Below are 288,358 nucleotides of genomic sequence, written 5' to 3'. Positions count from 1 at the left end.
AAAGTTGTGTATGAAAGCACAAAACACTCGTGGAAAAATGTCCTATGAACGGACAAAACAAAAGCAGTCATAATGTACATCACCATCTTTGGAGAACACCTAAAATAGCAAATCCTCCACTTTCCACTGTTAAGCACAGTGGTGGAGGAGTGATGATTTGGGCTTTTTTTTTTGTAGCAGTCTGAACTGGGCACACGCTCACCCTTACAAATGCAGACATACATAGACTGTTAGGTAACTTGAAATGAATTGCTTTGCCCAAAGGCTCTTAAACATGTGGCAGTGGAGGAGGTAAAAACTAAACCCGCAACTCTACTGCTCAACTACTTATATTAGAGCCACAACCACCCCATCTGTGCACAAGCAAATGTTTGCAAACCTTAATGGACTGACACATTGTTGTACAAAAGAACGCATGGGGCAAACCTCTTCCAGAATATAGTCATACAAAGAAATTCTTCATGTTTCTGGAGCAAGAAGAGATTCTGAGAGACGTTAAGCTGATTTCTAAAGCTTGGTACATTGTAGATTTAGCTACCCTCTGCCTGTCTCTCATGAGTTAAGTTGTTTCACTCATGACCTGTAAGGAAATGCTTTGATTTTCTGAAATTGAGGTTTTGTGGAGAGGTTATGAGCTGGTACTATCTTGCTTTAAATGTGTAACACTCTGAAGGTTTTCATATTGTTTTTTTCTCAGTGAGACATTTGCAGTTACATGAGTGTTTATAAAAATACAAGACAACGATTTCCGGATCATTTAAAGAAGGCTGCTGGATCTTCTTCCTTATTATGTGAGACTTTGTGAAATGTTGACAAGTGGTCCGTGATATGCTATAATCTGAGAAACTGTTTAAAATGAAAGTTCTTAAAGTAGCAGTAACATGTCTAGGGTAGCGCTCTAAATCTAGAAATGGCATTCTTGTCAAATCTTCAAATGCATTAAAACTTTTACATTTCCAACAGAATAAACACATATCTGGGCGTTTGACGATTTATTTTATTAATAACCTAAAATTCAGAGCAGCTGTTATTTGCAAGAAACATGACATCAAAAGGTGCTTTTCTTGCTTTTACAGATCAATTCTTTCATCATGACTGGCTAATTATTTGTCTTTGGATTGTTTTTTTTCTCACAAGAACACAATCTCAGATTTTCTCACAAATAACAATCAGGGCTGTGTCTGTGACAGGCTCCTCTGGAACTGTGCTCACACCATTTCTGTTCACCCTCTCATGGTGGTCTTCTCCATCAGCTCGCCAGGCTGCCACCTTCAGAAGTTCCCTGATGACTCTGCCGTAGACGGACATAGACAGAGCTTCATAGACTGGACGCCGGTTAACATCCAGAGAAGTGATGCTGCATTTGCGGACTCTTATAAGTATCTGGATGTTCACCTGAACAATAAACTGGGCTGGAGTCGTAAGACTGATGGTCTTTACAGGAAGAGTCAGAGCAGACTCTACCTGCTGAGGTCCTATGGAGTGTAAGGGGCGCTTCTACAGACCTGTTCACTCTGTGGCTGGTTAAGCTTGGTTAATGCGTGAACCAAGTCATGGATTGAACCAAACTGTTGCTCTATCAATTTCTATCCAACATAATAGAAATATAGAATCAGCAGAAAAGGGTTTAATTCTTCTTGACATTTGTTTTACATCCATTTATGAATTATGGATGCTTTCAAGAGCATCCATAATTCCTTTTTATAGAGTATGGTACTTCAGATAGTGATACACCAGATAAAGGTCCCTCCTTATTAACCTATGCAGTGTGTCAGTTTGCCATTAATGATGCTCATATGACACACAAATGGGGTTTTCCGAATTTGCCCCCAAATTGTGTCAATATCTCTCCACGTTTTGGTTATTTAATTTTATTTGTATAAAGAGGGATGTTTTAATGTCACCACGGCTACCTTTTTGTGTGTTACACTAAAGGTGTTTTTAATAATGTATACAGAAATAAAAAAACAGCAACTTTGAATCTGCAGAAAAATCTATCTTTTGCAGTCCTGTATATGTTTAAATAGCCCAGTGCCATGCCGGTGCTAACTGTGCCCATATTTGGCTGTTCAACTGTGCTGTTGAACTGCAGTAAATGTTGCGGTAATCTATTTCATCCCTCAGCCATTAGCAGGTTGTGAACATTCTCTGATACCAGTCCAGGCCTCATTTTCCAGGTCTCTGAGCGCACCAAGCAGCGAGCACCTAATTCGCTCAATGAAATGAGGCTCGCGCTTACTGAGGCAGAGATTTAATACATCACGGAAAATTAGGTCGATTTTAATAAATTACCCCATCCCTCTGAATACTCCACATATGCTTTACAAGGGAGGAAGGGCTGCTTTTGCCGATGGGAGGTCCAGTTTTTGTTGAGAGACACTATCAAAACTCCAGCTTTATATTGAGTCTTCCCACTGGACTGCGTGGACTTCCACATCTTAAAAAAAAAAAAATCTATATTTATAGATTATTGGACCTCTCATAACGTCGCATTGGCAAACAGTGACTTGTAACACAATGGTCGGGTAAATAAAATATGCGTTAGTAAATTTTCACCATGTAGCACAGGGTGTCTTTTACTTTTATGGCAACATATTTTTGCTCATGATGGAGGGTGAGTGTGAGAGAAGTTGATATGCATCCATAAATCATTCCTTGTGTTCCACCTCAAAAACAGCCCTCATATGATAAATGCTAGTTTACTGGAAGCACTTTTACTCGGAACAATGCGCCTGTGCACGTCTGCAGTGTGTATCTGTGTATGTGTGACGAATCTGGAAGCATTTTATGGTCAGCCGCAGAGGCCTCTGTGATTGGACAAGCTGTGACACTCCTGGTCTTAAAAGACTTTGCACAACAGCGAGGGCATCCACGAGTCATCCCGACGTTTGTGGGATGAAAAATTCCACGGTGCTCACCGCAAAGTTCAGTTCTGTCCAAGCTGCATCTGCAGGCTCCCGCTGACTCACAGTTCAACTCAGTAAATTATAACTGTGGTTCATAATCAATACCTGAGGATCACTGGAGCTCCACACCTACCAATCTTGGATTTCTTATTGTTATGGGAAGATAGCTGAATCATCTCAAAGACTTTCTGGTCTGCCTGTGTTATAGTAAATCCCACTTTAAGGGACTATAGTTTCTCAGATCTGTAGTGTAGTGTCTTGGCAAGGGATTCATACCTCTTGAACCTTTTTCCCTATTTAGTCAAACTTCTACATAAGTCATTCAAATCTTACGTGATAGACCAATGCTAAATGGTCAATAACCGTTGGGTGGACGAGATTTTGATTTTACTTTTACCAAACAAAATTGGAAGGTGTGATGTCTATTTGTATTCATTTCACCTGAGTCAAAACTTTGTAGAATCACCATTGCAGCAAATACGGCCTCAGGTCTTTTTTTGGTACGTCTCCACCAGCTCGGCACATTTACAGGAAGAAATCCCATTCTTCTTTGCAAATAAGCTCACCCTCAGTCACTAAGGACAGTGTCTGTTTAGAGCAGTTGTCAAGTCTTACCACAGATTGTCACTTGGATTTAAGTCTGGACTTTGACTAGACCACTCCAATGCAAGAATATGTTTTGATCTAAAACCATTCCATAATAACTCTGGCTGTATGTTTGAGGTCAATTCTGCACTTATAATTTTGACGTGTGGGCCACAAGGTCTCATCTGACCAAAGCACATTATTATATTCCGGAATTAGAATGTCTTGCTCCAGAGGGAAGGCACATTCATGTTACCTGTATGAAACTTCCTCAAACTTGACAGCTTGATCGCAGTAACTCAAGAGCAGGAGGAAAATGGTTGGACAAAAAAAATCCTCTGCAGGGGGTAATGGTTATAAGGTTATGAGTATACTATTTGGTTATGTAAATTTGCTAATTATGTGGGATTCCATTATATAATTTAAACAATAAATAGTATTAAAATCATTTAAATGTTTAAACAATTATGAATTATCTTCCCCAGTGCAGAGGACAAGGTGTGAACCAGTTTTGAACATTCATTTGCTCTGGGCTTCAGTACAGCTTTTGATAACTTTAATTCCGAAACGTCTAATGGGTTTTGCTTTTTTTTGACTGAGTTAAAGAAACGCGTTGAGAAATGTACACCTGCTCTACCCACCCATCTGAAGGACCTCAGCTGCTACAGGCCAGGAGCACCGGCCTCGGATCTGACGAAGCTCAGAGGTCTCTGCTGGATCCGCTGCAGCATGCCTACCAGCCTGGCATCAGGGTGGATGATGCCATCATCTACCTCCTGCACTGAGGTCTGACCCATCTGGAGAAGCCTTGAAGCACTCTAATTATCAAGTTCTTTGATTTCTCCCCTGCTTTAAATAACACTTCAGAGGAACATCTTAGGGACAAGCCGGAGCTGTCGGGAGTGGACCACCACATGTCTCAGTGAATACTAGACTACTGCACCAGCCGTCCACAGTATGTGAGGACACAGGGGTATGTCTCTGACCGGGTGGCCTGCAGAACAGGGTCCCTGTGCTGGCGTCATTCTGGTTCACCTTCTGCACTGCAGTACGTTCCATCAACTCCTCAGGATGCAATCTTCAGAAGTTCTCAGATGAGGACGACTCAGAGTGCAGGCAGTGGACAGAGGAGACACACCTCACTGACCCTGGTCAACGTCCAGAACACTGACAGTGAAGTAGTGGACTCTTACAAATACCTGAGCGTTCGCCCGAACAGTAAACTGGACTGCAGCTGCAGTAATGCTCATGTAAAGTCAGATCTTACACGTTTTATATTCACAGGCCAAATTGACCAGATTCCATGAAACAAATCAATTTGGACCCTGAATGAAAATGTGATATTTTCGATCATGTAACTGTTACATATATGCGATATTAACCCATTCTTCAAAGGGTCTTCTTCAACTGTTGCATTGCATCACCTGATCACCTAGAAAGCATAATTTAAAGGAATCTTAACACCAAAAGCATTTTCTATGTGATTGTGAATTTCTTTTCACAATCGCTTTTCCCACAGAGCTCTCTTCAGATCTGATGAAACAATGAATGGCGCTAAATACAGGGGGAGAAAACCTGTTAGAGGCTCCCAAACAGCTGAGCTTGTGGAAGAGGCCCCCCCTCCAGCTGGGCGACAACCCTAAACATACAACCAGAGCTACAATGGAACGGCCTATATCACAGCTTCGCAGGCTTGGTCCTCAGGACCTATTTAAGTTGGTAATGGGGGTCTCTGCTGCCACACAAGTGACTTAAATAAATGGATGATTAACAAGCTTCTGCAGCACACAATGCCATACTGAAGAGGTGATGAAATCATTTGAATCAGGCGTTCTGGAGTAAAGACACCTAAAACATGAGGAGCAGCGGGCCCTCGGTACCAGGGTTGAAAACTCCTGGTTTAAATCAAAGCGGTTCGATGTGTCGGAATAGACCTGTCAAGGTCCACACGTTGATCCTATAGTCAGTTTGGGGGCAAAATGAATAAATTAACATTTCTGTTTAGAGACACCGTCCAGTCTGATTGAGCTTTTTGTGAAGAAAAAAGGGCTGAAATTTTAGTCTTGAGAAGTACAACCAGTCGCAGTGTTGTGCCAGTTTATCATTTATCTATCCATTAATCCATCGTCTATACCCGCCCCCACTTCCGTCCAGGTTCACCAGGAGGCTGGTGCCTATTTCCTGCAGTCATTGGGCGAGAGGCAGGGTGCGCTCTGCCCAGGTCGCCAGTGCAGTTCTGAAGTCAGTCCAGCCAAATTAAAATGAATGGATTCATAACATCGTTCACCACCTGAATATTGTTCGTTCCCTAGCATTCGTCTTAATCTTCCCCGCTGTCTGTGCTCACCTAGACTTTATTTTATAGTGTTTGAATTTCCTGTGATGGAAAACTGCCTTTGTAATTGTGATTTTTTTCCTCCTTTAAACTGTTAAAAAAAACTGTTGCTCAGTTGAAAAAGCACAGCGATGGTGAAGAATGGCCAAAAATGTAAAGTTGAAGTTGTCTTGTACAAAGATGCTCAATCACTTAACCTTTTTTGAATAATTCTACAGTCATAAAGTCTAATCAAATTCAGATTGTTTGCATATAATTTTGGTTGGGAGGGAGTTAACTAACCACAAGTTACTCTTCACTCTGTTTGGATTTAATTTCCCCTTGGGATCAATACGGTATTTTTGAACTGAATAGAATTGCAACCATGCAAAATTTTGTAAGGCAGGACACCCACAGCCAGCATACTTGTTGCCCTCCCACCAAAACTGCAAATTCAAGGAGGTCAAAAGTAGTTTATTTCCTCAGATTTAATACTGTGTTTACCAAATTCCCTCTGCCTGTTCTTCAGATGCGTGTTTTAAGCTCTGTGAAAGATGCAGAGCTTCCAGGACTCTTCCTATCATCCCGGTCCTCTTTCCATACTTCACAAACCCATTCCCAGCCACTTCACCCCCTTCCCTGCCCATTCGAGATAAATATGTAACCAAAAGGAGAAATTCACGCTCGAAGCGAGGAACTAATCTCTCTCCTGCCTGTTTCACTCTTCTGTGTTTAATTGATAGAAATTGCACGCATCAAAGACAACACACACTGAGATTTAATGGGCATAAAATGGACATTAGCATTTTAAAGAGGCGGATTAACACATTAATCCGGGCAATTTTCATCCAGCACTTCCAATGAGATCGTCACAGCACGCAGGCTTCTAATGGGGCTTAACTGGCTTTCAGCTTTAGTGCCGCTCTCAGGGATAACACCGAAACTTTTAGTTTTTGGAAAGGAGGGGAGGGGAGGGGGGGACTGAAGGAGCTTAATTTGTGCGAAGGCTTCTTCAGAAGTGAGCTTTTTTTTCTTCCAAGTCCGAATGACACATTACACAAGTTGCAACATTTCCATGGGCGCACTCCTGTGTTTTTTTTTTTTTTGTAGAAAAGAGGCACCCAAAAGAGAAGCGTTTTCGATTGGGAGACTTCCCGTGTCTATATATAAAGCGGCTTTCAAAGGGCCCGTTGTTGGAGGAACATCTTGGAGTCGACTCCGTATCCATGCCGAACATATGTGGCTTTGGTCAGAGGTTTCAGACTGGATTGCTAAACACAACAACCGTGCATACAATAGAACTAAGTATAACGCACCGCAATATGGTCCTGCTTTATGATCAAAGGACATCCAATATGCTCACTGTCCGGCCAGATGAAACTCATTTGGGCTCATTTTTCTGTGAATCGGCTCTACAGATGCGCCTCGGTCGGCGATTTCCACGCACACGGCCTCGAAGGTGGAAGATGCTCTGCACCGCTCCGGGGGGAAGCTTTGACATGCTGGCTCCTCAAAATCCCGAGGAAGGAAGCGGCTGCCATTTGGTCCCGGAGGAGCGTTACGGCAGCGTTTCATGTGCGACGGGCAAAATTCGTGACAACACGTGTCCGGCTTGCATGCCTAAAAACACGTTCCCACACATTATGCCAAATCAGTGGCACCAACCCTCAGCGGCGGTGTTTAGACTACACAGGGCCGTGTTGATCCAGCGCGTCCCCTACAACGGCGCACGCTTTTCATTTTCCTCCACAGCACGGCTGCTGCTCCCCCCCCCCCTTTTTTTTTTTTTCTTCCCCCGTTTCCCTTACGCTGTAGTTTATATGCACACAACATCTCAGGCCGCTGTACTTTCATGCAAAGAGAATGTAATGTAGGACATCAAACAGAGTCAACTGGGAGAAGATTGTTTTTTTTTTTTTTGTTTTTTTTTGAGCAGCGAGGATGCCTCCGGAGGAATAGACTGATGTGAAGGGAGGGGTGTTAAAAAAAACAAAAAAAACAACGGAACAAACAAAAGCTCCTCCGACAAACTGTTAAAACGTAGAGCGCGCCTGTTTTGGGTGTTGTCAGCGGTGGATAGAGGCTGAGAAATGCAAAAACACTGTTTCCTCTCATTCCCTTTCCACCTGTCTCATGCTCTCTGGTGAATACTTTATGCTACGGAGCTTCTATCTACCTCCCCTGTACTTTCCGTCCCATTATCGCTCCAACATGAGATTGCACTCAAGATGATGTTGGAATATTTGATAACACAGATTGTGAAAATGAAACACTGGTCTGAATTAATAAACAACACAGTCTGGAGCTCTCAGACGAGGGCCCACCTTCATTCCTACCTTCAGCTGTGTTATTAGGAATATTACTTTTTCATTCTCTGCCCAACGTCCGGCGCCGTCTGAGATATATCAGAGAATGCTCTCAGCGTCCGCCTCGGGAAGGCCGGGTGGGTTTTCTGAAAACACGACCTGCCAGATGCTGTGATTTAAAAAAAACCACCTTGAATCTGCAAAATAAATGTCATCTGAAAAGGAAGGCTACACTAAGCATGTCTGGGGTATTCTTTCCAGTACGACCGTCTGAAAGCCTTCGACATCTGCCCGCGCAGGTGCAGCGCTGTAAGTACTCCAGCCAAACTTTGGCCTAGATTGGGAACTTTGTGAATATGCATACTCCTATCCAATGCAGTGAGAATTGCTCACATACAGAATGTTGCCTTTTTGCAATTTTATGAAGGGCTTGTCTCTCAGCCTTATCAGCGAGCCTCAGTAAATATGGTGATCTTCATCAAACTTCCATTCTCAATCTATTAACCAAACAAAGGAAAAGACAAAAATCTCATTCCTGTTGCTGTTGCTATGTCAAAATCCACTTTTCTTTTCTAGACAGTACGGTTTGCTCGGCGCTGAGCCAAAATTCCCCGCTGTGTGAATCAAACCTTTTCCCAAAGATTCTCAACAACAACTTAATAGTTATTTGTCGTTCTTTACACCTGAAGCTGAACTGATTCGAATACAAGGTTTCTGCGTGGATGTGGCGGCTGAGAGAAGGAGAGAGTACCGCATGGTGCACGCTGCAACCCCTGGTAGAGATGAGAAACAGGATTTGAAATAAATGCATCTTCCACTGCAGTAACATAATCTTCACAATGTCACCAATAAACAGAAACAAAATTCAACCTCGATTTTTTCCTGATGGTCTATTCAGCGTAGACGATAATCTGAAAGGAAGGAATAAATTATCTGTTTATGTTATACAAAATGATCTGTATCACCACTCCTAACAATTCCTATTAAATAATTATTACTAAACTATTAAAAAATGTTCTTACTTTTGTTTTTCAGCATGTTTCAGAACTTTTAATTAGTAGTTCATAGCAGGACGGGATATAGAAGCCAATTTCTCTTCTGGACTCTTCAAAAATGATCAAGAAAAGATAATGCATCATTCAGGCAAGGCAGATGTGAGTTTGTCTTAACATTTTATAAAATGGCTACAAGAAACTAGTTATTTGCAGAAACTTGCCCATATCTACAGTTAGAGCACTACTTCAAAATTCACAATAACTGGAAAGTGACAAACAAGCCTGGGTGACGACCCAGGTTTATTTCACCACCATGACAGAGAGGAGAAGGGAGGTAAGTAAAAAAAATGCCCTCCAATGCTCGCTGTAACAGAACTGCAGAAAAAGGTGACATCTTGGCATCACCGGGTCTCCATAACAATATTAAGGCAACATCATCCACTATCACCGTTTCTCAGGAAGAGGGACTTCTCCAAACTCAGTGACTTGATGCAATCAGCTGGTCTTCCCTTGTGGCCAAATCCTAAAGAAAACTGTGAGGTGAGCTTAAGTGAAGAGACCTGAACTCTAGAATATCTACAGAGATTCAGAAAAGTGGAAAAGTCAAAGATCCCCTCTCTCCATCTCTAAGCTCCAACCTTGTTGGTTGTTATAGGAGAAGACCAAAGTGTTGTTCCATCGGCAAAAGGTTTTTTTACAGCAGAGGTGCCAACAAGTGCGGCAAAAAACATCTATTTTCTCAACATGGAATACTTGTGAGTAAATGTACTCAATTTAAAGGTCACAAATTAATATTTTTAATGTTATATTATGCTGCTGCTGCAAAATAGATTGATTTTTTTCAAGGCCATCTTCAACTGGGGTACATACACAACATGCATTTGAGCCAAAAATTATTCACACCCCTCGCAGATTTAAGTTTAACATTTTCAATTAACTAAGAAATTTGTCTCTGATAGTAAATACTGGTTTATGATTGATGCACATAAGCTCTGTGTGGAAATGAGACGTGCGGACACGTCAGCTGCATTTACGTTCCGTGCAGGTTTTTCCTCAGAAGTAGCACTATTCTCCCAGACTCTAGAGGGCGGTGTTTTGCTTGTACGCCAAGGGTACCACACCCAACTAAATCTATTTACACCCTTCTCAATAAACAATAAAATAATCATTAAGGGCATTCGAACAAACACACACTTCTTATTGTCGCTGCCCAGTTAATTGTATGTTTTGAGAATTTACCATTGGCAAGCTCCTGAAAATGGAGCTAGCTTTCTCCACAGATTCTGTATCAGGTTCAAGTCAGGACTCCTGGCTGGACAGCCCCAAACACGTCAATAGAATTTCCAACCAGAAGAAACATTCCGGTAAAATTAAAATATGTGTTTGAACCTAAATAGGAAAGGGGCATGAACAATTTTGGGTTTAACAGTGTGTGAAAAACATTTAAATCGAGAGTCTAAGTGTCTGAACCACCATCAGCGGCGTGCTCGTCTCTCAGTCCCAAAAGAATAATCGCTCACACTACTCTGTCTGATCCGTGTTAGCAGTTTGAGAGACAACCAAGGAAGACACTTGGACTAAAAAGGACAGAAATTTATAGCGCTACGCTTGTCTCTCCATTCCCCGCTGCCAGACTGTCGACAGCCTCAGAAAGCTGCTAGGCTCAGATACAGCATTTCTCAACCTCACGATAAGGATCAGCTCAGCTCAGACAGACGTCAGGCGGAGAAAAGTCCAATTTTTGTCAAAGGCCTTCAAAGACACACAGCATCTGTAATTGAATGTAGAGTACAGATAAAGTGATCAAAGCAAAGAGGTTAAAGAGTTAATGGAAAGTAAATAAAGCTCATAGAGCGTCTCTGTTACCTGCCAGAGTTTTTTTTTTTTATAAATGTTTGCTGTTTAATCCTATCCTTTCGTAATCAGGAACATAATTAGGGGTTTCCCTTTTCCAAAAAAAAACCCAAACAACAACAACAAATACAACCGGTAAAAGCCTGCTAACAGGACAGAATTTGATTAGGACAGCTAGCTCTGTTTAATGCGTATGCGTGCACATGTATGGATGTGTGTGGAATGGCTCCATCCTTCCCTGATGCGGCTCCCAGCAGTCGACAGCTCTGCCAACCGTTGTCATTTTCTGGCAGCCAGATTACTCTTGGGGTGGCATTTTCACAGTTGTCAAGTGAGGATTTAATGGCCAATTATCCTCAGATAAATATATCTCTGCCGAGGAGAGGGAGACATCGTAGGAGTGGGAGACTATCGCTTCTAATTGAGGGCTAAAGGAGGAGGAAAAACGTGTCTGGTCAGAGCCTCCGGAGACGGGCCCACTTCCTGTAACTCCGCGCTGCCACTTCATCACCGCCCGGAGAAGCCAGTCGGATCCCTTAAAATAAAATCCGCTGTACTGAGGAGTCATGTGTAACGCTTACAGCACAAAGTACGCTGTCATCGTTAAACAGGGTGTTGCGATGCTCACTTTGACCAAAGCCATGCTGTCGATTGCTTTTTTTTTCTCCCCCCGCCACACGTGTTCATGACAGCAAAGGAAATTGCTCGGAGACTGTTTAGGCCAACTGAGTGAGTGAAATATTGGAGTGATGGGACTGCGGAAAGAAAACAGGGACATCCAAACTTAGCACCTTGCTGCTGGACTACCAAATGTGACAGCAAGGAAAAAGAAGACAAAGGAAGATTTTCCTCCAAGATTTACACGGCAATGTTTCGTTTACTTAAATTTCTGGACTTACAATTTATGGAAAACTAGTGTTAATAGTTTAATATTACGTAATGAAGCTAAAAAAGGAGAAGTATCAAATATAATGATGCCTTAATCCCCCATTTTCTTGCATATTTGTGTGTTTTAGTAGTAGACCAACAAAAAGTGGTGCATAATTTTGGACTGAAAGGAATCCCTGGTTTTCTGAAATGTTTACACATGAAAATCAGAAAATGTCGTGTGCGCTTATGTTCAACCGTCTTCAGTCAATAATTTATAGAATCATCGTTTGCTGTTATTATATCTGCTATACTTTTGGTTTATCGCGCTAACCACCAGCTCTGGACATCTAAAAACGTAAACTGAAGCTCAGTCAAATTGGACAGCGAGCAATGTACCACAAATTCTAAATAAGATTTAGGTTTAGGCCTACAGCACATGCATATGCTGTGATTGTAGCTCTGGTTTAGGTTTTTGGGTCAGTGTCCTGGAGGTTGCCCTAGAGTGGAGGTCCACGATGGGAACTGCAGTCCTCTCCCAGAATTGTCCTTGATTCAGCTCCGTCCATCGTCCCATCAATTCTGGTCAGCTTCCTGGGTTTTCTGAAGGAAAACATCCCCACAACACGACGCTTCTGTTCCGTAGCGTCCTTCGTGCTGTTTCCTCACAAACGTTCTCCAAGAAACCTCTGAGGCCTTCACAGAACAGCTGTGTTTTTATCCAGATTCAGTTACAAACAGGCTGTTGACCAATTCGGGGATTTCTCGATGCAGCTGTCTGCACTCGATTTTGCTGGAGGGGTATCAGATCCACTTCAAAACTATTCACTCCTTGTCCAGTTCTGTGTTGTTCTTGCAAGATTTCCCCCAAAAATATGTTGCAGTTTGCGGTTGCATTGTGACAAAATGTGAAAAAGCATAACTACATTTTTTGCAAGGAAGTGTACCACTATGACGCTAGCACAGCAGTTAGTTTGGTCTAGATGTCCACGGATTTAGCAGAAAACAGGCAAACGTACAATCTCGGGTTTATAGTGGAGATGATTTATTGCTTCACTTTGGCACCAGGACATGCTTGTACTTATGCTAAAAATAAGAAGCCTCATACAACCTAAAACTGCATTAATTTTGGAAGCCAGATATTACAGATGTTAAAAACGTCTTTAGCTAAACGTTTCATACATAGACCACTTTATAGCGCGTGCACGCGGCACACAGTGACAAAGTTTAGTATATCCTTGGCAAAAAATAATATAAGCTATCAGGATTGATTTGAGGAATTGTCATTTTCAACTAACAAGTTTCCTTATTAACCAGCTAATAATACAAGCTCATGCAACGAGCTGTGCTGCACGTGTCACAGTCTGAGCTTGTCAAAGCCGGAGTCGGACGTATTTTTTTTTTGTGCGTTCAGCTCATTATTTTCAGATCGTAACAGGCATTCCAGTGGTGTATATTAAAAACCCCTTATTACAAGTAAAATTTAGACACAGTCACGGTGCGCATCAGTGTTACGTCGACATAACGAGCTACTTCCCCATATCGATAATTGGACAAAATCCAGTTTAGGTTACGACCAGTACCCATTAACGATGATGATTTGATCTCCTGATGGCGTTGCCCAAACGATGTACCTAACTCTTCTCTGCAGGCCGAATAAGTGAACAAAATTTGAGTTAAACTGTATTTTTTATCACCTGGGTATCAGTAGGCATCGTCTGTTGGTGCTTACTTTATAAAGCGTGAGGTTTTGGCTCTGATACATAGTAGTTGTGATGGGTGTTCTGCTTCCACCAACAGGTGTAAAGGAACCCGAGTGCAGCTGATCAAAATCAAACCGAACACCTCCTCTCCCCGTCATCGCATTGCCCTAAATCACAACACTGACAGGGCGAGTTGAACCATTGCCGGATACATTTCGTTTTCTCCCCTTTTCCTGCCTCCACTCTTTATATTTGCATTATCTTCATTGACACCGTAATGATCGGTGTGATTATGCATGCAGACGGGTGCTGTGAACGGGCGTGTTGACACGGTGTTGACAGGCTGGTGCGGTCACATCTCTCCCACTGTCTCAGGTGAGAGCTCTGGTTATGCACAGTCTTCATTTAGATTCGATTACAGTGACGCACGCCTTATGGGTGTCACTTCTCTTCCGCTTCACAATTTAGGGAGCTAGAAACGGCCAGTAATTGCGCTACCTGGGTGCAGAAGCCCTGGTGGCGAATCAAGCAAAGGGGGGTGCACCGTGGGCACGCTGTCTGGCTTGCCTCTCCCCGGCTCATTTGGTCGCCTCCAGTTGTCAACGCGGGAGTATCGCTGTGTGCAAATTAGCCGGGTGGGCCTTCAAGATCCGCGCTGCCTCTTTCCGTCCATTCTGCCCAAGTGACGCCTGTTATGTCCAATTACACACCCACTAGCTCTGATTAGCTTGTGTGACTCGCAGCTCCATCGTGGGCAGCCAAGTGCGCGCACACGTTGAGCCCAAATCTGCATAAGAAAACCAAAAAAAAAAAAAAAAGACGACAGATACACAACGTCACTTGCATCTACATCATTACCCTTGATACCGCTCCCTGCGAATGTGGAGCAGTGCCTCCTCTGGGGTTTTCGTTTTCTTTAAGCTTCCTGGGGGCCCTGATACAAGCGCAATAATAATAAGCTGGGAGAAACCATCAGCTAATAAGGGAAGAAACCGCGTTTTGCACATAAAATTTGCATCGCATTTAATGTGCATCACCTCCTGTCGAAGGCGACGCAGGTGAGCACAGACTCCGCTCTTGCTAACAGTGCCATTACGTGACACGTGCGACAGTGACACTTATTCCCAAAGTAAGGGGACCGCGCTGGTAAAAGTGAGATCACAGCCTCTTCTCTAGTCAACAGAACAAATTCTCATCTTACCAGCTCTAAAGCCTTTGGGTATTACATATTGCAAATAGCCTACAGCAGTGCAGTTATGTGGAACGGAATGGAAAAGCACACTGGTTTTGGTTGTTTTAAAAAAAAAGAAAATTCAGATCTGTAGCGTTTACTGTAGCACGGTCGTTGTTATTTCAGTGCGCGGATATTTGTGGCAGATCTCCTCTCATGGCCCGACCGAGGTAGTGGTGCATCGCTCAGCCCGCTGGCCACATGTAAAGCCGCGCGCGATGCCAAAATGCGCTTGTCTTTGACCACCCGGGCTCGCGAAACGGCGGGGGGAAAACAAAAGCAGGCAGGGAGTTCAAAGCGGCGGCTGTTTTTGTGCGTAGTCATGGTGGCCTGCCGTTGGCTTCTTTCATCATATCTGTTAGTGATGCCACAGTGCCCAGAGGGGTGATGTCACACAGAGGTCAATGTCAAATATAAAAGAGGGAGTAGCTGCTGCCAAGAACTTGTGGGGAAGAGACAAATATAAACCGAAGTGTCCTGAGATTACAGGCAAAGAAGGCAGCATGTGGCAAATTTGCCTCAGCGCCTCCACATCAGGCCCCGCGTACAGTCAGCCAACTGCAGGCCCCAAGGTCTGAGGACGCAGATATTCCCAGCCACATGCTTCCGTTTATGTCTCTGTCAGTCTTTGTCTCTTCTCTCAGACTTTCTGGAACGCAGTCAAATGGACAAAAAAAGCTCCGCGAACAAAGGAGGCACCGGTATCCTCAGTGCAACGCTTAGCGCTCGGAGCAGCTGTGGAAATGTCAAACAGGGCTGAGATGAGAGAAGTGTTGCGAGTGGGATGAAACTGCTGACACCTCATTTCCTTTCATTCCCAGTTCTGAAGCTACTTTTGTCGCGGGATGTTTTATACGTGTGTAGGCCCCACGATTCTCTCGTCACTTGTGCCTTTCACCCGACATCAACCGGGGGGAAACACAACGCGTGCCATCACGCAAACGGCTCCTTGTGAGCCATTTGTTCTGCCTCGGAAGCGTGCTCTTTGTTTGAACCCGCGCCGTTTGCGTCCCTCCAAATTTAGTTTTTAGAAGCGCTGCGGCGGGAGACTGTTATTCAGCCTTGGCTGAAGGTTTCTCTGCGCGAGTGTGTCGTGATTGCCGCCTCCGCTATCACTTTTCTTTTCTCTTCCTGAAACGTAAATCTCATGTTTTAAAGATTCCTTTAATGGGAATCAAAGTCTAAATATTTCACCGCTGCTATTTTATTATTCAGTAGACTCACAGGCATTTCCAGCCCATCTGACTCGGAGAAATCCATGTGCCTCACGTCTTAGCGATGCAGGTACACGGCTTCAGCTGGCAATATTACAAGGATTAGCATGGCATATGAAATATTTAGTGGATTTCTTCTCTCCACCCTCTAAAACCTAATAAATCAAATGACTGCCAAATGTCATTAAAGTGATGGTCTTTGACTGGGTAAGAGAGTCCCTTTTCATATTCAAATTTGGGCTGGAAGAAATGAAAGAGCAGAAAGGTTACTTGGTTTAACTGACAACCCCCAGAGCCCCCCCCCCACCCCCCGCGATGGTGGGTGAGTACTCGGAGAAGTACAGATGGAAAGAGGAAGAAGGAGTAGCGGGGCGCTGTGACAGCAAAGGTATTGTCTGATGTGCCAGCCGGGTGTCCATGTGGCACTGGTCTCCTGTTGGCACAGGAGGGGTGTCTGGCCTACTGTTTTGATTAGACTAAAATGTCTCTTCGTTTTTTTTTGTTTTTTGGCCACGGCGTCACCTCATCCCGGATCGCAGGCAGGGGTGGAGAGGGACAACCAGCTGTCTCCGTCGCCAACTGTCACCCGCATTGTCTCTCCTCGCTCACTGGCTGAACACATGATGGACGTTTGAATGGCGGCCACCATTCCACCCCCCCCCACCCCCTTCCCTGCCGCCTCGTGCCCTCGTCCCCCCAGACCGAGCGCCCGCGCACCCGCGCGGAGAGAACCGTCGATATTGCTCCCCATCACCCATCTCCAGCCTCCTTTGCTGCGCTTTGACTCATTCATATGTAAACCCAAGGATAAAACATATGGTGCTAATTTGCAACAAATCAACAACAACCCAAGCCGACTTCCTAGCCGGGGATATTCATAATGAGAGTTACTAGGCGCCCGGCACCTGTCTGTGTTTGAAGCTTGGCCTTATTTATTACCAAAGTGTGCTGGCAAAGAGCGTCAACAAAGGCACAGCGGGGCCTGTAATTTGCATTCCTCCTACAAGGTGACATAATGATGCAAATTATCAAAGAGAACTGATTTTGCGCGAGGTGCCGAGGTGGGTGTAATGCCACTGGTGTTGGTCTCCCGAGACGATATGAAAGGGGAGTTGTAATAGATACACACGGCCCCGTTTGTTACTTTAACTCCAAAGGGAGGCAGCGTCAGAATCCGGGTGAGCTCCGTGAACGGCAGCTGTCCTCGCGCCGACACCTCAGCGCCGACGACGCCGATCCGACGGGGGGGGGGGGGGGGGGGGGGCGCAACAAGTCCGACAAACTTTTGATTTCACTTCCCTTACATCATTAACAGCCCTCATAAGGTCACAGATCGAGGGGCGTCGTGAAAAGCACCGCTGGATTAGAAGAAAACGGAGTTGACAAAGTTAATATCCATTATACATCAAATTGATAACGTTCATTTTGAATAAGTCAGAGGTGTGAAATATTCATGTGGAGCTGTCCAAAGTTTTTTTTTTTTTTTTTTTTTTAAACTTCCCTTTCTCTCCTCCTTCTTCAATTTCTTCATGTTGACTTGACTTTCTTCTCCATTAATTATCATGCCCAGGAGGTTTTTTCAGGGAGAAGAGGAGCCATCAGGCTGAATCATCTTGACAAGGCGGCATGGCCCAATTACACCAGTGCTCCGCTGGGCTTTGATGTGGCGGAAAAGAAGAGAGATAGGGGCAAATTGCACAGCCATATTATGGTAATGATCTGATTTAATCCCGCCACTAAACTTTATGTAGCTTGTTTAAAGAAGATGCTAACGCTAATTACGGAGGTGCGCCGAGGTGCTGGGTGGGATCGGGCCGGCAGAACCCGACCGAGGGGCTCTCTGTCGCTGCCGCCGCCGCCGCCGCTGAGAGTTTCAGGTCTACAGAGTGCAAGTTCATGAATGTTGTAAGTGAAAATGAGACAAAGTAGACTTATTTCTGTTTAATTATGGATCCAGCACAGGTGAAAAGGTCAAGGGTTTGGGAGGGAGGGGGGGTTGGAGGGGGGGCACGTGTGCAAGCTCAAAACCTGTTGGCCAACCGTTGTTAATTAACACATCCGAAGACAGGGGATAGAGGGGGTTTAGGAGAATCGGAGGAAAGACTGAGACATGCAGAGAGGGAGACACAGGGAGGGGGTACAGAGGGGTGTTACAAGGAACGCACGATAATATCAGCCTGTAATTAACTTGTCACTTCAATTACAGCCCCTTAGATTGGAATTGTCTTGGGTTATGGCGCCAGGCCCTGTCTGTTTGGTTAATTAGTCTGACGAGTAGCCACCGTGCTCCTCTCCGCTCTCCACGCTGTCACGCCTGCAGCAACTTAGTTTATTGTTCCTGGAGATTGACTAGCGTGGAGTGCAGCACGCATCAAAAGTCAGCTGGGCGAGCACAAGTGATCAGCAGGCGAAGGTAAACCTATTCTTCACCGCACTCCGTTTTGTTTCAATTTCTTGTCATGCAGCGCCTCGGAAAAAGCCCACAATCTGACCCCTTGAACTTGTGCCTATTTTGTCTCGCTGCAACAATAAACCTCTATATGTTTCTATATATTTATTTCTGTGCGGACCACCGCAGAACAGTGCATGCTTGTAAAGTGGAAGGAAGTCACAACTAGCTTCCAATACACACACACACACATATATATATATATATATATATATATATATATATATATATATATATATATATATATATATTTTTATTTTTATTTTTTTTTACAAATATAAATCTGAAAAGAGTGGAGTAAAACATAGTCTGCCCTTGTTACCAGCTGCCCTCAGAAGTGACCTAATTAGTAAACAGAGTCCATTGGTGGGTAATTTAATATACATATACTATCATATATGTTCTTTGAAGGCCTCAGAGGTTTATTTGAGAACATTAATGAATAGAAAATCTTCAAGAAATCTTCAGGAAATCCTGTGTGCAGCTTGACATTCCCTAAAAAAAAATCTCTAAATCTCTAGATTCCAACACGGTGGTGACGGCATCAAGCTTGGGGATGCTTTTCAGCAGCAGTAGGAAAGCTGACCAAATCTGTTTTGAGGCTGAGAATAACTTGAGGATGGGGGGGGGGGAGTTCACCTGCACTGACGCTGCAACAGCGGCAATGAAATGACGCAGGTCAAAGCATAGTCATGACCTACAGTCAATTGGGGATCTTAAAAAAACTCAAAAATTACAATTCAAAGATGTTCTCTGTCCAGCCTGATTGAGCCTGTATTTTGTAAGAAGAGTGTGCCAAAATTTCAGCCTCTAAATGCACAAAGCTGATTGCTGGAGTTGAAGCTTGAGGTTAAAGCATGACACAATGTGAATTATGGATAATTATGTAAGCTCTCTAATTTTAAGCTGTGTGCCATTATGTCTTTATCAATTATGAAGGTTTTTGAATGCCTCTGAATATACTTGAAATAATCAAAGGAGATTGGTGCGTGGCAGCTCGTTGCTTAAATCTGAGAAAAAGCAAAAGCCAAGCAGGTTTATTGATATCGACGGGAACCCACCTGTGGACTACTTCTAGATTTCAAGCAGGAGTCAAAATTTCCACTTTTATTATTTCGACTTTTACAGATCACAAAAATATTGGTGCCAGCTGACATAAGAATACAAATCTAAACATCACACTGACAAATTGCAGGCTAAAGCGCAGCCACGAAGCGTTCTTGCAGAAAACAGGCCCTTTGATTTTGGTTCGTAAGGAAAACAGTGGTACACGTGAATAGACGGAGAAAAAGTAAGCATAATTATCTCTTTGCATTATGTTCAGGTGATCAAAGGTATTTGTCCATCCTCAGATAGGTCTTTAAACTTTTTTTTATTGCAACCGAACGACTATAAATATAGAATAGAGAGGAAGATATGGAGACTGAATTAGGTTTGTCCTCTGCGTTACCTCCCTCTCCTCGAACACGAGGACATCTCCTGGGATGTGAAGGGCCTCTTTGTAAAGATTCATCATTTACACAGGCAGTTGTGTCTACGATCACAGCTTGTGGTGTAACTATTTGAAATCTCGCTGTTATGTGGAAGTTGTACTTGCGAAGAACTTCTGAAGATGTGTCAGGCATTTTGACACGGGGATCATCCACACTGGGCCAAGGTGGGTTGGCGTGTCGTCTCAAAGTCTCAGAGGAAACTTTGACAGCTCTTGTTCTACCAGACGCTAAATGTATTCATTTATTCCAAAGAAACAAAGCTAGATGTTCAAAGTGGGAGCTGATAAAATATTTAAATTCACTTGCCGAGTTTTACTTAACATCAGGACAGCAATTCTAACGGAGGAATAATTTCAGTCACAGTGGCAGCAGCTGTTTTAGTCAGTCCTTGCTCTTAATCTCCAAGAACTGTTGGGTTAAGGTATCATACAGGTTACCTGTTATACAGCAGCACCTAAATAGAAGTCTATTTAGAGTATTTTTAATAAAGTAAACCAATTATAGCTTCTTTGAATGCACCTGAAATTGAAAGAAAACGATACATGGTTTTCAAGTTTTTTTTAGCAAATAAGATAACACAGTGTGCATTTCTCCTTAGCCCCCTTTACTCCGACGCCCCTCAATATAACCCACACCTCCCAATGGCGTTCAGAGGTAGAGGTAGAGTAAATAGACCCCACCCTCCATATTTTCTGTGTTAACCCAAACTATCCCTGTGGTGAGACATGGAGAGGAACATGCTGGCAGCATCATGCAGTGGGAATGCAGTTTGTTAAAGTTCACTGACAGCTGGATGGACCTAACCACAGATAAAAAAGTTATTTTGCAGGGGGCATAGGTTAAACTTTCTGTTGACAGGTTCATGAGCCAGAGCCACAGCATGAAAGTCCGGACTAAGAGCCATTTGGGGATTTGAGGCAAGACTTTAAACTAATGTTCACAGGTTAGCCTAAGCCTTTTTTTTTTTTTTTTTTTTTTTTTTTTTGCAAAAGAAATATAATGGCCAAAAGTTTCAGTCTGGATATGCAACCCTGGTAAGAACCTACTTGTACGAAAAAAAATACCTGTATGCAAGCTATATGTATTTATTTATAATTTAAGCTAAAGTATTGTGACCATATTTAAGGTCTCTGTCAACAAAAAAACAAAAATTTTAAAATAGATTACACCTGGAAAAAAACCCTGATGTGCACAGTGGTGGAAGATAAAACCACAATATAAACTACTAGCTGACATTTTTTTGAATTTCTAAGGTAAATGTGATTATAGCAGTTTTGAAAAACAAAAAACATGAGTTTAGAAGACTTGAAAGAGGAAACTGGTTTCATGTCTCTATTCAATAAAGCTAAAAGCATAAAACAGATATCCACAGATACACATGAGCCTTATTTTATCAAAAAATACTTTTTGTTGTGCCTTTTGCGATGCATGTGTATTAGTTCTACAGTATTAGTAGCATGACTAAAATGACCATTAAACAGAAAAGCATAACTCTTAAATCCAAAGCGCTCACACATGGTTTTGCATTTCACCATGCTTTACCAATTTAAAGTCACAGCAAAGGATTTGGAGATTGATGGACCGAGGGTCCCTGTAGAGTTGCTGGTCATAAAAAATAGAAGTTACACCCTTGTACGAAAATATTGTTTTTTCTTTGAGTGGCTGCCATCAGGCTATGTCATCCACTTGAGGTTATGTTACCCGGGTCAGTGCGGAAGTCTTGGCTATGAATGGCAGGGGGTGGTGGTTGCACGAAGTCAAGATGAGGCCTGGTCTCTGCCTCGTTCTTCTGCATGTATCTGTCAGCTTGTGGCCTTCAGAACACAAGCCCAGAAGGCCCTCTGGGACACATCCCATCTGACAGTGTCATTACTGGACAACATACAAATATCCTGATTTACAAGACCCCAAAAACCCCAATATAAGTCTTTTTTCCCCCCTTCATTTCTGGCTAATGAAAACAGTTTTGTGAACATATTTATTCAAAATGAAGTGATCCACAGCCACACGGCTGGCAAATCATTCAAATCTGACATTAAGTTGTGAAAACTGGTTTTGTCTCTTCTGTCAGCCTGGGCTCGTTCTCATTTTTATTTTTTTTGTTTCTTTTACAAAAAAAAAAAAAAAAAAAAAACGAAAACAAAGACAGCCCGGCTCATCAGAGAGAGGGGGATAATTATCCGACTGGTCTGGTTCTGATATAGTGACAGTTTTCCCTGTGAAATAAAGCACAGAGAATTACACCAGCAGCGAAGAATGCACACCTCATGAAAAAGCTGAACTGAAAATCAAATGAGCTCCATTATCAGCCTCCTCCATGGTGACTTGCCAACAGCTGGACTGCTTCATGGCCGTCCTCCAGTGCAACAAACACTTTGATCATTGTTAACCAAACCTGCAGCAGTGTTTTGGGCCTAACTGGGCTTATACTGATTTTTTTTTTTTTCTCTGCCTTGTGTAACTTGTTTACACGTTTTGAAGAAGCCTCCTCCCTATTTGTAGCTCTTGGTAAGTAAAATGTTATTTGACAAATGTCCCACAGCTCATGTGACATGTCTGTAACATCTGTTTACGGGAAGATTTTGGAAATTAAAGAGTACGGTTTCTTCCTTTTTAATGTATATGTGTCAAGTTTAGGTTCTGGAGTTGGACCCCAAATGCAGACAGACAGACAGGAGTAGCGCAGAAAATTGAACATTTTCATAAAAATGGGGAGAAACTCACGCTATGGTTATCTTGGAAAAAAAACCCCACTCATTCACAACGTTAACACAAAGAAAGCCTATAACATGTTACTCTTTTTTAACTCGAAAATCATGTAAAATCTTGGTTACAGTTATTATAATGTTATAGTAATTTTTTATGTCTATTTGAATACGTTTTCTAAAACAAAAAAGATATAGAATAAAAGCGCTCTGTGTTAGTGGCACAGAATATAATAACTTTTTGCTGTTGTGCTCTATATAGAGGAAGAGTGACCTATGTGACCTCTTTTAATTTACACAACCAAGCCGTCCATGTTTTTTCACGACCAAACAGCTGAATTTGTCTTTTTATAAGCAAGGAAACCTTTTTAGCTGCTTTATTTCCTCCAAATGACCGGTAATGTACAGAAACAGGTGGGAAAGGCTGATCTCTGAGATAATGCATAGCATCAAGCTAATAGCAACTCATAGGTCCGTCCATTTTAGAGTTAATATTTAAAACCTAAAGCAGCTCAAACAAAAGCCTCTTTGCACTTGAGGCTTGTCGATCCATTTGCTAGTTAGTGGTTGTTCTTGGTGAGGGCACCCAGATAGGTGAGATTGGTTGAGTTGGATGCAGGAGAAGGGCCCAATGAGGCGACTCAAGTGAATTGTTCAGGTAATTGTTGCTGTTGAGGTCTGATCCAGAAGTGTCTTCAGGATCCATGGGAACCATGATAGGGGACATCCAGATAGGTATTCCAAGCCACAAGAAAAGAGACAGAAAACTACCTGGAACCCCAGGTTCAGTATGTCTATGAATAGTTCACATAATCAGAACATTTCAAAATCTCAGGTATATTAAAAAAGGCCATTTCAATTCAATTCAATTTATTTATATAGCGCCAATTCATGAAACACGTCATCTCGAGGCACTTTACAAAGTCAAATTCAATCATATTATACAGAAAATGTATTGTACGATACCATCCTATTTCCATTTATTGTTATTCTGATCTGTTTAGGAAAAAAAAAAAACTAAATAATAATAATAATAATCATTATCTTTATTTATCATTGCGACCAATGGAGCATTCTGGAGCTAGGGGTCTTTCTCACGTATTTAGAGTGGCAGTCTGTGGGAGTTGAACCAACAACCTTGCAGCCTCTCTAGGACACATGTATCCTGTTCTCACGAGGCCATCACTCCCCCAATAGACCGGCTGAAACCAAAACCAAAATATCTCTGTGTTATCTCCTGCTGGTATATATTATTATTAAAAGAGGTATAACCTAGCTTCCTTACTGTTGAGATGATCAGAGGATAGAAAATTGCTTTAACTCATGAGACGTGAAAGCAGGTATTTGAAAAGCCCAGAAAAGAGGTATGGACCGACACAGAGACATGACACCTCCTTTTTGAATGTGAAAGGGTTGGACCCAAAATCTTCTTCATGGTTAAAGAAAAGTCTTTAGGAGAGTATACCTGCTCATCTGACAATGGGGCATTCCTCAAATGACGTCAAATTACTCAATTTAGAACAGGCAGTGCGTCTGCGCCGTGGTCGGACAAGCCGTGTGGAGTGGTGAAGCAGACAGCTCTGTCCTGAATATTGCATCAGTAAATATAATGGTAACAACCAAACACATCTGCTTCGGTGTTCGCCGGAGTGACCCTTGATATCGGCATTATTTTCTCATCCCCCTTCCTGAATCCCGAAAGAATGCAGAGAAATGCCGTCATCGGACAAGACGATGTACGCGGGAGGGCTTTACAGAGGGTTTTCAGCTGTAACTTTGTTTAGCGTTTATTTGATCACAGGGGATCTGTTTTGTATGATCCATTCATACAGGTCTATCCAGCAACAACAAAAAAATACATGAACAAGCAGACAGCTGTGACTGACTCAGGAAGGGGGATTTTTGGTTTCAGCAGACAGACGCTACAATCTAATAACTCAAAACGTCTTATTTTCGTGAGACATCTGCAAATAACCACAGAGCCGTTTTACTTTCTGAGAACGGGTTATTGAGGGATCAATCGAGCTTAAACAGGCATGATTATCCATTAGCCAAACGTCCTCGATCTGTTCAAACAACCCCATGCCGATGTGTTAAAGCTTCAGTTTGAACCTACTAACTGAACCATAAGGTAACCCTCTTCTTTTTCTCCGCTAACAAAAATAAAACATCTCTATTTTCACGTGTAGATGGTTGGAAATGAGACGGAGGAGCCGGGGTGAGCTTTTCCTGCTGCCTGCGCGCTCCCGACAAGGAGGACACACATTCTGGCCACGGTGAATGCACGGAGCTGATTTACGTTAGGCGGAATGTTTAGGTTTATATTTTTGTTCGGGAAAAAAAACACTGCAAATGGCTTGGCTAGGCCTAGCTCACATAAATGCTGGAACGTGTTAGCTACCACACAGCCCAAGCATACTTCTAGCAAAAGAAAACCTTACATTTCCACTAATACAGCTTTCTTTCCGCCAACTTTCAGGCGTCTACATTTCAGCCAACGTCTCAGTTGTTCGACGCTGTGCTTCTCGATTGAAGCTCCTGGGAAATCCCCATCTTCCAAAATGATTGGTGCTACAAACGTTGCCATTTCTCAGTTTGTAATTTGCTTGTCCGACCGTCTGGGGAACTGGAGTTGATTTCCGGGGGGGCGGAGCTAATCGCACTCATTTGAGAAATGCCTTATTGAGAGATTAGTCGTTGGATTGGACAGGTGATGGCGAGCTACTATAATAGACAGCAGGTAAAACAATCTTTTTCAGGAGCTGTATAACGGCACAGCGTAAAACAACAGGTTTTCTGAGTTGCGACTCATGAAAAGATAATTTAGTGAATTCCCAGAAAGAAAAAAAAAACATTTAGCAGAAACGAATATTGCACCCTTTTGAGTAAAACATTGTTAATACAGAAGCAGATTCCAGTCTCTTCATAGTTCAGTGGCTTCTCGGTACTTTCTCAAGACTTATTGTTGTTGTGTTGATAAAAAAAAAAAAAAGTTCTCATAAGCACGGTAAGAGGCAATCATAAAGTTGTCACAGTTCACAAACTGTGGAGAGCTGCTTTATGAGATGATGCCACAAATACCAAATCTTCCTGTTATTGCGAGTGACATTGTCATTATGGACTGACACAGCATCCCTGCTCTAGTGGGGCATAAAAATGTCCTACTAAACCGGCAACATAAACACACTGATAAATTACATTTATATGCCATCAAGCTGCGACATTTGCTGACACCAAAAAAATGTTTCTCCAGATCCACCGGAGCGATGGTTCTCATTATCGCGCCGAGGAGCGAGCCGCGGCGGTTTGTTAATGAAAAATACACAGACGGTGACCTTTGTAGAGTCTCCCTGCAAATGACAGCTTTAACAAACTCCAGTCACCGAGCAGGGGGGAAACTGGAAACAGAGGGAGAGCGCCTCGTTGCAGAGGACATCGGTAAAGAGCTCCATCTGAATTCTCGGTCTTGTTCTGTCCGGCGGACTCTGACGGGGTCAGGGAGGCTGCCGCGGTCACCGACTTGCATCTGCTGGAGGAATTACAGCCGCGGGAGGAGAAAACCTCAGGCCTCAGCTAAGCCCAGACACAGGAAGCGTCAGAGCAAGTCTCAGGACGAGCTCCGAAGCGCGTGAGGAGGAATTTCTTTAATGTCAAGCGTCTTAATTAGCCCATAAGAAATAATAGAGCCCAACACTGAAACCCAGCGCGTCGGATCATGGTAAAATAACAGTAACGACCGACTTGGATTCATTAAACACGAGGGCAAAAGGCTAATTTCCTATTTTGCAGACAAAGTTTATGGGGAGAAAAAAAAATCAAACGCAAAATTTTTTATTAAACTTAGGTGTGTCCAGCAGACAGCACATAAAAAAAAGAACATTTTTATTTCCTTTTTATGTATTCAGATATGCAAGCATAGGGTTCTTGTGGTACTACTGTAACAACTGTAAAGGCACATTGAAAAACAATTAGGGGATTTACTGCCAAGTGTCAAATTAAACTGACTATGACCCCTCGGTTGAGGTTCACTCAGTCATTTTCATAAATCCTTTCTTGGACTGATTTATTGAAAGACCTTTAGGATGGGTTACCAGGCGAACTGTGAATTTGCTGAGTTGATGATGGCCCCGTGTATTTTATCCCCCGGCCTATTAGGCTCGTTTGGAGTTAAGCTGCTCGCTGCCGAGGAAAAGGTCAATACAATGACAGTTTCTGTATGAGGAGCAACGACCCGTTAATGTTTAGGAATGAAAGATGCACACTGCACCGCTGGTAGAACGCGTGCAATTTTATTTTCCACGCACTCAATTATGACAGTAAATCGAAGTGGTTTTACGGCATCCAGATAATTTAGTGACTGATGAGGCGTCAGTCTCGTGCAACAACTTCAATTTATTTTAAAACTCAGTTGCTTTAATCTAGTTTGTCCATGTGGACGGCTAAGACATTCCAGCTACGCACTGAAAATGATGTTCGGGTCCTGCATGACCGGGCCCCGTGCGTTATTGCGGCCTCGGAACTTTTCTTTTTGACAAAGCTTTGGATACTTTGAGGACTTGTTCTTTCTTCGCCGCTCGGCAGGTGCCCTTTCTCACGCTCCTGCTGAGGCCATATGGGCCCGTCCGGCCTCAGCCTGGGCCTGCAACGGGCTCGCTTTCTGCCAAAGCCCTGTCACACCTGAGTACGGAAGATCAAAGGACCCCGCGGTGCCTACAACCACGCAGCTGCTGCGCGTGCCAAACTTCCCCTCTCGCTGCTTCGCTTTCCTTTGCTCTCAGCACATGTGTTTCCAAGGTTGACCACTAATCCCCCATTTATGTGCATTACCAGGTCTCTAAATTTTACAAGAGAGACGGGTCTGGGAATGCTCATTCATGTCACCGTGCCGTTAGCTTTGTTAACTCTTCTCACTGGTTCGGCTTTTTGGCTCGTTTTTCCTTTCGCTGCTTTTTGCTTCACCGTCTATTTCTTTCACCTTAAGCGAGGACGCTAAACGGTGAGACCGAGGCCAATCAGGGGACAGCTTCTGTGATCCACGTGCAGCTAAACCGTAACCAGAAAGGCCTAAATGTTGTTGGGCTTTCCACTTGTAAAACAATTTACTTGGCTCGTGATAGAAGCAGTTTTCCGTCCGTGCTGAACTAAAAGCAAGAGTGTTTGTGGTTCGGCAATGAATTAAAACTCCAAATTGGGGACCGTCATTAGAACATTCCAGGGAGTGCTGACAAAGCGGAGTTAAAGCAAGCAAAGAAGAATTTTTTTTTATCTCAGCAGCAAACTGAAATCATATCTGAACAGCAAACAGAATATCTATTATTAACATTACTGACACGTTCTGATTCTCTCATTCTAAGTCATTTTTGTGTCTGAGAAACGTTTGGGAAAATTAGTCAGTCATTTTCCACAGAGGAATCCATGAGTGAAATGTGGATTTAGTTATAAAGACGATTCAGATCTGCTGGCGATGTGGCTCACCAGTTCAAATCTCAGTCTGTATTCTGTATGGAATTGACATGTTTTGCCTGAGCTTAGTTTCCTCCCGCAGTCTGAAAACATGCCACCCCCCCTCCCCACCCCACTGCCCGTTTCCCTTATATATGAAATCAGTTGTTTTAGGACTAGCTGGTTGCTCTCACCCTACAAGGAGGAACATGAAACAGCGGACGCAAAGGTTGTAAGAGTTTGGTATCATATGTAGGTGTCCTGCTAGTGTACGGTGTACCTGGATTGCTTTTAAGGGCTATCTGGGCCTTGTATACCCAAAGCAAGAGCTGTGTTCATCCATCCATCCATTTTCTAACACGTCTATCCCTCTCACCCAGCTGCCAATGGGTGAGAGGCGGGGTATACCCTGGTCAGGTCACCAGTGTATTGCAGGAGCTGTGTTCATAGTTGCCAAAAATCAAGCCTGTTCCCAGGGCAGGCTGGGCTCTGTCAGAGCCGGCCCTTGGACAGAATCGCTGGGCGTAGTTACGGAGAGAAGGGTATAAAATTTGGGATCCTCAGGGCCTTATCTTTGCTTTTGGCATCTTTAGGTCACGACCTTCAGTGTGACCCGAAGTGGTTTGCAGCCAAGTGGGAAGCAGCAATGTGGTCAGATCCGCTTAGTGTGAGGCCATGATTCCCAACTGGATAAAGGTGGACGGCTACCTACAGTAGGTGTTGGGAATCAGCCTCTGCGTGTGTCAAAGGAGTTCAAGCACCTGAGCCAAAAAGCCAAAAAACAACAACAAAGCTCTCAGTCTATCAGTCCATCTACAGTACGTTCCAATCCTCAACTATTGTCATGGTATACGACAGGTGAAATCCTGGATACAAGCAGCTGAAATGAAAGGAATGGATGGCAAGATTCAGCCTTACAGACTGGCTTAAGAGGGTGGTCATCTGGGGGGAAGCTTGGGTGGTTCGAGCATCTGATCAGGATCCCTCCTGGTTACTTCCTTTTAAAGGTTTTGGCTTTCTTTTAAGAATTGAACAAGCTTGCCACTCTTCCATAGAGGCCAGATTTATGGCATGTGTGACTGGCAACCTAAGATAAGATAAGATAAGATAAGATAGTCTTATCTATTGATCTCACAATGGAGAAATTCACTCGTCACATCGGCTCATACAAGAAGGTGCAGAGTAGGGAAGGTGCATTCAGTTATATACAGTGAATCTTCATATGTACAATGGATCAAAAAGAATACCAAAAAAAAAAAAAAAAGGAAATAGGAATGGGCATATGATGTCTTAACCTAGGCCTGTCACCATAACAAATTTTGCTGGATGATAAATCTTCCTAAAAATGATAGCAATAATCCACAATACTGTCATTTGGAGACCTTTGTCAACTAATACGATAATGGCATAATAACATAAGTGCATCCTCTCAACATAACGGTCAGATATATTAAGTGGTCAGCCGTTATCATTTGGCCTAAATACAAAAAAACTCCCACACTGAAGCGGTCATTTTCTTTTCAAACTTGAATTTCTCTGGTTTTCCCTCATGAGGCTCTCATGCTAAACTATGAATATGTTCATACCTGACACAAGATTTAACTCCTCCTACGCTGAGGAAACTAGAAGGAAGTGGCGAGCAGACACAGAGGCACCATAATGAAACCTTTTGTTATCCAACCTCAGCGAGAGGAGAGGGAAACACAAGGGGGGAAAAAAAAGCAAGCATGCATACGCAAATTACCAAGCTTATTTTAATTAATCATGTGATTAAAATTTATCATGCGATTAATTCATTCATTGATTGTCGTGACAGCACTAATCCCACCTGAGCTGTGGATGTGTGCATCTCCTCCAGAGTCAGCGTTGGACTCTTGGCTGCTTCTTTGATTATGTCTGATTCAAGCCGTCACAGCTTCATCCCTGACTTTGTCTGCAGCATTTCTCGGTCTTTGTGATGTTTATTCACCTGTAAGCTCTAACAAACACCTGAAGCCTTTTGATTCCAGTTGGTTGCACTTAATTTGATTTTAGGGTTGAGCCGTAAAAGGTGGCTGAGTAGCGACGTACCCCACGCTTTTCAGGTTTTATTTGTTTAAAAATTCGGAAAGAAATTATCCTTTTTTTTCTCCACTTCACAATTTTGCGCTACTTTGTGTTGGTTGATTGTAAGAAAAAAATAAAATATTTAAGCAAGTCAATAGTTGTTACCTGACAAAACCTGACAATGTTGAATAATTTTGCAGGGCACTGCTTTTTTTCCATTCCTTGGTGCCATAACTAAAACAAGTGTTATATTTCAATCCAGAGTAAGTTAATCATGCCATGATGCTCTCATTTTCCTCCTTTGTAAGGCCGTCCATCTCCACATCCTGTTGTCAGACCTTTGTGCAAGCAGATCAAGTTCAGGCATAATTTCAGCTGCTTGATTTATCATGTCAGGGCGAAACTGCAACATCTTGAACGCGACTCCTAACGGAAAACTCTGGACCACATCTGACCTTACGGATATGCTAACGCTGTGGCTTCGTCGAGATTTAACAGTTGTCATGAAAACATTAAATCGAGGCGCGCTGCATCTGGCTTCTGAGAAGAATGCCGGTTACAGCGCAGATTTCTAGCTCCAAAGCGCTGTGACTCATTTCTGATAAACATCTGCGTCGTAAAATAAAAGCGCGGCCTTGCTCGCGTCTCCGTAATGGTACAGTGACTATCAGTTATGCGAGCAAAAACTGCCTTTTTTTTTCACCGAATTACAGTTTATTCAAGGAGTACATCTGCATCTGATACAGTATATTGGGCGCAGATTGCGATAACTATGTCATGATTTTCTCATTTCAAGAAAAGAAGACTGGAAAATTATCAAAATTATTACTCCATATTTTTCCTACTGAGTTCCATAAACCACATTGCCAATAGTTAGATGGTCAATCAATTTGTTTGGATTTTATGGCAATCCCAACTTATTTTTATTCTTTTTCACAAATATTCAAACACAAAAATTACTTTTGACAAAGAAAATTGTTGTTTAAAATAAAACTGACAAGCACCTCTTTATGACGAGTAAGGATAACAGCGATGCTCCAGCAGTGTTTAAACAGTTTTCCAATATTGTTACTGTTTGGAAGAATATTAACAAAACTGTAAGGTAAGATGATTCATTGATGACTGTAGTCGCTCCGCTGGTTTTCGGCTCCGTCTTTGGGTCCCAGAAAACAAAAGAATCCCTCCTCTGCAGTTTTCCACAAGCAATGTGGAAGACACAGTAAACATGAAAGAACGTGATCTGGTCAGATGAAAGGAAAAAAAAAATCCACTTTTTGGCTGCATGCAACAAGCTGTATCTGACAGCCTGAATTCTCCATGCCAACCATTAAAAATGGTGGTGGCAGCATCATGCTGTGGGGATATTCTTCCTAGAAGGAAAGTGGTCGTAGTTGACGGCAAGATGAATGAAGCTAAATACGGGGCAGTCCTGGAAGAAAACCTGCTGTAAAAGACCTGGGACTATGTCAGACATCCACCTTTCATTAGGATAATGATGAATGATGATAGTAGTAGAGCAAAGCAGAATTGTTTATATCAAAGGAGATTTGTATGTTAAAATGACCCAGTCAAACCTAAAACCTAAATCCAATCGACATATTTATGGCTTCACTGGAAAATTGCTAGTCAAAGTTATTCACCTTCCAATCTCGCTATTTCAGCCTCTAGATGTTCAACGTTGGTAGACTTTTGTACAGCTGTGAAAGGTCCTTCTAAAAAGCATTGACTCAGGGGATTTGGTACAAATTTGACCACTTCCTTTTTAGATTTTTATTTTTTTATTTGCAAAAAATCTATTTATCCACTACTGGGTCCATCACATAAAATCCTACAATAATAAGTTGCAGTTAGTTTGATAGGTATATATTTAAAAAAAAAAAACTTGGAGAAGGTTGAAGGAGCATTAATACTTTTGCAAGGCACTCTATTTCTTGCAGATTTAAAACCGTAAAAATAAACATAATGATCCAGATCTTGAACGTGTGCAAGGATTCCACAGGCCAGACAGGTTAAAAATTATAGCTTTCAAAAAGAAAGAAAAAAAATAATCTACTCAATGATGGAAAACTGTACCGCGCCTCTCACCCAGTGAACGTTGGAGATAGGCACCAGCAACCCCCGCGACCCCATGAGGGATTAAGCGGGTCAGAAAATGGACGGATGGATGGATGGATGGACGGATGGATGGATGGATGGATGGATGGAAAACTGTTGCTTGTAAAATGTGGTGCGGCAAATTTCTTTTCATTTGCATTTAATTAGAAATTCTTGAACCAGACGCGAAGAAAAACCAAATTATGAATGATTAAGAAGGAAAACGATTATAGGAGGATTTGGAATCAACTTTTATGGCATTGTGGGATTTTTTACATAAACAGCAATTACGTAATGTTTGCTTCGATTCCGCAAAAACACAAGCAATTAATCCGAGCTTTTGGTTAAGTTTCAGCGTGTGAAAAAAAATTGTCAACCTAAATTCTTACGTCTCCGTTTCACCCCCGCAACACACTCGAGCGTGCGTTGACAATAAACTTTCGCTCAGAGTGCAAGGAACTGCGGCAAAGCGAAAGCAGAGCTGCCGGTGGCTTTTGGCAAACATGAATGGTATCAGTTGTCGAATGACATTTTGTCTACGTTCCCTGATGATGTGGGCTTTGTCGGCGGAGCTGTGAAGAAGTGGGACAGAATCTAATGAGAACCAGGAAGTTCACAGGTCATTTGGGAAGCGGTGACAAACATTTCAAGCCAATGAACCAGCTGATGTCTCTCTAAAGTAAAAAAAAAATTGATCGCTCTCTTTTGGATCTGAAGGTGACCGAACTACGCTACTTTGCAGCGCTTCCTTCGTAATTCAATAAGGATCAGTTTCGTTACAGTGTGTTCTGGCGTCAGGGAAGGGAAATCTTCAGTTCTGCATGACGCAGGGTTCAAATGCTGAGGCTTGCAGAAGGTTTTGGATTCTTTTTTTTTTTTTTTTACTCATGTGCTCCGTGTTAGACTAGGGTTGAGAGGCATTTGGTCTGTCGCCTAATGTGTTCATGTTGGCACTCGCCGTCTCACAGGAATGGGGGCCAGATGTCTTAGTTTTTGTGCTGGAAACCTTAAGCAAAGCGGCTCACGGAGCGCTCGTGCAGCTTCGGCAACCACAGTCGGCCTACAACGCAAAACTGGCACCACTTAATGAGTCACACAATTGCTTCAAAGCAAAATTACATCCATTTAAACCTGTCTTATGCATCAACCGGAGAGGTGCAAAAAAAAAAAAAAAAAAAAAACCTGGGTCTACCTTCAATTTACAGCCGAATGAAAACCGCAGAGACAAAAAGCGGGACATGTGCAAGTTATTATGTGTACACTTCATTCGCAGTGATGAGAGCCGCATGCACAAGAGGAGGGCTTGGAATAGTCTCTGCATGGCATATTTGTATGATACCAGACTTTGAAAGGGGAAAAAAAAATAAAAAATCAAAGCAAAGCAGAACAAAATGTGAACTTTCTTGCTGTACCTTCATGACCAGGAATGGTAAATTATCATAATTTCAGCTGTTGGCTCAGCCCACTAAAGGCTGCGTTGCTCAATTACGCTTTCTCAGGTGATCACAGGGAAGTCAGGAGACACGCTCGGTGAATAAAGGCAGACGAGGAAAAAAAAACAAAAAAAAAAAACGTACAGCCCGAGCTGCTGACAGAGGAGAAAGAGGGCAGATTGTTTTGGCATGTAAAAACCGGCACTCGCATACAGTATAAGTGAATATAAGCCAATAAAACCTTAATATAACACTTGGGAACCATAGAAAACGGTGGTGCACGGCCTGCAGGAGCAGCCAGAGGGCCACCATGTCCTCCAACCTGTCCGCCGCAGCGTGGGTGGTTGAATTTGTGGCAGCTAGCGGTGCTCATAATACACAATAATCAGGGTGGAATTCATAGGAAACAAACAAAAAGATAATTTCTCTAAACTATTTTAATAATGAACAAAATAAAATCATGCATTCCACCAAATAAAAGTGATCTATAATTACCTCAAGTTAATTACAGATCATACATTTGCAGTCTTTCTGCAATTATAGTTGATATTAATCCATTTTTAAATTAATCTGTTTTTCGTACTTATTCATTTTGTTTAATTGCTGTGATTCATTTATAACGGTTGCTTGGATTAAAAGTAGATTACTTATTCATTTATTGTGCACAACAATGTGCTGCTGCCGAGGTTGGTTTAAGGCGATCCATATATGAGTAAATGAGAGGAAATGCATTTCTGCCCTTCTAATAATCAGTTGTAATCAAGGTTTAAACACTATGCTTTGGAGGATAGTGTCTCCTCATCATCAGTACCACAGCTGGACTTCATTGCTGTTAAACACACGTTTTTATATCTCTGAGGTTTCCACGATTATTATTATTATTTATTGTTCTTCATTGCCTCTTGTTTCTGAGTTATGTTCAGCCCTTTCTCTTGCTGTCCTGCATGAAAAGTGCCGTTTAAAGACCGACATATTAACATCAACGGCTAACAAGGGAGAAGAAAACATCAGCCGATCTATTTCGGTTTAACGCCCAGATATAATTACGTATATAAAAGGAATTTACTTAAATTTGAGGGGGGAAAAAAATGACTACGTGGCGCTTTCTAACAACGGAGACCGGCTAACATGTATGCTTTTGATAAATCCTTTGGTTTCCTGAAACCTGCCACGCTCTCATGTCTTGCAGCTGGGCAGAAGGCTTGCCTTTAAGGCTTGTAGCCGGACCCTAATGCGTTCCATGCCTGTGGCGAACGGCGCGGCCTGCCTTTTTCGGTGCAAAAGAAGCGAGCGAGCTGGAGGAAGTAACACCTGATTCCCTGGAGACTCATTGAGGCCCCCCTGCACATGGACAGCCTTCACAGTGCCACTCCGAGCGGACCGCGCCGCACTCGGCTGCGCCATGAAGGATGTCGATGTGCGTTATCGTAATGACCAGCTGGGCAGATGATCTGAGGCAAAAGGCGCTCAGCGGTGACATTTACACGTTTATGCGAGACGTGGGCCAGGACGGGCTAACGGCGCAAGTACGTGGGCACATGAGTGATAGAATGTGTTTTGATTGCGTGTCGACTCGCGGGGTCGAATCAGGTAACCTGCCGCTAATAAATCCCTTTTGTCCTTAAGCATGTGCTCTGCAGACAGGCCATCGTTCTCTGGCAGAGTTCTTGTAAAAGTATCAGCCACGAGACGAGAAATGCCGCCAACACATTCTCTGAAACGCACGTTTATGACATGCAAGTTGAAATATTTCTGCACGAAGGTGGTACAGTCAAACACACACACACACACACATGTGAGCACATGCTGGACGTGGCGCATCAACTTCGAAGGCCGCCTTCCTCTCCCACTGCGTTAAAAGCGAAACCACACATCTGGAGACCCCGGCTGCAACAAAGGCCGCTGTCCCCTCCTTCTCCTCCTTCTCCTGTGCAATCTCCATCATCCTTAGTCCCCATTATAAATCCACTTCACTCTGTTTTGCAATTATTCCACACATGCTTCTGCAACAAAGCAGTAGCCAAGCCAAATGACAAGCAGAGCAGAGCAATAAATTAAGACCTGATTCTTGTTTTAATGGTTTGCTCTCTCATAATTCTTGCCACTAATTTTGTGCTGGAAAAATGTGGCAACAGTGCGCTTTTCCATGTGCATCACTCTCATTAACACAGAGTTTCTAAGCAACACAGCAAATACAGTGCGGATTGGGTGTAAAAACAAAACATTAGTTTCCATTTTTTGTCAATGTTTCTTTTTTTTTTATTGCAAGGCGAATAAATGATCCCGCAGCTTTTTTTAAATCATGGCTACCATGCAGTCTTCCTACACAAAAACAATCAGCCCTATTTTCACTAGAGTTTTAAAAAGGGGAAACTTTCTTTGGAAAATGTTATTTTTGAAATCCATAATAACTATGAAGTATTTTAGTCGTAGCAGCTCTGTCAAGGTTACAGAGTTTTCTATTGTAGCAGCGAGGAGGTATGTTAATCAGCGCATCAAAATTCAGTCTGTCTCGTATCAATTTTAATGTGTCTCATTCTATCAAAGACAAAACTCTTTGATTTATTGAGTCTGGTGTTCGTAAATTTACCAGACTCGTATTTATCAGGCTAAGAGTTATCACCAAAATAACAACTCGTATGCAAGGATTGATTTAAATTAGGAGAAATACACAGAAATGAGCAATGTGTCCAGCCAGGAAGCCATAGGGAGGAAAAGTCAAAGTATCTGAGGCCTAGTCCACACATCGCCAGATATCTGGGAAAACTAATACTTTTTTTTATGCCTTTTGGCCTTCCGTCCACACGAAAACTCTGTTTTACCTCCTTGATTATTTCTGAAAACTACGACCAAAATGGAGATTTCCAGAAACTGCTTTTTGTGTCTGTGTGTGTAGATGGTGAGCAGTGTTTTAGGGTCCAGCGCATCACGGTCTGCTACAGATAATGTGCCGTTGACGTCACGCGTAGCCATCGTTATAAACTTGGTCATGCAGTGGAGGAAAAAAATGTATGTTATCAGAGCGGCGCTGATTTTTATGTTGGTGGTGTGATTGACTGAAATAAGTGTCTAATCAATGTTAAACCGGACAAATTCACCGAATTCGTCTATTTCCAACTGAAGTTAACCCGGCAACCACACAGCGGTTTCTGTCCTCACCTTGGTATCAAGATTTCAAAGTAAAAGCATGCTAGGAATATTACAGTGCTCCAATACATTGAGGCGTGGAGGTCAGCTGGTTTACACCAACTCTCGCTGCCGATGAATCTCTGATTCGCTGTGAATGGGGTAAAAATGGCGGATCATTTACATGGATTTGTGCTATTCAGGTTGGGGATGCTAGGATGCTACCATTGTGCAGCAGGGCTGGCTAACACACAGGTGTCATGCAGTCTATGTCTGCTGCGCCTATCTATTTTTGCTCACCCGTTTTTAACATTATCAGATGCCTATGGAGACACTAACAATACTACAGACTATTACTACATGCAAAAAGGAAAAGTTTGTTTAACGAACGTTCCAAATGTCACCTAAGCTAAAGAAATATCTAAGGTTTTGCAAAAAAGGTTTGCTTATAACACTCTGTAGTTTATAGAAAGGATTTTCACAGCATCATTTTGAGTTCTAATATCTACGGTTATTTTAGCGTTGAAAGCAGGGCTTCTTTTGGTTCTGATTTTTTTTGTGTGTGTGTGTGTCAGAGACTTTAAGAACCGATCTGCTCTCAGATGACCAGAGCCTCCAGGAGCAGAGGCGTCACCAGGACTAATCAGCCAACATGGTTCCCAAAATGCAATCATTCTGTTTCAGTAAAGAGACAAAGTGTGCATTTCACAATTTAATACATCAATCACTGTTAAAGCTAGGTCTAATCGTCAATATGGGGTTTCTATAATAACGGACTATTTATAAAGCTATCTAAAGTTCTGAATATTAAAGCAGTTTCATTCACTGTCGGGTGTTTTCACTGCGCGGTCCCAAGCCGGGCCTTTTATTACGTCTCCTGGCGCTCAGTGAGTTCTCCTCCAGTGTGGCTGTGATTTGTGTGGACGGTTTCGGTGGACTCTGTTTTCGACTACCGCAAAACAGTCCTCCGTCCACAATGCTATTAACAGTGAAACTGAAGCGGCGCAGCACGACTTTCAGATCGTTTCTGCAGCCAAGTGCTGTCACTCCAAACCCTGTGGGAAGGTGTAACTTAAACGGATTTTAACGGCAACGCTTTCATATTCATTTCCTCTACAGTCAAAGTCAGCTTTGTTTACTATAAATACAAGATATTAAGCACAAGCAAAGTTTTGATCCTCCCGACAGCCTCGACGGAACACACCATGCAGTTTAAAAACTATAACAATATTTTAACAAACTGAAAAATAAAACACGACACATTGGCAGCAAAGTGAGGTGGCTTCAGCGAAGGGACCGCTGCAGCCAGGAAGACAACAGCAGCTTCTCGCAAACCTAAAGGCACTCAATCCTTTATGTGTGGTTTAGTTTGCATCTTGGGTAATAAACACTGTAAAATACAACATTACTAGTATAGATTGCTTACAAATGGCATTACTCCCACAGCCTCCAGTTAATATCCTGTCTCAGTTCATTTAATTAGTGTTTTGACTAAGTTAAGCTTTTTTTTCTTGTATTTAAACCTTGCCAAACCATACGATATTTGACACAAGTGTCTGTTTGGATGTTATGTTATGTTTGCAAACAGAAATACAGATTACCCCTGTCACATTAATTCAATTTAACAGAAGACATTAGCTATAGAGGAGGTGGCTGATACGGAACCAAAAGGACCAGTCCGAAATGTTTGCTACCCTCACAGAGCTCCACTTAATAATGTATCACAGCCGTTTTCTGAGTTAGATTTCACTGCTGGTAAAATGATTTGCCCCCCGAAGACATGTAGACAGACGGGGGGAGAAAAGCTAACCCTGAAAAACATGCTCTGGTTCCTGGAAGGCATTCCTGTTGTGCAAACACGCCCTAAGAGTCCAGCAAGGGCTGTTTTTAAAGGCCTTGGTGAAAGCAGTTGAGGTGTTTGAAAGGTCAGATCCGAGCTGTTCGCATGCACTCGGATTGGCTCGGACAACAAGCCTTAATCCAAAATGTCAGCCACATTGGTAATCGGTGCAACGTTACCTCTTCACGATCGGAGCATTTTGAACCGAAACACCAGAAGGGGTGGCACGAGGATAGCGGGGGGGAGAAAAGCGGAGCCCCGACCCAGCATCCGCCTGCTTGTCACTCAGCTGTGCCCTGCGCTCGCTTACATTCAGCCGGCATGTGGCACGGTGGGGCAAGCGCCCGGCTGCATAAGCAGCTCCGCGTCCTGTGGTTTGTGCTGGGTTAAGACAGGACGGATGTGGCATCGGTGGCAGCCTGTCTCGACATGTTCCTGGTATGTTTGTTTTGATAGTCAGCAGAGACCCCATGGGCAGGCCCTGTTTGCCCCGGCTGATCCAGAAACATAACACATTTGGTTTTCAGAGACAAAAAAAAAAAAAAAGGAGGCCAAAGCGTACTTCAAATATGGAAAGCTGTTTCCAAAGGAATTTTAAAAAGGCTTTCTGTCATCTTAAAAAAAAAAAAAAAAACTCCAGCATTTCAGCCGAGAACAATATGTTCCTGGGTCTTGCCTTGAGTACCTGAAACACAATATAACAAATGTTCCCCCAAGCAACACATCTGTAGAGGATGTCAATAACAGACTTTGAAACGTACACCAACACTTAGAAGACAAGAAAAGGCTTCTTTTGAAACAGCTCCCTTTGGAGGCTCTCCCTGAAAGCAAGGACCGGCGGGGTATTGAAAAGCTGCCCATGTTCCCAACTTTTTTTTTTTTTTTTTTTCTATATGTAAATCCACAATCCCTCCGGGTTCCATTCCTCAACCAAGTATCTATATATGGAACCACTTTATTATGAACAAATCCTCTTTAATGTTCTTGTCAGTGGAGGAACAGCTGGAGTGAAGATAAAAACGAGGAAGCAATCTGCAGCAGCTGTTGAAGTATTAATACAAAAATTAACTACTGTGTGTTGGTTAATTGCTTTCTGCTTAATGTGCTTTCAAAAGCCCCGATTCCTCCTTTTCGGTTACACAATCGCGACGGCGGCGGGGATATCAAGAGGCCTGTGAAATTAAAGATTCCATTTAAAACGAGCGGGCCCTCCTTCCCCCATTCTTCTCACGGCTCAGCGGTCATAATGGACTCATGTGTTGAATAACCAAAATGGTCGCATTAGACACCTGCTACCGTGCTCTTCGCGGGCAACAGACAGGGAACTCTCTCAGACTGGGAGCGCGACACAAGTGCCGCTCATCCGTCAAGAGCCCGCGCAAAACATTTCCATAAGTGGGGGGGGGGGGGGGGGGGGGGCCGTAAGTTTATAACGCGGCGCTCCGTCCCATTCCGGCAATTGCACGCCCACACAGCCGGCTGAGTGACGACGGGCCATTTTCAAACGGCACAGCTGGTACATTCCCTTTAACTGCCTCGCGTTTTATTTGCATTATTATCTGTTGCCACCTCGCTCCTCAGATCCACACTGACGGAGGCCACATGGAAACAATTTGGAACGACGTGTCCCTTTGCAGAAAACAAAGAGGACGACCCCCCCCCCACACACCCCCTCCTCTCCCGCCGCCCTTTCAGCTCCATTTTCTTAAAGAGTCACAGCTCCTTTCCCTCTGGAGCCCGTACATGCACGGGTTGGCTATCCGGCGTATTTAATTCCACGCCGTAAAAACAGTAATCAGAGCCAGATGAAGTGGGAAGAATTGTTAGCCTTTATGTTTTTATGGGCAATTTGAGGTTAGTTATGCAAGATAAATACGAAAATAATGAGCCACAGGCAGAAGCAGTGAGGACGGTGTTTGCCATTTGGACAGTTTGCCACAATTACTAACAGAGCACTAATCTTTACGTTCAATAAAAGAGATAGACAGATTGGTAGAGCGGCACTTTTCTTTTTTTAATGTTGTCCATTAGATGGGCTTACTGGTACCACAAAGCGTTATCATACTTGGGAGATTAAAGGCCTCACAGATCATTGTCAGGCCTCGGTCGCCTTTTATTTCAGGCATACCGTGTGGGATGAGGATAACGGTGCGGCTGCCTCTGCATCCTCTACCGAATCCTACCAGACATTATGTTAAAAACCATTTGCTTAAGTGCCTTGCACAAGTATAAGAAGTTTTTTTTTTTTTTCACATTTTGTCCTGTTGTTTTGGGATATTATGAGACAGACCACAACAAAGCAGTGCAGAATTGGGACGTGGGAGGAAAATCACAAGAGCCCTTCCTGATTTTTACTCTCTAAGTATGAAAAGCATTTGTGTTCAACGCCCCTGAGTCAACATTTTGTAGATCAATCCTTTTTTGAGGTATATCTCTGTGCACATTTAAACCCTGCATATTTTATTTTTTGTCAGTTCCTTTATAAAATAACTCAAGCTCATGTGGTGATGACAAAACAGTAATTTTCAAATTGTATTAGATTTTTTAAATGGATTCTAGTCTGGACCATTCAGACACTTGAAGATGGTTTGATCCAAACCGTTCCACCTCAGCTCTGGTGGTACCTTTGGGGTCACTGTCCACTGTTCCTTTGGAAATATCTTATGTTTAGCTCCATCTGTCTTCCCATCAACTCTGACCCAAAGCTTGATGGAACAAACATTGTGTTTCACCATGGGGAAGGCTTTGAATGTGAGTTTTCCGCCACAGAAAGCATTTTACTCAGGAAACTTAACGTTGGTCTCATCTGACAAGAGCACCTTCTCATATGATTGCTGGTGACCCTTTTATGGCTTTCTTTTCGCTGGGTTGAGAGCATGACCTTCCATCAGTGGAGTGGTGCATCTCTGCAGCTCCTCCAGAGTCCCCATGTTAATGTTGGTTGCTTCTCTGATTAATTATCTCCTTGTCCGTCCTGTCTGCTTAGGCAGATTGTCATGTCTTGGTGAAAATATAATTTCAAACCGCGCATCATTTTCCTTCCGCTTCACCGTTCTGTGCTACTTTGTCTCGAACTGTCCCATAAAATCCAAACGAAACACACCGGAGTTGCTGTGGATTCTTTTTCAAGGCATTCAACCGTGAAAAATAAAAATTCATCTACATTATTTCTGTAGCGATCGGTGAGGAAAAACAGAGAAGAGAGAGGGAGGGGGAAAAAAAGTTAATTTGATTCAGTATCAAGGAGCATCAAAACGTAGGAGCAGAGTCGGAAGGTGAGAAGTCAGCAGATATAAATTTATAGAAAAAAAAAATCAATTTAAATGTATCCTTGTGTGATGATTAAAAAGATGGTAAGAAAGCGAGGAATCATGACCTTATCATACAGCACGAGTTTTATATAAAAAAACCCCTCCTCCCCTCTGCTTTGATATTGCATGTGTTGGGAACATGGAGTCTGTATCTCAGCTCCAGCGGCACCACCTCGAACTGTCATTAAAGCGCATGTCCTCAGGTGGAAAATGACTTCTGTGGGGGAGCCTCTCCAATCATAACATGGATTTGCTCTAAAATACTCTGCTTTTTCTCAGAGCGTCATGAATAAGTAAACGTCGAAGAAAACCTTTTGCATTTTTTTTCTCCCCCCTTTTTTTTCTTCTTCTTCTTCTTTGGCTATCATTCCTAATGCTTTTGCTCTTAAGATGCATATTGTGGCATGCATAAAACATCCCCTTTCTTCCCCTCGCCGTGAAAGATGGAAGAAACCTGTGCTCACAAAAGCCCCCATTCGCCGTAAAAAAAAAAAAAAAAAGGAAAACAGATGAATAAACACAACAAGTGAGTCTAAAAGTGTCCGAGGCGCAGAGCTGAGGGCTGGAACTTCACCTCTCCTGGTTTCATTCAGCCTTGGCGTCACTGGAGTTACCATTGGTTCAACGGGCTTCATGTGATCTTCTAATTCATCCAGTTGTCACTGTTGCCCAGGAAAACAGGGCCGCGCGTTTAGCCGTGGCATTGATAGTTTTTTTTTTTTTTTTTTTTTAGCTTTGCATTGAGAGGATTAAATCAATTATGTTGATTCCGTATTTACTGCTTGCATGCCCACAGTCATTTGTAATTAGCTTATTGCTTTTGATCTGATGTAATGTGATGAAATGCGGCTCTGGGAGCCTGTTGGGCTGAAGCGACTGGGGTGGGCGCACCTTCCAGGTCCCCACTGAAGCACATCCCATTGTCCGAGCGAGCGGAGAGGAGGGGGGGGGGAGACCTGGGCGACTCGCGTCGCCGGCCGCAGACAGAGGGGACATGGGATCCCTGTCGGAGCGGTGGGAGGGACCACCCGCTGAGATGGCAGCATCTTCTAAACCTCATTACCCTCAGAAGCTTTTCCCCCCTCACATGCATGTGTAATTACACCCACTCCTGCCCCCCCCCTCACCCCCACCCAACGAAAGCTCTCACAACACCTGATACCCACAGGTAGAGAAGCGCTCAACGGTCTCGGGGTAGGGTTTGTAATGATAGGGCTCCAAATTCACGAGGGTCTGCTTAAAGTTGAGTACCCTTCTAGTCTGGCCACCCACATCAATCAAAGAGCCCATAACACAGAAACTGATCATCTGTTTCAGAGAGAAAGAGCTGTTTATTCGTGGCAAGTTAATTGTTGTGCCCGGCCACTGTTGTGCATCCAAGTCTGCGCGACAAAGCACAAAGGATGCTGCAGGAATTTGGAGTTGCCTGAAGGGGCGGGAGGGTGGCCCGCCGGTGCGGGGACAGGGAGTCCTTTTCAAGTGAATTCTGTCGACCTTCTGTGGAACAGACGGACGAAGTCTTTGGCTCAACCAATACAAGACCGAGACGAACCTCGGCTGCCTGCAGTCTCAAGTGCTGCCCGCTTTTTTTTTTCTCTCCCTCTCTCTCTCAAAGGAGAACAGCTCCGACAAGACTTTCATCCAAAGTACCCCAATGGAACCCCACCCAAAGCATCCCTTTAATACCCCCTTCTTTTCCTCCCCTCCAAACCGGCGGAGGAGGCCTGTAGCGCTTTGTAGCGTGTTCTGTTTATGAAAGAGGTCAGGGTGCCACATATGGCCATCGCGTTAGAAAACACCCAGCTCCTGCCGTGGCTGCTAAAAATGTATTGCGGCTGTCTGTTACATGCTGGGGGGGGGGGGAGGAAAAAAATAATAAACTCGGAGCGATTCGGCGAGGGGCGCTGAGAATTTAATGATTGACTGCTTGAAACGACGGTCAGACTTGTACACGAACAAGCTGGTAGAAAACACGCAGATCTTCGGAGCGGAGCGATATTGGGTCGGACGTCAGCAATATACGGAGTTGTTTGACTTGGCGGGGCTGGCCTGCGTAGATTTGCCCGGGATAAGCGCGCGTCACACGCCATATGAGAGGATATCAGGGCCGCAGCAAGCCGGAGGAAACTGCCGGTAAAACTAAACACGTGCAATGACAGCCACAGGCAGCTGATGTGATCCAAGGAGTCTTAACTTCCAAAAGACCGGCCTGAGGGGAGGGAAAGCAGCCCGACTGATAAGTGGAATAAAGAGTAGGAAATATGGGTACCTTCCCCATCAAAGCGCACCATTATGCAGCACTAAGGTCTGAATAATTTTAGTGTGACTCTTGTGCTTATTTCTCTTGGCTCCTCCGAGCTTCGCTTTGACTCTGCGAGAGATTTGCGGCTCTCCGCCTCACCTCAGCGGCGAACGCAGCCTGTGTTTAATAAAACAGGGGTGGGAGATTACGCTGCAGATCGCGCGGGCATTAAGAGCAATGCCTCCTGTGGGTTTTTATTATCGTCACGCAATCAATAACACCTCCTCTGACACCAAAGACAAAAATCTTTGCAACACAGAAACGCGCCACCTCAGCAGACACCAGCGACTGCGTCAAGTACAGCAAGGAATCATGGGATGTCTAAGGGTGTTCCTCTGGGTTCTTCTGCTACGCTGTAGAAAAGGAATTTCAGAGGGTATTAAACGTTAGCTATTAAAATCATTAAAGCTTTAGTCATGGAGATTAGTTCATAAATGCAATCTTCAGTAATGGCTTAATTCTAGCAAATGTAGCTTCTTTAGTTTAGCAATAAGCCCTACTTAATCGTTTTGACTAGGAATTTGATCATTTTGGTTTAATCCAACGTTGTTTTTATTCTCATTTAGAAGGCAAACTGGGTGACTTCATCGAGGTACAGTAAAGGTTCTTGTTTTTCCTGATTCAATGCAGAAAAAAAGTGTGTATTAAGATAGAGGGGATCCTTCTACGATGTTTTCCAACTCAAATTAATTTGCAAACCGATTTGTGTGAGCCTGTGATTGTGATCCTCAGAGCCGTCCCAGTGCTAAATGGAGCCCTGGGCAGAATTTGATTTTGGGCCCCAGTTCCAGTTCCAGTGTAATAAATAGATAAGGCAAGGCAAGGCAAGGCAAATTTATTTATATAGCACAATTCAGTACAGAGACAATGCAAAGTGCTTTACATGATTAAAGTATAGGAAAAAAAAACAAACAGATTAAAAGCAAGTAGGGATAGTGTAGAAACAAAAAAGACCATTTGAAAGCAGTAAAACATTTTAACTTGAACATTCAAAGGCAATTCTAAACAAATGTGTTTTTAGAATTTACTTATAGCAGTAAGTAAATTTTGGAGGCAACTAAATCTTGTGGCTGTCCTGTTCTCAGTGTTGTGTTTTAGTGCAGACTGGCTGATTCGCCAAGGCGGGTCATACTGTCATCTGTTTATTAATCAGTTTTCAGTTCTATTGTCCCTGTAATCAGACTCACAGGCACAGCAGAATGTATTAAGCCACTGACATTTAAACCATGATTTTTGCCCCTGATGCTTTTGTCAGTTACTTGAAATCCTGAATAGAAGTACATTTATTTTGCTTTTCAAAAATCTTTAAAGCTAATTTAGAAGTGGATTCGTGGTCTGTGTGAGATGCCAAGCACTTTTTTTTCCACTATTGTGCCAGAATTTCCCCATCAATGGACAATAAAGGTATTTCAGTCCTAGTCTATTTATGACCCCATGTTGGCTGAAGGGCTCAGAGCAGCAGCCCAGTTCGCTTCTCCCTCCGTCTATATCAGGTCTCTTTGGTACCAATCAATCTGAACTTGTGGGTTTTAAATGCATATTTTAAAGAAGATACTTCTAAATTTAACATTTATATATATAAACAGACATGTAAACCGATGAAATACTGCTTACTCTGACAGATTAAACCTAACTACCAATTAAATTCATTAATTTGAATTAAAAAGTAAAGCAGCCAGAATAGACAACTGTTTGTTGAATTAGAACATTAGTTGGTATACACTTGCAATTGTTGCACCAGTTGTATTTGTTAAATTCTGACAGGTTGATTTATCAGTGTACAGCGACTTAGGACAAAAAAAAAAGTTTAACACTTCAAGAATGCAATCTTGGCCCCAGCTAGAGCCTGTTCACTCAACACAGAAGAGACACAGTGAACTACACCTCTGCCAGCTGGCTGCCACCTCCGCCCACTGTGGTGGAAATTCACAGTTCTTATTACACTCTAGGATTCAGGTTTATTTTATTTCATTAAAATATTAAATCAATAAAACTCCCTGGACAGCAAAAAAAAAAAAAAAAATGAAAAGAAAAGAAATAAATAAAAGAGGCTCTGATAGAACAAGAGGCGCCCGTCAGTGTGAGCTGAAGTTCAAGAGGGCACCGGCGGGTGCAGCGCTGGGTGTTTCTCACCGACGCCCTGTCTTTACGAGACCGGGTCGGGTTTGCCGTGACCTGTGACAGTAAGGCTGTCCACCTCTCACCGCCGTTATCCTTCCTCACACCTAGCAGTTGTGGGCAATAACCAACCATAATTCCCTCTCCTGCTGGGCAATGAAAAAGCCTCCCCCGCTGCACTTTTTTTTTTGTTTTCAGCCACAAGGTCAAGGGGCTAGGAAATCTATGTGAAGGCAGAGGGGTGACCGACGTAGAGGAGGAGGGGGGGCTGAAAATTTAGGAGTGCAGGGGGGACTGCTTGGTAAAAAAAAAAAAAAAAGGAAAGGAAAATAGAATACAAACATGTGTAATGAGAAAACATGTGGTGTGTAACTATTGGAAGTCATCAACAACAAAAAAAATACTAATAATTAAAGTGCAGGGTGAAGAAAAAGAGGAAAAAAAAAAAGCGAAGCTGTCTTTTTGTGGCTTGGAGACCACTGTCATCATGTCTTAGGAATTAGGCAAACATATGCTGGTCTGCTGCTGTTGAAACCGAGGCGCCTCGCTCAGGCTGCGGTTTAGGAACATGAAAGGCTTTGTGGGATGAGCAGGAGGACTGGCCCTAATTCAGGGCCTCATTGCCAGAGAAGCTGGCAGCAAACTCCGATTGTGGGACAGGGAAAGGAATTTGGTTACATATTCCAGCAAGGACCGCAGCTCCAAACAAACCAAAGCAACAGGCTGCTGAGCAAACCGTTCTGTCTGCATTCAACCGCCCCTCCCTCCCCTTTCCTTGCTGCTGCTGCTTCTGTGTTGACCAGGTCTCTTCCACCTGAGTGAACCCCAGAGGAGGTTGATGTGGGGGGGGCAACCACGGGGTACAGGAATGCAAGGGGTCAGGCGCAAAACTGAAAACGAAGCTCTGCTATCCTGCCGAGATCCAGCCTCACGCGGGGCTTAGGATGCTGGTTAGCGCTCCCTCTCATTCGGAATGCGAGTTTAGCAAACAAAGCAGGTCTTTGTCTTGTTTTTTATTGCAGCCACTTAAACTCTTAAAACTCACCATATATCTCCGATAGGATGTGCAGAGGTCGTCCCAGTGAAAGGAAAACAGAGACAGGGCGGCAATTAACAGGTCCGAAATCTCCCCCAGGCTGCCGCTTTCACTGCGTTTAACACAGCATGCCATCAGTGTAACATGATCGACTCGACATATTGGTTAAAAACCCCTTCTTTTTTCCACAGCCGTCGCATAGTGCGAGCCCCTGTTTGGACCGCTTTCTAATAAGGAAACGTTTGCTGGCATTTTCAGACAGGCAGGGAATGGATTAATCATGTCCCTGTTGGGGCTACATGTGATTATGGTTGACTGTTTACAAGTTTTCTTAGATGTGTTCTGTGTGCCAGGACATGGTGGTAGAGCCTGAAACTCGTTCCCGCATGCGGCGGTCATGATTTATACCGAGCTGCAGTGCAAATTTAGTTACTTTTTTTTTTTTCATTGGGAAGTACAGATGGGAGGCAGCATTGGATATGCACGTCCTTGTTTGCATTTATTACACTCACTTTAGCTCCATTTTCGAGTGTAGCATGTCAAGTGTCTGGTACAATCAGAGCTGTAGCTGCACTTTTTAGACCAGCCAGTTTTACAAAAATAGAAATAAGATTTTTTTTTTTCATCTCAACTAACTAGCCACTCTGTACGGCATACCTTGAGAGTTTTTTTTTTTTATCTTCAGCTCTGCCTCATTTCTTTGTCGCTCAGATTCAACAAGGTGTCGCAGCATTTTGCAGATATTTGGTGTTTGTATTTCAAGTCAAGTCAAGTTTATTTGTGTGGCACATTTCAGCAGCATGGCGGCTCAAAGTGCTTTACATCATGAAAACATTCAGTTGTATCAGGTGAAACCATCAATACGCATCAAACACGTTGGTCAATGTTGTTGTTATTATGGGTCAAAAGCAACTCTAAACAGGTGGGTTTTCAGTCTTGATTTTAAAGGAACAATGTTATTGCATTCAACTCTATCAAAGGTTTATTGTAATTTTTATTTTTCTATGTGTACTGTCATATTCAATTTATATACCTTTTTATTTATTGCATTATATTGTTTTTTTAAAAAACATATTTCTCTTTTTTGTATTAATTCTTTAATTTTATTTTAGTTTTTACTTACATTCCGCTTCCTTTTCCTATTTTCTATATATAGCTTTTTAATCATTTTTATTTTATTTTAGTTTTTTATTTCACAATGTCATGAAATGAGATCACTGGAGAGTTTACTGACGGTGGATGATTGCTTGTTCGTTCGGCTTGTCGAGGTAACACTGAACGGTAGGGTATGCCACACCTCTTTATAACGCCAATGAAGGCCAACATTTTAAAGTTATGACATTTTATATAGTTTTTCACCTACTCCATAGATGCCATTGATCATTTTCACTGCTCTTTTCATAATGTGATTTTTATTTTATTTTTTTACGGAAAGGAAGAAGTCTGATCCATGATCCAAAAAGGGCCAACCTGAATGCCGCAGCTGAACCTGAGACCCACCAGACAAGCCGATTTTATTTCTGTGTGTTATTGACCATTTTTGGTGAGCATGTACAAATTGCAGTCTTAGTTTCCTGTTCCTAGGCTACAGGAGTGGCCAATGGCTGTAGCCCATCTGATTCAAGGTCCAAACGTGTGTTCACAGATGGTTTGCACACCTTTTTTTTTTTGGATTATTGTTGCTTTTGTATCATCTAAAAGCAGTCTGCTGCTTACTGGACTTTTTCTCTCTTCGTACATTCTCTTGAAATCTCCGCAGACACACGGTTACTGAAATATTGTCGCGTGCATTAACAACCGTGCCACGCTCGAGATGACTTAAATCCCCTTTCTTCCTCTTCCTGATGCTCAGTTTGATCTTCAGCAGGATCAGTCTAGATACCTAAACGCTGCCATGTGGTTTACAGATACATCTGACAAGGGCCCAGTGAGTGTACGTGCCTTCTAACTGAGGATGGAGTCTGAGGTGTCACTGTCGGTCGGTATCAAGCCCAACCAGTGGGAGGCAGCACAGACTGGAGGATAATGGGATTAGGAGTTCATGCACATACGTGGACACACACACAGAGACACACACACACACACACACACACACACACGCACGCATGCATGCACACATTTGCATGCAAGTTTAAGGGAGAGGGTGAGTCATTCAAGTAGTTAAAGATGACCGTATCACACATCTGGGGTGCAGCCCCAAATGGCCGGTGGCAGAGGAGAGTGAGCCAGGACTGGTGGCCTGAGAATGAGCTACATGTGGCATGCCGAGCGGAGTGCAGACCGCATTCACTTTGTGCCTGTAATCCTTTTCCTGAGAGAAACGTTTGGTTATGGTTAAAGACACTGTTGTCCCACATTTTCATCCACTTCTAATTACAACATAGCTGAGGCTCGGCTGCAGCCAGCGTAACTGTTGTTGTTGTTGTTGTTGTTCCTGTTAGTTGACATTGCGTACCCCTCCCGCACTGCGCACACGTTCGGAGCGGTTCACACACCAGCAATCAAGTCGTTTTACACCACTGCAGACGCCTGCACATTGGAGTGCGCATAATGTATTTAGGCACCTTCCACCCACATCCATAAGTCACATACATACATATATATATATCAGTCGTATAGATCCACTAATAGCAGGTTCAACGGTCAAACACATACCCAACGAGAAGAAAATCCTGTATCCGTCCACAACATGATCAACATAGCTGTGTGGTAACTATCTCCAAAGTTAATATAGACACATAAAGTTGTTTTGTGCCAGTAGGAGATTAATGGAAACAGCACTGAAGCCCCCTCCCACCCAAAAAAATAAATAAATAAAAATAAACGGGACCCCGTTTAGACATTTCGGTGAACCTAATATGAGCTAAGTGTGATGATTTCAGAAAATATAGCTTACAGTGTAGCAAAAGCACATATAGCAAATAAATTCAGTGCCTCGTAACCTCTATAATACAGAGCTTTTTAGCTTTAGTCCTCTTAATGCTCAAAGCCAACAACGCAAACATTAAAAACAGTGTTGCTTTTTTTTAAATATGAGACATTTCAAAGAGTTCTGCAATAGAGATACAGAAACCAAGAACAAGAAATGGATATCCTGGTGTTGCAGACACTTCGAAGGACCCACGCAGCTGTGAGTTCATCTAAACGCACGCTGTATTGTGCGTGCCATAATTTCTTAGCCTGTAATTTAATGTTTGTAATTAAAAATGCCTGTGCTGTCTCACACAACGAGCAATTTGACTGAATCAACCCCTTTAAATCAAGCACTCCCTTCTCTGACAGACTTGTGTCTCCCGAAGGAATCTGCCTTTCCAAACCACAGTCTGCGATCCCCACGTTGTTTTCACTCCAAATCACACGCTTTATCTCCAATTGCTGACTAATTACCAAGAGCTGGGGCTTATGGGACGGAGCCCAAAAACGGCAATGTGATGTTTTTGTGGCTCAGCCTTTTTGGATTAGTCTCCTCCAACATTTTTTTTTTGTTTTATTGTCTGTCAAACGTGTGAAACTGGGGTTAGATGCGAGATAGTTCAACACAGGGTCAGCTGTTTGTGTCTTCTTCTTGGCAAATACTACTTCAAATTTATAGCCATTTAGAGACTGTGAGAATACATACAGATGCGGATAGTAAATGTTCAAAGCTGGCTGTTTTTAATTATTTACATTCAGCTAAATTGACGGGACAGGCAAGGACAGTGTTATTTGTAGAAACAAGTGGCCCTCGGCAACTCTGGAGTAGTTAGAGAAATCCACTGCTCTGGTTGAGAACACATAAACTAAGACTCATGTTGCGCATCAACCAAAACAGTCCACACAGTGATCCATGGTGGTGGCTGCATCATGAATTGGGAATGCTTCACTGCAAAAACGGAACTAGAAATGAGTAAAATGTTCTTAAAATCAGTGTATTTGTCCTTGATTTGAGCTGGTTAATAAGATGATTTGCCAATGGAATAAGATTTTTGCACTTAAAATAGGAACAACTCATCTCCATCATCTTATTTCAAGTGCAGGATGTCTAATTGTCTTATTTTAAGGGTCAAAATACTCATTCCATTGGCAGATAATCTTATTTACCTACTCAAATCAAGGATAAATACACTAACTTTAAGAACATTTTACTTATTTTTAGATCCGTTTTTGCAGTGTTTTCTTTAGCAGAGATGGGGTAGCGGGAAAGAATGGGATGGATGGATGGAGCTAAAATCAAGGGAATCCTCGGAAGAACACTTTAGAGGTAGCAAAAGACTTCAGAGTGAGAAGGAGGTTTCAGCAGGCAGCCACATTAAACAAACAGCCTGAGCTACAATGGAAAGGTATAGATTAAAGTAGGTTTGTCTGCCCCAGGGCAGCTGTGGCTACTAACATAGCTCACCACCGTCAAGGTGTGAATGGGTCAATGACTGAACTGTAGTGTGAAGCGCTTTGGAGGTTGTCAAGACTAGTTAAAGCACTATACAAGTACAAGTCATTTACCATTTACCATTTTAGTCTGACTGAGCGTGAGCTCTTTTGTAATAAAGACTGGTTAATAAAGACTATAGATGTGCAAAGCTGGTAGAGACATACCACAAAGGGCAGCTGTGATAGCAGTAAAAGGTGATTGTTCAAAGTATTTGCGCAGAGGGCCTGAATACATACAGACAGTCACACTTGTCACACTTTACAGAAATACATCGACGTTAGTGGTTAGTCGCATTTGGACAAAACTTAAAACTTAAGGTGCGTAAATACCTCTCAGGCACTGTGTGGCAATTCCAAAATGTTGTCTGACAAGACGAGGCTCGTGTGACATGATTCACGTAAATAGCAGAATAACCCAAAGGTTTTTCAGCTAAAACAAATAGTAAAAAACAAAAAAAAAAAACCAATATGAAACAGATATTGGTGAGACAAAATGTAAGAATCATCTGTACAGAAGAGTGTTTTTCATCTTGTCTTTTATTGGAATACCGTTCAAGAGAAGTCTGTCTCATAGGAGTGAGGAACATCCAAATTCCATTGAAAGAATGAAATGATTGAGGTAAGATGTCGCAGCAGAGTGACGCATCTTTGATTGGCGTCGTTAATCACACGTTTTCTGTTTGTGATCTCCAATGCTACGGAAGAAGTAATCTGATGGCGTGCCGTGCCTGCGTTGAAATGAGTGCGGAACACCTGAGGTGACTGACTCATATAGAGACACTGTGCCGTGTGACATGTACGATTCACCAGAGAGAGGGAGGGGAAAAAAGAGAGTGCCTCCTAATGCCTCTGTTCACGATAAAGCAGCGAATTAAGGAGACAGGGTGTGTCATCTCATTCTCTGCTTCTCTCATCATAATCTCCCCCACTATGTTCAGAGAAAAGCTCACTGGAGGCCATCAGAGCAGAACCACCGCCTGGGACATCACACAGAGGTCTACCTATGGCCTATTTTAACAATTCACAGTGCATTCAGCTTATGGATTAAAAGCCGCCGTCTAAAAGCTGAAGAAGTGCAAATGAAATCGGTGGTAGAAATAGATGGACGCCGGCAGAAAGATTCCTTTACTTATTTGGAATATATTTCCATCATAATCCTAACCCAAAAGTCAAGAGAGTTGAGTTGAGCTATGATTACAAAAGCCCAACTGCAGATACAAATAATACACTAATTGACAAAAGGAAAAAGTACAACTAAAAATAAATAAATAAAATAAACAGGAAATATTGAAATTGATATAGCCTGGATTCTAATTGTAAAGTCACGTGACACATTAAGTTTGCGGCCCAAATTCAGTGTTACATTTAAGCATTGCATAGGCCTGTCACTTTGCAGTAAAAAAAAAAAAAAATCACAGTTGAGAGGTCTAAAAGTATTACTATTGCACAGAGTAGAAGTAAAGGTATAATGATAGAACCAGAGCAAAAATGTATTTGTGGTAGAGTGATTTGTTAAGTGTTTCAAATCAGTTGCTGCATGTGGAGCGGTTTACAGAATAACCAGGACCAGTCTAAATCTGACCTATAGCCAAATACACTCATTGATGGGTTCTTTCTCGCTATGTCGTTAGGAAAGAGGTTGAGCAATTTCAATTAAACATTTGGTCAGAACAAGGTGACATACTTTTGGGTTAGAGAAGAGACCAAAAGGAACTTCTTCATTACACAACAACCTGATCAGACATCAATGAACTTCTTCCATCCCATCCATCCATTTTCCGAACCGCTTAATCCCTCATGGGGTAGCGGGGGTTGCTGGTGCCTATCTCCAGCGTTCAATGAACTTCTTCGACAGGATGAAATAAAAAATTATACAATTTTGCTGATAGATAATCTTCATGTCATCAGGTTATGTTGATGACTTGAGTGCAAATTGTCTAACAGGTGTGTTTGCTTAGGAGAAGATTAGCCTTTTGTGTGCTAGGTTGTTAGCACAAGCTAGCGCTAGCTAACAGGACCAACATTCATACTTTGACCAAGATTGGTCATAAAGTCTGCTCAGATAAGTTAAAAAAGCTAGATTAATTTCAAATTTAAGTTGTTTAATTGTGTTTCATCAGTACTCCTTTTTAAATGGATTGGTTTAATAATTTATGTAATTTGTGAGTTTAACCAAAGCTCTGCAGAGGACAACAAACCAGTTATAGACTGAATAATTTTGTTATCACAATTAAATTTTTCACCAATAAAGTGTTATTAGACACTGTTGGGAGATTCACCTTATTTAAAAAATCTTTTCTTTTCTTATAAAAGTATTACTTGTTTAGTTAGCCTGGTTGTATAGGCTTAGTCTGTGATCTAGCTCTTTGGTCTTAAGACTAAACAGTAGTAATTTTGTTACTTTTTTGGTTAAAAACATTAACCAGTGTGTTGGGTCAACCCCACAACCAAAGCCCTCTGTGCCTTCAAATGTAACCCCAGGCTGTGTTAGCCGAAGTACCTAAACTGAGTTGGTTTTAAAGCAGCTGTTTTTTTAAACATAGCTGTGTCATATGTGTATTGTTTATATATATATATATATATATATATATATATATATATATATATATATATATATATATATATATATATATATATATATATATATACACACACACATATATATATACATATATATATATGGGTTTGTTGCATACATAAAAGTTCAGTATTTCTCATTTTAGGTGACATAATTGATCCAGTCAGAAAGTGAGTCTTAAAGTGAACCGCATATCCTGTCAATGCTGTTTTTCCCATTTGTTTTTTGTTCTTTGTGAGTGGCCTTATCAGTGTGTAGAGCCTGAAACCTGGCCACCGTCCATTACGACAAAATTGTTGCCTGCTTTTAGGATAATTATATTTCTGCTGCTTTGATTCCAGTCCGAAGTAATAAAACACTTCTAACCCAAACCTCAAAATCCATCCACAACTACAATTAAAGTTAAAAGTGCAGTTGTTTTACGATAAGAGCTGCAGGGTTTGCAGCCACCAAGCCCTGCGCCACCTGCTTCTGATTGGCTATCGGCATGTTATTTTCCCTCACACATAGCCCAGAATGCACTGGGGTTTATTTATTAGGAATAAAAAAAAAAAAAGGAGTCACTAATCTGCGTTCGGTTCAGACAGCGGGCTCCCCCATACACGTGCACACACACACACACATGCACATCTGTGCACCAGCTGAGCAGGGAGCAGTCCCTCTGTTAGATTTTCACAAATCAAAGAGCTCGGAGTGCTTTGGCACTGCTGGGGTAGTTGTCCTTTTTTACAAAAGACAAACAAGCTAAGAGCTTGGGATGTGGTCCAAAGCTGCCTTTGACACAGTGTTGAAACGAAAATTTGGCTCTGTGACACACAGTATGATCTACATGTGTTAAAAAGCTGTGGCATAGTGTTTTTTTTTTTTTTTTAGACATTGTCAGTTGTCCATGGCCTACAGGGAGACACCCCACATTCTTTGCTTTAGGGGAGGATTTTAAGAGTTGGTCAAAGACTTTTTTTCACGGATATTGCTGGTCAGAGACCCATGGAAAAAATTACCTCTTCTGGGTAGAAAGCAATTGGTACTTCTGTTTTGTATGTTGAACAGATTTCAGAAGTCAGACCGTTCCCTGCTGACATCACCCAAACATCACTAACTACACAACTAGAGCTCAGGGGGGAAATGATGACTTGACAGGCACTTTAAATAATTCCCCAATTGTCAGAAGCCCTCTAAGAAAGCTCCAAAACATGTAATGATTAACTTATCGCGCTTAAGCCGTGGAATTAATCACCGATGGTGGTAACAGCGAATGCTGGGATGCAAAAAAAAAAAAAAAAGAATGGATGATGAAGGCCTTCCTGTGCCTCTTAAGATTATCTTGAAAGGCATTATAAACAACACACAGAAACAAATCACAGACATTCAATCTGTGCACCGCAACACAAATACAAACTTTCAGCAAATGGAAACAAGACCCATTCGGCATCAAAGCTTTTAATAGCTGCTGGATAACCAGAAGCTGTTTTCAGTCGCGGGCCAAACCAAACAGACATGCAAACACATGTGGTACAAAAAAAAAAAAAAAATGTTTTCAATCCTCACATCAAGAATCCGTGCAACATTTCATCTAATCTGAGCGTGCCCCGTTCGCAACCCTGCGGTACTACCAGCGAGCATCCCAGGCCGTACAGTGATGGCTAACCGCCTTGAAAAATGACTCGTTCATGTGTTGTTGAAATATTTATGCTGGTAAATGCAAACAGTTCATCTATTTTGCAATAAGGAATGCCTATTATTCAGGAAATTCTTTTAGGGGCATTTCACACTGCCATGAGCTGAACTGTCATTAAAAAAAAAGAAAGGTAACTTCTCGAACTGTGTGCAAGGTTTAAAATGTAGAATAAGTTTTTTACTAAACATAACCTTTCAGGGAAAAAAAAGTCCTTGGGCTTTATTATAAACCAGCCTGTCTCAATTGAATGTGCAGTAATTAAAAATGAAGGCTGCCTCAGAAAGAACACAGTGTATACAGGAGGGTGGGTGTGATTTAAACCTTTCAGCCAGTGTTAAATGTACCTGTCACCATCAGCACGCTCCATAACGTCAACTAATTTAGAAACGAGGAAAAATGTGCACGGATAAATAAACACCCTTCAGTGTTCATGTCAGTGGTCAGGCCGGTGGGCTTGAGTGTGCTTTGGGCTGTCAAATAAATACTTGAGCTCTTGTCAAGCTTAAATCCGCCCCACATTCATCAGTCTCACATGCATGGCTAACAACCTGGTAAAATAAAGCTACGAATAGGTATGTAGCCGTTGGAAATCAAGTACATGAACCCAGCAACGACTTCAAAGAACCCAACAGCTTTTCTTCCCCCTCCAAGTATGACCAGTGTATTGCATATCCTCCCAGCAGCTATTGCTGTCGAGTGCCGACCGCATGGGCCTCTTCTTCAGAGAGCGGTCAAACAAGGGGACCTAAACCTGGTAACACTGACACAAGGGGAAAACATGCACATTAAAGACCAGAAAAGCCCTAATAAAAAAAAAAAAAGCCTCTAATGGAAAACAGTCCCCATCAAAGCGATCTTTCCCAGTTCTCATTGAATTCTTACATATCATATTAATGCCATATCAGCATTACTGGGTCTGGCTCCGTTTGATGTGCAGGCCTCCTTTAACTCGAGGGTGATGGGAGTGCTGATGAGAGGAGTTGGCACTTTGTAAACACTGTCAAGAGCAGGTGGGAGGACAGGGGGCCGCACTCCACCGTCGAGTCCACCTCAGTCGGACCAATTCAGAGAAACCTACTCCTTCGGATTGGCAAGTGTTTTGACAGATCAGCGTATTTTTAGACAGACGTTTTTTGTGAAAAGTTAAGTCCAGCGTGAGTGATCGAGTCGCGCTGAACAAATGTGCGATTAATCTGTAGCACGCCGGCGAAGCGCGGGGCCACAGGCTTCTCCAGAGAAACAGCTCACATCTTTCTCCACAAAAGAGTTTCCCTCCCGGTGGAGGGAAGGACGTACACGGAGACTGTAGGCTTCCGTATGGAGTTTTATGACGTCTTTCAACCTTACAATGTGCGTGAGATTTAAACAGGGGCTCTTTTGTATGTCAAAACCTCACTTTTAATGGGGTTCTTATAAAAGTGCTCAGGGAACATGGTTTTCGAATCTGAGCAACAGCAAAGCGCTTCCTCCTTTTTCGTGTCTGGAAGCGATCCCAGGCAAAGAGGTGTACCACATCTAATGCTAAGGCTCCACGCTCTTTCTGTTTGCAAACCAAAGGGCTCGTTCCTTTGGGTTTTATGATCATTTATTGACGCTTAATCAACGTCCACTGAAGGGTTGATGCTCTTTTTCATTTAAATATGGACAATGTGAATGTTGTATTTAATTTACCGTGAATGTTGTATTTTCCTTTTAGCCCTCTAAACTTACTTATGTTTATTGGATGCTTACTTCCTATTGTTCACTGGACCTAATTTGTGTGTAATTGTTTTTTTTTTTTATGCTAATACTGGAAGCTACACAGTATATTTCATTGTATTGCACACATAATGAGAACAAGCCTAATCCTATTTCATCTTCTTGTACTTTTTCACAAACCCAACCATGCACTGTAACCCCAAGTTCTTTCTGTCAGCTCATAAGTGAGTGCTTTCGGTGTTGCCTAAAATTATCCATCCATCCATTCTCCATACTCACTATTCCGTTTAGGGTTAGGTGATTTAGAGAGATTGAATAACCCGACACTCATGTTTTTGGAGGAAACCGGAGTACCCGGACAGAACCCATGCTTGCACAGGGAGAACTTGCAAAAGAGAGTTAAAAAAAACCTTCAAAGTAACCTACAGATCAACAGCAGGATAGAAGGAAGGGATAAGGAACAATGGGCAAAGGAAATGTGAAGTGACAATCAATAGGAAACAATCAAATTACCAAAAGGAACTTTAAGCATCAAAGGCATATCTGAGGTTTCAGGAATGAACTGGATAGGTTACAAACATTTAGATATACATTTCCAGGAAAAAAAGAAAAGGTGGATAGTAACTTGTTACATTTATTCAGTTGGATTTACTTGAGTAACTTTTTGACCAAAATTTACTATTTTTACTGCGCTGTACTTTTTACTTTTACTGAATCATATTATTATTACTTAAGTATCGTTACTGTTACTTGAGTAAAATTTCTGTCTACTCTATCTACAGACTTGTTTTAACAAACAATGCGCTAGAGAGACAAAAACATAGAGTTTAAATTAAAGTGAAACTTATTATTTGTTATTTTAATGGTGTTTTCTAACAGCTCAGCTCATTGAGCAATTTAGAGGTCAAATGAACGCACAGTAAACAGAAGATATTGTTAGTGGAAGTACTTTGCACTGTTCTAACATACTGTTGTACATTAACTGCTGTAAGTACTGCTTTCAAATTTAATGTTAAAAAATGTGTTAGAAAAGTGTTTCTTCTGCCTGAATTTTATGTTTTGTTATGTTATTCTTTGTATATATATATATTTTTGTCTTTGCACAAAACTTTATTTTTGTCTGTCCGATTACACACTTTTTAGTTATTAAATCATGAGTTGTTATGATTAGTTACTCAGTACTTGAGTAGCCTTCTGACTGAATACTTTTTTTACCTTTTACTTCAATAAAAATGTTAAAGTAGTGCTACTCTTACTTGTGTAGAATTTTTGGCTACTCTACCCACCTCTGTAAAAGAAGAAATACGAAGGCAAAAGGGAACAATTGGGTAAGTATTAAAATTAGAATATCTCGGAAAAGTATTTATACCTGCTAAATTTTTCCCCCCACATTTCTTAATAAATTAATATTCTTTAATCAAAACCATTCTGTTGTAGCTCCGGTTGTATTTTTATAATCATTGCCCTGCACAAACATGGAATTCTGCCCAGTCTCGACTCTTTTGCAGCTTCTCATAGGTTTGTTCCAAAATTTTCCTGATTTCACTTCATCCACTTTCCCATCAACTCTGTCTCTGCTGAAAAAAATGCACCCAGACAGCATGATGCTGCCATCAGCATGTTTCGACATATAGGCTAAATTACACGCAGGTTGACTCTGTTTATGTAGGTGAGCCAAGTGGTTGCATTTGATTTTATTTAACGATAAAGCAGAGCAAGTAAAAATGCATGCAAGTGAATACATAAAAGTATCTTTTTTACTTCTACTTCACAGCAACGTGCTAATTTGCATTTGTATCTCACATAAAAACCAAATAAAATACATTAAAGTTGGACATTTACAAAAGCTGAAAAACTTCAAGGCGCGTTATCATTTTTGCAAGACACTGCACACTTGAAAGCTGAACTAACAGCATCTTTTCAAACAAACACTGACCTGGTTTATTTCTTTTAATGCCGGAAATAAGCATCAATTTTGACAGTCTATTGTCTTAGACATAGGAGATTTTGTCTTAGAAGAAGAACAAGGCCAATCAGAGAAAAAGTACAGATTAAAGACAAGAAAGTCCTCTACGGTATGGCCATTTACGAGGTCTAATCTTCTTCTTTACAATTAGAGAGACGTGTGTTTATGCTGACATTAATAGGCCACAAGGTTTGAACCCCACAAGGTCCCTGGCACAACAAAGGAACTTTGAAGGAGTTATGTGGGGTCCAAAGCAAAAAAAAAAAAAAAAGCGTTGGCAGGGAGGAAAAAAAAACTCAACCAAAGGAAGACTCTCATTTGGAAGATTTTAACATACAAGCTAAATAATAAATTTCAGCTTTTGATACAGCTAATCCTGCCTGCAAAGAAGTCTTTGATGTTAATTGAAACCACTGGACAGCAATCTGCTTTATAGTACTGACAAATAACAGCTTCCTAGGGCTATGTATTAGAGGTTAGCGAGCAGAGGAGCCACATACTTGCTCCATATGGCCGTTCAATATAAATAAAAATCACAAAACAAGCGTGTCTCCAGAGAGACAGAGAACAATGCTGAGGACAGTCCCTGGTATTTGCTGTGGTGTTTGAGAAAGGCTGTTGAAAATTCCTCGCATTACCTTTGCAGGAGATCCTGCAGGACAATGCTTTGAGCGCATTTAGAGGACTGTTTGCTTCCTCTCTTTGACAGTGTAACTATAATTTGATAAAACTGTGGTTTCAAAAAAAAAAAGGTGGCTGAATTGAAACCTTTGCATCGGAAAGATATTGTTTCGGGAAATACAATAGTTTAAAACTCAGAGTGGAGATGATTGCTGGGCTCTGGTTGTAATACACGCACAACAAAATGGTCTCTGTCTTCCTGGGACAGATTACTTTCCAACTCCGAGTTTATTTTATTATTCTTTTTTTTTTTCTTTTTCTTCCAGAGACTTTTTATACGCTCATTATATCACGAAAGGGAAGCCTTGTTAAAGGGTCATCCAGGGCTGATGCAATGCGCATTAACAGAAAACATGTCTCCATCCTTAGCACCGACACATTGGCCAGATCCATTCGTGGGACTTTTTGATGATAGAAGAAGTTCAAAGCGGCTCCTCCTCCCCTCGCTCGCTCCAAACGAAACCACATCACAGTGCGTACAGGGGTGACCTCGTCTGATGCCAGACCCGGCAGGTCCGACATGAGAGGAGAGGTGCCTGCTTCAGAGCCTGATTCACTGTTCGACAAACGACAGGCGCTGTTGAAGAAGGTAATTGGCTTGTCTTACTGTAAAGAGTCTGCACGTTATGATTGCTCACAGAGCCTCAAAGAGCGTCGAACAAAAAAAGGAAAGAAGTTTCTCCTCCTCAGCGTGTTCCCCGTCACGATGAGTGACAGTGAGAACATGTGAATGTGAGTTGGACTGTGGGAACAAACTGCAACAGAGTAGGTGAACCGAAGGCAGGGACAAGGGGTTTTACCATCACCACCACAAGGAAGTAGGATTTTAAATGTCGCGATGTGGCTAAATGAGGTGAAAAATGAAAACACACACAATTAATGAAACCCCCTAAACCTTTTTTTTTTTCATGGATTATGGAAAATAATAACCCATCCATCCATCCATCCATCCATCCATCCATCCATCCATCCATTTTCTGACCTGTTTAATCCCTCATGGGGTCGCGGGGGTTTCTGGTGCCTAAGTGCTTTTAAATTTTCTTATATAAATAAATATATTAAAAGTGCGGCCCATTTATATTCAGCCCCCTCTGCTCTGATAGCCCAAAATAAGATTGAGCGAAACTAATTGTGTGACATGACAACTAAATGCTGTTTATCTGGAGAAGTTTAACGTAGGGTCAGAATGTGAGACATTGTCCTAAAGATGAGTATCTCAGGAAGAGCTGTTTAATCCATTAACCAAAAAGGGAATGAATATAGTACAACTACATCCCCACAAAGACATGACTTTCCATCTTAAAGATTCTCTCACCTAAACTGTGCATCTCTGCAGCTCCTCCAGAGTCACCGTGGGCTTCTGGCTGCTTCTCTAGTTGACGTTCAGGCGAACTCAACGTCAACTAGAGAAGCAGCCAGAAGCCTACGGTGACTCTGGAGGAGCTGCAGAGATGCACAGTTCAGGTGAGAGAATCTTTTGAAAGAGGGAGCGTGGGATTGTGTGGGATCTCTCCAGGTACTCTGGTTCTTCCTATAGTCCAAAAACATGACGGTTAATTGCTTACTCTAAATTGCCTTTAGATATGAGTGTCTGTGAGCGCAGTAGTTGCTTGTGTCTCTCCATGTTTCTCTGTGATAGACTTATTTGCATTATTCATGTTGATAAGGAGCTTATATTCTTGTTAACTTTAGGTGTACTGCATTATGAAAATGCGTTTTGTTGGCTCGAAGCATGTGGTCAGAATAAAACACACTGGACCTGCTGGAGATATACACGCATGTTGCAGGCGATAAGACAAGAAATTGCTTTAAAGTCCCATAATAGGGAAATTAAGATGTGATAGTGACAGAGTAACACTCAATAAATACTCATGAAACAACAAGCTAAAATAATCTAAAGTTAGTTCTAAAGCAACAGAGGTTGAGTTTAAGCAGAGCCAAAAATAAAGGTTCAATAAATACCAGAGTAAACATTGTAAAGTTACTGATGTTGTGGCATAGTCAGGTAAAAAAGATGAAACGTTCAAGTTAAAGAGGGGGAAAAAATCCAACCTATGTACAGAATTTGAGATAGTATGTAATATGCATGATAGTACAGCAACATCTCGAAGTAGCTAAGGCGTGTGCAAGTGTACCTTAGTATCTGGATGCATGGAGTGGGAGACACTATCCATCAATGAAGTTTTTTTTTCTTACAATCCTTTGTCTCCCACCACCTGTACTGGGTCCAGGGGGCATCCCAAGATGGAGCGGGACCTCCTAATGAGTTTATCCTACTGCTTCATCTCAGCTACAGATAGCCGCTGCTCCAACAAACCATACCATAGAAGATGACGCACCAAAGAGTCACAGAAGGTCTTCAAGAGCACTTCTTGCGCTCCAAAAGATCTCAGTCTCCTCAGCAGGTGCTGAGCCCCGGCTAAAACCTACTGGCTCCTTAACGGGTTAATTACTCTGCCACAGAGACAGTGAGGAGCATGATTCTGTAATGATGAAATGGGAATATAAGTTACAGCAGGAGTCACAACAGATGTGGACCGAGCGTTAGGTAGGGTCTGCCACATTATGTTCACTCAAAAAGCAGCAGATCTTTCAAAGTAAGCCAAAATTATTTATGCTAACCATAAATATGACTGGCAATAGGAATATGTGAATCGTAGCTAGACACATGAAAGGAACACATGCTGCGCAATGACAAATGATGGTTGGATTTAGGCAGATTCTGACATAATAAAGATTATAAAAAGAAATTATTTACTATACTAGATTCTTCCCTATTTTTCCATGCATATGGATCTAGTTTTCATAAAACTCAGTCAAAGGATATTTTTCAAACGCGCTCTCCCCTCGGAGGACTAGGACAGATGGGAGGAAATGTAGGTTATAAATAGAAATCAAAAGAACCGTCATCCTTTAATAACCAAGGATGCCAGACACACTCACATCTTTCATAGTGGGTGAGCTTTTAAGCACTTTGCAAGACAGGTAAACGGAACATGTGTGTTAAATCACTTTGGTGTGCTCACTTGGGTCAGCTCTACCATAAAAGAAAAGATATTACAAAGGGAACTAATGAAGACACTGATCAAAGTATGTAATGGTAATATGGAACAGGTGTTTCAGACCCCTGCAATCCACCCCTGCGCCGCCCTCCCACAGCCAACACCAGACCATCCGTGAAACCCGAATGCATTTCACATGTGCTTTGATAGGAACAATGGACAAAACATATTTCAGTACTGTTCGACCCAGGTTACAAGCAGTCTGGCTCAGCTCTTGGGAGGGCATTTGCAGGTGATAGACAAAGGCAGCCACGCTGCTGCTGTGTGTTTACGGCGCGCTTTCACGATCTGCGGTGAGTTGAAAAGAACCGACTTAGCTGAAGCCCACACCGACAGAGAAGCAGGCACCTGGATTTGAGATGCATGCAAGAGTTGAAAGAAGGTTGGCAAGACTTAAGCTGGAGGCCGTTCAAAGCACGATTGCTATTTTTACACATGGCTTAAGATGAAAGTAGCACCGCTTTTGATTTTAAAAGTGAGGAACATATGGGGTGTTCATGTTAAATATTTATTTTAGAACCGCTTTAGTGAAATATAATAATAATAATAATAATAATAATAATAATAATAAGTTTGGATTATACGCCTTTTGTTGGAAAAGTAGCAATATAAACATATAAAATGTAAGATTACCCTAAAATAAATGAATAAAATATTAAGAGACAGTAGCAACTACAACGTGCAGGGAGATTTAGGGATTAATGCTTTCCAAACGGAGGAAATATGTGTTCATGCTGATAAAGCAAAATAAATTAATTAAAGTGTAAAATAAATAAATAGCCCAGTCTCCTTTTTTTCTTTTCATCTTTTGATATTTTTTTTCAACAATAAACAATTTACTTTTCTAAACGGGTCTGTAAACTGTTATGTGTCAAGTTTTTAATCGCTCCTGTACTTTTGCCGCATCTGCGCAGAGGGTTCTGACGCTGCTTCCGCTTGCGCGCGCTCCTTCCTTTTCGGGATTTGTAGTTCTCCCAGCCGCGCTTTTAGAACCCCTGTTAAGAAATGTGCACCAGAACACGCTTTGCGCCGCGGCTCGTGGCTAATTGCCCCGCAAGTAAACAAAAGCAGCCTCTCTCACGGGTGAACAGCGTGTCAGACTGAAAAATGTCGAAAGGGGCTTTTTTTCGTGCACTACAACAACCAACATCGCCCCTAATGAAAGCGAGGCAGTGTAAACACAACTCCAGGAACATGAAAAGATCGGGTGACAGTGAGGGAGAGAAGAGAAGAAAGGTATTGATAGCGTTTTTCTCCGTTCGGTCTGGCATATTTCTAAGCCCAGTCGCTGGTCTAATGTCTAACGCTCCGTATTTGGCGCAGTTGGCTGCATTCTGGAAGCTAGAAAGCTGCGAATGTCAGCGCATACCTCACCTTGCTTGTTTCCTTTATTGTGTTTTTCCATTTTCCCCCTCTCAGTCTGCCACAATGAAGAATTACAGTCACTTTGGAAGGGCGGTTTTATCAAGCAGAGGCACTACTGATGTGCAGCTTTGGGTAGCAGGAGGTCTGGGCTACACTCAGTATTAATTAGAAATACGACATGATACGAATTAAAACAAAAGAAACACTCATATATATATATATATATATATATATATATATATATATATATATATATATATATATATATATATATATATATATATATATATCATATTACAAATAACGTTATGATTTTGCTGTGGTATGATTGGGTTACACACTGCAAAAAACACGACTAAAAATAAGTAAAGTTTTCTTGAAATGAGTGTATTTGTCCTTGACTTGAGTAGCAAGTTTACATGATCTGCCAATGCATTAAGATTTTTGCACTTAAAATAGGAGCAACTCATCTCTATCATCTTATTTCAAGTGTAGTTTACCTTATTTTAGGTGTAAAAATACTCATTCCATTGGTATATCATCTTATTTACCTGCTCAAATTAAGGACAAATACACTAATTTCAAGAAAATTTTACTTATTTTTAATTCAGTTTTTGCGGTGCAGCAACTATGCAACTCAGTGCAACAGTTTAAACAAATGGGGAAGTTGGTCATCAGAATATATGGGATTTTGGTTGGCTTCCAAGTCAGCAGTTTCCAGCTTTAGTGCTAATGCCTTGGCTTTTAAACTGCAGTGTGGTAGTATAGGAGAAGCCAGTTAATTCTCTAAAATAAAATATCTGATAAAATAGAACCTTTCCTGCTATATAGCATCCATCCATCCATCCATTTTCCAAACCGCTTTATCCCTCATGGGGTCGCGGGGCTATATAGCATATTATCTCAATATTCAAAAGAGTTGTATGGTCAAACTATTTCCTCTATAAGGGCATTCAAAACACTTTATTTTTAAAATATAATAATATTCTGTGTTTAGGTAAAAGAAAAAGAGAAGACATCTGCAGTCAGTGGCGGTTCTACACCACATTTAGCACGTGGGCCAGGGTGGGGCCAGTGTTTTTTCATGGGGGCACAGAATAAAAGATTTTGGGAAAAAAATGAATAAACAGGTTTATTATTTTAAGTGAACCAAAGAGCCAATCGTTGCTCTGGAACTACATGGTTTAATAACTTGGGTGGACATGCTACAGTTGTATCCTAACACAAAAGGTTTAATGAAAAACATATACTTAATATATATGTATATGTAAAACAATCACTTAATGTTATTTAAATGTATTGTGATTTTAATTTGTAGACCAAAGAAAAATATCTATTAAAAATACACTTTGTTTATTGTGCAGAATATTATAGAGTAAAGGTAGAGGAAGGGAAAAGTGTTGTGGCCTTCTACACTGCACTGCATCGTGGGCTTTACCCGGCCAGCCAGAGAAAACTGGTGCGGTGACTTGATCCTTTCTCTGGCGTCCCTTTATAAGAACTTAAAAGTGTTTACCTTGATACCGGTAAGTAGCAGTACCCCAATCAAGACTAGAATAATGCTCTTTTGGACCGTTGCACTCATACCATTGCCTCTTATTGGGTGTCTGTCTGTTTCTCTCCCTGTCCTCCAACTTGTTGACTCTCTGCTGAGGCACACGTGTTTGGATCATGTTAGACAGCAGTGAAACTATGTAAGACGTGGTTCCTCCTGTTTATGAAAGCAGCCGTGGCGGCCAGATGAGCGGCTCAGAGCGGGAACTCGTTCCAGCTGGTCCTCCAGGCAGTCGGGCGGCACAGACCTAATGGCTTAGCTTCCTTTCTCTTTAGATAAATAAAAGATTGCACGAGAGCCAATGTAATTGCAAAATGACTTTATCGCTGTAAAGCAGCCAAAGAAAGACCTGTGTGCAGTTCTAGCCAGGTTTTTTTTATCATATCTGTTCTGTAAGGGAACGGTTAAGGGGGAACTTTAGCTATTATCCGGTTTTCTTAAATAGGCCGGTCTTTCAGTTCAGGACAGGGTTAGAGATTAATTTTAATAGGTGCTTGTTAAAGGAATTCAACATATCAACGTCATACAGTTACACTGCTTCATTATAAACCCTCTCTTGTGCAATGCCTTGCAAAAGCAGAATGTTTCCACATTACCACAGAATTAAATGTACATTAATAGGATTTTAGGACACTAATGTGCTTTAATCTAAACCAGGGGTCACCAACATGGTGCACTCGTGCACCAGGTACCCCCCAAAGACCAGATGTGGTGCCAACAACTTTATTTTATTGTATTCTTATTTCTGTCTGCACCATCATCACCAAGTCAAATTCCTTGTATGTGCAAACCTACTTGGCGATTAAACTTGATTCTGATTCTGAACAAGGCTGTTCAAAGAAATAGCACAATCCTCCAGTGAGCTGGATTTAAAATGCTATTTTAGTCAGTTGCTCTTCTTTTCTAATCACACTTGTATTTACATAGATTTAAAAATGACTAAAGCATTAAAAACATATTTATATCACGTTAACTTAAGCTGCGCTTGGACTCTTGCAGTTCAAAGGTCAGTACTTGTAGCCCTTCGTAAGACACAGTACCGATGAAGTAGCTCTCAGTTTCAAAAAGGTTGGTGATCCCTGATCTTTCCAAAAAAAAAGTTAAAAAACAAAACAACTGTACTTTTTTTCCCCCCGAAGTTTGAAAGCTTCCCATCTAGAAATCTTTCTCAATTCAAATGTCTGACCCTGATCTAAACCATATTATTGCATCCATGGTTGTATGTTTGCTCTCCTGCCGGATGGTGAACCTCTGCTGCCTCTAACAAGTTTCCTTTAAGGCTTCCCCTGTGTTTGACACCATGCATCTTCCCATGAAGCCTGACCTGCTAAAAGGTTTCATTTTGGTTCCATCTGACCAGAGCATCTAGTTTCGTGCTTTAGCTGTGTCCCCTACACGGCTTGTGGGGAACGCTGCATAGGACTTTACACTGTTTTGTGTTGGTCTGTTGCATAAACTCTAAACAAAATATATTCATATTTTATATTAAAGGTGCATATATCGTGCCAAATCAGCTTTTTTCAGTTTTTAAATTTGTTATAATGCTATTCCTTCATCAAACCTTTGGCTGAACTATAATATTTCAGGTTCCTGGTATGAAATCTCTTTTGGTCATGGACATAAACGCTTGATGTAGAGCTTGGTGGCGAGACGCTAAAGCTCAGGGGCAATGTACAGTGGGCAGCTGTGGCTTGATGGGTAGAGTAGTTGTCTTGCAATCAGAAGGTTGTGAGTTCGATTCCAGCTTCCCCTTGGCGCTTAACCCTAAGTTGCCTACTGAACTGCGTATCGGTGTATAAATGTGTGCGATTGGGTGAATGTGGCTCTAGTGTACAGCGCCTTGAGTGGTCAGTATGACTGGAAAAAGCGCTACATAAGTTCAGTCCATTTGCCATTTATCATGATGAGGTGAAGGAAATAGAAGAGTGAGAAAATGTGGGGTTATTGCATCTGATATCGTCATAGCAGTAATCGGAAATTTCATTGTGTCCAAATGATCTGCAGCCCTGATTTTTTTCTTAAAGTCAGGCCTGAAAGGGCAAATTTTTCCTTTGCGTCAGAACTGCTGCCCCTACTCCCCCGTCACCGTAGCAGCTAGTCCATTTGTCTTGTGTTCCAGTGACTTTAAAACATTTCATTGTGTTCTATCGGTATTGTCATCACAGAATGAGTTCCCACTTATGCGTCGGCAAGTGAGAAAACAGCTCTGACCCTGTCCCTTAACCCGATATTCTTTGATGCACACTCACCATATCAATGTTCTTTGATGCAAGATCGCCATTTGCACAGCGATGACAAGTATGAAGTGTTGGGTCGAAACAGGAAGTGTGTGTGTGTGTGTGTGTGTGTATGGTGTGAGCAGCCGGCTAAGTAATGATCACACAGGGTCACCAGATGTTGTGAGGTCCTGGGCTCAGCCCCAGCCATTGTTTAGATCAGCCTCATTGGTTTGCTCTAGTTGTGGCACCTTGCACAAGCTGTTTAGGGTATTTAATTTCTAAACACTCATTAAAATGGTTTGTGTTTCCCTTGGTGGGCCTGTTAAATTAACAGCTACTGAGGTAAAAGCTGATTATGTAGCCACACATCCGGGACATGGTTAATCAATTCGCTCCTACAAAATGTTCGCTGATGAATTAGTGTAAAGAAAACGATTTATGGGAACTAATGCCAATGTCCTGTCATGTCAGGGCTGATGTTTTAGCAAGAGGGGGGTGTCAGATTTAGCACATTCAGCAGCTTCGCGCTCTGCCAGCCATCTTTTCTCCCTCAAAACCCAAACTACACGCCGCTTCCTCTATTAACGAGCCGGTAATGGAGAAATAGTGTTAGGTGCTGACATAAAACATGGGTATTTGTACCTGAGGTGGGGTAGCACATAATCTCCTATGGAGCTAGATTTACACCGAGGCTCTGTGTGGAATGGTGATGGCGGAACACTTGGCATGGGGGCTCTCAGAGCTTCATCAGACCCCCGCTGTTTGGACTGTATTAAAGCCATTGCTTAGAAAAATACGGCTGTGGCAGATAATGATACTATTACACTAATGGAGTTGGCAAATGAAGGAGAACCCAGATGCCCTGCTTTATTACCAGAGGGGGTCATTTCCTCACTGCATTCCTAATGGCCTGAGCACACAGTATTGATCAGGCTATCATGCTGCTAATCCTCTACAGAATTACTTATCGCTGCCTAGGTGTCGATCCGCCACATGCCCTGTGCCGGCCCAGTCGCTGGGCGGCTGCCATTCGTCCAGCGTGGGACCCACCGGGCCACTCACCCAGTCATGATTTAGGGCCAAGCAGGGATGGCGCCTGGGAGGTCTTCAACTATAGGCTGCTTCGTTGTGTGGAAAAAAAAAAAAGAAGGGAGGTAAATGAAACTAACAGCTTTCATTTAATTAAGAAGCAGGCAGTGATGCAGTTCCCTTCTCTTTATGGCCACGCGGGCCCCCTGTGTAGTTGGCGCGATGTTTTCCTGTGTTGTACCGCAGCACTTTTGCCCGTTATCAGCACTAGGAAGTGATGATCGCTAAGGTTAATTTGATGCTCAGCTACTCCCCTCTGCTTTGTTTCTCTAAGTACAATAACATCTCTGCTCGTTGTTTGGTCGAAGAAAATGTTTTTGTAAATTATTCATGGTATGCATCATTTTTAGCATGACCAGGAAGGACATGCTTTGAGGTGGTCATTAGTATAAACGAATTGGGGGGTCTGGACTCTTTGCCCAGGGCTTGTGACTTGCCATATTATTGGTCCCTTTACTGGGCCTCTGTGTGCATTATCGTCCCCGGGACACTGGAAGTGTGGCATCCCTGCACACACACACCTCTTTGATTCACCTCTGGCCTCGGCTAATCAAAGCCTTTACCTTAAGGGGTGCATTTGCACTGTTAGTTAGCATTAGTCCCGTCGCCATAAAGAAGTATTTATATACTTCCATCTGAAACAACCTGTCCCAGCTAGGGAAACGAGCTATTGATCCAGATATTTAGTCATTTCTTTCTGTGCGTGCCATCAATATTGTACAAACATCTATCCATGCGCGCATGTGAGAGTTGACCTCGGCCCTGGCCTCCATTTTTGCTCCCATTGGAGCTCAATGATATACTATTATGAAAAGTAAAATCAATGAATGAATATGAAATTTTGGTGTGTAATATAGTGCTGGCCCAAGGCCCCAGGTCTTTCTATTGATCTGCCGCGTGAGCGTTAGAAGGGGGGCTGATTAGTCTGCCGCCGCGCTTTTCATCTACATGTCTTTACCTTGTCCTGGCTGTTTGATCTGTGCTCATATATCTGGATTGACATTTTTACACATCAGTTTGGGTAGTCAAACCACTCTTGAAATGAAATCCGTCATTCAGACGTTAAAATTCCTGAGAGCTCCACTAAACTTCTGATACCATTAGGCTAATGTGTCAAGAGATGCAATGACACTAAAATGTATGGATGTTATTTAGTGTTGTAAATGTAGTACATTTGGAGACCCCTTAAAGTGTTACGTTCTAGATGAAAATGATCTGCTAGATTTTTTTTCTCTCTGAATTTTTAAATCTACAGCATTCCAGAAAAAACAAAACTAACATTAATTGGAGGAGGGTGGCTGTAAATGATTATATGTTTAAGATGCTTCCAATAAATAAAGTTATGACTGACGTGTTGAATGAAAAAACAGATTCTCTTGGTACAGCTGAATCGTAAAGGACATCGGATATATAATTCACTGTCAAGGCAGCAACTTTGTTTTCATCAAATGAAAGCAGGCTGGTAGTTCTGTCCTTGAAGCTGATGTGATGGGAGCTGATAAAGTGGACAGGAACAGTCTGAGTGAATCTGTTAGGACATGTTAGAGCTCTCTCTCTATTAGAATGGTCTAAACTAGACTGTTCTATGTTGCACACAAATGTTCTTTGTACAGAGATTTACCAAACAATCTGCCATTCTAATCTGTGTAAAAGCAAAATTGCCATCTTCAGTGTTTTATTGTATTTAGTAAGGACGATAATTGATAGAGACATGCTTGAAAGCACAAAAGACTCGAGCCGATTTGTGCAGTTGCTGCTGGTCTTTGTAGTCCTTTGGGCTTCTTTTACTGTGGTAGTCTGCTTCCTTTTGGGCACAGCGCTCCGTCTATTTTCCTGTTATTCATGTTTCTGAGTTGGTCACCTTTTGAGCTTGCATTGTGTATCATTTTTGTGTTGATTTATATTCTGCTGAGCATTGTTTTTTTTAGTTTCCTGTTTCTATCTTGATTTCTGTTCAGCCATTTAGTCCTATTCGATTACCTAGATGCCTCTGTCCTCAGCTGTTTTCACTCAGTTATCAGTTCCAACTGGTCCCCATCTCCGCAATCAGCTTCTTGTTGTATACAATTGAGCCCCAAATATTCATCCCCCCCAGCAGATTTAGGTATAAAGTAATGTTTTCATTTTACCAACATGTTTCGTCTCATTGGAGGTAAGATTGATGTAATTTGGAGTGGCTCGGTCGGAGTTCTGGCTTGTATCTGACAGAAAGTCTGCAGTGGGAGCTACAGATTAGGATGATGATAGGGAGGCCTTCCAACCTCAATTACTTGGAGCTCATCAGCAGATATAGATGGTCACAACCGCAGTGGAAACATGCAGAAATCGGCTATTTTAAGGGTCTGGTTGCTGTAGTGCCACTATATAATTTTTTATTGATTATAGAGAATGGTATAAATCATTTCCCACATGTAATTTTTTTTTAATAAATTACAAATAAAAGAAAATTCCAGATTTATCACTCATTTTCCTCTGTTTTATTGTCTTTGGAAAGATGCCTCTCTCCTTTATCAGACATACTCTTGGTTGGAAAAAAAAAAACATTTCAAATCTATATCTGGGATATGAGTAATTATGGGCTTGACTGTATTTACTTGTCGTTTTCTTATTTAAAACTAATACATATATCTGTTTTACATTTTCCTCTTTTTATTTTTGTCTGGTGGTTTGAAAAAAAATCCAAAGCGATCAAAACCTTGGTATATCTTCAGTGAAAAGTCTGAGTAATGCAGTTTTCTGATCTATATAATGTGATTCACTTGGTGCCGGATAGATTGAACATTTGATATTGTGATGTCTGTTATAGTCTGTGCATCAACCAGACAAGGCTCTTTTTTTGTTGTTCTTTTTTTTTCACTAACCAAATGTAATTCAAAATATGTAGCTAACCATAATGCAACAACTGATATGTATAGAATGTTACATCTTATAATGTGGTTATATGTTAATTTCTGTGAAAACACCACTATGGATGTGGTGAGATAGTGATTCGGACGTTTTGGAAAACACTTAAATAGTCACAAAATTTGATGGCTAAAATATGATCCACTGTATAAGGAGGAATCATTAATTATTGACTTCAACATGAATGTTAAAGTCTCTCATTATAATTAAGCAGTCATAATCAACACATATCACAGACAGGAGGTCATTAAAATCATTAAAAAGTTTGATTGGGTCTTAGGAGACCTGTAAACATCCAAGACTATAATTCATACCTGGAGGCCAAAATAGTTTCAAAAGTGTCAAAAGTGCCCAGAAACACACTACATTGTGTTTCTGGGCACTTTAATGAATCACTAAACAAAGTCTCCACTCCTCCACCTTTCCTTTGCTGTCTGCTCCACAAAGAAAATTGCAGTTTGGAGGCATCAACGCTGTCAGAACAGGTGCCTCATTGAGTTCAGGTAACCGTGTTTCTGTTAAAAACATAACATTGAGACTGAGAATTCTCGCGGTATTTGTGCGCTCACAAACACATGAGAATCCACCTTGTCCCGCTCCCGCCTCAACCGTTTAGGACTGAACCAAAAACGGTTTGAGCCAATCACGTTGCAGGATTATTGTTTAAGGCGGGACATACCTGTGTGATGAAAGCAAGAGCTGCCGAACCCGCAGCTGATGTATAGATAAACAAAAAGTCAAATAACATGGCTATGCACCTTTAAGTTTGATCACTTAATACTGTCCTTTTAGCTTTGTTCTTTCTGCCATGTATCAGCACAGATATTGTACAGCTCTCTCCCATTGGGATCTGGAGAAGGCTTATTGCAATGATCCTTGAGTTTTGCTGTTGGGAGGGGTATGGGATACCTGGGTTGCTCTCAGGGGCTGTCTGGTCCTTTTGTAGGAAAAGCAAGACCTGTCTAGGCTGTTGGATGTTGGATTCTGCTTGGGTACCCCTTGTAACCAGTCCTGTTTTTGGTTTGCCTGATGAGTGAAGCTCTTGATTTACTGATCCACTTATGTTTGAACCTTCTATGGTCATGTAATATTGGTCATGACCCAAAGAACAATATCACAAATACAAATGGCTTAAATTAGGTCATTTGGTTTTCTGGGCTCGGCCTTAGAGATAGTTTGATAAGGTTCCTCGTCTTGGGGGACCTCAGAGTAGAGCTGCCGGTAGTTTGCATCAAAAGGAGTCAGTTCTGATGCTGAGGACATCCAACCTGCTGGAAGGAACGTTTGCCCCTTTTTGGCTTAGGAACACCTTGGGATTCCTCAGACTGAGCTGGAGAGTGTTTCTGAGGAGAGTAAAATGTGGGCTTCTGTCCTTTATCTGTTTCCCCAGTGACTGTTTCAGATCCTTCCTGAGGAAGCTTAGGCCCTTCAGGGTTTGCAGCAAAACGCTGCATATCTTTTATAAGTCTGTTGTGGAGAGTGTGATCTCCAATGCCATCATCTGTTGGGTTAGCAGCTCTGAACAACTGATCTAAAGGAGCTCGACAAGATTGTAAAGACGTCCGGTTCTGTTTTTGGGACTCCTCTTGAACCTCTGGAGATTATTTTACAAAGTCAGGATTCTTCATAAGATGAAGTACATTATGGACAACCCTGATCATTCCCTTCATTAGACTGTCATTCAATAACATATTTTCTTCAGTCAGAGGCTTTTCCAGACCCGCTGTAAGACAGACCGCTAAAGGAGATCCTCCCTGCCTGCTGCCACCAGTATCAGTAAGTTGTTGAAGAAACCACTTAACAGGAGATACACCAGCATTTACTTTCCCCTTGGGATTAATAAAGTATTATTGAATTGAACTGAATTGAATAACAGACACTGGATGGATGTGATACTGCATCTATAGTGTGAAGTTTGCGTGTGTATGTGACGAGATGGCATGAAAAGCAAAAAAAGTAAGAACTGATATTAAGTACCACAACATTAAGGGTATGTGATGTTGGATGGGGGAAATACATTTATCATTCCTTTTTTTTTTTTTTGCAATTGTAATTTTTTTGGGGGGGAATTGCAATTAGTTGTTTTAGTTGGACAGTCCACCCGTTTCTGAAAGCTTACATGTCTGACAGCTCCTAACAAGAACTGCGTACTGGTGCGCAGCTTTACCCACAGATGTCAACACATTTTCCAAACAAGGCGGCGATATTGATCATGAAAACTGACTGTCCAGTTCAACTATTGGGTTCCACGATGTGCCCTGTTCAAGTAGGGTTTGTCATGCGTGTGTGTCCTGTCACAAGAGAGACATATAATAATCAGTTTAATCAATAGATGGTGGTGGGTCATTGGTATAGTACTAAATAAACATGGAAATGACCTGCTCACCTTACACACAGAGGCTAAATCCTCTTGGGGGTTTATTAGTTGCTTGGTACTATGATTCAAGGGAGATGTTATTATTTTTTTTTTTATTAGTCCATTTTAGCAACATGCCAGTATTGCTCATAAAAGGATTCCTCTGGAAGAGTGTTCTCCTTGCTGTTTATTTGTGAAACCTATTTCCCTTTGTAATGACTCACCTTTCTAATAAAGTAGAAATGCCGACTGCTATCATCTGGTTTCAATGGAGAGCCTACAACCCTTCATTCACAAAAGCTTCAGGGGGCCAGGTTCACAAGGCACTGTAAATGCAGCCTGCTAATTTGTACATCATATGTTCTTTTCCATAAACGTGAGCCGTGAAAGTGAGTTGGAATTTCTGCCACACGTCTCCTTTAGACTAAGACAAAAACAGTCCCTTGAGCTCTAATACATACCTTTTGAACTTTTTCACATTGTATGAAAAGATAGTTGCATATGATTGTGAAATTAAAGGAAATGGATATATGGTTTTCAAAAATATTTTCAAATAAATAAGTTAATTGTGTGGCAAGTAAAGTGAGTATTTATATTCAGGACACTTTATCCTGATACCACTAAATAAAATCTAGTGCAAGGAACATCCAATAGAGGTTATGGTATGGGTTTGGATATCTCACAGACATTTTTAATTATGGTCTACAAATAGAGGGGTTATGAGACATCTGCAAACTTACCAAGGCATTGCCGTCTACCTTAACTGATTACCCGGGGTAAGAGAGCATTAATCAGTAAATTTCCGGTGGGAAAATCTGTTGACAGGAAAACTATTAGTTATGCACTCTGTAAATCCGGCTTTTATGAAAGAATGTCAAGAAAAAAGCAAATTTCTCGTTTGCTCCGACCAGTGAAAACCAAAGTCAAGCATTTTGGGTTATGTGTGAAGCACCATGTAGGAGAAAGGTAAAGCTGCGCATCACGCTAAACACAATATATCGTCACAAGAAAATGTGGCCGCGGCAGCATAAGACAATCCAGTTCATCAGAGTTGATGGAAACACCTTATATCATTTTATTCTTTTCACAATTTGATGTTGTTCTACACATAAATCCCTACAAAATACAAAATATGAAGTTTGCTCTAATCTGACAAAATGTCAAAAAAAAAAATACATTTAAGGGTGCAAGTACTCGTCCAAGGCACTTATCCTCTGCCTCTTGGTTATTGACTTCAATTGAGAAGGCGTTAGACATAGTTTAATTCTGAAAGTAAACATTCAAGAGTAAAGACATCTGAGCTTCCAAGAAACTTCTGGTGTTTTTGTTTGGTTATCTTGGCTTTTTTTGTGGACCGCTGTGTATTGCTCATTTCAGAAAGTCTTTGAGAGGTGTCTGCTCACTTCAGGTGGTCTGTTCATGTCTCAGTGATTTCTTCTCGAAGCCCCCCCGTGTGTTTTTTCTTCATCAGTCTAACTTTTTCTTGCATATGCGAAAGAGCCAACGACAGTTTGACTGGCATGCTGTCAGACAGGTGATGCCTTTCCAGTGGTGGAGCATCAGCCCTTTCCTGAGAGCTTGTATGCGCGAGAGTGTGTAGAGGAAAAGTGGGGGGGTGTTGTCAGGACGTGACCGGCACACTTTGCATGTTCTCCCCGAGACAGGTGCTCCTGGGCGAGCACTGGTGCATGACAGTTGCCTTTCATCGCTGTCTTCTCTACACTTAACCCCTGACCATCGCTCCCTTCTTCCTCGGGCTCGCCGTCTTCTTCGCGTTCCTCTTCCCTGCCGTTTTTTTCCTCCATGTCTGACCTCTTATCCCGACACTTCCCTCTGCTGTCCTAAGTGATGGACTGGGAAAGTTAGGAGGCGGCTCGCATTTTGTATGTGTCGGTGAGGAGGTATGGCAGCCCTGTCACAAGCCCAACGCTGTCAGGCCTCGGAAAATTCAGCCGTCCAGACCAAACTACACAAACACGCTCTCATTTCCACCCGCCTTTACGCCCGCACTTTTTGCTCAGCAGTCCGTAATTCCATCCACAGGCGCTGTCAAGCACTTGATCAAACGTGCACAGAGAAAGGAGCCCCTTGGCTGATTCCCATCCCCTCTCTTACTTTCGTAATGTAGCCAGATTTTCCCTCTTCTGCCTGTTTCTTCAGCTCTGTTTATTCAGATGAGCCTGTCTGGGGGGCAGCGGGTCACATCCACTTGCCTGGCTAAAATGATCCTGAATTGAGGGCTGTCTCTTGTGAGATGAAGAGAGAAAAAACACAAGCAAGGGTTAGGCAGGGTTGCAGATCGGTCATGTCAAGTCTGTTTTTGGACTGTTTAGCTGTGTGTGTGTGTGTCTCTGTGTGTGTGTCTGTGTGAATGCCATGGCAGGGGAAGGGGTTAGGGAGTTTGAGGGTTCACTTGTCAACCCTTGTGTCATGCTTGCCCTGGCCCTGCTATGTAGAGGGCATCCACTGTCATTTGTTTCAGGACTGTTTGAAGTGGAGTGAGCCACAGAAGCATAAAAAGTAGTCAGGAGTCTTTAAACTCTCAGGTGCCCCGATGTACAACATAGTCACTTAAAAGTGCAAATATCTGCTTGAAAAAGTCTCCTTAAAAGTGAGACCAAAGTTTGGCTCCTATCCTGAATGCATTCTTACAGGCTACTTTGTAGGGCACGCCAGCTCTATCCATTTAGGCATCTGGAGAAGACGATTAAGTGAATCGCAAACAAATCATGTGAAAGAGGAGGAAATATAGCATGGCAAGTGACTGAACATGACATAAATATTGGTACCAGACGGACTGGTTTACAAAACTGTGGATTTTCACCATTAGCCATCTCTTCGGTTCACACAGAAAACGAGAATACCTTGTTGACCTGATAGGGTAGAGCAGAACGGACAAACTGGCTCAAAATGTAGCTCAAATACAAACGTATCACAACCAAAGTCTGCAGAAGAACATCCCTGAATGCACAAAAAGTCATACCTGGAAACAAATGGGCTTCAGGAGTAGACGACCACACTAGGTGTCACTCCTGTCAGCTACGAACAGGAACCTGTGGCTACAGCTCAAACAGACCCACAGAATTGGACAATTACAGATTTGGAAACACACTGCCTGGCTGATTCTTGATATCACCTGTGACATTCAGATGGTAGATTGGAATTTGGCTCAAACAGCATGCAGTATCTGCTTTGTATTACCAGTTTAGGCTGGAGGATGTGGTGTAGAAAGTGTTCCAGCTATCTTCTCCTGGGTACTTCCAGAAGAACAATACAGTATGTGACAAAGCTGAAATGATATCAAATTGGTTTCTTGAAAGGGTTAAACTTACAGTTACCAGATTTCAGTCCAATACAGCACATTTGGAGATTTGCAGAAGGGTACCCAGAACTGGCAGTCTAGTCCAGGGTCTACTCCACTTCCTGCCCAATGACCGCTTGACATAGGCATTAGATGAAAATGGATTGATTGATGAATATGCTGGTTACAAATCTGTGGAAATTGTGTGATGCTATAATCCCATTATGGACTGATATATATATATGCCCTGGATATATTTTCCAGTACCTTGTTTAATCTTTGATATGATTAAGGCAGTTCGGACAAAAGCTGGGGGTTGTATTATTTATTGACAAGGTATACCTAATGAAGTGGCCTGCTTACCTCCACCCTTACTGTGTTTATTCAAAGTGGAAACATTTTTCTGTATTTCCTACTGTGAAAAGGAAACATTTTGTTGATTTCTGTTGTAGTCCTTGAGCTTCATCATGTGGATTAAAGTCGTTCTTGTGGCCTGCGCTTTACACCCAGTAAGCTTCTGTTTCTCCTAACTTATTCTAAACTTCCAAGCTTTTTTACTTCTCCCCAGCGCGTGTGATCTCCTGCAGTTGTGTTTGCCATCGCAGGGTTGTATGCATCTTTCATGTGACATGCATCTCCTACATTCTTCCTACCACAAAACACCCCCCCACCCAAAAAAATAAAAAATAAAAAAATCAAACAAATGGTTAAAACCCCTTAAACTTGTTGTTGGAGTGTCAGTTAAGACAGGGGTGCCAGGCACACTGCGAGCTTAATCCAACAACATCCCGTCTGCCACACTGTTGAGGCACTATCGCTGAGCGAGTGGACCCCTTCGTAGCAGCTATTGTCATATATACGGGTCATTGTCACACATGAGATGGACTCATGTAAATGCGGTGACAGGCTAGTGTCTCAGCTGACTGACAGCGCGGAGGGATTGGGGTAATCTGAGTGACTGATTTGAGGCGTGCGCCGGCTCGCCTGTCCCCGTAACTCCAAAGAAATAGACAGCTTGAGCAGAGTTATCTGTGTTTGTAAGTCCTTCTGCTGCACTGGGATGACAATAGGGATTAGTGCCAAGGTTCTTTAAACTGTTTTATTTTTTTATTTTACTTTTGGGAAGGGAGGGGGAAGGGGGGCGCCTTATCGGCGTCTTGGCAGGATGCTGCCGCAGCCAGCTTTTCTTGACTGTCAATTAAAGAGGGGATCATTAACTTCAAGGGTATAAATGTTCTAACACTGGTATTACGTTGGGAAGCTAAGTCGCTGACAGATGTTCCAACTTTAATTCTCCACTTGTTTTTTTTGTCCTTTAATTAATTTATGTATCACTATTCGGGTTTTAAATATTTTTTTTCCTCCTGTCTGCTCTTTGTTAGCCCGTAATCTCAGTTACCATGCTAGTCGCAAAGACGATTGGGCTTTGTGACTCGCCTGTGTTTCTTATAGGGTTCAATCAGCTAATGCATTCAATATCATCCAAACTGAAAGGTAAACAGTATCTAATGGCGCATGTGTTCCCTCACCGCCTCAGTGCAGCCTGAAGGCATTGGGGCGGATGGAGCGCAGCGTGCCTGCCTCTACTTCCCCAGGCTTTTCTGGGGGACCCGGGCAACCAGGAACGGTGCTTGATGAAAACAAAACGAGCCCAGCTTGTACCTCTGTACACGCTCGGTTGTTTGGTCGGTAAACAATGGCGGCGTGCTACTTTGGGGGTTTTCTTTCGCAGGCTTTAGTTGGCGTTTGTGAAGCATGTGCGTGACAGCCGCGGTTTAGGATCTCAGGTGCGGCGCGGCAGCAGGACGCTATAAGGAAGGTGTTTGCTGATGGTAGCTACACGGAGAACGAAGGGGAAACTAGAAGCAGAGACACACGTTGAGGGGAGTAGGAGAGAGACAGGCGACAGAGACTGCTAATGGGCAAAGTCTCTTTATCCAGCGCCACTGCCATCACCACAGCCGCCCCGCTCTTTTATGACAGCTCTTTTCCTTTGTTCTACCCGTCGGCCCACTCTCTGCTGGGGATTGGTGACAAGTTTTCGCCGGCTGATCAAACGTTGCGGTGACACCTGATTAGGATATAGCGCATGTTTACAGTCGTGCATGCCGAGGACCCCCTCCCACCCTACCCCCTCCTACCCCCCTCCTTCCCTCCATCTTTTTCCAGACAACAAGGGAGACTTCACCTTGACTAATTAAATTTGCACCTGCAACACCAGCTGTGACAGCCACTGGAGGGCTGCATTTATTTATGTCACTCTATACATACTTCCTGTGACGTTTACGGAGGCTGAGTTTGCACTAGCTCGTCTGTTAGCTGTCAGCGTGGGTTTCTCCGACGACTGTCTTCATTGTGTCTATGTTGAGATGTCGGCGGCGTGGGGGGTGGTGGGTTAGTCTTCCGCCACCGAGACAGGTGATCGCGCCGGACGTTGTTGTGCGAGGAAAATCCCGAAGGGTAGAGTCGCGGCTGTCCTTCAAGGTTGGGCCGAAATAATCGAATTGTCTTCAGATACGTTTTGCGACGCTGGTCGCTTGATCGTTAACTTGTTTTAACTCTAGAAGTCTCAAGGTGACAAGACGAATTTAGTTTTTAAAGAGATAAAAGTAAAACGCAGCGATTTCAGAGTCCTTCAGATCTTAAGATGAAACTTTTTTTGTAAAATCCTCCAGTTTTCAGGTGCGTGCGTATTCAGTCCTGCGTTAATGCGCATGGCTGAACACGCACATTAACTGCATTTGTGCTCGTACATGATCTGCCTTTCAGAGCATGCATGTATCTATCTAAATCAGTGTTAAGAATGTAAAAGGCCACAGCAGAAGCGAGCAGGACATCAGTCACCCGGCAGCAGAAGACAGGGCCCTGGTAATTTGCGGCTCTACCCCCCCCTCTATCTCCTCCACTCTGCCTCCCCAGCCTCAAATTGACCAAGCTCGACTGCTGGTCATGCTGTATTACATGGGTTAGATGAAGTAATTATTTCTAGGCCACTGACTACAAGCAAGATTAATAGTTTTTGAAACGGCCATAATGGAGGGCTGACCTGCCGTGACATAAGCATTATTTCAAGCTCACCTCCACTCCCATCCTTCTCACCTCTGGGCACCAGCAGAGTGTGATTTATACCTGGGCTAATGAGGGAAGGGGACCTAGGAGCTCGGGGCCGCTGGCCTACCATTGCAGTGTTACTGGCTGAGAACTGCACTGCACAGACAACGTGGCTTCCTGAACATAGGCGACTGATTGTGCGCTTGATTGCCTTTTTTGGATTAGATTTAATTAGGGGAATAACCATTGTAATTGTAAATAAATCTTCTCACATTATGTTGACATCGTAATTGACACTTGAATGGCTTTCGTTTGGAGTGAATAGGTTGCTAATATAGGTGCATCTCAATAAATTAGAAAATAATTTGGAAGTATTTTTTTTTGATAACTCAATTCAAAAAGAGAACGTCATATGTTATGTACATTTAGTACACAGAGTGATATATTTCAGATATTTATTTATTTCTGTGATTGTGATGGTATACAGCTAATGAAAACCCTAAATTCAGTGTTTTTAAGTTCTTAATCATAGCCTATTGAAAAGTAGTAAGTTGTTATGTGCTATAGATGCACTGAAAACTCAGTCGGGGCTCCATCAGTGTGTCATTGCATGAAAGTAGTGTTGCACAGCTGAGGTTTTAAAGGAAGCCCATATTGCTTTAAAAGCAGTCTTTGGCTCATCTGCATTGTTCCGTCTGCATAGGTGACGGCAAACTTTAACCCAGACCATGAATAATTTAGATTATTATTTCTTTCTCTCAACTCATCCGCCTTCCTACCCACATGAGTGCTGACTCCTGTACAGTCCTCGCCTTGTAAATCTCCAAACTCTTAAATTGACGTTGCTTCACAATATTCAAAAGGCAAAAGACTCATATACCTTTTTCTACTACAGTTTTTCCTTCCACCCAACTTTTCCATTAATATGCATTAATATGCCACTCTTTGAACAGCAGTCTTCACCATAATTATGTTATTAAGTGATAACGTCACCATAAAAGATCTCAGGTGTAAAAAATAGTGTTTTTTTATTGGGTTTAAATTAATTCTGCTAATTTAATAGATAGATAGATAGATAGATAGATAGATAGATAGATAAACTTTATTCCGGACTCATGGTCCAATAAATACATACATAAAAACATGAATAAATGGATAAGAAGGAAAAAAAAAACACAATATAAGTACCATTATCAATTAGATAGGTGCTTTAAGAAGGCAGGAATACCAGTGTCTCCACAACTTAGATTGGTATCGGATTCCACTACGTGTGGTGTCAGCAAGTGACAATATCATTGCCAGATGCATTTAACCTGCAGATAAACCTATACATTAATACTCTGATATTTCTGATTTGTTGACACACACCTGTGATATTAAATGCCTCACCCTTTATTCTGCGGTACCTGATCAGAAAAGCTGGAGAGCTGTCACTAGGTGGCACTTGGACATCACACTATCAGGTGCCTCCCCCCCCCCCCCCCCCACTTCACCTCACTGTCCTCTTCTTCCTCCCTCTTTGTTGCTATCTTCACTTCCTCCCTCTCCTCCATGCTAAGTACACCTCAGATGTCAGGATGTTTTATTTTTATTGGATGAGGGGCAGCGTGTAATGCGTTCACCTCCATTCCAGCCAGCTGTTAAATGCCGCGTAACATGGTCTGGCCAGGCTCCGCCCCGTTAACCCCGCGGATTGGCTGCAATAATTAGCAGAAGTGAACAGTAACTTTGGCGCCCAGTGAGCGGTAGCGACAGCTTGCAACTCCTTCAAACAGAGCAAACACGAGCTTTCGTGACTTGGCCCTGGCCCAACCTGCCCACATCCTTCCTTTCTTGTGACAGGTTTTTTTTTTTTTTTTTGAGCTTTAATATTAACTCCCAAACTAAATGCATGCATGCGGTGTGACATCTGCAATTACATTTTCAAATGACTGGGTTCTGGACCTCGAGGATGTTAATCTGTCACCGTTCTGGCTACTGTGAAGTGTGAAAAAGGATTAAGCTGTTCAGTTCCTGGTAGAATATTTGCCTTTGTTCCGAATGAGTGAGAGAAAAATAAATAAGGTAGCTCTCCAAGCAAGACAAGTGCCATCTGCTACACTTCTGGATCTTACTAACGCCATTACAACAAACTTGTCTGCTTCTGGATTTCGGGGAAGACGGCCTGGGTGTTACGTAAACAGACGCATATGATATTCGGCCCATAATTTAATATTAATCTGAAGTCGCATCATAATGCCGGTTTATCTGGGTCAAAGACTACATGAGATGGGATTAGACCTGTCCTAGATGTGCGGTCCACATCTGTTTTGAGCCATATGTTTCTCTAGTGGCTTAGGATTAAAGCTCAGACCAAACAAATGCATAAAATGTGGGTTCAATAAATAGGGCAAGAGATCATTCAAGAGATGATCCTACTTATTTTGGTAAAAAATAAATAAATAAAGAAACACGACATATGATTTTGGAAAAGTTGGTAGTCAGGGTAGAAGGCCTGTTCTTGGAAAACTGAAACAGATCGGTTTTATGTGGTTCACTGACATTTTCCCTTCTAAAAATGGATAAAAAAATGTATTTTATCTTTAAATTGTTCTGTCAAACATGTATCAAATCTTATTTTAGCAAAAGGGGACAATAAACCACACGATAATTGTCACAGCTGTCGACCGATTAAGGCGCAGCTCCCGCGTCTTAGCCCCTCGTTTTACCCTTGACTCCCAACCATTTCGGGTCGTCTCGAGCGTCGCTCTTTATCCCGGATGAAATGCCAGGCTCGGCAGTGTCAAAAACATGATCGAATACGGAGCTGGAAGGACACAGAGAGCTTGGAAATCACCGTCATTTGAAGTGGTTGCTTGTCACTAGATGGGTTTGATCAGGCCATGCAGCCGTACGCAGAGCCGGGTCTTTGCACCGTCTAACAGTGGTACCGGATTAGAGGCACAAGCCACTTTCACCGTGATCAGTCACTCATTCACGGAGACGTGCGGCGGGACTGAAATCCTCCCTGCTCACTTCTTCCGCATTATGCGCGAGCTCCTTCGTCGTTGAGCCTACTGTATGGAAATGAGGAGCGCTGCTGTTGACAACGGGAGCACGTGTTTTTCCCGACGTTTCTGTTCCGTCGCTGGCGGCGGGGCGGCCGTAGTAACACCTCCGGCGCTGCCTCGGAGTGAGACCCAGTGCCGAGATGTTTCTGGGCTCCGTAGCTGCTTGACCTGCCTGAATCCCACTGATCTGTGACATGTTGAGACAATGGCAGCGAGTGTGAAGAGCCTGGCCTTACACCCCTCAGACACTGTGTACCGCTAAGTGCTATTGAATTGTTTACTGTCACAAATCACAAAGCTTACAATAACCAGGTCTGACTGCCGCACACCCAGCCGCCTCCCCGAGCCGCGTGCGGGTCCGACGGACTCTGAAGAGCGTGGCGTCAGCCTCTGGAGCAGGGGATTCTAAACGCTCCACCTGGTTATTGATCTTTTTCTGCCTCGCTGAGCCCCGCCTGGCCGAGTTAGCAGAAAAAAACCCTAAAAGTAGGCGAGATGCAGAGGGGAAAGGGGTAGTCTGGTGGCCTTGGTCGTCAGGACCTCTGGTCCGTCCTTGACACTGCCTGTGGGACAGGCCTCGAGGACGCATCTTGTCCTCGTTGTAAGCCCAGCATCCAGCCCTTACAGTTAGCTCACCCTCCCCATGGGCCAGGCTGCACTTTGCACAGCCATATTGATTTTTTTTTTTTTTTTTTTTGCAGGGGAAGGGAAAGTGTGGCTGGATGGCGAGAGTGAAAGAGGGGGAGGGAGGTGGAAATGGAGAAATCAAGGGAGCTCTCTAAAGCACTGACTTCTCCTTGACTGCACCTCGAGATGCGACAACCCCGTTAGAACAACTCAGTGGCCCCGGTGCTCGGCTGAACACCGCTAATCACAGTATTTCAATCACACGCTCGCCTCTTCCGCCCCTCCCCTCCTTCGTCCCTCGTTCCTCTCGCTCGTCTCCCTGACTGAACCGGACTCAGCCTGAATATCAAAGGACTGTATCTGCATTAAAACAGGCCTTTCCGGCGGGGGGAAAAAAAAAAACAGCTGACCTCAAGCAAGTTGTAATTTGAAGGTGAAAACTAAAAAGCTTTTCTCGATCGACACGATCTTAATGGAAACATTATGGCCTGGCCGCAAACTAACAATTAGGGCAAAATGGGTATTAGCCGTCCTGGCCAAAAGGTTCATTCAGGTTTTTTTTGTTTTTTTTATATACTTCTCTTTGGAGAGGAATGCTACTGCTTTGGATCCCGGGGAGGCTAGAAAATTAAATAAGCCGTTCAAACAAGGTTTTTCACCAGCATGAGTCACGTGGAAGGATTGTTTTATTGTTCACAGGAACTCCTCAGATCTAGCGCAGCTTTCTTTGTGTGAAATACTTTAAGGCGGCTCGTATGTTTCTGATAAAGAACATGCTCAGTCAATCTCTCCCGGATAAATAATAAAAAAAAGAAAAAAAGGCTGGGTATGGCGTGCATCAACAGATCTCTTAAATCCCTTTCCTTTCCCTCTTTCCTTTGCCTCTTTTCTTCTCTCCAGATTTGACACTTGCTAAAGGTCAAAGAAGCATCTTTTCCCCCCTTTGAGGTGTAGATAAGTGTGAAATAGATGTTGACACCACAGACACATTGAAAAGCACTTAAAGCGAGTGGCCATGTGCCAACCTGTCTGAGTCTGGCTTTATGCATTTGTAAATACTTTTGAATGATTGATCTGGAAACCTGGGTTCCTCTGTAAGTTTGGCAGGTGCATCGAGAGCGATGGAAAGCCAAAAAAAAAAAACAGACGAGGCCTGAAGCTTCCTTCCCTCTCACCACACACTCTCCAGCTGTCAGATTTAGTAGTAACCCCCCACCCCAAAAAAAAAAAAAAAACAAAGAAAAAAAAAACATGAGCAGTTTTAAAATAAGAGTAAACGCAAAGCTGAATAGGGCAAGACATTTGTGGTAGCACAGCCATAGAAAAGTAGAGCGGTGGATGTTGAGTATAAACAATACCTTAGCAGGTCTGCCACCTTCAAATGGGAAGGAAGAACAATAAGAATGTAATTATTTTAAGTAATTGTTTTATTATAATATATATATATATATATATATATATATATATATATATATATATATATATATATATATATATATATATGTATATATATATATATATATATGTATATGTGTGTGTGTGTGTGTATATGTGTGTGTGTCTATATGTATATATATATATATATCTATATATATCTATATATGTGTGTGTGTGTCTCTCTATATATCTCTCTATATATCTGTGTGTGTTCTATATCTATCTCTCTCTCTCTCTCTCTATATCTCTCTCTCTCTCTCTCTCTCTCTATATCTATGTATGTGTGTCTATATATGTATGTGTGTATATTATGTCCATTGTTTTAAACAATGGACATAACTGACACTGCAAATCAAAATAAGAATCAGACAATAGATATTAAGCCTGGTGTGCTTAAATCTACCTTATTCTACCCCTGAAAATACATCACATTACATACTATTATTAGGTTTTAGTTAATGATTACTTGAGGGCGTAGGTGTAAACTGTGTATTTTTGTTCTTTTTAGATTTAAATTATCATGATAACTGTAATGATAACGAGTTTCAGATGTTGTTATGACTGTTATTAAGTCAAACTGATGTAGTTTGGGATTATATCTTGTTTTATTGTTTGTGCTTTCCCATTTCTCAATTTCCTATCTAAAGTGAAGCAGTCTTGTGGACCAGAATTGTCTTGTGCAACGTTTTGCAGGCGTTTCAACAGAAATCCCCCTCAAAAGATGATGTACGACCCACAAGCTCATAATTTGTACATATATCTGCTTCTGTGTGCGGTACAGTACATTACGCTGCAGGTGTGACGGACAGACCAACGTGACATTAGGTCACGTTGCAAGCGTGTAGACCTAATTAACAGGCTGGCAGTGCCCCCCACACACCACCACCACTTTGTTCTGTAATGTGACCAGATCAGTGTTACAAACAGGACGTGAAAGGTCTGCCCAGCGTCTTCTTTTTAAACGACTGCTCTCCTGTTCCGGTTGATGGATGGAAGTGGTCCGGTATTGATGATCGTGTCTCCCGCCGCCCTGTCGCGAGGTGAAATCAGCGACGCAGACTTCAGCCTCCAACAGCAATTAGCAGACTGGAGCCTGCCTGTCTGCCATTTGTCATCCTTCAGCCCACCTGGGCACCCCCCCTCTGAACACATGCTGAACAGATCTGTCAATATATAAAGAATGCTGTCTGATTTGGAAAAAAAAGAAGAAGTCTGCAGTGCTTCTTAGTAGAGCTACTCTTAGTTCTGGGGGTATTTATCTTTTTCCCTTGTTTGTTGCTAATCAGAAGTTGGCATCGGATCAAGAAAACGATTAGCGACTGGATCTCATGAGTTCAGCATACTACCAAAGCCTTTTATAGTTTCTGCTGTGTTTCTGAGAAAAGGATAAGCTGTGCATAACACCCAACATATTTTATATGCACAAGCTTGAATGGGGTGCCTTGCATAAAACATTCCCTGCACATGTAAGCTAGGGGGTACATGCCGAATAGAATCTGTAAATGCATTGCAAGACAAAACAACACGGTCTCCCAAAATTTACATTTTAACAACAAAGTTGCTGACAACAAACTTTTTTTTTAAAGATATTTCCGGCAACATCCTGCTGACTGACCTTTGGCTGCCACCGTCCCGATTCGTATTCAGTTTCTGCTTCTGAGCAAAGGTATAAAGCCAAGGGGTTACACATTACCAACGCCCCCCCACTCTGAGGTCGGCTCCCACACATCCCAGTCATCCATTTACCGGTCTGCCCTGTTAGCCATCTCTCTGGGTCGCCATATTCCTTCTGTTAGCTCTTACTATTTTGCTTTGAAGAGGCACGCATTAAATGAGTCAATTTAAGTTCAAGTTTATTTAAGTGTCTTTGAAAAGTATTCATACCCCTTAAACCTTTTCGCATTTTGTTTTGTAACAACCTCAAACTATGATGTGTTTAATTAGGATTTTTATGTGATAGGAGAGAAAAAGCTTTGTCTAATTGTAAAAAAAAAAAAAAAATATCATTTTCCTTCCACTTCACAAAGAAACGTATGAAAAGCTTTGCATGCATTCGTATTCAGTATCCCTGAGAAAAAGCTTTGTAGAATCACCTTTCACTTCACTTAAAGCTGCAGGCCTTCTGCAGTATGTCACTTACCAGCCTTACAAATCTAATTTAAATTTTCCACCCTGTATTTTTTTGCAAAACAGCTCATGCTCGGTCGGATTGGATGGTGAATATCTGTTGGCATCTGCTTTATAGTCCAGGCTAAACCCTGGAACTAGACTTAGGCCTAGACTTTGACTAGGCCAATCTAATACATAAAAATACATTCATCTAATGTAGCTTGTGTGTAATTTTAGGGCTCTTCTCTTGCTAGAGGGTGAAACCCCACCTGATTGCCACCTGTTTAGCTACATCCAGATTTCCCGTAGAAAATCATTCCCCCCTCATGATGAGACCACCACCATGTGTCAAAACAGTAAATGAGACATCTTTTCTCTGTTTTCTTCCTACGATAGCTTATTTTTTCTCACTTGTCCAGAAAGGGCAAACTTGTGCTCCACACCATAACTTGCTGTCTTGTCAAGAGATTTTCCCACCTGAGCTGTAGCTTTCTACAGCTGCCCCAGAGTGACCATTGGCCTCTTGGCTGCTTCTGGTTTATTCTCTCCCTGCCTGGACGGTCTGTTCATGTGGACGGCCAGTGTCTTACTCTTTCTGTTCACTGATGTATTTTTTCTGAGACTAAACTAATCACCAGTTAACTCTATTTCATCATCTGGTCACTTAAGAAGTTGGTTGTTCTGGATTAGTTTTATTGGCATATTGCGCGCCAAATAGAAATTCACTTAATCCTTTTAGATATTTTATGTAAAAAAGAAAAAAAATGTCTTCTTTCCACAACAAATCCCAAATATTTCACAAAACCCCAATAAATACATTTAGGGTTGTGGTTGAAACGTAGCAACATGTGGGAAAGTTAAATTTTGTTCTTTTGAAGCTTAATGCGGGTCTTTTTTCAGGTTTTGTCTTTATCACATATACAGACACAGAAGTTCCTAGGGAACAGGCACACCCTGCTCATCTGTGGCCTCCGTGTTGCTTCACATGAAGATCCTACATTCTTCGACCTGTTGCCAAATGGACCGAGGAGGAAGCTGCTTTGATGCTCACAGGCAGCCTGTCTTTTTGAATTTGACATTTTACAGCCAACTTGTCAAAGCTGATGACTCTCCATCCCTTTTTCTACCAAGTGATCACATCTGAAACCGGTGTCTAACAAATCCCAGCGAGCGCTCCGTTGCACAGCCATCTCTCATGGCGCCGTCATACCTGTACCGTGGGAGGCTTGTTTAGATTCAGAGGTTTCTGCCTGTAGGCGGGGCAAAAAACGTGTGCATTGATGAGGCTGCTGCCCTCCTTTGGTTGGAGGTCAGAGAGCAGGATGCTGACAACGTTGCTCTAAAAGTCTGAGTTGGATATTGATACAGTTTATAGTGGCATTATTAGGACATTTTAGGGATTTCTATTTAGCAGTCTGACCCTCAAATTTTGAGTGCCCTCTGAGCTCCTCATCCAAACATATATTCATAAGAATATTTGTCTTGTAATATGATGCCTTTTCCCTGAAGCTTATAGTCCATAAATTGTACCTGATTATTTCCACAATAACAGACAAATTGTTTTTTTTTACCGGAGTTGCAATGGGCTACATAGTCACTTGTCTAGCTTACAAGACATATCAGCAAACAATGGCATTTTTATTATTTTTTGTGCAGCTTTGGACAAATCAAAAACTATGATGTACAGTTCTGGCAACATTAATTGGCACGCATGGTTTAAAAAAGCCTCAAAGTAATTGTCTATTTACTGCAGTAGCATAACAGGACAGTGAAAGTTGAGAGCATTTATTTATCAATCCTGGGTTGTAAATGTTTTTAACGGGAACACCGGTGGAAAAAATTTTTCTTACCCCCGCTATTAATTCAGAGAGGATCTTTGCTCACTCCTCTTTGCACAAACTCTCGTTTCATGACTCCATCTCCCGACTCTCTCTTATGCTCCTTTCTCTTCCGCTCACTGCGCAAGTTTTTTTTTATATCATTTGAATTATTTGGGTTTATGTCTGTGGATCATTATCCTGCTAGATTACCCAATAATGAACCATTTCATTTAAATGAAGTCCAAAAGATTTTTCTTTAGCGTCTAAACGTTTACAGAGCCTTTGGATGAGATTTAGGCCCACGGCATAACACATCCTCCACCGTACTTTACAATAGGCAAAAGGTGCTATTCCGTGTTGTTTCGGGCTAAACTCACTCAGGGCTGTTGAAGATCCGGGTCTTAGTCTCATCTGATCAAAGCACATGGTTCGTCTTAAGTCCAAACAGTGTTTAGTGAATTCCTAAGTGATTACGTTTGTCATGGTAGGACTGAAAATCATATTTTACTTGCTTCCCTTCAAAACAGCTGCTTAGCTTGTAGATGACATCTAATTGTTCTGATGGAGACTTTGTGACCCCAAGAAGCCACTTTTTATGGCAGTGCTTTAACAAAGAGCAGGAGAACGCCAAGGCCCCCAGTACTGGGAAGTGGGGTGATTTATTTATTTATTATTTTTACCTCCCATACAACGCTGCTCACTTCGTGGCAACATAAATATGGATCCTCTTCCAGCCTAGCGGCCAGATGCTCCCTCTGTGTTACCTGGAAAATGCTTCAGTTAGAGATTTTTTCAAAGGAATTGTTCAGGGTGGCAAGCGATTGTGTCACCACTAATTTTGATACAAACAATAATTTCCTCAGATGGTTCTCGCTGAATAAATTTGCTCAAGTGATAGTTTTCACTTTCTCTACAATTTTAATGTGATTTGTTGCTTTAAAAGAGATGCATTTATTTTTAAGGCACTTTTTTTTTTTACTATAGTTCCAACAAATGTGAGCAACACTGGAAAAACGGCAGAAAATGAATGCCATTTTTATTGCATTTTGCAAAAAACAACAACAACAACAAAAAAACGTTTCCCTTTTTGTTGGCTCCACTTGTAACCTTTTGTAGAAGACAGGAATTAAATGGCTGGACCTCGGAGTGGTAGGAAAGGGTAAAACATAATTGCTTTATCCGTGCTTCATGATGCATTCTCCAAATCACAATAATTCAAGAATAGTCAGGAATTGGTCTTAGTATTTGTACCAAACAGATTTCTTTTTCTTATCCCTGTGGCCCCTACAAGGCAGACAAAAGTCACACTGAAGGTGTTTTTATCCCTGCAGCTGTGGAGTTATCTGGCTATTTTGAGCTATTGACGCTAAGCGCCGGACATAAATCTACTTTGTGAGGATCACTTTGAAGAAAGTGTCCACCGGAGTGTCACAGATGTGAAATAAATGAAATTATTAAATATATGGTACACAGTATGATATCTTTTATAGGCCAAGATCAAAGCAAACCAATTGAGTTCTATTCTACCTAATATGTTTTTCCGTGATAAACAGTCCGGCTGAGGGAATAATCCCATCAAGGAAGGGAGAGATTAAAAAGGAAAAAAAAAAAAAAGCATCAGATATATCACTTAGCACAGACAGTTTGCACTGCTCCCACGAAGCACCCGCGTTACAGTATTATAGAAATTGGTAATCTTGTTTCTTGGGTCCGAGTTGAAACGGAGACCTTTTTTTTCGCACCTGGTGGCTCCCCCCCCCCTCTTTCAGAATCAGTATCAGACATACAGGCAGGAAGACAGACACAGCAGCTCTAACGCTGTGAGAGTCCATCTGCCTCAGAGGGCTCCGGTAACTTCCTGTCTTTGGGCTTTTTTTCTGTGGAATTTCGTAGTGGGCCGATGTATTTGACATGTTTGTGACGGCTGCGGTTGTGCGCGTTTCAGGCTCAGGCATCACGCTCACAACCCCAGCAGTGCATTATTTAGAGAACTCATAAATGTGGGCGTGCGTCTATAGGAGCCCCTATTTTCTCAACAAAAGATGAAGCCGACTAGCGGCACATTTCTTATAAATACATTAAATAGCATGCGAACGGCAAATGTATGGGTTTGACCAAACGCATGGCTGCGAACGCAGATAATAACATGTACACACACACACACACACACACACACACATACATATACACACAACAGTAGGCCAGAAATCTCCCCTTGATATCTTCGGCTTCTGTCATGGGTTATACTTTGACACCAATGAATGCGTGTCAGGTTGTCAATTTCTTCCAAAAGTCTTTGAATGCAGCCTGGTCATGAATAGTGCATGTTGTTTTGTGTGTGTGTGTTTTTTTTTTTTTTTTTAGGTTCCAACTGTTTGCAGGTCTGTTTTTGTTTGTTCCAGAATAGGTTGGAAGGCCTGGATGCTCTCATGCATGCTTTAAGAAAAACTTCCAGCAGGTGTTGTGTTGTTTAGCCTAAGGTGAAGATTCAGCCCTGAAGGTGAATTCGGCAAACCGCCCTTAACCAGATGGCCTCCCATTTCTTTGGCCTCGGTTATTGGGAGCATCTCTTTTTCTCCCCCTTCTTGTCTTTTTAACGGCCAATCCTTCCCCACTTGCCCTGTTTCTGATCCCTCCCTCCCTCGGGTCGGGACACACAACTTTTTATAACTGCACCGTAACGTTTACGAGCGCGACATTTTATTTCACTCTTAAAAGTCGGGGAATATTTTGGCAGCTGTCTGCCGTATTCCCCCCGCGGCGTGCCACATGAGGTCTTTGGCATTATTAGCGAAGGCGCAATGTTGGGACGCATGCTGTGAATGTCGCTAAAATATACGCGCTGCCTTTTTTCCCCCCTGTTAAACTGTTACAAATGTTTTGGTTGTTGAAGAGCACGGCGTTGGTCTTTGAAGACATAAAAAGCCAGCGGCGCGCCGGGGACATTTCACCTCCCTGCTGCAGAGGAACGTCGTGGAGAGGACGGGTGCACCTGTGGAGAGTGATTGGCCGCATGTGCGCACAGATAGATGCAGTGCTGCTGCGCACATGTATCCTCCTCCTGTGAGAGGCGAAGAAAAGCAGAGAGTTATTCTTTGGGCCCGCAGTGGCTTGTGCCGGATGCAGTTTGATTTTCGGGTCATACTGGAATGCAGCCCCTTCAACGGGTTTTGCCCCAACCGTTTGCGTTTTTTGTTGGAGGTGTGCATTGATAGTTACTAACCCCAGTGGCAAAGATGTGTAAAAGCAAACGAGTTAATATTTTACGTGCGTAATCTCGCTGTGAAAAAAATTATCCAACATTTAATTTGGCTACAGTTTAATGTTTCTTTAAGTCTTTATAGAACCTTGTTTTACCAATAGGACATTAATCTCTCTTCAGTTATAGCATTTGCACTTGGTTGGAGAGGCATTTTGTCACAATCCTTTTTTTGAAATCTGAAAAAAAGTGCAACGGTTCATCCAGAACCGTTGCACTGCAAAAACGGAACTAAAAATAAGTTAAATTTTCTTGAAATGAGTGTATTTGTCCTTGATGTGAGCAGGTAAATAAGATTATTTGTCAATGGAATACAATTTCTGCACTTAAAATAGGAACAACTCATCTCCATCATCTTATTTCAAGTGCATCATCTTATTTTTTTTGTATCCTTTTTGATCCATTGTATATATAAAGATTCACTGTATATAACTGAATGCACCTTTCCTACTCTGCACCTTCTTGTATGAACCGATGTGGCAAGTGAATTTCTCCATTGTGAGATCAATAAAGCCTATCTTATCTTATCTTATCTTATCTGATATCTAATTATCTTATTTTAGGGGTCAACATACTCATTCTATTAGCAGATAATCTTATTTACCGGCTCAAATCAAGCATAAATACACTAACTTTAAGAACATTTTACTTGTCTTTAGATTCGTTTTTGCAGTGTGGTTCTCGCTCATTCCCTCTTCTCTTCGGCTCACTCTAGAGGGTTCCCTACAGGGTTTAGATCCAGGCATGGCCATAGAAGCAGGGGGACTTTTGCGTCTGTTTAACCATTTCTGTGTTGATGTGGTCAGATGCTTTGGATCATTGTCCGACAGAAAGAACCGACGATGACCCAGCTTTAGTTCTTTAATAGAGGCCACCAGACCTTTTATTTAAAAAAAAAAGACCTCAGCTTCTGATGTTGTGGGTTCTCAACAGTTTCTAAGGGTCTTAGAAACAATCTCACAGCAACAATATTAATCCACCAGAATAAACAGAGGGCACAGGGTGTTTTTTTTTCTTCAAATATTCATCCTTTGTTTCACAGCAGACTCAAATGGAGTGTTTTTTTGCCAAAAAGCTACATTTTAGCATCATCTGACGAAGTGCATGGTTCCAGTTAAAGGACCAGTGGTTTTTAATCTCCTATGTTGTTATGTTTATGATGAAAGGCCAGGCCTCTTCCTGGCAGGCCTGCCACATATCCAGATGGGATGTAGATAGTTTTTAGTTGGTATGGTCACTTGGTGGCCATAGGTTGTCACTGTTTTCTGCAGTTCTGTAATAGTCATCTTTGATTTATTTTATTTTTTTACTTCCCTCACCATCCTTCTCTGCACATGATGGCAGGCTAAACTTTGACAGTTTTGACAGTTTAGTCCAGTAGCTTTTTTTTTAAGCCATTTACTGACTTGAGAAGATAAACTCAGGTCTGTCTTACTTTAACGTCCTGCTTTCTTGTGCTTCCCACTGTAATGAACGACAGAGTTACCTTTTGTCATATCATATGAATTAATCACTTTGTGAAAGGTTCTTTGACAAACTGTCTCACAAAGTAAGCATAATTAAGAAAAAACTGGCATGTTTGTTTTATAAACAGGAATTGTTACAAGTGCCAGTAACTGTGGTTTTGTAAAAAAAAAAAAAAAAATAAAAAAAAAATATATATATATATATATATATATATATATATATATATATATATATATATATATATATATATATATATATATATATATATATATATATATATTGGATTTTTCTCCCCCTTCTCTGTATAAATGAAGTGATTTAATTTTTTTCCTAATTTTTTTAAACAATTTATTTAGATTTTTCTGAAACCTACCAGGGATGACACTAATACATGTGGAGGATGATATATATGAAAAATGAGTGCAGATACATGAAAATAGTTTTTTTTAGGATTTGTCAGATATTTGTGTTATTGTTACTTGCACTTTAGTTAAAGTGTTTCCTTAAAGAATGCTTTGACAAACGTTAAAGTTATGAAATGTTGTCTCATTGAATGAGACAACATTTCTCATTATTGAGACATGTCTCATTGCGGTCAGAATAAATAAACCGTTTCTTTTAATGATCTGTTTTTCACAGAGGCGCAGGCTAATACAGGAGTTGGGAGACCAGAAGATCCCTTTTCTGGGACCTTCAGATCGAGGTTTTCAGCAGCTGGTGAGTTGGTCCTGTTTCTACATGGTGCTAGCATGCTTGAACTGTGATACAAATAGTTTATAAATAATTGTACAGTAATATAGATTTGACAATGCCTCTGTCTCTTTTTCTCATGGTTAATTTTATTTCTTTTTTTTAACACAAATGGACATTGTCTTTTAGTGGGATTCCAGTTACTCCGGCTTGGCGTTGAGGAAATCATGTTCCCTTCCTGCTGAGCTCCACAGCCGGGTTCAGGCGGCCCTCCTCACGCTGAGAAGGAAGGGCTGTCTCCTGAAGGACCTGGTTCGGGTCCGCGATCGAGATGTGTTCACAGCCGTGTCGCGAGCGCTGCTGGGTGAGCCGGGCCACACCTACCGCTATCTGGAGACGCGGCTCTTTGCCATCCCCTGGCACAGCGAGGACGCTGAGGTCAAAAGACAGAACTGCTGCGATCCCGATTTGAGGGACGCTTGCAAAGCATTGTGGGAGCTTAACACATTCCTCTGTTCTGACGTCTCTCAACTGAAGGAGGGAGACCGGTTGTCGCAATGTACGAAGGCCGAAGGAGAAGCCAAGCTTGTCGAAGAGGGCGAGACGGAGTCTAAACACAGCGATGACTCCAAGAATAGCGAAGGAGGGGACTCAGGGTCCAGGCAAAGTGAGGAGGGGGACACCGAATCCAAGCACAGCGAGGAGTGGGACATCGAAGAAGAAGGATGCTCTGGGTCAAAGCAAGAGGGGGGTTGGGAGACTGAGGAGGGGGAGTCGTCCCAGGTCAAACCGGGTGAAACTAGTGTTGCGGGAGTTTCTGAGCACGGTGTAGGAAAATGCCCCGGCTGGACGACGGAGGCCTTCAGTGGGACAAAGACTGGGCCTGTGGGACTAGAGGCCCAGGAGAAGCCTGTAGCTCAACTTAAGCACAGTCTGTCAGATTACCACATTCAGGACAAAGAGGAACACGCAGGTGGTCTAGGCTGTTCTCAGCCCAGTCCCCCACCGGTGTGCACAGGCCCAGTCAAGTTCAACGTCACCTTACTGAACTACATGGACCCGGCACAAATGAGCCAGCTCAAAGAAGAACCCTATTACGGCATGGGGAAAATGGCAGTAGGGTGGCACCATGACGAGAACCTGATCACTCATTCGCCAGTGGCTGTATACAACTATAGTTGCCATGACGAAAAAGGTAAGGTTAAAGTAGAATGCCATTTGAAATAATTCATTATTTTGTTCCAGTGAATCAATTCAGGTAGGGGTACATCTAAAATAAAATTAGAATATCTTGAAAAAGTTCAATATTTCTTGTCAATCATTTCAGAAAGGGAAACTGCATAGAGTGGATTATTTCAAGCCTTTATTTTTTGTAATGCTGATGACTATAGCTAATGAAAAATGAAAAGCCAAAGTTCAGTGTCTCTGATTATTAAATTAATTAAATAAAATAATATTGCGAGAAAGTTAAAAATAGAAAACTCATGGTTCATCAGCTAATTCAAACTCAAAAGACCTGCAAAGGTTTCCTGAGCCTATAAATGGTCTCAGGGCTGGGTCATCAGGCTACACATTCATAGGGAAGTCTGCTGACCTGAGAGCTGTTCAGAAGACATTCATTAACACCCCCCCCCTCCCCCCACAAGGAGGGGCAGCCAAAGAAGCTTATTGCCAAATAAACTGGCATATTCATAGAAAGTTAAGTGAAAGGAAAAAATGTGGTAGGAAAACGTGCACCAGCGACATGGATAACTGCCTTCTTAAGAAGATTGTTGGGCAAAGTTAATTCAGGATTAGGTGCTAAAGTCAGCGTAGCGAGAGCCATTACGCACCAACAAATCCTACACATGGGTTAAAAATGTCATACTAGTCTGTTGTGGAGAACACAATCTCTTCTGCCATAATGTGCTGTTGTAGCAGCATCAAAGCCAGTGAGCTAAAATAAGTTCAACAAGCTGATAAGCAAGGCTGACTCTGTTCTAGGGATTTTTCTGCAAGCTCCGGAGATGATTGCGCAACGAAGGATCCTTTATATAATGAAGAACATTATGATAAACCATGAACATCATCTACATCGGACTGTCATAAGACAACAGATTGTCGTCAGTCAGAGGCTTGTTGAGATTCGCTGTGATGCGGACTGCTACAGGAGATCCTTCCTGCTCAGAGGCACCAGCATCTGTAACAACTCTTTGAAGAAACCTGTATAAGGGCTGGTCCACATGGCAGGATTTTAAAATAGCCGGCCGACATTCAAAGCCTGAGAGACACCACGTGTAACGGTAACAAAATCGTGGGTTTAACAGGTTAGCTCGTACAGTGTGTGGTTTCCGGTCAGACGGCGAGCACAACACACCACAGACATTTCACCCAGGATCTTTCAGATATCAGACAGGAAATCTTGGGGAATCTTGGTTCTACCGAGTGGACCAAATCCCTCTTAACACACCACACACGACAGGAATATCTCTCAAGATTATGTTAAGAGCCACCCCGAGAACAGGGCCTGTCAGAAGGAAATCGGGCTAAAAGGCCTGCCGTGTGAAACAGCCTTAAAATGAGTTGCAACAATTTCCCTTTGCGATTCATGAAATGTTTTTAAATTGAACTGAATGAAGAGTCAAGAGGAGAGAGAAGAGGCACATAATCCACATGGCCTGAAGTCCAGTGGGAAGTTTCTGATGGTTTGGCATGCCATGTCGTCTGCCCGTGTTGGTCCACTGCGTTTTCTGAAGTCCAGTCAACACAGGCACCCACGAGGACATTTTAGAGCACTCCATACCTCCTTCTGCTGATGTTTATGCAGTATTTCATGCAAAAGGAGACCCAACCAAGTCTTAAGTTTATAAAATTTAACATACTGTTAAGAATCCTCACATTTCTGCTTAAAATATTACAATTTTCTTTAAGCATTTAAGCTTTAAGCAGGGTCACATGCAAATGTCCTCATTGTGGGACAATAAAGGTATTTCTTATCTTATCAATCATTAAAATGTGAAGAGATATTGGCTTGTAATATTTCACTCTCTGTGTAATGAATCTGTTTAATAGATGAGTTTCAATATCTGAAATGAGCGACAGAAATGTTTTACTTCTTCACAACATAATTTTTTTTAACATGTACTTTTATAGATTTATTGCACACAAAGTGATGTTATAGTGATGGTTGTGGCCTATATCTAATGAAAAGCATACACATTGTTTCTCAGAGATATAAAAAGTACTCAAAAGTTATTTTTAGTGCAGACATGTTAGCCCTTTGAAGGTATGTGCATGAATTTCTGCATCAATGTGACATGGAGGCAATCAGCCTAGGGTTGTGTTGAGGTGTTGAGGAAGCCCAGGTATCTTTAAGAGCAGCCTTCAATCTCCCCTGCACTGTTGGTCTGCCCTCTTTATCTTGACAACACCCCTTAGATTCTGTGTGGGGTTTGCTTCAAATGGCGTTTCTCAATCACAAGCGCAGCGGTGCCATGGTCATTAAAGATGGGCATTGGTACCTTTTGGCTGTGTGAACAGGTGACAGGTGCTGCTGAGAAATGCAAAATCTCCGCCAAGCTTGTTATCGGAAGCGTGAAGAATGAATGCACTCATTCTGAAGTTGTGAATAGACAGTGGACCAACAACAGTAGATGACATGGCCCCCTTAAAATCTTGATTACATTTGTAAACTTCACACTGGATCTCAAGTAGCTTAGATTCTGTGCCTTTTAGCTTTTATTCTAGACTCTAGGAGCCTTGAGTTCAAAAGAAAAATGCTAAAATTACTGAGCACCAGTGTTTTATTTTTTATTTTTTATTTTTTAGCCAATGTAAGGTGATTCTGAAGTGGTCTCTGGTTCAGGAGTGGCTTAAAGGAAGGAATTTAACAGATTTAGCTCATGTCCTGTTGCTTGTGAGCCTTTTTCTATAACATTTTTCCTTCCATTCAACTGGCCATTAATATGCTTGATACAGCACTCTTTGAACAGCCAGCTTCCTTTGGCCATGGCCTTTTGTGGCTTACCTTCCCTACAGACGGTATCAGTGACTGTCTGCTGGATAGCTGTCAAGTCAGCAGTCTTGCCTGTGATAGTGTGGGTGATAACATGGGGAATACCTAATATTTCTGTGTTAAAAATAAACTTTTTGATTTCTAAGAAAATTCACTTGAAATACTATAATTACATCGTCATTGATATTCTAATTTATTGAGATCTATCTGTATGTCAAAGGTAGAGTCTGTGATTTTTCCGGAAGTTTCCCCAAGTCCCTTTTTGAATAACTGTGCATGCACAAGACCGTCCTACCTGCTCTATTGCTCCTCGGTGCATGAATAACTTCCCCAAATCCACCCTGGTCTTATTACTTTCTACTGAGGCCTTCCTCTTCTTCTCATAAACTTGTACGCAGTTTGTTTCTTGCGACTCTCAGCCATATTCAAAGTTTATGGTGAGAGCAGCAGCGCTACAATGAACGGCTAACACGGAAGCTAACTGCTAAGGTAACCGCTAAGCTAGCCGCATTACATAAATACTAGAAGTGTGCATTCACAGCCAGCAAGCGGAAACCAACAAGGAACGTGCACGCACACTGGCATTACGTGAGCGCATCAGCATGATTGGCTTGTGAGACAACCAATAGATTCCTCTGGAACTGGAGGGACAGAGAGGTGTGTGGGCAGAACCAAAAGTATGACCAATCCCATTCAGGACAAACAGCAGGGAGTGGTTAGAGGTTTTACAGGCCTGCAGCTCCAGTCTTACTAACTTAGTGACTTTGCTGATATATTCAGCGACTTTTCACAAAAGCGACTATCGGCAAATGTAGCAACTTTGTTTTCTGTGTTTTTGCTGAGCCCCAGTTAATCTGCAGTTACTGTCTGTGTGTGAGCGCTGTCTGTCTCTCAGACACGCTGCAGCTGCCTCGTCCTGAAAGCCCCGTCGTGCTTGCAGTCAGAGCAAAGACAGCAGGGAGGAGAGAGATCCACTCGCTCCGATTTCATATACAATTTGTATAACTCGTACGCAAAAATGCCAGTGATTCCGCCCTGGATTAGAAAGCAGGACATAAATATAATGTAAATATAGTTTTTTTCTCTTTTTTTTCTCTGAAACTGTTGCACTAAAATAATTCCCTGAATTTGTTTCACACACAGCTTGAATCCCTTATTCACCTAGTTCACTGTGTGCCTCTAATAACTGTCTTTTTGGTAAGATTTGACGTGTGTAGTGTGGATTCAGGCAATTTATAAAAAAAAAAAAAAAAAAAAAAAAAAAAAAAAAAAAAAACATGATTTATTTCATAAAGTGCATTTAATTCTAAACATATGTAGAGAGTTTTTAATCACATTTTTGTCTTTCCAAAAGCTTCTCCTTCCTACAGCCTGGATCACAAGTACGCAAGCAAATATGCTTAATTACACCATGATGTCATCTAGCAACTTATAGGACAGACAATTGCGACTTTCCTTGCTGAGGAGTCAGCAACAGTGTACAGCTCCCACAGAGATCGATTTTTTTAACCTCTTTTTTCTGAATATATAATGTATTGACTACTTTCAGGATGGAAGGACCATTTTACCCAATATAACAAAAAGTGTTTTTAAACAGGATTACCAACTATAGCTTTAAGTGAAAAAGTAAAAGGCTTTTGTTAAGCCTTGTACCAGTTTATTGTAAATATACAGGGAAATAAGTCCTACTTTGACACTGAAAAGTAGGACTATAAAATATATTTCTCCTCCACTTCAACAATCATCCACTTCAACAATCATCCAAGGCACTTATCTCTGTTGCTGGGTGGTGGATCAGATGCAGGTAACCTTGTGTATTAAGGCCCTGCAGCCCTGCTGCAGCAGCTGTAGACATGGCCTCTGGTGAGGCAACCATCAGATCCATCTATGTGATAGTGTCAGGGCATTATCAAATGTCATCACCAGTTCGCCGCTGACAGTCTTATCGCTGCCTGTGCATTGGGAGATCACAGACATTTGAATCTGAGCCCTTAACATCGGCTCAATGGCGCAGTCTGACAAACAGGCCTTATCGCAAGCACTACATCTCATCTAAATCATTTCCCCGAGAAATGATCGATGTGCAATTATCTGATATGGAATAATGAGCCCTGCTTTGATAAGTGTTCCTAGACTGTACTGTTCGGATAATACGATGTCTCCTAATTACCGAATGCCTACACTCTCGAGAGCTAATAGTGTTTGCTGATTGACTTGATAAAGAGATAGAGAGAACTTTGCTTTCTAGAGCAGATACAAAAAACAAACTGCAGGACAGAACACAGGGAAGAAAGTGTTTTACTTCAAATCATGTGAAGTCTTAGAAAGGGTTTTGCAATTTTTATGCATTCAAAAAAAATGCAATACAGTCAATACTTTTTTTATAACCACCTTTCACTGCAATTACAGTTGCAAGTCTTTTGAGGCTTTCTATCTGCTTTTCACATTTAAAGAATTACTTTTTTGCCCATTTTTATTGCAAAGTACCCCTTGCTTACTTGTGTTAGATGAAGATCATCTGTAAAAAAGCTATTTTAGGTCACAGATTCTCTATTGGACTTCCAAGACCATTATAACACATGGACATGCCTTAATTGTGGCACTGACTGAATGTTTATGGTCATGCTGGATGGTGAAATTCTGCCCCAGTCTCATGTATTTTGCTGCCCCTAAAATAATTTAACCCCATCTAGTTTCTTATCACATTGGACTAACTTGTTATTGAAGAAAATGACACAGGAGGATGCTGCCAGCATCATGCTAGACATAAAGATGGGATATTATTGTATAGTGGACAACAGTACCTGTAAGTATTTTGATTTAACATGACAACAATAAACTCTTATTGGTGATGTTTGTAAGCCCCAAATAAATGACAGTATAGCTGTCATTGTTCTTTTGCTTTTTGAGGCATATTTTATCTTGTGTTTTTTTCCACAGTAAAATATTCCTCATAATATAATTTAGTACATTGAAAACATGATTCATTGCAATTAGTGCATACTATATAGTGGTACAATTTCACAACCTTATATAATTGTAAAAAAGTGGCTACTCGCATTTTTTTGTTGTATTTGTGTTTTTTGGGCTTTATCTGTATGCAGAGGTAGCTGCATTGCAAAAAGATGATGATGAGGATGGTAATAAACTGTTTGTGATTAGTCCATGTAAATGGCTCTCCAGTGACACAGCAGAATAAAAAATAATACCAAACTTTCTAAGATTAGGTTTGACAGAAGAGCCCAATACACCAAGATATTGCCTTATTTCAATTATTCAGTTCTTAGGGCCAATAGTTAGGGTTCAAGTCTTACAAGAGTTCACCTGCAAGTAGTATTCACAGACAATTTGATACTACTAAAACACATTATCAAGGGGACAACTTTAAATATTCAGCTGACTTAAAAGAACAGTAGAGCTGAATATCATCAGCATACGAGTGATAAGACACATCAGAAAACTGCCTGATTAATTCGCCAATGGGGAGAAATCTACAAATGAAAGAACATTGTTCCCAAGACAGAGCCCTGTGTTATCCCATAAGACAGGCCCTTAGATTCTGACATGAACGGGTGTGCAAAAATACTGTTCTGCCAGAAGAGAAATTAAAACCATTCTAGAACCACATCCAATTGACTGATTACATATCGGAGCCTGTTAATCAATCAACAGTGTCAAAGGCAGATGGAAGATCCAGGAAAACCATTACAGTGGATGCCCTTGAGTCAGTTGCCATCAATATGTCACTAGAAACTTTGAGTAAAGTAGGGAAATGCTACATAACAGCACAGGTAGAATGTTGTTTGGACAGGTAAATATTTTAATTTTATTAAGCAAAGATGAATGATTATAAAGGGTCACTGGAACAGACACATTCAGAGACTGAGAACGTGGAGAGCTATGACATATTAGACAAATGCCTCCTCTGATATTATTGACATTCATCCCCCCAAAAAAGGTCTCTTCTCACCAGAGCACCAATTTCCACATGTATGAAAACAGCAAACAGGGCATTTTTAGCAACAGCTATGCTCCTCTTACCCTTCAAGAAAGACCAGCCTTGTTGAGTAAACAACAAATAGCTGTCCTGGTAGTAAATTATCCAACCTGAGCTGTGGTTCTCTGTAGCTTTCCATAGTGATCTTGGTTTCTTCTTTGATTAATGTTCTCCTTGTCTAGCGTGTCAGTCTATGGATGACCAAGTCTCACTAAGTTTGCTGTTTTGCCATACTCTTTACATTTTTGGATGCAAGATTAAACAGTGCTTTGTGAGTGCTTTCCAAACTGTGCAAAGGGATATTGTTTTATAAACTAACCCTGCTTTAAAACTCTTCCCAAGTTTTTCCCTGACATAAGTGGTGCGGTTCCTAGACTTACAATGTATTGGATTTCATTGAGGTTAATCATAGGAGGCTGAATAGAAATCTGCTCCATTCAGATTTTTAGTTGTGAACATTTTTGAAAACATGTAGCATTTTTATTCCACTTCACAATTAAGCTCTACTTTGTGTTGGTCAATAACAGACAATCTTTATAAAATACATTGAAATATTTGGTTTAAATATGACAAATTGTGAAAAAGGTTAACAGATATAGTTTATGAATGACTCTGTTAAAGCTGGCTGCTCTGTGCAGTCACAACCTGTGTCTCCAGGTTCTTAGTTTGCAGTATCACACAGGTGCAGTTCAGATTGCTCTGGCATCCCGACACATTTCACAGCTGGTCTTTCTGTATTGACCTCTCATATGGAGTAACACCTGGTCTAAAGGTCTGCTTTTTTTAATCTATTCAAGACCATTTGAACTCTGACCCCGAGAACACAGGCTTCAAACATGACACCTTGCAGTTCCAACTCTGGATGACCTCACAGCTCCAAACTTTAGTGGGGATACTATGATGAGAACTAAACCGAACTGTGTTCCAGTTGTAAAGCCCTGAGATTTCCCAGAGCCAGACTGTGCTTTTAGAGGCCTCTTCCTGAAAGGACACAATGCAATTTGCTGTAACTATTAGAAATACAGACACTCCTTCTGTTATACCTGTTGAGATTAAGGCGGGAATCTTTTTTCTCACTATCTCAGCTGCCTCACCTTGTTATTTCCTTTGACCAGAAGAACAGCAGAGATGTGTTTTTTTTTTCTCTCTCTCTGCTTCTCTGATCCAAAGGAATCTGCTGCAACTGAGTGTTTTCCGGCACAGAGGATGGGCTTGCGCCATTCCCGAGGCCTTCTGGGAGTGCTGTCATTAGCCGGCTCTCAGAGCACAATGGCTGGAAATTAAGTTACTATTTATCCGTGCTGAGCAAAGGAAAAGGCAGCCACGGGGCAGAGAGGCCCAGAAAGACTTTAGTATTGATTTTGCTGAAGGGTGTCGGCCAGCCCAGCCAAATCTTGTTTTCCTAGGACGCTGTGTAAGAACTGGGGGAGTGAGGGCAGAACGGGCGAGGTGGTATCAGTGAATGGGTTCTGCAACATGAATATCACAAGATACATACTCTCACACACTCACCAAACAACATCAGGGGCTTTTATCCAACTATTTCCTCTTGCACAGCATAATGATAGCATAAAGATCCTGTGCTAACAGCCAGTTATAACCACAGAAACACGTATCATCTTTGCTCAGTTGTTAAGTGATTCTTACTTTCTGGAGACAAGGCCTTACATCTTTCATCCACGTTGTTTGGGTGGTATTGATTTAATCGTCACAGTCCAGACTCTTATCGTGTTAATTCTCAATATAGTCTTTGCGTTATTTTATGGCCGAGGTGATGCGTTTTCGTAGAGTAGTACAATTTTCTCACCCATCCCTCAGGAGAAACAGTCACGGAGCAACGATACTGTGGAGACAAAACTTTATTTTTCTACTTACAATCATAATCTATTCTACACTGCAAAAACAGGACTAAAAATAAGTAAAATGTTCTTGAAATGAGTGTAATTCTCCTTCTCCCATTGGCAAATAAGGTTATCTGCCAATGGGAAGAGTAATTTTACCCCTAAAATAAGATAATTAGATATAATGTACTTGAAATAAGTTGATGGAGATGAGTTCTTCCTATTTTAAGTGCAAAAATCTTATTCAATTGGCAGATTATCTTATCTACCTACTCAAATAAAGTACAAATACACTAATATCAAGAAAATTTTAACTTATTTTTGGTTTAGTTTAGTCTGTTTTTGCATTGTATCAGGATTTTATGTTGTAGAACAGCAGAGCTGTGAAGTTGAAGGAAAATGATACATGGTGTCCAAAATTTGTTAGAAATGAAAATGAGAAAGGTTGGGCATGTGTTTGTATCCAGCCCCCTTTGATCTTATGCTCCTAAATATAATTCCGTGCAAGTAATTGCCTTAAAAAGTTGCCTTATGAGTTACACCAAATATAAATACAGCTCTTCTGTGAAGGGGTTGGTAGAGAACATTATTGAGCAAGCAGCAACATGAAGACCCAGGAAGGCAGATGGACAACTATAAACCTAAAATGATACAACCTTCGACCTACACTGACAGCTCAGGAGAGAAGACCATTAATCAGAGAAGCAGAAACCAGGCTTAGTAAACCAGGTAGGTAGGAGGTACAGCGATCCGCAGCTCAGGTGGGAGAATATGTTGACCTGCTAACCATTCATTCATTATCTATAAATCTTTTACAGACAAGCGAGAGGAGGGAGGTATCTGTTCAGAGAAACCCATCAGAAGTGCCTTTTAAAGTTTGCAACAATCAAAGGAAGGAGCTCTGCTCAGATGCGACAAAGCTTGATCCTTGTAATTTACGATTTACTAACTTACACACCTACATGTAGGCATATGAGCAGTGAGCAATATTCAAATATCTCATTTTAAAATGTTGAAATAAAAAAAATCTTGAGTTATTTATCATTTATTATTATTGTGACATCAGTGTTCACAAAACGAATAATGCATGGTCTTTCAACAATTTCAAGTAAATAATACAACAATTTATGAAGAATATATTTTTAAAGCATGTGTCATGTGGTGCCCCCCCCCATGGTTGGTGCCCCTGGGCACTGGCCCACTGGCCCTTATGGATAATCCGGCCCTGTGATCGTGCAGAAAGCACCATACCTACAGGTAAACATGGTGGTGGCAGCATCGTGCTGTGGGTTTGAAGATGAATGGAGCTGAATGCAGTAGATGGCAAAGTTAGAAAATAACTGTTTGAGGTGATGGGGAGGAGTACCATGTCAATGAAATATTGTCATTTTACTTGACCGTCAGATGTACTCAGTCAAGGAAACCCTTCACCATCATGCTCTGCTTTGTGCTCGTCTAACACGTAAAAATTCCAATAAAACACATTCAACTTTGTTGCTTGCAACATGATAAGATGTGATAAAATAAATAAATCAAGAATTAGGAATACGTTAGCAAGACACTGTATTTAAATAGTACATTCAAGTGGGATGTGTATGACCGACAGGTGAGTGCAGCGAAGGCAGCAGCGTCGACAAGTCAAGGTGGAGGATCGGCCTGAAAGTGGCCTGGGACATCCACACACCTGGCCTGATGCTGCCGCTGGAGTCCGGAGACTGCTACTACATGAGAGGTACCACGACTTCTCCGCAAACACGCTCGCAGCATAACACGCGCTCCCGTGTTAACATGCATCCGCCACCATGTCTGAATACGGGGATAGGGCAGACTTTCATTACTTTGGGTTTCAGCGTTTCCGTGTACTTTGTCCCAAATGACCCGAAGCAGCGGGATGCACTCCGTTCTCACTTTTCCTGCGCCGCACTCATCTTTCTAATTCTCTCTGCAGGAGAAGTGGAACTGAGGCAACCGTGTGTCTGTGCTCGTGTGAGTCTGTGTGCTTGTAAAGGAGACGGAGTGAGTGAAAGAGAGGTTTCTTGGCCCCGAACACACAGCTTTAAGGTTCCATGAAATTGTGTGCATTAGAGAGGTTAGGAAAACCAAATGTTATTTTTTGAAGTCCTGTGACCCATTGCTGACTACATCTCTATGGGGAAAACAGACAGAAAGCCACAGGGGTGTAAATCATGCCTTAATGCTTTTGGCTTCGGCAGACACCTCCACCCTCCTTTTTCTCGGTCCCCCGGGCCCGTCCAGGCTTGCTCATATTTTCTGAGTGCAAGGACATTTATCCACATCACAGCGGAGGCCTGTGTTCAGATGTACAAGAAGGGAGGAATCCTGCTTGGTGGATGGGGGTATTTATTATTTTATAGAGGCACCCTGCTTTGACAAAAAAAGCAACAACAATTCTTTTTGTGAAAGTTATATTTCACTGCTTGATAGTTTTATTTTAGTATTGCTATTTATTTATTATTATACTATTTATTACTTAGGTTGACAAGACCTACTTTTTGTTTGGTGCTATATTCAAACTGAAACCCAAATCTCATAAGATTCCTACAAAGAAACAAATCAGAATAAAACAAAATAAACTGAACCTTACGTCATACCAAATGTGATTGTTTTCTTTTAGCTGCTGTTTGCTTGTAAAGCCTTTTTTCTGTAATGTGTAAAATGTCTTGGTTATAATTTTACTAAGTGCGAACATGTGTAGGCCTGTGATGATTGACAGCAACCTAACTCTTTCTGATGATGCTTGTTTTTAGGACGCTATCTGTAGACCTACATGAGAAACAATTGTTTAACCCTCTGAACACCATGAACTCAAAGTTGGGCTTTGATCCATTCAGAAGGGTTGTAGGTACACATGTAGTCATTATGGGAATGGATGTAATGATCATTTTGAGCGTTTTTCATTTCAACAATTGATTTTATCCTTACTTATGGGACAAAAAGAACAACAACTTTCTATGGATTTTATAAAAGCAGAGTTGGGTGCACAAGTCAAATTTATATAGACTCATTACACATAAAGAGAACTTTGTCAAGCCTTAATTTCTTGATTTTTGATGATTATGGCTTACAGATAGTGAAAACCCAATTTATAATATTATGAAACAGTTAAATATTGTAAACCCATAGTATCACACCTTAACTATCTATTTAACTCAAAACATTGTAAAGGTTTCCTGAGCTCCAAACGGTCCCAGTCTGGGTCAGTAGGCTTCACAATCATTGAATAGTGCTGATTAGACAGATGTCCAGAAGGCAGTCATTAACATATTCCACAGGGAGGACACCCCAGAAAAGGTCATTTCTAAGGAAAATGGACGTTCACAAAGTGTTGTATTCAGGCATATTCATGGAAAGATGAGTGGAAGGAAAACATGTGGCAGAAAAAGGTTCACCAGAAACAGAGGTAACCATAGCCTTGATAGGATTGTCAAGCAAAATCCAGTCCAGATTTTGGTGGGAGCTTCACGAGAAGTGTATTGACGCTGAAGTCAATGCATTAAGTGCCATTATGGACTGCAAAACTGGACTAAAAATGTCACATTTCTTTGGAAACCCTACCAAATTCATGAATTTACTTTTTTTTTGACAATCCTGTCAAGGCCACAGTTATCACTGTTGGTGGTCTACCATTTTCTATCAGACTTTTTCCTTCTGCTCAACTTTCTATTAATACACTTTGATCCAGCACTCTGTGAACCACTACCTTCTTTAACAATGCCCTTTTGATGCCGTTGATGACTGCATTTAAACCTCTGATTGGAATTTTGTGTGCTTAATTAAAAACCTGTGATGTCAATTTAGAAACATATTTATGTCCTATTAGTGCGTGAACATTTATAGCAACCCTCGACTTAAGTCCTTTAATCACGGCAACGGTTTAGGCTTCCTGGGGTGCTTTATATATGATCTTAATGTTTGCGTCAGACCTTCTAGTGTTTTTTGGAAGGGTTGGTTGTACTTTCGTACTTTGTTTCATTGAGGGTTTCCTAGACATTAAGTGTTTTTAATCATCAGTTTCTAAAACTCACTCTAGATCCACGATGGTTACATTTTTAAAATGCTGTGATCATTAAGAAAAATGTTAGGTTGTAAAGTACCTACACAAACATTTACTTCAGTAATTAAATACATCTGAGCTAAAACAAGACTTTGACAGTTTTCATTTGTATAATGGACCTTTTAATAAGTGTAGAAACACACAGGTAGGAGAGTAATTCACGCTGAGAGAAATCTGCGTTCTGGGGCCACCTGCATCGCCATAAAGTACTTTGACAATAGACATATTTATTATATGAAACCAAACGAGGCAGTTAACCTCTCATGATTTAACTTTAAAATTCACTACCAAACAGGTTATACGATTCTGATGACTCTTTTGACAGTTTTCGTCACAGAGCGCCGCCGTCTGCCAGCGTTTAGTCTGACAGGGCTTCCAAACCCACCCTCTCCGGCGGAAGATTTACAATGAAACCGTCAGTTTCGCGCCGGCCGCGATAATAGAGAGATGGGCTGCTCCGCAGACCACTCTAATGGGACTTGACTGTCGCGGATCAGTGGGGATTTATGCTCCACTTGGTGAGCACGCCCCTGAGAGGACAACTGCTCCACAACGATAGCAGCTTGCGCCATCCTCGGCCGTCTGTCGCTTTGTCGGCCTACCTGAATGAAACACTTGGCGCGGCGTGCCGACGTATTCGCTCGGCCATAAATTTCCAGGACTCTTATTGCACCAAAATGCGTCACGCAGGCGATTCTTGGTAGGCGCCAACACCCCTCCCTCATCCCAAATGCTCACGTTCGAGGCAGATACAACTAAAGCGGGTGTTAAAATATATTGTACTTGTGTTTTTTGTGACATACACCCCTTGATAAGTAGTTTTGCTGTATTAAAAGGAAACTACAATGGTGTATAACCACATACGCCATTATATAATTTCAGCACCATTTGTCGGCGGCTGGCCCCCTTTGAACTGCTAATGTCTGAGCTGCTGGAGGCAAATTGAATCACCATCATTTCCACCCAAATGGAATTTCAGTGGTTAAAAAAGAACAATGCAAGTCTTGACACCGGGTGTGTTCAATAATCTGATTTCCAGCTCCCAATGCACAGGGGGGGAACTGCAGAAAAAAAGAGTTGACCCAATATATTTAAAAGCCTGCTTCCTGGAAAAGGAGGACAAGTGGCAGCCGGCACAGGGGTTGAAAGAAAGATAAATATTTATTACAGTTATCGAGTTTGCCTCGACTCCCTCCTGATCCCACTGGCTGCATTAGAGGCGCCAAGAAAAGAGCAGATTGATGGAGATAATTTGTTATTGGATATAAACAGTTTTAAAGACGCAGAGTAATTCTGCCCAGAGACCTAATCCCTCACAATCTCATCAGGGTGAAGAAAACACCGGCAAGTTGTTTTGTTTGTCACCGTCTTCTTCTTCTTCTTCATTTTTTTTTTCTTCTCCCCTTCCTTCCACCAAACAATAATATCTTCCTCCTAAAGCATTTGGCTGTTTGACTTTCAAATCACAGGCATTAGCTGGTGTACTCTTGCTCAAGGCGGGTGTAAATATGCACATGTGCTGTGAATGACAGCTCTGTCATGGCTAAATTAATTATTGGTAGGAGGCAAATAATGGCAGAGCTGAGAAACATCTATGCACACAAAGAAACACATGGCGGGATACACAGGAAACAGCGCTACGGCCTCGCCGTAAAGCTTGTGTGATATTGGACAAATGTTTGCGGGTATGGCGCTTCCATCTTGACAGATTGAGCGCGATCTGGTTCTGTTTGGTAATTAAAATTATATTACAGTGCTCTTCCCTCTATCCGAGTCGATGCTGGACCGCTGGGACTCTGTCCGAGTGTACAAGTTGATTTAGTCTAAATCACTCCCCGCTTTTCATCTGTTTCTCTCATGTAATATCTCCCTTTTACTCCCATTAACAATCAATTCCACATCAATATGCTATTTATTTTCTTTTGGTTTTTAGCTTCTGTATTTAGCATCTAGTTTCCTGGTTTGGTGGTTTGCAGCGATAATGTTGGTTATTGTGCTGATGGTTTTTCTTTGCCGTCGTACTTGCCAGATGACCTGAACAGCACCCACCAGCACTGTGTTCTTGCTGGAGAGACGGCGCGCTTCAGCTCAACTCATAGAGTGGCCGAGGTGAGAAGTCAGACAGTGAGATGTGACACAGTCTGCTTTTAATTTGTTCTGGACATGCGATGTGCAGCCAGCAGCTCCACTAAGGACCACATATAACATCAAATCATTCAACTTGATATTTTGATATTAATAAAATTCTGCATATACTGTTTCTATCTATCTATCTATCTATCTATCTATCTATCTATCTATCTATCTATCTATCTATCTATCTATCTATCTATCTATCTATCTATCTATCTATCTAGATACACACACACACACACACACACATATATATATGTATATATGGTGTGTAGTATATTGTGTGTAGATATATATATATAGGTATATATATATTATATAAGTGAATGTATATGTATGTGTGTGGGTGTGGTACTAGATAGATAGATTAGATAGAAAACAGTATATCGCAGAATTTTATTAAATATAAATTATATATATATATATATATATATATATATAATATATGGACGTATATATATATATATATAATAGTATATATATATAGATATATATACATAAAATATAATATATTATATATATATAATGAGATATATATATATATATATATATTATATATATATCTAATATATATATATATATTTATCTTATATCGATACTATGTATCTATATATATATATAGTGTATATCTTTTCTATATATATATGTTGTTATATATATGTATTATGTATATTTATATATATATATATATATATGTATATATATATATATATATATATGTATATATATATATATATATATATCTGGTATATATGTTATATAGTATAGTATATATACTATATATGTCTCTATATGTATCAATCTTTTTCTGAAAATGATCAATATTATAGAGAATAACGTGTTCATTTACTTATTTCGTTTTTTTATGGCATGCACTATCAGCTGTTTTATTGTTGCCCCCTTTGTTTAGTGGCCTTGTGTATTTCCTTCATTCATGTCGTGGTGTTGCTTGTGACTCTGCTCTCGTTCCTATCAGTGTTCTAAGGGGACCCTGACCTACATCCAGTCACGGTGCCAAGAGGCCCTGTCCAACCTGCACACTGACCCCGAGACGGGCTCCCACAGCCTGGTGACCCTGCAGCCGACAGCATTACAGCACTGTGAGGAGATTCACAATGAGGTGGGGGCATGGCGGTCGTGTGTTAACCTTCAGGTGCACATGAATACACACATTTGCTTGTCTTTGGTTTCCTGCGCGCGTCCACGGGATGGTTGGTAGCTATTTCCACATCTTTTTAGGAAGCTATTTGAGTTGTGTTAGATTGTTCAAAATGCAAATATTGCCAATAAGCAGAACTTGCACCCCCAAAGAGTTTGCAGAGTAGCATTGTCTTCAAAAGTTTACATTTGTTAAATTGGGATTGTGAACCTCTGAATCTCTAACTTACATTGAGTGGCCCTGAGGCTTTAATCCCCACCCATCTGGTGCCCCAAGCAGGTTCAAAACAACTAAGATCCATCTGCAAATAAGATGATGATGATGATGATGATGATGATGATGATGATTTAATCCGTAAAGCAGAAATTGGTGTTGAATATACTGAAATCTTTCTTTGCAAGCAACACAGACAAGCTTCTAATTAAGGAAGCAGATGTAGTACAGCAAACATATATTTGTGGGTTTTTGTGTCATATCGATATAAACACCCGTGATGTATTTAAATCCAGTGCACTGACGTATATTATAACATTTTCGTTGACCTAATATTCTGTTTGGGGAAATAAGTTGAGTCGAGACAACAATCTTACAAGATGCACCGGTTTAGATGACCTACTTAAAATGCGTTTTAGACAATAAAACGGATAGCTTTGTTGAACTGTTTTCAGAACCAGTTTCACCTGAAGCAACATTTTCATTACGGAAGTAAGTAAGTAAGTAAGTAAGTAAAATTTATTTATATAGCACTTTTCTCAGATAAAAATCACAAAGTGCTTCACAGTAAAATACAAATACAAAAAACAGTATACAACAATACTAAACAGCATTTTAAAACAAAATGGAAAGAAAAAAAAAAAAAAAAAAAAAAAAAAAAAAACATACAAACGAAACCATAAAACCCACACGTCTAATTAAAAGCCTGCTTGAATAGCAGCGTCATTACGGAACATATCCAGTGTCTTGCAGTTCATACCCTTTGAACTTTTTTCAGCAACAACACACAATAATGTATTTTACTGGGGCTCATGTGAAAGAAATGGTTGGTGTCCATCTGTGTTCAGCCACTCGGACAATAAATTGGAGACCCACCTATCGCTGCCTTTACAGCTGCCCCAGTGAGAGTTTTGTCCTCTTTTCCTTATAAAATAACTCTGTGAACATTATTCTGTGAGCATCTGTGAACATTATTTTCAGGTTGTCTGTCTTACAGGATTTTCCTGCTTTTAGCACCCATCAACTTTGGCTAGTTTTCTTGCCCCTGCTGAAGAAATACACGCCCACATCATAGATGTTGTGAGATGTTCAAGGTTTGGGATATTGGTAGGGTTGGGAATTGATAAGATTTTCACGATTCCGATTCCCTTATCGATTCTATGAAACGATTCGATTCCTTATCAATTCCAATTTGGGGAACTTTTTTTAACCTCTTAAACAAAAATAGGCATGGTATTAAGCATTTAAATTTAAAGTAATACTAATTTAACATTTTAGAGACATAAAAAGACAACAACTAAGCATTAAAGTACTGTTTATGGGTTGGGTTCTGCAATGTTATAAGATGAGTATAAAACTCATCTATAGAACCAATCTCTGCTCAAAATGGTGATCTGCGCCGCCTAATCTGCTTCCAGCAGTTATCATCAGTTATTGCAACCGTAAACTGCAGAAAATACAGGTCAGAGCGGCTCCTTCTGCCTTTACTGTCAGGATGAGCTGCAGTGCATTATGAGGCGGAGGGATATGTGAGCGTCACTTAGTTTAGAGCCCAAACAAGCGACTTCACTTTCAGAAACAAGCCCAAAAAACTGCAACCCCACAATTCATGAAATTTACTAGCGACTTTATAAAAAATAAGACCAAAATCGCATAAAATAAGTGGGCTTCGCAACAGTGAGCATTCTATCAAAGTGTGTCATATCACTCCGCCCCTCTGGTCGGTAAACAAATGTTCCGGCAAATTCTACATTATAAAAAAGAAAAACGTACCAAAAAGTCTCGCTCTCATGTCATCTTGAAGACATTCTTCTTCGAAATGTTGGCTACAGATAACGTTTTTTCTCTCTGGCCAGAAGTTTGATGGCAAGTTGGCAATCCAACAAAAGAGCCCGCGGTGGATCATGAATCGGAAAGGTGAAAAAACTAATGTTTTTTTCACTTTTACCCGATGTATTGGAACATCCAACTGCCATGAAAGTGAGCATTGTTGCTTCAACAATAGCTCTCGTGAATTTCAATGGTGAAGTCCTCTGGAAATCTGAAACTATTGTTGTAGAGCGCAGTGCCTTATTGCAACATTACGTCACAGGATGTGATGTCAGGCAATAACGGCTGCCCCCATAGACAGTGATCGAGACGACAATTTATGCTTTTATTTTCTTATCGATTAACGCTAAATTCATTAAATCACCACAAACGTATTAGTTTTAGGTATAGCTAATGATCCACTGATTTTTTCCTTGATGACCGGACTTTCGATCGATTTACCCGTTGGGTCGGCATTTTTTTTGTTTTGCTTTTCTAGACTTACACCTAGTCACGCTTACTGAATGCCTTGTGCGTAACTTACGTACAAAACGTGACGTAAGTCGTGCTGCCCGGCTCTAGTGCTGCTTGGAATCGATAAGAGAATCGTGTACCGAGCTGCCAAACGGTGCCATGGAATTGGAACACACGGAACCGGTTCTGAACAGGAACCGGTTTTCGATTCCCATCCCTAGATATTGTTTTTTAACCTAACCCGTGTGCCTCATGGCGTCATGTCGTTTTTGTCGTTCATCTGTTTCATAACCTCCTAATAAAGTGCATCATTTGTGGTTGTAAAGTAACAAAATTAGAACAATTTCAAACGGCCGTGATAGCTTTAATACTGTTTCTCATTTGCAGATCTTTGTGTTTTTTTTTTTTTTGCATGATAAGAGTTTTAACTCATGCTGGGATTTGTTTGATGGCAGGTTAGAGCTCTCTAAATAGCAGAACGGGAGCTTGCCAGCTGCCCACTCCGCTTTGTTGTTCTACTCAGGGAAATGTCTACAATATGAAATTCAGGTTGCTCTCATTTGTTCTGGCCTGTGATGGATCGCAAGCCAATAGGCTCTCCATATGTTTCCTGGAGACGGAGCCGTGCCCCTGTCCCGTCTGTAACCTCTCTTCATATAAAACAATGAGTGATGCTGGCTTGGGGTTCGGAGGGATAAAGCGAGGTCACAAAAAGAGAAGGGCCTCAGCCTCCTGCCATATCTAGCTGGAGGCCAGCAGTTAATATACCATCTCACCTATCACCCTCTTTACACCCATGCGCCGGAGTTGCACAACTGAGCAGACGCCAGCATCCGGGACCCTCAGCAGGATGCCATGACAGATGAGTCTGACATAAGGTTGTTTAAAGGTTGAAGGCAATATTAAGTATTCAGCGCTGCCGAGGAACAGGGTGGTCTGCGTCTGGAGAACCGCCGCGCTGGTTTTTTGCGCTAGCAACACCTGCTAGTTTTGCCACACAGCGCCGCAGGATTACCAGGCCTCGGCTTTCACCGGGAGGGTCAGGCCGGTTTATTTAGGAAAACAAGGAGCTTTTTATACAAGCGTCGGGGTGTGTGTGTGTGTGTAAGTGCTTAAGTAAGAGGGGGGTGTTCTCAGGGGCTTGGGCCTACCCTTCCCTGCTCTCGCAATGATCGATGTGGCCATTTGTTTGGAGTTGCCCACGAGAGCAGAACACCCAGCTCAATGATGTATTGTTGGTGGAGTTATTTATGATGGCGGCCCACTTTGGCGCTTGGTGGGCGCGCGTTGCGTAGGTCGTGTTTGACATGGACGACCAGGAGTGAACAAGCCTGAGACACGCGGGAAACCTGACCCCGAGCAGCGCCTTTCGGGTCTTTGCTCAAAAAGTACTAAAGAGCGCTCCGGCTCACAGCCCATTGATGCGGTGCAGTCGAGGGAGGGTCAGGGGGCTGGCTGTTGTCACAGGATATAGGTGGGGTCTGATTGTTGCGGGAGCGGAGCATCTGTCATCCGTCTGTCTGAGTTTGGGGATGGAGCGAGGTGCCTGATTGAAGCCGATATCGGAGGGAGACGGAAGCCGAAATAAAGGAAGGTTTCCCACCTGTTTAGTCCTTCTCTCTCTGTCGCCTTTTAATCTTACCTGCTGTCCTAGTCAGTCAAATAAGTCTAACATAATACCACCACATGGCCCCAGTGTGCATGTTTGGCTTTGAAATGCTAATCCCAGACACAAATGTCTTGTCTCATTTAAAGCCACTATGTGTCTTCCCAGGTGGGTGTGTGACAGAGTGCCCTGAGGGACACCCCCCCACCCCTCATGTGATGCTAGGCACCAAATAGTAAATATTGAAGGAAGGGAATAAGCTTTTCTTCACATCTGTCAGAAAGTAAACAGAATAAAGTGTGTTTAACCTGCTAGTGTCCTGTTTTTAGGGTCTTTATGCCTCCCCCAGGTCTTCGAGTCTTTGCTTGGCTTTGAAACACTTTCTTGTGTTTCTTCCAACGCAAATCTTTTTTTCAGTTATTGTATCTTATAAATTATAGTTTATTTATGCTTTGTATATTTTACATGACACATTTTTTTTCCTGTAGTCCTGTTATTTGAACGTTATCCATTTGTCCAGCTGATCTTGTGCAGGATTTTGTTTTCATTGATGCAAGACAATACATTTGGATATGATTGAAATGTCTTTCACAACTGTTTTCCTTCCCCTCAACTTTCAATTGATATGTTCGTTTATAGAACTGTGTGAACAGGAGTTAGATAATATTTCAATAAATGTTCATCCATAATAACATAAACAATTTGAATAAGCTCTCTCCATGAAATTCTATATTTGTGAGCTTCACATTTCTAATCGAATTAATAGTATTAAGTTAAATGTTCAGTTATATTAGAATTTATTGATGTATTTCACCTTGATTTCTGTTTAATTCATGGACAGAGCATTAGTATTACTGATGTTATGGAAGATTGAATGCAAAAAAATAAATTAATAAATAAAATTGGGAAATAACAGAAGAACTTTCTTTGCGGCCTCAAATGCAATTTAAAAATGTTTGCAATATTTTGCCCAGTCATAGGCTTGCAGTTATGCGCCCACGCTGGCCAGTGTGTGATAAGCGTCGGGAGGCTCGCAGAGACTTTGGGCAAAAGCAGTTATTCTGGCCGCTGTGTCAGGAGGCTGGGATCGGTAAACAGAGAACGGCAGAGAGGGATCGATCACACTCTCATCAGCCCTCACCTCAGGGCCCCGAACCCGGAAATTGATTGGACCCGCTCTGGGAATACTGTGAAGGTGTGAAGAAAAAAAAAAAAAAATTGCGCCTCATTAAATGAGGAAAAAAAAAAAAGAGGCTTTCTGAGCTTTTCCAGCAGAGTTGCCATAGTGGGTGGTCGCTGGACTAATTTGGAGCTAATGCGTAGTTAGTGTGTCCATCACCTGGAGAGATGACAGCGACTGCCGCAGGGGAGTCACCCTCCTTTGCCATCTCAGAGGAAAAACCCAGCCTAACAGCCTCTCTCCTTTTCACTTAGACTTTCGATCTGCCTGCACCGAAAGGTGGCATTTAGTCTGAGTTTCCCCGCTTGGCAGCGCTCAGCTGGGCGGCCAGACTCCAAATACCAAATAGCCGGTGCTCCTCGGTCGCTTTTAGATGGCCTGCTTTGTGGTTGCCTCTGGCCTGCGCTGTGGGGGACAGGAATCCGTGTCAGCTCAAAGCGCAGACACAGGTTGGTTTCTTCCCACCAAAGGACAGGCAGACAATCAGAGGGATAGAAGGAGGGACAGCCTGGGAGAAAAGGACGTCCGATATTGGCCCTCGCGGCTTTGTTGTGTGTTTGAGCTGTAGTGATCGAAGGGGAGTGGATTTGGAGTGTGTTGAAGGGGACCATAAAGGATGACATTTCTTTGAAGGGTGTGTTGTATGGAGCGACTGGGAGGCTGCTGAGCAGCGCCACTGGCTGTGTATTCTCCCTGACATGCACCGGTCCTTGCATGTCATCCCCGCTGTGATCAGAGCCTTTTGGGAGTAAATGGCAGGATGACTCCGTGCACAGCTTCTGCCTCAGACAGCCCTCACTCGGGTTGTTTGTGTAAATAGTTCTGCTCCTTTGTTGTTTTTGGGGCTGATGGAGGGGAAGGTGACACTCATCTGACACAACAGTGACCACATCAAAATGTCAACATTTGAAGAAATAGTTTTGAAAAAGGTGCTTCTAACTTTTTAGTTGTATTTCATCTTTAGACTGAAACCACTACTTGCGTTTTTTTTTATTAAACTAGTTTAGGAAATATCTAAATTGATAGTTATAGATAGTTATAGTTTCATGTATTTCTGTTTGCACAGTTTATAAGGTATATAAGCAGTCTTGGGATTTTTGGAAAGGAGAGACATTTGTTTCCGGCCTAGAAAACACATTTATGTGAGTTATGTTTGTTAAAAAAAATTAAGTATGACTGAAAGCAAAAGATAAATAGCTCAAAAAGTTGAGTGCTTTGCACATTTATTATATTTTAGCATTCTACGTAAAACATTCGAACAATGACAGGTTGCTTTCTTTGTGAATTACACGGCTATTATGAGCCAGTAATGTTAAACGGACACGCTTAAAATATTAATATTTAAATATGTGTGTTGTGATTAATAAAAATACTAATTTAAAGTGAGGTTATTGTGTAAAAAAAAAATATATTTAATGTTTGTTTTCTGTGAGGTTTAGGCAGAGAAGTCACAGTTTAACACAATGTCTTGGATGTGAATATAACTCCTTTTTGCATTTTATGGCGGTGTTGTGCGATAAACCAGCACAAAGTTGCACATTATTATGGAGTAGAACCAAACAAGATGCGTGGTTTTACCCGATTTAGACAAATACAAATCTGAAGAGACTGGCATTCATTTCCATGCAGCCCTCCACAGTCAGTTCTACGTAGAACAAACTTCTGCTGCAATTAGGATGTGTATATATCTTCTGTACGCATCCAGGATGGTCTCCATGTTCTTAAAAACAGCAGCGCTCCGACTACAGGTTGCTCGAGCATGAGCCACCAGAGCTGACAGAGACTCCTGGTCATCCAGGTCATGATCAATCCAAAAAAGGTTAAGAAAATAAAACAACTGGACTTCTATTCTGAAGATGAAGCTGAAGAATAGAAGCTGTTTTACTTTTTAACCTGTTTTGGATTGACTCCCGGACAGGTGTCGGAACGTTTTCAGAAAAACTGAGCGAACGTCCAGTTGCCTCTGATTTAAGCCTCGTGCCATACATATATAGAGACTAAAATGTTTCGCTTACTCTTGTCTCAGCTCAGTCAGATGGAGCATCTGTGGACAGCAAAGTCTCGCCACGCATTTTCGATTAGACCTAGTTCTGGACTCTGGCTCGACCATTCCAGCGCAGGAACATAGTTTGATTTAAACCATTCCCTCGTGTTTCTGGCTGCATGTTTTAAGATGCTGCGGGAGGGTGAACATACACTCCCGTCTCTTTCTAGATCCCCCCTCCCTGCTGAAGACAGACATCCCCACAGCATGATACTGACCATACCGTGTTTTACTGCTGGGACGTTATATTCAAAGTGACATGCAGTTTTGGTTTTCCTCCAAACAGATCATTTAAACCCAATCACACCTAAAGACACTACCTTTCAACAATAGCTCTGCCTTTTGGCTTTTTCTGTAATTAATAGTCTCCTTGCTCGGCCTGTCAGTTTAGCCTTGTGGCCTATCCTTGCCTGTTTAGATGATGGATTCACCAGTGCTCTATTGTTTTCTAACCTAACCCTGATTTAAAAGTCTCCACAACTCTCTCCCTGGCCTCTCTGCCATGTTCCTTGCTTTTCACGATGCTGTTTGTTTGCTCGCCAATGTTCTCTTACCAACCTCGGTGGTCTTTACAATGTTTTAAGTCCGAGGACTGGACTTATACTAACATTAAATCCCATTCAAGGGGACCCTATCTGCTAATTATCACATTTTTAAAGCTGCACTTTGTCAAACTGGATTTGGTTTAGAATATAAGAGTCATGAAGGGATTATCTGCAATAAAGTACTATAAAGTTTGCACTTGTAATGTGACCAAATGTAAAAAAGTTTATGGTCTATGTTAAATTATTTTTTTTGCAAGGCACAGCATTTTTGGACCTCCCGGAACCGGCCGTGCTCTCGAAAAGTTGTGCAACTTGTGCCGTAGTTTAGAAGAGGGGATTGCGATAACAAACCAGCGCAATTAGTGTGAGATGCATCAGATAAAACCACAAAATGCTTAAGAATTATACAAATAAAGGTTTTAAACCCGTTGGACATTTTCAGCCGTATTATTGAGCTTAAACTTGTCAAGATTGTTTGGAGGTTCGCCGCTGAAAAGGACTCAGCTTTATCCGTTTGCTAATGCTCTGTTAGAAGAACAATAAACAAAAACAGTTTTCAGAAAGCAAACAATAGCACGTCGAGTTCCATGTGACATGCGACCCCTTTGTTCGCCAGCAGACGCTGTGCTGTGCAGTTGACTTCATCAGGCTGTAATGGGGGTTTGCATTGTTTTGGAAGGATGTTGCTTCGCGGAACCATCTGAAGGGAGGGCAACCCGGCACCTTGGGTTGATGCTGGCAGCTTTTGGAGCAATCTTTGACACACACACGCTCACACGGCCGTGTTCCGCAGAAACAATAACAAAGCCGCCCGCACGCTTAAGCAGACGGGTACAAGCGGAGGCGCAAACACACCCGAGCTCGCTCGGTTCAGACCCGAACTGACAGCCGTGCACGCCGAACAACACACCTCCAAGTAGTGGGGCTACACCTGGCTGTGGTAAGCATCCTTTGCGGGGATTAATTTATCACTTCAAAAGAGCAGGAAACAAAAAAAAAAAAGAAAAAAACACTCCAGGCGGAGGAGAGGGGAAAAGGGGGGGAGGTTGCTCGGCAGCCGACTCTGTCAGCTCCAGACGGTGAAGCAGAGGAGGGCACGATGGGCGGGGTTTTCAGGTGCGCTCACTGGAAGGTGCGCGCGTAACCATTCACACACGTTTTCTGCTCCATATTATTTTTGTTAGTAACTTTGTATCTTTTAAAGGAGGGAATGTCCTCACAAAGGGGGATGTTTGGTATCTGTGGTTGAAGCATGTATTAGTGTAGCCTGCACCTTTATTGCCTCACTGCGACCGGGAGTATTTTCTATTACAGCCATTCTGATGCAGATTTGTTGCAGTGCTGGACATGATTGTCCCGTTTTACATCCTGGGTTTTGTCCGAGCTTCAGCTGCCGGACAGACGTTGAGATGTTTAGACTCTGGCCTGCTTTGGTATACAGAGAGACTCGCGGTGATGGTCTCTGTTGTCGTGTTGACCTTGCTGTGATTTTACTGGACCGTTCACTCCAGGGCTCGTTGGTATTTAATGATCATTAGTGTCATTGTTGAAAGATGGACCCTGAATAGTTTGGAAATGTCTTTTCATTCATGCTGTGTTACTAACGCAGACCTCAACGCACCGCATCTGCAAACCACCAAATCTGCTTTTATGGAGATGTTCAAACCTTTATGAAATTTTTGCCTCTCTCAGTGAACCCGATTAACTGGTGGTCATCAGTTAATTGCTTATATTCAGTTACAAGCATTTAATTGCTCCAAACAGCAACGTAGGCTGCTTTGGTTTTCCATACATACTGTCAGACCACGCTGTGGTGTCTTCCAAAACTATGCATTCATTTATTGACCTTTTCCACATTTTATTTCAAATTCCAACCACAATATCCAGTATATTTAGTTTTGATTTTACATAATGGAAAATCAAAACTAAATCTGGTAGCACCACTGTCTGTTTATGGTGCTACCAGAACAGATTGTGTTCTTGGAAAGTTAATCCATACAACATATGATTAAAAATGTTTCATGAAAAAAATCTGAAAAGTGTGGCATGAATTATATTCAGTTTCACCCCTTTAAGTTATTCAGTACCTTTTAGAACCACATTTTGCTTTTATTAGAGCTCCAAATTTTTGTAGCTCTAATAAAGGCTTTTATTAGAGCAGATCTAGAGGGTTGCTGTCGTGTTGCGGGGTGAAGTCCAGCCTCGGGTCTTTTGCAGCATCTAAAAGGTTTTCCATATTCAGAGACATTCACCTTCCTATAAACTCTGACTGCAGCCCCAGCATGAAGATGCTACCACCATGTTTCGTGGTTTCAATGGGGTCTTTTGCATGATTTTTAATGTTTTGCCTGTTGGCTAAAGGTTCCATTTTGGTTTTATCTGACCAGAGTGTTTTCTTCCATATCCTTTCTATGTTCCTACATGGCTTTTTTCAAACAGCAAGCCTGACTTCTAATGCCTTTGTTTTCACAATTGCCACTCTTCCTCAAAGGCTGATTTGTGTCACTATCTACTAGTCCTGTCAACACATTCTCTCACCTGAGCTGTGGTTTTCTGCAGCTCCTCCAGAGTCACAGTGAGCCTCATTCCTTTGATTTTTCTCAATTACCACTCTCCTTTTCTGTCCTGATCTTTGGTAGGTTTACACCTGTGGCATACTCATTTCATCTTCAGATGATGGATTGAACAGTTAACTGTTAGGTCAATTTATACTGAGATTAGTCAGCAAACAGGTTTGGATCAGAGGCGCTGAGCAAAGGTCTGGTTGCCTCCGATCTAAGCCCGTTTTCTTTTGTGGTGACCCGGAGAACTGACAATTTGCACAGGCGTACTGAGATTAAATCACACACAGGTGGACCCTATTGAGCAGTACGTTTACTTTTAAAGGCATTTGAAATACTTTTATTTAAGGGTAGCAGAATAAAGGGGTCTGAGCAGAAATGTAAGCTAGACTTTTCATAGTTTCATTAATAAACATATTTGGAATCTGTGTATCATTGTGATCCACTTCAGTTCTGCTTCGGGTCAGTCCATCACATAAATCCCACTGAATTTAAAGGGGTGTTTTTACCTTTGCCTTCTAAATGTTTCCGTCACGGCTTCTGTTAACTTTACTAAACGATGATTTAGAGCAATATGTCACACGCTCTAGCTCATCTTAACCCCCCTGTAATCATCAGATGACATTTTTATGTCTTTACACTGAAAGAAGGTGAACTTATGTTTTTTGCCAAGAGTATATTTATAATTCTAACAGAGTTTAGCACGTGAGAGTGTGTCTGTGTTAAGCATACCATTTTTGAAATATTTTTGTGTTTTTTTTTCCCCCGGTGTTGCTCTAAAATATGGAAAACTTTCTCTTTAACTCATAGATTGCTTGTGTTTGTGTAGGTGGAGTTCGAATGGCTGCGACAGTATTGGTTTCAGGGCCAGCGCTACGCCCGCTTCTGCAGCTGGTGGACCCGGCCGATGGAGCAGCTGGAGAAGGACTGGAAGCTCATGGAGACCATGGTAGGACGAATTCACGACACACGGCTCATCATGTCACAGCTCGAGAACAGGATACAACCCAAAAAGCTTTGTACACAAAACGGCAACTCCTTCCGGATTGTCGAATTTGAAAACGAGCACAACCAAAACCGTTAAACACGAAACAGTTAATTTATATGATCAGATCAAGAAGGATGCATTCGTTAGATGCTGTCCTTTGAATATGGTTGATCAGTAGCACAGAGTGCATTTAATTCAGAAATGTATAATATGTAATTTAAAAGTGGTAAAATATGTTATATTGTGGATCAATAACTTAATAGTAATAATCTGTAGTTTTTGTATTAGACTGCATTCAGTTCTGCCCAATGGCAGATTTAAACCGAACATTTTTCTCACTTAGCCGAGTTTGTTTTTGATAAGAAACAACGCACTCTCAAATATAATAAAACAATGGAAACAAGTATATTATTGGATCTTTTATTTTTTTTCTTAAATATCATAGAAAATGGCATTTGAAACATTTTTAACAATTCTTAATAATTAATGGACAGGTCTTCAGAAGTTTCATGAAAATCTAATACTTCTTATAATTGCTGAGCAGCTATTTCTTAAATCTTTTTTTTTTTGGATGAGTTCCATCTGTAAGTGATCCGCCGTTCAGCATTGTTCCTCTGACGGGAATAAATGTTCTTTAAATGGTAAATGGACTGAACTTATATAGCGCTTTTCCAGTCATGCTGACCACCCAAAGCGCTGTACACTATAGCCACATTCACCCAGTCGCTCTCACTAACGCGCACACATTTATACACCAAGACGCAGCTCGGTAGGCAACTTGGGGTTAAGTGCCTTGCCCAAGGGCACAGCGACATGTAGCAAGGGGAAGCTGGAATCGAACCCACAACCTTCTGGTTGCCAGACGACTACTCAACCCATCAAGCCACAGTCGCCCCAAGGTAAGTTTAACCACTTACCTTGCAGCTTAACACTGGAGGAATCGGGTTTGGCTGCAGGCTCACAGATGTATGTCGAATAGAAAAAAAAAACTTAAAAAGAAGTTACTTAAAAAGAAGACTATTTCAGACAACAGTATTACAATGTTAGACTTACTGTTAAGTCAGCATATAGTCATCATGCTGCAAGCCTAACAGGCACACAAAGAAACCTTGTTATATATAACACAAACATATGTATATCTATATACATATCTATATCTATAGATGTCTATATCTATAGATATAGATATATCTATAGATATATCTATATATATAGATTTGAATATGTATGTATTCCATAGCCAGACACTAGAATCAGCAGGGGGCACTCTTGCATCACTGTAGCAGCTGCTTCATCAGCGAAGAGTTGTGCTCCTCTGTGCCTCCCTGCAGTCAGTCTCTCACCCGCTCCTGCTGTCTCTGGGAGCTCTCGGTCTCTGTCAGTGTTGAGCGCTGAGCAGTAATCACATCTAATGCTCAGGCGGGGATAAAGACAGGGGCTGAAGGGGAGAACGGTGTCTCTGCCGCCGCAGCCGCCGCCGCTGCTGCCCGGCTCTAGCCGCGGCCCGTCTCGCTCAGGCAGCCAAAGAGCCTGACAGAGGGTGGGAGAGGGGGGCTTAAGGGCTCCACCTCTGGGTCCAGATGGAGTGTGTGATTCGGACCTGTATTCAGGAAAGGGCATTGGTAAAATGGAAAGTTCATGTGTCGGTATTTCTAGTGTTTTTTTTTTTTTCTGTTTCTGTTTGTATCTGAATGTGATTTTTGTTGTTGTTGTTATTCAGTGAAAACTTTATATGATGCTGCAAATAAAATTAAAAATTCTTTTAATTTAAAAAAAAAAACATGTCGCTTGGAAAAACTAATTTCCCTGGTATTTTTCTTTTTTTATATACTTGAAATAACACTGCAATGTGTTTATTTAAAAAAAAAATCTTGTAACATTTTTAAGGTTATGTATTTTTTTTTTTTTGCAAATTCAAAATACTCAAAAGGAAGCATCTTCTGGAGAAAGGACCGGATACAAACACAAAAAAAAAAACAACAACAACAAAAAAAAAAACAGAACACTGGCACATGAACAAAAGTAACGATTCTCCACAGTGATGAAAGACAACATTATTGCTTTTGCCAGCAGTATTTACATACATGCATCGACCTCAGATACGCTGATGAAACAGCACTTCATAAATATGGCTTATAGATTTCTCTTTTGGAGGTTTTGATGGCTGAGGCTTTTCTGCTGTTGGATTAAAACACATTTCCCTAAATTACTCTGGGTTATTTAAATAATGGCGGCCTCTGCTGCGGTCCCCTATATTGGCATATATTTTACATTTTGAAGCCGGCAATTGACAGCGCCGTCTAATTTGGTGAAATACGAGTGACCTAGTGTGAGCAGATGCTGTTTACCATTTATTTATTTACATATTTCGGTTGCCTGCAGAGTAGATTTTAATGCGCCGCTATTTTTTTATTTATTTAGGTTTTTTTTTGCCAAATCTGATATCGGCCTGGGTATTTTAAAATAACAAATGCGTGTCTATTTAAATAGGCTTTATAAAATGACACTGTATTGTTTTATACACTGTGCTGTAGCAATAAAAGGGCCTATTGTTTCATCTTGCTAAAATAGTAATACAAACCGCCAGGCTTCCTCGCTTTATTGTCATATTTAGCAGCAGCGTTGTGGGATGCGCTGGGCTGCGTGCGCGTTTGTTAGTCTGTATGAAGAATATTGCAATATGGAGAAACTGGCTCCTGTATGTGGATACTCTCTCTCCCTCGGGCTGCCTCTCTGCTCCTCAGCCTGTTGTCATGCAAATGCTCATCCTTCTATTTGAATGACATTCTGATAAAATACATAAATAAATGTATAAAGAAGCAAAACAAAACGAGTCCACCGGCTTGCTCGCCACTTTCTTTTTCTTTTCTTTTTTTTTTTTTTTTAGGACCCCTGAATAATCTCCTAGTGTACTTGACGTGAGAGCGCAGCAACGCGATAATGTGTGTAAAGGTAAAGGTAGGCAAAGGTTGTTCCGGGCAGGTGGAAGAAGGGCAGCAGCTGAAAGGTTTTTTGCGCTCCCCTGTGATCCAGGGTGCCGGATTGCGCTTAGACCCGCCCGGCTCCGAGCCTCGCGCTCCCCCAGGTCTCCGCTATCACTGCAGTCGTACAATAGTGACATTTCCTTAAACTAGCAACAATGAATGGCTTCTTTGTGAGTCACAATAGGCAGGAGATCTTGGCTTTATGCAGAATATTTTAAATACCGGTGTGGTATTTTTTTTATCTTTCCTCTTTTCACTATGGGGGGGGGGGGGGGGGGGGTGAAGCGACGGCGAACTCATGAGCACATTTCTGTCTTTCTTTCTGTTTTTTTTTCCGTTGTCCTTTGAGTGTGTGTGTGTGTGTGTGTTTGTGTGTGTGCACACCATTGATGTTAATGTATGCACTCGGCATGACTTTAATTGATTTAGCAGCTCTGCTCGCACAGTACAGCCTTTTCCCTAATTTGTCACTTTCCTGACTTCTGTGGCTGCTCATCTCACAACTTCAAAAGCCAGCACTCGCGAAAAGATTTCAATGCACTCCGTCTCCTTCTTCTTCCTCTTCCCCTTCTTCTTCTTCTTCTTCTTCTTCTCCACTCTCTCTTCAGTTCTCTTGTTCTCCCCTATTCCTCTCCCTCCATCTCACCATATCTCAGCCGCCCCCCCCCCCACCTTCATTTGACAGCAGAACGAGTCTTGTAGATGGAAATCTTTTCAACGCATATCAAGGAAATTAATCCACTTTCATTATAAACGGGATCCGCACTGTTGAATACATTTGTATACTTCAAGACGTACAAAACAGGAAGTGGTATCGGGGCCACGTCTCCCTCCGCTCCGTTCACCCCAACCTGTCAGTCCCTGTTTTCTGACGGTTTGGTCACAAACAAGCGCAAACATGATCTACGTACACACAAGCTCCCTCTGATTTCCAACGGAGGCCAGCTCTTTGCATGCGTGCACGTCTGTGTGTTTGTGCAGGGATAACGTTGGGTGACCATTTCAACCCCCCCACCCACCCCCCCGCCAAACTGCTCGCTGTAATAACGGCGCTCGGAAACAATCCGGGCTTCTGAGGTGAGTAGCGCTTGCAATCATACGCAGCCCGGCCCGGCCGCCATCAAGAGCTGATTAGGTTATTGAGCAAACGCACGAGGGGGGAGGCTGGAGAAAGAGAGATGGAGAGTCTGTAGAGTCAGAGGAAGAGGTAGAGAAAAGTGAGAGAATGTGTGTGTGTGTGTGTGTTTGGGGGGGGGTCAATGTAAATGTTATTGCTGTGTGAGCTCATTTGATCAAAGTCCTGGAAAGGTTAAGCGAATCCAATCTGGTTTTGTATGGCAGAGTGGAGACACAGGCGCTGGGGAAGAAACCCCCAGGACGGAGAATGGATTATCATATTGGCGCTGGAGTAGCAGGGGCCTCCGACGGACAGTTTACTCTGGCCGTAATGCGTTTAGACAGCAATTGGCCTTAATAACCTTTATTGACTTCAGCGGGTCAGTGCCAAGAATCTAATTATCAAAGTGTATCAATTTCGTTGGAGTTTAGAGTTGCACCGCTCAAAATAATTATTTTAAGGTCGGACCAGGGCAATTAATCCCCTCTGTCCTTATTTGATGGGTTTGTAAAACATTCTAAATGTTATGGCTTCCCGTTGTACTAAATAATTTTACTAAATGTTTTTTTTCTTTTCTTTCTGCACGTGTGTGCTGGTCCAGGTGAGGAGAGAAAAGGGCATTTTTTGTCGTTGTTTTTTCTCCCTCTTTTTTTTTTTTTTTTTTTTACAGCTGCATGACACTGCAGATGTTTCCCGGCACTCATTTCTCTCTTTTACTTGCACAGTTTTTATGCCCGCTTTAAATGCACACATGCAACCCAGATTAATTATAAGTGTGAACTATGCAGTAAACTGTTTTAAGGACCGTTTTTATTGCTCATTATGAAGCCATTTATTATCTCTAGCATTAAATCGCACTGTGCGTATGCCCCGTATTGTTTTGGGTCCAAAGCTCCAGGCTGAGTAAATAGGCTTATACGTTTATTATATTCCGATTCTTTGTGGTTCTTGCGCGCTGACGGAGCGGGTGAATGAGCGTGCGGGCGTTTGATTTATTTGCAACCATCGGTGCGTCTGTTTGTGTGTCCACTATGTGAGAGCAGGAAGTAAATTGTGCAGCTGCACAGTAGTTTATCCTTCCCTGACAGCCAGTGAGTGCTCTTACCTGGGTAGTAGTAGCTGTTTTTCCCCCCTTATCGGCGAACATAGACTAGAGGCCCTAATCCACACGTTCATTACGGCGCGGCCTTGTTTATCCACGGCTCTTTATTAGCTTGCTTGCTTTGCCCTATTTAGACAGAGCTGAGCGAGAGAGAAATTACTCCGAGATTATTGTTATTATTCATTTAAAGAGGAAATATACGGCTGATAATACATTTTACATCACACAGCGGCTCATGTTTGGAGCCGTGGAAAAAAAAAAAAGGAGAATGAAAAGAAGCAGGAAGAGACACACGGAGAGGCAGAGCGAGCAAAGGGGAGAGAAGAGGGGAGAAAATGTAGCGGCGTGAAGGTATTTGCAATTCTCTTTGAAGTCCCTATTCAACAGGGTAAGCTGAATTTTTCGGCAGTGCCTGATAGTGTTTCTTCGTAAACGCTTAAACCCCTTTAGAGAATTTCCATGGGCAGATATACGCAGTGGCTTGAAGGGAGCGTTTATGTTACCTGGAGCCAGTGCAGCCCGCAGCTTTGTACCTAAAGATGTACACTAGTGTTGAATGGAATCCCGCAGAGGTTTGTCTACGACAGAATCTCTGCAACATCGCTGTAAGCCGGAGCGGGGAGGGGGAAAAAGGGAAAAAAGAAAGCCCTGAACAGCTTTTACCCTGTCACAGTATTATGGCTAGGCTTGCATGAAAGGACAAAAACACTGGTGTCCATTTTGAGAAGTTTAAAACAGGCATGGGCTGCGTTCAGAGTCCCACGGCCTGATAGCCTTGAGCAACAGCAAAAAAAAAACAAAAAACAAAAAAAAAAAAAAACACCAAGGCTTCGTGATATTTACACAAAAACCTCAAATAGAAATGAGCATCATGATACAACAGTGGTGTTTTATTACAAAAATAGCTCCTGCTGCTAACATAGCATAACATTAAAAAAAATTATATTTGTATTTACACTAAATATTTATTATTTGGATTCCAAGACATATATCTAAGCACAAATATTCAATATTAGTTTCAGGCCAGAATGGGATCTATTTTGTTCTTTTTTTTCAGATTTATTTTTTTTCCACACTAAATTCCTTTTAAATGTTTTTTTTTTTTAATAATTTTTTAATCATAAAATAAAAAAAGAAGGATTTTTATATGGCCCTATAGAGTTTTTTTCTCATGCTCTTAATAAAGTAATACAAGTAGCTGATATAAGCTGGACAAGTAGCCAGGCTACCTGCTCATGTTAACAGCCTGCAGTTGACGGTATAGTAAATATGCAGTTGTGCAAAATGTAGTTTTTAGGACTGCATTACCTTTATGAGAGTGATATACGACGCTGCATATTGTTTCCACACAGTCATTTGTTGCATCACATAACAACATACATCTACAATTTTCCTGGTAAGTGAGGGTGAAGAGAATAGAGTCGAATAAATCTTTATCTTTTTATCTTTATCTTTATCTTTATCAACTGGAGTAGGATTTTAAAAATGTGTTTTGGTCTAATTTCTTCCAACTGACCGGCTGTGAGCAGCAATAGGTGGGGCAGAGCGAATCTTTTGTTCCTGACGCTGGTTACTCCAGCACTTTCTTTGGCACTTTGAAGGGTAAGAACAGGATGAGAGTACCATATTTTCCGCACTATAGGGCGCACTGGATTTTAAGGCCCACTGTCAATGAATGGTCTATTTTCAGACTTTTTTCACATATAAAGCGTACTGGATTGTAAGGCGTGTTAAATGAAACAAAACAGATAAGTCAGTCAAACTTTATTAAACACATTCACAATAACTCCCAACCTTGTTCAGTTGTAACACGTAAGACAAACACAGGCCGATACCGTGAAATCAATTGTCGGTGTATTCACAATAACTCTCAAAATTGTTCAGTTATAACGCATAAAATACAACACAATACATTCACTTTTTCAGCTCATTTCTCGTCCGGGACAATATATAAATTGTCCCGGATTACAAGGCGCACTTTTGTTTTTTCAGAAAATTAAAGACTTTTAAGCGTGCCCTATAGTCTGGAAAATACGGTAAATGATTGCGTCTCTGAAACAGGAACCTTTTTAAAACTGGAGAATACCTTGATACCAGTAACCGGCCTATGACTAGTTTTAGCAGCTGTTGATGTTGTCTTTTATTTGTTAGAATTCACAGTCAAATGTAGGTTGTTGTCACAGGTGCTTTTGTTAGAATCCGTACTACTTCATTTAAGCTAGATTCTCCAGTAACATCGTGTCCCCGACGCTCCCCTGTGGGGTAAGCTTTGCATTTTCCTTTACGTGACGTGAACAAACTTGTTACCCCGCTGCAGGGAAACGTCATCATTATTGACTGCTAGCCTGTACGTGGCAACTGTTCAGGAAGCAATGCCTTTTATTTATTCATTTACTTTATTTACTGCCTTTGGATGTCAGCTAAGCCCTGTTTTTACCTTATTTTTTTAACTGTTATTGTGAGAAGATTTATTTTGAAGAAGTTTTGTTCTCAGAATTGTTATGTGACACTTTTTAGGCTTTGAAGGCAGGTCATCTTCTTAGAAAACAAATGAGCACTTTACAGAGACTGATCTGCCTTATCCGCTTAGCAGCACCCTCAATCCCTGCTTTTATTTATTTACTCACTTTATTTACTTGCTTATTCATTTACTTACCTCTGTATGGATTTGGTTTGATCCCCCCCCCCCCACCCCTGAGGTAGCCAACCCTCCCTCTCCTCTTCTGCCTCTCCTCATCCTTGGCCCCGATCAGCAAGATAAGCCTACAGAGGAGGGGGAGATAACATCCATTAAAGTGGTAAAGAGGACTTATGGGGCAGCCCAGATTAATCACTGCTCAGTTTAATCGTATTCAGTGTGGATGGCGGCGTTGACTGCAGGGCCCAGCTTCTTCCTGTGTCATACCATAAAAAAAAAGAGAGAGAGAGAGAACGCGAGATGAAGGATGAAGTGTGTTTGTTAAAACATGCCTTGATGGGGGAGAAAGTATAAAAAGATGAAAGAGATATTTCCGAACATCTCACAGCAAAGCCCGCCCCTCTTCCACCTGATGAGAGACGCGAATGCTAACCAGCGTTTGACATGTAATTATGGCTCTACTTTGATCCAGGTGTAATTGTTTACTCCTTTCACAGGCAATCATGTCATATAGGTTTAGCGAAAGACATCGCCACAGACAAAAGAAAACATCCTTATTTGTCACTAAAACAAGAAATTCTAAGATTTTTCATTTGATGTATAGAATATATGGCAGACTCATTCTGTCTTCAGCGATGCTTTGCCTTGCAATCGTATTTATACCCCCTGAACTTTCTCCACATTTTGACACATCCCAAAGACTAACTTCAATTTATGCGACAGATCAACAGAAAGTAGTTCATAGTTGGGATCTCTGAGAAAAGGGAGACATGGTTGTCAAGGTATTTGTACAAGTGTGGTGTGCTTATTCTTTCAGCCCCCTTTACTCTGATAACGCTAAATAAAATCCAGTGCAACCAAATGCCTTCATAACTCACCTAACTAAATAAAGACCTATGCAAAGTGTTATTAGGATAAATACAGAAGTTGGTTAGAGGACGTCAGCAAACAAACAGCTTCATCAAAACTGAGTAACACACCACAGTTAAAGTTCTGGAGAAGTTTGAAGTAGGCTTAGATTTTCAAAGCTTCACTGCTCAATCCTTCATCTGAAGATGCAAAGAGTACGGCACACCCGTCAAGACATGGTCATCCACCTGACCCCGTCTGGGTTGGCAGCCAATTGCATCGACCTAAGATCTCTCCAGTGGTACAAGCCCTACTATTGCAGCTTTTTGGATGTTTAGTTTGCTGTATGTCTGTGTTGAAGGGTTCCAGAACTACAGCCTTTTAGTGTTGATACTGTATATAGAGTTGCTTTCTACAGCAGACATTTCCGAATAAGTAAATAGGAAAATGCATCGGCATAACCACAGAAAAACCTCTTCAGAATAGTCAGTTTTGTGCGAATATCATAAAGTTTGAACTTTTGTCCAATGCCTTATTTGATAGCTGTGTCCATATCTTTAGCCCTCCATGGACAGTTACATAAAAACAAACCAAAAACTCCAGACGACAGAAGAATAGTGACATTTCTGTGTAATCCAACTTCCACAACTACAAAATTGTTACAATAAGTAATACTATGACTGTGCAGGTTCAATTTTCAGAGTGTTATGTTAACAAAGAGACCAAACTTTTTACATGTGCTCCAAAGTGTTTAGAAACTTCATCCGATTTAGTTCAGGTATGCGTTTTCCTGGTGTTTTTAGGTGTTTTGGGGATAAATGTCAAGCGGCTAAACTAACAGGCCAAGCAAGGAGAGCATCAAATAGCAATGATGGTAACTCTGGAAGAACTACAGACAACCACCGCTCAGCTGGGAGACTCTGCTTACAGGACAACTCGTAGTTGTTCAGCCCTTCATAGAAGAATGACAAGATTCTTGAATTGTTGATAGAAAGCCACATCAAGCTTCTTCTGCAGTTTGTCACAAGGCATTACGGGGGCAAATGACACATGAGAAGGTGTTCTAGTCAAATGAGACCAAAACATCCCGTAACACACCATCACCAGGGTGAAACATATTGGTGGCAGAGCAATCCTGGAAGAAAGAAACACATGCATGTGCAAAAGGTCAATTTCGATTGACAAATGAAACTAACAGTCCTGTTTTTGGACTGAGTACCCAGAGGGAACAGGGTCAACACGCAAACTCCATGCAGAACGAGGGTCTGGGGTTTGAACTCAGGACATTCATGCTGCAAGGCAACGGCAAGCAGCCGTGTTATCAACTGTGCCAGAATTCTGTGCGTTCTCTTGAAAAAAAAAATATTTTAAATCCAAATTTAAATCTTAATCAGCTGCTCTTGTTGGCATTCTTATTATTGTTTATCTCTAGCTCAATTCATCTTACATTTATTTGCAGAGCCCCTAATCACAGCTGCGGTCTCACCGGGCTTTATTTTCGCCCACACAGATGAAACAATAAATGAAACCAATTAATGAGTATGAAAACAGCCCACCCCATGTGTAGACCCCCCTCAAAGTGGGAGAAAACAGTTAAAGCCTAATTAGGGACAAAAATAGAAGATAGGTGTTAACAAGGTAATCCGTTTTCTAGTATTGTTATACACCAATGAGATCAGGATCTAATGATAAAATTGATATACTTCTGTGCCGCAGAAATTAAACAAAAAAACTAACTGAAAAGGGAAGATTACCACTAATTAAACTGGCCAATGGATCTCCACTCTTTCCATATTAGTTTCCCAGGACAGCACATTCCAAATTACTGCTTTTGAGTTTATGTTTGTGAGATTTCAGTTTCTACTTAAACTACATATATGGAGTTTAAGTAGAAACTGAAATCTCTCCAGAACCAGATAAAGCCAAATATGTATCTATATCTGTAGCACAATTATTTTAGTCGACTAAAATGTTTGTGTCAGTTTTGTATGCAGTTAATATGCATTTCTAGAGCAGTTTTATTGACAGCCTTGATACAAATGGGCAAAAGGGTTAAATTGAATAAATATTTTCAGCTTCTTGGAGCCTGTTGTTGGAATTCATAACCTTCTGTTTCAGTGTGCTATAAATCTAATATGACATGTCCTTTATCCACCAGCATCTACTCAAAGCGGTTCTCTACGGGTTAGCTCCTTTTTCTGACTTTTCCATTGGTAACAGTCGCATTAGTACCTGCTTGCTTGCAGTTCCAACCCATCAGAGTCGTAATAAAATCATTACATCAGAAGACTGTTGGTCATGCGCATTTTGAAGTATCACATTAAAAAGGGTTGATGGAAACGGCAAAATTCGAATTGACTCACAAAATTTAGCAAAAATAGTTTTTATGCTCGCTTGAGATGGATTTTAGACTTTTTACGAAAAACAGTAAATGTGCTAAAGAAGAGATGGAAACACATTTGTCGAATTAGTTCTGATGTAGTGAACATTTACCTCACTGGACTGATCAGCTGTATCTGCTGCCGGAGACTTCCTGGATATTCCCATAACGCTAGAAAACAGGTCTGGAAGCAACAGCAGGTAAGTGTGGACGGACAAAGAGACACGAGCATTTTCTAAGTCTCATCCATGAAAAAAATAAGTAAAAATAAAAATAAGCACATTCATTATAGCTTCGTTCCATTATTGAACTGTGGTCCGTGCTAGTTAGCAACGTCTACTTCCTCTTTATTACAACCAACGTCAACTTATGACGACATTACGCTGTGTGTCTTCTGGTTAATTTGCTACAAACCAGTAAAAGAAAACACCTCTGATGCACATTTTATTTTTTGCGATATTGCAAATGTTCATTCAAAATTTGCATGGCAATTGGTTGGAACGGCAGTTACTAATTGGTTAGGGGGCTGAGTCACTAGTTAGAGCACATTTTAATAACTATAGAGGCCTATTTCCTTTCCCCACTAGCCATTTGGCTGGACAATGACCCACATTTACCTTGCACAGAAAGCAGAATCGTGAAGGAGGTAAAAAAAAATACCCAAAGCCCAATGTCAGAGAATTACTAATAGTGACATCATGGGTACCAAATCTCCATGACAACCACTGGCCATCTGTCCTACCATCACAAAGGGAAACTGGTTGGATTTGCTAAACTCTACTGGGACTTTAACTGGGACTGTTTGTTTTGGTCTGATCAGAATAAGTTTGAATTTGGCATAAAATATAGGAGGAACATGTTAAAACACACCTCATGCCCACTGTTAGGTATGGTGGAAGATCTGCGATGCTGTGTTCCTCATCCAAAGAAACTGGGAGCTTTATTAGAGTGTTTAGTATCATGATATTTTCGAAATGTCAGGACATTTTGAATAAAAATCTTGGGGACTTACTAAGAGTGTTGGATACTGCCAAGAAAATCCCTTTCTCGTTTTACATTTCTGTGGATAATATTTTTCTCTCTCTCGTGTCCTGACATAAAACCCACATCTTGCTGAGATACCCACGAGGACAGGTCGGCGCGATTATAAAGAGGCAAAAATGACAGAAGGGAAGATATGGAGCAGGAAAGCTGTTTTTTATATGTCAATAATTTCCAAAACCTGTTAAGTGTTATGTGAACAACCATTATTAATTGACTGTTGCTCAAAATTATGTCAGCACAAATCAAAATTTCAATGAGAGGATTTTACATTTATTTCAATTTCCATTTCTCCATGGTATCCAATGACAGACAAATTTAAAAATAAAGTTCTGCCTAAAACAAGCCTTTTCCAGTTGTTTAACTAGAGTGCACAAAACAACCACAGTGTCGTTGTCTGTTGTCATGAAAACCTTGCAGTTATTCGTGTGTTCGTCTGGAAGGTAAAATATATGCAAAACGATAGCGCTCTACTCTCCCAGCATCATCAAGAAATGATCTGTCAGTAAGATTGGACAGACTAGTAGGTGTAGATTTGCCATAAATGGCATCAATAATATTGTTTATACATTATCATGTGGGTAATGTTTAGATGGGGAAACAGTTGTGTTGCTGTCCTTCACTGAAACCACTTATTTACATGGTTGGCAAACTGGACTGGTTTGTCCGATATCCTCAGTTTTTTAGTTCAGAGACTCAATCTCACATCATATTCCGACATAGTTCAGCAGTGGCTTGGCTACTGATCTGTATGCCACCTTAGCATTGCGGTACTTACGTGTGTTAGTACAACTGATGTAGCAAAACATGATTATTAGGTTTCCTGCTATTGTCATCACACTGGTTACTTCAAGATTAAAAATTTTTTGTGGCTTTTTCATCATATTAAAATGTAATTCTTTACGTATAAGTGACATAAATTGTGAATCCGTAGTCACCAAAATTTACATCATTGGATTTTCTAATACAATAATGACCAAAATCTAGAAATTAACATTTAATTATTTCACTTCCCCTAGACCTAAATTCTGCTGCCGATCAGCTTTCAGCAACGGAAAACTTTCTTTCTGAGCTGCAATGGGAGCCGTCAAATAAAGCAAATATAAAATAATAGCAAAGCTGTTGCTGTAAACAGGGTGCTGGTGTAGAAAAAGAGGAAGTTCAAGTCCAAGGAGCATTAAGTGAAGTTTTTTTTTGTTTTTTTTCCAGCGCCTTTCAAACGTAGGCTTGTACAGTACAAGAAGAACAGGCCAGCTGAGATCAAACTCAAGATCTTTGTTCTCTTGTAAAAATCCTGAAAAATACATTTTGACAACATTTTTCTTTTTCAACTGACAGTTCTCTACTCCTACATGTATGCAGTTACATCAGTAGAGTTCGGAGCGTCCATCCTTCCTCGCAGTGAAAGGCCATTGCTACTACTCTGCAAAGAGAGATCTGATGTGTGGTGTTAAATGGGTGAGATGTAGGACAGTGTAATTAACGCTAGTCCTTTAGCGAGCCCCGCCTCACTCAGCTGGGAGCGCCCGATATAGCACTCATTAATTCCTATTTGTGCGTAATGAGAGGGTCATGTTAGATGTAATGAATGACTCTTTTATTTGGGTAAAAGCTGCAGGGCAGCATCCTCTCCTGGCTAACAGTCTCATAAACACCTTTTAGCCGCTCTCATCAGCCTCCCTGGGTGAGAACCAATCACACGCGCACACACAAAATAAATGGGTGTGAAAACGCAACCCCGGGTAGATTTTTAGAGACTGGTATTAGGAGATGTGCGAGTAGTCTTGATGTAACAGTTTTTGCTTCGATTGCCATCTATACGTCGGTGTATGTTAGGATTTGCTAGCTTTTAGGTTTATTTAGGGGCAAAAATATAAGACTCTTGCTTCAAAATCCCATAATTCAGCCATTAGGTTTTTTTTCTGCCTTTCCAGAACTGACAGTTGATAAGGTGGTTGATCTTCCTGCTTTTTTGTTGTTGTTTAGTAATGTTTTCAAAGAACAGATTGTTTGAAAAATCCTTTGGGGCTGTTTCCAAATGCAGATTAAACACACCACACTTACAATAAATGTTGGCCACCAAACATCATTATAATTAACGATTCTTTTGAGGGTAGATTAAACTAAAAATACAGCCACTGAACACTTACATACACACACAATTGTAAAAGTCTGAACTGTGTGAACTTTTGGATGTGAGACTACGCTGGAATGCAGAATTCTGATGTAGTACGATAATTACATCCATGAAGCAACTCAGTCCAAAGTGTACCATATTCAGCTTTAATTCCTTTTACTCAATTAGATTATATCTGCGTTCTCCCAGATCTTTGAGGAATGCATACGGCTTTGTTGAACAGGCATTATTAAATGTAGAAGCTATTAGAGTGTGTGTGAGTCTCATGCCAGACTGTAGTAGACAGTGCGAGTATGTGAGTTCATAATCCATTTATATTTATCTGCTTAGTGGTGTGTGTCATTGTCTGTTGCTCTATAGCCATGTGCTATCGGATTTAAATAGCTCAGTAAGGCACTGGTCTTATTTATACACAGGAAAACAGCAGGTGACACAGATCCGATTGGAATAAATAAGATTCAGAATTTATTTTCATGTATTTTAATGTACAAAGTCCAGAAAAAAATACAAACTACAGTCGTTGTCCAAAATATTCAACCCCTTTCCTGGCTCAGCTATGTGTGATGGCTTCTGTGCTGCAACTGCCTTCTTTAAAATCATCTTCAATCTTCTAACAGCCAAGGCCCTTCTGGTGTGACAAAATAATCCACCTTTCTTAGCTTTTGTGGAAGCTTCCCTGTCTTTATGTTGATTGCAAATAACGTGGAGTAATGTAATTGGTTGTTTTATGTATCCATCACTGTTGAATCAGGTAGATTTGTTGCTGAATTGATAAATCCTTAAAACATTTGGGGGCTTGAAAATTTCGTATTGAAACCCCAGCCTTCAGTAAGTCAGCCTTCCCTTATAATGTTGCACACGCCTCGTGGTTTTAAAGACTGCACAGTATGCTATGGCAAAGAACCTATAAGTTTAGAGATCCCAATCTACTGCACTTAAGATACAGTCATTCTTTTTTACTGTACTGCTACAGCTAATTCACATTTGATGTAAGACATGACATTTAAGAAGGCCTGCAACGTCTCACTAGTGCAGCCAGATGCTAAAACTGAGGAGTCACTTCTTCTCAGAACCCACATAGTCAATCAAAACTTGTTAGCTCTGCATTTCTGCCCCGGCAGGCATTTCCCCATCTTCTAAAACCAAATTCTTCAGCGTGAGCATGTCAAGATGGATGGAAACTCTTTTTTTTTATTGGTTTAGCATTTTTGAAGACCTGATGTATGGTGCAGTGCGAGTAAAACTGTAACACTTGGGCATAGAAAGGCTGGCTTTGGCCCCAGTCAGCAAAAAGCTTTCTACTGGCAGGAGAATGAGGCACTGATCGCAATCTGCTATCTAGCTAGAATCTAGACTCAGCTTTCATAAACCAAATGGGAGAAAGGAGGGGGTTTTAAGAGAGCAGAAGGTGCTTGAGTGTCACGCTCATCGCAAACATCTCTGTCCAGCTCTGTCTTTATTGTCCTGAATTAGTCAAAGGGCCTCTCAAAGCTTCTCTGTGATGGATGGATTGTGCATTCAAGCTAGGCTGCTCGGGAGGTTTTGCACTCTCCTTTTTTTCACTTGCCTGGAAAGCTCATTCAGACCAAGAACTATGTGGTTTAGCCATTAAAACCAATTGAATCCACACCCGTTATCATAAGGCGGAGACAAAAACGTTGCAAGGAAAAGCCAATGCACAAAAAGAAAAAGAAAAAAAGAAGAAAAAGAAAAAAATCGGCCGGTAAACTTCTTATGTGATATTTGTGGGTGCCTTGGATCATGACCTGACAGCAGATTTGCCTTTTCTTCTCACACCAAAAGAAAGCAACCACAAAAGCCCGTGAGTTCTGCTTCATTTGACCCTGTGCAAAGCATATGTCCGTCCATCCTGCTCGCATTCTGCCCAGAAGATGGACTGCGGTAAGGGTCAAAGAAAGCGTCTCTGCCCACTTGAGTGTGTTACAAAGCCTTCAAACAACATCACTTGTCAGGGGTCTCTCCGTTTCGGGTTCGTCTCTATTTCCCCCCCCAACCCTTTGTCACTTCAAACAAGTTGCGCTGATGTTTTAGACACATTTTTCTAATGTTTTACACTCCATATAATCTGCTGTGTTTTGCAAAGCCCATTTTACTGGCTGACGTAATTGATGGCGCCCGAGACCCTGCAGAGGTCAACGCAGTAGAAAGGCCTTGGTTTCTGTCACCATGGAGATGGCGAGAACACATCAGCACACCCGCAGCCCCCCTCTCACAAATGCACAAATACACACTCAACAACAACAACAATGATAATAATGTCTTAGTGTCACTGTCAGATTCTGAAGGAATCTTTTTAAAAAAACAAATAAATAAAAATGCCAATTGTCTTAGAATAGAATACGTATATACATTGTTAAAAACTGTAAAGCAAATAACCCCCCCCCCCCCCCCAAAAAACATAAATGTTAGTTTCTTTGTGGCTTGGCATTGACTTGTTATTGGAATAAAGGTTTTGAAAATGTTTCAACTTATCGTCCCTGTGGTTTGAAGCCCTTTTTTTTAATAAGATGCCAGAGAAAGTGCTGCAGTGAGTTTTCTCCTGCTGTGTGGAGCCTATAGCAATCCAGCTCTGCCTCTACCCCACGTTTCAAGGCACTGCCAACAAGCTACCTGAAAGAAAGTTGCTACAGTTTGCCCTCCCTTTGAAAGGCTGTTTAGTAACGTCATGGTCACAAAAAAAAAAAAAAAAATCTGTCAGAGCAGATAACTTTTCTAGCATAATCTACCGTTTTAACCAGCTAATTTTAGCTTGCCATACTTGTTTTACTCTATAAAAAGCGAAAAGGCAAAAATATACAACAATTTGTGCCACAACCATCAGTAAACTACATCGTTATTAAGTAGGTGCTTATTCTAGGTTTTGGCCATCAATTTTATAACAAATAAAACATTTTATGAATACCATTATTTCAACTGTAATAGCCAATATTTTCCCATTATTTTACCAGCAGTAGTAATAGGGTTAGGGTTATTTGTCTGTCATGTTTTCTGACTGCGGGGGGAAGCCGGAGTAACCAGGGAAAAAACTGCAAACTGAATGCAGAAGCCTCCTTCTGGAATTTGAACCCAGGACTTTATTGCTACAAGGCAACGGTGCTACCTACTGGGCCAATGTGCTGCCCGGTAAAATGTGTAATGTGTGTGAAATATCTTTTGTCTTTTTGCTCAAGGTTATCACATCTCGACATGTCAACCCATGTTTCTTTGTGACTATAGGATCACAAAAGACTTTTAAAGACTAGGACTAAGTGTTGGCAACCATCATTCTGTCATTCTTTTTTTGCATACAGTCTTTCACACAAAGACGCACACACACACACACACACACACACACACACACACACTATCAGCCAATCTGTCGTAATGGAAGCAGAGTAAATTTAATTTCAGATATTTCTCAATTTCAAACCGTACATAATCGTGTGACAGCTGGCACACGGCAGACATAATGTACTTACAGTTACTCGCGCACCTTTTTTATATTTGTGGTGCAGTGTTACGCCAAAAGGTATGTGGTCTAAGAGTATTTCTTTCCCAGATACTGTAGTTGTTCCACCAGTGAAGAGTGCAAAGTAACTCTGCGGTGGAAAGAAGCAAACACACAGATCCCTTGTTCAGACTGGAAATGGCCTTGACAGGATCACAGCTCCCCTGTTGTTTATATCAGTGAGCGGAAGCTATCCATTACCCAGAGCAAGGTGCCTGATGCCTTTTTCCCCACCGGCGGTCAAAGTGATATTGGTTTCCTGTATTAAAGGGGAGAGAAAGATGCAGGCAGCTGTGAATCTGCTAAACTCCCACTCCCAAGGCCAATGAAATCAGGTGTTGGAGCAGCTGAGTGAACACAGTGGCAAAAGTCCCCTTTGGTAATGTGCTGGCCTTTTAGATGCCCAAAAAGAGGTCAAGTTATGGAAGAATGTTGAAGCGAGAATGTCTAAATCAGCAAGAAATTTTTAATGGTCTCAGGTTGTCCAATCAAAAATTATAAAATACCTGTTTGTTGCAGTAGATGGTGCGACGGCCATGTATTTTACCAAGAAAGTCCCAAACATGGCTAAAGCTGTGCTAGGCTGAAGACTGTTAATTAAAACAATTGTAGCTTGTGTTTGTTTTAAAACTATTTACCTTTTAGTATAATTTAGCATCTTCTTCAGCTTACAGCTGTAGTTTAATGGAAGCAGAGTCTGAGCAAAGCAAGACTATGAGAAAAAAGATGTCTGATATTGTCATGTTGTCTTGGTCATAAATTAGTGGGGAGAGATGGGTAAAGTGGGATTCTGTGTCAGTATTTCTAACACCTCTGTTACACGATTGTATATCTGCATTTTAGATTAGTATGTGATTCTATATTAGTATAGAATCACATTTCCACACTTAAGTTTTTCAGATCAGGTGGCAAAGAAAAACCACAGTTGATAAAAAAAAAAAAAAAAAAAAACTTTTTAAAATGTTTTCCATTAATCAATGAAAATCAACTTTCAAAATCAGCCTGGCCCAGAGTGGGAAATGTCTTTGGCCCCACTCTTAAATAATACATTAGTTGTCATTGTTAACTTTATTTGGACTATATTCAGGCCTGACTATAGCCAGACCTGAAGAATCAAGAACTTGCTTAAGCAGAACAAGAAGTAGGCGGAAGGTTTGCCAAAAGCAACACACCATTCCTCATCTAAAGAATTTCATGAAATTATTCGAAACAAAGTTAGTGACATCTATTAGCCTGAAAGTGTCACAAAACCATTTCTAACTGAGCGTCGTTATCTACAAATAGAGAAAATATGGAAATGAGGTAAAACTTCCCAGAGGTGGCTGGCTCACCAATATTGTGATATATCCTGGAAGTCACCAAAAAAAAAAAAACAACTACATTTACACAGAAAGTCATAAGAAGTCCATCATACCTGCAGTCAAACATGGTGTCTGTCCCTGCTTGACCTTGATGACCTGCTATAAATAATGGAATTCTGCTCTCTCCTGAAGAAGAATGCCCGGCTATTAACTGGTGACTTGAAGCTGATGCAAAGTTGGGTTACGCAACAGGATAAATATCTAAAGCATACCAACAGGCCCACCTTTGCATGGCTCAAAAACCAGCAACAAATGTATGAATGTCCTACTCAAAGTGCGGATTTAAATCTGGTTTGGATCTGTGGCATTAACCTGAAACAGTCTGTTAAGGCCTGAAGGTGTGAGGCAGTGGTGTGACACAAAGCAAAGAGGACAGCAGCAGCAGTTTTCTAGTATGCTGTTTGGCTCTGTTTTTCTAAAGCATCAAAGAGATATAGGTGGAGAAATATAGTATGAGAGAAAGAGATGCCCTTTGGAAAGTCCAAGACCTGGGATTGTTTGGTGTTTACCTCATTTCTCTAGAATAATCTAGTCGATCGTTTCTTAAACATTCTGGTAGTCAGCAAGTAGATACGTTTTATGTAGTGCAACGTTTCAGGGCTGCATGAATCTTTTCTTTTTTTAAACATTACTGCCTTCCAAACTACTTGGCCATTATGTAATCAGAGACAGCCATTCTGTGAAGCTTTACATCATGTTGCACTCCGTGTGCAGCAACAGTCCTCCCATTGTGTTATTCCGTGTTGAATGAGTGACACCTTGTTATAGGATAGAAATGTGATGGAATAGACAGATGCTTGTTGGTGTTAAGATACAGTCCTGACTCGAGGTGTTAGTGAGATGCCCCAGGCTGCCCTCCAGCCAGCCTCCACTTGGAACGCTATCATCACTCCGGCTCGCTCCACAAACGAAAACACCACCTTAGCTTGCCTGCGTGTTTGTTTACCTACCCTGGCTCTGCACAGGAACGGAAATGTTTATGCCGATCTTGTAGTAAAATAGACAGAGCTGCATTTCGGGGTGTGGGAACTAGCGATGGAGGTACCAAGATTCCCCTTGTCCTCCGATTCACCTCGGGACGTGGCCTGGGTCAGTGGGACATCTGTGGTCAGCACTGGGCTGATAGAGGTGGACCGTGAGGACAGCTACTGTCATCGAGGGGTAAATAGAAGTAAAGAAGGGGCTGATTTGTGCTAACATAAGCCCGAAGATAAAGGACTGAGGTCTGGCTGAGGCTGGGCTTGACCAGTAAACAAGCAGTGGGGTGCCTAAAGGGCCTGGGGATCAGCTTGGGGCTAAACCTGAAGGCCTCTCTCAGCACTGAGTCTTTTAAACAGAAGACCATACGTGCACACGTTCTGGCACGCAACCAAACCCGCACGCTGTTTCAGTGAGAGGGCGCTCTACTGGAAATACCTACATAAGTTTAGGTGCATCTCCATGCTCACAAAACAATATGTGATTAAGAAGGAAGAAAACAGCTTTTCTTTTGCATGTAAAACTGTGCAAACGTCTGAAGTCATCAGTGATTGCACACTAATTTGCATTCGAGGTCATTTGCTGTGCAGTACATGTACATTTTCAAAGAAATACACTTTGTTGGCCACATAACTGACATATAAACCATTCAGGCATAGGAAAGTTAATAAACTCAATCAATAAACCAGTGTTGTATCCTCATGTGACGGACAACAAAACACAAACAAAACACTATTTCAAGTGATATCTCTTCATGTTTTTTTTCTTTAACACAGTGATACTCAGCATGTGGCAAGAACATAGCTTCCTCGTATACCTTTTGACAAATCTTTAAGAAAATCATAAGGGAATATTTATCTCTGTCTAAAATACCCCATAGCTTTTTTCTAGGGTGGTGGTCAGACGACTTAAGGGCCAATCCGTCACTGTGATGCTTTGATCATTAAAAGTATTGGTACTTTTTCAGTGTGTTAAGGTAACAAGTCCTGCTAGTAAATGGAATCAACGTCTCCTAAATCTTGTCAGCAGAGGATAACACTAGGCTCCAGCATTTCCTGGTAGACAGCTGCGCTGGCGTAAGGCTTGATGAAACATAGTGGACCTAAACCAGCAGACGATATAGTTCTCCTAAATCATGACTGACTTCGGAAACTTCACACTGGATCTCAAGCAAATCAAATTATTTGCCTCTCTTCTTGCAGGATTTGGGACTTTGATTCCCAAATAAAGTTCCAAATTTAATTATATCAAAAAAGAAGACTTTGGATCACTGACAATTGTTAAATAATTTTGCCCTGGTAAGACGTCTGACTCTCTCTCTGTGAGTGCAGAAGTTGTTGCCCATGTCCTTGACTCAGTTGCTTCTGCTCGTTTTACTGATTATTTTTTCCTTCCACCCAATTTTCATTAATAATATATATATATATATATATATATACATGTGTGTATATATATATATATATATATCCCAATATATCATATATATATATATATATATATATATATATATATATATATATATATATATATATATATATATATATATGTATGTATGTATATATATATATATATATATATATATATATATATCTATATATATATATATATATATCTATATATATATCTATATATATATATATATATATATATATCTATATGTATGTGTATATATATATATATGTATATATATATGTGTATGTATATGTGTGTGTGTATATCTGTGTATGTGTATGTGTATGTGTGTGTATATATGTATGTATATATGCTGTAATGTATGTATGTGTATGTATATATGTGTGTGTGTATGTGTGTATGTATGTGTGTGTGTGTGAATATAGGTCTGTTCTAAGTTTTTGTGAAAGTGTAGTTTTCTTTAGCTGTAAGCCATAAACATCAAAATGTACCAAAAGTAAACTCTCGAAATGTATTACTCTGTAATAAACACATTTGAGTGAAGGAATAAACCCCCTGAAGTAGATAACAATTTTGATGCTATTCTAATTTATTTAAATGCACCTGCTGCTATGTCACAAGAAAAGGACTGTACATGATTCAGTTGAAAAGACAATTTCCTAACAAAACCTGGAAAACTATGAGTAAATACCACAAGAAAATGTTACTGTGTGGTGGCAAAGTATAAATAAATAAAAGGCGTTTGTCCAATACTGTATATTTTCAGAAATGTGCAGTCTCTTGGTAAATACGCAGCATTCTATGTATCTAATGCGCAGCATCAGAAGTTTTTTATGGTGACTCGGTTGGGACCATTATATTGTCAGTGCTTTTAAAAAAATAAAATAAAATCCCCTACCTCAGCTTTTACCCAGTGTAGTTTTTAAACCCTTCCTTTTCTTTTCATACGTCTTGTTTGCACGTTCACTTTGAAATGGGTTGAAACAAGCTCAGAATCACACCGGAGCAGGTTTCAGATCAACTGAGAATCAGTCGCTCCGCAGCGTTTCGAGGGAACCGCTGATAGGCCGTCACAAAGGCAGCGCGGCAACGTGACGTCTACCAGCTGGGGTTGTGATACAGTCTGAACGCACTTTGTGCTACTTTCTCCGCGTGTCACTCATCCCGGGAGGACAGAGTTTGATGCGAACTGAAAGACGCCGTTTGCTGGAGGGAGCACAGCCGGCCCTGCCTCCTCCTGGTCACTGTAATCTTTGGTGTCTCCTCCGAGTCGGCTGTAATCATTCACACCCCGCTACGTGTTTTGACACCTGTCCTGCGTGGTGCAGTGGGAAGTAAGCATATTACTCGTCTCCTTTGGAAACACGCACGCAGACAATCAAAGCCATCGTCACATGAATTAAGACAGACAGGTGGATTGTCAGAAAGGGATTTAAAAAAAAAAAAAAGGTGAAGAGGAAGAAATGAAGGTTCTCTCATATTGAGGAGGTTTTTTTTTTTTTTTGAAAGGAAGGTTGGATGACTGGGTAGGGGAGTCACTGTTAATGGGAAGAAATGAACATGCTTGACTGGTGGATGTGACAGGAAGAGACTGTTCTTAACAAGACGTCAGAGTCAGTCACAGTTACAGATCCATCACTTCTCAGAGGCTCGGCTAAGGGGGAGGCATTTAAGGATATTCAGAGAGGGAGAAAATGTGTGACGGGTAAGGAGGAAGAGGGATTTGAGTGCGGCTGACAGCGCTGCATTTAATTTGGGCTGCCAGATCCTTTTTCGTTTGACTCCCTCTCTACCAGCTTAGAGGCTACGGGAGACTCGGAGGCGAAGGTTTGCCAGGATGTCTCTGATTAGCGGTGATGTGCCACGTCACACTTTAAGCTGGCCTGTAATTCATGTTCAACAGGGGGATACTCACACATTACACTGCGCTGTGCAGGACGCGATTAATTGACTCACACTCTAATATTGGGTGTAATTTGCCCATCCTCTGATGTGAAACTGACTTTATACTAGACTTACTGTATGCTGCCGTCCCGAGGATGTTATAATTGAGTCTCAGCTCAGAGCTGTGTAATTTCTACACTGAGAATAGAAGCTCAAGGGTTGTACGAATCACTTCAGGTTGTCTTTCCACCTAATTCCATGCTCTTAAACATTCGGGGTGATATTAATTAAAGCCAGATAGTTCCGATTTTTTTTTTTTTTTTTTTTTTTTTGTAGGATGTAAAAGTGTCCTTTTTGTGTCGGCTGCTTTTAAGACTAAGATTCCTGCTTTTGCACATTTTTTCCCCCCCTAAAATCTATTTCTTATCTCTTCTTATTTTCAGACAATGCTTTTCCTGGCTACAGTAGAGGAGGAAGGCCAAGAAGAGGAGGGAAGGAGGGAGATGGCAGAAATCCTGCTTTCTGCCCTGACAGACAGGCACCAGCAAAGGCAGACATGGAGAGACAGGTAACACGATGTACCCCAAATTTTGTTCCCGACACTATTCTCTGAGCAAAGGTTTAGGCTGGTAAAGAGCTCTGTCTAAGATTTAAGGGAGACTATCACATACAAATTTAAAATCCCTGGGTAAATCGTTCTGCTTTTTTGCTCCCGGTGAAAAACAAATTTAGTCTGGGTCGAAATTAAAGTCCGTGAGGGAGATACGTTCCTGGGCCTTCAGGTTTTAAGTCCTGAATATGAAAAGATCACAAGAATTTATCATTCTAAGACAAAACCAATGAAATACCTTGCCTCATTAACTTCTTAGAGTAGATATTTTCTGCCGATTGACGAGCAGAAAGAGACATTTGATTGAATGAAAGGAGTCTAAAAGAAAAAAGCGTAAGAAATTCGAAAAAGGTTTAAAATGTTTTTAATTGTATGTTGTGGTATTAATGCGTGACGAACAAAACCTGTAACAGACAAGACCCAAATTATTTGTTCATTCTGATAGTAACGTGTGCAGTGACTTGCTTGCAGCTGTGGATTAGTACCTAGTTTGTGTACACAAACAAGGACCTGTCCAGGGTGTACCGCGCGTCTCGCCCACCGACCGCTGGAGAAATAAGAGGAAGACGAGGTGGGTTTAGTGCAAATATGCATGGCATTGATCTGGGCATTGATCTGGGCACTCTGTGTTCATTAGAGTGAAAGCATGAGGGAAGAAGAAAGTGTCCCTGTGGCAGCTGGTTGTGCGCCAACCTGAAGGAAAGGTCTAATTCAGAATTCATAGCGTAGATTATTGATATACCATCTAAAACCTTTCACGAAGTAGAACCAAGTCAGCAAAACAAAACAAAACAAAAAAAGGAAGAAGAGAATGAAAATAGTGCAAGAGGGACTGACTGCACAGGAGCATTACTGGAATAAAAAGGAACAATGTTCCTGACAAGGAAATACTGGGATAATGACCGCTGGACTGAGAACAGGTGAGTCGAATTCACTGAATGTGCTGCAGCTGCGCGTGAGCATGGACTGAGGTGGTAAGGGAGAACAGCTACGAATGACAAAATTAAAAACTAAAGGGAAACACAGGGAACTAGGAAACCATAATGAAGTAGATCATTACAATCAGCCATTAGAAATGCATTTTATAAATGAAACACGAGGGAAACAGTGGGAGAATGAGGACAGGACAACAGCCTTAATGCAGACATAAAAAATGAATAGTCAAACTCTTAAGCTTCATGAAATATAACCAACAAATAACAATCTAAGGACCAAGAATGAAAATCAAGAATCTGAATGTTCACATAAGCGTTCAATAACCAATAACTACCACAAGCATATATTAATTATATTTAATTAACACCATTTAGCCCTCATGAAAAAAAAAAGTACAAAACCAAGCTAACCAGCTGTAGTGAGTAAAACCTGTTGGTTCACACAGCTTTCAGCTCCTACCATCACATTACGACATCATCAGAAAAAGTAACATCAGTTCCAGGTAAATTAATCAGAGATCCCTCCTGGGGAGCTGACGTGAATTCCTCAGAAAAGTGGTCGGTGCATGTTTTCTTTTCTTTTTTCTGGGCGCTCGGGCCTGGCAGCTATCACAGCGACACGTGTGTCTCGGATAAGCCCGCTCACTTCCTTCCCTCCTGATAAAACCAGAGAGCACAGGGATTAGAGCACTGGCCATTCATTCAGATAAGGAAGGGCTCCAATGCATGACCCGCGGTATTATTTTAGCTGTTCATTTTCCCAGTCACCCTCTGCCTCAGCGCCAGGAAGGACACACTCAAACTCTAGGATGGCAGTTTTCACCGGCGCTTCTTTCACGTAATGTTTCACTGCTCGTTGTCATTATGAACTGATCTGACACCAGTGTCTCATTCCGACAAACACAGAAAGAAAGTACAGCTTAGATGGAGGAAAGCTGTCATTTTTCAGTACCACTGACTCAATACTTTGTAGAACAACTTTTTCCAGCTATTACAGCTGTAAAGCATGGTTTATGCCTGTTGAACCCGCAAGGTCCACGCGGCCATATTATGTCATTTTGGCTACCACCCCTTCGTGCGCAGCCAAAGGTTTCCGCGCCATCCACTTAGGAGGTGCATAAATATAGACTTCTTTACGATTTGGCCCATGAAGATCATTGTGATCAACATTGTTAACAATTCTTGGAGATAAATCGCTGTCACTCTTGGAAGAAAGGAAGAGGTGGTAAAATGTTGGAAACAACAGTGTTTTAGTGGGATGTAGTATGCCTGGCACAGGAGCGCCACACCGCCCTCTAGAGTCTAGGAGAATAGTGCTACTTCAATGGAAAAGTCGCACAGGGCATAAATGCTGCAGACGTTGTGGCCGCATGTCTCAGTTCTGCGTGGAATTGACGTGTGTCAAGCACAATAAGAATAATATAAGTATAAATTAAGTTTTTTGGGCTATGTCCCTACCAACTTTGCACATCTAGAAACAAATGTTTATGCCCATCGTCGAACTACATCTCTATTAGATTGAGGTCTGGCTTTAACTGGGCCTTTTTAACGCATGTACCAGTGCTGGTGCTTCAACCACCTTCACTGACACTCAGAAAATCTTTCTTATTGTAAATACAAAAACAAAAATTAATAAATAAAATTGGTTCCAACTTTGAAACCTAGTAGGATTTGCAAATTTCTTTTGGTAGGTTTTATGAGGTATCTTTTCAAGGCAATATACATGTTCACATCCCTGAGAGTTGGCGCTCTCTTTTTTTTTTTCCACAGTTGCCCCTTTTTTTTGTTAGGCTGTCCCCTCTGCGTGACCTTTTGCTCGGTCCCATCCAGATGAGCCTTGTAAACAGCCTGTTTCCACACACCTTACTCTGCTGTGTCGACGCCCAGAGCCTCACAGCTCTGATGTGGGTCCTCCGCAGATAGTGCATTCCAGCCGCACGTGCTGAAAGCTAGAAACCATCCTACCATCAGCACCATGACCCAAGCCACCCACAATGCGGCGTTACCACCTACTAACTGTGTCTAACCCTAGACTTTGCTCTGCAATCCTTTAGATCCTGACAACGAGCATCTCGGACCAGGACAGGAAATGCTCATTCCTTGTCGGCGGGACAGACAGACGTTTACTCTATCTGTGCTGGAAGACTGATGAGATTAGTTTTGGTGGGGGGCGAGACTCCTGCAAAATGTGTTTGAACTCCGGCTTCTCCTGATACCCTCTCGTCCCTTTAAACTCGCCCAGTGTTTGTTCTCAGCCTCCGCTATCCTCTCGTGAAAAAAACAGAGGTCGTCCTGTCAAGTGGTTGTCAACAGATAGCACTGGTGCAAACCTAAACACATGGCTCTGTGCAATGTTAAGTGAGACGCACTGGTGCTGATTAGCCTTTTGATTCTGGGGGTTAAGGTTTGCCTTACTATTTTTTTTTTGTGATGGGGGGGCAAAAGACCAGCACAAAGTAAAGCATAATTATGCAATAGAAGGAAAATTATACATTGCTAAAATAAACTGCCAAAATCAATAATGTATATTTGCTCCAAAATATATTCCAATGCACCCAACAGCTTCAGAAATCAAGTAATTAGTAAATAGAACATGTTTGTAATTTCATGTCAGCATAAATAAATTTATTATGTAAAGCCGCAGAAGTTCTTTAATGAATAAACTACCAAGATAGGTCAGGGATAGGGTTGCAGAGAAGCTCAAAGCAGGGTTTGGTTGTTGGATAATAGCCCAAACTGTGAACATGTCACAAAGCTTTGTTCAGTACAACAGCAGAAAATGGAGAGTCTGACAAACCTGCATGACTGCCAAGATGTGGCTGTCCACCTACTGACGGGGTGACTGGGAAAACATCCATCAGACAATGGGCCAAGAGGCCTGAGACACTCTGGGGGGGCTGCAGAGATTTAAACTTTGTTAAATGTTCTGTTCTTTATGAGAGAATGGCAATAAGAAAACAATTTAGTGAAGGAAAGCCATAAAACCACCACCTGTTTGCAGAAAATGCATGCATACATGCTACTGAATACGTCTATATATCAGACTATTCAGGTTGTTATATCACACAACATCTCAGTCAAATATGTGGAGGTTTGTGATCATGATACAATATGTAAAAGATTTTCAAAGGGTATTAAAACTTTGTAACGATAAAAGTGAGCCTTAACCCTAGATTGTTCCCTGGGAACTGCACAGTGGCAGCCCACTGCCCCCCAAGGGGATGGATTAAACGCAGAGAACACATTTCATTGGAATGTATGTTACAATGACAATAAAGATTATTATTATTATTGTTAATAAAACATTTAAACCTTTTTACATCGTTATTTAAAATCAGATTTGTAAAGTTAATCTGCAAGTTCCAGTGGGCTGTTTTTTTTCTCCTTCAGCATTATTATTGGATTCCAACACTATACTTTACAAATGCCATGTTTTAGTATTAAATTGCTCTTTGTTTCCTTAGATTTCGCTCAGCACATATTTTGTGCTGAAGAATAGTAAAAATATGATTGAATGATTTTTGCGTCAGATTTATTAATATAATCAAGCAGCGCTGACAAATTGAGTTTGCTGACGTTTGTTTCTTAAATCGAAGTCAAAGCATCACTATCGGCTATAGACCTGCGATTTTTTTTCCCCCTCAGTTTTTTCTCTGTTGCGTTTTTTTTTTATACAAAGCAAGCAAGCAAGAAAGCAAGAAAGAAAGAAAGCAAGAAAGAAAGAGGAATTGGACGTGGTGAACAGTAGTTCTTCACAAGTGACTTATAGGCCCTCAGAGTGAGTGATGCCTTTGCGCGCCGTGCGAGCCGAAGCGGTCCATTCATTCACTCTGAGCCAACAAAGTTATGAGAGCTTTTTTATTCTTATGAGCTTTTCTGGTAACTGGGTTTTCCCGATGCATACGGCAAAATTCTTTGATAGATGCTGCCCTCCGTGTCCCTTCGGTAAATGCCCCTCGAGTGCCCTGGAAATAGATGGATTATTATGTGGGTGGGTGACTGTGCCGTTGCCGAGCGGTTCAGCGTGCCACACAGGAAGCACAGATTGAGACGCCACCTCCAGGGAAGGGGTCCTATTAGGATAGGAAGTGGCACATCCCTTTGGCAACAGCAATGTTTTAAGTTTTAAAAATTCATAGATCATATCTCACATTTATGCAGTCACAGTTGTGCAATTTTGTTTTAAGTTTTTTTTTTTTTATCCTTTCAGCAGTGGCTACTGCCTCTACTCTGATTTTTATTTTTTTATTTTTAGTCTTCATGCTCCTGTTGTTGCTACCTTTGAACAATTCAGGGTAACCTTTGGTGACCCTACAGAACCCTAGAACTCAGCGTTCGAACCAGTAAAAAAAAACAAAAAAAACCAAAAAAAAACGGCAGTGGAAAAAAGCTTTGTCACAGTGGGCAAGCAAACACTGAAGTGAACAGCTGCGGGTTTTGTACTGACCACGCAAACTGCTGTAGGCTTTGTAAGGTCATTATATGATAATGAAAATCATTACAGAATTACATGGGGGTTTAGGACATGAGAGCAGCAGGGAGGGGAGAGGAGGGCCACATTGGGTTTGATAAATGGACTGTGAAGGTGCCCATCTGGCCCTCTCTATGGCTTTTTCTTCCTGCTCTTTTATCCACTCTTGTCGTTTACTACCCTTCTTTCATTCTCCGCCTCTGCTCTCCGATGGCCCAGGGTAAAAGCGAGCCGGCCCGGAGTGAAAGATTAACAGAGTGCAAGCCCAACTCACCTCTGTGGGAGAGAAAGCAAAAGAAAGCGAGACAGGCGGAGGTGTTTATGACTTAGAGCAGGGTTTGTGCTTGACTTGGCCAACCCCAGCCTCCCATCTCTTGGTTCTGGACGGCAGGAGTGAATGCAGCTATTGACCTTTGGCGCTGGAAACACTGGGACAGCTCAGGATGTGCACATCAGTTTACTTTGAGAGGACTGGGTTGATAAAGCACTACTAGGTTTAAGAAAATTGCCCTTTTTATTTGTGCTATAATTACTTTTTGGGGTTGGGCGATATAAGGGTAATTTAGCATTTAAAGAATCCCAGCTTGAAGAATTTCTGTTCTTGAAACCCTCACAATATTTCTGGTATTTTACTCACGGCCGGCATCAAAGTAGGTGACCAGATTCTAGCTTAATTTAGCATTTTTGTTTTTTTCCGCACCTAAAAATTAGCATTATATTACAAGACTCCTCTCAAATGAAACAAAATCAGTGTCCAACCTAAAATTTGAGGTCTGATTTGGCATCACTTGCAGGATTGTAAATCCTTTTAATTAGGTTTTCTGTCATGGTCTTTCTAAAAGCTTACTCCATATTTTGTGCTTCCTATACCTTTTTTAACACCTCAGTAATACCAAATTTTAGTTTTCTTCCCACAAAAACAACTTCCACACCGGAGCACAATGTTTTACTGTCCATGTATGGTACATTCACTTACTGTAAAAATAATTAGACTAATGGATCACAGATCAGGGTTTGCCAAGCGTGAACATATTACAGTAACCAGGTGATATCTTGGTGCACCTCAGTTTTTTTTTCTGTTGCATTTTAATTATTTAGTTTGTAAATTACCTTCCCTACAGAGGTCTCATCTGGCCATAACAACACTTAACTTATAGACATGTTTGTAATAATAGTCTGAATAAACTTTTTTGCCTCTACGCAAGGCAGGTTTATTAGTTTAGCACCGTTCATACACATGGAAATTTCAAATGCCTTACTGAAAAACAAAGAGAAAAGACATATTGGAAATATGAAACAGAATAGAAAAAGAAAACAATAGTAAAAATTTTTTCTTAAAAAAATCTAGAATGCCTATGCCTCTGACCATAGTACATTTTGCACTGCGTAAGGGTCTTCTGTGACTGCTCAAAGAGAACTCAATGCCCCCTATTGATTAAGCAAAACTGGATTTATGTTGTAATTCTCAAAGTCTAAGGGTCTGTTCAGTGGGACCGCTTTTGCTTCTGAATAATTTCATCATTTTGACTAACTTCTGGCTGGAGTAAAATTACCACAGTATCATGTTATTTATACAAAAATGTATTAAATATTTTTTTACATACTAAACTTTAAAACAGTAAAGCAACAGATATCCCGACGGTGGGAAAAAAATACAAAATATTCCATTTATTTTAATGTTCTCTAATTTGTATTTTTGACATGGACTTAAGCTAGAAAATGTTTTGCCATTCTGGTCCTCTTAGAGAAAAAAAGACAGAGCTGCACAATATGTTGAATCACAGTCATGGTTATGTTATCAGTGGCCAGTCAGACGGACTCTCACTCCCTTTAATGTCCACATCTGGTCAGGATTTTAGTCATGAAGATGCATTAAGCTCTCGGAGGGTGTTTGGAACGTTGTGAAAATGCAAAACAGGTAGAAGATTAAGGGGTATATGTGGTAATATCAACGGCTACAATACTCAACACAATATTCAACAATCACATGTGGTGCTTATATTTTGCATTCCCAAATATAAGTATAACAACCTGATATTAGCTCAACGCTCACTTGGGTAGAGCCGTCAGATGGCTGCTTTACAGATTTACTTTAATGATGTTACTTTAATGAGAGTAATACATGGCGCTTCTTTAGTTTCAACGCCATGACTGCTTGTGTTTTTCGTGACTGTATTTTACTTTATTTTTTGGTTCAAACAGATGAATTTGTCTTTTTTTATATATAGGTAAAAGTATAGTAGACTTCTTTTGCTGACTGGTAGTTGCCAGCAACAGGTGGGCGTTGGGCAGTGCTTTGTGCAGCTAGGGAAAATTGTCAGGCAGGAACTTTCTCTGACTTGTAATTAAAGAGATTTTAACCCGAAGGAGCAGCTTGAGGGAACATTTGATAGTTTCTGACGGTTTTTGTCAACTCATTTTGGGCGACACCTATAACTGGCCTATGCCTTGTTGTATCGAGATGTTTCACGCTTGAAATGCAGTATTTGAATGCGTAGTAGCAGCTAAAAAGAAAACATCATGTTGTAACCTGGAATCTTTTGGGTTTCTAATGCCTACAATGACACAAAAGATTGAAGCAGATGTAATGGGCACCGTTTTGTTTTAATGTCAAACTGCAGGTTATGAAGTGGCTATGTCACACTTGCAGTATCACCAGGCTTTTGTTCGTGTTGGTAATCAAAGCAATTATCTTTAAAGGTATTTGGTGTTCCTGAACTCTTGGAAACTGGGATCAATTAGAATCTCTGTAATTGACTTGGAATCTTTTCTGTGGGATTCCATTGAGTTGACTTTTCTTTTATTGGAGAGTGAGTTAAGACGATGTGCTGGGAATTGGCGCCATACAAATAAAGTGAACTGAATTGAAACACAAAAGGTTAGAGCTGCACAGAAGAATCTACGGTGTTAGAATGTCAGCTGTACGCCCAATTTGTGACGTATGACATCTGCTGTCTGTGTTTATTTCTTTTCTCCAAATCTTGGAGGGTTAGTGAGGTCTTTATCCAAGCACAAAAGAAACATCAGCAGACATGGTCAGCAAAACCAAGGGATAGATGAGGAGGTGCACGTGTCCACAGCTGCACTCATCACTCAACTGTCCAGCTTGACCCGTGACCCTTGGGCCTGTCTCCCAGCCTCCGTCGGCTTTATCCTTCCCTCTATTGTCATCCTTTCTTGTCCTCACCTGGGCTTGCTGCTGGTACACAAAAAGTCCAGTCTGTCATCAAAACCAAAGGTCGCCAGGGGCCAGAAGGGTCTGGAGAGGTTAAAGCTGTGCCCAGTCGGGGATGACCCCAACAGAGTTGTCAGCTAACAGTTGCAACCCTGTGGAGATGCATAGTCGCACACCCACAAAAAAAGGAGAGAAGCCTTCATCGACTGGCACTTCATTCCTGGAGTGGTGACATTCCTTTTGTCCTGTCCCCGACAAACCCCGCCCCGATTCTTGTGTGGGTTGGACAGAGAGCTGCTACACAATGGAGGCCCCCCCATCCCAGATGGGAGCTGCAAAGGTTGTCGGCATCATGATGACAATAAAGATGGACAGATCCTAGCGTTATCTAATGAGGCCAATTTCCTGTACATGGAATTATAACCATGGTATTCAAAGCAACTTATTTTCTACAATCAAGGGTTTGAAAGGCACAAGGTCTCTTGCGCCATTAGCTGAATATATTTTGTCAATGACAAAATATATTCAGCAATAAACGCGTCTTTGAAATTCCCCTTTTGATAAATATCACCACTTTTACAGCAAAATAAATGATGCTTACACTTTTACTGGTCCTGCTGGTAAACTCAAGAATTGTTGAAAATGATCCAAAGGGCAGATAACTTCCCATCATTTGAAGGGAGAGGTTGCTTGATACGACTATACCTGCACGGCATCTACTAACAAAAACATGGACTGTAATACAATACTGAATAAACTACTGCAAATTACGTCATTGCATGCTTATGAAGAGGAGTTCACATGAATCCTGCTTGGTAAAACCGAAACGTTATTGGTTAAGGCCAACATTTCTGCCAACCCAGGGTGACTCTTTACTTGACTTCAACTGAATTAGCGAGACGGCCAGATGTGATTTGAGTAATTGATTGAAACTGGATGCAGAGAGTGATATCTTGATGTTCCTAAGCCCGAATATCAGTGGTAGTTAACCAACAACTAAGAAACGGCATTCTTCGTTCTGCGTGTTGCTAACATTACCTGTTCAATAGGTACGATTTACTAGTTGTTCAGCATGGGATAGGTTAATCAGATCCCACAGACAGGAGCCTCACGTGGACATCTTTATTACTGCCATTATAGCAGCACAGATGGGGTTTGCTGAGTCTGTTTTCCTTGGCAGAAGCCAAAAGTTTTGCTGGCTGCGCCCTTGTTTCCCTTTACCTCAAGCGTTTGTTCTCCGCAGCGGTGGCCAAACACCTGTGTGCGGTGGGTGGAACTCTCATAGCACAGCGGTGCCTTTATTCTCGGCTTTGTGTGCGTTTCTTTTACGTCGTGCCACGTACTTTTGCCATCGTCTGCATCGCCGTGTTTACTTGGGTCGGAGCACTAAAGGGGGGGGAAACAACAAATAGGGACATTTCATCTGTTTCTTTCATCGCCTGGCAGCCTGTAATTAGCGCAAGCACGGTGGTTAGCTTGAGATGCTGTCATCTAATTTGTCTGTCTTTATCTTAAACATGTCTGTGTGGTCCCTGAGACAGGGTACTTTTCGTGCAGCCTGATCGCCCGTGGCCTGGGTGTTCGTGAGGTATGTGTTTGATTGTAAATTATGAATTCCATTCTCATGCACCCACCCCTGTTAAGCAATCAGTCAGTTGAGCATGACACGACCTGACCTCGGCAGAACCTCACGGCCGCAGCGCAGCGTCCTCCCATCCCAGTTTGCTCCCAGGCTGGGGAGTGCATCAGAAAGTGTCTTATTCCTGCAGGAATGTGCCGCGGATGAGATGACTGATGGTTTTATTTCCTTACCTTCTACTTACTGTGCAGACACGTTTTCTACATATAAATATTCCCTTACCTCTATCTTGCCTGGCTCTCAAACTACTCAGTAATCAGCTAGTGGGTTGCGAGCTTTCTCTCTCTCTCTCTCTTTCTCTCTCTCGCTCGCTCGCTGTGGTTTAACTGTTGGATTGGAACGTTGGGAAAACGAACACTCCCTCTTTGTTTTATATCTCTGCTTGCCTTGAGACACAAGTGCACACAATTATTTACAGGTTTTAATTGAAACAGTCGTTTCATAATTGCGTATTTCACAAGAAGAGCTTGTCAGTGGAATGTGGCACAAAAATCGAAGCGAGGAGATTTTAAAATGTCATTAAAAGTCCCACAGATATTTAAACGGACTTGTTAGAGTCACAGTTGCCCATTAAAATGCTGACTTTTATTTTTTTTAATACGAAAGCAAGGTTTCTTTTTGGGAAAGAAAACATGGTTATGTGGAGTGACAGGGGGTAGAGAAATGGTTTGGGCCTGTTTCACGAGTAGTTGGGCAAACCAGGACATTCCTTGTGGTGAACCCCAACATCCCAGAGAGCTGATAATGCATGATCGGGTGAGGCTGTGTGGGAGGGATGTGAAACAAACAGCGAAAACATGGCATTATGGGATAATTTAGGTTGTTCTCTCCAAAACCCTGGTCCTGAGAATTACATTTTACCAGGGGTGTAACTATACCTCCAGCTCGCAAGACAAGGCATTGCACAGTGCTGAGTTGTCATGTAGATTTTAGCATAATTTGCACACTGTCTTAAAGTAATCTGTTATCAGTATATTATATTATGCTCAAGATTTGACAAGTTTTGATATTGCAGGTTTTTTTTTGTGTGTTTGTCTAAGTTTGAAAAGGTTCTGATCCAAAAACGCATTAAAAATGCTCAGTTTTGGTGTTTTTCACAAATGAAATAAAGGCTTTATAAATCTCAGCTGGGTACCAGTGTGCCATGGGGGCGTGAAGGAAGAACTGAAATCTGTGATTAATCTTTGATTCTTTCAAATGCATGCTTGGAGTAGCGCTGCTTTAAATTGAATGCGTCTATAGTTTCATTTGATTCTCAAAAGTCACACTGCTCTACTGTGGAATCCGGTTTCTATTTGAGCTGAGGAGCTACAAGTTGTTGCTGCTGTATCTTCAAGTATTGTTTGTTTCCAAAAGGTAGGTTTAAATCTTAAGTGAAAAAAGAAATTCTAATTTAATAGAAGTAGCTGAACTGTGCACTGTGATTCTAACCACCTGGTCAAAAGACAATGTTACTACTTTATATAAGCAAACACTGAAAGTTTGTGATTAGTTATCAGTACATTTTATCTATTTTATCATTGTTCAATGCTAGAAAAATGCATGTTGAGTTGGGAAATCAAATATTTAGTGCCCACATAAAGACTTCTTCTTGTGGTCGCACCATATTTCAGATCATCGCGCAAATTTACCATCTGACAAAAATAATCTGAGTGAAAAAAACATTCAGTTTTGGAATGATGATTTTATGTATTAGTATAAAAAAAAAATCCAAAAGGAATAGGTGTGGGGGATACCACCCAGTGGGGGGACTTACAGTTGCGCTTTCGATCATTGTCCTGCTGCATTACCCAGGTAGGTTTGAGCCAAAGATGACGCACTGGTGGCCAGATATTCTCCTTCAGGGCTTTCTTAGAAGAGGTTCATTCAGTTATTATTTGACTGACTAGATTATGTTCTTTGTTTTGAATTTAATCATTTTACACCAGATGTAGCAAGGACACAGACCTCCCGGAACATTCCACTTTTTTCTCATTAGTCCACGGATTTTTATTTTTCCCAAAAGGACTTGGCTTCCATCAAGATGTTTTTGTCTGATGTGAGACCGATTTCTGTGTTCTTTTTATAGTGTAGTTGTATTTTGTTTTATGACCTCCTGGATGAGTCAATGCTCTGTTTACAAGTGTTACAAGTTTTCTCTGTTAAAGTGCAATGGGTGTCACTGTGATTCACAGGAGTTACGAATCCCTAAGCATGGTCTTGCAAGCCTTTTCAGACCGGTGGATTTCAGCGACTTTGTTTCTCATCTCTTCTTAAATTCCTTTAGATTGGTGCAAAATGTGTTGTTTTTTCAGAGCTTTTAACCCATACCGTGTTGTCAGACTGGTACTATCCATGTGATTTTTTTTTTTTATTCTACAGGACTTGCACTAATCTGACCTGGACGTGGCTTGTGAAACTGAACCAATAAATGTGTTTATTTACAGTTCATGTATGATTTAACAAAGGGGAAAGTTGCTTTTCATCATAGGAGCATGTTGATTTAGACAGCTTTTACCCCTTTGCTGGAACTCAATTCAAGTATTATTTTTTTTTGAGAGCTGGCACTAACCATTTATTTATAGCCCGTTCAAAGACATGTTGAACACCAACTGGCTTTGCCAACACTAATGCCACGTTTGGTGGTATTTCAAGGCTATTTGTCTAATTTGTATTTTACGCCGCTAATGATTGTTCATATAAATGGAAGTACATTTATTTATTTTTTTACCTTGCAGATTCTTTCATTTTGTGTTTTGTTTAAGGTGACCCTGGAACACCTTTCTAACAAGAGTGACAAACCTAGACAACATGGAGTCAGACCTTCATATCCATCGCTAATTGTAATAGGCTACACTTGCTCATATGCTGACGGCAACTATATAGCGTTAGATTTTGACAAGAACTAAATTCAACTTTGTTACACTTATACATTTTACGCCCTTCCAATTCTTAAAAAAATGGCCTTCAATTGCTTAAGAAAAAGTGTTATCTTACCATTTATGCTAAATAAACACGTTGTCATACGTGAGCTGACACGCTAATGTACGATGTATGAGCTTAGCAAGCATGCAGATCAGGTACCCAAAAAGTTTTTTGTATGATTCATTAAAGGCACATGCTGGAGCTACATTATTTTTTCAGCTCTTACAGCTAACTCCATCTAGTATTTAGATGCACCAATGTGTACAAAATAAGTGGCTGAGCAGTACACGCACCCACTAAAACAAGGAGGACACACAAGCACCTCTAACCCAATATACGCACATCTTTCTCCTGTTCTCTGTTAATTATAACCTACACTGCAGGAACACTTCATTTCATTGCGAGCATATTGTCTCTTCAAGGCTGGCAGGCAGGTCATAAATTATCCTGAAGGTGAGGATGGAAGTTGGAGGAGATAGTTATGAAAATTTCATCTGTCTGCCGTAGCGGCTGCAGCTGCTCCTGTCGCTGGAGGGATTACATCGGGTCAGCGTGCTCGTGGGTGTGCTCGTCAGCTTTCGCGCGCGCGCGGGAGGGGTTGGGGGGGGGGGGCTGCGTGAAACGCGTGCGAGCAGTCGCAGCATGGACAAATGTACGTCAAGCAGGTGCATCTTTGTGCATCCCTGCATTCGTCCCCGTTCCCGTGCGAGTTGCCGGGGCGATGTGTACAGCAGGTTGGCCGGGTAAGACCTGCCTGTCAGTGTGCGGAACATCTCTGGCATCGTTGTCACCCCGGGACCCCCGGCGCTGCCCCGAAGCAGGAATACGGGGTGGGGGGACAAGCTCACAGGGCCGTCCCCAAGCTGTCTCTGTTCATTACGGCTACGGAGACGGGATGTGGCCAGCAGGTGGCTGGACCTTTACTCCTTACCTACTGTGATCATCTGCTCCTGTATTCTTTGCATGTATCTGGGGGGGAGGGTGGGTGTTTAAGTGTGCTTGGGAAGAAGAGAGAGAGAAAAAAAAAAGAAGTCAGAGGAAAGCCATGACTTAAGCAGGGGGTGCATATTTTAGCTGTGACCTACCAATTTGTGTGAGATTCATCGAGGCAAGGCGCACCTTTAAATGCCGACGCTTACATATTTATACATTTACAGAACTTCTGCATTTGGAAGAAGCCGAAGTGCTCCTGTAGCACTTTCTTGACACTGCCTGGAAGACTTCTCCTCGACAGGCAGCCTGGCGGCGCGGCAATTAGTGGGGGAAAGACAAACAGAGTGAAAATCCCTCCTCATCACCTTCTAAGTCGATCTGTAGTTTCCTGCAAAGATTCTATTAAGGGCAAAGTCCATGGTTGTTAATTACAGTTCTAACTAGCTTGCCTCCTGACGAATGGATTGATTCAACAGTGATGTAGGATAAAAAGGGATATCAGCGATTTCACTTCCCCGTACAAAGGCTGCCTCTGAAATGGGTCATCAATCCCATAGTGATAAATGTCTGGTGGAGTAATGACTCTCTTATCTGTGCAGGATTACTACAGATATTTGTAATTAGTGTAGCCACACAAGTCCCTGATAGATGTTTTTTTTTTTTTTTTTCAGCTAGCACAATATTGAAGCCTTGGTTTAATTCTAAATGGGAACTTTCTGGGAATAATAGGGATGTTAGGGTTATTGTATTGAAGGGGAATTGCAATACCCGACTATCTAAGTCAGTAGTAATGGATGTGCACACATTGACAAACTTCTAAACACACAGCCTGAAGTCCATCTTTATATCATTGGTCACATGACTGCTAAAGGTGAGGTAAAAGGGGGGGGGGGTAGTGTTGGAGCTGCTCTTCTTCTCCTCCTTTTTCCCCAGCCCTAGAGGTAGCCACGTGTGTGCCAAGGGGAGCGAGCGGTTCACTTTTAACTTCCATTTCTCCTGTTTTAGGTTGAGATTCAACTGCCGGCCCTGGATTTTCTTTGCTCCTTCTTCCTCTTCCAGCTCTCATGAAATCACAATGAGATGTATTCAGCCTGAGGTGCAGCTCTACTCGCAGTGTAGTTTGACACCATGAAGGTCTGCGCCCCTTCTGCTTTCCCCAGTGCACCTGTACAGATGGGCTGCTGACAAGCCTGCGTCGCTGATGAAATTGTCCTCGCCGCGGTCCACAAACGAAGCTGTTTGCCGTTGATGTAAAAGTGTTTCATTTGTTTCTTGCTATCGCTAAAGATAAAAAAAAAAAAAAAAAAATGATGCCGGCGAACCCTTTGTGGCTAAATTACAGATTGTGTTTTGTTTCCAGAATATACACCCACTGACCTACAAACCTACGCACACGTGCGCAGCGTGCCCGCCGCTGACAGACGTATAAGCAGATGTAGCCAGAACTGGTAATGGCAGGTGATTATAAGTGGCACATGTGCCAAACTAATTAAACCCCTGGGTTGACAGCAGCATTTGGTAGCGCCGGCATTCTGGCACGCTGGCATTAGAATAATTGTAGCAGCGGCACGTTTCACCTGCGAGACCGCGGCTAACAGCATCATTTATTTTGCAGCAGGCGGATGTTATAACAGTGGCTCGAGTTAGTTTGCTTTTGGTTTGACGCTCGCAGACGCGCTCGCTGAGAGCATATTTTGCTTTGGGGGGAGGGGGGGTAATGTTTTTACATTGTAAACACCAATAAAGAGCAAAACTGCTTCATGAAATTCTGTTTTTGTCTACCACAGGAAAATGCAGAACACGGAAATGAAGGTAACAAAGAAAAAAAAAACTATTCACTTATCTTCTTGTGAGCTGATATACTTTGGTCACAACGGGAAGATAGAGTAGTGTAAGTAGGCCTCAAACATAAAAGTAACCACTGCTTTATACAGCGTGTTGTTGTTTTTTTCATAAATCGCCGTGGTATGACAGAACAACGTGTAAAACTTCTGCAGAAATACATAAAAAAGGGTATTGGTGATCACAACGTTTTTCTCGATAAACATACTTCGAATGAAGCTGCCGAAATAAAATTTACACCGGATATCGGTGGCTGTCCACGTCTTCGAAATGAAAGCAAATCTTTCTGTAAATTATGAGTATTGATGTGGAATGACACAGGGAATAGGTTTTGTTTTGTGGTAATGATGGTGGGGGACCAGTCACATGGAGTTTGACTACACGTTTCCTTCAACTCTTGAAGATTCTCTGGCCTCTTTATGCAATTTCAGTTGGTTTCAAATCATGTGATTTGAGGCATGGGGTGTGTCTTGACTTTTAAAGTATTAAAAGTAAGTAAGTATGTATTTCGGTCTGTTTTCTCCCAGCGCTTCAGTGGCTGTTGCGAGACGCTCTCCAGAAAACTGTAAACAAGCTTCAATATGCTTTTTCTTCTGCAGTGGAGTCTTGTGTTGTGAATATACATGGAGGCGTGTGCGATTTGCTTTACTTAATGCTGTACCTGCTTATTCCAGGTCTTCCTGAAGCTAAATGTGAATGGTCTTTGCCACTGGACAGCTCTATTTTGATCCCTTTGTCAGAAATCCTGCGTTAAGCACCTAATCCAGGCCGATTCGTTGTGACATTTTGTACTTTCTCTTGCAAATAACGTCCCGAAGGGTGCTAACTGTAACATTCAGGAATTAAGAAATGCGTCTATAACCAGTGCAAACAAAATAATATCTTAAAATGTTGGAGAAGGTATTAGGCGAGTTCTTTGCTGTTAACTTACACGACTTGCTTATAGTGTGAGACCTTAGTAAAGACCAAATCCTTTGAAATTAATTTGCCAAAACAGGATTGCTTTCTAAATAACAGATTTAAGCTTGTTGCTTGGCCTTCGATACCTTTTTACAGCTTCCTTTTAGTTACACGTTCAATACGTCCTTCTGTAATTTAAATTCTTATTACACACTACTATATTTATATAATTATCTGTAATCTCTTTGTTTTGTTGATTGTTTAGGTCATTTCCAGCATATTACGTGAACTCTGTGTCAAATCAGCATATTATAAATATGGCTATATAAAATATGAGAAAAGAGATGTTTTCGATATTTACTTGCCTTGTTGTTTATTGAATGAATGAAAAAGGAAGTAGTTTATTTTTATGCATTTAGAACATTAATAGAAAAACATAACAAAAGAAAAAGAAAGGGGAAAGTAAGAAAATGAGCTGTTATACATATATACACAAGAATGATAACAAAAGAATACAATAATTAAAGCTAATTTTCAAGGTTGCTGGACAGCCCAGGTAGGACCGGATTATTAAATGACATCAAAAGAGGCAAAGAGCTATAAGTCATTTGAAGGCTGACAACACGATGTTCTCGGGCAGGTTGACCCGGTTCTGCATGTCCCGCCATCACCTCGCACTATAGCAGGTGAACTGAAAGAAGACAAGGACACAAGGGCGGATTTTTTTTTTTTTTTACTTTTTCTGTTCTCAGGTCGTCACTTCTCCAGCTGGAGACCTGGAGCTGAGTCCCCATCACAGAGGTTAGGGCCGGGCCAGGAGGCCAGAAACTGCAACAGGAGGCCCACCTGCACACCCTCTGTGTATACCCTCACATACACTTCCCAACACACACACACACACATGCATGCATTTGCCCACCCACACACACATGCTCACGCATGCATAGCTGATAAGTTGAGTAACATTTCGGTTGTGCTTGCAGTTCTACGGAAACAGGTCTGTCTGTACCTGACTTGACGGATTCATGTGAACGCCTCGCGTTATGAGGCAGCTGTGGCTAGTCCAGGTGCACAATGTGCCTCATCAGAACCGTGGGTGTGGGTGTGGGTGTGTGCGCGGTGAAGCGGAGGGGTAAATCTGATACAGTATGGGTCTTTACCTGTACTGTCAGATTTATGGAGTGTGACGTGGCATGTGATACACTTTCGTCTCCAAAAGGAGCCCCGACAGCTACGTTTTAGCATCCGCATGCTGTAAGCCACATGGCTGGAGCGCATTTTCCCAAGACGCTGCTACGTCTCGTCCACCTTAACGTAACTGCCTCTTCACCGTTGAGTGTACATCACTTACTGAAGCTCCACTCACTTTTTCCTCTATTTTTCCTTTTCTTTTTTTTTGTGACTGTGTTCGCTCTTGATAGCTACTGTGTTAAGCTTGTTGTTGAAGAAGTGAAATATCAGCTCTTTGAAGGCACAACTAAGTGGCCGATGGCAGCTGATAGCTGGGGCTTAGAGGATCCTCATTATGCGCTGTAGCAAGCTGATTAAAACATTTGATTCCTTCCAAGGCTGTGTGCACCGCTACAGTCGGGGGGGGGCCTGTGTGTGCGTCCTGTGCGCGCGGAGGCTCACGCGAAGACGCGCACGTGCGAAAGTGCGGGCCTTTGGGCTGCCGCCGTGTGTTATCTCTTCTTTCAACCTTGTCATACTAATTACAGTCCGTATTTACTTACATTCTCTTTTTGTTTTCTGCCCTCGATAGGCATCTGTAAGCGCCTCTGTCTAGGCTGTTCTCATTAACAAACTGATGATGTGTGATAGGTCTATCTCATGGCGATATGGGGGAGCTTTTGCAGAAAAAGAGGTTACGATACAAATGTTGTCAGCTTTTTGCAAGCCGCGACGCATTATGCTCCTGTTATCGGGAAATGCTGCGATTGCATTCTGTCATTCTGTAACGTTGGAGAAATGCTTGAAAATCCAGACGAAAAATGGTTCCGATAGCTTTAATCAGACCTTTGTTAATATTGTTTTATTGTTGTATCATAGTCAGTGATTTAGAAATTCATGTTAGGGTCGTCAGACGATAAAGAAAAAGGAAATTGGAGCCAAAATTAGACTGAAAGTTGCATATTTTTTTTTAGATTTTCTTGCTTTGTGCAAACAGATTTACATTGATGGCTGATTAGCAATCCTCCAATTGAGTTAAGTGCAACCAGGAAGGCATATGACACATAGAAAAGTGTGTCTAAAGGCACAGGATTTAATAATAGTCTTGGCCACTACTGATAAGCGAGGGATGCTGGCCTAATGCCGACACCGATGAGCGTTATTTAGACAGAGGTAACCCACATCATGCAAATCAGACGCACTGTGTCAGCCTCACAGAAGAATAAAAAACCTACAGAAAAAAATAAAATAAATAAATTATTAGGCTCTTCATTTTTGGCTAGGTTTTTCATATATCACATCAACAAATGTCAATGTATTTTCTTGGGGATTTTCTTTGACAGACAAGGACAAATTGAGTAGTTCTTACAAATCAAACTTTAAATTGCTCGCCGTACGTTTGAATCAAGCCATCTGCGTTGATATTTTTGTAGAACCACCTTTTGCTGCAATTATTGCTGCAGGTTTTGTGGAGCATTTCCCTCCCAGCTTTGCACATTTGATGTTGAGGGCTGTTGTCCTCATGTCTTAAATCATGTGTGGGTTTTCTTGGAAGATTGCAATGTATTCAGCTCCATCCATCTTCCCATCAGTTCTGACCAGCTTTCCTGTCACTGCTGAAGAAAAGCATGATGCTGCCATTACCTTGTTTCAAATAGTGTTTTGCTATTTGGCAAAACAGTTTATTATTGGTCACCTTCTTCCCCATGTTTTCTGTGTCCGCTACATGGCCTCTGGCAAACCCCAAACAGGACTTCTTTGAATTTCACTCAACATTTGCTTTTTTTTCTCCACTCTCCCATTGAAAGGTTTTTAGTGCATAACTTATAGTTGTCTTGTCACCCTATTCTCCCACCAAAACTGCAGATATCTGCTCAACTGTTCGCATTAATAAGGAGACTTCTATTGTTGTCATTAGATGGTATAAGAGTAAGGATTGCTGACTACAAAAGCATGCCACACTTTTCAGATTTTTAATGGTAAGATAAATTAAAGACCTTCCACTTCACCTGCAAGCACTACTTTGCGTTGGTGAGTCACAAAAAAGTCCAATATAACACTTGGACATTTGTGGTTAAGATGGGACAAAATGTGAAAAAAAGTTTGAGGGATATGAATATTTTGTATCCAGAATCAGAAATACTTACTAATATCAGTTGATTATTTTGCTGGTCTGGTAGGTGGTGGCTTGTCAAATGTAGCTGTTTTTGTTTTATTTAAACACTGTTTTCTATTAACCGGAGGCTCTTTTGTTCAGCTGATATAGTTAAAGTATAGTCGCCAAAATCAGTATCATTCCCTAGACTCATAATGGGGTTTGTAAATAGTTAAACTAGACAGGAAGCTGTGTGAGTGTACGTACTGGGATAAACAGGGCGGTAGTTGGGTAGCAGGGCTTTTTTTTTTCTTTTTTTTGGTAGGGTGAATGGTTTTACGGGAGTGTGAGTGACTGATTCCCGGACACAGAGTGCGGCGCATCCTGGATGGTTAAATGGCATTTATTCAGCCGGTTAGTCTGGGAAAACATATGGTGCCATTTGGAGGCCCAGACTGGTGCACGCTGTTCTCCTGTAATTAGACTGGCCCAGCAGAGCAGCTACATAACTGCTTCATGATAAGCAGCCTACTGTAGCCTACCGTGCTGCTGCCACCCAGTCCTGGCTGCGGCACAGCACCAGCACACCACATTACACATCCTGTTAACACACTTTTTGACACCACCGAACAGCAGTGACACCGCAGCCTTGGCAGCTGCACCTTTGTGTCGAGAGGGCCAGATTTACTGTACGTAAGTGATGGGACAAACCAAAAAATGTGCACCCTAACGTTCGTCTAGTTGTGCTTGTTACGCTATGAGTAGAGTTAGTGACCGAGGCGACTGTACACGTTCGTAATGGTAAGAAGAATTCAGAAGGCAAATTCAATTTTGCTTTACATAAAAAATATATCTAACATTTACTTTGGAATACTACCTTTTTTATAATATTCCCTACATGGAGCTAAAAGTTACTGGTTTGTAGTCAGCAGCGTTTCTAAACTCTTTGTTTTCTTTGCCTATTTGAACCTTAAACACAACTACACTCTTCTAGTTCTTGTTTGTGTGCTTAACCAGTCTCCATGCCATGAATGTCTCCAAGACAATTTAGTCTGAAAAATGGTCAGTTCTCATTTCATAACTTAAAATAATGTTTCAGGAAATTTACCTGTAATTCTTGCTTTTTCAATGGCACATCTGATGTGCGGCGCCCTCTTTTTCCTTTGCATGCTTAATTGTGTTTGCTCTGTTCTTCTCCCCACCTTCCCTCCACCAGGAGCAGGAAAGCAGATTGGGGTCGAAGGCGTAGTTTTTTTTTTTTTTTTTTTTTGGCAAAGCCACTGGGGTGTCAGCTGGGCTGTTGTCCCGTCAGGGATAGAGGTGGGTGGGTGGGGATCTGGACAGCCTGGCAGCCCTGCGGGAAGGCCCTGTTAAGGATATACTGCTGGGATTCAGACTGAGTCTTGCCCAAACTATGAACATGTGCGCAAACACACACACACACACACACACACACACACACTGTTTGAGAATAGTTGAAATGAGAGCGGAGGGGGGTGTTCAACTGTGGGATGAAGATGTTTCCTCCCTCATTTATAAAATCTGACAACAGCGATCTGACACACACACACACACACACACACACACACACACACACATTGGTCCTCTACGCTGCAGTTCTTTTTAAGGCCAGTAGATATACCAGAAAATCATCTGCATACACCTGTCATTTCTTACTGTTTTGACTTCTGCTTTTGTTTTCATTTGGCGCAACCAGGCATTGATTAAAAAGGTTTAATTGCTTTTATTTAAGACGGCTGGACAACCAGTTAGTGAAGATTCTCAGTCATCCAGGTCATGATCAATCCAAAAAAGGTTAAAAAATAAAATAAAAATTAAACAACTGGACTTCTATTCTGAAGCTGAAGACGTTTCGCTTCCCATCCAGGAAGCTTTCTTAGTTCTAAATGTCTGGAGTAGTGTGGAGATCCAAGCTTCCAAGCTTTAAAGCTTGGATCTCCACACTACTCCAGACATTTTGTTACTGTAGATGGGTGCCGGTCTTCAGTTTCCACAATATTTAAGCAGTTTCAAAACTGTACCTTTAAAAGCTTTGGTATGTCTTGATATAGATGCCTAAATGCAACAAGCCCACATCTCAAAAGGAACTCGCTTTACTTTCCCACAAGAGGACCTTCGTTGCATAAAGCAAGAGTGGTTACAACTTCCCTGTCATCAGGAGCAACAATAGCATGTGCCGCTAGCAACGCCCGGCATGTACTCTTTGCAACTGCAAACTGTCTGTGGCCAGAAGGTGCTGTCTGCATGCCATGCTGCTCTCTTGTTGTCTGTTTAGCAAGTACAGCAGGGCAGGAGCACTACCAAATTTGCATACACAACTATGTATATTTCAGGAACATTTAAAACACGCATCACTGGCGATGAATAATGCATCGGGCTTGATGCAGTCAAGGTGCATGTTTAATGCTCATGTGAGGGGAAATTGAACTGTGTTTTCTTCTGCTTATGACACTCGAGGCTCAGGGCCCCTTAAAAGTACACGGAGCATGCAGCCTGTAAATGGACCGGGGGTGTACATGGTATTCCCCTCTTACAGGCGCCTGACAGGTTCTGACGGCTCCGTAATAGGATTCCCACCTCTCCGAAGGGACTGACTGAGGTGTGGCTGTAGTATCCTTGTAGACCCCTCTGTCTTTTCCTATGCAGACGCTCGCTTGTGTTTGCTAAATGCGGTGCTGTGGCAAAGACGACGCGGCTGAATAATTCACAAACTGGCATGTCTCACAAAATGATGCAAACCTGGGCACGGATTGTCAGCGGGAGGAATAGAGTGTTGCAGTAAACACAGCCTAAAAGGCTCTTATGCATTATGAACAAGCCTTTTTCAAAACTGTTTTCTCATATGCAAATTTAACACGCTCAAACGCAAAGGTTTAATAAGAATCCGCCGGATTCGCCGCAAACCCAAATGAGGCGTTGGTCGAGAGTGCACAAAAGCTACAGTAATTGACACAGTTCGGCTGATATCAGTGTTTACTTACCAGAGCCGTGGTTTTCCCATTCCACCACAGCTGTGTTATCATAAGCACTTTCTGCTCTGTGAAAATAGACTGCCGAGGACGAGCATCATTAGATATGTCATTTAAGACACCTATGCTGTCCTGCAGCGCTATATTTATCCCCTTGCAAGTCTGTAACGGGCCTTCAGGTCAACACATTGTGTCCCTGGCTGTCAGCTCTGCAGTGGACCAGTCATATGTGGTGGATAGAGGCAATATGAAGCCACCTGCTTGTTACCCTGCCCTCTCTTTTTTATTTTATTTACCACTCTCCTCTCCACTCTCTTCCTCTCTTCTACTACACTCACCTTGCCAGTTGATGCTTGTATTTGCTTCGTGATATAGAGGAATATATCTGATGTAGCCTGATGCTTGACCAGTGAAGCAGCTATTCATAGAGTTTGTTTTATCCAACTATTTTGTGGTAAATGAAGATAAGCTGAGTCTGTAATAAACAATCTCGTAAACAGCTCTGCAGCTCAGCCCCGATGGCCTAAGGGGCTTGTAAGAGCTTTATAACACATTTATTACCCCTTTAATGGCTTGGGAGCTTTGAGTCATAAAATCAGCCATCACTAATTTAATTTCCTGACATATATTGAGTTTATGTTATCTTTAGGTCTTGGTCATTTTGCCAACCTGATTGATTTTATACCTATCTACGGCCTTCCTTAATGCATTGTGACACCAAAGAAAGCTGCAATATATTCAACACGTGCCTCAATTATATTGCCACTTGGTGTTCTGAGTCTGGGAGGAAAAGAAGACTATTACTTTGTTACCCAAAAGCACACTTCCACTGAGAACAGACGAAAAGGGCCAGAGTGGGGGAAGAGAGACATTTGATGTTGAATCTACCCCCTATTTACAGTAGGATGCCTGAATAAACGTGTTCAGAAGCTGGAAAGTGCATTATGACCCATAACCCCAAGGTATTTGAAATGGAACAGCAGGACTTACTTTGAAAAAGAATGGGAGATGTGCTCTGGGCTCGCTGTTTATACCTTGATGTGATTTGGACTCAAATATCTAAAAAAAAAAAAGGGGCCGTTTATCTGTTCTTTCCATTTTGTGGCTGAAAATTGCAGGGTTTTTCAGGGGGGGGGGGGGGGGGGGGGGGGGGGATTGTGCAGATATTCTGCTCTGTTGCCAGTGGTTAGAAAAAAAACAGAAGCGATGCCTTTGTTTTGCTACTTTAAATCAAGTAGAAAAGCAGTCACTGAGCAGAACTGTTTGAAAAATTCTTACAAAAAATCACCGTAGCCCTCACTGGGTCACTATGGTATTCAAAGAATCCGATATATCGTTTTTTTTGTTTTTTTTTTAGTCCAATTTTCCAAGTAGAATTGGCCTCTGTGTTGCAGTTATCCATTATAGTTTATTATTGGTTTCTGTGCGTCTCTGTCCAAATACCCTCTTCACCATTTCCTCCATTTTCCTTTTGTCGGAAAAGAAGCAAAGTATCAATCTTTCATGCTTTGGAAAAAAATCTGGTGAGTGCTATTTGCCCGGGCATCCTGCTCAAGAGAAACTGTGAAGCTTGCGTGGGGAGAGAGGAACACAAAATTGCAGAGTAAATCAATACTGGGCCTATAATGTGGGGGTGGGTGGGGTGATCCCTTTTTCAAAGGGCAGTTGAATTTGTACGCCTTATGTTTTTGATCTCTTACTGTACTCATTTCATTCCAGACGCAGTTGTTATCATAGTTGCTCTTGTTTGTATGTTATTTTAGCTTCTTTTCCAAGTAGCTATTTTGCAATTTGAACAAAAATACAATTGAAGGTCCATCTGTTTCCAATAGTCCTAACCTCAGACAGATGGGGTTGTCTATCGAAGCCATACCAGTATTCTGGCAGGTCAGAGGCTTTCGGTAATGAGCACGGCGAATGTGCGTCCAGGCTGATTTCATCCTAACAAGGTCCGCATGAGCTAAAATGTCTAAAAAATATTTTATGTTAAGTAACAGTTGAGCTAAGCAGTTGCACTTAAGTCTTGGCAATACTTTTAAAAAGACACTGGATGTATGTTTATAGATGTTTGCCTAAGTGGTGCAAGAGTTTAGAGACTGGATTCACTGGCATGACACAATAAGGACATGAATAAGAGAAAATGATGTGCAGAAAGTTGAGCTTTAACATGCATTCATGAGCAGTCCCAGCGTTTTTTGGGGGAGCGGAGTTCTTTTAAACAATCAGAGCTAATTACTTCTTTTCCATTTGTTTTCATCTGTTTTGCTTTTAGACTACTTACACTAGCGTGACGGCACGTGTCATCAGCATGAGAGGCCCCAGTCCTAATTGAGCCCCTAACCACCAAAGCCACTAAGCATTTTGCGGAGCATGCCATCCTCGTTCTTGTTGGGGTTTTGCACGGCTGCTGGAAAAGGCTACGGCGTTTTGCAGAAAAACCACTACGACGTTTTGAGGAGTCATGGGATTTGTCACATGCCTTCACTTTCAAACTCTTCAAATTAGACTTCAAAGCAAAGACCCTATGCTTGTCTAATTATAAACGTCAAAGGGAATCTTCATACTTACCACTTATGCATTGCATATTTGTGTGTATAGCTTGGCCACAGTCCTTGGCGCTGTAATAGAATAGTTTCCCATTTTGTTTTGAGCTGCTACTATAATGCCGTCCTACAGTAAACAGTCAAGAAACATATTTCCCCCACTCTCTGCTGTTCTGATGTCTGTAATTGTAACAAATCCTGTCTCGGGTTGACAAGACGGGGATTTGACAGTTGTTTGTTGGATCAGGTTGTCTAAGGACAGAGGTCGGTTCTGATTATGACCAATGAACCCGGGTTTAGCTGCGTGGACTGAAACACGAGCAGCTGCCAACATGTTCAGTCTCACAAGCACGCAGGCGTTTCTAGCAGAACTCTTTTTACCCAGAGACAAGCCCGGGGGCTCTGACCAAAACATTTCTAGTATAGGAAAATTGAGTTGCTTTGAACTTTTTTCTGTTTTTGATAACTACTTGGTATTCTTCCTGGATGATAACCTGTGAGTTTCACTTCCCAGTCCTTAATCCCTTTGATTAAATGCCAAGGCAAGATAACTTGGCACTCAATAGGCCTCTTTACCTTCCTAATATCCTCACTGTCCTGGGCTTGAAAGTGCCTGTGCTCTGAAACTTACTTTGAGATTATTTTCTTCCTTTTTAGTCCAAAGACTCCTCTGCTGATAGTTGCTATCAAAGTTTTGACCATTAAACGTCTTCCTCTTCCTTTGCATTCTCCTGTCCTGTTTCAGGTCAAGATGTCCTCTGTTTTTCTTGCTCTGTTTGTGAATTATGATTCATATCAACAAGAGTGTACGTGATACTGGACTGCACTTCCTTCTCAGTTTTTCCTCCCTTAACCTTTTTAAGACCTGATAATTTCAGTCCAAACAACAGCTGAAAAAGGATCCGTTTCTCTTCAAACATTATGTTTGATCAGTTCTCATCCTCATTTACAGATATTTCAGGAGAAAGAAAAAAAATCTGTTTGAAGAGAAACCTATCATTTTCAGGCATTAAAAAGCCCATGTTTGGACTAAAATGATTGGGCTTCGGAGCTGACAGTCAGGCTAATCATTAGAAACGTTTAGAGAACTTATTCAGTTGTAGAGTTAACAGGATTCATACAGTGCATTGCAAAATTATTCAAACCTCTACACATTTTTCATATTTTCTGATGTTACCACCACAAACCTTAGTTTATTTTATTAGGATTTTATGAAATTCAGCCCATTTCACTTGTGTACCACCAAATATAATTTATTAAATCCAACTGCATTCAGAAGCCACCTAATCAAATAGGCTCCACTTTTGTGTAAAGTAATCTCAGTGAAACATCAGTTTCTGCTGTGAAGGCTTCAGATTTTTTTTTAGGGAACAATAGTGACCAAACGGCATCAAAAGACCAATAAACAAACAACAGAGTTAAGTGATAAAGATGGAGAGAGCTTTAAAGCAAGATTATCCATGGAGCACAATTAAGTTCATTTTAGAGAAATGTAACGAGTAAGGTACACCTACATAGACATGGTAATCTGCATAAATTTACTGGCCAGGCAAAAAGAGAATTTATCAGAGAAGTTGCCAGGGGTCATATGGTAAACCCAAAAGGAGCTGCAGAGATTCACAGATCAGATGAGTTGTCCAGTTTTCCATAAATACCAGAAATCATTTTATTTCATGGAAAACTGGCAGTATTATTGCATTACTAAAAGAAGACCATAAGAAGTAATCTCAGTAGTTTGTAGCAAACAGTGTATGGGACACAGCAAACATGTGGAGGAAGGTGCTCTTTTCAGATTTCTGTTTCTGGCCTACATGTAAAACCCTATGTGCCGTGGAAAACTGACTCCCCAAACACATCATGAAACATTGGGCAAGCAGAATCCTCCTGTGATTATGCTTTTTCTCAGTAGGACGAGGTAGGGAGTCAAAGTTTATAACAATATGAATTAAGCTAAATACAGAGCCTTCCAAAAACTGTTGGAAGCTGCAGAACACTTGAGACTGAGGTAGCGCTTTTCCTTCATGCAGAATAAAATCCATAGACATACAACAGAGCTACAGTGGAATTGTTTAGATTACAGTGTCCAAAGTACGGATTGATTTATTGTAGCCCTTGACTGCTATTCAAAAATGATTCAGAATTGGCCCACCAGCACAGTTCCTTGATGTAGATGGAGGCTTTTAAAGGGTAAAGTAGTCAACAAAAGCAAGATTTAAACAAATGTGCAGTAAATTGTCAAAATGAATGACCAGAACATGTAGACAGCACTATAAAAGCCCCCACATATTTGCGTGGACATAGTCCGCCTTGAGTATGCACGGAGTCCACACATACTCAAAAAAAAAAAAAAAGACCTTGAAAACTATATTTCACTTTTCTCTCACTTCCCAACTATGGGATACTTTGTGTTGGTCTACTGCAAAATACCTCATTAAAATGCACCAGAGTTTGTGATTATGTGACATGTGATACAGCTCAAGGTGTATGAATACTTTTGCAATGTGATGTGTTAATAGCCTTAATGCATATTTATATTTCATTATTATGAGTTACCAAATGATATTCAAACACCTCAGAGTTTGATATTACTTAGCAACAAGCTCAGCTGTAGTGCATAGTATTTATTAATTTTTTTCATTTAGCTTTGGTTTGTAGTTATTTGAAAACCATGGTTTAAAGACCAAAACAGTTGTTTGTCTTGCAATTTTTATGTTTTGCTGCAAATTATGACAAACGTCTGTTCTTGAAAACTGTGAATGCATTTGCTTTATGGGAGAAAAACCTCAGCCTTCAAATAAGCAGCTCATATTTACTGCATCTACTTCCCGGTGCCTTCTTTGATGAGCTCCGCGTTTCCAAAGGAGAACTTTGTAATGTGTTTCAGCAGCAGCAATCCAAAGGCAACCACCGGATTTAGATGGAGATAGAAAACAAGACACCCTGAAGAATTGGCTGACCCTCCCCAGAACTCTGTACCTTCTCTGCCCACACCACAAAGATATGAGGGCACTTTGACATACTTCTGAGGGATTTTTGGTTGTTGTGTGTAGATAACTACCACCACCCCCACCAAAGAGACACACACTAATAGAGAGCATTTCAGTTTTTTATATGCATGAAATAGAGGGAAAAATAGATCTTTAAAGTTGTATTCTCAAATAAAAGACAATTTTTCTCAAATAAAACACATTTTTAATATGTTTTGGTCCCTTGGTTTAGATATTTAGGTTGTCATTATAAGAACATAGGGAAATAAAACTCTTTCTATATTATTATCAGAGCTGCTGTTGGATTCTTAGTGATAAATTGTTCTGTAGGAGTACCACAAATAAAGCATGAAGGGCAAAAAATTAGGACAAAAAAAAACCTTTTTTTTGTCCTAATCATTGCCATCAAAAAAAGAGAAGTAAATGCTTGAAATATATTCACACGAACGTCAGTTTTTGTAATAAATTAACTTTGCATAGGTAAAAGAAGTTTTCATCTTTCTAAAGTAATCATGCTTTTTAATACGTTCCTTTTCACATTTAAATTCTACAGCTGTGGTCTATATAAAGTGAAACTGCCATCATTTGGTCTAAATTCCTCATTATTGTTGCGATCTCCTTAAATACAAAGGAGACTTCACACCCCCCTGCAGGTCTCAGAGCCTTCCACTCCACTCCGTTCAGCCATTTTTGTAGTATGCTGGCGGACGGTGTAATGAATTGTGCACATTTGGACGTATTCACTTGTAGTTTCTGCATCCTTGGGCTTGAATGGGGGGGAAAAAATCACAGCAATAATAAATTAAAAATAATCATGGATTTGGAAAATTGTTAATTGAAAGTCCACAACTTTGTTTAGCAGATTTAGCAAATATAATTGTCCTTATTGAAGATCATTTTGGACCAATATGTAAGAGAACCACCAATACAGGGAAACATTTATTATTGATGAAATGATCATCGTTCTCTGTAGGGAGAATAGTGTTAGTTAGTTTCAAAACGTTCTAGCTGAAGGCAAAGTCTGGATAATAGATTGATTTTAAGCTCACTGTGTCAGTAGGGAGGCGGTATCTCAGAGGGAGAGGTTCCAGTCTGGCTTGTAGGTGAGGTACCGCCAGCCTTCTAGAGGGATTGATGTTGCTGAGGGGCTGGTGAGTGGGAGAGCGGGCCGCCAGAGGACTCAGATGAAGGAGCTGTGGAGACGAACGTTGAATTGGGGAGTTATCCAGCAGGTTCTTGACCAAGAGCTTTGGCTCCATACGGTTGACCACCATCAGGTGACGAGTGGTCGTCAGGCAGCTTCCTAAATACTTAGAGATGAATTAGATGATTCCATCCAGGTGTGACTGCAACGCTCTGCCCAGAGCTTGTCCCCAAGTGGGAGTGCTCACACTCCAAACCATGATAATAATTAGAGCAAACCTACACAATCAAATCCTGTGGATAGGTTCAAATAAAATGGTGTACATACTAATGTTATTGTAATTCTAATGCAATGCAGTCAACTGTAGTTTGTAAAAAGGCATGTAGATATTTAATGAAGCCCAGCCAATTGCATTGGTTGATTTACTTTGTTTGCAGCCATTCCTCTTTCCAAACAAGCACTTAGCAACAGTGGAAACGGATGTCTCTCCCTTAACAGGAAAAAACCTCCGACAGAACCCAGCTCAGCATTGGAGTAGTTGTTTACTGAGGTAGGGCTAGCTTGTTATAAAATGTTTCACAACCACTGTTCTGTACTGTACATATATAACTTCTTGAGCTTTAGTTTAAGTCCCCTTAAACAGAAACTGTTTTATAGAAAGTGTTGTAGCTGTCAAAGCGAGCAAATTCTCCGGAACTTATGATAGTTTGCTAGGAATATATGTTTGTATCTTACACATTTACAGTGTAATGCACAATTTACTGCAGCCTTGCATATAGAGTCATTTAAAGGTTTACCTATCAGTAGCTAAAGGTATAACAGTAATTTGCCCACTCGGATGACCTCCTTCTGCTATTTCTGTCCACCAAGAACTGATTGATTCCCAGCGTCACTGTTGCTAATCGACTCTTATTTACTGACTCCCCAACATTGAAGCAATGTCCTATGGCAATTAAATGATAATTTAGATGGTTGAGTTTTTTATCGTGGCGGATAATGACGTTTCCTGCATGCGTTTGTGTATGAAAGCTCGTTTGCATACTTTCGTTGTGCACATAAATATGTGCAAAACTCAAGACGAGCTCTATTACTTCCATTGCAGGGTATCGTCTCTCTCCCCTATCTTTTTTTTTTAATTATTTATTTCATAAACAGCATATATGTATTTTGTTGGGGGGGGTTATTGGGGCATGAATAAGCGTATGTCACGGCCTTTTTCACAATCCCTTCTGAGCAAATCCCACCTCCCGTCCCTGCCTTGCCCCCAGCAGGCCCAGCTCAGAGTTCTTCTGATAGCCATGAAGGGATTTGGGCTGGATGGGCAGACCCTGACTGGGCTGATTGCTTTGAATGGCACTGGCTAAAGCTGCCTTTCAAAGCAGGGGCGTTGATGAGCGCCTCCTTGGAAGAGCCTGTGTAGTCACTGCCTCTGGGAGGGACCCTCACTAATACCCCAGCATAAAATACAGAGCAGGAGGCAGGGATCACCATTTACCCGCAGCCATATACACACACACACACACACACACACATACACACAGATGTGCAAAATCACTTACTTAGGCAACAATAGAAAAAGTATTTTGAGTAAACTTTTGGACTTTTGGTTATGTTCCTTCCCTGTTGATGTGTCTGTCAGTCGAACTGTGCAGTAAATGATAAACGCCGCCTTCTGGAAAGCTGTAAAGTTTTCTCGTTCCTGTAGGTTATCTTTCAGCGGAAGAACAACATGCCAGACGTCGTTATACTTGTGCTAAAGGAGAGTATATAATAAGCTCTGTGCGGCTTGCAAAGACACGGAAGGAGAATTTTGAGAAGGCGTATGTGGGCTTACTTGTTTTCTCGCCGTTTCACACCTTGTCCTTTTGCTCCCATAAAACACCTTGGAACATGAGATAAGACAAATTACAGCTCCAGACACAGGTGTCTTTATGCGTTTTTGTCTCTCAGCAGGCCCGCGGGGTACATTGCAAGTGTTCTACAGGGCTGGCTGTGACATGGGAGCTGTCACAAGGGATGCCTGAGGTCCAGGCTGTTCCCCTGAGCAGGGTGGCCTTCACGTTTTGAAAGGCCCAGTCCCCCTTAGCAAGCAGGACTGAACTCAGGGCAGGTCCGCACCCGGCACTCCTGACCTCAGACCTAAAACTCAGTTCACCCTTGACTTTGCCATCACCTCAGTCATGGGAAAACGCACGTCCACCATCAGCATCCTTGGTGATTAACATGAAAGCAGAGCCTGCGCGGCTTCAAGCTCATTATGGTGATTTGTACAAGTTAAGGCAAGAAGACATCAGTGTTTTTGACTATATGTCTTTACTGTGTTCACCCTTATGGCAGGATACCTTGGTAACTGTTACTGAAGGCAATAAACCTTGTGGCGGCGTCAGAGGCTTTTAGACGTATTCTTGTCTTTCACAGCAGTTTGAACGGCCGCAGGCGAAACAAACACAATTTGTGTGAAAGACAGAAAGAAAGAAGAGGAAAAGGAGCAGCAGTAAATTACAGATAAGTGAGAGATAGCGATCTGCTTATCTAGTGACACCATCAGTGTGGAATGAAGGCCTGTTGTGTATAAAGTAACCCTATGACAGATCTTATGATGAGGCTGTGAGTAAGTGAAACACGGTATCATAGATAAAGCTCTATGGAAGAAATGGGGTGTAGTACCAACGAGATTTTAAGCAATGAACAGCTTTTATGTGCAATCTGCCTAGTTTTTTTTTTTTTTTCAGCCGTAGTTTATGATTTTTCATGGTCATGTCTCCCCTGCCCTCTTTTCAAAATAAATCCGCCTTTGGTTTTTTGCAACTCTTGCCTTCTTTCATTTCAGAGGTTTGTTTTTGAGAAGGGCGCTATTATAGCCAAATGGTTTCTGCGCTTTTCTAAACACGGCAAGGCATTAGGCTGAGCTCCGGTTTCAGGGCCTGGCTCCTAATGAGAGACCCAATCAAACAGAAGGAAAACACAGATCAGCCCCGCTACACCAGACCCAACCTGTGGTTTACCTCTTGAAACATAACCGCACTCCTAAAGTGCATTCTCTCTCTTTCCCCTTCTTTTCTTATTCCCTTTCTCCTCCCTCGACCTCCTGCCGCGACTTTCTTTTCGTTTACAACCGAACTTGATCAAAGTTGACTGTGCAGCTGCTCCGTTCCGCACTGGTCTGAAAGTAAATAGATGAACACGGGGGCCAAACTTCGGCCTTATGGTTTGGATGGATTACACGCATTGTGCTAGAATGCTTAGTTTCACTTCGTATTAGTAGAGAGTTTTCTCTTTGGTCGTAAACACAGATCATGAATCAAAGCATAGCAAACCTATAATGTAATACAAGAAAGGAGGAATTAATAGATAGCACAGATAGTTGCAATGCTTAAAGGGACAGTACATAACTAATTTGGCTTTTAATTAGCATTTTCAAGTATTTGCTTTTATAAATACAGATTCTGGTAAAGTCTGATAACATCACATCAAAAGTGAAAGTGTTCTCATAGCTTAGAATTATAAATACGTCGCCATTTCTGATTTCAGTAGCCGAAAGGTGACAAACTTGTTATCCTTATATGTTTCCCTATCTGTCTAAAAATAGCAAAGGCGACCGTAGCTCATTCTATTTGCCGTTTTCTGTTGAAATGGAGGACAACCTATACTCTTTGTCCAGCGAGAGGAAAGAGAAAGTAACCAAGACAATAAAAAGTAATTACCGGGGAGAAAACGAGCATCTTTATTGGCGTAGCTATGAAGTGGATGGTAATTCGTGAAGGAGCGAGGATTCAAAATGGATGCAGAGGTTGCAGGATTTCTGCTGCACAGGTAAATGAATTCAATATAACAGTGAAGTTTATTTTGGTGTAACATTAGAAACAGGCTAGTGTAGTCCAGAAACTACTCTGTCCTCCTGCCAGAGATTGCTAGTTATTTTATTTTAGAGCCCAAATAAGCAATTGCACGTTCAGAATGAGCCCAAAAAAAAAATTGTGACTCAAGGGATTTACAAGAGACTTAAGAAAAGAACAAGCACAAAAAAAATGGATTTAGCAACAGTGCGAAAATCTGTTAATCAAGTAAGAGTACCATTACTTCCATATATTTTACCTATGTAGAAGTAAAAAGTAGTCATGCAAAACTTTATTAAAAAGGTTATCTCTATTTTAGTGAAAACAACTATAAGTAACAACGGTGGGTGGAGTAACCAAAACTCAAATAAGAGTAGCATTAATTCAAAACAGCATTACTAAATGAGAATTGTGAAGTATGGTGCAGTAAAACTACTTATATATTTACATTTTACCAAAACACTATATGAAACTGAGCACAGGTAACTAGTTATTACCCCCCTCTGATAATGATCCAAAACATTTCAACAAATCACAGAAAAAGTGCATCAAAGTACTCTGGACAGTCTGGAGAGATTGTTATGAAGAGGAATGGGGAATTATGCCTCTTTCTGTGCTCTCCAACCTTGGAAAATGTTCTGGGACAATTCTAAGTGATCTTATATGAGCAATAAGAGGTCATCCACACAACAGCAAGGTGAATGGTTTGTTTAAAAAAAAAAACATTCCCTATTGCATAAATGTACTCAAATTAAATGTTGACATTTTCAAAGACTATAAGTGACCGGAATAAAACCTGAATTTGTTTTAATACTTTATACACAACTTTACAAGGGGTTCCAATTTAACCACCTGAATACTGTGAAACTATAACTTCTGCTTGTTCAAGAGAGGCAGATATACTGCATCTCTACGTGCTGGGGAAGCGTATGGCTACCCCAGCTGAAGACGACTGGTCTGAATTTCATTAAATGAACCACACTCATCTTGCATGGATGGAATCAAACCATGGTGCCTTTGCAAAAAAATATTCTTGGAGTTGAACTTATTTTAGTGGAACTAGTTGGCATGGAAGACGTCGGGCTTTAAACCCTTTGCTTTAAAGTTCTTTACAGTGGTATACCATGAATAAAGACTGGCCTGCCTTTAAATCTCCATCAAAGCTGACATCCTTGGGGTGTAGGCTGCCAGGTGGTTGGTTTTTCTGTAGTAAAGGAAACCTTTTAAAGACTTTAACAATGAGCAGGAAATCTGCAGAATAAGTAGTCAACATTTGGCGAGTCAAGACTAAACTTCAGCTGACCCCTTGGCTCTGTGCAACTCTTTCTCCAGTGTACACACAGACTACTATTGTATTTGTTGTGGTGCTCGCCTGCTCCGCATTACCGAGCCAGAACGCCTATCAATATGACAGTAGATTTGACTCCTGCAAAGCTGTGGTGGAAGAAGGGAGAGGAGGCAGAGAGCAGTATGCACAGTGTCATCTGTCACCCTGACACTCGTCAGTCTTCTTGCAGTGGAGACTATGATTTATGGAGGAGGAGGCTCCATGTTGAGCCTTGAGAAGGCGGGGGTGGGGGTAACCTACTCTGTCCCTCGTGTTTCTCCTGCACACCTATCTGAGCCCTTCTTATTTCAATTTCTGTTTATAGTTTTGACGGATTTAAAAAAAAAAATAAAAAAGGCAATGCCGGATGGATACCTAACGCCACCACTCCCCCTTCCCTCTTTTCTGTTTCCCTTTTTTTCAAAGTGAGTGATTGTTAAACAGTTTATGTATTCTCTTTCTGCCTGTGTGTTTATTGGAGGTAGTGAATTAGGTTTGAAACCATCACCGGAGGTTGTGTTTGAAACTTGAAAGGAAGCCCCCACAGCACAGCGCAGGGCTCCCCTCCCTCTCTCTCATCTCCCCCATCCCCTCTCTTTGCTTTTCTCTTTCTTTCTTTCTCTCCCTCCCTCCCTCCCCACTCACTCACTCCCTCAGTCACACACAGCCTCTCGCAGCACAGTTGTCACACAGTGGCACTGCTATCTGCACATTATTAGTTATTACTTTATCGGCTCCCAAAGCTGTCAGAAGACACCCTCCTGGAATATACAGCAGGCATAAGCCATCAGTCCTCATTACGCTAGACCCGTTTGCAATTTATACCCAGCTGCCGCTCACACATCCATGACAACATGCTAATATGAAAGTGTTTTTGGGTGCGTGTGCGCGCGCGCGTCCATGCAGATGACAGGGCTGCACACATATGATACGAGCGCACCTTTGAGGGAACGCAGTCGCACGTATGAACGAAGCATGGCTAATGTGCAAGCATGATAAAAGCATCCGCCAAGGCCTTTATGTATGTGTTTGAAGATGGCTAAGGCTTATGTTTTTTCATGTTCTGTGCTTCTGCTCTCAAGCCACCAGGAGGCAAGGACACTGCTGGAAAAAAAAAAATAAAATAAAAAAAAAGGGGCAGCTCAGGAACGCTCAAGTCCTGTTTGAGACACAGGTGTGCTTCTAAAACTCCCTGCAGGCACCCTGGACAGGAACAGGGCCCAGCAAGTTAGGCTGGGAAAATCACTGCATTTCCTAAAGATATATGGTGAGAGCTAGATAAACGTCATAGCACCTGAAGAGAGAGCTGCCTGCCTGCCTGCCTGTGTCTGTCTGTGTGTGCATGATGGAGGTGGTGAGTTTGTTGGGGGGGGAAAAAAAAAAAAAAGAATAAAGAAAAAATTGCATCGACATAATGAATTATGTTTGATTCAGCCCTTTCACATTTTGCCTGAGGTGGCTGTCATGAACAGATGTACAAGTCAGGTTTTCATCATTACTGTTAGTGTTTGACTAAGGAAGAATTTTGCAAATCAGACCTCCTGCTCCGACATGTCGTTGGATGCTTATTACACAGTCCTGCTGCCAGTGACTAACCCTTCTAACGTTTGATCTTGCAAAGTGGTCACATTAGCGCTGACTAATTCCCTGACTGGTGATCTAGAAGCGGAACACGTTCCTGGGGCCTGCTGTCACACTGTCATTGGAAGAGTTGAGTGGTTGAGTAACGTCCTGTCTCTCCAATCGATTTTTTTTTTTTTTTTTCCGGGAAAAAATAGTTGAACACATACTTTGAAAGGACTGTCATTCATTTTTGACATGAAGAGGATAAGCGTCGGTATTTCTTTGCTGTTAATGTTTGAACCTTGGGGAAACTTCTGAGTGTTGCTACGAATGCCAAGTCGGAAGTACATATGCTTCTGCTACAACATTTTAGGTTGCGTGATAACCCCGGTGTATTAGGCTGGCAGGCTTTATGTATGAGGACACTAATCTGTAATGTTTCTGGATGCAGTAGTAGTCATAGAAGTGCATGTCAATCAATAAGAAAATCATTAAAGAACTTGTTTTAGTAATCCGATTTAGAAAAGTAAAATATATATGTTATGTTGTTTCATCAAAAACAGACTGAGATATTCTGAGTGTTGTGTTGTTTTTATTATTTGTTCATCAGAGAAATTTTATATAAGACAAAAATATAAATAAATAATAATTATTAAAACAAAATTAAATAATGCCGGAATGAGCCTGATCCTCTGAAATGCCTTGTACTAAAGCGGTAGCACGGTGTGATCGAAGACTAACAGTTATTAATTAAATACACAGAGCTACAACAACTTTAAGAGCCTCATCAACTGCGGTCACATCTGAGCAATCGGCAGGTTTAACGTCCGTTTCAGTGAACACCAACGTTCATACTGTATTCCCAGAGATATTCCAGTCTTTTGCCTCTTGGAATGATTTTTTTTTTTTTGCCTTTTTTTTCACTAGATCTTGGACCATTCCTTATTGTTTCACCTGGGATGCTAAAAGCCGTTAGCCACTTCCTTGTTTTATCTCCTGCTGCGCATGTGCAGTATGTACTTCCGTTAAAATCTAAATAAACACGAAAGGCTTTATTTACCAACAAACTGAGCAAAAACAAAGCTTAACACCAAATTAATAACTGATACGCCAGCAGGATGTGATAATCTTTCATAAAAACTTTGTATGGAACCACAGTGAGCTACAGATGTATAAATGTCAACGTGGCTATTCACCTTTAAAGCAACAAGGACAACCAAAGTCTTGAAAGGATTTAGAAGCAAAACCATATCAAAAGTACCAAGGCCCAGGTTGTTAAGAGAGAGAAAAGAAAAAAGAACCAGACCCAACTTGGGCCTTCTAAAAACCTCCTTGGTGCCGCAGGCTCAATGTCTCCATGGCATGTTGCGCTGATGTAGTCATTCATGCCAAAAGAGCCCCGACAAACTACTGAATTCATGCTGTCCACTACATGGACATTGTTTTCACTGTACATTTCTGTATAACTAATCCTGTTGTTATGGATAATTTGTAATATTCTATTTTGGCAAGAAAAAGAGTTTAGGTTTTTATTTTTTATTATTTATTAAGTCAGTCATCAACGTTAACATTTCCTGCCCACAGCGATCACCATCTATAATAACTCATTGACAAAATGAGTTACATCAACATTTAATTTCGCTTTGGGATAAATAAAGTATTTTTGAATTTGACTTAACAGAAATGCACTATTGAAATAGTGCAAATATACATTGTGTGTAATCTGTGTTGTACTTTTTGAATCAAATGAATGAAAATAAATGTGATTTTTTTCATGATACTCTAACTTACTGAGCTTCCCCAGTAATGATTTATAGACATATGCACAAAGAAATTAACATTCAGATACTAACTTGAAGATGGAAATTAGTAAATGTTTTATTTCTTGGACTGTTGGATATGTCCTTCCACAGTTTAAATCACACAAGTGCAATTCCCAGAACTCTTTAGTCATTCGTCAGATTTTCTTTCTAATTTTTTAAGCAATTCTACTTTAAGTTTCTTTATGCAGGTTGGTCATAGTTCTGTGGGATTTTGCTTGTTCCACAGATCAATTACAGTGGAATGTTCTAGTTTCTTTTCCTTTATAAGCCACATAACTCTGACCTAGTAATCATTCAAACATGAAAAAGCACTAAACTTAGTTGATGAACCAGTGTTGAGTCATACCTAACACACAATTTGGCAAAACTCCAGGGTGAAATTAGATTTTAAGACACTTTGTAACCTGCCGGCTGTCACAATGACACAATTTATTCCTATATATTTTAGTTGAATTTGTGAAAATTACTAAAAAATACTGTCTGACAGACTCAAATCAGTATTTTATTATCAACATGGCAATTTTGGCTGAAAATATAGAATACTGTAGATAAGTCATATCAAGCGCAGGGGTCACATCTGGATTTCTTGAACATCTAGGTCATTTGAAAAACAAGACATAATTGGAAAGTATTTCCACAAAACACTTCTTAATTGTGCTTCTTTACTGAAGATGTTATTCCAGTACTCAATAGATACCAAAATGCTATCAAAATATATTAAGCTAGGAGGTTTAAAGAGCAGCGAAGCTAATAGAAAAAAGATAAATAATAAAAAAACCAATAACAAAAGAAATTCTACATATTTTTTTATTTTACATACATTCACAACAAATGTAACTTGTATAGCGCTTTGTCAAGTCCGACGACGCCAAAGCACTTTACACTACCGTGCTTCACCCACTCACACGCTGACAGTGGTAACATACATTTGTAGCCACAGCAACCCTGGGCACTCTGTGGCCTCTGTCAGTCTGCAGACAGAAGCGAGGCTACCATGCAATCGCTGCCACCGGGCCTTCAAACAACTAACAGCGGACAAAGCGGGCCAAATGTTTTGCGGGCCAAATGTCTTGCCCAAGGACACAACAACCAAGACGGTCACAGCAGACTGAACCTGCAACCCATTACAGGACTAACTCCTTGCTCCTGCACCACTATTTTTGTCATCTCTAGGTACATTAAGAATAAACATGTCAAATTCATATCTAACTATAATGAATTATGTTATGCCAGTTGCTATAAAATATAATCAATATAATGAAGCCTAGCTTCTTTATATTGATTGATTATGATTTTAGCATGTGGTGAGACTGGAAAGGAAGGGTTCCTTTTAACCTGTACGAAACCTCCAAAAGAACCAGATGAGCCAACATTAGCCATAGCCACCTCGGTGTTGAGAGGAAAGGAAGAGGACAGGAAAAACACAAATACACAGGAGGACTTCCTGTGTAACCAAAAAAGACAGAGTTAATTGGAGCAAAAGCTCGATTAGTGGCTTCATCTAGCAGAGAAATAGCTAAATGGAGAAGTGCTGAGCAAGTATTACTATCTATGATATGACAAAGCTAGCAGTAACAGGACAGTCAAGAGGTCCTTGCTAACAGGTTTTAGTCAATGAAGAGACAAACATAAACACCTAATAACAGAGCCAAGTATGTTATCGGCAGAGATTGAGTCTGAAATAATTTGCAGTGATAGCTCGACTGAAGGCAACTTCCAGGAAAGGTTAAACACCCGGTTCTTCGGAGGACAAAAGAAAAAGCACTCATTAAGGTGATTGAAACATATGACAGGCTAGTAACAGTGGGGTGATTTTAGATCGTTGGACTGCAGTCTCCCTTCAGGGGGTGATTGCCCTCACAGCTCTTGGGAAGAAGCTGTTTCTAAGTTTATTTGTTTTGGCTTTGAGGCTTCTGAAGCGTTTGGCAGATTGAAGAGGGGCAAACAGCGCATTGCCTGGGCGGGTGGGATCAGTGGAGATGTGTCTGGCCCTTCTTTGGACTCGTTCTGCATAAATTGATTTCATATCCTGTAGACAGCATCCCACAATCCCCTGTGCTGTTCTCACCACCAGTGCTAAGTCCTTCCTCTCCTGAACTGTGCAGCTCCCATACCATACAGTTATGCTTAGACATAAAACACTCTCTATGGTAGCTCTATAGAAGGTCTTTAGCAGTTCAGTGGAAAGTGGTCCTTTTCAGTTTCCTGAGGAAGTAGCGCCGTTGTTGGGCCTTCTTCACTAGGTGGGAAGTGTTCACAGTCCAAGAGAGGTCGGAAGAGATGTGAACACCAAGGAACCTAATGCTGTGTACACGCTGTAGTCTACTTGGTCTTGCTGGTGTTCAGGATCAGGTTGTTCCTGGAGCACCACTTTGTCAGATTGCTGACATCATCCCTGTAGTGGTACTCATCATTGTTGAAGATGAGACCAACTACAGTGGTGTTGGCCGCAAGCTTCACCGCTGTGTTTGTAGGGTGGACAACAGAACAGTCCTGGGTGAAAAGGGTGAAGAGAACAGGGCTGAGGACACAACCCTGCGGTGTTCCTGTATTGAGGATTAGTGGAGCAGAGTGTGGGCTGACCTTTTAACATTTGGATCCTAGAACTTTTTTGCTGCAGAGTTATCCTTGTTATTCAAAAAAGAATGGCATTACTAATTATGTAAAAATTCTGCAGAATGTGTCAATTTTTTATTTTGATTACTCAATTATTGTCAAAATAATCGATTGAATAATCGATTATTAAAATAATAATTTATGACAGCCCTAAACTCTTCCCGTTGCATTTTAGATCAGATGACATGTTTTGTACTTTTTTGGATAATAATGAATTATAACCCTGCAGCTTTAATAAAAAAAAAAAGTGGACTAGTTTTTTGGATCCCTTTGGGACAGGATTCTTTTGTAGGTTTGGCAGTATTATCCTTTTTTAAATTTAGTATATTAGGCTGAATAATATTATACAATAAAGATGGGAACGTAACTTCATCTCTTGCCATTATTCTACTGCTATAAACGTGTTGTTTTTCATTTCTTGTTCTTTACTGTCATTAATATATGTCACATTTCCATTGAGCAGTTACTTTATGTTTAGCTGCAATAGTAATATTGTGGAGGACACAGCCTGAGGAAGGTCATGAACACTTATATTGCAGCTTTTGAAGCAACGGTGTCTCTGTTGGTTGTTGAAAGAGAGAGAGAAAAGTCCCTATTTGTCTACTAAAAGCATTATCAAGAGAATGCAGGACTGTGGATGGCCAGCAGCAACAGGAAGGATTTGAAGTTGCTCTTGGATAGTGCGCCTCCGTCCTACGTAATGCTAAACACAATTATGCTAACTTTTTGCAGTGAGAACAACACAAAATAATGGCTTTAATATATGCCCTTACCTCCAGCTAGTGTTTTGTATGCAAATTAGGTTTGATTCCAGGGACGAAGAGGCGGAGTGTCTCTTGCATCCATCCATCTTTTGTTGCCGGGCGGATTAAGGGAGATCTGTTATGGTTTGTTAACATGAGAGCTTTTGATTCGAATTGAAACGAAACCATGTGTAGAATTAGATTAAAGACAATGTGTGATGAGTGGAGGCCCAGGCATGTTGCTGGACTTCACCCGCCCGTTCGGCAGCACTCGCCACTGTGGTCCTATTGTTCCGCCGGCTGCTGTTGTGGAGTGGGGTTTTTGTCTCGATTTTTTTTTGTTCCGTAATGGGCTATAATAACTTATATAAATCACAGTGACTGAGCCGAAGCTCCTCTGTTTGGGCTTGGCATTGATAGAAGGCACGGCTCTCTGGAGGACCTGTGAGCAGAAAGTCTTGCGTACGGCGAAGGAAAGTTTCAAAGTCAGCGGGCTTTAGGTTTGACAGTGTTGTTTTGTTGTGAGGGGAATCAACCTGGGGTTTACTTCTGGGGAGGAAGGTCAAATAAAGAGAGAGGAAAGCTTTGATAGTGATCTACAAACAGTGTGTAAAACCAGTGCAGGTGAAGATGTAAAAAAAAAAATATATATAAAAATTATAAGAGGAATCTGCTTTGGTGTGAATCTTTGTCCTTTCTTCTACCTTGCTCGAAGGCTTCTTTGGACATCAAAAAGAAATTGAGAAAAATGCTTACTATAATATCAGGCCGCTCTTATTGTAAGAAGTATGCTAACATCAACAGAAAAGAGAACATAAATAATGTGCTCTTGGGAAGTGTGCTGTGTCTTTCTAATCTTTACTGACCTAAGTGAAGGTGTGCGCTTGTGATAGTGCGGAGGGATGATAAATGAAGGAACCAGGAATTAGCCTCAGCCCTCACTGTGTTCATTACTAGTTAGTGATGTTTTGTCAATTGCGGCACCCACATCGTCTTGTAAGCTTTGGGCGGTGTGTTTAGCTTGCACTGCTGGGAATTGTCCGTAACCCTGTTTTACATTGGAAATAGCCCAGAGGAAAAGTGGTGGAGGGAGGGTGCAAAGAGTAACCGCTGATTAATTATGCACATCCTTGATTGTGACATGCTATCTGCTGCTATTAATGGGCAAGGATAATCACTCCGGATTGTAATTGCAGCCTCTGACTTCGGAAGTGCGCTGTGTCCAACATCAATCTTCATACGAAACCCCACAACGGGTGACGGAAGAACTTCATTCGTGACTGTCGTCGAGTTTCCAACTCATTTTCGGGAAAGTGCAGAAGAGTTGAGGAGACATGGGGGCAGGAAGGGTGGAGGTTGCTCTATATTGTGTCAGCCATAGAAAAAGGCAAGTCAGAACCGGGAACTGGGATATTACCGCGCACTGCTTGAGGTGATGAAAAATAATTACAGATGTGTGTGGAAGAAAAAAAGATATGTGTTTTGAGGTGTATGAAAGTTTTTGAGGCTTTCATTGTTTGGAATTTTAATTCAGCCCTAAATGAGTGTCATTACTCTCACTCATACTTGGTAATATTGTGGGAGGAAATATACATGAACTTGGGAAAGAAAAAAAAAACACATTAAAATGTTAGAAGATGAGCTAATAAGAAAGCAACACCGTTTTGAGGAGTCTTTAGAAGTGCCACCGAGACGTTTCAGGATCTGTATTTGCTATAAAATGTGTCTTTGGGAATGTAGATGTCTGTCTTGTGCCATGGCTGTAATAACACTGCCTAATATAGGAAAATATAAAGATGATGAATGGACAGTTTATTCCCCCATTTACCCAATTGCATCTCATTTTTTTCATTAAAAGCTAAATCCTTATAAAAAAAAGTAACTGAGCCCTCCTCTCAATTATTTCTCTCCCTTTCAAAGAAAAGTCTGGTTGTTAAACAGTTTAAATGAAATGAAGAATATAATTAGAGGGCAGGAAAACTTTTAAGGGAGGATTTCAGTAGGCACAGCAATCAAAGCTTTTTAAAGTAGCATTTGGTTGCCCTGTCAGTGTCTCTGGACCAACCAGATGGTGTCAGTGTAATAGAGGCCCTTTCGCTAGAGACTCTCAACACATTTCTCTTCATACAACCTTCCGCGAATATGCCTTGCTGCTGTCACACTTTGCATCTATATGTGGCTTAGGTAATTCGGAGAAAAGCACAGGGCTGGTATCTATATGTCAACTGGTGTGAGAGTAAAGGCAGCCCCGAGGAATGGACTTTGCATGATAGGTGATGGGACGAAAATAAGAAAGCAGAGGAGCAAAAAAAAAAAAAAAAAAAACAGGTGTGAGAACTGTGGAGAAATCCGTTTTTTTTTGGTTCTCCCGGGCCCGCTGGTGAGGCAGAACAAACTGTGACTGCTTTGGAGAGACACATTAACTGTAACTGCCCTTGATCTCGCAGCGCTTAGAATGCTGTCGGCATGGCTAATAAACACTTCATTTAGTTTTAATGGTGCCGGCGCCTCTCGGCAGCCCTCAAAAGTACCCTTTATTTGGGTCATTTACGGCTCTTCCTCGAGAAGCACCCAGGGGACGGCAGATCCAGTCCACATCACTGTCTGCCGGAGCACTCCCGGCCTGGGGAAGATTAATAGGGCTATCTGGGAAAAATAAATAAGTGATGGGCTTTACCCCTGCCAAACAGCCCTGAGACCTTATTAAGGCAAAGTGAGTGAAGACGGGGCGTAAGAGAAAGAGGTTTTAATAAGAATTTTTTTTTCACCTTTTAATGTGGGGCCAACCTAGTCCTTTTCTGGCGTTCATTCATTTTTTTCCCTACCCTCTCACTGTACTCTGCTGTCTGCCTCCTCTTGTGTCTCCGTGCTCTTCTTCTGCAGTAATTGTAAACACCACAATTATGGATTGTGTGAGATTTAATTATAGTTTGTGGAGAGCCCTGGGGGAGCTCTGGCGGAATGCTGTGGCTGATAAAAATGCCAGCTCATCAGCATCCCTCCAATGATGGTGAGCCCCAGCGAGGGTTGACCAAAGGGAACCGTTCCCTCAGGGCCCCGGTGGCTGACGGACCAATTAGTATTAGTCGGGAATTAATCTTAACAGGACGCAGTCACTCAAACAGGTCCTCCCAAGGTGAGGAGGAATTAATGGGGTTGCCTTATTGGTTATTGCTGCTGTTGTCTTCTAGGTCGTCCCCCACTCTGTGCGTGGGCTTAGGAGTCTCAATAGACTAGATTGCCCTGTAGCAGACATGTGTTCCTCTGCATGCGCCTGATCAAGACTTTACTTGGAGGAAGCCCGCTAATTTAACAATGATCAAACCAGAGGAGAAAGTTTCCTGTCTTACTGTTTTGTTGGGGTGTGATGCAGATCGGTTCTGCGGGTTTTTTGATTGTCGTGACTTTAACGTCTAAATCATCGCAGGTAACCTCTCACGTTCACCCATTCAAAGACCCATTGTCAGATCACATCAGCAGTGGCTCATATTGTGATCCATGTCCAGTTTGAGTATTGATTTTAGAAGGAGCATGGCTCCATTAAGGTCCTGCCTGGGGGTGTGGAGAGGTCAGCAGGGGAAGTTGCGGGCTGCCGTGACCTCAGCTGCAGTTTACAATCGATTACCTCTGACTGGGAAGGGAGAAAGTCCTGGGGAAGTAAGCACAGGGCCCCACATGCGATTAAGCTACATTAGCCCTCTGGTCAGAGCTGTTCCAGAGGTTGAAGTAAGTTAATTAGCACTTTCTTATGATATCAGTGATGACAGGGGTAGAGCAGCAAGCATTGATTTGGCTTTACTCCATTTCAGCCTTGGAGACCAACGAGAAAAGAACCGGGTATTGCAAACCAGCTGCTTTCTAATCGAGCACAAAGGGCACATCATTACCTGGAAGTGATTAGTCAACAGGAATCTCCCAGGACGGCTAATATTTAAACTAGATGTAAGGATGTACGGTGATACAAAAGCCCTGAGAAATTCACTTTAGGGAGTAAGTCGTAACATTATTGAAAATATGCTAGGTCTTAACAAAACTAAAGGTGCACTTTTAGTTAAAGTTTCTCACATCGTGTCATAGTAATTTAAACTTTAATGACATTCTTTTATTAGAATTTAGGTCTAGTCTTTAACTAGGCCATTTTAACAAATTATTTGATATTAACCATTCCATCAGAGCTATTATAGCCTTGTAGCACTGGAATAGTTGTCATGGAAAGTGAACCTCTGCCATCCAGCCCAGTCTGAAATCTTCTGCACCCTCTAACAGGGGAATCCTACTGGATTTCCTTATTATTAGCTTCACCGTTTCCCCCAGTAATTCTGAGCAGTTTCCATATCTCTGCCATAGAAAAGCATGCTCACAGCACGATGCTGGCACCGCAGTGTTTCACAGTGGGGGTAGTGTGCTTGTACAGTATTTGTCATGTTTGGCCAAAAAAGTACCACTTTAAAACTTTTAGAAAAACCAAAAACATGTCACCTTATAGCTTTTTTTAAAAAAATGTCTGACTTATTGCCAACCTTCCACAAAGGAGATTTCTGGAATGCGCACCTTTTGTTTTTGTGGCAACAGTTTATCCCACCTGAGCTGACTGTCTTTGCAGCTCCTCCATAGTTAGCATAGACCTAATGACTGCTTCTCTGACTGTTGCCCGCCTCCCCTGCCATGTAGGATTAGGTGGAAGAACATTGTGGCAACTTAAAAGTTTTAGCACAGTCTTTCAATTTCTGGTTGATGGATTGAGCACGAGCACTGAACAACGCTGTGAGCTGTTCAGTGCTGTAAACTTCTCTACTCCTCCACCCAAGGCCTCTCATGTGTTCATTGGTCTTCATGATCATGTTTGTTTACTAATCTTCTGTAATGATTTCTCTACACAGAACAGCTGGATTTAGATATGAGAGGAAAAACCTCCATCCTAACTGCGTGACTTCTCAAGGCGGTCGATGACACTAGATTTTATTTATTGGTATCAGAGCAAATGGGGGCTGTATACAGATGCACACCAAACTTTTTAGATTTTAATTTGTAAAAAGAAAAAAAAAATGTTTTAACCGTGTGTCGTTTTCCTAACTTTGTGGTTTTATGTAATAACGTTCAAGATGCATGAAATTTAGCAAGGGGCTAGAGTTGTGTAAATGGCACATAAAGCTTATGTCTTTCCTATGGACCTCATCACATAGTTAAACATAATGTGAGTTCTTTGGCCTTTTAGTTGTCCTGAGCTTACTTCACCAGAGAGAAATTAAAGATGTAGAGACGCCAGAAGATGATAGCTTTTGTCTCCTGCGTTTACCTCATCTCGAACACCTCCCGGTTTCATCGCTTCTCAGCAGTAATCCCTTTGTTGTTTGGCAGCCATTTTCTTTATTTGGCATCCTCCTCTGTTTTTGTCATTATTTTTAAAGGCTTCATCGTTGCTTTTTTTTTTTTTTGACACACTGTCTTTTTACCTCTCTGCTGGTCTCACAGTGCGCTCTTTGTTAAATAAAAAGCTTTGCCAACGGATCACTCACATGCTTTGTTCTTCCTCCTTTACAGTGCACTGCTCTCAATATTGTTTGTTTTACCAGCAGCTAAACTGTGTTACACCTTCTTTTTCTCTCTGTAATGCTCCATCTCCGCCTGTCTGCTTTTCGCTCGGGGCCCAGCCAGGCAAAGTGAACAGCGACAGACGAAGCACCTTCTCTGTCAGCAGCGTTGGAGGGAATTAATCACGATTCAGTAAGTGCTCTGATGAGGATTCCAAGATCCTTGTTAGAGATAGAGCCATCAGGTGTGTCTGATTCATCATTCGCTGACAGCAGCCCCGGGCGGGACACCGAGCCAGATATTAAGGCCTGTTCAGGACCGGGTCCAACCCTCCGGTGCTGGTGATCATGAGAGCTCAGAACTTGAAGTTAATATCTATCCGACCTATCGGATTAGAGTTAAAACTCTAGCATGCTGCGTTGTCAGGTTCTTGGGCAACCACAGCAAGAGCTCAGTGGTCTGTTCAATAGTGCTCTCAGTAATTTACGTTTACGCTAAATATAGTGTATTTATGCTGTTGAAGTCAAAAGCGAAATCAAAACACATTGGCAGTATTCATAATGTTATTGTTCAGCTCCACTGAGAGACAGGCACACACCGAAGAGGAAAAAATACCTTTGTATATGAGTGACTAGGTGTAGCCATGTCTTTACTTGTCAAGGAAGAGGTTCATCTCCTTTGCAAAGACAGGCGGTTTTGTTATGCCCTTATAACAAATGTCTGACACAGCATCAGATAAGAGCGCACGCCTGGGGCCACAGAGGTCCAACAGGACCGGGGAACAGGTTGAAAAACAATAAATATCCCCAAAATGGGACAAATTATAAGTGTTCTGTTATTTAAGGAGTCTAAGTGATGTGTGCTTTGTGTCTGCACAGAGTTGCACATTCCTCAGGGTAATTTACAACATGGCTTCGAGCAGCTTGTTTAATTCTGGAGCCCAAATTAAAGCGTTTGCGGCACATTGGCATATTTTTCTTGTTAACCAATGTTTAAGGTAGAGAGAGACATGGCAGTAATTGCAGGTTTGACTGAGGGCTGGAGTTTAGTTAGCAGACATTAACATCCCCCCCACCACCACCACCACCCTCAACCCTCCTCCTCTCCCTGGCCTGGGAAGAGAAAGAGGATAAAGAGATAATGTTGCAGATGAGGCATGAGAGTGATATGTCATCCTCTTAACTGTTTTACAGCTGGGGATTCACATGGATACTGCGGAGAAGTTCCAGAGTACAGCAGGAAACATTTGAGAAGAAGATAAACAAGAAAGCAATAAAAAGTAACTGGGACAGAAATTAAGAATGAGGACACATCAGCCTGTAATAGCGGTAGCATAACAAACACGAGCCAAAATTAGGCTCTCACAATAAACTGACAAGGGTATAAAAACAAGCCTGGATGCATGTTGTGAGATTATAATGAGGCATTGATTGTTTGTCCTCAATTTCCATTTTAGTTTCCTCTCAAACTGAAGGCAGACACTTGTAAACATCCATACCTTAGTCTTTACTCTTCTCATTAGTCATTCTTTTGACTTTCTTCACGAGCTACACGGATGTAGAGCATCTAGATCTGAGGATACGTGTCACTTCCTGTTCGCTGGAGGACTTCCTGTTTACCTGACCGGGTTTTACCTGACCGTGTGTTCCCCGGGGCTTGCTGTTTATTGCCTGGTTTGCAACCATCTGAGTGCCGCGCGTCCTCAGGGATGTTTGTTTGTGCTTCCTTTTTGCTGGGCCATTTCTTAACTGCCAGTGTGGCAAGAGAGGAATGTGCTATCGCTTGTTTTTTGGTTTGTGGAGTGAGAAAGCCCAATTATCAGGAGTCCCTGCGCCTGCTTGCCATTGCAGTTGAGCTGCACGTGTGTGCGAGTGTGTGTCGCGGTCGTTCTGGTGAGCAGCTGTCCCAGGCCTGACTGGCAGTGATGGCAGGGGATGGCTACGGCTACCCGCGCTGACAGCAAGGAGGGAGGGAAAAAAAAAAAAAGCAGACAGGCTCATAAGGGACACCTCGTGTGCTGTGCGCTGCCACCCTGGTACCGCTCAGCCGCCAGCACCCACTGTCTGTCTCCTCACCGCTTTTAACTGCTGTCTGATGTTGTAAAATGCTGAATGTGAGGCTGCAATTGAAATTCTCCGAGTTTACACAATATGTGTGGCCAATTAGAGCTTGGGGTTATTACACTGATGTATAAATTATAGTCTATTATTCCCTTTTCCCTCATGTTGACCATTAACTACTGTGCCATTAGCTACTTTACCAGCTGTGATGGTGGCCCATGAAAGCACGCAGTCTGTCAGAGTGTTGGTAACCAGCACTGGGACACATGAAAGTGCCTGCAAAACGTTGACAGTTTTTCCGGGAAAAAGTTTAGAGAGCCACATATTGAGCCTGCTAAAAGTAAAAGAAAAACAGCAAATGGATGGGTTTTTGTGCTGAACTGATCATAGGCATTGTTGATGAGTTTGAAATTGCAAAGACAGTAATTGAGTTAAACAAAAGAAGTCCAGTGGCTTGGTAAAGTATTTACATCTTAACTTTTGTTGACATGTTGTCATGTTGCAGCTAAAAACTTGAATGTTATTATTTTGGGGTCGTATTCAGTTCCCTTATTCTGATACCCCTAAATGTCAACCAATTGCCTTGAAAAGTCACCAAATTAGGTAATAAATGCCTACTGTGTGCAATATAATTTCAGCATGTATATAGCACTTTTGTGAAGGCCACAGAGGTTCGTTAGAGAAGATTAGTAGAGAAACAACAGGAAGACCATAGGAGACACTTTGCATGTCAGGTGATTGCGATCTAAAGCAGAGTTATGTCTGAAAAGGTATAACACATCTGCAAAGACACGGCCATCCACCTAAAGCAGTGGTCTCCAAACATTTCAGGCCAGAATGACAATGAAAATGTAAATAAAGAAATAAAATAATTGTACGTTTCTTTACCCATTCAGCAATAAGCGCCAATCTTTTAATGAAGCAAGGTAGTCTAATGTTTGTATAAAACACACCAGTCACTTTTTTAATTGGCTGGTCTATAAAACTGTTTTACTCTATGCTCAGCAACAACATAGGGATATTTCACACTCTTTTGCCTGGTGTTGCAAAGATCCACGGCTCAGTTTTGGATAATCTCTTGACAGGATGACTATTAACCGCACATTCCAGAAATGAGTGCTATGTGGACAGGGCAGGCAAAAGGCTTTGTATGATGGAGAACTAGGAACGCGCATCACCCTGAATACTTCATCCTCGCACTGACACATGGTGGTGGTATCATCATGCTGTAGGAGTGCTTTGCCTCAGGCGCGACAGGGAAGCTAGTCAGAGTAGCCGGGATGCATTAGCCAAACACAAAAGCATGCAGGTTTTTTGATCTTTGCTTAGAATGCTGAAAACAAAGCATAATTTCCTTTCCAGTTCACAACTGTGGACTATTTTACGTTGGCGTAACACAGGAAAATCCAATAAAATATGACGTTTTTGAGCGTGACGTGATGAAACGGGAAGAAGTTTAAGAGGTATCAATACTTTGTCTAAGCACAACAAATCTCTCTATGGTATTTTCTTTTAAGGAATCATCGCTAAAGAGTGTGCATTCAGCTTAACAACGGTGAAATTAATACGGTAAAGCTGAACAAACACATTTCGATCCAAGACGCCTCTCCCGTGTATGATTTGTCTTCGGTGCTCCTGCGCTGTGGGCAGCGTTGTGTGTGACGCAGCATTGACTCACTGCCTCATATCCAGTGTGGCAGCGTAGTGAGCGGTGTCTAATGGAGCTCCTGATGAATAATGAGTCCATACACTGGTAATGTTCTGTGCCGAGTAACGGCTGCATTGGTTTCTGTCCTGTTAACTCCGCTGCTGTAAGATTGATTGTGGTGTGCACCCCAGTCATACAAAGACACTTCATTGCTTGGCAATGAAAATAAAGCTTCTCCCGAGGAAATGAAGAGCAATGCCACCGTGGTACGGCAGACCCGCGGCGGGCCTGGAAACAACCACATCCCTCAGCGTCGCTGTGAGTGAGTGACACACCATGAAATATGCGCCGCTTCTGTACGGCTTGTTTGTTTACACACCGCTGTGCGCTAATTGAGGTGCGGCACAGTTTATTTTTTGCCGCAGTCGAAACGAACTTAAGTCCCCGCGATTAGGACCCTCACCTTACTTCAGAGATCCTCCACCAAGACTCTCCTTCAAATTACACATGACACTGTGAAGAAACATCTAATAGAAGTGTGTAATGGGCTCTGATGACAAACTACACGGTTGGAAGACCATGTAATCTCCCCGCAATTAATTAAAGTGTGTCCTGTGGATGTGTGTGTGTTTGTGTGTACGTTCACAGTTTTTTTTTTCTTTTTTTTTCTTCTCCTCGCATTTCCTTTCTCTCCCGACCAGCCTAACCAGATGCCACCAAATAACTGAAATAACATTGCCTGTCAACAGTAAAAAATGAAGACCCGTACCCTGACAAAGAGAGGTACTTAGAGCTGGCAGAGAGAGGCAGATGCAGGGTTGTTTGTGCTCCAGTGCTTCTCGGTGTCCCGGTTAGGGTCCTCCACAGCTCAACATCTGTACCTCCACCCGCCTAATTAACCACAGCCCCCCCACACCCCACCCCACCCTGCCAAACGAGTCTGTCACTAACTCAGAGCTTGCTGAGGAGACTTAGAAGGCAAAGATGATTATGAGGAGAGCTTGTCCTGCTGTTCTTTTTGATGGATTTTCCCTGTTTAGTGTTTTTTTTTTTTTTTCACATCTAATTGTTCCTACTTCCGAGACCGTGTCATTGCCCAGCCTTTGAATGACACACCTGTGATCCCCCCCCCCCCCCCCCCCCCCCCACCCTATGGACAGTGTCTTGTGAATACATTCATACCATCTGAGCTCTCCTTTTGTCATTTTGATACTTTACTACCACACACTTTTATGTATTTTATCCTGATTTACCATGTTAGACCAACTCAGAGTAGTGCATAATTGTGAAGTGGAAGGGTATGATACATTTTCACAAATCAAATGTTGAATGCATTTGTATTTAGGCCCCTGGAGTCAATACTTTGTAGAACGCCCTTTAATTACAGTTGCACATATTTTGGGGTTTGTCTTTACCAGCTTTGCATTTCAAGTAAGTAAGATAGGTTTATTTAAATGGCACTTTTCACCGAAAACACTCAAAAAGCCCTTTGCAAGTTAAAATACACATACATAAACAATATAAAAATACTATAAACAAATACAGAAAGTCCTAGGATGGTGCATGCCGTTAGTTGGTGTTTAGGACTGTCTGTGAAACAGATATGTTTTAAGCTGGCTCTTACACATTTGACTAAAGTTGAAGCTCTTACACACTCTGGAAGCGTTTTCCTTCACCTTGTTGCCACAGATTCAAAGGCTCTATCCCTTTAGGTTTAAATCTGGTTTGAGGGATAACCGGCTGATTTCAGTGCAACAGCAGAAGCTAGCAAGTGAAGCAAGTCAGATGTTTATAAAACTGCCTGACCATGCAGGGCTCTGAAGATCCAATAGGAAGTTCTCCTTACTATGCATAGAGCAACTATGCAACTGACCGGAAGCCAGTGTAAAGACGCCAGGGCAGGATTTAACAGATCTTGTCGGTTCCCTGGCTGCAGCATTCTGGATTAACTAAAGACGGTCTGTAGTTAAGGCATTTTCCATTCTTCTCGTCAATGTAACTCTGAATAGCTCTCCATAGCGATTTGCATGTAGCCCAAAAAGGTTGACTTTTTCTAACCCCGCTCCACATGTTTGCTTTGTCTTCCATAAAGTTTAGATTTATGGAGTGCACGATTTTAAGTTGTCATCTCAACAGTTTCTTACACCTGAGCTGTATATCTCTGCTGCTCCTCCAGAGTTACAACAGGCTTCTTTGTGGGTTTTCTATCTGGAGTGCACCTTGGTGATTATGACATTGTTTGATCACTAATGTTCTCTCAAACCTTTGAGGCCTTCACAGAAAAGCTGTACTTAGGTCAAATTACACACTGGTGCACTTCATTTGCTAATCGGGTGACTTCTAAGGTAATTGGTTGAACTTGAATTTATTTAGGGGTATCAGATTAAAGGGGCTGAATGGATAGGAATGCCTCATTCTTGCTATTATTGTTTGTAAAACAAATGGAAAAAAACTAATTCCTCAAATAAGAAAATCCAATAACCTGCATTGCAGTTGTTCTTTTGGCTTTGCAAAATGTTCAGGAAGTTCTAATTATCTGAAGGCTATAATAGCTCACTCATCTCTTAGGTCAGATTTAGCATCTTACAAGAAAATCTTTCATTTTTAAAGAAGACACCCTTTCTGTCTTCTTCACTCCTCTTTGTGCGTAGTTCTCACTCTTAACTTTTCTCATTTATCGCTTTTCTTATTTATTTCCCCACCATTGTATTGATCTGAAGACTCAGAACAATTAGGTCCATTTTGAGGATAATTCCTCAGCCATCACTTATTGTTACCATTGAATGGGAAATTTGCCATGCTTTATGTAAGTTTTGATGGGAGCCATCAGTTTGGTTTTGCTAGTGTCATTGATTTGATTAAAGGCATTACGCATTGTCTAATGAGTTTTACACATGGCTGAGTGGTGAATAATCACTCAGTGATTTCTGACCCAGAACTCCTCTTCCTCTCTATTTTCTCCCCTTCTCCCTCACTCCAAACCTAGGACCAGACACTTAGTAGTTTAGGGAAGAGGTAACGGAAATCGATTGAGACTGTGATTTGAAGAGGCTTTTTTTCCCCTTCTTCTTCTTTCCCTTTTCCTACTTTTTCTCAAGTTAAATTGATTCCCAAGCTTGTTCTGCTTTAATATTCACTTTGGCTAAGTGTTTGGTAAATGCGGAGAGAATGTGAATATTAGATGTAGGGTGTCTTCGCATTAGATCAGTTTGGAGAACTATGAATTTCATCCAGCCAAAAACTGTCTCGCAATTAAAGCGTATTGTGTGTAATAAGCGCCATCTCTGCTGGGTGTTCAGTTTTATCGAGCCTGTCTGGAAATAGAACTCATACCTGCTGCTCTGTGAATTGCAGCACATAAAAGATGGACTGAATATGTTCCCGGGGAATATTGCCCTCTCCAAAAGACCAATCCGTCTTGCTTAGGGAGGCAATCTTAGGTGCGGTAGATAAACTAATATTTGTGTATAACCTCAGTCAGACAATACAAATGATCGGATGATTTTTCATCTCCTTATGCATACAGGGAAATATGAAAAATTGAGGTTTAGGAATATTTGCAGGGTCTGCGAGGCGCGCTGGCTGGGCCGCCGAGTGCCCTGGGCCACGCTCCTCACCAGCGACTGCGGAGTGAAGAGTGATGAGAATATTATACCCGTCTGTTTCCCGTCACTCCCCGTCCTCCCCTCCCACCTTCATCATTCTCTCCTCACACCACACTAATTCATACGGCCACAAGATGGAGAGAAAGCCAGCGAGCAAGGTAAAAAAGAGAGACGGAGCAATTTGTGGGATGCCGGCTTTGACTTTCTCCGGCAGTGATTGACAGTCAGGCTAAAATAAATCTCCTGGTCTCCATGCGCCTTCTTCCCATTTCATTGTCCCCATCACCCCCACACCAACCCTCCTGCCACCACTGCCAAGTCCCTTCACAGAGACAAGCCCCTTTCTCATCCTCTGGCCATCACTGGGTTCATCTGCTGGTAGCAGGCCAACCGGTTCCTCACATTTGGGAACCGGTGGGCAGATGGGGGCACAGACCCGTTCATAGCACCGAAGTTTTGTCCTCGTGTTTGCCGAAGCTGAGAGAGGATATCGGGAAGGCTGTGAATTCTAATACTCCATCTGTTCAAGTGATTGCCTAACATGGTGTCAATCACCCCTAATCTCAAACACCACAACTGAACTTTGTTTCGTGCAGCATGTGTAGTAGCTCTAATGCGTATATTAAAGTTTCAGAAGAATCTTAACTTTATTTTGCTTTTGACAATCAGCAGCCCGTGGGAGCACAGCACAGAATGTGTTTTTACCGGTGTCAGCCCTGAAAAGGGCATGTTTCGCTATAGGACAGAGTACATTTAGTCCCGTTTGAATATAACAGCCCAGTCTTACTCTCTGTGCTTTCTCTGCCTTAAAAAAAAAAAAAAAAGAATCTGCTGAATCCCAAAGAATCTAGCCGTCAAGTGCAATTCCCCTCACCGCCGCTCTCTGACACGGAGACGGTGACATTTACCCCCGAGCTTTCCTCTCCTCCCCCTCAGGTTAGGCAGTTTTTATTTTTAGATTATTGCGTTGCCTCACGCCAAAGCCTCCATGTTTTCCCTTGAAAACCTTTCTGTTTGCTCTCTATATTTCTGCATTATTTGCCTGTGCCCTCTGCTTTTCAATATGTCTTTTTTTTCCCCCTCCCCCTTTTTATTTCATTTTCTCCCACCCTTCCACCCTCTTCCCCTCTATTTTTGCTATGCTGTGGCGAAGAACTTCTCCCCTCCCGTGTTCGTGATAAATCAGGGGTGTGAGCGGCGGCGCTCGGTCGGAGGCATCAGTCGCGGGGCTGATGAGATAAGCGGTGCTCATCTTGCGGCCCTGTATGGAGATTTATTGGGCTGGGATAAGCAACAAGCTAGCCATCACTCTCAGCCAAATAGACTCCCCGCCTGCATGTGTTTATTCTTATTGCACTGCCACGACCACTGGCACTGTCAGGGGTGGAGTAGCCCCCGGAGGCCTGCTCTGTGGTGGAGGAAGCCTAGCCCTGCTCTCTGGATCATTACCTTCTATTAGATCAAGAAAACAAGGCTCCACAGTGGGGCTTTGAGTGACACTGATGGTCCAATTTTTCTCTATCTCACATAGGCTTATATCTAAAATAAGGTTATAGGATATATATTGGCTCATCACATCTGATTGTGTTGTCTTCCTGTTTTTTGAATTTTTAGGTTCTTCCTTTGGCATATAAAGAAGCTGGCTCAGATAAACACCACCTATATTTCATTGGTGGGTTTAGGCGTCAAAGGCCATTCAGGAGAAATGATTGAATACGTTCTGTACAGCTCTGCCCTGTGGTATAGGTACCACTGGTAAAGATGTGTACAGACGCATTCAAATTAATTATTACAATGGAGACTTTAAAATGCCCTGGTATTTAAAAGAGTACAAGATGGAAAGCTCACTAACAAGGTCCTGCTAGACAGTCCCACAGCACCACAGATCTAACACCTTACTTAACAGTGGCCATGGGCTGCTTTCCCTCTTTTTGTTTTTAGTAACATATTAATCAAGTTATAAAGTTCCAAAAGAGTTTAGCAAATTCTTCATGTTTACGATGGTTGGACAGAAAAGGCTTTTTTCATTCCTAAAACAACCACTTTGTATGTAGATTGGTTCTAATGGTTGTAATGGAGACTTGTGGATCCCAAGATGCAATGTTTGACTGGAGTTATCTAACAGTGATATAATTTACTTCCCCTACCATTTTCCTTAGAGAGCATCATGACACTTCAAAGGTGGGTCCTTGTAAAGCCTTGGTAATTTATACAGTTTCCACTTTAAATATGGATTTGGGTACATTTAGCTTTTCTCTTGTAACCATCTTCTGACCTGTGAAGATCAACTCCTACCTGCCTTTTTGAATATTGTCTTGTCTGTTCTTTCCCATTTTGATGCGTAGTTTCGAAAGATGGGTTACTTTGTCAGGTCATGTCCCTCAGAAAATCAGTGTCTTGGGATACTAATTTAAAGTTTCTAGACACTGACCAACCTAAAAGATAAGAGAAAACACCTTTGGAGTGAAATAGAGAGGAGACTGAAAGTTTTTTTTTTGCTTGTTTTTTGACGGGTATAAAATGGTCAGTCTTTTGTTTTATGTAGAGTTTATTTTCATAACAGGATTTCCTATGGGAGCGTTCATGTTGTAGAAAAGTAAAAAAATAAAAAGCATCATGTTGAGTTGTAATGCTTTTAGAGCAATAGCCGCTTGACACTTGAATGCCATTATTCTCTAATGGCATCATAAGGCCAGACTGGCTAAAGTTACACTGTCTCACTTTTGCTCCAGCTGCTGATGACAGCATTAATTTCAGCAGCACAGAAGCCTAACACATTGAGCGGTGGCCGACCGGTGTCACGGAGCCATAGGGCACCAAGAGCGCATCGAGCATCCGCTCCTTCCTCCACTCGCCCCTTCGATGGCACAAAGACACACACTCCACTCACCCAACAAGATCTCCTCAAATTGCTTTTACCCTTCTCACCCCAAGTGTGTACACAAGAACACGCACGTCCTCACACAAACTTGGGCCTGGGCAGGGTAGTGGGGGTTAGTCTTCCAGCACTCAGGTTATATTTAATCATAGCTGTCGGATAAGGAGGCTTTTCTCTTTATGAAAGGTATTAGAACAGCACTGTGTTTTCCCTCTGCTTTACACTCTGCACTCCCCCCCATACTTCTCTTAACCTGACCTCTGTTACCGTGTGCCAGGGAAGAATTTGATAAAGTGACACCATGCTCCCACCATCTCTTCCTCCCTCTCTCTACAGGTCCCATCTCTGTCTCAGATTCTAATAGTATGTCTAGCAGATCTGGACCGCCTCTCATCTCATCAGTGGGGTCACACCTTTGGGCTGCCCTCACGCTCCTTTCACCAGCACCCCGCCTTGTCATTTATTTTGCTGCCGAGAAGGCCTGTGAGCCGACAGCTTTGATTCAATCTCCTCCATCCTACGGCTGGTGTTGCGCACAGAGTGGAATAGTGCTTGGAGCGGTGACGAGGGGGCAAGTTTTTGCAGGCAAAGATCATAACTTACCATCTAGTAGTTTCCTGGGTTCTCCTTTTCTCATACTTGTCCCCGCGCTGTTAAATATAGCCCTTTTCCACTCCATGAAATGCTCACATTCAGAATATTCTAGAATGGCTGAGATTCACCGCAACCCTTGTTGCTCTGTATTTCCTCTATTTGGGAGCCCCATTCTCTTTGATCGAACTAAAGTTTCAGAGGAAAGTGTGAAGCATTGAGGAAGCTCCAGCAGGGGAGGATTTATGCAGCCTTTCAACACTTTGAGAAATAAGGGGATACTCTTCATTCTGCTTCATGTTGCACCCAGGGACCCACCCCGCTTCGGTAGCGCGCATCTGCAGACACTTGGTCATTAGGTAGATTGACAGTGATTGTCTTGGCTGCAGAGCTGAAGCAGCCTGTGCTCAGCCTCAGATGCCTGCTTTGAAATGCACACATATAGATTTTGTGTGGGTGAACAGAATTAACAGAAAATGTTACAAGCGAGAGGAATCAATAATGTGTGAAAGATGTGGTGGACAGTGTGGAAATCACATTTTGGACAGATTGCAACACCATCATTGATTGCGGGTATGTTCAAGCAGCCGCTCTTGATTTTGTTGACTTAAAGGCTCTCGGTGAGGGCATCTTTTGTGCTCATAGCTTAAGCCCCGTTAACGTCTTAAGGAGAACAGGTGTGGTGGCTGTAACTTCAAAGCGTAGAGCCCTCGGTGTGGTGAAGAGTCTGCATTGTCAAAAATCCTATCCAGCATGTTAGCTGCAGCTTTTGGGAAGTTTCTTTACCTGTCGAAAAGTTGATTTACCTCACCAACAATTTTATAAGCAAAACTCCTTAGATGATATAGACTGGTATGTTTTAAGGTAGAACTGCACAGTGTCAGGAAAATATTTCATTATTATATTATTGGAGAAATTTGCGACAATTTCTCCTACTTTCGTGACACTTTTTCTTACCATTAATCAATGTCTCCACCGCTTTGTGTGAGTTTTAACAGCCTCTGAAGGTTTATATCAGATAAGGGCATTAAGGACACTTAAGGCTCTCTCATACTTTGCGTACTGTGCGCATACTATGAGCTGCGTGGACTCAGCGCTGACTCTTTGCGGATGTTTTACCCTTCATAGTCAAGCGTACTATTGCCTACATTTCTTGTGGCAAATTCCTACAATTCCCACACTTTCTGCCCAGTGGGATGAAGCGGTGGTACAGATGGTAGAATGTTTCATTAGCTAGCTGGGTACCTAGAGCTGTTTCTTTTTCAGTAGGCTCCGACTGCACATCTGTTAGTGCCAACAAAGAGGGAGTGTACGCGTACGCAGTCGTAAAAATGGAGGTCTGCATGTACCTGTCCGGCGGTCATCCGCCTCGAGAACGTGTGGACCATTATAGTGTCCATTCAATGACCAAAGTATGTTATCATTATGCATAGTGTGGTTTTCTGACACTTTGAATATAATATTCTACCAAATATTCCATACAAGCAGTTTGTTGCGATGACAACATTTAGACGATGATTGCGCTTTGATATATAGTGCGGCTCTTTTTTAAAATGATATGTTTCAGCTGTTTATTAATATTGTCGGTGAGTACGGCCTACAGAGAAAAAACAGTCTACACAGGAAAAATTGAGTACTTTTTCAAGAGTTAAACTTATTTTCCTCAAAAAGAGCTGTTTTTGCTTCACTTTTAGCTGAAAGAGTGATATTTAGAGTAAATTCCATTTTTATAGAAAGGGATCAAATTTTATCTGTTTCTGAGTAAGGTTCCCTTCAATTTGTGTAAATTTTACTCACACAACTTTCCTGTTCTTTTCTCAGAAAATTAAAAAAATATGTTGGCCTTTAGAAACATAGGCCCACATACTGCACTGCTTATGAACTCCATGGTCGGTTGGAGCTTGTTTTGCACGAATGCGGCATAGCATGGAGGTTTTTAATCAACTTTTAATTAAAAATGAAAAACTATTAAAATGCTTGAATATAGTACTCTTTGAACAGTCAGTGTCTTTAGCAATAACCTTTTGGGGGCCTAACCTCGCTGTGAATGGTGGCAACAACATTCTGCTAGACAACTGAGTACCCTTCAATCATTTCCTTCTCTGTCCTTTTTTTAAAATTGTTCTTATCTAATAATCAACATTGTTTTAAGTATATATTTTGCTGTAAGCCATCGTCAACAAAATAATCTAAATATACCTGAGACATTTCACCCTGTGTCATGAATCTGCTTCTTACATAAATTTGACTTTTTTAAATGTAAATATCATTTTTGATAACATTCTAATTCACTGGGATGTACCTGTAATGCATTTGACATCTCTTGCATTATTGAACCTATACCTTTTTTCTGTCTTTTTTTAATGTGTGTCTGTGTGTGGACATTCTGTGACAACAGGAATCTTTAGGAGCTTGAGGCTGTCCTCTATTATTCATCAGTGGTAATGATGGAGAGGAGCTGGCAGGATCTGTGGAGTTATCGATCCCATCCTCTGGTTTCATTTCTCACTCCTGTGGGGGAGGAAAAAGGAGAATTTGGCTCAGCCCAGATGCACACCTCCACTCCTTGGTGGATGCTTCCAGCCTCCTCTTCCCCAGCCATGACTCAAAGTTATATTATTTGTTATTGTAGATCAATGTTGTTCTGTGTTTAGGGTCTGGCTAAAGTGTTTGTCTCATCACCCATTTTTGGAACATTCACTTTCCGCCGCTTTGCTGTTGCTATTGTTAATTGTAGAAAGTTTAATCAGCGTTTCCTATTTATCACAAATGATTAAACTCTGCAGTTTGCACAGAAGTAGATGGAGTTCTTCTTACTGAAAGGTTTGCTGTTGTTTTGTTTGTTTCTATGAGGCTTTCCATATATATTCTTTTTCCTTTTAACTTGAAGTTTGGGCACTTTTACTCTGTTTCACTATGAAAGGACGTATTAAGACTTCTGGGTAATAGGCCTCGTCTGGCCTGTTGACCATACCGTATATTGGGTCCTTGCAGAGGCTTCCCTTTCAGGTTCTGTGCCTACGTAATCCCTCACTCCACCCTTTTTTACTGCCTTGGTGCACAAATGCAAGCAGGTCAAATTAGGCCTGCCCCTCTTTAATACCACAGAGAGGGGAGAAGCAGCCATTATGAATTATCCTTAATTACAGCCATTTCCTAAACTAATAAAGCTGCAAAATCTTTACTGCAAAGGTTAGTTTACCCGGGATGCATAAAAAAAACCGCTGCACATGTGCTGCTCCGCGCCTGTGTGTGCGCTCGCACACGCACGGGTTGGGTGTGCGAGCGCACGCATTCAAGCGTACACACTGGTGATTGCTGTGTGTGTGTGTGTGTGGGCACAGGAGAGCTGCCTGGCTGGCTGGCAGCACCCATGGTCCCATTAATTTCACGTGGGCTCCCTATCACCAGCCACAGATGCCTATAGACACGTAAATGAGTCTCCTGCGAGCAGTGGGCCGCCTCAGCCAGCCAGCTCGGGCCTAATGGTCTGGAAAGCCAGCGTATGTGACGGCAGGAGATGTGGGCCTTATTTACACTGGCAGACATTAGTGGATGGACGCTGATTCCCTGATTAACACGTCAGCCTCGCTCACATCCTTCCCCCTTCCTCCTGCCTCCGCCAGCTTTCTTCGTCTCTCTGTACGCACGAGCCTCTACATCCACCTAAACACACACACACACACACACACACACGAAGGGAAAGTCGTGCACACAAATATTTTCTTTCTTCTTCTCAGAAGTTTTTTTTTTTTTGTTCCACTCACATCGGCCGTACCAATAGACGGACGTGGAGCGCGAGAGAAAGACACAAACAGGCACACATACAGCCCAGCCTGTGTTGGAAATGCGTGGTGGCGGGCTGCTGAGAAGGGGGGAAGCCATCTGTGAATGATAGCTCCGGCGGAAAGATAATGTTTCTCACACAGAGCCGAGCGAGGCGCTGATGGAAGAAGATGACTTTTTGAATGGTTAAGTGGGTAACTGTTAGATCATGGCCGCAGCGCTCCCATTCGCCTCGGCTGCCATCAATCCCTCCTCCGCTCTCTTCCTCGCCGCGCTTCTTCTCCCCTCTCCTTTTTCCGTCTAGCAGATTGTTTATTGAAAAGGCACGAGGAGGCCGCCGATAAGAGAGGCAAAGCTAATGCCGTGATTTGTGTCAGTCACGCCGTACAATTTGTAACAATCGCGACACTTATCACAATATAATATGTTTATTCTGGTCAATTAAGTGGCGCAGGAAGGCTCCTGCTTTTGAAGTGTCACATGCAAGATGGGACAGGGCGAGGGCGATCAAAGGAAATGGAACTAATCTAATTGTACAGCATTTCACTCTGCTGCCACTGCCATTGTTGTCGCCGGCAAGCCTATGAAGTGATTGCATTTTGAGGAAAAAGAAGAAACATCTGCACAGGTTTATAGGCACAGAGGAAGCCAGGAGCTGTTTTTTTTGTTGACTGACTTGTTTGATGCAGTGCAATTGTTTGTTTGTTTGTTTGGGGTTTTTTTACATTCCACCCAATCTCTTATTTCTTTTTAGGACATTGGGCTGTGCGCAGAAACCGATCTTCAGCATATGAGAACATAAAGAAAACACTTGCAACACCTAATGCACTTTAAACCGAGTTTCATGCGCGAACTTATAAAATTCTTGTCTACAAGTGCTTCATAACTTTCTAAAAATCCCTCTTACAAAGATAGAGAAACTCACAGTCATTATAGTACAAGTATGACAAAAATGCTTCCCCGGAATGTAGAGGAAGCGCGCAAATAATCATACTGTTGCAAAGGTCTTATTGCTACAGGATGCCAGTACACCTATCAGCGCACACATGCTTGTATATCGACTCGAGTATTAGAGGCGAAGGTGTTTGCGTTTGGAAAATGCTCACACGTGCCGGCAGCGTAAATAGGCCCATCAGCACTCTTCCTGTTAGGTCTGTACCGCACAGCTAAATGCACACCTGGACGCGCCGTGGCCGGGTCCAGCTTTGAGTCAGAGGAAGAATAAAAACAAGCCATGCGGTGAGGGCAGACTGTGTAGCAGAGCGGTGCCTCCATCGATCTGAGAGGGTTCATTAGGTAAGTGCTGACATCACAGATTGATGTCTCTTTAAACCAGTGCCTGCCGAGGAGCTGACGAGGAAAATCAGCATTATTGACCCCCCTCGGTCGTACTTGTGCACATGATTACATGTGTGTCTTTGCAACATGTAAGCGTGGGTGAACCTGCCAATGTGTACCAGTAAAATGAACACATATGAACCAGAATTTGCCACTCATGTGAGTATCTGTGTGTGTTTCCCTAAGCACGACATTGAATACTCATCTTCGATGGGTGTAGGTGCTCACTAATGCCGCTAGTTATACACTCAGCGATGCAGCTAAGGAGCCTGTCAGCCTGCTTGGGCTTTAACACCACCGCCCGTCTGCCATCCCGGAGTTGCGAAGAGATGGAGTGGAAAATGGAGATTACGAGGAGAGGAAAGAACTTAGAGTGGAACAGTCAAGGAGGGACCCGATAGAAGCTCTCCCCATCCATATTTCATCAGCACATCTTGGAACTCTGTTTGGTAATTATGTTGTGCGAGCTGCTGACTAATTTGCAATCCAGGGGAGAACCTCAGCGGGTAGCGGCCTTGGAGCTGTTTAGTACAAATTAAGGATGCAGATTTTCCAACTCATTTGTGAAGGAATCGACAGAAAGTTGTCTCTCTCTTTGACCCCGGTCCCCCCACAATGTAGCTGTCGATCGAGTTGAGATGTCGTTTGTATCTGATGTGTTTCTCTAATTAAGATCAAGGGAGAATCGTTGGCATTGAGCAGCTCCACTCGCACATCGATTGCAGTAGGCGGAGGCAGTTGCTGTTGGGGAAGGATAGTGTTGATGCAGCGACAGTATGGGGATAACGAATGTGATTATTTCAATAAGCAGAGAGGGTTGTGTTTTAGTGTTTTCATATTTCCTCATTTGGCGCCATTTCCATCACTTCCGTTAGTTTTAGACTGCAGGGATTATCAGCTTCTGCTTTATATAATAACAGGATTCATAACTGCCCATCTCTAGCTATTGTAATCTCTTTATACTCTGCAACAATCTTCAAAAGAGGACATTGAGATGTCAATAACAATGATACATGACGTTAATGGTGATTATAATATAAGTGTTCTCGCCTGTTAAGAGCACAGTGTTGTTGCTTTCAGGAAGACAACCAATTAGCTCCTTTGGTACATACAAACAGGGATCCCTGCGTCAGATTGAAATACCTTTAAGCAATCTATTGCCTAGGGGAAAATTAAGGGATATTGACTGATCTACTAGTATCAGTATTCAAGATAGTGCAGGTTCACAAATAAGAGAAAGTAAAGCACTTTAGAAAGTTTTCCAGCACTTAATTTTATCCTGAGCTGAGCATAATGCAAAGTAAGTGTTAGGATGGAGAAATGTGCCGAAATGAAGATGTGTATCCCTTCTAGGCCACCACCACCAGAGGCAGATTGCTATTGGCTGCCTTCAGGAGATTAAAGAGAATACTTGCCATCTGATTGGATGTTTAATTTTTTATAGACCTTTGATGCACAGGGTGTTTGTATTACCTTTCATCAGTAGACCTACATTGCCCTGCAAAAGTATTCATACCCTCTAACTTTTCTAGAATTCCTCATATTACAAGCACAAACTTCACTTCATTGAACCGCCTCTTTGTGCAATTGCAATTGGGTGTGTTTTGGGGTTCATCTCTAGCAGCTTTGTACATCGGGGATGAAGCATTTTGCCACAATCAGATTAAGGTCCTGACTTTGACTGGGCCATTCTAACACGTGGCTACAGCGATTTAAACCACTCATTCATATCACTAGCTGTATGTTTTAAGGTTGATGTCCAAGGGGACCCATGGCCCTGGTCTCAGGTCGTTTGCAGCCTCCAACAGCTTTTCTCCCAGGATTGTCCTGCTTTTTTTACTTCATCCATCTAATGCTGACAAGCGTCTGTGTCCCTGCTTAAGGGAAGTGCTCTTGTAATAGTTGTGCTGTCAACAGATTTCTCCCTCTGAGCTGTGGATCTCAGTATCTCCTCCTAAATTACCATTGATTTCTAGCCTTCCCTGATCAATGCTCTCCTTGCTCACCCGTTCAGTTTAGGTGGATGGTTATCACTGGGTAGGCGTTCAGTTATGCAGAACTTTCACAGAGTGGGTCCTGGTTTGAAGAATGTGTCCATTCTGATAGCACATGTAAACATTGTAGATGTAAAGGCTTCCAAATAGATCGACCATGTGATATTTTGTTGCAAACAAAGTGCAGAATGTGTTAACGCATTCTGCTCACTTTGTTTACTTGAGAATCCTCCAGTCACAGTTCCAACCTAAATGCATCTAACCTGATTTTCTGAAGGCAGCGTGAGTACAGCAGAACAAGATGTGCCGGCTCCTCCCAGATCCCAACATTAGCTGACAGTCCCATGTTCATACCTCTACCTGGTGACACTAATCTCTTCTAGTAGGTGACCTACCTCCCCGTTCCCAATCTGTCTGCAGGTGTGTGCGGGTTTTTTGTTTTGTGTGACGCTCGCGGCGGATGTCTCCTCCGCGGTTCCGCTTCTGAGGTCCAGGAACGGTGAGCTTCTCATGGTTGTCACTTTGAGGTGGGAGAGCAATCATTTCCTTGGACAACAGTTCCATCCTCATCCCTCCTTGGCGCCTGCCCGGATTAGTTTCTCTCCCTGCAGAAAATTAGCATCCAAAATATTTACACCTACATTTTTCTTCTTCTATATTTTCAACTTTCTTTCTGTTATCTGGCACCTCTCTCTAACCTTCCTGGTTTCGTTCCTTTGTGCCCCCTCCCGCCCCCCACCACCACCACCCCGATCGCTGTAGAACATTTTATTACAATTGTCAGAAAAAGAAACAGCTCCATTGTTGGCTGATTACATCAGGGTGCTTTACCCGCAGATCACCAGAGCAATTAAAATCTGTAAACAAGGCTACCCGTGATGCCGCAGTCCAAACAATAGGGTCCTGTAGGAAGGGATCGTGTTTGAAGGAGAAGAGTAGAATAGAGGGTTTCTTTCCCCTTTGGCTCTCTCTGTTTTTCTTCCTCATTAATTAGCAGAAGCTCCTTGAACCAGACCCAGCTGTGTCGATGGGCAGCCTTGTACAATCAAAGTGACACATATTTCAGACACAAGATGAAGTTGTTTACTTTTGTGTAAGACCTCGCATTACGCTGATGTACTTTGTTTTGCAGCGCGGCAAAGACGACGTTGGCCCCATTGTGCCAGTCGCAGCTGTTAGGCAAAGAAAAGAGAGCGGCCTGCATCAGTAGCTGCGAAGAGACAAGCCTCTCAGCAGATATACTGATCCTAACTAACCCAGCGAAACGTTCTTTACAATGTCAGAGTGAATTTCAGTTTTACAACAATTGAGTTGTTCAGAATGTGTGTACCATACAAAAGGAGGCAAGTATTAAAGCGCAATTATTGCACTTTTATATTTCCTGTGAGTCCATCATGCCTGAAAAGTGCTTTTTGGCTCCACACTAGTACCCAGGACTAAGTGGAAGAGAGTGCTACCAGATAATGTCAGATTATTTGAATAAACAACGTATTTAAACTGACAATATGTATTAGCACGGAGAGCTAGCATCATAGCATTTGTTGCAGTGAACTATTTGCTTGAAAATAGTTCAGAAGGTGCTGCAAACACCACGAGCGGCTTTTTAGTATTTTAATTTTATCAGACAAAAGGCCTCTTTGTAGTTTTGTGGGAAGACACGGGGAACATGTCATGTATTTGGTGTCAGGATGTGTGCATATTGCTTCCGCAGTCACCCCCGCCCAGCTTCATAAATTACCCACGAGCAGAGTTTGGGCAGGTTGGAGCAGAGCAAGCAGATAGATGGAAGGAGGGACCGTGGGAGTGTTGCAGTTCAGCATGGCACTGTAATGATGCCAGTCTCTCTAGGCCTCACCAGGGGCTATATGCCTTACCAAGATCCTGTTTACAGTCAGCTAAAGAAGCTGCCAGCCACCCATTTCCATAACGCCGCCTGCGGTCCTCTGCGGAAACAAATTTCTCTGTGCCGGAGATGCACCATAATGCTCCCTGCTTTGTACCTCTCACTTTGCATTCTCTAGCTCTTGTTTCTCCCTTTAGTTTCAATCTGTCCCACCCGCCCTCCCCCCCCCATGTCATCTCTCTCTAACACTACTGATTCTGGCTTCAGTCTTTTCCAACACACGTAGGGTTACATGTAGACCAGAAGGTTTTGATCTCATTTGGCCCGAGCACCTTTCTTCTAAATGTTCGCTGGCTTGTGACAAAATTAGTTTCTTTTTGCTACTCTTCCACAATGCACACATTTGTGAAGTACACTGGTAAAAGTCCAATCAGATTCTCCCACCTAATCTGTCCATCATCTCCAGAGTTATCGGGTAAGGCATAAAGGTAAACCCAGCACTGTGTCTCCCCTACTGGAGTAATCCTTAGTTTTTTTCTTAGTTAATTCAAATTTGTCTTTTTTTTATGGTGGACCTATATGTTTGAATTCTGTTTATGTGTGCGGAAGGGATAGCGCAGTAGTAGTGTGCAGTGTTTGTTTTCTGTTGACTTGGATATAAATTCTTTACAATAGTGAAAATAATGTGCAAAGGATTTATGGTTTTGTGATTTTCGCACTGCTTGTATCATAGTGTCTTCCAGATACGTCGGCCAGTGCCCGCCCCACTGTGTATTTGAACTTGTGTTTCTGCACAGACGCATCTCTGTGTGAGCCTGTCATCTTCAGCTTCCCCCCCCCCTTGTTCTTTTCTGTCATATGTTTGTGCAGATTTTTTTTCAGTTTCAGCCACTTGTGTAGTTGCCATGTTCCTGCGCCTGTACATCAGTGAGCATCTGCTCTTTCAACAAGGTCCCTATGGCCTCAAATGTCAGACCAAGCAGCTGCCAGACAAGTGCATTGTGCAGCAGGCTTGTGTTTCACCTCCTCCCATCCCTCCACTTCTTGTTCTGTGATGTTAACTGTGATTGAAAGTAAGTAGGCAGCGGCAAGCGGAGGAGGGATGAGGAGAAAGGTCGGATTATTATTTTTTTTTTTAGGGAGTTTTACTTTTCTTTAGTGCTGGCTTGCTCTCTGGGGCTTTTTTGGTTTGGTAGGGGGGAGGTGTTCTGTCGTGCATAACATGCTGCGCCCTTGCCCTCTTGTGTAAAAGGCCACTGCAAAGAAACGGCATTTGTATTTGTCCATATTTGGTCCATGTACTGTTAGATGTCAAGGGAAAATACATGACATGCACAAGTATCTCATATGTCTTACAGGACTTGTCAGGTTTTGCTTGTGCTTATTTTTATTCACTTTGTGCAAGTCTCCACTTAGCTTGCACCTTAATATTGAAATAAAATACAACTTCCTTCTTTCACTCTTTTGCATTGATGGCATGAGATGTCACTTCAAGCTGGTTTTAAAGTACCTCTGGACGTGTTGCACGCATGTGTTGTCGTGTAAGCAAGTCACTGCAGGACGGGAGCAGTGAAGCAGAAGGTTAAAGAGACAGACAGGTATCTCCCCCCCCCCCCCCCCCCCCCCCCCCCAAGACGTGCCTTGGGGTCACCAGGCCAGGAGTCTTTTTGAAAGGTGAACCTCCTCCACAGTTTCAAGTCTTTTGGAGCCGCTAACACTTTTTCCCTATCAGCTCTGACAATTTTTCCTTCCCTTGCTGATGAAAAGCATCCCCACAGGATAATGCTGTCAGCGCCATGGTTCACCGTGGGTGTGGATTGTTTAGGGTGATGTGCAGTGCTAATTTTTTATCCCACATAGCACTTTGCATATGGGCCAAAAAGTCTGATTTATGTATGTCTTCTCAGAATCGGAGCACATTCGTCCAAATGTTGCCCTGCATGACTTCTGGAAAAGTACAAATATGACTTTATATGGTTTCGCCCTGTTGACAGGTTTTCCTACCTGAGCTGTGGATCTCTGCTGCTCCTCTACAGACTGCTGGATGACAAAGGGAAAGCAATGTTTACATGTGTTTAGCAGCTGTCAAAAATTCCTGGAATACACTCTAATTCACATCATACAGGGTCGATCTGTAATATTTAAGAAAATGTTATTTCCTTGTTCCACTTCATTTTAGGGATGGCACAAGATGATGTCACTGCGTGCAGGTTTCTAAGCCCATTCAGTCTTGTTACATGTATGTCTTATTGTGTGAGCAAGTAGCTGCAGGACGGGAGCAGTGAAGCAGAATTAATCGAGGTTGAAGAGACAGACAGGTACCCCCTCCAGAGGGGCCTGGGGGGCAGCAGGCCAGGGGTAGCCCCTCTAGCTCCCTTCCAGCACACTCTGCTCTGCTTTTAGAGGCTGCTATTGATTTGTCCAGCAGATAAAACCCACAACTTAGCTTTTCTGCTAAGTACTGCTCTTTTCACCTCCTTTTGCCTACAAACGCACACTGGACATTTGTTTACTTTGATGTCAGGTGATATTCCTCTGGCATGCCATACCACACATCCCTGACACCGAACATGGATGAACCATCAGGGGGCACCTTTCCACCCGATCTACCACTCTGGCATACTTTTTTATAGTCTTATCCTAATACTGTTGGAACTACAGTGTAATGTTACAGACGTCATTTTGAAATTCTGTCTGTGGTTTTCTGTATGGAAGCAACATGTGCAACGAAATGTAAAGTTTGAACCTGACAGCTGCAAACGGGAAGCCAAGGCAACTCTTGATCAGCTTAAGACGGTTCGTCTGGCTGCCTAGCCCATGTGTGATCGGAAGTCAGTCAGCACTACGTCAGCGCTAGCTAGCTGACAGACGGGTGATCCGAGTCCTCAAAAGGTTTCATTAGTGACACGTTAACACGAGCCGAGCTTTCTGGAAGACTCCGACTTCGGAGCTGTCACAGGTGGCAGATGAGATAAAGCTACTATGCTGCTCTGCTTGTTTCGTAACATTACCTAAGTCGTGTTGTGAAGAAAATTGGCACCTGTTTGACATCAATTAAAAAGCTGTTTCTGAGATGAGAGGGAGTGTTGTTGTAACCCGTCTTGTATTTTTAATTAAAACAACCTCCGGCTGAGTCATCCTTGTGCTTTTTCATGTGTCCGAAGTCAGAACAGGTGTGAAGGTAAAACAATAAACAGAGAAGGAAAGGAACACCACAAGGGTTCTGGGTGTAGTGTGACTTCCCACGCATTGGAGTTGCAGACTGGGATATCCTAACAAGACATCGTGACATGATTTATCATTTTTAATCTTCTCTTTGTTCTTCCCCTTGTTTAAAGTTCTGTCGTTTATCGTGGCAGCGAGCCAGACCTGTTAGCGTGTGTCAAACTGGTTCTGTTCTTAGGTGAAAAAAATAGGGACTGTTACCGACCGTGTCAGAGATGAAAACAATACCTTGTCAGCTGTGTTATTCAAAGGACATAATTATATATAACTTTGCCAGGGCTGTGGAATGTTTCAGTGTTATTCAAAGCGAATCAAGAATTAGTAATTGCTTTCCGAACTGCTTACCAGGTTTTTGTTCCAACTGGTAAATAGTGCAACTACATGTCACTTATGATCACATCATTTAAAGGATTATTATAAATTAGTGGGTGCGTTGATGGCGCAAGGGTAGGGCATGAGACCCATGTTTGAAGGCCTCAGTCCTTGAAGCCGTCCGGGTTTGGAGTACCGACCCATGGACGTTTGCTGCGTATCATCCCTCTATCGCTCATTCCCATTTACCGCCCATTTACAGCTTGCTGTCAAATAAAGGGCACTTGTGCCAAAAAAGAAAATAGATTATTTTTGACACATTTATTTGGCCATTGTAGTAAAGGTGTTTTTATTCATCAAATTTTTGTTGTGCAATTAAGGGCCACATAATGCAAGGAAAACATGCGATATGTGATAAATACTGATGAAGGTTACTATAACGATATGACTCACAACAGATAAAGAAATCTTTAATTTGTGTATGAATTTTATGTATTTTTTGCCTTGACGCATTATCGGCTGCGAAGCAATGCTTTACATGAAACGTATTACATCTGATTCAGGTTTTGTTCATTGCAAACATAGACCTCAATATTTCTGTCTCAGCATTATGGCTTTTCGTTACAAGAAGGTTGCCTGTGAACAATATGTTTTGTTTTGGCAGTAAAACAATTTAATTGTGGGTTCTTAATGACTTTACCAGTTTTCTGCTTCTTTACCTTTTAAAACTTAAATATTTATAACCACTACTATGAGAAAAGAGCTCCAAAAATAACCTGTCACTGGTTTTGCCGGCACCCTGCGACAGACTGGCGACCTGTCCAGGGCGTACCCCGCCTCTCGCCCAGTGAACGCTGGAGATAGGCACCAGCACCCCCCGCGACCCCATGAGGGATTAAGCGGGTCAGAAAATAGATGGATGGGTGGATGGTTTTGCCGGTGCCCAAAAATTATTAACTATGTATGAAACATATATTTATAACATTTGTAAAAGTACTACTTTTCTCCCTTATCTTGCTGCTTGACAGTAAGATATATAGGTTTTGTAATGTGTGTGAATTTTGCATCCTAAATATTTGTGTAAATCTGCAAATCATTGTCAGTGTGAACCTTTTTTTTTGTTAAATTATATGCAAAAAAGTGTTAATTAATGGAGATGTTGTATTATAAAAAGTGGGTAAAGAAGACATAGTTGTATTTCTTGTTTTTATTTCTCTGTATTTGCTCATGCCAACATTCTCTCATCGGCACAAGCAAAATCTTGTCTGTGTTGTTTAAGGCTGTTATAGGTGTGGTGGAAGCTGTGACTGAGTGTAATGTTGAGATTGATCTCAACATAACAGAGCTATTTGTGTGTCTTCAGCATTGCCATTGATATGGGGATGATGTCTTTATAATTTTAAATGGGACTCTTTGAAAACTTTCTGATCTTTCCTTGATTACTAACGCTGGACAAACTCTATTTGGCAAAAAGCTCCATTCAGGATATTTTGGCACTTCTGTCGGGTAGAAGCAGACCCTCAACTGTGGTGCTACGCCGATAAACCTGACGGGCTGTTAACAAGTTAAACAGACTAACCAACCCATCCCGAAGATGGCATCTGGCTAAAAGTTAACCATCACAGCTAGAGGATGAGCGAGGCTTATTCTTTCTTTCTTTCTGCGTTTGATATAAACAGAGATGAAATGTTATAAGAACCAACAGAGGACAACATTTTCCCACATTTTCACGGGTGTGCCCAGACTGGTTGTACTTTGGGACCCTGAAGGATTTCATTTACTTTTTTTTTTACTCTTATGTCAAGATCTTACTGATTTGGACAGGTTAATAGAATGACAAAACACTGAAATAAAATGGAAAACACTTTTATCTGATAAGCACCGACATGTGAGCCATCTTTTTTTATAAAAGATAAACAGTGCCTGTTTTCTTTTTAGACGTTGATATATTTATTTTCGTTTGATCTAAGGAATAACTGCTGGCTACAAATCAAGCAAAGCAAGATGCCCTAACCTGCGCACAAAGCGGTTTAATAGCCAATAGCTTTAGCTGTTTTGCTAGCTACCGGTACCACTTACCTGCGACATGAATTGGGGGGAACGGAGACTAATTGCAAGGACAACTGTTCCCGACTGCAGGGTTTGCAGTTGTCTGGGCCTGGTCCAGGCCCTGTTCGTCTCAGCCTCTGTTGGCAGTCATACACACGCCACACACGCTATGCTCTGATTTAACCAGGGGCAGAGTCCCCGCCAGCCCTACTCACTCTCATCAAAGATTCATAAAGGCAAGGTTCTCAATGATTTTCTGTCTCTTCCCGTATTCACAGCTTGTTGTCCTCACCCTCCCCGTCTCCTGTCAGTCAGGCAGCGGAAGTCATGCGGAATCATGGCTGAAGTGGCCGCCGGCTCCCACTGTGCGAGCGTCTTTTCATGATGTGTGTGTGTGTGTGGCGAGAGGCATTAGGTGAAGACGCCCAGGTAGGAACACGTTGCGCAGCAGGGCAAGGGGACAAATGGGCAGTGACATGTCAATGTTGTACTAAAACTGTCGAATCCCTCGCGAGGATAGAGACGTCAGACTCCACCTCTTCTTCCCATCGCCTCCCGCACTGCTTCCGCTGTTCTTTGTCTTCCTCCTGAACCCCTGAGCCCCGTGTGTTGGGGCAACATCCACTCTGGATCTAAAACTAGCTCAATCAGCGCCCCTGTTACCAGGCCCAGGGCGTGCCATCTGTAGCCCTCTGAGTCCTTCCGTTAGTATGTGTGTCAGTGTGTGTGTTTGCCGCAGTATATATGTGCATGTCCGTTCGTACGGAAGTTTCAGTGCATGGGAGTGTGTCTGTGTGCGCGTGTGTGTGTATGAACCCAAACCACCGTGCCTCAGCCTGTTAGTCTTGCTGCTTACCAGGCTTAGCCAGATGAGGGCCACTCAGCCCGGATCTAATTCCTTCGGCTCTGGCAGCACTTCACTCCTGGCTCTTTTCGCCTCTCAAGCGTGCATCTGTGACCTTGGCTGACATCGGAGGGGGTTAAACTGTGGACTTGGAGATGCAACCACAGTGATTGAGCTGTAAGCTAGTTTTTGGATCAGAGCTTCCACACAGCCATCTGGGTTTTATGTGGGGCTCACAAAGAGGTTATCCCTCTCTTACTCCCCACAGCTGACCCTGGATCAGCTGCAACGCCAGAGAATTTAGCAAGAACCGTCCTCTCCGGGATAGGTAGGGCAGAGCGGGGATGTTTATGGAGAGGGGAAATCACTGAGACAGGAAACTAATAAAGAGTTGATCTGTTACCACTTGAGTCGTAATCCTCTGTTTTCTTTACGCGGAGCACTGCTGGCTTCTTGTTCTTTGTGGCAAATAGAGTAAGCCTTTTGAGCCAACTTTGACTTTTTTGACACATAAATGAGTGTCAGCTTTGTACTTACATTAGTGTCTGGATAACAAAGGGTGATAAAATGTAGTTTTCAAGTATACTGAGTTGATATATTTGCATCAAATCATGATAGAATCCAGAGCAGACAGACAGACTGCTGCTACACTAAAATCCTGATCACCAGAAAGACCTTTTAATTTTGCGCTCAGAACATCTTTCAGTTATTAAATGAGGATTTGTTACACTATGCTTTTTGGTTTTGCTTTAGTGTACTTTTATGAGCTTTATTTATGCCGCGATTTTGTTTATGTGGTCTTTGGCTCTTAATCTTCTAGCATTGCTTTATTTCATATTTTTCTCAGGTAATTTTGTTTTCCACCTTTGCCAGCAACAGGAATCCAGTTAGATAGTTCCCACACCGGCATTTTGTTGGTCGTTCTTTCCTTAATGTTTAAACTGTGATTTTCACCCCGTGTAACAAGATCTCATGGCACTAGACCACAAGAAATGAAAACCCCATCATATCTTTTGTCAAAGTAAAGCCTGTCTCGTTGCTGTCAACTTGTCACTAAAAATTTGGATCCTGGGGTACAGATTTGAATGTTTTATCTACATTTGAGACTCTTTGATGACAGGTTTGACTAAGAAAGACCTCGCCTACTGATGACACTTGGTTACAACTGATGATGACTTTTCTGCTTGTAAAATCTTTGTGTTGCAGCCTTTTGGTTACTTGGTGACACATGTTCTGTAATCAGTTGTTTGGCATGTGGTAGATAATAATATCATATTGTGACAAGTTTGTAGAAAAGTAGATAAATCCTTAGAGCCATTTAAGGCTAACAGTTGTGCTGATGCATCATACAAAGTTCTATGCTAATGGCTTTTTAAAGGTGCAGTAAGTGAAATTTTACCACTAGGTGGGCTGTTGAGCACTGTCTCTAGGCCAAAACAAGGTGTGTGACAAGCCACGACTCTCTCTACCTCCACTGTGGCTTTACCCCCATTCCCTCACCTTCTCACCAATCGCCTTCTATGTCCATATTGCTCCTTTAATGTACCCTTTTGTGAGAGACTGGTAAGTTAGGCACTTTATTTCTTCCAAATTACTTCAGTAAAGTTACTTTGGCAGAGGCTTTTTACCGTGTTGTCTTGATCAGCTGCAATTTGTCAGTCTACTCCAAGTCTACCAAGAGTCAAAGATCAGATGTAAACATGGAACATAATAATAATAATAATCATCAAAAAGTGAGCAGAAACCTTTCAAACCCTACATAGTGCAGTATATAAGGACAGATTGGGCAACATGGTCACAAATGAACTGGTAGTAAATCATCAATAATATTTTATTAATTATACATCGACCATATCGGACAGCACTAAGCTCTTCATGCTACTTTTATTTCTAATATTTGTTCGGTTAAATATCTAAATTATATAATATTAATATTTTGCTAAGGTTATTTTTTATTTTTCCTAAATGTTCTAATTTGCATCATTATTTGAAGCAGATGTTTACAGCTTTTTTTTGCATTTTATATTCACTTAAAAGAAAGATTTTAAATCACTAATCTCACATGTTAAACTGGAAAAAATAGTGGTAACAGCAATTCATAAGCTAGAGCAATGCAGTGTTATAGGTAGATTAGATGGCATACTTTGGTGAGGATATGTTACTGTGTCATTAGAGGCTTGAAAAGTCAAGGACTTGGGGCGAAACACCTGGGAATTGTTGGACCTGCCTCATGGACTTGAGTCTTTACTATGACTTGTGTAAAATCACTTGTAAGCATTTCTGATCTGCTTAGTTTAAGGGATTTATATTAATAATATTTCCTAGATCCTCACATAAGAAATCTTTTTTTTACCGGGCTGGAGGATTTTAAAGTAAACAGATTCTTTAAAACATAGTTTGTAAAGCATTTATTTTGTTTGCAAAACTACAAGAAGAGAGCGCATTTAATATGTTTTGTTACCACTTGAGGATTAGAAAAGCCTAAAAATGCAGACCACTCAAACTGCACTGTTTGTCTGTTTATACGTTACATTTATATTTGTAACATATAATTGTATTGCAGAATGGCTGACAGCATTGACATTCTTAGTTGCTGTTCTTTTAAGTCTTATTTATTTATTTATTTATTTACTCAATTGAAGTTATTTTTGTTTCTCCACTTATACACCCCCTGCCTGTTAGATCTACTATCTGGCTCTTCCATCTAATGTGAATCATTAAATTTTCAAGTAGCCTTAAAAACCACACACCAAGTCAACTGAATAGGCAGGTATTCTTCCATGACTCACTTCATTAGTCCTTTGCATAGTGTTTGCTGGAGTGCCTTAGGGCCTAACCTGACTGCTCTTCCAAACAAATTGCTGGGTGTTCACGTTTTTTTTTTCTTTCTGTTTTTATGCAGGGGCCCCTTTGATTACACTATTTACTTAATAGGGTGAAAAAAAAAACTTGTGTTCTCGCAGCAGGAGTACCTGGTGATGCAGAAGTTCAAACACCTGGCAGAAAGCCCTCCTCTGGCACGAACGCACAGCTCATGCATGAATGCACACACATTCTGTGTTATGCTTGAGTGAATTTGGGACTTTGTCTATTGTTAGTTCTCCGAGGAAGTAAAGGCTTCGGTCGGATTTTGTAGTGCAGATTAAACAGAGAGCGTAAAGGTAGTTTCGTTATTGACTTTTTACAGATGGCGGGCATGTGAACGTTTTTCCGTACGCTGCCCCTCCTTTGTTTGTTAAAAAGAGACTAAGATAGCTTTAACTGAATGACGAAAGGTTTTTCTAAATACTTAGAGCAGTGTCCATTTAAATGTCCATAATTACCTTAATTATCTAACAATAACTTATTTCTGATGTGTAAGAGTTTTTATTTTGCTTTACTACCATCGTTTTTTGGGGATGAGAGTACGATACCCTCTGGCTACAATTGTCAACAACCAGCTTGTCAATAAGGATTTCACGTTATACGTTGACAAAGCCTCTGATTAGATCTTAAGGAGTGTCAGCGACAAGCGTCACTTCTTGTATGCTGTTTAAATAAAATTCCTTGTTTATTCAAAATTGTTTCCTGCTCTTAAGGGCTGTACAGGTTGTTCCCATGCTTTGTTTGAAGTGAAACAGCACCTTTGCTGTATGTCACAGTGTCTTTCTTGTAAAGCAGATTAATACAAACATTTCTGAAACCTGATATCTGTTTTTGCAACAGGTTAAACCTTATGTCACACAGTTTTCTTTGCACAAAGGCTTCAGAACCTAACACCACATCCCCCGTAGCTATAAGGATGACTTGTAACTTGTCCGTTCAAGATACAATACCCTATAATTAGCTAAGTTAGCTCGACCCCGCGATTGTCGCTTGAAGACAGGTGGGAATTGTGCCGGTGTTTGATCGACCTTATCATGTGACTGCGGTCAGGTGTTGTCCAGTGGCAGGGCTGTGTCGCTTTACCAGCAAACCTCATCCATCAACAGCTTTATTGCACTGCTCAGATGATGCCCACAAGGTTCGAACACTTGGCCTGGAGGAAAGGAGCAACGAGGGAAGAGGAGGGATAAAACTTTAAAAAAAAAAGAATGATTGTTTTTACAATACCACTCCCAAAACAAGTTTTCACAGCAAAAGCATGCAACTGCCATGAAAGAAAAATACGAGTTAGTGCTCCCAACGCCACATTAAGCATGTTCTTGATGAAGCCTGTTCGCTAACGTAAGATTTATAGCCTGTGCAACACCGGGCTGGGAAAAAGTGCAATCACTCTCAGGCCTGTAACCCTTTTTAGCCTTACCATCAAGTCTTCCTATCGCTCCACTTTCTCCCCAGGGCTTTAGAAATGAACGGCATCCTGAGAAATCTCAGTGTGTGGCCGGAATCAAGTCTAATCAGTTTTGCCTGCATACATACAAATGTTTCATTGTGCTATTTTGTCACCTTCGGATTGTTTAGGATTCTGAGTAGAGCTATATGCCCCGATGCCATACAGTTATACTTGGTGGTACTTTCTTTTATATTGTCTTTTATTTATTTTTGCTCGTCCTTTTAGCTGCATGCTGTTGTACGATAACTCCTCCGTCAGATACAGGTGGCGAGAAGGCCAGAAGTCACAATTGTTCTTAGTTTTACTGAGTCAACCTTGAGCGCACACACCTTCAAACTGTCTCTCTTTCAGCCTTGGGGGGGTGACCCGCCGAAAGAGTAAACTGCCAGGAGGACCCTATCTATTTGTCCTTTTCCTGCCTCTTTTTTTTTTTATTAGAACCTGACTGCGTTTGAACAATAGTTGTCCGCTCATAAATTTTGCGACTGTGTTGACGTTAGGCCACATTCCATCCAGTACCCTCAGGAGGGGAGAGAGCAGGCCAGGGTGTTTGGTAATTTGTTACGCTGTTAAGCACCTAATAGACGTCCACCTGGTTTTTGAGAGCAGTAGCAGCAGTCCAGGAGCTCGCCTCCTTTGCACTTGCAGGCTGCAAGTGTTTTATTGCCTTCAATTATGAAGGCTGACTTTAAGGTCTACCTAGCTTTCTTTGTGTGTGTGTGTGTGTGTGTTTTTTGTTTCATCTGGCTCACCCGGCTCCAGACAGGGCAGCCAGCCAGGCCACATCACACGCTCTAGGCGCAAAACAGGCAAGGACTGTGAAGGTATAACAAAACTTCTCTGATTTTGGCATAGACTCCCTTGTTACCCACAGTCGTGGGTTTAAAGCTAGCTTAAGACGCCAATAACGAACCTTATTTGTTTCATGTGGTTTAATAAGGAGTATAGACTGCAGCTGCTGAAAGGGTAGACCTCACAGAGTCTGAGGAAAGGGCTGCCCCACCCACAGGTACCCATACACTCCGACATAATCATTGTTCCCAGCAGCAGCGGAGTTGTAAGTGGCACGTGGGCGTAGGGGTGGGGGTTTAAAACAAGCCCTCTTACTAATGCCCCTTTTTGCGGTTACCGCAACCATTAATTAAAGGGGGGGAAAAAGAGTGCATCAGATGTTGGTTTTATTAGCCAAGGTTCCTTAGAGGGACTCAAACGAAAGGAACATATGTCACGCATTTGACGACGCCCCCCTCCCTCTCTGATTCCCCCACCACACGTGCCCACCTCGCACACAAAATGTACAGTCAGCAGTCGTCTGCAGACACAATAGCATTTGCTTGATCTTGAGGAAATTGATAAAAGCTGGCCCCGCTCAGGATTTAGTTTCTGCCGGCTGCTCCATATTCTGCAACGCTTCACATTTGAAGCTTAATGTGGCAATATAAATGTTATAATAGAAATTTGGGGGGTGCAGTGTGTCGCTCTAAGGTAATGACGGCAACCGTCAGGGTTCACATAACTTTTTAAGTCCTGAGTAATGTAGGCTGAGATTCAAAGCTTGAATCTGGACAGGTTCAGCCCTCTGAATGTATTTATTATATCTTGCACAATACCAAAAGATTAGTATCTGGATAAGAAGCGATCAACCTGTCTGTCTTTCCCCTATTAAAAGCGTAACTGCCTGAACATAAAAGGCAGATGTGCTAAGTCACTAATTTTGTACACCACCTTGCATACATACCAAAAGTACATAGATAATATGCTTCTTTCATTCTCCTTTTCCCTTAGAGCATGATTGCAAGCACTAGCTTCAGGGGAAGGCTGATTTATGAGACACATGCCTGTTTTTTCATGACTTGTTTGATTGCATTCTCAGCTCTCAGGCTCTCAGGCTGCCAAAACCATAAAAGTTCACACCTGCGAAAGATTTCTAGAGTCGGATGAAACACGGGCAGAGCATGAGGAAGCAGGTGATCTGAGGTATTTCACTTCCCTTGATCAGCACAGGCACGTAATACAGATCAAAAGGTGACATGGCTGATTGATTGATTGATGTTCGGTGTACCTTTGTACAAGTTTTATCTTTCGGTGTGGTTAAGTTCATGGGCAGGGAAGGACACATACTTTTGAGATGGTTCTTCTTTCACTATGTTCATATAGCTTTCTACTGGTGTCCTTTAATGTGCTGTTTACCAAACTAACCGCTCAGGTAGCCATAGTTACACATTTCACATTTTCTTTTTTCAACGAAACTATGTTAATTGAAGAGTAGAATTTACTCAGATTGAATAACATTTCACGGAAAATGATATTTGATTCCACTAAAACTAAGAACACTTCAATTTGAGTACATTTTACTCAGACAAATGTACTGTGTAGGTGTAAGAATCTCACAGTGAGAAAATAACAAACACATAGCATGACTAACTATTGCTTTTGTTTGAATCAGAAATACAATAGGGTTAGGGTATATCTTATATCTTATATCTTTGCCCTTCCAGAACTTAATATAACATGTTGATTATTACAGTTATAATGAGATAATCTATAACATTTAACCATCATTTTCCATACCTGCTTAATCAGTGCATGGTTATGGTGGGGCCGCCGTGTATGTGACGGTCAGTGGATAAGTTTCAGGTTTCTGTGGTATTAATTTAAACTCACAAATTTAGAATGAGAGAACATGAGCGAATGATTCAACAATCATAACATCATTTTTTCTTTGAAATACATTTAAATGAAAAAAAACCCCACAATGATTAAATTCTACTTAAGTCACATGCAGTCGGGCATATTTAAAGTTGGTGTCAACCAAAACAGCGGGTCATTCCTAAACACTCGTTTTTTTATTCTTTTCTTTTTTTTCAACAGATGCACAAAGTAGTTGGGGATAGAACAAACACCTGCTGAATTTAGTTGAAGTTTCTAATTAAACTCATACACATGCCAACTGCACTTGCAAACAAACATGACCTAAATAACAGTAATTGGCGGCACTCCTGTAGTTTCCGCCCTATGACTTTCCAATCAGCCGGCTTTCTGCCTTGCAGACAACAGTGATGCGTAGGTGTTACCAGTAGTGGGCTTGAACAAATAAAGGAGGGGCACCAAACAGCTGGAAACTCCAGTTGCTCCAGAACATTCTCTGATGTCCTCCTTAACGTACTTTAACTGTCAACAGAATATTTTATTGGTTTTGACGATGACTTTTTAAAACCTTGCTTTAACTGTGAGTAATTAGCCCATTCCTACATGAGGTACTGTGAGCATTTCTCATACTATTAATTTCTTAGAATTTGTCAAAAAGGCATAGAGCAGTTTGCAAGATGCTGTCCTGTTACAGGCGGCTCACGATCTGCAGACCCTTGTGGTTACAAATGACCTTCTGTAGCAATAATGCAATAAGTGTTGTCTCTTATCTACATTCTCTTGGTTCTTTTTCACTTTGCCTGACACAATTGTGCATTTATCAGTGTAATTGCTTGAGTCGGAAGCACTGATGTTGTCTATTAGGCGGATTTCCCCCCCCTGTTAAGAGCGTAGGGCCTTTTAATGTATGACCCTGCTTGAGTGTACTGCTACACAATTACACCCCGACCAAAGATCGAGTGGACTGATGATGCTGACGATTGGGCTGGTCGGTATGGTTGTGATCTGATGGCAGAGATGATATTGGACCACCCTGCACTCTTCTGACAAGCCTTTCAGATAGACTCCGAGAGCGAAACAACAAAGTGAAAACGAGGTTAATCATTTTATTTACTCTGTTTTTCTTTTCTCCCTCCCTCCCTCCCCCCTTTTCTCCTCCACTTCCTTTATTCAACCAAGTGATGGAGCTCGGACCATGGAGTGCAGGGGGAGGAAATCGATAGGGAGCGCATTACAGTAAAACGTATTGATTAGGAGACCTGCGAGCAGTGTGTTGGTCGCAGAGATGGTGGAATGATGCAATGCTTAAAGGAATTTATCCTTTGACTTTTACATTAACCTTTTATTGACTGCGTTGCCTGTCCATAATTAACACTCACTTTAGCTAAAGTGGTTAGTTTGAGCGCAAAGGGGGCTCCGGCCCTTATTTGCAGTAAGGGCCGAGGAGCCGCTTGCCCCAGCCGCAGTTCAAGTGCACTGTGCTGCACGGAGGTACAGGCCTCTGTGGAATAGAGGCGATAGAGTCCTAGATACCTTTCGCATTAGCATACCATTTGAGCAGAGGCCTGCCAGGCTATAAGGTTTCAGGGCAAATTGAAATGAGTGATTGTATTGCCAATCTCTCTTGACCGAGCGCCAGATGGGATAGTTAGGCCCATATCTGTCTGGGGTTAAGCCATTGGAACAGCCTGGACTCACAAACACACACTCTACCTCCTTTAAAGCCCTCCCTTCGCAACACCACCGAACACCCACACGCACACCTCTTTGTCTTTGACCTTAACTTTAAGGTGGACCGCTCTGCCATGGGAAAGTCTTTCGCTGGGTCCTTGTTTGTACGCCACTGTGACTTACACAGAATATCTAGTGAGAGCCCTGGAGAGCTTAAGGCACCTCGCCCAGTATTGACTTTTTGTTTGGTTCCATTTTAGCAGTCAGGGGACGGTTCTCAGGAAACAGTGGTAGATTGTGTAAAAGTGTGTGCTGAATTACCTTCACTGTATTATCTTTGCTAGTCCTCCAGCCTCGATATCTTTTATATCTCTGGTAAACCAGGAGCCTTCTGTTTGCGTGCAAATGTTGCAAGATCCCTTGTCAAATAAATGCAGCAGCTCTGCTGAAGGTGGCCAGTCGGGGGTTTTCACGCCATGTAGCCCTTTCATTATGACTCGGGGCAGCAGGAAAAGCGCGTTCTTTCATAGCTCTGCTGAATGAATACTTAATCAGACCAAATCAAAAGCACGGCTTCCCCTGGCTGGTGGTGTCCATACGCTGATGTCAGCGGAACTGCGCGGCGTGCATGTGTGTTCGCCGTCCGGGTCAGTTTGCGCTCGCACAAAGCAGAGATCAGTATGCCAGCCGTGTCTTCATCCTCCCTCTCTGAAGTGGTGCTTCCTTTAATTCGCACCCTAAATAAATGATGAGAACATTTAAACACACGGCTCGTCGCAAAGCCCCAAGGTCGCTTAATCGTATTATTTATGAAGTGATGTGCTACATAATGGTACTTAGTGCATGTTAACAGATGCTATTATCAGGCCCTGATCCAGAACGCCAAAAGATATATTGGACAATGGATGTTAATGCCGCTCCTCGCCGCCGTAATGCGGCAGCCGTTTAAAAGGGCTAACCGCACCAAAAACGCAGCACTTAGGCAGAGAGCCAGTTGAACATTAAGTGGCTCTAGAGAAAATATATTACAACAAATTGTGGCAGCCCCCGCCTGTCCCCTAACAACTTTAACATCCCATCCATAACTGACCCCCATATCTTTCTCCTGGTCTCCTCCGTGCCCTCCCCTCAGCCAGTGGCCACAAGGTGGTGTCGGTGGTCGGGTGTGTGTGCGGTATTGGGTAAAGAGATATGACAGACGGTGGCATAATGACTGAGTGGGGAATATAGCTGGCCTCGTGGCTCAGGAAGCACACGCTGCACACCAAACACACAAAATGCCATCTCCAGCTTCTCCCTGTTGCACCTCCAGGTCGGGGGGTCACGCTCGTCTGTCAAGAGGTGGAGGGAGGGCAGATTTACAGTGACAGCCGAGAGCACAACAGAGTCACAGCAGTAAATATTTACACAGGTCTGACAAAAGATGTGTCTGAGGTCTGTGGGGGGTTCGACATACTGTAGAAATTACAGCTGACCTCTGATTATTAATCACGCAACAATCGTGCTGTTACACGACGAGGCTGGCTTTTTTTTTTTTTTTTTTTTTTTCCACTGCGGCAACAGAGAGTGATGTTCTTGTGAAAGCGTCCTGCTGTGTGGAGCTCTTTGTGTGTGTGTGAAATGAACAGGGCATTAATCATGACGCGTGATATCATGTCTCATCATCAGTTTTATGCTGTCGCAGTCACTCATCGGTTGAGAAAAATGCTCTGACATCACTTTTCCCATTTGTCTCGGCTCTGTTTTTTGGTTCTGGGAGCCTTGCTGACTTGAAAGTGTGTCGGTTTTTGCCAAAAACAATTCAGGTGTCCAAGGCAAGTGTAGGAAAGGTTAGCATGAAAAGGTATTTTGAAAGGTGGAGGGGTTATGAATGCTTGTAGTGAGCGGGAGAATGGCCGTTTAGAGAACGAAACTACAGCCAGCCGCATGACGCGAGACAGAACTCTGGCACCGATTGACAGGCGCTTACTTTGACGCAGGGTCCAAATAACAAACTATAATGATAGCGTTACCAAAAAAACAACAACTGAATAACAATAACGCGACAGTCTGAGCAGGAAAGACCAAGATTAACCCGAGGTACGGAGTGAGGCTTCATCTCCAGGAAGAAGGGTCTAAAGTCTAACCCACCCATTCCACCCCCACCTTTTTCCAACCAATCATTTAAATTTAGTTTCATCTCATCCATTGTATGAAGCCATGTATGCATTGAATTAAATGTACCAATTCTCTGGGATACTGCGTTCGTCTTACTGTGTGTAGTGAGTTAAGCAGAAAGAGAGCCTTTGTACAACCAAACCTTAAGTCCAATATAAATTCTCATCTGAGAGAAGCAGTGTTCTGATTGGTTCTCACATAAACGAGCACACAGAGGAGCTGAGCAGAAGTTAAAATACCTTCCTGTCTCTTTCAGTCAAGAGTCAAAGACAAACTGAACATCTCCTAAACTGAGAGTGAGATAGAACAACCACAAACTCTGACAGATTAACTGTTGCTGCATCCACCAGCAGCAACTCATCCGTCTGTGGCCCTGATGTGTGTTTCTACCAATTAGCTCTGATGGAAGGGAGGAGTTAATGGCTTTGTGTGTTTCCTGTGTCCTGTCGCCTCAGGTGCCACTCGACTCTGGCCCAGACGTTACCCCCTGAGGAGGCCCCGGTGGACCGACCCTTCTGGGGCGTGGATGACCCCGGCATGCCTCTGCCCTTTGATCTGGCTGATATCATCAACAGAGTGGAGTCTCTGCTGTGGAGGTGGGCCCGAAATAGATGCCCTGAATAAAAAAAGGTCTACATTAAATCAACAAAATTATTAAATCGTCTTTTATTGGAGTAGCATAATCACACCAAAAACATAAACTTTTTTTCAGTTGGGAAAACAATCTCATCTTAAAAAGTGTTTTTTTTTTTCTACAAATTCACACGAGTTAGGGAGCATGGAGATGGATTTATCTTTATTTATTTTTTCTGTCACTAGTGGCCTTTATTTGACAGTAGGCTGACAGGAAATGGGGTTGAGAGAGAGGGGAAAGACGTGCAAACAGAGGTTCACTGGCTGGGATTTGAACCCTAGGACTGAGGCCTCTGAACTTGGGTCGCGTGCTCTACCCTCTGCGCCATTACTGTGCCCCGGCCCCTGGATCTCTGACCATTGCTTTTTGTATTGTCTTTACATTGTCCGGCGTCCGGGGTCTTCTCCTATGTGCTCACCTCTTCAACTCACCTCGTAGGTTTTTTCACAGAATTTCGGTCTGGAGCTTTTTGTTTTGAATAGTGATTCCGCTGAAAGACAAGATAGGCGGACTTTTATTTAATATTCCCTTGTATTTCACAGACATTGTATTTAAAGAAAGTGTTTATGATACCAACCAATCTAACAAGGTTTCCAGGTCCGCAGCATCACTGATCCTCCACCGTGCCTGACAGCGGCTATGAGATGCTTTTCCTCGTATTCAATTTGTGTTACAATCTAGACCCACCGGGATTATTTGTATATTAAAAGATCAATCACACTCATCATTTGACCAAAGCACACAGTTGCGGTTAAAGTCTTTTTAGGATTTAGCTAACCCACATGTTTGCTTTAGTGATGGAAAGACAGAATGCTCTTACCTGGCCTGCCTCCCAAACAGACAGTTGGTATGGATGGACTAAAAGTTGTTATTGAGACTTGGTATTCCAAAGAAGACCCCGGTGGGATCTGGATATTATTTTCCTGCCTCCCTTACTACCCTACTTGCTTCACATGTTATGTATGGGTCCTTGTAAAGCTTAGTGGGCAGTGGCTAAAAGACGTTAAAGTCATCTTTAAACCCTGTAGGAAACATGTAGCCGTGGATTACTATGTAAAAGCCCCAAGAAAATCTCATCAACATAAACAAATTTAAATGCAAATCAATATAATTCTACTGTTATATTAATTTCAAAGGTTAGTTCTGAGTACCAATAATTGAGCCACTATTGATTTTTGCAATAGTAATTAATATTTTTATTTTGGGACTTTTTTTTACTCCACTTAAATGAAAGGTTGGGATTTTTTTTTAATCTTTTCAGTGTGATAACATGCTACAACAATATAAGACATATTTTTTTCTATGGCCTTTTGAAGACCTTTACCAGGTTTGCCAATACATGTGGCTGGCACTGTATTACTGTAACAGCAATGCAGCATCCATTCATTCATACGTGCTTGGCTTGTTTATCTAATACTTTTCAATGAGTCAATAGAAAAGCTATTGTTATTCAGTGTTTTACATAAATGCATACAACACACAGACACACAATAACCGCTGTGATTATTTTTAGAGCAGTTTGTGAACAGTCAGTCATGAAATGGAGACTGAAATGTACATGTGCAGCACACTGTGATAACTGCTGAAAGGCTTGCTCAAGGCCAAAAGTCACTCAAATGGCCATTATTGGTCATTATGAAGGCCCAAAAGGACATTTAAAAAAAAATAAAAAAAATTTCAATGTTTCAGTGTTTTAGTCTATCTAGAGAGTCGTACAGCCATAAAAGTTTATTTTGATCTGTTGACTTTAACTACAGCCTGGTCCAAACACACTGTAGTTCTTCAGAATAAAGACATATGTTTTTATATGGCTCTTTGCGGCAACTTTGCACACCGTGGAGATTGAATATTAGCAAATTCTTTTTTTCAATTCAGTAGTTTTGCAAGGACATGTCCTTCCACTGTAGTCTAAACTTAACTCGAGCGCTTAATAAATCATTAAGGAGTCCATGCTTAGCCTCAGCAATTGACATTAAAATTCCAGGGTGGAAAACACAAGAAGATTCTTTTGATATTTTAATTTTTCTTGTTTTGTTTCTGCTCCATCAGGATGTGAGGCACTGATGAAGGAACTAAGGATGGAAGAAATCAACCCACCAGCTTCTCTGAATGATCCCCAGTTCAGCTTGAGGAGATGGGCCACTGATGCTACGTTTGTTGTGATCCCATCATGGTTGGATTCCTTTTGATTGGGTCATCTACACCCTCCTCCACCCCCACCACCCCCCGCCTCCTTCAGCCACCACTATCCCAGCCAGTGTCGCCATTCCAGTCACTCCAACTTGGATTTGTCAGGAAGCAAAAAGCAGACCGCCACCTTATATTCACAGTAGTGCTTCAGTAACATGCTAACAACGCAGAGCTTAGCATCGAGCTACTAGTATCACAGCGGTCTAACGAAACATACGTGGAACCTGCATTTCAGTGTTAGCATACATTGTGTACCTGTTTGTTATTTTTGTGCACTCTGTTGCTTAATCTCATGTAATCCAAACATGCTTCTATCAATGGATTGACTCCTGAGTAGTCACAGCGCGGTAGGCTACGCACATATATGCTTTCTGCTTGTCTCACCGGTGTTCTGAAACGGCATAGATTGGTAAGAAAACTCACTTTTTTTTTTTGCTCACACGGTATCGCACTCTTCGATTGTGTATAGTGTAACTCCCGTTTTGCTGTGTTCAGAAGTGGAATGGGCTTGGAGAGACCAAAGAGAGACTATGAGAAGAAAGTTCTGAGTGTCATCCGGTGGAAAACATGAAGAACTTGTCGTGTTTGCGGTGCAGTGGCGTGCTTGTGCCATTTTGCTTTGCGAACTTCCCTGTTTGTGAGTGAGTGTGTGTGTGTGTGTGTACTAGTACGTTTTACCAATGTGTCTATACATGTGATCAGTCGTTGGCTCGTGTGTGTGTTTTTTTTTTTTTTTTTGTGCACGCTCTCTTCCCAACACGCGCCTACATGAAGGCGTACATGTGTGAGTGTGATCGTGTGCGTGAGCCCTGCAGGACGCCTGACAGTTGTTTGTTCTCGAAGACGAAGAAAACGGAGCGGCGCAGAAGAACCCCCTTCTTCCTGCGCTCTGATGAAAGGCAGCACTGATAGAGTGACCCGGAACACAGCCGCCGTTTCTCATAATTACAGCTGTTCAGTCGCTTTTAATTACTCTTAAAGCGTGTAGAGCACCACGTTCCCCTGTAATGCTGCGGGCCATCCGAGAGAGAGAGCGAGAGAAAGATCCGGAGCTTCTGACAAAAATCCACTTTCAGAAAAGCTGCAAAAAAAAAAAAAAAAAAAAACGGGTTGAGGAAGAGGGCCGACGTCAAAGTGGTTTAGCAGCTCTGCTAGTTTGATTTCTCTCTCTATGTAGTTCACGATGAAGCAGAGATGCTGTTTGCTATTAAGAATGCAGAATGCACTCCTTTTTTTTTTACTTCCAAGGTTTTTTTTTTTTTTCCAAGATGTTAATGATTGCCAAACGCTGTTCTTCTTACTTCTTCTCTTTCTGCACTTTTTGTGGTTTGTTATTGTCAGGGAGATTTGTTTGTAGATCAGCAGCAGTGTTGACTTGTTTGAATCACATTGTGCTCCCGGCGCCCCGGCTTGTATGTCTGAAGCAGTAGGAATGGCAGTAAATAAATAAAAATGTGTTTTATCCAACCTGGATCCTTCTCATTTTTTTTCTTTTTTTTTTGAAACTTGTATTCTTGCTCGATATAACACACATAGGTATAAAATGCATTAGTGCTGTACTTAATGTTGATTGACCTGTATGTCTGCCTCCAACTTGTCAGTGTTATGTGACTCTTGGGTATTTCTGTATCCATGCATCTAATTGTCAACACCCTGAATTTCCTCGACATTGTAAGTTCAAAGTCACACCTGGAAATTACATAATTTTCAACTTTAACTGAAGTCAGAAAAACAGGAAGATTTGCTAATTGTTGTGTCTGTAACCAGGGTAGTGGGTTTCTTTGTATTTTAATCATATAAACATTAGAGCAACACATTCATAAATGCAAATGCTGTGCAAAAGTATTCATACCACTCTACCCTGTTCATATTTTATGTCATTACGACCTCAAACTTCAATGTCTTTAATGTCTAAGTGCTGGCCAACACAATCTAACATAATTGTAAATTGGAAAGTAAAGTTTCATTTTATTTATTTATTTTACAAATGATCTGAAGAGTGTGTGTTTGCATTTCTATTGTGGCTTCATGTCTTTATGGGTGTGCCTTTACCATCTTTGCAAATTTAGAATTTTTTCCCCTTGTTGCAAAAAAATTAAAAAAAGGAATCAAGAGTGATCTAAAACCGTTTAATTTCATTTTACCTTTGGCTCTATGCTGCTGATTGGTCTCAATTGTTTTTTTGGTTTTTTTGCAGCCTTTCACATGTTTTCGTCTCTCAATACCCTGTATTTGGTTTCCCATGCCCTTCCCATCAACTGACCAGTTTCCCATGCTGAATAAACACATGCCCTCAGCAAGATGCTGCCATCACCGTGGTTCAGTGTGGGGATAAAGAGTAATATGCAGTGCTGTTGTGCCGCTCATACCGTTTTGCATGCTGGTCAAATAATATATCATCTGATCAGAGGACCTTATTCTACCTGACCTGTTTGCTGTGCTTGTACATGGTACCTGTACATGGCTTATGGTAAACTCTAAACCACATTATTTGATTCACTCAACAGTAACTTTTTTCTTTCAACTCTTGATATGTGTGATGCATGACTTATAATTGTCCTGTTAACAAATGCTCCCACCTGAGTTGTGGGCCGCTGCTGCTCCTCCTGTGCTGACATGTACCTTCTAGCTGAATGGACCTCTCAGTTTAGATAAGATAATGATGTCATTTCTTTGCAGTTGTGTCATACTCTTGGTGGAGGATTGAACATTGTTATCTGAGATATCCAAAGCTTGGAATGTTAGTTTATATACTAACCCTCCTTTAAACTTCTTCAAAACCTTATCCCTGACCTGTCTGCTTTGCTTCTTGGTCTCCATGATGCCGTTTGTTCTTTAATGTTCACAAAGAAACCTCTGTAGAACAGCTGCATTTTGACTGATACTGGATCTCACTCTGATGAACTATATCGACTCTTTAGAGACACTCTGAAGGCAATTTGTGCTCTGGGTTTTATTTAGGGGTTACAGTGTAAAGGAGGCCCCTGCTTTGTGTTGGTCTACTGTTACAGACGGGCAGTGAGTAAACGCTGCAGGGGTGTGAATACTTTTGCAAGTCATCGTAGATCCCTGACAGTAAAATGTGTGCTACTGATTTAATAGGATACAACATGACAGACCAGCAAATGAAAACTAAAATTGCAGCTCTAAACGATTTGTGGTTTGCAAGGCAGCTGTGTTGGATTTTGTTTTTTGGGGAGATGTGGAGAAACTTCCCACCTCCCCCAGAGAAAATTCCAGGTTTAGAGGCAATTCCATTTCCATTTTTTTAAATTTATTTTATGACTTGGAACTCGGTTTATTTCTATCAGATAGCCTGCTGATTGTTTTATCTCTGAGGAAAGCTGCTGCGTCAGCAAATAGTTTCTGCCGACTGACTGTTGGACGGACAGACCCACAGGCGTCCCTCCCGGTGAAAGAAACGATGGTCAATATTCTCCTTGACTCTCTGAAACCTCACCTCCCCACCCTTTACCAGCTGCTGTCCCAGGGGTTGCTTATGTTAACTACTTCCTGTAGTGGCTGAGTGACTGAGTGATGGATGAGTGTGGAGCATTATGCCCCCTTAGGGGGCAACTAAAAAAAAAGGGGGCCCCACTTGAAGAGACAATTACACGGCACTGGTGAGGGCCACAGGTATGCATTGTTCTGACCGGGGTCAGCCGTCATCCAGCCAGCCGAGCTCTACTCAATTAGGCCCACAATGGGTGCAGAGAGAGATAAAATAACCAGGTGTGTGGTGAGGAACAGGTATCAGTTTAGGGTCAAATCCCAGTCAAATGTTCCAGTGTGTGGCCAAAAGTGTACGGTTGGTTGAACTACGAGGAAATAAAATCAAGAAAGAAGTTTAAATCCAATGTGATAAATATCTTGACGTGTCTTGCAAAGACAGTATTTTAGATCTGTCATTACTGCATCTAATGTATTGGAATGAGGAACCCAGCCCCATATGTAACATATTTGGCATCCAGAAAAGACAATCCTGATGACGTTTCCTGATCAGATTCTCTGGAGCGATCAGGACGGGAGCAACGTCCTCTAAAATGTGTTTTGTGTACATAAAGACGGAGGAGACACTTGCTAAAAGGTGCATGCCTGAGTTTTCATAAACTGATCCACATGTGTAATGTATTTGTGTCATGGTGTGTCCGAAGAGCCCAGGCTGGTGTCAGAGGCCCCCGGGGGCCACAGAAGCGGCAGTAATTGTAGAAGCAGCGAGAAGAGCTGAAGATAGCATCGCCGCTCTGGGGCGGCTGTCAGCAGTGGGACGGGCCGCTCTCATTTGTCACCGGCGCAGACACACACCACTCAGCACCAACAAAACATTGACTTGATTGACTACATGTGAAGCAACACAAGCCCTAATGTTTTCCAACTGTTAATTACACTGAAGGTCATGAAAGAGGCAGGGTGGAGAAGTTTCACATCAGCAAAAAAAAAAAAAAAAGACAGTGACTGCTGTAAAGTGAGGGTAAAGATCTGTATCGCTTTCTGGGGCTTTATCTGAAGATTTTCCTCTTCATGTTTCATTCATTTTGTCACATAAAAGGTTTGGGCTGACATGCTTTGGTGATATTTAAAGGTCTTTGTTTTTATCTGTATCAATGAATGAGATAAAAAATCTAAACAAATGAACAATTACTAAAAAATGACAAAAAATACAAGTTTTGTGCTTTCCACTAAATATCCCTGCTTTCAGGCCTGTAAGATTCATTAATTACTTGTTTTTGTCTTTACTTGATTTCATCATTTTGACCTTTCATTCCTTTCATTGTATGTGACTCTAATGACTAAATGTCTGATCTCATCTTTTTAACCTCAGCAGAGCACTTTGTGTTACACCTAACCGTATGGAAAGTGTTCTACAAATGAAGTTTGATGGATTGACTGAAAAAGGAACTTCATCACACGGGAGCCTACTGGCTTCAATGGGCCACAGCTTCTGACAAACCCATATCTTTGGGGGAAATTTGGTGAAGTATTTCTGACTAGGCTGTCAACACATACAGTGCTACTAATGTTAAGCTTGCCAGCAGTTTTGCACACAGCAGTTTTGAACCGGCGAGCATGTATCTGTGAAGAAAAAACAGCTGTGCCAACTCTTGCAGCCCCAGATGTTTTTTTTTTTTTTTTTTTTTTTTTTTTAATATGGTTGAAGGGGTTTGAAATAAAAAAGTAAGACACAAAAATGATTCTCTATGGGGCTGAATGCAAATTAAAGACTTTTTCATTCCACTTGAAAAACTGATGATTTTGAGTTACGTAAACTCAAGTAGACCATATTTTGTTTTGATCTCATAAAACGACTCATATGTCAGCAAAAAAAAAAAAAACAACCTTTATCTTTTGTAATCTGGTGTGACTAGATTTTCCTAAAGTAACGATTTGCTTCTGATCTGTGCGTAACACTTTGCTGGATGAAAAGTCAGCAGTCAGTCCAAATTGACCATTTCAGAACATTAACCAGATTCTACTATGAATGAAATGTAAAATGTATTTCATGTTGGCAAGATGCATGAAAGCAAATCAAATCCCACTTCCCCCACCTTCCAGTTAGACCAAAAAGGTTTATTACAGATATTTTTATAGCCAATAATAATAATAATAATAGTTGTTGTCGTTGCTGCTGCTCTTGTCCATTTTAGAAGCTTAAAGACATTTTATTTTGCTGAAATGTTAACCTAACCTAAAACCTAAAACATATTTTTTTACCACTATAGTTTCCTAAATGTTTCTCTCACACGGCCTGTTGGAGCTGTTATTATCTGAACCAGCTTACCCGGCATAACCCACAGACTGATGGGAAGCCAATCACCGCTGACGTGCTTCCTTACCCCCTGTTCGTTCAGGATTAGCGTGAGCGCCAAGCGATGGAGAAGTCCTGTAGGTGATGTTGATGCAGTCAGAAGCCTCGCCGTTAAGCAGCTCTGATGAACCCAGGCACCGGCGTGATGAGTGTGTGCACTTATTGCAAAGTGGAGTGGGGGTCTTCGGGGAGAAAGCCCTTTCAGATCAAACAGTAATCTGATCAAATGTGGAGCATTTTTGTGGGTCTTTGCTGTGGCCCTGGCTCTGGTATCCAGCAGCCGCAATATCATCTGTCCTGCAGGACCTCAGTCTCTTTATCTCACCCTCTTTCATTACCAGTCTGGAACGGCTGACCCATTTTTTCCCCCCCCATTCAGTCCCCATATTCGTTTTGCACTCATTGATCTATGCCTGGTTGGATTTTCAAACCGGCGGAATTTGTCTTAAAAGATGATCTGTGTAGCGTCGGCAACGCTGTGGCAAAGAGGTGAAAAAAGATTCCCAGGAGCGCGAAGATTGGGAGTCTTTGTGTCATCTGATCTGAAAACCAAACTCACCTGCGTTGCCTCAGGAAGCCAAACCAGAGTCAGTTTAACATGTCAGCTAATGCCCAGCCTTTACCCTGTATTTTACACTGAAATCGGTTCCAGTTTAGCCGACTACAAAGCACAAAAGCAGCAAAAAGTATGTGTCCGACATTGGGATTCAGCACCTTCCCGCCATTCCGGCACGTTGAGCCCTGTTTCTCCTGAGCGGCCATGAAGCCTCTCCGCTCACACCTGTCTCTCTCTCTTAGCATTGCGAGGCCCCTTATTGCCCCGCCATTCATATCAGTGGGATTAAATGGATCGTTTTCCAACGCTAGCAGCTCCTCCGCAGAGTGGTCTTGATGTCAGGGCCAAGCATAATTGAGTCATCTGCATCTCATCTAAAATGGATGAAAGGACTTTCGGATATCGCCAGTTCTCTCCCCATGCAGCGCCCCGCTAACACACACACACACACACACACATACAGGCGTGAGCGTGTGTAATCCACCATCAGCAGGAAGGAGAGACTTTGCCTATATATATTTTTTTATTCTTTTTAGGAAGGTAGAACGAGGGCAGGCAGCGATAAAGGAGCTCCGCTAAAATAGCATCAGTTGTGGAATTTGAAATCAAAGGAATTGGATGATCAACGCCGGTATATTCAACTCCCCGTTTTGAATTTCACGTCACAGATCCAATGGAGACAGTGCATTGAGTAGACAGAAAATAAAACGAGGTTTACAAAATGTTTTACCGAGAAAATCCGAAAGGTGTTGGCGTGCATTCGCCCTCCCTGGGCCCTTACTTTGTAGATCTACTTTTCTCTGCAGTCACAGCTGCAGGTCTGGTGAGATGTGTCTCTTTCGCCTCCGCCTATCAAGAGACAGAGTTTTTTTCTTAACATTCTCTTTTGCTAAAAGGTTCAATCTCAATCCGATTGGACGGAAAGCATCTATCAGGGTTTCTGTAGCAATTTAGCTCCATCAACTCTGAGTGCCTTCCCTTATCCTCACAGAGGAAAAGCACCCCCAAAGGGTAACGATGACGCCGCCACCATCGGTGGATGATAAGGGTAAGTGAATATCAAGAATCAAGTGTTTTAAGACGCTGGTCTCACCAATTCGCATGTATGCCAGCCAGTTCACATTGAGCACATCTTCATTCACATGTTTGCTGTGGCTTGTGGCAAACTGAAAACCATCCTTCTTTTACTGCCTTTTAATTATAACTTTAAAATGAATAGACTTTGAAATTAAACACCGTTGGCCCCTATTCATTAATTAAATGACTCTGGAAGGCGAATCATTACACTGGATTTTATTCAGGGGTCTTGAAGTAAAAGGGGTTAAATGCAAATGAAGCGGTTCTCAGAGGTTTTTCTCTTTTTTTTTTGTGAAAAACATGAATGAAGTGAAATCTATTAAAATGCAACCACTTGAAAACTATGCAAATATGTATTGGCTGATCATATAAGATCCCAATTAATACACACCCCGGGCTTGGGACTGCACACCGCTTCCTGCAAAAAAAAAAAAAAAAAAAAATGAATTTGCATCATTTATCAAGCTCTGACCATTCACACAAGATTTTTTTTGTAAGATGTCTATTTCCCTAAGTGGAGTTTCATTTACAAAGCAGCACGAGATAAAGAGCGGGAGAACAAAGTGACAGCCAATACTTTACAGGTGAAGCATTCCACCTGAAGGCAGCTGGGGACAAGGGTATCAAATTGTCTGCTTTCAACTTTGATGGCAATTAGAGTCATTTAATGAACCAGAGTCTATCACGGTGATGCATTTGACTTATTTTTTTTTTCTTCTCTCTCCAAATCCGCGAGACACTCCACTCGACAGTAACAAAAGGATCAGCGCGAAGACGCAGATGGAGCTGTTGATTCGCCTCGTTTCAAAGGCTGAAGACAAAGCTGAAGATGAAAGAGAGATGTTGTTCAACAAGAGACAGAGAATATAACCAGAAATGAGAAAGAGAAAAAAAAAACAATTTTTAGTGTAATAACTACAGTTTCTCATCTTCTCTCGGCATTTGAAGTCTCGCTCGGTTTCTCCGGTCCGCAGAGGCAGCCTTTCCCTCTGCATGCCGCCGTGTTTAATACGTCTCCAGGAGACCGTCAGAGCCAACTTGTGAATATTAGGTCATCCTAAGGAATTATGGTATATGCAGAAAACCAAGAGGCAGCGAGAAGGGAGGACGGGTGGCTTCTAAAAAAAACAACAGGGGCCCTGGGTGGCAGAGAGGTGCTGTGTTCGTCAGAAGCGACGCTCACCTTATCTGCTCCAACCTTGAGGAGGAATTGGCAGCCGCCCCCTTTTAACACACACAAACACACACACTCTTAGTACCACACACATACACACACTCATATCCCTAACGCTGCTGGCCCTTGATTGACAGCTCCTCGAATGAGTGTCTGAGTAGAGCCGGGCTCTGGCCCTCCAAGTAAGTGGGCCGTCAAATTACATCCTGGGGACCGGCTGGCCCTCCGCTCCCCCCCTGGCCGGGGAGATCTATTTATTTGTCTGTTTATTTGCTTGGTTTAAATATTTGGTGGGGGAAAATATTGAATTTTTGTCCCCCGGTCATAGTCCCCCCTCATATTTAGTTAATAAAGAGCAGAGGAGGTTGTTTGCGCAGAAAAGTGCAGGATAGGGGACTTTATTTAAGGGAGTCCTCGGAGAGCGCTGGTGACCTTCTTCTCATGGAGGAGAGGTTTGTGTACACTGAGATGAGATTCTCTCTCCTCTCTGCCTTCGCTAGCCTCTGCCATTTTCCCAGTCTGGATGTGCGCTTCCTTCCTTCTTCCTCCTTGCTCTCTGTCTCTTTCTGTCCAACCCCCCCCCCCCCCCCCGTGCTTCTCTTGTCTGTTCATCTCTCCGCTGACTTTCCTCTCCGTCTCTCCTGCCCGCCTCTCTTTCTTTGCAGAGCCTTGCTGTATTTGACTGGAGCCTCTCTGCGGACTCCCCGGGCTGCATCCAGGTTAAACTCTTAATTGCTTCGGCAGTGGGTGGTTTAAGGCATCGGCTCACTGCAGCTCAGCCGGTCCCCGTGCAAGGGGGCTGGGGGGGGCTGGGGGTTCTCCGGGTTGGGCTCTGACTGGTGAGCGCTGGGAGGAAGCGCTGCGAGATGATAAAGATTTATTAATAGATACTGGAGACGACCTCTGACTGCTGCTCTACAGCGCGCTAATGCCGCGTGTTGGAGATGAGAAATGATCTCTGCGCGCCCTATCCATCTATCCATCTCTTCGTTTGTTCTCAATTCCTCTTAATGTGCTTAAATTAGCAGCTCACACAGTGGCCAAAATCCAGCAGGTCATACAACAACATTGACAGTTCCTGCTGGAAAGCAAACGGCTGGAGGGACATTTTCCCTTTCAGCGACTTTACATTTATAATAAAAGCGGATTTTACAAGATACAGTTTAAAATATTATTTTTTGGGGGGTGAAATATGCATATATATATATATATATATATATATATATATATATATATACATATATATATATATATATATATATATATATATATATATATATATATATATATATATTTGCGTTGTCAACATTGAGGTCACTTATGTTTCACTTGCCCTTTACTTTGCTGTTGGTACACCTGAATTACCCTACTGAGGGACAATAAAGGATGTTTCTACTTTTTTATGTCACAAGTGGTAGTAAGGACAGAAAACAACAGTATGAAGCATACAGTGGATGATGGTTGTTTTAAGAACCTAAATTGTGATTAATCTATCTGAATTTCTATGATTTTTTTCACATGTTAATCACTCGCAAATGCCTAATTCTGCTGTTAGCACCTTGACTGGTTATGTGAAACAAATGCCAGTACGTCAGTCGTAATTTTTGGCACACCAATGCAACCAAGTACACAATATCAGACACACCTGTTCAAAAGGCGCACCCAAGCAACACAACCATGAGAAGAGCCAATCACAGGGCACCAACACAGGGCATTAACGGAGAACGGTCTGCAAAAGTGAAAACATGCCAGGAGCTGAGCTCAGACGTCAGAGGAGAATCGGCAGGTTTCTTTGAGACGAAAGGAAAAGGCAACAGCTGCTGAAACAAATATTTCTGGTAACCAGGTTATACAGAAGACTAGGCCTTGGTTAAGATCAGGAAACTCTAAATTAGTCCATAACTGAATGAAAATGTGTGAAAAAGCTTTATATCTTAATTAGAGCTGAGGCGCTTACATGGTAGGGTCAGTATTTGACCAAAACCTGAAAGCGTGGATTCATCCTCCCTTGAATCGGTGCTTCAGGCTGTTGATGGTGACCCTTGTTCGAAAGCCATGAGATTCCAATAATGATCTTTTTCACAGTATTTTCTGATTTTCTCATACACCGAACTTTGGGTTTTCATTGTCTGTAAGCCACAATCATCAAAATGACAATAAACAAAAGCTGTAATGATTGTGTATGATATCAGTTTTACTTTCTGAGATGACTGGCAAAACAATATTGCACTTTTATGCAATGCTCACATTTTTTTTAGATGTCCCTGCATAGCTGGAACTTGAAAATCAAATACAGGCCACCTCTTCACAAACTGCTTCTACGTGTTCTTTTTTTTTTGCCAAAGTTTACGGGAACCTATAAAGTGTTATTACACTCAACCTATGATTGGCACCACGCCTCTCTGTAAGCTAAGCACTCTGTGATACCTCTGAATGACATACAGAAATAATTTTTATTTTTTATTTTAAGGGTACATTTTAACAAAGCAAACAGGCTTTACCCAAAAATAGCTAAACAAATTGTAAAGCTGCTCTGCTGGCCCTGACTCCTCCCCCTCCCATAAACCGTACCCGGCGTGCCCATCAGTCAGACTCAGCTTGTCACATACAACCTCCGCGCGTCTCCGCATTGATCCATCCTGCAGTTGAGTTGAGGCCCGCGCTACTTTCTAATGCCACTCCGCCACTAAAATAAACCCGGCAACACGCCTGCTCAGCTAATCAATGGGATCGATAGCGTGTTGCATCCTCTTATAAATATGTTGACACCCGTCAGGTCCAGTAAGTCAACTGTGAATTACATTTTTGTGCTGCGATGACAGTTAATAGACTCCGTATACTGCGCCGCGTGTGACAAAATCCAACTAAGGGGGGGCAGCCGTGGCTCATTTGAGTTAATACCGCCATCTCAGTGCTCCACCCCTGCCATTGATTCCTGTTTAAAAGGCTACGGGTAGTCAATAGGACCTCTCATCACCATTTGTCTCTATTTACTAATAAATAAAGTGGAGTGCATTGACTGCTTTGGCCAGACCTGTAAAAGCATGCATGCTAATGAGCGCCGGGCCCCTGTTGACACGGGGAGGAAGAAGGTGTGGACATTCTTCCTCTCCACCAGTCCTCCGTCTCGGGCTTCTCACGAGGCACAGAACTGCAATCATTGTAATTGCCTGCCGGTCCCCCTTGTTGTTCAACATCCCTCATCAAACCGAAATGCGCCTTCGCCGCGGCCACATGGATTTTTCTCCCCTTGTACGCTCGCTGTAGTGTTGTTTTCATCCTCTCCGAGTACTCCGCGGGTCAGCTTTTAAGGTCACCTCCAGTCGTTTGTCAAGCTGCGGCCCGCGAGCTTCGCCTCACCACACTCTGTTTCACAGATCAATTACAGATCATATAGATGGGCTCATTTAGGAAAGCACCCATAAAGCCTGGACCGTACATGACACCATCTTTTCCATCCACACGTTCAGCCAGACTTTCTACTCTTCTTTGATGTCTTGCGGGATGAAATTAGTCTTTGTTTTAACAAAGGTATCGCGGCGGGTGATAAGCTGCGTTAAACTAAACTAAGTTTTTTAATCATAAAACATCAACACTCTTACTGAAGATTGAATCCTTTACTTTCCACCGAATAATCTTTGTATAACATTAATCAAAAACTAAAACTCTAGAACCTAATGACTGATGTTTAATTAATTGATTATGTTAATTTTTGTTTACACTAAGATTTATTCAAGCAACACGTAAGTATTCTATTTAATAAAATTACAAGTTAAGATTTCGATTTTAACATTTTTGACTAATCACGAATACTTTAGACATTCTTAAGTAATAATTTCTAAGCTATAAAAGTTGGATCATAAGTTTTTCATAGATCTTGATACGTATTGACCAGCAGTTCCATAAACCTTTTTTTTTTTTTTTTTTGAGAATGACACATACCGAGCTAATAGAAACATTCGCATTTTGGAGATACAACACTGCAAAAACTGACCTAAAAATTAGTAAAATGTTCTTAAAATTTGGGTTTTTCTCCTTGATTTGAGCAGGTAAATGATATATCTGCCAATGGAACAAGTATTTTGACCCCTAAAATAAGATAATTAGACATCCTGCACTTGAAATAAGATGATGGAGATGATTTGTTCCTATTTTAGGTGCAAAAATCTTATTCCATTGGCAGATAGTCTTATTTACCTGCTCAAATCAAGAACAGATACACTAATTTTAAGAAAATTTTGCTAATTTTTAGTTGCGTTTTTGCATCGAAGACATTACCCTGTGAGATAACGGGTTTTTCGTTACCAGAACTATAATTCGTCAGTGATATTTTTGACGGACTTAAAGGAAAAAAAGATCTTCTAAGTAAAGTGTCAAATCTACAGCGCATGTTTGCGTACACTGCAAAGGGGATCGGGCCAAAAAAAAAAAAAAAAAATGCAGACATTTCCATTAGAAACCCTGTAAAAGTGGGACAAGTGCGGCTACAAAGCAGAAGCACACAAACACGTTCCCGCGTCCATACCGAGCATCCATTTTGGTTTGACACTGATTTCCTGAGTGAAGGCGTGCTGCTGATGTGAGGAGGCTCTCCCGGCTCAGCATAACACAGTACTGCTGTGTCAACTGTGACCCGGGCGACCCTGCAGGAGCTGGAGAATGGGCTCTGGGGTCACTCTGTGGCTCAGGTGAAACGCGGGGTCAGGGGTCAGCTGTCCAGTGTGTCAGGCTTGCTGATCAGGAAGTGTAGCCTCTCGCTTCAGGGAGTACAAAGGGAGTGTCATGTTTTGGATACATATTTGCACTCTGTCATAAATCTTCCATGCTCACACGCAGAGGAGACCCCCCTCCCCTGCTAGGACACTGCTGCAGAAAATAAATGCAAGTTATTGTGACATGAGAGATGCAATACATTATTTTGAAGATGCAACTTTGACCACCCTCTGGACTTTGATGTAATTTATGATGTTCTTGCTTAAATCTACTTTTTAAACTACCGTGGCTGTATTATACATAGCTAAACAGTGCAAGGGTTCAGGTTTGTTTGTTCCAGCCCTTTGCTCTCGTTCGGCACCTCTTCCTCATTGTAGACACATCCAAACGGACCCCCTACCTCTGCAGCGCTGAGGCGGCCCTTCCTTCCATCCTCGATCCCGAGTCTCAGGTTAGAGAGCTCACTGTTGTTCTGAGCCACCCCAACATCCTGGTACCGCTATGAAGGGAAAACACTTGCGCGGCAGTAGGGTTTCCTTCCCCCTGTCTTTTTTTTTCTGAAGCAGCCTCTGCTGGCTGTCCGGATCAAACCGGACCGCAGTGTGGTGCCGAGTCCTCTCTGCAAACAAGAGGAGGCCCGCGCATTTAAGGCTCGCAGCAGGAGCGCCCGTCCTAGAAGTTGAACTTTTCAAGAGGTAGTATTACAAGGATGGATTGTTGAATGGGTTCCCTCATGAGGGCGTGCTTTGCAAATGTTTCCAGTTATTTTAATTGTGTGTCTATAAGTTGTTTGAACAAAAAAAAAAAAAATGCCGTGAACGTGATCAATCTGCTGTTCTCAATCTGTGGATAAAAGCAACATAGAGAACACACAGAAACACTGACTATACCAAGACCGCTGTGACACACATAAGATGTTTGCCACAGGATGAGGAAATATGAAAGTGACCTTAAGCAGGAGATAAGAAACTTAGTTATAAAAAAAAGTGTTGTCATTGTGCATGGACATTGTCATAAAATACAGTAACTTGCTAAAGTATGTGTAACCCTTGAGTTTTTTTTCACATTATACCAATTTAAACCACAAGCTTCAATGTTTTCTTTTCATTTGAATTTACTGGTATTGTGTAATCACGAAGCACAAGGAAATCTAAAATTATTTTCAAGATTCATTTTAATGAGGGAAAAATATGAAAGAATGCATATTTATTCTGTTTCCCCTGACTACTGACTCAGAAGGACTGTCCATTTCACAACAATCACAGCTCTAGGTTTTTCTGGGGTGTGGGTCCAAAAGCTTTGTACGTCTGGAGACTGACTTTTTGACCGTTCCTAATTTTAAAATAGTTAAAGTGAAGTTAGATTGGATGAAGAGAGTCTGAAAGTAAATTTTGAAGTATTTCTGCAGATTTCCCTTTAGATTTAGACCTGCACTTTGACTAGGCCATTTCTACACATCAGTATGCTCTGGTATAAACGGTTCCATTGCAGTTCTCACTCTCAAAGTTAAAGCTTAATGGCTTGTTGAAGATTATACTGTGTCCTTGTCTCAAACCTTTTGTTTAAGTTTCATATATCTTTCTATCAACTCTGGCCGGTCTCTCTCATCCCCACAGCACGATGCTACTATAACAATGTATCGACATTGGGGGGATGTGTTTAGGATGATGCCATTGTTGGTTTCCCTCCACAGATATTGTTTGGCATGTGGGCCAAAAAGTTTCTTTTTCTCTCAGCTAACCAGAGCTCTCGTTGTATCCCCTAGGTGGCTTGTGGACAAACTTTAAAAGGCACTTCAAATGGGTTACTTTAAATGTCATTGCCCATGAAGGTCCGACTTGTAGAGCACACAACTAATATCTGTCCCACCTGAGCTGTGGATCTCTGCAGCTCCTCCACTTATGGGAACCTTGGCTGCTTCTCTGATTGATCCTCTTCTTGCCCGATCTGACAGCTCAGCTAGATGGTCATGTGTGGGTGGGTTTGAAATTGTGCCTTCTGCTTTCTATCATGGGATGCGCTGCAACATGGGAACTAAAAGCAAGCAAAACCTTGCAATGATTGTATTTGTCCTTGATTTGAGCAGGTAAATGCGATTATTTGCTAATGGAATCGAGTATTTTTGACCTCTAAAATAAGACAATTAGATATGCTGCACTTGAAATAAGATGATCGAGATGACTTGTTCCTATTTTAAGTGTAAAAGTCTTATTCCATTGGCTGATAATCTTATTTGCCTGCTCAAATCAAGGACAAATACACTAATTTCAAGAAGATTTGACTTATTTTTAGTTCCCTTTTTGCAGTGTGGTGGACCGAGCAGCACTCAAAGAAAGCTTGAGATATTGTTTTATGACCCAAACCTGCTTTTAAGGTCTACACAATTGTCTCTCAAACCCCCGTTTGCTGCGTTCCTTGGTCCTGGATGACACTGCCCGTTCAGGAATATTCTCCCACAAGCTTCTGAAGCCTTAACAGGACATCTGAATTTATGTCGAGGCAAATTACACACACGTAGAAGATAATTGGTTTGTCTGGTCTGAACTCAAAGATAGTTACGGCAGTCATTATTACGGAGGGCTGAACACATGTACATCACTACATAAAAAGAGTAAAGTATTTAGAAGTTTGTTGTTACAAATTGTGGAAAAGTGCATATGTCCTATGTATGTGAAATTAGTACAGTTGTCATTTATAATGTTTTTTTGTCCCAGATTTAAAAACAATAGTGCAGCTGATCTTTATGCCCAAACCAGCAAAGATTTTACATTTTCTTCTCTTTTCCTCGTCATGCTGTTTAAAATGAAAAAAAGCCTCTCTTGCCTTTGCATCTCTCCCTTTGCTCCCCCCCCTCCTCCTCATCCTCTTCTTGCCTTCTTCCCTGGCTCACTCTGTCCAGGGAGTCATTATTGCTTTGGTAAATATTTCATAGACCTCAATACCTTTGCACGCAGCCACCTGCCAGCAGCTTCTCTTCTCATGGAAAGAGAGATCAAAATGAAAGAGAGCAAAAGTGGAGGCTGTGGAAGAAGGAAGTAGGGGTCAGCTTTTTGTCGTCGTTCCTGCGTTTGCAGCGAGGATGTTCACTTTTAATCGAGGCTTCTTAATGGACTGCGTCCATCCACGTGTTGGAGAGAATTTTGGGCCGTTTCCATATTTATGCTAAACCGTGTTCTGTTATCTGTTTGTTGTTGTTTTTTTTTTCTTTCCGCTCAGTTTGTTTTTGGAGATGGCAGTGATGGGAAAGAGGGTGAGCCGGTCTTCCTCAAGACAAGACACATAAAGAGAATACTAAGCCTCTCCTCCTCCTGACCTTGAGGAGGCCTGCAAGTGGCAGCCTCCCTCCCTCCCTCCCTTTCTTTTCTCCTCCTTTTTGTTTCTCCAGCCCCACCTGCTTTTTTTGACTGGGTTAGAGAGGGGGTCTTTCATCACCTGCAGTGGCCCCCGCTCTTTCTTCACCTGCCCCGCATCACTCTCCTCCATTCTCACCTTGAAGAGGACTCAAAAAGGAGTTGCGATTCAGGGATGAAATATTCAGCCGGGATGTAACCACTTTAAGTTGTCTCAGAGAGGCCAGTGTGTTGCCACAGAGCTTTGACTTCATAAATAAATGGTCAACAGCAGCCTCTCGGACTGCGCCGTCTCCTGTATATATATATATGTGGCCGGGATGTTCGTGCGCCTGGGGCTACCTGCCTGGCAGTGAGTTCCAGGCCTTAAATATGGATAAGCTTTAGCCGCCTCTGGACACACTTCTGTGTAGTCAGAGTAACATCGAACGAAGCGCAGCTGTAGACTCTTACAATAGACCTGTAATGGACAAGGTAAAATCTTTGGAAAGGTGGGACTGTTAGTGGTGGCGCAATGAGGGAAATTACTGTAGATGTTTGGATGCTCAGCCAGCCGGCAGAGATCCTGCGTTTGGCTTCGTTGTTTCCACAGCAGGAGAGCTGCCAGGCTGAAGCACTTCCTTGCTATAATGCGAGCTCTCCATTTCCAACACACCTGCCACCTTTTTTAGGTACACCTTGCAAGCACAAGGTTGGACCCTTCTTTGCCTTCATAACTGCCTAAATGTGTCATACCATAGACTCAATAAGATGTCAGGAACAATTGGAATGAGCTGCCATGTATATTCATGATGCACAACTCCGTTTCATCACGTCGCTGTTGAATTAAGATCATGTGATTGTGGAGGACTCTGAAGTTCAGGGAAGTCGTTTTCCCGTTCGAGAAGCCGGTTTGTAATGAATTTAACTCTGTGACACTGGTCGTTGTTCTGCTTGAAGCATAGGATGGGTACACTGGGATCGTAAACATGTCACGGCTGAAACCGAAACTCGTCAGACCAGACGGCGTTTCTCCAAACAATCATTTCGATGAACCCGAGGGATCTTCTGCTGCTTTAGGCTGCATTGAGAGATGGCTTTCTGAAAACACCGGGCGTAACAAGAGATTATGTAGCTCGTGTCAAACCAGTCTACTCCTTCTCCGTTGACCTCTGACATCGGCTCATTTTCATCCATTTGACAGCCTCTCAGTGGACATCTTCCGTTTTTGGCCAATTGTTTGTAAATCTGCACAATGGTTGTGTGTGAAAATTAAAAGCGGTTCAGCAGTTCCTGAAATACTCAGACCAGCTCGTCTGTCACAAACAACCACGGCAAGTTCAAAGTCACTCGACTCGCATTTCTTCCCCATCCTGAGGCTCGGTTTGAACTGCCCCGGGTTGTCTTCACCACCTCTAGTTTTCAAAACGCATTGGGTTGCTGCCTTGGGATAGGCTGATTTGCTATTTGTGTTAACAAGCAATTTAACAGCTGCACCTTATGAAGTGGCCGGTGAGGGTAGCTACATCGCAGTGCCCCCCCCCCCCCCCCCCACCCACTCCTATTTTCCACGGATGGTCCAAAGCAGCTCTTGTTTCTCTTAAGGGGGGCGCTTGATGCTTGATTTCCTTTGAGCTTTCCTATGTAGAATCATGTTCACGCTTTTGCTTGCGGTCCCGGACATTTTAACCGGGAGATGCTACGAGACTGGAACGAATGTTTTGGCTTCTGTTGAACTCTTCAGCAAACAGCAGCTTGCCAAAAGCGGCGTTCCTGGAAACCACCTGGTAACTTCTCAAGGGGGGGGGGGTCGGGCAAGAGTTTCTGTTCTTGATTGGAAATACATTAAAGGAAATGTTTTACAGAGTTACTGTGTATGAGGATAAGGAGAATTGAAATGAAGGATTTCTTTTGTGAAGTCCATTTGTATTTCATTTCTGCGAAGGGAGATACAGCCTCGGTTTAGGCGGACCATTTAAGGCTCACGCTTTAATCTGCGGGTGAAAAGGGGGTCTTTAAATGTGATAAAGACGTCCTTGGATTCAGAGTTGGCTTCCAGTGCCGCAAGTTGAGCTCAGGTCATGAACAATTTGTGCCTCATTGATTTTTGTCTGCGCTGCCGTGTGTGTGTGTGTGTGTGTGTGTTACCGTGAGGGTACCCAGCGTGTCAAACCCTACGAACTTGTCAGCATAAATCGGGGCCTCACTGGTCCAAGCTGGAGCTAGGCCTAGTTTCAGGTTGAGGACATCAGCTGCACGCATCTTTACTATGCTGTGGGGCTTAGCAGATTGCCGCTGTAAAAGGAAGAAGAGCAGAAGAAGAGCTATTCAGGTCACCTAAATAGTAAAAAAAAAAAAGTTTTTTCTTCCCAACTCCTGTACGACACGTGCTAGCTCCTGTGTAGCCTTTGCAGGGGAAGGCTCCGACAGCAGCGTACATGAATCATGAGCCGCATTCACGGATTGCTCAGTGTGCACACACAGACAACAGCGTTTGCTATTCTGTCTGTTTGTTGCAGATAGAGCCCGGGTCTTGTTAGCTGTCAGGCCAGGAATCCACAAAGCGTTTCTCTCACTTATTGATGGGGATCCACTAAATTACAGGCTCAAACAAGAGAGGCGGCTGCAGAAAACAAGGCGTGTAAAAGTTTCCTCGGAGCCCCTCATGTTTCGGCATTGTGAGCATGTACACAGAGAAAAAAAGGGAGCGAACGTCAAGAGGATTCCAGATGCATTTTCCTTTATTTCACTTTCTCTTTTCTCTCGGCTGTCATTCTTTGGTCAGGTCCTGTCTGGTCTTGCTATTATCCTGGGGTGTTATCAGCGTGTAGCTGCTTCTTCAGATCGCGCTTGCGATAAGGGCTAAATAAATGGAATGCTTGGCTAGTGGACATAGGTCAAACCTTGTTTTTCCCTGTTTTTTTGTTTTTTTTCCCCTATGCGTTGCCGTGTTTGTCTGCAGGGGAAGTGGAGGGTGCTGCACGGACAGCCTGTGCAGTCTAATGAACTTATTGATTTCAATTTCAGGTCTGTTCCCTCGCCATCTGACGTTCCTGGAGCTTTCATGTGTAGCTGGACATCAATTAGTAACTCTGTCTCTTGATCAGGGGCTTTTCTTTTCAAGGCCTGCTTGGCTCGTCTCTCTCAGACAGGTTGCTGTCTTGAATTTTATTTATTTATTTAGTTTTTTTATTTTTTACATTTTCTTTAAACGTGTTAAAAGCTCCTGTGGTTGAATAGATTCTGCCTCTGTGTGGCTGCTTTCTGTGTGGCTCAGCATACACCTGTCTTTGACAGAATTGGAGCTAACAAAATGGCAAGCCGTGTGTGTGTGTATGTGTGTGTGTGTATGTGTGTGTGTGTGTGTGTGTGTGTGTGTGTGTGTAAATGTATGCTATCAGTTATTAGGGATCTTTGGAGATGCTGAGTGACCTCTTCTCAAGGGGTTCAGGGAGCAGCTGACAACTGTTTGGTGATGTCTATGGCTGCGTGTGTGTGTTTGTGTGTGTGTGTGTGTGTGTGTGTGTGCATCTTCTACTAATCCGTATCATGTGTCACATGCAAGACGTGTTTTCCCTGCAAATCCATGCATATATCCAAAGAAGGAGGAGTGAGCGCAGCACATTCCCAAAAGAAGTCAAGCTCATGGAAAATGAGAAGCCACCAGCGATGGGACAGGAAGCCGTTCGAGGCCCGGCCCTAACGAGCACTGTGGGAGCCTCTAATGTGGACCCGGTACATCCGATATCCCTGATGATGTCCAAAACTTAAACAGTTAGAAGGTCCGGTTGCTATATGTAGATGCGCAGCACCCCCCGTGTTTTGAATCCGATACTCTGGGAATCACAATGACGAGGGCCGGGAGCTCTGGTCGGTTTTCCAGGGAGCTTCCACCGAGAGTCCCTCCACCAACGGGCGGCGACTGCAGAGACCCAGAGAGACAGATAGACGGAAAGTGTGAAAGAGAATTGATGCTGAGTAGCACAGGTTTTAATAGGGCTGTCAGAGTCATATTGTTTATGTCGTGTTCCAGATTAATCCATTCTTCCTTTATGAGCCTCTGCAGCCACCGTAAATTGCCAGCGCGAGGCCAGTCGACTGCTGAGTTACGCCTCGAGGATCAGTGCCACACACGGGTGGAAAATAAATCATTTCCCTGGGATTTAACGCCGGGCAATACCTGGGTCCTTTGTAAATAAAGCAATAGATGTTTTTACCCCCTCCCCTTTTTTTTTCTTCTCTCTCTCTCTCTCTCTCTCTCTCTTTCTCTCTCCTGCCTCCAGGGCTCTTATTGAATCTCAAAAGGAGAGGGAGACATGAGAGAATAAGAGAGAGCAGAGTTGAAGCGAGAGCAAGGGGGAAAGATGGAAGGAGATTCCAAGCGGCGAAGGATGAAGAGACACAAACCAAGATAGCTTCACCTAACAGACAAGCGGGGAGAGATAGAATGTAGATTGTGGCTGGGGGTGATGTATGATCGGATCTCAGATTCCCCGAGTTCTCCGGGTGTGCAGGAGATCTGTCAGACTGTCTAAACATAGGCCCCGCTGTGATCCGTTGCTCTGTGGCAGCGTGCGCAGCTTAGCCAGCCCCAACCAGCAGGGTGACCACGATCTTTTCCGGGGCGAGCCGTTGCCCACTCATCGCCCTTCCATCTTCCAGGCCTCCATAGCCCAGGGGGAACAGTGGCAGAGTCTGGAGAGACAGAGAGCAGGAGAGAGGGACGACAGAGAGAACGGCCGGAACTACTTGTTCATCCTGGCTTTTGCAGTCTGTCACTCCCAGACAACCAATGGGAACTTCTAAAGTGCTCTGTCAGGCCTTCATGAGTTATACATGATGTGCTATGTAAAAATGACTCCTATGTACTGTGGATCATGCCTGTCTTTGCTTTTTTTTTTTTAACCCCCTCCCTTCCTACTCTCAAACTCTCTTTCTTCTCGCTCCCTCGCTTTCAAGAACTCAAAGTTTGCTTTGCTTTCCCTGGTCGTTAAATGTTAATCAATGGCGGGCGGCCGGGTGACACAAGAGTTTCCGGCTTTTGGCAGGAGGAAGGGATTCCTTCTGGAGCTCATCGTAGATGTACGAGGTCCGCAGCCAGATCAGAGGTTCGCTAACTCCCAATTTGATATTGTCTTTGCTCCCTTTAGTGGAGTCCAAAGCCGATAATTACACAAATACAGCCGTGGAACAGAGCATACCCTAATTCATTCTTAGCACAAGCATTTAACCTATCCATTATTCATATCTCTAACAATGCCAGGGGGCACAAATCAGTGCTCCCCCCTTCACCCATATATCTGCCCAGCTACAGAGCGGGTGATGCATTATTCAGGCCATGCCAGGCTAAAGACCGCTCCGTCTGCTTGCACCTGCTGGAAGTAACAATCATCTCACTCGGATGCTGTTGTCTGCAGCTCTGCCCTTTTCTCTCTCTCTCAAGCCTTGTTGCATCATGACCACTTTTCATCTTTTGTTTATCATCCTGATGCTCCACTTCATGTTTTTTATCTTCTCTTTTTTTTTCTCCAGTGAACAATACATAGTTTTATAGTTTTTATTTAACACATTTAGAATGCCGCTTGCTGATTATAATGGTGAGAAACTATATGGTCTGTTGCCATAAACGGCATTTGTTCACGTCTCCCAAATCTCTAACAATTTCCTTTAAACTATCATTGCTTTTTATTTTTTATTTTAGCAAAGTGAATTTTTATTTCAACTCCAATCCAAAATCCTCAGCATGAATCCGTCACCTGGATGACGGAATATAGATATTTAGTCTTGAACCGACTGTGTTCATATTCTCTTTCTGCTTGAAGGGCAGGTCGTCATTTTTCATCTTCATTTTTCTGTTCAAGCTCTTTTCAGCCCTCTAGCTCCCGATAGTTACATTCATCTCCATGGCCGGAAACGAGAAAGATTTAAAACAAACAAGGAAGAAAGTTGTTGAAAATTGATGCAAAACACAACGTCCACCCTAGACAATGGAAAGGACGCCAAGTTTTAGTTCCCTTTAGGCACGCTACAGTAATGTAGCTGTCAAAGCCTCGTTCCTTGGAACCCCATCTGTCATGACACTCCCGTTATGTACATCCACTGGTCAGTTTTCTCACAACAACATCTTGTTTGATCCTATAAAGTCACTTTAAGTTCATGACACACATGTCATGGATCACAACACAATCAAACTGTGGAGGCCGCCAAACTCTGATTCATGGTTTTCAGACAGTGAGATAAGATCAATTTGAATGGATTTTTATTGAGGATTGCCAAACATAATATCATTTCCCACAGAGATGATATTTGTAGCAAAGTATTCCATCCTTTTTATGTTCCCAATTAACGGCCACATATCCATTAAACAAATCCTGATACAGCCCAACAATCCAGGTATAAAGAAAAAGAAAAAAAGGATATGAACTTCTTCATCCCTGAAAGAATGACCTCTGACCTGCAGATGAGTGGTAAACCACAGAATCTTTGCCTGATGATGTTGTTCTTGTGCTGGACCATCCTTTTGGCCAGTGGTTGCTTTGTTTCCCTGATGTACAACTGCTCACAGTCCTCCTGGCACTTCACCGCATACACAACATTACTCTGTTGGTGCTGGGGGAACGGATCTTTGCTCCAAATGTGTTTTGGAGCTTAAAAGCCACTTGGATGTCACATTTAGAAAATAAACATCTGGGTTTCTCTGAAATTCCTGCAACACACAGATCGACTGCGGGTCTGGGTCTAGGTTTGGGGGTCCTCCTTTTCACCTGGTGGCCGGCTGGAGTCCTGTTTGGGTTTCTTGTCTGCTTTGAGAAAAGATCAGTCAGGATAACCACATTGCTCCAGCACCTATCGTGTGTGATTTCTGCTTCTCACTGGCTCCATTAAACATGTTCTCATTAAAAATGGCTGTTTTATCTAGAAATAACAGTCCATTCCTAGAAAGTGCTGGTGCAGGCATTACATCCTCATCCATATGTTTGGCACCTTCTTCTGATTATTGATTACTGAGCCGATGTGACATGTGAATTTCTCCAATGTGAGATCAATAAAGCCTATCTTATCTTATCTTATCTTATCTTCCTTTTAGCATGCGACCACACCCGCCCCGTTAAAAGCCACATCCAGCTCATCTGCCTGGAAATCTGGTTGGTTCTGCATGGTGAACGGGCAGCTGATGAAACCTGCTCCCCCTAAAAACATCTAGAACTTGATTTGTTTCAAGCGGACCACGTGCAAAAAGCAGACTACAACACGTTGCTTTGTGGGTAAAACATCAAAACAACCTAAATGTGCGTGCAGATTGCCAGGGCAAATAGGTTGTGAATGGAGGATGAATGGACAACGTTTACAATAGAGCAGTGCTGATCAAAGGCGAATCAATATTCTGCAGCAAAATGTTAAAATATGTGACATCCTTAAAAGACGTCGCAGTTCAGGAGATAAAAAGTTTAGTGATCGCAAGCTCGGACTGCAAGGGTGGGGCAACCAGGTTCTATTTGACTATTATGTGTGAAAACAACTGCTGCTACGACTCAAACTGCTGTTTTTGTTTCAGAGAAGCGCGTGTTAAAATGACGCAGCCACGCTGAAAACAGCGAAGAAGCAAATGAAGATTTATTTATCTTTCATACTTTCCAGATTTCCAGATTTCAAGGCAATTTTGGCTCAAAAACCCGATGAAAAATGTCCTTTGCATTTTGAGCCGAGGACAGAAGGAGTAGCCAGAGTCAGCCTGGGTGTCTAGCTGGAGTTGCGATACATTTTGTCCAAACACAGCTGGCCATGCTAGGGAGAAACTGTTTATTCACATAAAGTAGGAACGTAGATACGGCTGCACATTTGGCTCACACATCTTCTTAGTTTAGATTTGAATAAAGCGCATGCAATATATATAAAATATAAAAAAAAACCCATCAGATATTGAATTGATATGGATAAGTAGTACATGTACGCTCCAGTCGGCTTTTATCAACACGTAGGACCTAACATAAACTTGACAGAGCTTAGGTCACAGCACAGACCCATTAAAAATCTAAATAAAAGGAAAGTTCCCTCTGAGTAAGGGGACGTGGTTGGCCTCATTTCTTATTTAAAACCGGCTTCATAATTTGATCTCTGTAAAACTTAAGTTGCTTCAGGTGTTCGGCAGGAGAAATGATAGCCTGAGGGCTCGGCGCTACAGTGAGGCCCCGCTGAGATTTCCCATCATCCCTACAGTCTGGCAGCAGCTTTTCAAACAGCGCCCCGTCTGAAGTTGCCCTTGGTTCTACATGTGTAGCAGTAATTATGGATGAGGGGGACTAAGATCTGTACAAAACCATCAAACATTTTACAGCTCGCTGCTATTGTAATAAAGATCAATAGACACAGTATCAGGCCTGGTTTTGAAAGCGAGGTGGTGCTGAACATATCCCTCTTATACTTCCATCCCTTCTTTTCCTCCTTTCTTTCTTTCTTTCTGACTCATGTCCCCTCCCGTTCCTGTATTCTTCTTCGTTACTCTCTCTCCTCATGTGGAGATGCTGTTGCACATCCGTTTTAATTGCAGGTAGTAAGGTTATGCGATGGGAGCTGCGAAGACACACCCATCCTGTGAAAGATGAAGGCAAAACATCTTCAAGCTGTGCTATCTGGTTGCATGGCAAAGGAGTAAGGCCAAACTTCAAGCCTAAATACGTGTTGTCTGTGTATCATATGTGTGCGTATGTATGCTTCGAAAAATCTTAAATGTATGTGAACGTGACACATCAAACCAAAGGCAAATAAGCTGTGCCTGTGAGATGTAAGTCATAGTCATCAGTGTGTGTGTATGTGTGTGTGTGTGCATGATGGAAAATGCTTGAAACCCTTTTTCAGACTCGAGACAACCGCACGGCCTTGTGAACACTCACACTTTTTTTTCCTCCCACTTTCCAAAACCTGGGAGTGAGGCTCCATCTTAGTTTGCCCACCTCTTGATTTACCATTGCATCAGTGGCTGTCAGGAAGCTGCTGTGGGCCAGAGAGGTGAAGAGCTGCTTTGTTCTGATGTGAGCTTGGCACTCTCTTTATCTCCTCTTGTCAGAAAGAATGTTGTTTGATCTGCAGCTTCTCCATGCCTCTAGTTTCTGGTCAAATGACCTTAAGTCAGTAGAGGAGCCTGCTTTATAAGGCCATCGTGTGCATTTCCCCACTTCTGTTATACCTCCAGCAGGATTCTGACAGATTACGGAGCTGTTCAAAAACCAAAGACTTGGTGGTCTCCTGATTGGGGGTTTTGCGTGATGTTTGTGTACCTGGAGCTGTAAATAAGGCATCCATGTTGATGAATGTTAGTGGGAACAAAGGGGCGGGGTGGTTGTTTCCTGCGGGTCAGCTCCGTGTCTTGTCCAGCAGAAGGCTTGCAGACCAAACTCCGGCTCCAAGCACGCCACATTCCCTCTGCCATGTCGGGCAGCCTCACCGCCCAATTAGCAGCTCACCGCCTCCTCCACTGAAAGCTGCACCCATCCTTCATATGTTATTAAATTCAACCCATATCTCTGACTGACCACCAGAAATAATCCTCCGTTGTTGTGCATGTAGCCAAAATAATAGTCTTTATAACAGGAGAGGTAGATGTTAACGGCGTTCTTTAAAATGTTTGCATGGTGTTTAGAAATGTCCAGCTACTATCAGTGGAATGGTGTTGCAACTAGGGACGTTTCAGCGTCAACGTTAAAGAAGCACAACTCAGTTATTAAACGTTTTAAATATAATGCAACGTAATTCAGTGTTTCCAAATGTAACAAAGATGTGGGAATAACCCTTACCCTAACTGTGGGTGTGATCCATTTGGACTGTCTAATATTTACAACAACACAATAAGGACTGAAACAAATGAATATGTACAGTGTTAAAGCCATAAACTTCAAAAGCTTTAGCTTTTGAAGCACTACTATAGCCTGGCACATAGTAGTGCACTTTTTTTTGATGGGGAAGAGAAACAATATGCGGTTTTCAATATTTTATTTCCAAACAAATGTCTGGAAACTCTTGCATGCATTTGTGTTTATCCCCACATCATCGGTGTTTAATGGGAACTCAGGCTCTTGTTAAAGCTGAATGAGAGCGAAAATGTTTCGGGGAGGCTGATTACTCTCGCGCTCTAGAATTTGTCGCCGAAACGAAGGCACCGCATGGCGTGCTGATCGTCACAGGACATCACAGGCCCTCCCTGCGCTCGACGTTGTGATGCTTTTCAGCTGTGATCGGCTAATCTGGCAGCGAAAGCCTAACTGATGAGACTTTGTCTGTTTTCGGAGGGCAGATGCATTCACTACCTTGACAGTAAGTGATTAATAGATTCAAAATGACATGATGGTCGGGATATCAAACGGTGTACTTTGGAGAGAATATAGATTTTCTGCTGAGCTCCAGAGTGTCTGTTGTTGTTGATAAAGGCTGAACCATAATCTGCCTCTCATTAAACGGATATTTCATTTCCTAGAAGGGAGCTGTGGATGATTGAGATCCTCATTCAAAGAATCCTCGACAACTGTCCTTGGTGACACACATGGAGAGAAATACACAGAACAAATAAAGTGCACGCACACACGCGCGTGCATTAGACAAAAAATACTTCTTGGCTGAATATAAGCTGTGTTTGTGGCAATCAATGAAGTTTGGCATTTAGCTGTTAACTTTTAAAGGCACCCATAATCTCTCCGCATTGTTTTTAATGGCCACATCAACGTCTTCAAGGATAATCATTTTATCTGATCAGCGAGGATTTCTAACGCTCTTATCAGCTGTGCACTTGCTGCTGTTTTTTTTTTTTTAATCCTTCCATTCTGTTTCATTTTTTTTTAATTGATTCTGCAACACGGAGGCTTTCTTCAAGAGATAATGCACTCGCCGGAGCAGGTCATGATCCGTAAATAAGGGAATTTCGCTTCAGCTGGACACAGCGTATCCGCCAACCCTGCGAAGCTGGAGTGTTCAGACTTTTTTAAGGCTCCCTCCTCGCACGTGTTTCCAGAGATGTCAGACATCCTCCCCACCGAATAATACCGTGAGCTAAAAGCCGACGGTACTCCCCATGTTCAACCTAAACGTTTGAAACAAGTCTTGTGTGTGGGGGTGAAAATGGCCTCTGCTTCTTTCCCCATGCCTTTACATAATCGTAGAATGTGAGCATAGCTGGAAAGTGAGCCGCGCTTATTCGACAACACGACCTGAGACGATGCAGAATTGGAGATAAATAAAAACAGGACGTTTTCCGGCGCACGCAGTGTTGGAGTGTGATAATGGCTCATCCAATGAAGGCCTCGGTTCACCTCTTTAAAGTACACGACCCGTTCAGCTTGCAGGCCCCTCGGGTGGAAAGCTGTTAAACCCAAAGCGCTCCCGAAGCAGAAATGTTGGGGTTGGCGTGGCTGTGTAACGCATGGTGAAGACAAACCCGGGTCGGTTTAGTCTTGTGGGGAAGACATGGTAAACACCACAGAATGGAAGCAGATGAGGATTTTCTTTAGTTTTTTTTTTTTTTTTTTTTTGCTTTAAATGACCTTGTTTCTACACTGCTGGTTTTTATCTACAGTATAATGAACTACTGCAATGACCAAGTTTTACACTGACCAGAATCGTTTTAGTATGGGGAAACCCATTTCTGTACACACTGTTTTATGTTTGCCGCAATGTACAATGACTGGAATGCAGTTTGATCTCCTGTTTTACCACATGTACATTTAAATGCAAGATGTTGCATGACTTGCTGTTGTTGGTTTGCAACAGTTTGAGGATCGATGCTATTTTTTTCCACACAAATAAGGCATATTTCTTTCAAAATGCGCTCTTAAAAATCATATTATTATGAACTTATTTAGTCAATATAACTTGATCCATAACAGAGTTGGCATTTCTAAACATTGAAGTGGAGAAAATACTAAAATCTCTCCATGGATTAAAGGTAACTTTCTTCTATTCTGCTAAAGTTTTTAAAGGTTTTAATAAAGTGAAAAAAAAGATATTATCACCCCTCAGACTGGTTAACACATTCTGTCAAAGACAACATTCATTGTACTTTATTGGAATTTTAAGTGATCAACTAACACAAAAAAGTCATAGTTTACAAATAAAATGTGTGCCATGTATTCAGTCAATTTCAGCCCATCTTCCGGAAATAACATTCACTTTAACCATTTGCTTTCAGAAATCACCTAATTAGTGAACAGTCATTTTTTGTGTAATTTAATCTTAATATAAATACAGATGTTCTATGAAGGCGTGAACATTTTTTTTTTAACAATAATGAACAAACAGCATCCTAACGATCAAGGAACAAACTGACAAGTCAGGGATAAAGTTGGTAAGAAGTTTAAAGCAAAGTTTAATTATAAAAGCTTAAACTACAAAATAATATCCCAAAGTCATGAAAACAGTCCATCGTCAAAAAATTGAAAAAGTATAGCACAACAGCAGACCTACAGAGTCACTTCCGTCCACCTAGACTTACAAACCTAGTCAGGAGAATAGAAATCAGTGTAGCAGGCACGCTACATGTGGATGAGCTGCAGATATCAACAACTCGGGTGGGAGAATCTGTTGACAAGACAGCTATTAATTGTGCACTCTAAAAAATTGGTACAGTGGTAGGAATAAAGCTAGTGTCGGATTGGATAAAAAAGTAGGGGACTGAGGAAACACGCAGGTTGAGGTCCCTCATCTGAAACAAACACTGAAGTTTTTGAGTTGGATGCAACACAGTGCGTTTGGAGATAAACAAAATACAACACAGAGACATCTCAGAGTTTGGGAATTGATATTCAAATGGTATCAATACAGCCTGTAATTGCAGCTAAGTACAGTCCATTAAAATATTGACTCAGGTGGGCTGAATACAAATAAACTAAATTCATGTCAGGTTTTTGTTTGTAAAGATTTTAGAAAGCACTGTTTTTTTAATTTTCTCAAATTTCAGATTTCTTTCTTCAGATGTCTGCCACACAAAATCCCAATAAAAATAACATTGTTGTTTGTTCTTGTACTGGGACAAAATGTGAAAAATATCAAGGCTTATGAATACTTCTGTAATACACAATTTGGTAGATAAACCTCTAAGCAGATTGCTCTCATTTTGGCAAATAAAGTGCATAGCATTAGAGAATTTGAGGTATGCGCACACTTGGATATGAGATTTCAAAGTGCAAATGTTTGCTGGAATGGCATGGTGGACCGCTATTAGCCATTAGGCAGCCAATTCCCACTTGGTATAGTGACATGACCACATTCCCATCTTCTCCACAGGCACCTGTCTGGAGGTCAGAGGTCATCCTGTTAGGGGTAATCCCCGCAGTAACCTGACCAGGCCGAGGGATAGTGCCAACCAAATGTGCTGCGGAGCGCCAGGCTGTCCCCTTAATACTCCCGCTAATCGCATTTTAATTGAATTCCAACAAACATGTAAAAACCTGTTCGAGTTTTTTTAAATTTCATTTTCCTAACAGATGTCCCTGTGATCCCTGTAAAGTGATCTGCCGTGCAGACGCTTTGTTTTTGGGAACACGTGAAGTGGCTGAACTGATTGGCGGAAACGAAACCGTGAGCAATGCCCTTGGGATTGTTGCGATCACGACCGGTTGAGGAATGGAGACAAGAAAATAGTTTTCAAGTGTAAAATATTTAACTGTAATCTACCTGTTCTTCCTAAACCACTTATGAATGAAGGCCAGAACGGTAGAAATTAGCCAGGAGAGTAAATTAACCTGCTGACACGCTGCTAAACTTGGACCGGTATTCGTTTCTGACAACGTTAAAACCTAGAGGCAAAATGTGACGAATCCAAGAAAATATGGCGTCAGAAATGAATGTAAAACAAAAATGTGAAAATAAACCGCAGGGTCTGATAGCTTTCATTGGAAAATTTAAATCTTCACAAAATAGCTTTAACTCAGTCAGATTGAATGCAGATAGTTATGGTGTTCTGGATTTGTTTCAGGCGTACTATTACCATTCCACTCATCGATGATGGACTATTATGTAATTCATTCATTTCAGGTAATTTTATCTATCTTGCACCAATCAACAACACATACCATCTCAAGGCACTTTGCAAAATCAGTTTTATCATATCATGGAGACTTGTGTTGATATATGACATAAAATCTCAAGTAAATACAAATAAATATGTTGTTAGAATTTGATAACATCTAATATTTATACGATTTCCAAGATTTCAAGGTGCATGACCAGTGATGACATGTTTAGCCGCATGTCATCATTCAACCGCTGGTTGTCTAGGTGGTGTCCAGAAAACGACGTGGGCTACATTGATAACTGGAGAACTTTCTGGGGAAAACCTGGTCTGATCCGGAGAGACGGCATCCATCCTACTTTGGATGGTGCAGCTCTTCTTTCTAGGAATCTGGCCGGATTTATTAGTTCTCCTAAATGCTGACAACCCAGGGTCCAGACCAGGAAGCAGAGCCGTAGTTTAACACACCTCTCTGCAGCTTCTGTACTGTTACCCACCCATTATCCTATTGAGACGGTGTCTTTCCCACGGCCAAAACTTAACAGATCAAAAACTGATCTAAAAGGAACAAATCATAAAAACCTAATAAAAATCAATATGGTTCACCTTGAACCTAAAAATAAAATAATAAAATGTGGTCTATTAAATATAAGGTCTCTTCCTCCAAAGACTTTGTTAGTTAATGAATTGATTTCTGATAATCAGATTGATTTGTTTTGTCTCACAGAAACCTGGCTACAAGAGGACTACGTTAGTATAAATGAGTCAACCCCCTCCAGTTATTCAAATTTCCACATTCCCAGATCTGTGGGAAGAGGAGGAGGAGTGGCAACTATCTTTCAGTCTGATTTATTAATTAGTCCCAGGCCAACTAATAATTACAGTTCTTTTGAACATTTAACCCTCAGTTTCCCTCATCCAAACTGCAAAGCAATAAAACCTCTTCTGTTTGTTGTTTTGTATCGTCCACCAGGCCCTTACACTCAGTTTTTGGATGAGTTGTCAGATTTCTTATCTGATTTGGTGTTAAATACTGATAAGGTTATTATAGTGGGTGATTTTAACATCCATGTTGACACTGAATGTGATAACCTTAGTGTAGCCTTTAAAACTATCCTAGATTCAATTGGTTTTGTTCAAAATGTGCATAAACCGACGCACTCTCGGCTCCATACTTTAGACCTTGTTCTGACATATGGCATTGATTGTGAAGAATTAACAGTATTCTCTCACAACCCTGTCCTGTCTGATCATTTTTTAATAACATTTGAGTTTAATCTAACTGAATTCTCCACCCCCAAAAGAGGGTTCCATTATAGTAGATTTTTATCGGATAATGCTGTATCAAAACTTAAAGAGTCTGTCCCCTTCTTAATATCCTCAGTATTGCAGAAATGCCCTGTAGATGGCAGCATTGCTGTTTCTTCCCATTCACAAATCGATACCTTTGCTAACAATGTGACTTCCTCATTGCGTTCTGCATTAGACAATGTAGCTCCCTTGAAAAAGAAGGTGATTATTCACAGGAAGCTGGCTCCTTGGTTTAATTCAGAGCTGCGTTCCTTGAAGCACAATGTTAGGAAATTGGAGAGAAAATGGCGCTCTACACACCAAGAGGAATCCTACTTAATCTGGAGGGACAGACTATTGTTGTATAACAAGACCCTCCGCAGAGTTAGAGTAGCATATTTTTCATCATTAATTGAAGAGAATAAAAATAATCCTAGATTTCTCTTTAGTACAGTTGCCAAACTTACCCAGAGCCACAGCTCTGTTGATCCATCCATTCCCTTAGCTCTTAGTAGTAATGATTTTATGGGATTCTTCATAAATAAAATTGATGCCATTAAAAATAAAATAATTGGCATCCTCCCAAACATGATTACCTCGTCCTCAGTAAGTGAGGCAGCATTGGAGGAATCTTTAGAATCTGCGCAGTGTTTGAACTGTTTAGAAGCAGTAGAGCTTTCTGAGCTATCTAAAATTTTAGCTTCATCTAAACCTTCTACCTGTATGTTAGACCCAATCCCAACCAAGTTGTTTAAGGACATATTCCCTTTGATCAGTGGCACTATTTTAGACATAATTAATCTATCCTTAGTAAATGGATATGTACCACAGGTTTTGAAAGTAGCTGTTATTAAACCTTTACTTAAGAAACCTTCTCTTGATCAAGATGAGTTAGTAAATTACAGACCTATATCTAATCTTCTTTTCTTATCTAAAATTCTTGAGAAAGTAGTTGCTAATCAACTTTGTGAACATTTACAAAGTAATGACCTACTTGAGGAGTTTCAGTCAGGCTTCAGAGCTCATCATAGCACTGAAACAGCTCAGGTGAAGGTCACTAATGATATTCTCATGGCCTCAGATAATGGACTTGTGTCTATACTTGTCCTGTTAGATCTCAGTGCTGCGTTTGATACAGTTGATCACAATATTCTCCTACAAAGACTTGAACATACTGTAGGGATTAAGGGGAAAGCATTAGGCTGGTTTAAATCTTATCTGTCAGACAGATTCCAATTTGTTCATGTTAATAATAAATCTTCCTCAAACTCTAGGGTCACCTGTGGAGTACCACAGGGTTCAGTCCTTGGACCAATTCTCTTTACTATATATATGCTTCCGATAGGCAAAATTATCAGACAGCATGGGATTAATTTCCACTGTTATGCTGATGATACTCAGCTATATTTATCCATAAATCCTGATGAATCCAATCAATTACTTCGACTGCAGTCATGTCTTGATGACATCAAAAGCTGGATGACTTTAAATTTCCTGCATCTAAATTCTGACAAGACCGAAGTTTTAATCTTTGGGCCAGAGTCCTCAAAAATAAACTTCTTAACCAATCACTTAATCTGGGTGGCATTAACCTGGCCTCTGGTAATAAAGTAAAAAATCTTGGTGTTATTTTTGACCAAGACATGTCATTTAAATCCCATATTAAACAGGTTTCCAGAGTTTCCTTTTTTCACCTCCGGAATATCGCCAAAATTAGAAACATTCTGTCCAGGAGTGATGCTGAAAAACTGGTCCATGCATTTGTTACTTCAAGGCTGGACTATTGTAATTCTTTACTATCAGGAAGTCCACAAAATGCAGTTCAAAGCCTTCAGCTGATCCAAAATGCTGCAGCAAGAGTTCTGATGAAAATCAACAAGAGGGATCATATTTCTCCAATTTTAGCTTCCCTTCATTGGCTTCCTGTTAAATCAAGAATAGAATTTAAAATTCTTCTTCTAACGTATAAAGCCCTTAATAATCAAGCTCCATCATATATCAGAGCTCTGATTACCCCGTATGTTACTAACAGAGCACTTCGCTCTCAGACTGCAGGTCTGCTGGTGGTTCCTAGAGTCTCTAAAAGTAGAATGGGAGGCAGATCCTTTAGCTATCAGGCTCCTCTCCTGTGGAACCAACTCCCAGTTTTGGTCCGTGAGGCAGACACCCTGTCTACTTTTAAGACTAGGCTTAAAACTTTTCTTTTTGACAAAAATTATAACTAGTGACTCATGTTACTCTCAGCTACCTTTTATAGTTTTACTGCTATAGGCTTAGGTTACTGGAGTATATCAGGATCTAATTTTCTCACTATATTGAGTTCTACTGTTCTTCAATTATGCATTATGTGTTGTCATTTCTGCTTTAACTTTCTGTTCTCTCTCTTTTCTCTTCATAGTAGGTACACCTGGTCTGGCGTTCTGTTAACTGTGACATCATCCAGAGAAGACGGCTCACCTGCTACTACCATCTAATGTAGAACAGATTACTAGATCAATGTGTGCTTCTGTGCTTTTTTGTTTCTCTTGTTGTGTCTCTGTTCTGTCTTCTGTAACCCCAGTCGGTCGAGGCAGATGACCGTTCATACTGAGCCCGGTTCTGCCGGAGGTTTTTTTTTCCCGTTAATGGGTGGTTTTTCTTCCCACTGTCGCTTCATGCTTGCTCAGTATGAGGGATTGCAGCAAAGCCATGTACAATGCAGATGACTCTTCCTGTGGCTCTACGGTTCCCCAGGAGTGAATGCTGCTTGTCGGGACTTTGATGCAATCAACTGGTTTCCTTATATAGGAAATTTTTGACCAATCTGTATAATCTGACCCAATCTGTATAATATGATTGAACTTGACTTTGTAAAGTGCCTTGAGATGACATGTTTCATGATTTGGCGCTATATAAATAAAATTGAATTGAATTGAATTGAATTGAATGACTACTTAAAGGAGCAATACGCAGAATTCCAACTTTTTAGATAGAAAGAACTAAAAAAATAGCGATGTGAAGAACTAAAGGTATATTTTTTTGATGGAATATGGCATGCCCATATTCACACACCATCTCTCGGTGCTGTTCTCCAGTCTCTTGTTTACAAAGACGGGCCAGCCATGTGTGCATGTACGTCCATGTGAACAGCTGCCACTCAGGGCTTAGCCCCACCCTGCCCAGAAAATGCCACCATCAGAGGAATGTAGCAAGGAGCAAAGTGGTAGAGACCATGCCCAGCGGATCCAAACATTCTCTTGCTGACAGCATTATAACGTTATGTATTCCTTACTTCTTCACTAGACATGTTCCTCTGAAAGGTGATGCTGTTTTGCTGTGTATTTTTCCTTCGCAAATAGGATCATAGGAGGGGATGGGTGAGAAGGGAAAGGAGGAGAAATGTGGGCCAGGTTGCAGCTGGAGTGGCGGTAGAGAGAAGTGTGGCTTGTAAAACATCTTGTTTTGGTCTACAGACAGCCCACCAAGAGGTGAAATATTGCTGATTACTCCTTTTATAATTCTTGATATTTAGTATTATCAAAAATTATCATTAATTTTCTTCAGTTTGCTGTTCCACTGCCAATTGGTTTTGGGAAATTACTATAACCTATTTTTAGACATCTGCTCTTTGTATTTGACACCATCAAAGAGGAGATTTTAGTTCCTCTGTTGATATATGATCATTTTTTAAGGGTGAAGGTAATGTCAGCTTCAATCCACGTAAAACTGATCAATGCCTTTTGGTCAAAGAGCGGGATCCATTTTCTATACTGACACTACATAAAATGCAACGTCTGCAGCCTGATACTGTGGCCTAAATTTAAGGCCTTTTCTGTTATCAGAGCTAGTGATCTTTAGAGGGGGAAAAAAATCACTTTGAGCTCAAAGAAAAAGAAAAAGAATGCTTGTCTAATATGATCATTTATAGTGCATTTTAATGGTTTTGGAAATAGCTCAGTCCTGCTTGGTATGCATCCCTAATTGGTGCTCTTTTTCTCCCATTAGGATGGCCAGACTTGTGATCCCACTAAAATCAGGCAGAAGAAAAAATAAGGAAAAAAAAGAAAAAATCTCTTCCCCAAACAAAGCGTTTGTCATCAGTTTGCAGTTGCTCTGTTTGCAAGCACGGTTCGGATTTGCTCCAATGCGCAGCTGTCACCGAGCCTGTTGGACGTCCTGGACCCCAAACACACAAACCAGAAGAGATTAGTGTGCCATGTCAACCCACTGCTACCACAGATGGCACGGATGCTTTTAGCCTGCTCCCTGTAGACAGCCACTCATTGATCTTTCATACTAAACTCCCCACAGCATGAGTCTTGATACTGTTTTATTTATCATTCTGGCATTTACTATTAAGGCCAATTGAGTATGACATGTGTGGATTTTAACTATAGGGGGCACTGTGGTTTCTGTGCAGCATGCTGGAGGTGATGTTGGGGGGTAGGGGGGGGGGGGGGGGGGGGTGCGTGTGGAGGGGAGTCGGATTTAAATCCTGGCAGCCAGAACTGTCACCCGCAGTAATGCCTCCCCTGTCTCTCTTTCCTCCAGCCTTCTCCGAGTTCCAATTCCCAAAATCCAAATCCAGTCTATAATTCACTAGTGTTGTCTCTCACCTTGACATACACCTAGTAAACGTGTAAAACATTCTGGTGGGATCTGCTCCAGTTTTAATAACAGAATGCTTGAGGTTGTGTGTGTGAGGGGGGGTGAAAAAAAAAGTGAGATATCAGTTACTAGCTTGTAAGGATCCTGGCACATGCTGAAGGAGCCCCTCAGCTCCAACTCAGAATCCTTGTCCAAAACCAACACAGGGGACAAGCAAGCAATTTTGGAAATATAGTTTTCAGTTCCTGCACGTATTTTCCAAGGGTGTAGCAGTCGAGCTGACCACGATGATATTTGGCTCTGGCTCTTGTCCAGGACATTACCTGTGTGAGTGTCAGGTGATAGCCTCCATAATTTGGTTGGAAGGCAAACAGAGATTCAGTTTTTTTCTTTTTCTTTTTTTCGTGGAGATTTCACAGAGCCCCCTGCCCCTGTAAGCGTGTTGCTCCTGTGGTAAAATGTGATCTTTCAGCTAATGGAGGACACGCTTCGCTTCGTTTCCTTAACTTAATCGCCTTCTAGTTTTGGCCTCTAGGGGGAGCTTAACCCACTTTACTTCTGTTTTTACTACATCGGGCCCTGGCTAGAGTTTAGGCAAAGCTTTGTGTGCGAGTTCTGATTTATGGCCTCGGCTTGAGGTGTGCATCTCTCCAGGGGTAATCTGCCCGACCGGACCGAAATCTGTGTGAACGGTGGCTCTCAGACATCACTGACACTCTGTCCAACCGCTGCACCGGGGAACCGCTGATTGGAGTCTGTGGTCTGTGGCGAGTGAGTCTCATGCACACACCGCAGCAAAGCAAAGCCCTCAATCACTGGGTCTGGGTCCAGTTCATGCCCCGCGTTGCAGAGCTGAGTGACGCGCAGCGTGCTGAACGCTCATTAGAATCTGTGTTTCACAAGCAGAGCAGGGATAGTAAATCGCCAAGGCCTCAGAGTGGTTATAGTCAGCGCTAACAAGCTGCTCTCTGTCTGCTGTGCCGGAGTAAAAAGGCGGATTCTGTATAGCTTTTGGCAATTAAAAACAAAGACAAACAATGGAAACTCCTGGTATGAGACACCGAACCTTAAACAACTTGTTTAGTCTTCCAAAGGGAGCCCTTTAGGTGCCCGCTCCCTCTTCTGGTTAGACACTGACGGAAAGATCGTTAGACAACAAAAACATTTCAATAACATCAGTTAAAAGGTTTGCTGTGGGAATACCGAGCAGCTTTTGGAAGAACGCTTTGTGATCTCTCAACACGTGGTCAAGGCCCCCTGCACCAGAACTGTGCAAACAGATTTTCCCCCTATGGCCCCACTCCTAAATCAGATCAGCTTTTTCTACATGCTACATCTGAGGGCTTTCCATCCCATGTCTAACTACCAAGTCTTTTGTTTGCCCGTGTTTTCTTTCTCCTCTGTGGACCGGCTGGCTCTGACCATGTAATAGAGTGCATATTGGCCAAGCGGGGCAGCCCGCTGTGACCAGATCAGATGTGTGCTCCTGATTATGAAACTCCCCTTTAGTCACTGACAGACATGGTAATAAATGTGTCCATAAATTGAATTTGGGGCTTTTGAAAAGGGAACAGGAATATCTGAGGAACATTTCAGCTGATTGTCTCCAGCCGACATGGCAGCGCTTCAGTGGGATTCTGGTGGAGGGGGGGAAACTGATCCTGCTGTGGTGCGGTTGGAGAGTTGGAGAGTTGGAGAGTTGAGGGCGAGGGGTGTAGGGGGGGGGGATGCCCAGCCAAGCAAAATAAAGACTCCTTTATTGTAATTGAGGAAAAATTGTTTGATTAAGTTTGCACAAACATGAAAGAAAAACGTCTGCTGAGGCAAACATGAACATCTTTGACATTGTAAGCTTTGCAGATATTTTTTTATGTATATGTGTGTGTGTTTGTAGAGCCACGTGTCTGTGTGTGTGTGTGTGTGTGTGTGTGTGTGTGTGTGTGTGTGTGTGTGTGTGCTATTTAGTTCTTTTACTTTTTCACTGAGCACTGCTGAACAGGAACAAGTTTATGAGCCATTCCACTACATTTGAAGGGAAAAGATGTATAATGTGCTTATACTAACTTAAGCAGTCCCATTTACAACAGCATTACAAAAATGTTGGCAAAGTGCTTCAGACAGCCGTAGCAGAATTGGGTCCAAAATCTTTATGTCTTTCATTCCCTGCTGGATCGGGTGTTGGATGCATTTAATACTGAGCTTATATGAGATATTTACATCGACCCTTTTATTTTCAATAATATATTGCTGGGTTGGCTTTAAGTTTAAATTGACCTCAGCTGAAACATGTTTCATAAGTATGGGAAATGAAACGCACAGTAGCTTACTTTGCAAAAGTCTTGAACTTTTTCTTGCTACTTTACATTTAGAGTCCAAGGAGCCAGACTTTTTTTTTGCCACACTTCTTTTTATGTTTTCTGATTTTGAAGGGGCTACATTTTTAATCATTAACAGCCTGTTCCCTGGCAGTCTTTAGTAGAAGAGTTTTGTACCTGCACCTAACCCCAAACTATGCATTGTTCAGGTATAGCAACATTGACAGCTTGGGGATTCAAGGATTGGACATAGTATAGTTTGAAGTAACTCTTTTAACTTTTTAAACTTTTGTGTTTTTTATTACTCCAAACTAGACTCAACTCCACGTGTTTACGTTTGTGACTGTAGGACAAATAAGGGCCTTATTTGAAAAAAAATAACAAGTTGGCATGTAGGGCGTGTCTAATGGTTGCAAAAACTTGGTCATCTCCAGATGCTAATCTTTTATTTAGTTCTCCAAGAGTAAGCATTGACCCTCTTCTACTATCCTGCTCCTCGTCCAAGCGTGTTTGTCACAGTTCAGCTAATTTAAAATTTGTCAAAAGAAATGAGCCTCTGTGTAATGTCATTTTACGCCCAGTGAGATAAAAAGTCATGGAAGACTATTTGACAGTTCCCTGAAGTCAATGTAAAAAAAGAAAAAAAAGATTGTCCAACTCATTTTGCAGATTTTTAAAAAAGCTGATAATTATGATTATTCATTAAAATAAGATTAGTCCCAAGGGATGCAATGTGCAAAAATTAAAAGTTGTTTTGTTCCCTACATTTTAAAAGATGAATTTGTTTTAAGGCTTTTCACACATGTATAACAGGAGTGCCAGTGCCTGTGTCCAGAGCTGTAAGCGCTATATTTAACCAGGGCAGTCATGAGGGAGAGACGCAACTTCTCAGAGCCGTGTGACACATGTAACTCGGGTACCAAGAGTCGCACATCCCCAAGTTTTTTCAGGCCTGTCTTCTGGGCTTTATTGTCATGAAGCTGTGAAGTTGCAGGTCTAAAAGGTTCCCCTGGGGCAGAGGGGAACCTGAGTCACAGCCAGACACACCGACACAGACAAGAGCCGTCACGGTCCTGTTTTAGAACTGGCAATCTAACAAGATGCTGTGAAACTGTTACACTTGATTATTTATTCACTAAAGACACATGTCTTGGCTAAGGGAAGCGAATTGACAGTAGTTCTTTTTAAACTTACTTTCTCAACTTCTCTTTGCTTCTCCTTCTACTCATTTTTCATACCATTACGTCTAAATTTCTTGTTTTATCTGTGTCACATGCTTGTCCAACTGGTTGAGAGGCCATGGAAGTGGGACCCAAACGGCAGTCGAAAAACAAGGCAAGAAGTGACATCTGTGGAAGCTTGTTATTTTTTTATTTTATTTTGTAGCCAACAGTGTAACCAAACTGAACCACCAACACCCGAAAATGAACAACAAATGGCTTACATTGAAATGAACCTACATTGGGAAGATGGCCCCTCTTTAATCCACATCTTAGCTTGAACCAAACCCGGAACCAATAAATTGGGTGCAAACCCCTGGGGACTGTTTAGTCTGTGCACCTGCTGGGAGATGGAAAATGGTGGAGGTAAGTCTTTAGCACTTTGAATCGTCTTGCTATATAAATAAACTTGCCTTGCCTTGTCTTTACCAGAAAACAATGAATTTTACTTACAACATTTGCTTGACTGTCATGCATTTAAATTCTGTCTTTAGAAATGCTAAACAAGAACTTAACACCTGTTGGCTTTGTTGTATTTCAAATGATGTTATTCATACTTTAAATGCCAAGATGAGGCCTTTCAACTCCAGGTGAAGACACGCCTAGAAACCAAACACAAATTTCAACCAAACAAAATAAAGTAACTGAAAAAGACAATCGATGTGCTGTTTAACTCTTTCATTTATATGCATTTTCACAATCAATAATATGCAATCTGACCGCATCATAGGCTCATTGTAACAATCTGCTGTTCACTGTCTCACTATGACTCTTTTCCATCTAATTCTTTTCCCGACCCATCCATGTATTCTGCCTTTCTTTGAAATGTTATGATTCACAGGCTGTGATCTCTGTGAGCTGTCTCCTTTAAGTCTATGTGTCTCTAAAGTACGACCGCAGAATGGTGCATCACTTCTATTCTATGTAATTTCCTGGGCTTTATTAGGTGCATTTACTCATCCTACAATGGTGAAAACTGTTCTGTTCTGTCGAGTTCAGAGACTCTGTCATGGAAATCATTATCTGGTATGGGAGCGGGCCAACATCAGCCTTCAAAGATTCTCGCCTGATAAGACAAAGGCAAAATAAGAACTTTGTAGAACTCCTTGGATTTTAAAACCATAATATAATAAAAGTGAGTAAGAGATGTAGGGTATTACAACAAGGTGGTAGGAGCATGAAGGCATGGGCCAATCCATCATGGAGTGATTTTCCATTGGAATGAATAATTAACGTTTTAAAGGTGGTTTCAGACCAGCTAAATTTAAGAAAGAAATTAAGACACATTATAATAAAGTATCGGAAATCCTGTCAGACAACAAACGTTCTTCAGTATAATTCTCCATAAAATCTAATCCTATTTAAATACCTCCCTTATATTGCATTTGCACCATGCTACATATCAGACAAGCTCAATTACTCTCCTATTCTTACTTATGCTCATGTTCACTCTTGCCCTGTCAATAAAAAGGGTCCAATAAATCACTTAGCTGTCCCTGCGGGTTTTGGGGTATTGGTGTTGGAATGAGTTGCCCTACCAACGCAGCTGAGTAGACGTGAAAACCCAAAGCCCCCTCAACAAAACGGAAAATAAAAAAAAGCAAAAACCCTTTCCGACCCTGACTTTAGAAAACCAACATGGTGAAAATTACATTTTGGTTAAGAGGGCTAATAAATCTCAGCCAAACGTTGCAGCAGAAGTGGAATAAGGGGGCCCTCCATGGTGGCTACAACTTCAGTGATGTGGATGAAGGAAAGGAGGAAGCTGTGTAGGAGGAGGGTGGTGTTTGCTCCATGTAGATGAGGTGCACAACAAGTCAGATAGACGATACAAAGTCATAAAAGTGATGTGCATGGAAGATGTCGAGATTTGTATTCAGATGAGAGCTGTCTACGATTTCAGTACGATTTTGGAGGTTCAGTTTAGGGAAGATGAATTCACCTCTTGTGAAGAGACGCAATTGCAGCTTTAATTTTTACTCTTGAGAAATACCTCAATAACAGTCTGGGTGTAAACACCATCTTATGGCTTATTATGAGTTGCTGCGGTGTGTCCACATGGCCGTTGCTTGTTAGTTTTCCAGTTCTGGGGCCTGTTTGACAGGTACAACCTCTGTACTGCCATCAGAGACTCATTAAAACACACATCCACAAATCTGTCAGCAATCACTGCACTCAGAAACATTCGGTGCCACTCACAAATTAGTGGCAAAAAAAAAGGCTGTGTTTACCATGTTAGCTTTTCATTTCTCAGCACATCCCCACAAAAATAAATAGTGGTTGGAACCTTGTTTGATACGGCGGCGTTCATATTTATTTTGCCATTTAAATGTTACAAAAATGTAGGCTTTGGGAGACATGATAATGGAATCCAGATTTGGGCTTTATTTAATTTGTAGCTCTGCAGAGAGTCATTTTATTTTAGATTATAGCCCTGCATAAGCTGTGCTCTCTGTGTCTCTCGGGGTTACATTGAGTAACAGTGTTGAGTCTCAGTCATCTGGATGTGCTTTGCTGTCGTCAACAGAGCGCACTTCTTATCTGCATCATTCCCAACCTACAACCTCATGATCATGTGGTTTATCCACTTTTCTCAATCACAAAAAAACAGTTAAGTGCATACAACTGTGGGGAAGTCATTTAAAGTTCCCCTGTAAATTTTGCGTACTACTGCTGGCACAGTGAGACATGCATCCATGCAAACTCACAAATATTTTGGTTGTCTACTAAATGACAGCTAGTGGTTTTATTGACATTGGTAATCTTGGATCACTAGGATACCATAGGTAAAATGCACTGGGGGGACTTGGGTTGCGTTTGCAAAACAATTGCGATATATACCATTTACAAGCAATATACAACAGTTATTATTTCTATTGGATCAACAAGAAACTACTCAAGGTAAAGCGCCAAATATTTCCAGGACTTTCAGAATAAACTTAAGTTGACAGAAATGAACCAGCAAGTGCTACTGGTTACTTATTTCAATAAAGTATACATCTTATTTATCTTTAAAGTCACAATTTGGATCTGGGAATGCCATCAAACCCAACTTCACCATGCTCTAGAGCCAAATGAAAAGTGGACTATGCTAATTGATGTGTACAGTTAATAAACAGTTATTTCTTTGCATTTTAGATATTCAAACATATTCACTGAAAGAGGTTGTATAGTGCTAAGGGTATGAAGGATTCAATGAACACGAAATATCAGAAACGCAAATAAACGTTTCATTATTGCAGCTAGCACCATGTTTTTCACATATTGCCGTCTTTTTGGATATTTTTGTGGTCGCTGAGAAACCTTTGACTATCTCCCTTTGAATTTTTACTTAACACCACACACACACCCACACACACACACACACACACACACACACACACACACACCTCCATACCGACCACCTATCCCACTTGCAAACGAAGACATTTTGATTTAAAATGGTTAACAAACATTAAAGACAAAAACGTCAAAGCTGGTTCTGTTTGTGCTTCCATTTGGGAGTGATTGCCTAACAGGTTTTACTGCCTTGATTGTTATTCTATGGATATGGCAATCATTTGCAAAGGTAAGAGACATTTTCTTTCCATTTTTTTTTTTTTTTACTTTTTGTTTTTATTTTCACAGTGGCCAGCTTACCATTCTCTTAAATACAACCGTTGGGCACTATTATCTAAGGTAAATTCAGCCTAAACGTAAGCAATTTATTCCTCTTCCTGTAAAAGCCTAGTAATGTCTCTTCATTACTAGGTTGGTTGCCATGAGTAAAAACCAAAGGCATTCATTGTAAGTGTACTTTTGTCTTGTAGGTCATGATGGCCCATAACTGGTAAGAACATATTGTTGCTAATTCTGTGGAAACATTGTTTCTTCCATACCAAACAACTTTCCCATGCAAGAAAACCCCACCCAACACCAGGTGCTGCTAGGTCTAAAATGTTTTTGTGACTCATAAACTAATTACAGTGATTGCTCCGTCAGTGTAGGAGAGTCATAACATAAGAGAAAAAGATGCACACGTCTCATAAATCAAACATTCGACAATGGCAGAAACAAAGTTGTACTGTTTGTCATTTCAAGATATACGCAATTATCAGATACGATCTGGCTTAGTCAGCTTTGAATGAATGATTTAAGGTTTTTACTAATAATGGGTTTGCATTCAAATGTGTTCTTTCTGTATATAAGAAAAAAGTTACATTATTTTACAATAAATAACCTGAAGCCTAAATATATAAATACGTGAATAAAACATAAAGATGTATGCTTACATGTTTTTCTAGGTCAAACAATGAACCCAAATTCCTAGCATTTCTCTAGAATTGATGTTGCACAACTGTAACGTTGGCTGTTGCACAGACAATTAAATGCGTTTAAATGGGTCAGTGTGCTTATTACAGCTGGTTCCTACTTATATGAGAACCAGTAAAGTAAAAAAAAAAATTTAATAAAAAACAAACATAAAATCATAACTGGTCTAGTCACGGTAGAATTTCAGTTGGAAAAGAAAAAAAAAAAGAGACAAAAGTTGTTTCTATTAACATCCATATGATAGTGAAGTGAATTTGAAAGTAAGTTCCCAGAAGGTCAGTTGATGCCTTAATATGAAAAATAAAAATAAGATTGAAATATCAATGCAAAAGTTATGTAACTCATTGTGACACGCTTAAACACTGTAAATTTCACATCCTTGTTCCTATCACACACACGCTATTCAAACTTTGAGTGCATTAAATGAAATACACATACATCAAAGAGCCGATGACACCTACTCCAATTCCACAAACTCAACTTAGTTTCCTTGTAGTTAGACCTTAATTACATTCATTTCAACAGGCCAACATACTTTGCACGATAGGAAACATTCTGACAGCAGCGTATTAGGTTTCAGCATTTTTTAAATTCAACTGTAGGTAGTTGTTACCTAAATACAGTTTGATGCTGGCTTGGTGTTTCATCAAGGATGAGAAATTATGTATTTATTTTGTGGACTTAGTTAAGCAATAATGTTGAATATCAACACCATAAAGATGACAAAACCTCAAGATAGTCTTCTGTATTTTGACACTTGCATGCAATAAAGATTCTTTCCAACTACACAGGAGCTGAACTGAATCTGAGAGGGAATCGTTCTGAATTAGTATCCTATTCCTATGAATGCCTAGCAGGGTTAATACAACTACAGGTATCTGAGTGCTGCATGACTGTGTTTTCCATTACCTCATTGTCCTACTGATAATAAGTAACTTTATACGATACCCAACGGTTGACATCCAATCTTTGCTTATTTAATTTGAAACAAATTCTTTTGCCCTTTTTGTTGTTGTTTGAGTCCACTGATTAAGTCTAACTTTCGTACCTTAATTGTTAATAAGTCGGCAACCCTCAGGAACACTCCAGGCATGTAGAAAGGATGTTAAATTATTTATCAGATTCTTCTGTCATTTGACTTCAAAAATATTTTACTACAACAAAAAGGTTTGAGATTAATGATCTTGTTGTGAGGAATACAGTAACCAGTACGGATTAAAGCAGATCAAGTTACAACAATCAAAGTGAGCATACACATACAGTTGAGCTAAATTATTCATACCCTTGGCAGAATTAGGGTTAAATTCATACTTTGGTTTTACTAATATCTTTGTTCTCACTGGAAGTAATAATGACGTTTTGGTGGGGCCCATTCAGAGTCTTGACTTTAATCCAATAGACAATCTTTAGAGAGTTCTAAAATTCTACCGACAGCTTTCTTTAGGAAAGTTTTGCCTGTGATAATGTCTGTTTTGACTCAAATAATAAACACTTCCCTTTTTTCAGGTGTATTCCTCCTAAGAACAGCAATTATTATCAAACCACTGTTGAAAAAGAACAATTTGGACAAACTACTATTGCACAACTACAGGCCCATCTCAAACTTCCCTTTTATAAGTAAGATTATTGAAAAAGCTGTGTTTCAACTATGAAATACCTTCTTAACAATGACCAGCCGCTTTGACGTTTTCACCACAGTACAGAGACCGCCCTTGTCAAGGTATTCAGTGACATCTATATAAATGCAGATTGTAGAAGAACCACAGTGCTGGTATTACTGGACCTCAGTGCATCAGTTCATATCGTAGATCACTCCATTCTGTTAGAGCGCCTGGAAAACTGGGTCACCTTTTCTAGTACAGCATTGACTGGTTTAAATTCTACTTAAAGGGCAGGATTTTTTTGAGTGTCAATAGGTAACGTTACATCAGAGACCACATAAATCACATGCGGGGTTCCCCAAGGGTCCATCTTGGGTCACATCCTATACAATATCTGCATGCTCCCTCTAGCTCAGATCATAAAAAACAACATCAGTTAATGTAATCTACGCAGATGACACACCACTCTACATCACCATGGCACCAGGTGCATTACTGTGCCAAAAAAGGTTTTCCTCCCCCGTTGAATACAAACAAAACTGAAGTAATACATTTTGGACCAATGGAAGAGCGATCAAGAGTTAGCACACAGCTTCAGCTGTTTCAGCTAGTAACCACTAAACATGCCTGAAATCTGGGTGTAGTGATGACTCAGACCTCAAGGCAAAGCAAGTTTATTTGTATAGCACATTTCAATAACAAGACAATTCAAAGTGCTTTACAAGAACAAAACATAAGAAAAGAAAATATTACAGAGAAAAGCACAGTGCAGTGGAATGGTAGCTGCAGGTTAAGATATAAGACAAATTGGACTGGAAACTTCAACATTAATATTCAAAGGCAACTCTAAACAAATAGGGTTTTTACCTTGATTTAAAGGAACAGCGGTTTTCAGCACTTTTACAGTCTTCTGGGAGTTTGTTCCAGATAAGTGGAACATAAAAACTAAGTGCTCCACTTATTTCAAAAGCATCTAAAGACAATTACAAAGTCAGCCATCTATCACCTGAAGGACATGTCCAGGATTAAAGAACTAATGTCTAAACAGGATCTCAAAAAACTAATCCATGTGTTTATCTTTATTAGAATTGATTACTTCAACCATGTCTTCACAGGTCTGCCAAAAATCGATCAGACAGCTGCAGTTGATCCAGAACGCTGCAGCCTGCATCCTCACTAACACTAAGGAAGTAGAGCACATCACCCCAGTTCTAAAGTCCTTACACTAGCTCCCTGTATCTCAGAGAATAGACTTTAAAATAATTCTGTTAGTCTATAAATCACTGAATGGCTTAGCACCAAAATACATCCTACTCTGCATACACAGGACCAGAACCAAACATGGAAAAACAACATTTAGTTCTTATGCTCTACTTATCTGGAACAAACTCCCAGAAGACTTCAAAAGTGCTGAAACCCTGAGTTCCTTTAAATCAAGGTTACAAACCTATTTGCTTAAAGTTGCCTTTAAATGTTACTTTTCAATTTGATATGTTCTAGTTTACTGAAATGTCAATAGATTGTTTGTAGTTCAACTTATCTTGACCCACTACAATGTGATGGCGATGTTACCTTCCAACCTCAAAGACTTGTAGCACCCAAGATAAAATGAATGGTCAGCAATTATAAGGAGGGGTTTTTCATTTTTCAAATGTCAATAAAGAAATAGGAGGTAGTAAAGGTGTCAGGTCATTTTCAAATAAAGATTTTGTGTATATATCTATATATATGTATGTATATATATATATATATATATATATATATATATAGATAGATAGATAGATAGATAGATAGATAGATAGATGGATGGATAGATAGAGAGGGAGAGAGGGAAAGAGAGATTTCTTTAAAATTGTTTCATCTTCGAGAGTTGCCTGTCTTATTACTTGTCAGAAACAAACTTCTTGCTAAAGGCAGAGGTATGAATAAATGTAACTATACATAATCAATGTTTTTATCAAAATTAATTAAGCAGCATATCTACAGCCAGATGTCTCTGCTTTCAGTTCAATACCAGGTTAATAAAGATTCATTTAACAACAGATATCATACCACCCCCCCCCCCCCCCCCCAAACTCTGTATGGAGTTATATGTACAACACAAGGGCGTCCTGGAATCAAACAGTGTGCTCACCTAAACCTTAATGCTAAATGTAAGTCTGAAGATATGAAGGCAGGTTGGCAGATGACAGCCACGCTGTTGCCTCTGTCTACAGTTAGAAATGTCAGACCATCCAACAGAAGCGTATAGCAGAGGATGGTGTTCAAGGCTTACAGAAATTGTAATGCATAAACTGTATCCAGGTCTAAAAGGTCTACACATTCTGAAAAGGGGCAGAATATGCAAGGGTAGAGCAAATGCAGAATCAATTGATTTCCTTCCCAACATACAGTTGCTGCAATTTGCAGCACGTGGGCATGGAATAGTGTATTATGATCTTGTCGAGAGGCGTTACATGGTTATTTTGATCATTATTTTTTGAAGATTAGATTAAAAAAATTTCTCTTTTTATTTCATTTTTTTCATCCATTCTGAGTCTTCTCTATATATCTTGAGGACTCTGACAATTCAACAGTGGAATATGCCGTAGATGACTTGTATTTGGTGTGTACTGCTCTGTTGATACTTCTTTTTCAGCACATTAAAATGGTTAACTTGGTGAATGGGAAAATGAAAAGTTGTATTGGGGGAAAATTGCAGACGCAGTTGATCCCAAAGGATCCGAAAGCAGAGGCCCTGGAATTAGATTAAAGAGCCTTCTGAGGAACACCTGTCTGTCACTGACGGATCCCCTCCTACTAGGTCCCAGATGGATTTTGGGTGTAGTGGGCCTTATTAGAACTTCCTCCTTCATCCTCCCCATTAACACTAATGTTTTCTTTTTCTGGCTTTCTGTGTTGACCTCCTTCCGCAGTATTCCCTTTCCATGCGTAACAGGAATTCTTTTAGGGGACTGGATGGTGCTGGAAAAGGGAAAAAAAAAAAAAAAAAAAAGGTTTAGTTTGGATGGCCAGCTGTGTGCCAGCAGAGCACAGAGCACCGTGGAGAATGGCCCATTATCTTCCACACACTCTCTCCTTCATTCACACCCCAAACCCAGACCCTGCGAAATTAGGCAGACAGATTCTGCTAAAACCATCACTCATCCTCAAACATGCACGTGGTCGACTCCGGCACACACCAACCCACACACACACACACACACACACACATACACACGATTGCTTATTTCAGATGCTGTGTGAGGAGTTATTTTCCCCTCACTCCCCTTGTCTTTGCGCACACCAACAGGGGACCCTAGAGCCTTCATGCCATGTGTCACTGCTTCTGACACACAGGACTAAGCAATTCATTAGAGCATGGGTCAAATCATCCCTACACGTAGTCTTATCTGTCTGCTCTCAGTCAGCCAGCCTATTGAACAGCGGCTGGACGCCTCTCGCCGGTGGTAGGATATGAGCAATTAGCAAGGAAGACCTTTTAGCACTGCCAGCTGATCTGCGGCCAGTTTTCTGCATACGCCTGTAATTCACTCTGACATTTCATCTCCTCCCTTGTCACAGTCTTTATTGTGTATTACCGCAACATAAACAATAACGATGAAGTAATAATCAAAAAACGGAGGCAATTTGATCGTTTTGTTTTTCCCCCCAGCGTCAATGTCCACCGGTTGAACCTGTGGGAGACAGCTGAGAAGTGAAGGTTCTTGTGCAAAGCGAAGCTCTCAGGAGAGCTAGCTCAGTCAGCTGAGGGAGGGGAGGGAGGGGGGGGGGGGTCTTCCCAAGTCAGCCCAGGGGAAATGGATGACAGTTACACTACCCTTCGGCCAATTAACTGTCATTCTAGCTGTTGGTTTAACTTGCTGACCTTACCTCTACCCTGTTGTTTGTCTTATCATTTCCGGAATAGAGGGCCTCATCTGTGTATGCAAAGCAGAGCGCTGACCTTCAGGGAATGGGAGCAAAGGTCACAGTTCATCCACTGTATTTCTTTGCGTCGCAGCAAATACGCCAAGAAAGCCTTCTGGGAATTTCAGGGGTGCAGAGAAAATCGGGTCCTGTGGGATCGAAAGAGAGCTTTCTGTTATTACTTCCAATTACTTCCCAATCTCCCGCTCTATCTACCTGTAAAATGACATTAGATATGCCTGTTCTCATGCTCCTTTACACATGAAGGCTGTGCTTCTCCGTGATGAGGCCCGTGGGAATTCAAGGTCCATTTTGCTTGCCCTTAGAGTTATCAAGTAGGCTGAATTCAGCCACAATCTAAGGGAGCAAAGTTAATTTCTTTAAAAAAATTGCAAGGATTTTTGTCTCGGACAGGACGCGCTGACATCAGTGGGAGGGAACTGTTTGCAGCTCCCACATTTGTCTGTGGCCAGGCGTGGGCTTGAGGGTGATGTATGAATAAGGGTACAGTTCTAGTGAGCGCCGCTGTCTTAGCATGACAAAAGAAGGGGTGGGTGGCACTCGTCCCTCTGCAAAGGGAGACAGTGACACAGCGCCCACCCTTCTCTGCCTATCAGAGTGCCACTTCATTGTGACCAGTCGCCACGAAAGGACAAAAACCCCGAGAGCCGACACAGCTGGAGATGGAGGGGAGCATTCATACTTGATGCTTGGCTTGTTCAGACACTTTTCTGTGCTGTGTCTCACAAAAGCCCACTTCCCGTTTCCCATCCTGTCTGTGACAGGAGATGGATAGACAGCTTTACCTTATATTAGCTTTAGCTGTTCCTGGAACACAGGAGGAGGTTCTGATTCTCACCTAGAGTTGTCACATTTTCTTCCTTGAATTTCCGTTTTTGTTGAGCGACTATCAAGCAAATAGACTTACTACAGTTAGGCTGTGCATTTTCAGATTCTAACCCTAATGTCTGTGTTGAATTCGAGTTCAATGCTGTTCTTTTATACCACTAGTGACCTATCACTTTCATACAACAGTTTGAGTCCACAATCTAAACTGTTCCAGTTACATTGGGAAAGTTATTGTTATCATCTTATTTAGATTATTTAACAACTCTGGTTTGTGATGATCTTTAATATCAAATTTGACATTTGTTGGAAGACTGAACTAAGAGAAATTTATTTCATAGGGAATAACATAATTTATAGACTGAAACGGGAAAGAACACACATGAGCTAATTATTCCTACACTTTTTGGTCACTTTGACATAAACAGCAGCACAGAAATATACAGAATCATGAATGATCAAACCTAACTTTTATGTTAATTTAATGTGTATTTTTCTGAATTCAGATGCTTAACAGACACATATATTACAAATATTTTTCTTGACTTGAATCTTTAGCAATGCATTTGGCCACAATTTGTTTCATTTGAAACTACTTCTGAATACAGTTTGAAAATAGATTCTTGTATAATTTGTACACTGTGTGCAGTATTTAGTAATTACTAATTTATACATATCCATAAGTATAATATTAATATTAACATGCAATTTGATGAAGATATATTTTTGAACCATTTATAATTATTTGTTCTCTAGCATTCAAACTAGTATAGTGTAAGTCTTATATTGACTACCTCATACTTCAGTACCATAAATACTGCAGGTGTAAGTAGTATAATATGTAATAATTAGTAATGTTTTCTGTCCCAAAATGTCCTACTTTTTATGTTTTGTTTTTTTTGTGCCGTAAGGGGTTACTTTTTATTGGCAACAGTAAAAAGTATTGCTATTTTTTTATTATCTTGTTGCTAAATGTTCCAAATCTATGCTATCCTTTTGTGTTGATTTATTGACGGTACTCAGAAACGGTTGCGCACCTTACCCGCACAATTTGATATAATTTCATCACCAAAAAAAGTTAAATTGTACACATTACACATGAAATTGATGTAAAGGATAAAAAGATTTGAACCCGGGACAGAATCATGCAGTAGTCTTCAAGTAAGTTTCAATAAGTCAGCGTTACCACTATTTATCCGCACATTTTGAGATCTATATCTTTTTTTTTAATCAAAGAATGTTATTTTTTTTCAAATGTCATGTTTCACAAGCATTTTCATCAACATCCATAAAAAGTCAAAAAGTCAATAAAATGTAAATTATCTCATATCCACTGCATTTTTATCTTCAGCTAGCTGCTTTAACCGAGTTAGTCTGCTTAAAATCTTTCGCTGCAAAGTCTCTAGGTAGCTTGTCTCAAGTAGCTGAGTCAGATACGGAGAGGTGACTGGGAATTAACTTTAGCCCAGCAGCTTTCCTCCTGAATACATTCAGATTCATAATACAGAAAAGGCGCCAATCTTTCCTCGTGCCACTGCCGAATTATTGTCTTCCGCAGCCATTTTTTTTCTCTCTCTAAAGAAACACCAACAAAACAACCGTGTGCACTAGAGCTCACACATGCACATGTACACACACACATACGCGCTGATAGTATACGCTCCCTCATCTCTCATTTGCATGGCAATGCCATTGTCTGGCTGTGAGGTGTCACACTGGAATGGCTGACAATGTTTCTTACAAGTTTATCTAAGCACAAAGAAAGTTGAGAAGAATCTTCTTTTTCTACCTCCCCCCTTTCCTGGCTTTAGTGTGTATTCTTATAAACTCCCCGTGGAGTACGAGGAAGCAAGTCACTCAGCCTCATCCTGCATGATAGACTGGTAAATCTATTATTTATACCCCTAGTAAAGCCTGTGGTAAACACTTTGTCTAAACATATAGTTACTGTTTTAGCACCGTGTCTTTCTTAGTCCTTCTTCAATATATTTCCCAGCCTCCGTCTTTTTCCTTCACCTTTTCTTCTTTTTTTTTTAATTTTTAATATAAAATGTGTTTATTTTTACTGAATTTGTTATAAATTACCATGACCAAATATACTCGTGCAGTCTTGGCAAGGCCTTCCTTGGAAACAGGATCCCTGCTCTCAATGGGACTAACTACATTAAATAAAAAAATACAAAGGTTGAGCTGCTTGTCAGTATTCATTAATAGTAGCGGATATTGGATTCAGAGCCGACACATTACTGTGGACTTTCAAGCGTGCTAGTTTGTGAGGACTATTGGGTGAACTGAAGACGATCAATAACAGGGT

The 288,358-nt window shown here is 41.7% G+C and overlaps 1 protein-coding gene and 1 long non-coding RNA gene across 2 annotated transcripts in view; both read left to right on the top strand.

Annotated features, from left to right (window-relative positions):
• Positions 1-64,424: 64,424 nt before the first annotated feature.
• Positions 64,425-236,788, top strand: fto (FTO alpha-ketoglutarate dependent dioxygenase). Its single transcript, XM_012881966.3, has 10 exons — positions 64,425-64,676; positions 95,689-95,766; positions 95,929-96,934; positions 107,178-107,303; positions 111,676-111,755; positions 112,756-112,899; positions 124,200-124,319; positions 148,194-148,318; positions 232,949-233,089; positions 235,177-236,788. The coding sequence occupies exons 1-10, from the start codon at positions 64,548-64,550 to the stop codon at positions 235,181-235,183; spliced, it is 1,956 nt and encodes a 651-aa protein (XP_012737420.2). The 5' UTR covers positions 64,425-64,547; the 3' UTR covers positions 235,184-236,788.
• Positions 236,789-275,724: 38,936 nt separating this feature from the next.
• LOC118562893 overlaps positions 275,725-288,358 on the top strand; it is a 40,860-nt gene continuing 28,226 nt past the window's right edge. Inside the window, exons 1-3 of the long non-coding RNA XR_004930866.1 lie at positions 275,725-275,743; positions 279,005-279,055; positions 279,187-279,206. This is a non-coding gene — a long non-coding RNA (uncharacterized LOC118562893). The remainder of the gene's footprint in view (positions 275,744-279,004; positions 279,056-279,186; positions 279,207-288,358) is intronic.

The sequence above is a fragment of the Fundulus heteroclitus genome, chromosome 4, assembly GCF_011125445.2.
Source record: "Fundulus heteroclitus isolate FHET01 chromosome 4, MU-UCD_Fhet_4.1, whole genome shotgun sequence".
In the NCBI taxonomy this organism is placed as follows: domain Eukaryota; kingdom Metazoa; phylum Chordata; class Actinopteri; order Cyprinodontiformes; family Fundulidae; genus Fundulus; species Fundulus heteroclitus.
The sequence above is the reverse complement of the archived record's forward strand: the minus strand, read 5'-3'. Positions and strand labels throughout refer to the sequence as shown.

Coding starts and splice junctions, on each gene's coding strand:
- fto (XM_012881966.3), top strand. CDS start 64,548: ATGTCGAAAGGGGCTTTTTTTCGTGCACTACAACAACCAACATCGCCC. Junction 112,900..124,199: donor GTGAGGAGATTCACAATGAG/GTGGGGGCATGG, acceptor GTGTTTGTGTAG/GTGGAGTTCGAATGGCTGCG. Junction 148,319..232,948: donor AGGCAGACATGGAGAGACAG/GTAACACGATGT, acceptor CTGTCGCCTCAG/GTGCCACTCGACTCTGGCCC.